The sequence below is a fragment of the Saccoglossus kowalevskii genome, chromosome 9 (assembly GCF_978046115.1).
Source record: "Saccoglossus kowalevskii chromosome 9, keSacKowa6.1, whole genome shotgun sequence".
Classification (NCBI taxonomy): Eukaryota; Metazoa; Hemichordata; class Enteropneusta; family Harrimaniidae; genus Saccoglossus; species Saccoglossus kowalevskii.
In genome coordinates, this window is record NC_140649.1 from 16,978,018 (window position 1) to 17,266,375 (window position 288,358).

General features: G+C 35.3%; 13 protein-coding genes, 2 long non-coding RNA genes and 1 other non-coding gene across 22 annotated transcripts; 11 read left to right on the plus strand and 5 right to left on the minus strand.

Moving 5' to 3' along the window:
- The first annotated feature begins 2,488 nt into the window (after positions 1-2,488).
- On the plus strand, positions 2,489-2,963 carry LOC144349941 (uncharacterized). The gene is made up of 2 exons (XR_013420095.2): positions 2,489-2,617; positions 2,923-2,963. It is a non-coding gene; the product is annotated as an uncharacterized LOC144349941 (long non-coding RNA).
- A 4,699-nt stretch (positions 2,964-7,662) lies between these two features.
- Positions 7,663-41,407, minus strand: LOC100373660 (telomerase protein component 1-like). 3 transcript variants are annotated; one of them, XM_085503220.1, is made up of 26 exons: positions 41,242-41,407; positions 37,599-37,834; positions 36,806-36,874; positions 35,946-36,052; positions 34,075-34,098; positions 33,724-33,857; positions 32,570-32,703; positions 28,242-28,340; positions 27,529-27,621; positions 26,241-26,297; positions 25,592-25,728; positions 24,281-24,392; positions 22,686-22,793; positions 21,857-22,030; positions 20,899-21,086; positions 19,418-19,587; positions 18,618-18,786; positions 16,759-16,879; positions 16,215-16,343; positions 15,110-15,228; positions 14,806-14,938; positions 14,451-14,567; positions 13,947-14,090; positions 13,041-13,124; positions 9,481-9,639; positions 7,663-8,958 (listed from the first exon to the last, which is right to left on the minus strand). In XM_085503220.1, exons 2-26 carry the CDS (start codon positions 37,791-37,793, stop codon positions 8,848-8,850), a joined length of 3,087 nt encoding a protein of 1,028 aa, XP_085359346.1. In that variant the 5' UTR covers positions 37,794-37,834; positions 41,242-41,407; the 3' UTR covers positions 7,663-8,847. The 3 variants fall into 3 exon arrangements, with proteins under 3 accessions (XP_085359346.1, XP_085359347.1, XP_085359348.1); XM_085503221.1 differs by having other exon boundaries at positions 7,663-9,097; XM_085503222.1 differs by lacking the exon at positions 34,075-34,098.
- Positions 41,408-43,398: 1,991 nt separating this feature from the next.
- LOC146738914 (histone H2B, gonadal-like) lies at positions 43,399-43,773 on the plus strand. Its single transcript, XM_085503958.1, has one exon. The coding sequence runs from the start codon at positions 43,399-43,401 to the stop codon at positions 43,771-43,773; it is 375 nt and encodes a 124-aa protein (XP_085360084.1).
- A 1,102-nt stretch (positions 43,774-44,875) lies between these two features.
- Positions 44,876-45,187, plus strand: LOC146738915 (histone H4). The gene has a single exon (XM_085503959.1). The coding sequence runs from the start codon at positions 44,876-44,878 to the stop codon at positions 45,185-45,187; it is 312 nt and encodes a 103-aa protein (XP_085360085.1).
- An 819-nt stretch (positions 45,188-46,006) lies between these two features.
- On the minus strand, positions 46,007-46,384 carry LOC146738916 (histone H2A-like). Its single transcript, XM_085503960.1, has one exon. The coding sequence runs from the start codon at positions 46,382-46,384 to the stop codon at positions 46,007-46,009; it is 378 nt and encodes a 125-aa protein (XP_085360086.1).
- A 329-nt stretch (positions 46,385-46,713) lies between these two features.
- On the plus strand, positions 46,714-47,088 carry LOC146738917 (histone H2B, gonadal-like). Its single transcript, XM_085503961.1, has one exon. It carries the CDS (start codon positions 46,714-46,716, stop codon positions 47,086-47,088), a length of 375 nt encoding a protein of 124 aa, XP_085360087.1.
- A 1,102-nt stretch (positions 47,089-48,190) lies between these two features.
- LOC146738918 (histone H4) lies at positions 48,191-48,502 on the plus strand. The gene has a single exon (XM_085503962.1). The coding sequence runs from the start codon at positions 48,191-48,193 to the stop codon at positions 48,500-48,502; it is 312 nt and encodes a 103-aa protein (XP_085360088.1).
- Positions 48,503-68,287: 19,785 nt separating this feature from the next.
- Positions 68,288-97,452, plus strand: LOC100373510 (ATP-binding cassette sub-family C member 9-like). Of its 2 annotated transcripts, XM_085503757.1 has the most exons (31): positions 68,288-68,356; positions 70,310-70,857; positions 70,977-71,198; positions 71,479-71,667; positions 80,170-80,322; positions 82,260-82,412; positions 83,560-83,694; positions 84,377-84,539; positions 84,647-84,687; positions 85,019-85,273; positions 85,648-85,785; positions 86,051-86,129; positions 86,668-86,770; positions 88,046-88,144; positions 88,325-88,490; positions 88,606-88,743; positions 89,042-89,234; positions 89,419-89,615; positions 89,887-90,126; positions 90,219-90,376; positions 90,481-90,573; positions 90,989-91,091; positions 92,434-92,547; positions 92,804-92,915; positions 92,999-93,129; positions 93,367-93,445; positions 95,502-95,610; positions 95,895-95,998; positions 96,216-96,349; positions 96,783-96,845; positions 97,177-97,452. In XM_085503757.1, exons 2-31 carry the CDS (start codon positions 70,321-70,323, stop codon positions 97,312-97,314), a joined length of 4,539 nt encoding a protein of 1,512 aa, XP_085359883.1. In that variant the 5' UTR covers positions 68,288-68,356; positions 70,310-70,320; the 3' UTR covers positions 97,315-97,452. The 2 variants fall into 2 exon arrangements, with proteins under 2 accessions (XP_085359883.1, XP_085359884.1); XM_085503758.1 differs by lacking the exon at positions 92,434-92,547.
- Positions 97,453-102,220: 4,768 nt separating this feature from the next.
- On the minus strand, positions 102,221-111,762 carry LOC102803887 (mesoderm induction early response protein 1-like). Its single transcript, XM_006815064.3, has 10 exons — positions 111,691-111,762; positions 111,332-111,356; positions 109,257-109,390; positions 108,482-108,755; positions 108,134-108,210; positions 107,842-107,911; positions 107,222-107,373; positions 106,529-106,705; positions 105,657-105,784; positions 102,221-104,649 (listed from the first exon to the last, which is right to left on the minus strand). The coding sequence occupies exons 1-10, from the start codon at positions 111,697-111,699 to the stop codon at positions 104,112-104,114; spliced, it is 1,584 nt and encodes a 527-aa protein (XP_006815127.2). The 5' UTR covers positions 111,700-111,762; the 3' UTR covers positions 102,221-104,111.
- Positions 111,763-112,052: 290 nt separating this feature from the next.
- LOC100373356 (dynein axonemal intermediate chain 4-like) lies at positions 112,053-135,759 on the plus strand. Its single transcript, XM_085503223.1, has 23 exons — positions 112,053-112,155; positions 113,339-113,530; positions 113,873-113,995; positions 114,409-114,479; positions 114,782-114,885; positions 120,491-120,672; positions 120,797-120,904; positions 121,409-121,481; positions 121,789-121,902; positions 122,365-122,486; positions 123,109-123,211; positions 123,489-123,637; positions 124,829-124,915; positions 125,706-125,783; positions 126,419-126,492; positions 127,116-127,270; positions 128,040-128,172; positions 128,890-128,977; positions 129,340-129,468; positions 130,555-130,652; positions 131,566-131,641; positions 134,300-134,377; positions 135,101-135,759. Exons 2-23 carry the CDS (start codon positions 113,351-113,353, stop codon positions 135,161-135,163), a joined length of 2,388 nt encoding a protein of 795 aa, XP_085359349.1. The 5' UTR covers positions 112,053-112,155; positions 113,339-113,350; the 3' UTR covers positions 135,164-135,759.
- A 3,380-nt stretch (positions 135,760-139,139) lies between these two features.
- LOC100373208 (microtubule-associated serine/threonine-protein kinase 2-like) lies at positions 139,140-194,303 on the minus strand. 4 transcript variants are annotated; one of them, XM_085503225.1, is made up of 22 exons: positions 193,814-194,303; positions 168,480-168,761; positions 166,148-166,177; positions 165,028-165,056; positions 164,464-164,525; positions 162,982-163,133; positions 162,203-162,366; positions 158,708-158,816; positions 157,806-157,979; positions 156,345-156,443; positions 155,567-155,696; positions 154,150-154,294; positions 150,619-150,793; positions 150,372-150,463; positions 148,506-148,586; positions 147,791-147,861; positions 146,370-146,597; positions 145,766-145,990; positions 144,652-144,904; positions 142,717-143,231; positions 142,351-142,553; positions 139,140-141,753 (listed from the first exon to the last, which is right to left on the minus strand). In XM_085503225.1, the coding sequence occupies exons 1-22, from the start codon at positions 194,108-194,110 to the stop codon at positions 140,530-140,532; spliced, it is 4,740 nt and encodes a 1,579-aa protein (XP_085359351.1). In that variant the 5' UTR covers positions 194,111-194,303; the 3' UTR covers positions 139,140-140,529. The 4 variants fall into 4 exon arrangements, with proteins under 4 accessions (XP_085359351.1, XP_085359350.1, XP_085359353.1 ...); XM_085503224.1 differs by having other exon boundaries at positions 158,708-158,819; XM_085503227.1 differs by lacking the exon at positions 193,814-194,303 and adding an exon at positions 181,809-182,014 and having other exon boundaries at positions 158,708-158,819.
- On the plus strand, positions 159,410-163,170 carry LOC146738919 (uncharacterized). Its single transcript, XR_014930375.1, has 2 exons — positions 159,410-159,572; positions 162,984-163,170. It is a non-coding gene; the product is annotated as an uncharacterized LOC146738919 (long non-coding RNA).
- Positions 194,304-198,891: 4,588 nt separating the features above from the next.
- On the plus strand, positions 198,892-198,963 carry TRNAA-CGC (transfer RNA alanine (anticodon CGC)). Its single transcript has one exon. It is a non-coding gene; the product is annotated as a tRNA-Ala (tRNA).
- A 10,864-nt stretch (positions 198,964-209,827) lies between these two features.
- LOC100373058 (glutathione S-transferase P 1-like) lies at positions 209,828-222,117 on the plus strand. Its single transcript, XM_085503228.1, has 5 exons — positions 209,828-209,967; positions 212,895-213,115; positions 216,132-216,266; positions 221,337-221,473; positions 221,641-222,117. The coding sequence occupies exons 1-5, from the start codon at positions 209,882-209,884 to the stop codon at positions 222,043-222,045; spliced, it is 984 nt and encodes a 327-aa protein (XP_085359354.1). The 5' UTR covers positions 209,828-209,881; the 3' UTR covers positions 222,046-222,117.
- A 3,028-nt stretch (positions 222,118-225,145) lies between these two features.
- LOC100372912 (zinc finger SWIM domain-containing protein 5-like) lies at positions 225,146-267,791 on the minus strand. Its single transcript, XM_085503229.1, has 13 exons — positions 267,367-267,791; positions 243,784-244,146; positions 241,876-242,024; positions 241,155-241,305; positions 240,349-240,516; positions 237,720-237,887; positions 237,020-237,205; positions 235,219-235,377; positions 232,655-232,930; positions 232,263-232,398; positions 231,603-231,733; positions 229,147-229,936; positions 225,146-227,802 (listed from the first exon to the last, which is right to left on the minus strand). The coding sequence occupies exons 1-13, from the start codon at positions 267,731-267,733 to the stop codon at positions 227,481-227,483; spliced, it is 3,366 nt and encodes a 1,121-aa protein (XP_085359355.1). The 5' UTR covers positions 267,734-267,791; the 3' UTR covers positions 225,146-227,480.
- A 6,058-nt stretch (positions 267,792-273,849) lies between these two features.
- On the plus strand, positions 273,850-286,512 carry LOC100370112 (phospholipid phosphatase 1-like). The gene is made up of 6 exons (XM_085503759.1): positions 273,850-273,910; positions 280,133-280,287; positions 281,205-281,533; positions 282,382-282,439; positions 282,907-283,083; positions 285,586-286,512. The coding sequence occupies exons 1-6, from the start codon at positions 273,850-273,852 to the stop codon at positions 285,724-285,726; spliced, it is 921 nt and encodes a 306-aa protein (XP_085359885.1). The 3' UTR covers positions 285,727-286,512.
- The last annotated feature ends 1,846 nt before the right edge of the window (positions 286,513-288,358 follow it).

The following is a 288,358-nucleotide window of genomic DNA, read 5'->3' on the forward strand; positions in this document are numbered from 1 at the left end:
TGAGTATGTAGATTCAATAAGTGCCCATATGACTGACTCGTTGTTCGTTGACTCAACTTTAAGTAATCGCTTATGATATCTCCCTTTCCCGTTGCACCAGAACTATTGCACTATTTTGTATACAATTACCCGTTTACCTTTCATTTTAGTAAACACGCCAAAGACAAAATTAAAAATGTATTCAAATACGGGATCTCTCGAAACATGCATTTTAGATAAATTTGAGTAAAACCCCATTATACAATGCCAATGTCAGGAGGCTTACGGTATCGTCATTTGTGATAAGGGATAAGCAACTTTACAAGACCAACTTAAATTATCCAAATCCCTGACTTAGTTTAGCTTAGTTATATTACTATAATGATATATGTTCTACTGACTCTGTCCTTCCGCGAGCAATAATATATGACATAAACTTAAATTGGATCCAAAAGGAGTTAGTTTTGTAGTTGAAAGAGTTGTGTAATATTCACCAACAGTAGTCTATAACATGCATCAATATACATAATTTTTAAGTGCTTTAGAAAGTAAATTATAGTAAATGTTGCTGTTTACCATTCTGTTTGTCTGGATGTCAGGATTATTAAAAAATTAAAACCATTTTAGTTTACGTACAAAACATAATGATAATTCTTTTTCGTGGATATACTTGTCAACAAGTTTCATAAATCTTATAAATATAGAAATATTATAGTCATATAGCGATATACAAACTACAATGCTATAATATGATTGCAAAAGCAGGAAGTTTTTAGTTTGCTTTAAAAGCTGATGAATATTTGGATCTTGAAAGCTCCCTATTAAAACTTAAAACAGGCCTAATAATTCACACATCGAGAAAATATTGAACAATAAGGGAATGATCATGTCAAAAAAGTTTGACATTTCAAAAATGGCGTAGGCAATAACCCTGGTAAATCGGACTTTGCTACTGTGAAACTATATTCAGAAAGTGGTAATCAACACCAACATGAATGCAACAACAATCATCTTTGTATGCATCATAACTGTTATATTTTGTTCAGTCCTCTAGAATTATTCCTTTGCCATCAGCCTTTTCACTAGAACCACCGGACGGGTATTCTGATGACGTCACAATAACAGGGCGTATAGTTGATATAAAGGGCTATGCAGTGAAATTTGATTCCAGTGAGTTGTTAATTAGTGACGTTATACAAGTAGTGCCAGAAGGATATCAACCTAAAATGTCTCTTCTTTTGTCATACGAATACCATGACCCATTGAATAAAACAAAAGCAATCCTGAAATGTAGTCTGAATGGGATTAGTGACTGACAGTCACTCAGGACAAACAAGGTAAAATTGAGCCGAGTACACTACATACCTGTTAAAAGGAGATGCACACTCATAAAGTGTCCCCAAAATTGTCGTTTGAGAATATCTATATTTTGAATGACATAATTAGTCTACAGTGTCTCTGTAGTCAATAATGTTCATCATCTTGTTAATTATTTTTGTAAAATTACAAATAATTTTTTGTGCTATAATTACGTTTTTTCTACTTAGAATAATGAACGTGATACACTAGATCGGCTGTTGAGTAGGTTGCACTGTCTGAAAGGGAAACACACATGACAGTAGGAAAATATGAATTTAAAAATACATAATTTGTCACATCATAATAGTTTCCATTTCTTCACTGTATGTTTTTGTTTGTGTTTCTTATCCTTTTCTTCATTCAGATTGGTGAGAAATATAAAGCAGAAATAAAAAGCCTTCAATATTTCGCTGCTGTATCAAGACATACTATTGATTATTACAATCTAACTGGATCTGAAACTGTCTGCAAGTCTTCTGCAGATGCTAATGTGTGTGTCCATGTACCCGAAGGATGTACAAAATATGTAACTTCTTTACAGGTGTGTCATTCCAAGTGTAACCTTTGTGGTTAAATGAATGAAAGGAAGTACATTTAATTCCAACGTAATATATTGACTAAACCTCCAAATCTTTCGATACAGGTAGTGCCCATCGATAACAGTTTGCTTCAGAGAGTGCAAAGTGAGGACAATGTAAATATAGCAGTTGCAGGAATTGTAAGTCTTCGTGATGAAAGTGATGAACCTTTAAACGGGCCTATTTTTCTAGAAATGCCCTTGGCAGGAAATGTGAGTGACGCACGGAAAAACAAACCAATGATTTTGACTAGCAGAAAAGATGACATATGGGAAGACATCACTACTTCGACCACTCCAAAGTACAATGGTGGAAATATTATATTTCCAATAAATGGATTTAAAGGGTAGGATGTTTGAGCTTTTATGTTAATTTCAAACTTATAATTAATTATAATCAAAGTAGTTCGAATATTAAATTTGTTTTGTACATATTATATATTGATCTTTACTGTGGGAGCAATAAAGTCATATTTAACTTGCCACGTATTTTTCTTCTGTAGTAGCTACACCAATGTCATTTGTACATCTGGATCTCAAGATGCACAGTCAGCAATGGCCTCCCTCAGCATGAAATCAAGGGATAGGCTGATGATGGTAAATTTTGTTGTCTTGCAACATGCAAAAGAACAACGTAATGTATGTATTGATTGTGTGGAGTCAAATGGTCTTAAAAGACGAATACAAGAGCACAGAGGATGGGTAACTGTATATGCAATTACATTTCTATTACTGCGCAAAATACAGACATTAAATACTATTATACATGGAACATACAATTGCAACTATTTCAATCTGAAGATAAGTATTCCGGTTTCATTTATTTATTTCAAGTTGAAATTCATTTATTTCAAGTTGAAATTCACTGCTTGTGGACACATTCGCGACACTTGTATCCTTTGGTGTGAACTTAGCTGCCCAAATTGATTGCAATCGAGCAGCTAGCTTTTGGCGATTTGAGATTGCACAATGCAAACATGAAGATCAATGACTTTTTCTGCCAACAGGGTCAGTTCATACCACCTTGGGGACATATTGGATACAGTAATGATGTAGAAATTAAAAATGGCGAAGAGATATTCTACACTCTAGATAGCAAACACATGAATATTGTTCCCGGTGACACGAAACGTGGTCTGATGCTGTTCCGAAATGAAGGAAGGAATCACAAAGAAATACGCTTGGACGTGAATTCAAAAGCCTATAAAAATGCGGAAGCAATTGGTGTAATAAAGTTCCATAGTTGCGTTTGCATGAAAAAATACAATTCAGTTGAGAAAATCCCAGGACGGCTACTACGTGAACTAATGTTTGTCATACGAAAGGTATGTTGCTGTTGACACCAATCAAAATTAACATATTGCGCAGATGGTGGTTGTGGTGTGCGTATATATATGTGGGGGTAGGGGTGTCTATCATGTATGTACTAATGCGTCGTCACTTCGTAATAATATGATCACATGGAACATCCACATTATGACTCTGGCGTTCTAAAATTACTTTAAAACTGCCTTTTACAAGCTGAAACGCCCAATGTCACGAAAGATTATAAGATAGCGTTTACTAAATATATAAATTTATAAATATTCAAAATATTGTTTTTCAAACAATTTAAATACAAGTTTTGAGGTGCACACTCTTTGTGCCCGTCAATTAACATGCACAACACTTGTGCATCTATTTTGCGTTTTGTGCATTCTTTTATTGTGTCTAATAAATACGAGTATTGATGAAACCAATTGGATTTAACCATTCTTTCCTGTTATAACTGTTAATTTTGAAAGACAACATTCAACAAAGTTAACAATGCGCAAAATCGAAATGCATATTATTTACAAAAACTTACTTATATATGACATTACACCAACGGATATGGCACAATGAACAATACTCCAACCCCCCCCCCAAAAAAAAAAAACATTTTTCTCATGATCGCAAGTGACATTTTTCGAACGATACAGAACAATAAACCTGTGCCATTTATTTGAGTGATTTTTCAATTCAATTTTAATGAAGGGCCCGACACGTACACGTCCACGTCCACAGGCACAAGGACCAGTGACGAGACCGATTGCTATACCTCGTTTCGAAGATACTATAAACCAAGGCAAGTAAACAAAAAAATGCAAGGACATAACTTTAGTTCTTTTTTTCTTGATAACTATCTAATTCCATCAAAGAATTATCTTGTTCAGGTTTTGATTAGTTGTCTGTGAATATTAATTAGTTGAATTTGCAAGATTTTGTTTCTGATTTGATTGCGTGGTGACCGCCTTTTTATTTTTACTCTTTACATTGTGAGCTTTCGCTAACCTGAAAAATAGTTTTATGCCATTAATGGTTAAAACAAATTTATATTATTATCATTCAACGATGATCATTGCCTGTACGAGTAAGCTAAATGTTTATTTCTTACAGCTAGAAAAGATATCTATGTTACACTTGCTGAAGAGATCCCAGTTGCAAAATGGAAACCATGTGCGGTGATGCTTGGGTTGCCACATTCTGATATTGATCACATTGACTCCAACCCTAAAAACGATGCGTGGTCAAAAAAATATGATATGCTGGTCAAGTGGCACACTCGTCAAGGACGTGACGCTCCGATTGACAGATTGTTAGACGTGCTCGCAAAACAGGGACTCACACTTCAGGCCGAGTCGGTGAAAGAGATGTTGAATGAAAAGTAATTGGATTTTTCAATATCAAACAACAAATACCGGGGTGGACATCAACTGTGTCAACTGGCTGTCTAAAATTCGAAACATAAATTAAGAATAATCTGAAAGGTGCAACTACATGGTAGTTCATGACATTGATTCTTTTTTGTTGATTTTTAAGCTTAATAATGTGTTAATTTACCTACTAATTTGGAACATGTTAACGATGTGTGCTGTGCTTGTGTTGAATGTATAAATGAGTAAATTTATTTTCCTACTGGGTTTCATTGGCTATTGGTTCTAGAAAGAGATCTACAATTTCAGCTTTTATCACTGGAATTATAAATATGAAACTTAAATATCGCTCAATAGCTTTACTCAAGCCATACAAATCGTTAATTATGACAGACAATATAAGTAATTCATCATTTATGTCAAAAAGGAACTATAGCCTAAGTAAGTGTTAACATTTTTAGCAATTTTAAAACGTGTTACACTTTTATGCATTTTGGCTGTAATTCTTTCATATATCTATTCCCGGAAAATCATTAATATAGTACAACATGGTTAAATTGTAGGTAGTAGATAATTTTAATGATCAACAGCTAAGGCGTTGTAAATAATGAAGTGTTTTTTACATTTGAAATTCATTGAACATATATTTAATCGCATTGTATATTTTTTCTTTTCCAAATTTTACAGAATGTCAATGTGGTTCAATGTACATTTTCATAAATATTTATCAATTTAGATTCAGACAAGCGGGTGTGATTCACTATTGCAATGCTCTTGTTTACTGTGTTTTTTCGAAATATTTTCAAATATAAAATAGACTACCTACATATGCAGTGACGTAATAGTAAGAACAATATATCACCAAATCCACCACAATTATTGAAAGGTTCAAATAAATTATGGATATGCTATTTGTCAAGAGGTATGTTATACCCAACATAGATTTTAGTCTTGTAAGCCATGTAGTCTTGAGGAACTATATTCTGGAATGGTGAGTCATTGTATTAATCAAAACTATACCTTGAAACCAGGAATCCCTAGGTGAGCAGAATATGTACAAAACATATATCGCATTCATTGCTGAACCTATCGCAACCTGATTGATACACGTATATACATTGGTGAAGGCACTGATTGGATGTTATCTATGCTGCAGCAAGTGACCTCATTAACAGACACGTGTATATTAATGTGACCACTGATTGGATGGTACCTACGAACATGCGCAAGTGGCACGCAATTTGAACTACAACTCTGCGTGGAGACCTTGGTGGATTTTGCACTCTGTGTGCGTACTGTTGGCATAACAATATCATGTTCGTACATTTGGTTCACGCGACGATGCAGTATCGTTTAAATTTAAGTAGACATTATAAACATATATTACAGGAATTATAAATAGATTGTTTACTAATTGTATTCAGTAGTGGCAATTTCGCAATGCTTTAACCAAGAGACACATTTCTGGTAATCACGTGATCGTGCCAACGGCTGCAGCGATTGGCTGATCGCATGTTTACTTCGCCACGCCTTAGATTTTAATTTGTAAGATTTTGTAAAAGAAGAAGCAACCGAGGCGTGACCTCAGCTGGTGGTTTGGATGAATAAAGCTGGAATAAGTGTAATGATGTGTGTATTCCTTATCGGGTACGAACCCGGTATTTCTTCTCAAGTAAGCGTTATCTGCACGCTCGCTAGAGTCCTTAGACTGGCCCAGTCGTGGCAATTTTATTGTTTTATACGATAATTCCTTTAGAACGAGTTTGTAGAACCTCTCGCATTGACTCGAAATTACCACAACTGATCTGTTCTTCCGCGCCCTCTATAGTTGTCATCACGTTTTTGCGGTGATAAATATACTAATTAGTAGAATTAATTGTAAGGGCCAATAAGTAAGGCAGCTTTTGGTTCAATCTGTTCTACGTATGCGTGTCCTGTCGCGTAGAATCTTTTGCGCAAGCGCACGCCTATTTCTCTTTCAGAAAGTGATCAATTCTTGGGTCATACAATGCCACTACATATCATGAATAATGCTACAGAATCGCCCAGTCATGGTAATTTTGCTGAAGACACCCAGGGGTGCGAGACAAGTTTGCAGACTAAGTTTCAAAATTATAGAACCATTGTTTAGTTTAGGTGACATAATGCATGATTCATAATTGTCGAATTTTTAACAGATTTTTATTTGTGATGTCGATTTAAATTTTTTGAACGCCCATATTCTACATTTTGAACTGATATTTAATAACTTTGTGAGATACTTTATGATGGTAAATTTAAACAACTCGTCTATTCTGCATTCACTTGGCACGTTTTTCTCACCATGTTTTTGTGGGGATAAATATGCTAATGAGGAACATTGATTGTAAGTGGCACTTGTTCAGAGAAAAAGCTAGCAACATTTTTATTTGATTCCGCCATTTTAATTTTACCAAGAAATGTGTAGTTTCTTTCGTGAGTTCCGATTGGGTGATGCAAATGATCCAAAGTGAATCTTATAATCATTTGAGAGCGTGCGACACGCAGTAAATCTTGAAATCTTCCAAGTGTTAATGTTGAGGTTTTGGCCGAATAAATGGTCATTGGCTGGCGAAGATGACTAAGTAGTGTCATAGAAGAAGTCATTTAAACATTTTTATAGTTTTGGTAGCTAATTTGCATAAGTTTTGACGCATTGACTTATCATAAAAAAAATTATCTACACCTATCTACACGGATTAGCAGTTTTTTAGAAGTCCCTCACATCCATCTATTCAGACGCCGATCAAAGCATTATCGGTATAGTTCTGCTAAACTACGGTTGAGCTTAAAAGGTAATCTTTTCAACTTTTTTTGGACAGCCCTAATTTTTTATGACAGTTTACTAGACAGATAAAATTTGAATTCGAGGACCCCAGGTGACCGATTTTATAAGCACCTGAGGGCCAGATGGTTAACCCATTGAGTTTATCCAATGGTCAACATTCAAAACTGGTATGACTTCACTATGTAAATTCCATTCTCTGATGATATTACTGTGATTAAAGTGAGAAATGAACTATGCTGTAGGCATAACTACATACACATTCGACATATTGACACAGAAACACTGTATTACTAGTAATATTAGTAAATAAGCAGTCAAAATATGGATAATAATAAACATTCTATGAAATCAAACATGTGGTAATTAGTAAATACATAATATAAAATTTCATCTTAGAAAAAAAATAAAATGTAAATATACTGCTAGGTGGAGGCATCGAGATATCCTGGAACTGTTTATCATGAATAATCGGAGACAGGTTTGGAGAACTTGAAAGAACTTATTAGTTACAGAGGAGCATATGATATATAACAACTAAAAAGGCACAGAGTTAAGGGCATGCATGAAATTGGCCATGAATATAAATTCACTGGTATACAATATTTTCCATATGAATTTCTATTTTTCCATTACATTGATGAAAACAAAGACCTTTTTTATACAATATTGGCTAGAAACAGTTGTAATTATTTGGTAAATTGTAATTTAAAAAGGATGTTTGTAGTAAAGTAAGTAGCATATTATTTTCATCTGAATATGCTGGTCTATGGACAGGGTTTACTGCAGGTTTCAGCTTTTCAGTCCATTTTATGGATTTGTTATACCACTTATCAGAAAACACTTATCAGAAGTTAACTTCGAAAGTGTGTAACAAAATCAGTATAGAAGATGTCATGAAATTATTTGTGAAGATATTTGATTGAAATAATGAAATTTTCCACAAGAAAAAAAGAAAATTTTCAATAATAAACTGTAAAATCTGCATTATCTAAAGCAATACAAAACTACAGCATACGTGTATAAAACAACACAAAATGTAAATAATGATGTTCAATATAAAAAAAAACATGATAAAAAAAGAAAAACTATGTTTTTTATAAATGTGTCTGACCTGAAAAATGAGTTCAATTTAGTAGGTGAATATAGACTACAGATGGTACTGAAAGTAGTTTAGGTCAGTTTTTGTTTTAGTAATGACAAAGTTTTACTGTAATTAGATACAACCACAATTGCACAAATGAATATAACACCTTACCCTGTATTGGTTACATCAATTACAATAAATACAGTCAAACCATGTAATCTCTTAGCTAGTCAAGTTACCAATCAATGAATATGTAAATAAATTACATGTGTGAGATCTGGATAACGTCACAGAATTGACAGAAGTACTTTGTGATTCACTCATACGTCAGGTTATGATATAATTCAACTAAATATGATGTTAACAACTAGAAGTCTTCCAGAGGGTTTTCTCCTCTCTGTGCTGCAATGTTTTTATATGTGGTTTCCTCCATCAATCTGATAGCTCTCTTTGTCTGTGGATGATCTCTTCCATACACCTGATGGAAAAACCACAATGAGAACACACATTTAATACTCAATGGGATGTTCTCCTCTGTGTTGAGCAATACGTTTGTAAGTTGGTTCTTCAAGTAATCTGATTGCTTTTCTGGTCTGTGGGTGATCCCGGCCATATACCTGGATGGGGATAAACAATAAAAAGAAACACTCAAAAAGAAAAAAGCAAGAATACTAAGAAGTGTGCAAGAGATGTTTTTGCAAAAGAATCTTATTTGCGCTTACAATAATTCTGAGTATCATAGAGAAACCAAATTGAATATGATATTTGAAAGGCAGGAAAGTGGAAAACATGGCAAGTATAAAGTTGAATAGATGGATAGTGCAGGTAGTGGTGATGAGAAATAATGACTTATCACTGATACCATAGTGATAATGCTCGAAACAAAATTCCACTGAAATGCAATAATAATATAAAATAGTTCGTACAATATTCAGCTAAAGGAGCACCTAAGTAAAACAATAATGGTAACATTTAATGTGATTGATATTATATACTGTACCTCAATTTTGTTCTTGAATGCCCTTCTGAAGTAATCATAAGCACCTTCATAGTCTCCCATCTCTTCTACCAATATACCAGTATTCATTAATAAGCGCCCAGACAATACACTATTCTCACCATACACTTGTAAACAAAGTTCTTCAGCTTCTTGATACAGCTGAAAAACACAACAAACTACAGGTGTAGGTATTACAAGATCAAAAATGATTGCTAAAATTTAAGAAATCAAGATATCCTCACAAAATATTAAAATCTATTAGAGGTCAAATTACATATATATTAAATATAAAAGCAATCGAAGTAGAGGTTTTTTATGAAGAAGTCAAAGCCTTAAAATTGCAAAAAATGATTTGCTGAAATTACAGAATTGAAGATATTGTCAAGTCTAATAGTGATCCACCTATGAGACACATATACCAAAGTATCAAAGCGAATTAGAGTTTTCAAACAAAAAAAATTTTTAAAATTAGAGAATTCAAAATATTTTTCAAATATAATAGACATCCACCATAGGTACGGACATATACAAGTATGAAAGCAATGGAGTTAACAGTTAAGAAGTTGTTTGTAAAAAAAAAAGTTGATGCAGGTCGCTAGACAATCACCTCTGCCTGTTATCTTTGATGACAGCGAAGCTAAAAATATACAATTATACTGGGTTTTACTATAATCATGGATGTACATCCATGCTATAATATAATATGTAATACAGCATAATATTATATACAGCAAATTATTATTACCGGTAGTAGAAGTTCATTGAAGATTTTTTTAAAGTCAATTAACAGAGGAAAAATTTGAGCCAGGAGCATTCTGTAAGGGGTGATCTCATATTCAAACACCTGGGTCAAACCTGGGTTAACCTGGGTAAACCCAGCCTGCCCTGTTCAGACCTACTAGACCTACAATATGCAAATTAGTAGTAGATTTGAACCTAACCTCTGGATTAACTGCCCATTAACGCCCCCACTGAAAACAAACAACAGAGAACAAAGAAGACAGACCTAGGGAAACCTAGGTTTTTCTTACAATACTGTTTCAGCCTAGTTTCAGTAGGAAAAAAAATAAGATGTATACTATGGAGCTCCATGTTCATACTGAGTGTTATATTTTGAAGTTTTAAGAATTACAGCAGCGATTTTTTTTCTTTGCAAGTCTTGTACATGTAAATGCTAATAAAAACAAACTTGCATTTGTTTCACAAATCTATTTACATCATGTCATTTATAAGTGTGATGAAAATTATATTCATTTATTTCTGTGATTGGTAATAATAATCAGTTTCCTACAACTTACATTTTGATACAAGTCAATACAATTTTTGTTGTTATTCAATTTATCTGTAATTAATTACAGACATGATGGTTTGTTATATTTAGTCATTAAATGTGAATCAAGTGATACCATAAACCCTCTCTATTGTGATATATATGGTAAATTAATGTTTGAAACAGAACAGGGAAAAAATGCACTAGAATTTTAATGAGCAGCTTCTTAGGATAAATTACTTACGTTATATATATATATTTGGCATAGTCAGTAAAATATGTTTATCCACGGAGCGAACTGGTACATTTTGTCCGCAACAAGTACGGTCAGTTTTGTGTCCATGTCAGTTCATAAATTCATAGAGCACATTTTTTGGTTAAGTTTGTAAAGTCTGTGAGACTGCGAGTTATCAAAATATGATGAAAGTATTAAATCGGTAATGGCAACATTGTTTTCTACGAAGGCATCTGAAAACCACAGTCCCTCTATCACTGTGTCAAAACTAAAGTAGGGGCTAATGCTACGACTCCGGCGCTACGACCACCGCAACATTGTCAGCTGACGGCATTGCGGGGAAATTACAGGTATTTACCGCTGCCGATATCTTACTTTTCTGTGACAAAATGCACACATTTCGAACCCCCCGGTTAATTAAAAATAAACGATTATTTTAGAAAATGCATCAAAGCACAGTGCCTTGAGGGACTGTGGGCAAAGTAGGCAGCGAGGTGTTGTTTTAAACACCGCAAAAAATCATGCACTCAACGCAGCCATCTTGGTCACCTCAATCGGAATTTCCCCTTGTCACCCAGCATGCATCGATTGCTATATCGCAACGTGCACTGTGTCGCCTTGGGCGACGGTCTTTTGGTACAAGGCACTCTATGCATAAGGTATTTTCAGAGGTCAGGGTTCGTTTTTTATAAGCAGTCTCGTCTGCAGATGAATAGCCGTAAATAATCAGTGCGAGTCCATTTAATTTAATTTTCTGTTTTGATACTTCGTGTCACTGGAAATTGAATAAGAAAAACTGCAAATAACCGATGTGCAGCAAATCGAAATAAATTTTCATGGTGTACGCTGCATTTGTTTTTCTGGATTTTGCGATGCCGCACTCCTGAAAGAACTGTTAGAAAATTGAACGCGCAACAGTAGTAAAGGCTTGAACACAGTAGTGTAAGTCTCAAGTGCAACTTTGCATCAACAAATGTTCGTCTTTTGATACTTAGCTGTCAGAGACACACATCAATTGTCCAGCCCAATGAAAAGTCTGATTCACGTCCTCTGCTCAATTTGCGACTCGAGCATAACAGTTTATCAAAACAAAACAATTTATTCAGCACGCTGTTCACCGATATATAAAAGAGTGTTTTTTTTAGGCAAGGCACACGGTAAAATGACTACTGTACACCAATAAATCGACACATTTTAGAAACAACTATCTAGTCTTCAAAAAGCAATGTAAACTCTGTCAATCCTAAAAATAAACAACAGCTTGAATGAGGTGCAAATGAGATCGGTTCGAACCGCAGTTTTTATGCAAATTCGTGCGGTCGTCCTGAACCACACTGTCTATTGTTTAAACTTCCAAACTGCAAAACTGGGTTTTGTTCGGGCGGTTTAGGGCGGTTAGGGTTTTCGTAGGTTTGACCCGCATGTTTGAATATGAGATCACCCCTAAAACCATGCGACAGTCCCACTACCCTGTGCGAAAGTGTTTCCTTGTAATGACAACAGGTTATACTTGTATGCAAATTTGGAATATACAGAATCCTCATTGTGAAATCCACAATGACTGATATTGGACAGTATTAACTCAGACAGATAAACTAAGTAATAATAATCATATATAAACAATAAGTAATTTTGAACATCAGTGTAGCGTTTACAGTGCAATGTACATTAAGTCCAAGAAAAAATAGTGATGTTTCTGGTATGGTCTGGTTGCGTGTGTCAGTTACAAATATGCATGTATGCAACACTTTTTATCAGTATTTTGTCAGAATTTCAGGAAATTCAAAAAAAAATTACAATTAACTGCAATTTCTATCAAAATTTTAAATTATATTAAAAATAAATAAATAAATAAAATTAAATTCGATTTTGGAAAACAAATTGACTAAAAATATATATATTTTTAAGCCTAAAGTCATCATGCCCGCGCTGCTACAAGAATTACAACACTAGACTATATTGTCTTGCACTTTATTCATAGTTATTCATAGAGTTTGGTATACAAGTACATTGAGTATGGGGATTTATATTCTCAGTGTTTAGCAGCTGATTTACCTTTAATGCTGCATGTTGATCATGTTCACCAACTAGTAAGCCTTCATTCATCAGACATTCAGCCCTGTAACCATCTTCCCCAAGCTGTCAACAACAAAACACATTGTCATTATTTAGTGCTTGATTAGTAGAATACTTTAGATATAAATGAAGAGTGGACCTCAAACATTAATTCATTCATTCCCAGTTTCTTGCCGTTGCACTTCTGTAACACTGAATTGGATGCCTGGCAAGCTAATTGCAGCGAGATACTGGGGAAACTTGCTCATAGTATTCAGAGGTGTGAAGATAAGTAGTATTATCACAAGTAACACATACATGTCAATGGTATCAACGAACATCTGGTGACCCATTGTGTTGTTTACACAAATATTATATATAATTTAATTAACAACTTGATGTACAACATGAATTTCCAACCACGACTGTAATGTGATCTGTCTGTGGTAACAAACCATATATGTTTAGAAGTTTCAATCCAAAGTGGTTGTATATGATATTATTTAGAAATAAAACAATGTTGTTGATATCCATTTAGTGGTATAACTGTGAATGAAGTCACATGAGCCCAAGCTCATCATGTGAGGTTCACACAATTTGATTGGAATCTGCCATTGCTTTGCCAGTGAAAAGCTGTTCAACAAAGTATGTGATCACCATTATGAAAATATAGAAAATTTAATCGAAACCCCCAAAAAAGTGCCACAGAAAATAACCATTTGTGAAGTTGATACAAAGTTTGAAATCAATTCACCCATGCTCATTCCACTAGTCCCTGTTTCAGGTTGTGCTTGACAGGGGCTAAACAAATCAGAGCTGAGAGGAACAGTAACACCACCAATGACCGCAAGTGAATTAGACATAGAAGCCTTAATCCAAACATAACACATTGAAATGTACATGTACCTCGAGAAATATTTCTTTTGCTTCTCTGACATTTCGAAATCCTTCCTCCATTGCCTCTGTTGCTGAAAAGTTGGAGTCTCCACCTATCATGTACCAAGTTTTGATATTGAAGGCTAATTTTGTCATGGAATACGCTCTTTTGAACTGAAAGTAACAACAGGACACACACATGTATATTATTTTTTAGTTGACACAAGTCTATCTCTTGAACAAAATTACGCAATGTATTCATGTAAAACTGATTTCATTTTTTAAATTTAGGCTGATTTTTAATCTGGATTTTCAACAGATAAAAACAATAACTCCCTTTATATTGTTATTCAATTTACATACCATATTATATATATTAGTTGTGCATGGGCTGAGGTGTTTCAATGGAAATAATTAATATTTGTAATGATCCAGTATATAACAAATGTGATTTTTGATTTATATTATATTTCTATAGTATTATACATGGGTTTCTAACAGTGCAAATACGGTATATAGATGTAAGATACTTACTTTGTGCCTCTCTCCTTCAAAAGATCCTCTGAGCTTGATTGCCTTCTGTCTGAAGTCAATACAGGGTCTCAGTACTGGAAGCATAGACCGACTAACATAGTCAATCAGAACAATTTTCTATACAATAAAAGTGAATATGTCAACATAAGTTGACATGAAAATTAGAACTGGATCAAAGTTCATTAATCCATGAATAAACAATGTTGAGTGTGAATCAACACTATTGAGTCACCAAAACCTGAATGGTATGTGTACATTAATATCATTCCTTTCTAATTTCTAAGATTTCAAGATCCAACTGCAGAACATCACAAATTAACAGTGTACGTGAATGTAGTATTATAAAAACACTCACCGCATTGTAAATATTTGCTGCTAAGTCATATAAAACAACTAATCTTTCTGGACGTCCCCCTAACTCATCTTCTTCTAATTTCATGGCTTTCTGTAATAAGTCATGACTGCTTTCAAGTTGGCCTTCTTGCATTCTAGAAACAAAATAATAACAAAATTATAAATGTGTAAATATACAACTTTTAACTTTTTTCTGAGGGTTTTCCGCTAGTTTCCACTGAGCTTTCTATCTTACCTTTTTCAAATAAATAAACAATAAAAATTATTAAAAATTATTAGTACCGGGTACAACAAAATATACTCACAGAATCATGGATATCTGTTCATATCTTATTGCTAAATCATCTTTACTTGTCTGAACCATGTTTTTCAAGTTCTCCAAGGAGTCTAAGTAACATCGTTCCATCACTTTGGCACCACCACCCTATAAAATGATAAAATCTAAATCTAAATAACCTATGTTATGACATCCAACAGAAAGCAAAGTAATCAGTTAGATGAAGTACAGTACACCTTCTTCGGTCATAAGCCCAGAAGCCTCAACATGTAAAATCAGGGAAGTTAAGGTTGGGACTGAAGACCACCTTAGAAAAGATGAATTACAACAACATAACCCCCTCTCAAAAATAATCCAAATGACAATTTTTGTTCACTCCGTGCCAGACTGGGGAAAATAAAATTGCCTAATGAGTTGTATTATTATTGTTTTCTACAACACTTTCACAATGAAGAAACAATCATAAACTAATTTTGAGAATAAGTTACGAGCATGATACATTTAATAAACCTCAATGCTGACTTCATTTCAATTAACAGGTATATATAAAATAATGGTGGGAAAACATAATTTAACATAATAACAATCAATTATTTTTCACTAGCAATGTCAACTAAAATAGAAGCATACTGTATTTTATGTACATGTACATGTTGCAGCATAATGTTGTATAATGATACATAGCATGAAAGTCACTTGTGAATGATGACAATAATGTGAGACAAAGACCATCTGCAAAAACATCATCTTCTGCCATTATATAATAAGTGGAAAAAAATAACACCCTGTTGACTCAGAATGAACAGAATATGTAGCTAAATACAGGTTATGGAATATCTTTAAAACATGTTTGCAAGACTGACTATCTAGGTGATGATCGACTCCCTCTACAGTTGACTGGCATACATTTTGTACATCACTTGACTATGTTTAGTTTCTGTACTCATATATGGTATAAATTTCCTTTTAGAAATGCCTAGACATTGGAATCTTTTGGAGCTTAACACATACTGAATGTAACATCTTTCATGATGTGGATGCAGTATGGCAATGTGAAGCACTTTGAGTTAAACATGAAAGCTCACTATTGTGTAAGGATGACTGAAAAAGTTTGTAAATTTAGTTGTACACACCTTTCGCCAAAAGTAAAGCAGCCTGGAGCTATACTCTTCATCATAAAGATGATCAAAGACTGCCCATTCTGTTAGAAAACTTTGCAACCTGACCTTGTCTTTAATTCTAACAAGATGTACTGGGTACTCCTGTGGGAAAGATAAACTATACATTATATAACTGCAATCACTCCTTGGTCATATTATTTTAAAAAGTGGTCTTCACAAGCTTCACAAGTGTACACAGTTATATTCATCCAGATTGCATGGTTGATATGATAAATGATTTTGCTTACTAAGATATAATCCTTGATAACACTTTTTTCTTAGCCTGGTGATTCACATTTGAAGAAGTTTCATCTTATACATGTATAGAGATACATCTGATTACATTTTCAGATGAAGTGCAAAATGATATGCATACCATATAAGCCAAAAATGGTACAACTGTTCTATACTGAATCTGAAGTCCCAAAAACACAACAACTTTTGCGAAATTGTGTTATCAAAAATGCCATTGAATCAATAAATTGCCAACACATAGAGTTCTGTTATAGTGACCCACCTCAACCTTTCTTTCCAGGTTGTCAACTTTCTCAAAGTATTCTGCTAATTTCTTGTGCCACCAATAATAGATATCTCTACTATCATCATCATCCTCATTACCATCATCATTTAAAAAATACCTACAAATGAAAAATTATTATAATTATGCATAAAAAAACAGCTCAGTACATTGCTAGCCGTACTTATAAACATATATCAAATTATATATCAAGTAGATATATCTCTACTATCATCATCATCCTCATTACCATCATCATTTAAAAAATACCTACAAATGAAAAATTATTATAATTATGCATAAAAAAAAGCTCAGTACATTGCTAGCCGTACTTAGAAACATATATCAAATTATATATCAAGTAGATATATCTCTACTATCATCATCATCCTCATTACCATCATCATTTAAAAAATACCTACAAATGAAAAATTATTATAATTATGCATAAAAAAACAGCTCAGTACATTGCTAGCCATACTTAGAAACATATATCAAATTATATATCAAGTAGATATATCTCTACTATAATCATCATCCTCATTACCATCATCATTAAAAAAATACCTACAAATGAAAAATTATTATAATTATGCATAAAAAAACAGCTCAGTACATTGCTAGCCATACTTAGAAACATATATCAAATTATATATCAAGTAGATATATCTCTACTATCATCATCATCCTCATTACCATCATCATTTAAAAAATACCTACAAATGAAAAATTATTATAATTATGCATAAAAAACAGCTCAGTACATTGCTAGCTGTACTTAGAAACATATATCAAATTATATATCAAGTAGATATATCTCTACTATCATCATCATCCTCATTACCATCATCATTTAAAAAATACCTACAAATGAAAAATTATTATAATTATGCATAAAAAACAGCTCAGTACATTGCTAGCTGTACTTAGAAACATGTACAAAATTAAGAAAGAGATAAGACTATTTTTTTTAGGTTAATTTTTATTCCTTAATTGACAAGCTGCTACATCTTTGTTTGTTTTTGGTGGGAATGATTATGAAAACAGCAATGTCCACCACATTCACTGATCTATCAAAAATTTAATTTATAAACAGATTAAAATCAGTTGACTCAATGTTACATCTCTGATTTTTTGAAACAGAGAACATACTTTTAGTTCCTAAAAATGATTTTTCATTTTTCGTTGTGTGCATTATTGGATAGTATTTTTGCCATACTGTGCATTATAAAATGCTACAAAATAAAATGCTTTAGTACGATAAGTGCTCAGAGATACTGCATTTTATCATATGATTACGGTGCACACAGTTGCAACATTTAGCGTGAAATATCACATTTTATGCTTCTTCAAACGTTAGGTGAAGAAAAGCAAATTGTGAACAGCACCACTTTTATGATAGCAATATAGGGATTTCAGAATAACAATTAATGTACATGATGTACAAGTAACACATGTAACTATTAATATTGCCAATTGAAATTTATTTTGAAAATAATAATACTAAGAAGTATAATATTTCAGCCGATTATCAAAATACACCGACATGCTCAGATGCCTAGTTGACATATGATTTGTAAATTCTGCAAAATTTGCAATGTTTTTTGCGTTGTTGATGCTCAAAGATGGTTATGTGATAAAAAAAGTTATCACCTGATATCACATTTATATTATCCACTCTTAATCTTAGATTCATAGATTATAGTAGCATCACACAAATCAGCAGTGACATCAGGCGATAACCTCATAATACATGTATACAAAGTCAATGATAGACATGTGGTTCCATCAATAAAAGACTGGATATCTCCACTGGTATTATCATAAGGATATACATTCTAATATAATAAAATACTCACATATGTCTTACTGCCTTACTAAGAGAACGATGATAGAAGTCCAAGCGACCCTCCCCACTATCACCAAACGGTCTCAGAAGTGGTTTCAGTGCTCTATACACAGCTGCCCATTTGAATGGAGCAAGAGGAAAGGTTTTCTCTTCCTTGTCTTTAGCATCTCTAGATACACCTGTAAAAAGAGTAAATGTAACACTACTAGCCATTTACAGTGTCATGTCAAACATATGAATGCAAAAATAATGACATGCTGCACAAAATATTGTAGTGCCATTACATATGAACCTTTATTATCTGAACATTAATACATAAATTTTATCTGTCATTGCTGAAACCGTCAAGCTGATTGGTAGGGTTTGAAATTTGATATTCTGAATTTCAAGGCTGAAATAAAGACATTCATGCAGTTGAGTTAAAGGACAAGGCAGAATTTATAAGTTGAAACAACCTGTCAACAAATAAGCTTTCTGATTGGTCTGACTGTTACGTGTTAGGGTTGGGTAGCCAATGGAGAACATCCTTGTATCTAGCTTTGAAGGGAATTGTAGGCAATTGCCGCTATGGCCTCTATAAATTTCAAGCACTGCTTAATACACCACAACATTTTTTTTATTCCAGTTTGTAGCTATTTTCACCTTAATGTTCTTCTAAAGAAACAATTAATCACACCATCAATTAGTACATGTTTGATTCAACAGATTTGTATTAACCAATGACTGCAGACAAACAAGCTGAACAAGCTGCTGTCATAATAAAATATATCACCACATCCAGCAAAAGGTTCCAGTGACTGCATGACCTACCCTTCTCCTCTGATGGCTCAGGCGGCATTAAATTATCTTCATCCCCAAGGATATCCAACAACTCTGTTTCAAGAAGACCAGTGGCTGATGCTTCTAAAAGGCATAATGTGGCGACCAATAAATATCCTCCATTTTCTTCTTCAAAGCGTTTAAGAACCTGAGCTAGTAAACTTGAAAACACAGCAAAATTCAGAATTAAGAAAAGTTATATCTACATGTTTTGAGATATAAGCTACATAGTAAAACAAAGAAAGCTTGGGAACACACCTGTGTGTGAGGGTATTGGTATTTTAGTAAAATCTAAAAAGTCAGTTGTGTTATTGTAAATTAGATATTTAATAAGCCATGCATGGCACAGTCCCTGTTAGTTATCAAATCTAAGTTATATAGTTTTGTTTATAGTAATATAGTACAAGTACTTATCTATATTGAAAACTATTGCTCTGGAACACCATTAATTAAAACAAAATGGCCACCAGTATAACATGATGTAAAATGAATATATAAAATTTGAACATAATCAGTCAAAGCGTATCAGAGAAATGGCTCTAGAAGCACATTCATTTAAACAAAATGACATGCACCAGGAACCCATAATCTCTAATGTATGAACCAAGTTTGAACAAAATCCATTCACAAACGCCAAGATCCAGTTCTGGAATGCTAGAAATGCTTGATTTTTGATGATGTTTTTGCACGAAAATGGTTGCCATTTGTCCATTTTGAATCAGAAAGTCAAACCAATATATCTATGTCATGATGTATAATGAATAAAATCAGTCAAAGCATGGCAGAGATATAGCACTAGAAGTACATTTATTAAAACAAAATGCCCTTCAGTCGGCCATTTTTAATCAGACCCGTGAAAAATAATGTGCATCAAGGTCCAATAATGTCCAATGTATGTACCAAGTTTGAACAAAATCAATTCATAAATGCTTGATTTTTTAGCACAAAAATGGCCACCATTTGACCATCTTGAATCAGATCGTGAAACAAATTGATGTGCATATATATGTATTGTATGATGTATGTGTGAAGTTTAAATGTGATTGGTCCAAGCATGTCTAAGGTACAGGTCCAGACGCACATACACATGAACGCACAAAGGTCAATCCAAGTCCCTGTTGTCAAACTGCGTCTGGACGGGAACTAATAAAGGGTGGGCTTATACCCAGTAAAGAGCTTAAGATCACTGAAATACAGTATGGTTTGCAGGCATGATTGCTGATATGCAGAGTGAAATAAAGTGTTTACATGTTTCAATCTGAGAAATTCTGTACATGGTTCTTAGAAATTTTGTAAATACTTGTTTATCGCACATGCATTTTCAAAAGACCGAATAATAGAAACTATTAAGACAACTGAATACCATAAAATCAATATTTACTGATCTGGAAATGTAATTCTATATTGACTAATTGACTGTTTTGAAAAGTCAATCAAAAACTGTGTAACATCAGCAATGTTTATATACTTACTCAAGTAATCCATCAGCCAGACTGTCAATCTTTTCATTCATTCGATGGAATACACCATACACTCTCAGTTCTTCACATGCTATGGCTAACCACAGAGGATTTTGAGAAGACTCCTTAGCTAACAGATTATTCATCTGTTCCTTATCCAGTCTCTTGTTATAACTGCCTAGGATCTCTGTGACTATTTCCTACAATGAGAATGATCATCAGTGAGTTACAGTAACATGTACATTAAAATATACATGTCATATAGGAAATATTGTTACATGACTCGACCCAGTGGCAGAACACATAAATCCAGGGCTTAAAATTTAAAAAATATTAACTGGTTGGACAACCAATTTGGAAAATGGCAGTCCACATAACAAAAAGATGTCCATTGGAAAATGTGCCAAAATCGTAGTCAGCAAGCTTTTATAACTATGCATAATCATGAACAATATATAGCGATAAGTTCAATTATTACTGGCATTCTGGATATTTTTGTTGTTTTACACAAAATTCGTATTTGGGTTGTGATACAATATGAAAAAAAATTCAATATTCTAAGAGTTCAACAATTTTTCAACATGTTTTTTATGTAAAATAATAGGGTTTTTTTTCAAATTGATAGCATGCAAATTGAAATAATTTTGTTTCTGTAGTCAAATTAAAGGAAACATATTTGGTCAATTAAATAAAAAGGAATTCATTTGGGGGGGTTAAAAATAGATAACATAAATTTGCCATGATGAGCAAGCATTGGCAGGTTTAGCAATAATTTTATGTACACTGCAATGTCATTCTGATGAAGATTTGCAGACAGAATGCTGTAACACTAAAAGTAAGCCCTTAGCCCAAGACACCATCAAAAAAAAATATGCATTCTTGTTTCTCCCCAAAAATATAATACAATTTCTTTGTTAGATTAATAATTATAATAATTAATAATTATAATTATGTATTTGTGAGGTCCTACCACTCTTGATTGCATATCTAGCGGTGTAACATAAACTTCTTCTGGAGGATTAGTCCTTTCGTGTAGTCTTTTATGAGGGGGTGTTTCATCAATCATGGACATAATAATCCTTATCTGTGGAGCCAGTCGCCTTGGTAACCAACTCAGAATAGAAGACATCTTGTCATCATCAAACTGTAAAAGGAGAAGAAACATTATAGCCCTGTCATACACGTATATGTGGAAAGACAACCATCAGTGCATATTGAAATAATACTGGTAGTGTTAGTGATGGAAGAATTACTGTGGCAGCAATTTTACGTTGCACAGTAATATTGTCAGATAATTGGCTGACAATAAAGCTATGTTGCAAGCAATGTAGATCATAATCAGATTTAGACAACATTAAAGTTGCATTCTTAGATCGTAAAATCTTTAAACAAACTATAATGGGTTCGTGTAAGCGATATATGCACTTACGCCGATGCGCGGATGGCGAGAAATTGGCCCGTAACGAACGTCGATTCAAGTGATTTTTGTTAATGGGTGGACCACTCAATAACAGTAGCCCGAGCTAGTGTCCTCAGTGTAAACCATTGACAAATTCATAAAGATTAAAGTTGAACTGAGCAATCAACTGAAATCCATAGTTACAGTGTTTTGATGGTCACCCAATGCATTAATGTAGTTGAGTAATGTTTGGCTGTTTGCAAACACCTTTTGAGCTGAATATCTTGCATAATTGTTGCATTTAGCATATGCCACACACTACAAACCTACAATATATCTGGGAACTGACCATGTTAACATTCAAGACAGTCAGAACAGTGCTGAACTAGGACAAACTAACCTGATTCAAGGCATCTATGATCAAAATGGTTGGTTTTGTATTAGGGTTTGACAGCACACCACATACCATCTGACAGGTGGACTCCATATCTGATGGCATTGTAGCCTCCTGAAAAATGAAAATAACACAGAAATAACATCATTATACTTGAAACAAGGGCATAAAGGTGTTTGTTACAAAGTGTGCTTTAACAGTACAATACAGGATTAACACTCTAGTCTTATATACATGTATATATATATAATACCACAATATGTTCTCCTAGGTTGACACAGCATCTGGCATTACATGTATGTTTGAAATCATCGCATGAGATTCAATAAACACTAATTTGTTGTTTTGTTGGTATTTCCATACTTAATACTGTGCTATATACCTTTGACTATTGTCAATTTTGAAGAAGCAAGGGTATTTCGATCAGTGCCATATTCTTCTATGAAAGATTGTAATTTTAACATTGAACTTTGAATTTGTATGCAAATTTTGTTCATGCTGTATGAAGATTCTGATCATCAGTGACATTTGCAGATTTTTTTTTGGAGTGATTAAATTATAATTCTGAAAATAGACAGTAAAATAACTCAAGATAGATCATGCTTATCATGTTCAACAGCTACCAATCTATATACTTGGTTGTGAATATCCGTCGGCGAACATCATTCATAATAAAAACATAGTATAACTATTACAATCTTGCCCTCTGAGAAACGAGATTAAATAACAAATAGATAAATGGATACAAACTGAATGCATGGCTGAATTGAGTATAAAAGTCCTGAAACAATGCAAAAATGTATCTAAAAATTTTGCAGGAAAAATTACTGGCTAAAATTTAGGTAGGAACAATTCTGACCAAAAATGGAACAATATAGTCAGCATAATTACATACAAAATTATTTAGTATTCATGTTTCTCAAGTAATACTATATGTACTTTATTAATCTCAATGTCCTTATAAAAATAATATAACATGAATTGTTTAAAGTTTTGAAATTATAGTGTAGTAATATATATAAGAAAAACAAAATACTAGCCAGATTTGAAAAGGGCAGAAAAACTACACCTGTCACTATTTTTATTAACACTCATAATGACAACCAAAACAACATCAATTTACTCCACAAACAAACTGGTGAGCTGGTCAGGGTAGACGATGGGCAATTCTTGGTTTACTTGTACAGACATGCATGTTGTTGCATATTCCACAGTTTGTGCATGTTTCAGAACATTACCAACTCAATCACAGTAGCAGCACACACAAGTGGTGATATAGAATTTACATCACACTTTAGTAGACTTACCAGTAGATGATACTGCATTTTGGAATTTATTTTTGTTGTTTTCTCCAAACAGGTGAATCAGTAAAAATAAAATACCCTTTTTCTTATATTTTACATTCAACTGATCAAAACAGCAAAAATGCCTTCTCAGCGAAAATTAATCCCAGCTAAAATAATGTAATTTACAGTACTAGGAGTAATACAAGCAAAGTAATAAAATTGTACACTGTGAAGCACTAATATCCAAGATATCTAAAATCATAGTTATAAAATAATGTACTTGAATAACACACACACAGACTGACAGATACTTACATTGACAACACCTAGTTCTTTCAGTAACCTTTTTAGAGCTCTTTCTGGATCAGTAGAGCCTGGTACGGCACCAACAAAATGATAAAATACACACCAACCACTGTCACCACCACTAGAGAAACAATTATTGCAAACTGATTTTAGAAGACACAACTCAAAGTTACAAACTCAACTTATACATTCTACTACATATACCATCAATCATAAAACTCACTGATAAATTCCATATACCAAGGACTCTTAAAATTGTTGTTTAACCTCTCTTCCACAGAAGAACATACATTTATTTACTGTAATAGCACATCTCCAATAAAGAAATATGTAAGCCATGCATTGCTTCTATTGGTATTATTAGGAGTGACACAACCTCACATCATCATATCCCTTGGCCGTTATGTAATTTCAATTTTATACTATCTTTCTTTCTGTATTTCCAATCTATTTATTTTTATTACTATCCAAAAATACCGCAGGAATGTATTAAAAATTACCGGTACTGTTAGTGGCAGCATACTGTAAAATACTTTATTTTCACTTGGAATTTATTTTCGCTAATTTCGCTGAAGGAATGATTCAGTGAAAATAAAGTCCAGCGAATATACCTTTTTTCCTATATTTTACATTCAACTTATCAAAAATCAGTGAAAAATAATTCCATACAAAACACACAAAATGTCTTTTCAGCCAAAATTAATTCCAGCTAAAATAAAGTATTTCTACAGTAAGTCATTTGATTTGGGGGGGGGTTAATTTTGTATTGTGTGTATCAAAATATTAAGCGTTGAAATCTGCATATGCACTATGTTCAAATTGGAAATATTGTTGCCAATCAAACTATACATTGTACAGACTCACTATTTTTGTTTTAAATAAATGCAATACAAAGTATACTGCAGAACACTCCTGTCATTATAGGTTCAATGTGTTTTTTTTATTTAGTTCGCATGGTGTTATCTGGCTATATGGTTGAGTCAAGCGTCAGTTTTAATAATCTACAAGCCCTAACCACTTTCAAGTCAGGAAAAATCGCAAATATTATCCTAATTTTAACAGTTTATATGTACAATATTATTATTTTTTAACATGGCATTCACTAATAAACCTTGACGCATATAGCCACTGAGAGATCCTTTGCCCCTCAGATTGTGTTCTGTTTCCTCCCATCATTACCTAGTCTACTACACCATCCCAGCACCCATTTGGCATCTAAGGTATATTAGTTATGCACTTATAATAAATCCATTATATTACAAATTTTACGCATACTAAACAAAAAACACCAAACCATTCAAAGTTAATTTCATTTCATACCCTGGAATCTGTTTTTTGAGTGCTCTTGCCTCTGCTTCATCAGCTACCTTGGCTGTTATAGATGATTTCCCCATCCCGGGTCCTCCCAGGATTATTAACGGCTTATCAATTCCAACACCAGTTATGTAGTCCTCGATCTGAAGAAAAAAAAAGTCATGATTTGCCAAATTTAAGGCAAGTATTTACAATTAACTAAAACAAGTAATTTAAAAGTGGTATATAGAGTTACATGTATCTTATTATGCAGAGGTACAGTACTGTACTAGTCCATTAACTTGTAAAATTGCAAAAAGGAAATAATGGCTTAGTGATTACTGAATTGTAGTCATTCTGGTTGCCTTTGAATGTTTACTGAACGTTCACTGAATATAAAATTACCGTACACAAAGATTTATTTTTGAATTTTTGTATTTAATACACTGATGATGTAGTACAAGTATAATTTTGTTTTAGCTTGCATGGTATTCATACGTAGATTATAGATACCCACGAGGAGTCTCCAACAGGGAAATCTATTTATACAGGTTTATTCTATTTATCTACGTTCCTAACATATCAAACAGATAACTTGATACCCGTCTATTAAGTAATACATTATGATAAAGACTACATTAGATGAGATCAGAAGTACCACTGAATGGACTCTTACCTGTTGAAGTATTTCATTTCTTCCTAATACAATTGCAGTACGACTCTTCATGAATGACTGCGAAGATACAAATAAGTCAATGCTATCTCTGTATGACCATTAACAAATAGTATTTGCAACAAAATAAATGCAAGTAAGCCCATGTTTGTGTCTTGCCTTTGTACTGAGTTTGAACATAACTGAGCGAGGCATGACGAATGAGAAATATTAGATGCACACAAAAACATTTTGATTGAAACCCATATTAAAATTCTCCGTTTTTATCTGATCACAAATGAATGACCATTAAATTAATACAAAATGTTATTAAAAAGAACTATAGATAGAAAATGTAATATCAAGAAAGGTTAGAAAGAACTTGTGTGCTGAGACAGTATTGGAGAAAATAATTAGTCTTCCAAACATGTAACTTGGCAATTAATATTTGTCTGCTATTTGAGATGCACAACATGAAAAGAATGTGATCCACATTATAGAAAGTTTATAATAATACTTACAGAAAATACATTTAAATTTACATCTGCAGTTTGCAGTCTAATTTATTCCAAAGCATCTCTACCAAAAGTTCAATTTCAATCAGATTTTTTGAGATATCAGGAATTGGCTAATAATAATTAGATAATCAAGATGTTTTTCTCTATTAAACTAATCACGTCTGGGGATTACCCCAGAGCATCAATCAACCAAATTTCAATGAAATGTAGTGATTATGCACATTGTGAAAATTTTGCAATTAGTATGCTCGAATTTCAATCATAAACTGAAATAAATGCAATAACTGGTTTCACCCCAAACTAATTAAGTATGAGTATTGCTTTAGGGCACATATGTACCATGTTTCATTATAATGTGATGATAAATTCTCAAAACTAACTAGATCGTTGTATTGTCTTAGAGTAATTAATTAATTAATTAACTAATTACTCTGAGACAATACAACAATCTAGTTTATTTATTTATTCATTTATTTATTCATTAACCAAGATAAGTACATGTATTTGAGATATTGATGGAAAACCTTGAAACTAAGTATTATGCAAATCAGGTAATGTATTAATATGCACAGATTTTAATGTAAACTGATAATAATGGGTAATGTCACAGACCATCTATGTACAAAGTTTCATTGAACTGGGATTAGGAATTAAAACTAGATCATAAAAATATGACTTATATGGACCACTTTTGTTATTTACATAAATGTACTTTGTATATGCCACTAATAGAGCAAATATGATATTCAACCATCAACTATAAATATGGTGTGTAACTGAATTTCATTTCATACCTCGTGTGCTTCTCTGGCTAGTTGATATGGATCCAATGTAATATTCTCCAGTGGGTACTGTTCTTCTATACGTTGCTTAAAAAAGTCATACACCTACCAGAAAAGACAAACCAAATTAATGCAGTTAATTGATGGATATTAGAAAATCCAAGAAGCAGAGATAATTTGTTATTTCAACATGTGTGCAAAAATAAAATCACATTCAATACAAATAAATAAATTTGAAAGAGGACCAGTCCATGTGTCTACATTATGAACCTCAAAGCAATCTGGCAGTCGGTTTTGAAGAAATAAAAAAAAACTCCAAAAATATTTACTAAAAATAGACACTTGCATATGGTGTCATGAAATTAGTAAGTCAGGTTCTAGTTCATGTCAAGAACATTCATGCCAAATTTCAATGCAATCTGACAAGCAGTTGTTGAAAAAAAATCATTTTTGACCAAAAATGACAAAAATATGATGTCATGAAATGAACAAATCTGACAGAAGACCACCCCAGGTAGCTGTGCTAGCAAAGTGGTCTAGCTTACGGTTTGGGAGAAGAAGTTGACGAACGATAGACAGTGTACAACGCACAGACGACGACAGGTCCAGTCACAACATGAGCTCCGCTGTCATCGCTGTGAAGCTAAAAAGTTGACACATGAACATGAGTACATGTATATGTTTAGGACTAAAAAATTGAAAAGTTAAAATAAATAAAGTGTTACCTTCTGTTTAAAACCATTACCAAGTCCTTTTAAATGTACTCTGTCATCATCTGGGTTTATTCCATCAAACTCACAGTGATAGTGATGCACTTGATTTTTCTACAAAATCAAAAGCAAAGATTAATTTAAATTATACAGAATACAAGTCATTGAAAATGACACAGTCCCAGTTAAGTTCTCTTTGTGCTCGTCATATTAAAGCGGGGAGCGTGTCCTTAAAACTTGAGTTCCAAGTGGCGTATACAACAGATTGTTTATTTACATCAAAACACGTGTTTCGTGTCATAGTAATATGGCCAAAATAAAAACTGCCGTTATTCAGCCATCTTTGATCTGATTATGAAACACACTGATATGTATGATGTATGTGCCAAATACGAATGAAAATGGTACATAAATTGTGGAAATATAGTAGTAAGGCCAAAAAGTCAGATGGCTGTCAATCAGCCATCCTTGACAAGATTTTGAAACAAATTGTCATGGACATGCATCCTAACCTGTATAAAGTACATGTATGTGCAGTGTAGGAAATTTGTCCAGATTACATACCAGACATCAGGGCTGGTAACTTTCAAAAGTTACAAGCCCTGCTAAAATGTTACCAGTCCCGCACATTTTTTCAATTATTTTCGCACACACACACACACAAATAAACACAAGTTGTATACAATATACTATGCACGGTTTATTTTAACAACAAAGTAGCTGTAGAGAAATGCATATTCAGAACATGATATATCAGACGTCTGTGTCACTGTTGCTCTCGGCTAGATCAGAAAAATCTGAACCATAGTCAGAATCTAATCCAGCTACCAAATGAGCATCACCATCACCATCTGTTTCAGCTTCTGCAACTTCCTCCTCATCAAGTGCTTCAGCAGCTCTCTGCTGCTCTACTGCTTCATCTACTGCCTGTATAGCACTCAACTTCTTTCTCCTCTGTCCTTCCATAAAACTTGGTTTTTTAAAAAAATTAGTATTTATTGATTTTCAGCCCCCAAGTGACTGTGGGTGGAGCATTCTTTGCGTCGAATATCGATTTGGCTTGTTTATGACAATTGACATTTCATGGCATGTGAGGGCATCATGTCTTAAATTGGTACAGCCGGTTACAAACGATCCCTTTCCGTACTTACGGAGTTTGTCTGGTATTTTGCGGTTTGATAACGGCCCGTAAATAGCCCGGCAGATACGGCAATACACCGCATGATTACCGGTGTCATCGGTGACCAGCCATTCTTTGAACTCCGTCTTCCAGCTTGGAACGATTTTGCGAGTACGTTTTGACTGGTCATACTCCTTATTTGCCGCAATTCTATCGATGCTCGACTTCTGTTTCTTTGTTGGAGGGTATCCCCAAAAAACGATACATGTTGTACGCGAAATGAAAACTTTGTAAACAAACTACTCAACGATAGAACTGGTCAGGGGTCACCGGAAGTGTCACTGCACCATGGGAGATAGGACCTGACCCGAGGTCACGTACCTATTATTATGTTAATAAGTCAATGGATTCCGTGTTGTGGGTTGAGAATGCGTGTCGGCAAGTCGCGATGTGCGACGGCAATGCAATATATATGATCACGTTTCTGTTTAAAATGTTTAGAGCACATATAAAGAATGGTAGCTTGTTTTTATTTTAATTTCGGCGGAAGAATGTGGTAACATATTACCCGACCACCGGACAGGGAAGTTTGAAATTCAACCAGTCCAATACGAAAATTACCCGTCTCGGGCGTGCGGACGGGCAGGAATTTCCTACACTGGTATGTGCCAAATTTGAATGAAAACTGACAGAGCATGTCCAAGATACCGCATAAAAAAACAAAAACAAGATGCCTGCCAGTCGACCATCTTTGATCCAATTGCAAAATAAATCGTCATGGACATGTATCCTAACATGTATAATCTATGTACCAAGTTTGAATGACAACTGACAAAGCATGTCCAAAATACAACATTTTCAAAAAACAAGATGGCTGCCAGTCGGCCATTTTGAATCGAATCGCTAAACCACTGCATGTGCATATGTCCCACATAAGGTACTAGGCACATGCAAAGAATGAATGGAATCGGTCCACAGGATTCTGAAATATGACGTTGGATAGACTGACGCACGGACGCACGGACAGACGGACACACGGACGGACAGACTCAGGAACTCACGGATGGTCGGGGACATGTATCCTAACATGTATGATCTATGTACTAAATTTGAATGAAAACTGACAAAGCATGTCCAAAATACGACATTTTCAAAAAACAAGATGGCTGCCAGTCGGCCATCTTTGATCCGATTGTTAAATAAATCATCATGGACATGTATCCTAACATGTATAATCTATGTACCAAGTTTGAATGAAAACTGACAAAGCATGTCCAAAATACAACATTTTCAAAAAAAAAGATGGCTGCCAGTCGGCCATTTTGAATCGAATCGCTAAACCACTGCATGTGCATATGTCCCACATAAAGTACGAGGCACATGCAAAGAATGAACGGAATCGGTCCAAAAGATTCTGAGATATGACTCCGGACGGACGCACGAACGCACGGACACACGGAGACCGAATTATAAGTCCCCGTTTTCGGACTTCGTCCGAACGGGGACTAATAATAATAACTTCATTGCATCTCAGTGTAGTTTTGAAAACATACCATTTTTACTTCCCTGGCACCACATGATTTTGAAATAATTAATTTTTGACTAGGTACATACTATGACTAAGTTGTTGCCTGTTTTTATATTGCAACATTGTTGTGACTATACAAAGGAAGTTGTAAATCATTGTATGAATCTTATCTGTAGCCACTTCAATAGTCTGGTGGAAGTTGATGGGGGTTATTGGAATATTGATAAGGACATTCCAATAGAAGTTGCATGTTATCTGTTTGAATCTCATTTGCCCTTGCTGTAAAAAACAATATGTATTTACGCATTGGGCGTACTGTATATGAACCAAACATCAAAACATAGTTGAACTCTGGTGACCTTGCCCTTTGTTATATAATATAATTCCCTTTATCATAGTTTGTTTCAATATAAATATGCATTGTCATAATTTGGGGTTGAACCAACAGTGGGGAATCAGTCTACCGAATGTTCTTAAAAGATGTAAATATCTTACAAAAACATTGGTGCCTTATTTGTTTAATTATTTTAAGGGACATAATTTCCAGCTTTATTCAAAGTAATTCAGATATTTTAGTATAAAAACAAATGCCTCATTGCAAAAAAAAAGTGCTGCATTTAGACGTGAATAGATTCATAAAACATGCAAGATAACAGAAAATCTTAGCTGGCTTTTGTCCAAGTATTTTGTACAGGTGTCTGTCAAAAATTGATGATTCACTGAGACAAATATGAACTGCCTCATTGTATTATATGAAAAGTAAAAAAAAAAAACACCCTTTATGAATAGCTATCATGCAAATCAACTTAAATAGTTAGTTAGTGTCCAGTGGAGGGAGAAGTCAACAGTACTGTCGCCTCCTGAGAATCTACATCTTCAAACACTGCAGTCTTTGAAGTGCGTTTTTAAACCAGTATTATAAAAACTCTATCATTCTGTTCTAATAGCTGAAACATATTCCAGTGAGTTTTCATTTGTCGAATGAACTGTTTGTCAAATACAGAATACATATATTTTAGAACAATTTTCTTTTTAACATGTGGATGAAATGTTTTGCTTTTTATGTATTTTTTATGTATTGTTTTTGATTTGATAACTTTGAACTGAACAGATTTTCTATTAGCTTCAGATCTTGATCAAAGTTTGGCACCCAGTTCATAGGAGTGCTGATATTGATTTTCTGACATCTTGTTTTCTGTAAAGATTTTATTGGTAGGTTTGCAAATGTGTATCAGACTGTGCAATCTCTCCATGAGTTGGTTTTGAAACCCAGTATGAGATTCTGAGATACATTACCAAGTATATTATTACAAGATAAATCATTTGTTTCATTGAACACATACAACAATGCATATTTCCACTGAGATCAGTGACCTTTGATGTGTATCACCAGTGATCAGTCAAGTAGAAACAGTCAAAATATGTTATCAGATTTTCTCAATTTTTGCATGATATTTTCATACAGGACATCTGTTGTTCAAACTCATGGAAGACTTTATACTGATGAATAAGGTGACCAAGTTTGATGAAGTTTGGAACAGAATTAGTAAAGTTATTATGCACACAATAACAATTATAAACGACGACAACGACAACAACAACAACGACAACGCCGAACAAAATGTTTCCCTTAATATACCTTTCCCTTCCATCTTTGATGGTACGGGCAAGGTAATAAAAATGATCACAACTCACATGAAATTTATTAAGTAATACATCTTTTAACATCTTAAGTTTAACTGGTGCTATGGGATTGGCATCAACAAATATCGGCCGCTGTTCATCTGGCACAGTGTCCAAGAATGATGCATCTCGTATCAAGAATAATGCTACGTAAAATAAACAAAACACCACGTCAGTCTTATAAGGTGATATAGGAACACACCCTTATAAGTTATTGGGACAGAATGATTCAAAAATACAATATTTTATTAAGCAAACTGTACAACAATGTTAAGGGCAAGTGATGTTCACATCAATATTAGAAAACACAGCATTTTGGCAGTACAACAAGGCTGCTTACATGATAGCAATACCCTAAGAATCTGGGCTAACAATATTGATTGAATAAAAAATTACTGTGGTGTTAAGTACAGATTCTACATGTATTAAAAAACAAAGCTTTTTTTTTTATACTGTATATGCTCTATTTGGAACTCATCTTCATTATAGGACGTATTAAAGCCCCCCTATCCAATAGTCTGATGGGATTTAAATACACTATTTAAATGAAAAGTCAAGTCTAAGAAAATGCAATTTACAGCTTTCTCATATCACTTTTCATTTTCTAGATATTATAATATAAAAATGAATACATTTTCTTATTATGTTGTTTGGCTTGACTTCTCCTCACATAGTGACTATTCTACATACAATTCTTCTTTCCATATAATATAACAGCTCAAGCAACATATCAGTTTAAAAATGTGCATTCAATACTTATTCTGTGCATTATATGGTGAATTAGATGTATATACTGCAAGAAATAAGTCAAAAAGAAAATTCAAGGTACTTATTTTCCACAGTAGAAATACATCAACAATAACATATTTTTAATATGTGTTAATTTTCACAACAACTGACATGTACAGTAAATGCATTCATTTTTCACAAGGTTTTAATTTCGTTATTTTCGTTAAAATCAGCTAAATTAAATCTATGTGAACATGCAAAATTGCAATAAAACTGATTGTTTCCTTGATAAATTTGTGAAATTAAAACACAGTGATACGCTCAAAACATCAAAATAGTGAAATTAAATGTCGGTGAAAATAAATGGTTTTACAGTACATGCAAATGGGGTAAGATTGTACTGATTACTGGAGGTATTAATAAATATACAAACTTACAATTTGGATTGTCAACTCTATATGCTCCATGTATTATCTCCATTTCAGTGACAGATAAACCCATAACCCAACGATATTCATCTATAACACTCTGGGGTACCTCAGATCTATTGGGAACCCAACCACATCTTTCACTGCAGTATAAATAGAAACATCCATCAGACCATATATTTATCATAAGACACAGGCAACTACCAGGTACTTGTATTTTTTTGCTTCAATTGGAAAAACTTTAAACACAAACAACTATTAAACTTGCCTCACATTTTTAAAACGGCCTAAAAACTGAACTCATATTTATGTTATCTTTAAAATTATAAAGGGTATGCATTGAAAGAAAGAAATACAAACCTAAGCTGTGCGAGAGTTGGAACACTGGGAAAGCACACAGGATTTACCAAGAAAAGAAAAGAAAAAGATGTGAAAAGGCTGAATACTGTATTTGCTCTTAGAAGTACATCTTCAACGTGCATTGCATAAGGTATCATTAAAAATCTCATTTTGAGCATAGACACACCTCTGTTATTTACAGCAATACAGTCGTTGCACTGCGTCATATGTTCGATATTGGACCAATAATGACATACACAATGCATGTAAAATACAACGTATGTTTACAATACATGAAATTTAAACATGCACTGCATGACTATGCCACTTTAATTGCATGTGCTACTAATAGAGCAAATACAGTAAGTTTGAAATTGATTCATGAAATTAAAGTTGGTGCATGGTTGTCACATTGTGGTATGTCCCATGCGACATGTACAACGTGCAACAAACATTGTTTTTTTACAAAATATTTGAACGTTCGCATGATGAACACTGTCCTGTAACACACTGACAGCCAAAAAACAAAATAACATTTAGAAGCCTGGGGGCTTGAATCTGTGAATATGCAAGTTCAATTTTATGAATATAATTATCATACTATATTGTATAATATAATATATTATTTTAAACCAAAAGTTACAACTATAAGTAATGTTAATTCTGCACAGAGATAATGTTAAATAAACATAGAATACACTATAAACTGCTTAATTGACGATGCTAAGAATTTTTGCATTTCATGATTTTATAGCATTCATGAAGACAAAATTGGGTGAAAGTCACTGACGCTCAGTGTCGTAGGACTCCAGAGATATTTTCACTGACCAAATTTGCGAAATTTGTCAATCACGAAGTTAAAGTGGTTTATAGTATGATAAACAATACAAAAGAGGCATTAGCTGTAGAGTCAATTCCCATGATTACATTTACTATATAATATACTGTAAGGTTAAAACATTATGCAGGCTCGCAATACTTATTATCAGAGTGAACATTAGACTGCATCGATAATATACTGTAAAATACTTTATTTTCGTTTGGAATTAATTTTTGCTATTTTCGCTGAAGGAATAATCCAGTGAAAATTAAATCCAGCGAATATACCTTTTTTTTTATATATTTTATATTCAACTCATCAAAAATCAGTGAAAATAAATGTCAGCAAAAATTAATTCCAGCTAAAATAAAGTATTTTACAGTATTTATCTCACGGTATATTTTTAAAATTTTTAGTTTACACCATAAGTTTGAGTAACTACAAAGAAGCTAGTAAGTGAATCTGAATTACTGAGTAGAAGAACTAATACTAGAGAGTGGTAGTATACATCAATGTTCATGACGTTAAATTAAGAAAGAATATTGTGGGATTATATATATTTATCACATAAATGCTATGGGTTTTTTTCAAGAATAAAGACATAAGAGTCATCAGTGTTATAATGCATGTGTACAATAATGTTGATGTGCTGTTTAATCTGTTTGTGAGTTCTACTGGAGATTATTCTCCTTTTGCAAATTAAATATTGATGTTGCATGTGAATAGTGTTGTATTCTCTCAACTAACTCATAATTTATGTGGTTCAATAATCAGAATATTAATGATATGATTATGAATTTTGAGAGCACCTACAAATTAACAATAATTTGGTTGGTGGCATACGTAAACAGTGCAGATAGAAAACTTGCATATCCACATTTACAGTATACTGATTCTTACATTACGCATGTAAAATTTTGAAGTTCATCACTTGATCTCCCAATAGATAGTCATATTTGTTCGTTTTGTTTGCATTATTCATGGCAATACCTGATAATATTGTTTGTTTAGAACTTTTTAATGAATTGTTAGTAATGAATGAAGGCAACTGATACAAACATATGTCACCAACCTGGTTAAATTAAGAAAAAAGGGCATGACATTATCTGCATAGCATCGGTCAATTTCACCTAGGCACGTCCGCAATGTTTCCTCTGTGGTAGTATCTTTTGGTACACCCTGGATATATAACCAAACATATGAAAAAAATTAATAAATCATACTGACATATCTGTAAATAAGTTTAGTTTGTTTGCATTTACTCAGATGAAAGCAAGTTCGTTGATGAAAACTGACTGTGTTTGCTGCTTCAGTTAATTATTTAATACATGTACCTTTAATGATAAGTTAAATTCACTAAACTAAATATATTGTACATGTAAACATGACGTAGAATAACTATGTTTCTCTGTGAACACCAAGTGAAATTGCTCAAAATATCAAAATAGTGAAATTAAACGAGTGAAAATAAATGGTTTTACAGTTCTTTTCTGTTAAAAATATTCCCATAGACACCAAAAAAATAAAAAAACATTTAGACATAAAAAATACACTAAAAAGAATGTAATTTCCTAAGTACCTTATATAGAATTTGCCTAACAACAATTTTGAAACATGAAAAAATGGGGAAAAGTTTTATCAGGAATGGTGGGATTGAATGTTATTAATTTCTAGTCCAAAATTTCTGGACTTGCTTTGAACTAATTTAAATTTGTGAATGTAATATTTTTAAATTTTGAAGGGCATCAAGACATTTAGGTAGGGCATCAAGGCAAATGCGTCCATTGCGTCCGTGACTTCCAGTCCTGGTAATGTCGTCAACATATACAATAATTACATTTATCATTTTTATTTTGATAATTAATAATATAATTCCACATCAATAATATAATTCCAATGAATTCTTCACAGTAGAAATGAAACACCACTGACCCATCTTAAATCACAGTCAACTAAATAGAGTCTTCTTTTTTCACACCAAACTCGTAAATCTGGAAATACCTGTTAAATGGAAAAGATCAGCACACATGTACATGAATCTTAAAAGCAAAAACATATATGAACAAACATGAACAATTTGTAATTGTGACTTTTCTAACAAAGGACTGGCAAATTCCTTACAGAAAAAACTTATTGAAAGAATAGCAACAGATCTAGATTGCTTTTGCTTGTCAATAATTTAAATGAGTGCTCCTTACAATGTGTTAATCATTGCTCATATTTTCATAAAACTTATAAATTTATAAGATTTCAAAAGGGCAAAATGTAGTTTTTAAAGTTGCAATATGGAAGCGAACAGTCATGTAATTGTGCATATTATTGTTTGTTACTGTATGTTAATGAATACATAATGGATCAGTTTTTTCATGAACTAAAAACTGTTCTTACGAGCACACTATGTACTCATTCTAAAACAATTAATTTACTGTATGCTATTGTGTGTGCCGTAAAAGCACCATTTGTAGTCAATTTAGTCCTCACCATGCAGAATCAAACAACAACATTAAAAATATACATCTTTAAAAAGAACTTGCCATGCCATGCCATGGAAAATACAGCATGAACATGTACAATGTAAAGTATACATTGTACATAAAAAGTAAAATATAACAATTTAGCATTCCCATGATGCTTCACTTGAATTTGTGACATCAGTTCCACTTTAAGAGACTGAAACTTTTATTGTTTCTCAGTTTTATCAAATATGGAGGAGAAAATCCCTTACCTCTTTAACAAGTATCTCTCTTTCAGCTTGAAAGTCGCGGAATGTTGATGATACAAATATACGAATTGTTTTCCAGCCAGATCTTTTTATCACCAGTTTTTTTCGGGGTCTTTTCTTCACTGTTTTTTTAACTTCACTCCATGTTTGTCCGACATCATATTGGTAGCTAGAAGCATTAGATGCCCCACAACCCATGATGATGATTCTCCAGTGTCCAGTTCGGATTAACTTTTTCTCTACAGCAGTAGCATATGTGTTATCAATAAATAACATTATACATCAGGAACACTTTTTTTTTTTTATTTATTTTATTTCACCAGAATGACCATTATAACAGAACTCATAAACAAAACACAATAATAGTATTTCCGGCGTGGACCATGGAAATAGTCCTTATGGACTAGTCCAGTCCATGGCCCAGCTTGTCAAGTAGACATTTACAATTTACTGGTAAAGGAAAGGAAAATTACTATTTACATAACGAAAATTAAAAGGTAATCTATATGATTTAGATATAAATATGACTAAAAAATTATGTGTAATAATAATATAATCGAACTGCTGGTACAACGAACTTTTATGCAGAAGAAAAGAAGAAAAAAAATTTAGGGAAATGGGAGGTAATCGAGGAATTTAACAAAGCAAATAATGTTTCATTTCATATTTAAATTTGTTTCTGTCGGTGATGTTTTTGAGGGAGTCTGCAAGTGAATTCCAGTGTTTTACTGCAGCAAATTTAAAATTATGTTGTGAAACTGTAAGTTGAGCAACAGGAATTGACAAGTTACCGCTAGACACTGAACTTGTGGGATAGCAATGTGGGTAATCATTAACATACTTATTGAGGCTATGTGCATATCTGTTGTGTTTAAGGTCGAAGAAAAATAGGCAGGTTTGTAATTTACAAAGTTTGATGGTTCTCAACTTAGTGTGCTAAAGGCACATAAGTCAATAAGCCGCAACTTTTGTTGATAACAAATGTTGATTTGTGTATCATGCAATGTTGCAAGTTGAGAACCATCAACAACCTGCAACATGTTGCAAGGAATAGAGCATTTCAATCAACAAATTGCAACATGTTGACAGCAGTCTGCCAACATGCAATGATACAAAAATTGTCCTGTGAATCATGGCCTTAAGACAAGTGCAGACTTGTTGTCAATGACATTTTGGGACTTGTATGCGGCATATACAACACAGCTAAAAATTCGGACTGTTTTGTCCTATATTTTGTGAAATACAAAATGGTGCAAGATCGCATAGACTGATCACACTTTATGCACACATAAACCTATTTGCATTCTCACCACCAGAGGACATTTATTGTTGGTTATACTAAGTGGTGTAAATAAGACCAAGGCTAACAGCAATTTCTGTTTGATTTAAGGTTTTTGTAACATCAATAAATTATTTTAAGATGGCAGCAACAAAAATAGTCAAATTTTTTTGAGTAAAAACTGAAAATTTACTCAAACTTTGTCTGTTGGCTCCAAAATTAGGGTTCATTTCCAGAAATATTGAAGAATATAAGAAAAAAAGTGAAGCAAAATTTGGACAAGAATTTATTCATGTAGTTCAACATTTTCTAGTTTGGTCATGTAGTTTTTTTTAAATAGTTTGATGTCGTATTTGTAATTTCTGTAGGTCCCATCTGAATACTTTGTAGCACTATTGTTATATTATTTATTTCTGTATTCCAGGGCATGGAAGTGCTTGTCTAGATTTTTATTTATCTCTCTTATTTCTGCACCATTAGTTTTTTCGGAATATGTGCTTGGTTGGTGTTTGTACCATTGTATCATTTATTGGTCATCCAATAGTTCATTAGTACAGCCTGTACAGAAGTAACTTGACAATATTTTATACCTGTAAAAGTGTTATAATATTTAATTAGTTACTTTTTATTTTCCACAAGGAACCAATAATAGTTGAGAAGTGATTTAGATGCTCATTCAGTTGGACATCAGCAATTTGCTGACATTTTTTCAAAATTTCCAAAATTTATTCAATTTTTTCTATTAAATTTACTGTTTTACAAAACAAAAATATGGTGAATAATTGGAAATTCATTTTGAACAAAATGTTCTAACCTGATTTTAAGACAACTGAATCTCTGCACATTCAACTTTTTATTTGAGCTTAATGCCATACCTAGATAGTAAAATTAGTTAAAATTAACAGATAAAGTTTTCAATACAGTTTCCCAAATCTGATGAACTAAAGCAGATGTGCAGGCATTTTCTCATTAGAACACATTCCATAGCCCATGTGTTAGCATGGGGCAAATTACTTATCTTTACAAATAGGTCCAGTCCACACACCAACTTTTTTTATTTTTACTAAATGTAGTTCCAGACACATTTTTTCATTACTTTTCTAATCGTGAGCAGGAAGTCCATTCTGGCCTAGAGCCATTGTCAAAATTTGGGGAATTGAAAACAATTTATATGACAGATGTTTCAATGAGGAATTGTTAAAAATTCTTGATTTGCATATCAAAAACATGTTCACCAAAAAACAACGTTGCTATGTTTCTATACAAACAACAAACTCAAAAGCGAGTCTTATCGACATTGTGTTTCTGAGCAAAAAAAAACGCTCAATCCAAAAATGACCAAATTTCGCCAAAACTTCTATAATTTTTTGATAATATCATTAATTCAGTTGAGTCATTAGATGCCAGGGGAACAAAAATTTGTTATATGAATCCATCCTGTGCCAAGAAATTGGTGATTATAGCAAAGGGCTGCATTTCAAAAACATATAAGCATACTGTACATGTATAGGACAGACTCTCATACCAAGAACTGGCCTTGAAAAAAGTAGTAGCAGGAGATAGAAACAGGAACTAAAAACAACAAAAAACTTATTATAAAACTATTTATATCGATTAAATTACAAATATATTTTTAAACATATATTTGTATTATATACATGTAGGTTGTGCTTTTATGATCATCAAATTTGCTTACTTTCCAAAGGTCACTCACATTGACACGTGTAATTACGAAATCACCTGTTCATGTACGTACAGGTACGTGTATGTTGGGTTTCTGAGCTGGAATATCATGCTATTCCAGGCAGAGTTGTTGGTTCAGATAGATAAAAGATGATGCAATGGTCTTGATAGAGAAAGAGACATCAAACCCCCCTCCCTCCGTCATCGCCCATTCAAATGCTATACACCCCTAAAGATCACAATAACGCAGCCCTGAAAGTGGTTGCTATTGACAACTTGGTGTATATATTTTTTTTGGACAAATCAATGTGTTTAATTAGCGTTTGACATTTCGATGGGAGAAATAGTGAATAACATATGTTTATGTTTGACGTTTCCAGTTGCCACGTTTCATTTATTTTCAAAGTGGGGAAAAACAATGGGTCCGCCATTTTGAATAATATTAGTCTACATGTCTACAGTATCGGTAACAGTTGTCAATGTTGTCTGCACATTTATCTCTAAAAAACAGCAAGCTGTGCGCTACATTGATCGGTAAATGTGACAGTCACAACAACCACGCGACGAAAGTAGCAAAACTATGCGATAACGACATGGAAGGATAAGCTGGCTAGCGGAGTGGGTCCAGCAACGAATGACATCATCAAGAGTACGATCAACAGCTGATCCAAATTCCAAACTTACCTCATAAAAAGTTTAATTATACTTCGGTATACATCAATATATACCTCATTTACTCATGTCCGTATACATGCGCTAAATATAGCCCATGTTTTGCATTCACGGGGCATTTATGAACACGACCTTCGTTCGAAGCCTACTTGCGCAAATAAACGGTTATCCAAAAACAGGAAACGAAAGTTTAAACATGTTTGTGGTAGAGGGCGTGTGAAATCACTTCCGGGAATTTCAGAAACTGGAAAGAGAATAATAATATTGGAAAATTCAAACGAAAACACATGCATAAGTGACTCTATATGATTTCGAAAAGATTTAAATTTAATGATATTCTCAAAATAATAAGATTTTCTGAGTAAAAAGCTCGGGGGAATGCCCCGGTGGAAAGTCCGTGCAAAAAATGTGGTCATGGTTCGGTTTATATTGGGGTATAATAAACTTAAAATGTTGGTCTAAAATGGGCATACTTTTCACCTGAATGATCTATGGTGGGGGGGGTCTGTGTTTAGAAGTCACACGCCAACCAAATCAGTAACCCAGTGCTCCATCCAAAAACTGTCTGACAGAAATTAACCCCCCCCCCCCCGAATATATATGTTATAATTACTGTCGATGCAGAAAAAAACAATCCCTTAAAATTTATAAATGTTTATAAATTTCATAATTCAAACTGAAAAGAGAGGTTTCTATTGGAATTTTAAAATGACGTAAATGTACATGGAGGTCTTTGATTGGCTGGTTGGATTCAACTGCCTTTGAATCTCTCCCCTCCCATGGGGCGGCTGGTGAAGGAATAACGCATGCGCGTTCAGAATTTCGCAGAGAAAGTCGTATACTATTTTAAACGATCTAGACTGATATAGGTCGGGGGTTGCATTACGCGATTGGCTGAAAATTTGCACAAATTTATAATTATATATAATGAAAGAACCGTTTCCTCAGTAAAACTGTACCAAAATACTTTTCGATACTTTACAAATATTAGAAAACTTGCTGTATAAGCGTTTTTTTAAGATACGTTATTATCAGAATCCAGCAAACTGTTGAAAGTAACCACAGGTTTTCCCTTAAACGTTATTACAGCAAGTTAGCACCTGAAAGTATGGGGATGGCTGAAAGATTTGTCAAAAAAAATGAAAACTGGACACTTAAAAAAAGAAAATTGCATACAAGGTGACACCTTCAAACAAAGTTCAGACAAGACACCGCGAAAAAAGTGCACTGGTAACGCTCTTCCAGCCACCCCAGGATTTCAACTTGAAATGTTTAAGCCCCACGAAATTCATGGAGAATAAAGAGGCACGTTGATGTTTCACTACTGCTAAATGTTTCAATAAATGTTACCAGTGACAAATTACCTTGTAACCATTCTAGTGTTTATGCATTCCTCAATCTCAATTTATGCAGAGAATATAAATCGTGAATCCGGCAATCTGATTGGTGGAGGGCGCATAGCCATGTTAGAATGAAATGGAACAACATCGAACATCGACAGTATAGTATGACTTACTCCTGCAAGAAACTAGCAGCACCAAACTAGTATAGTCTATACTGTCTATGCTTTAACAAATTGACACATTGACTGGCCATGAGAACATCCTTTATATTTGACCCAGATGGAAATAGTTGGCAATAGTTTCAGGGAAATAGGATGATTACTACCCTGAGTCGAGGGCTATCGAATTATTGATATGAATCTATGGTTATTTAAGACAATATTGACATAAATAATATCCGATCATCTATAGTTATGAATAAAAATAGGAATATATAGTTCTACGCTCATTTCCATTGTTTTTGCCTTTGCCTTACCACCTTTTCCACGACCAGACATGATTGTATGTTAACTATTCGGCTCGAACTAGGACGAGAATGATACTGCGGGTATCTCACTGGCTGTTTTTATACACCCGACCCGGATTCCGATTGCAAATATATACTTCCAATCAGAATTGAGGATAGAGATGAATAGCATTCAGTCAGCGCCTCAACAATGACAATGAACACTTTGAATGAAAAAAACCCTAAAAAACTGTGTTTTCTCTTGCGTTCGTTTGGTTTTGGCGCGCTTGGTTTAGAATCCTTCATTAGCATATCGTTCGCTATAAATAGTGAATCAACGCCAATGACTGTCACTTTGAACTTCATCCTCATACGTTCAACATGCCTCCCAAAACTAGTGGTAAAGCAGCAAAGAAAGGCGGTAAGGCTAAGGCCACCCGTCCTACTGGCGACAAGAGAAAGCGAAAGAGAGGTAGAAAAGAATCCTACGGTATTTACATCTACAAGGTATTGAAGCAAGTTCACCCAGACACTGGTGTGTCATCCAAGGCTATGTCGATCATGAACAGCTTCGTCAACGACATATTTGAACGTATCGCCACAGAGGCCTCCAGGTTGGCACACTACAACAAGCGTAGAACCATTACCAGCAGAGAGGTTCAGACCGCTGTCCGTCTTCTTTTGCCCGGTGAGCTTGCCAAACATGCAGTCAGTGAAGGAACAAAAGCAGTCACCAAGTATACCAGTTCGAAGTAGTATGCTTGTCATACACAAACCAAACGGCCCTTTTCAGGGCCACCACATCCTCCAAAAAGAGAACTACCGTGAAAAAAAAAACTCACAACATGCACCTAGAGCTGCCTACTAATGCAGTGTTATATGACATATATGAGCTTACACATGGAAATAAATATACCATTACACGAATGAATGAAGGAATACATAAATAAACAGATAAAATAAATAAATCAATATGTTTGAATTATTGTTGTAAGGTTGTATAAATAAGAATGTTGTAACGTTTATGAAAACATGCGTATTGGAAAATGTACCTATTCGTTAAAGTAACGCTAATAAACACAGCGATATCAATACGTGGAAAATCTTAACCACGGGTATTCGTCTATATACATAGCTTAATGTGTTCTCGTCCATGTCGCATCTTGTAATTGGAAGTTGCGAGCAAAGTTGGTGGACTCGGTCGTTGTCTTAACAATGTTCGTAACTCTTGCATTAAGACACGTAACACTTAAATTGTTCCACCACTGTGTCCATTCAATACAAACTCTAACTGTTTACGTAAGTGCAAATCACACATTGCTCGTTCGGTTTGACGAATTGCGTAATGTGTACGCTTTACATTACATCGTGTAGCAAGGAGACCGGGTTTGGAAAGTGTGATTCATTACATTTTCTGGTATGTTTAATGCAAAGTACACCAGTATCTGTGTCATGTATATTGATTAAAACGTCAAATGTGCCCTACATTCGTTTACCGTCGTCGCCCGACTCAGAACTGTAGTAATTATTTACAGTTTCGATCGTGTTGGGCTGAATAAAACAAACACGAGTTCGTGATACATAAGAAGAGAGTGGGACTAAAGTCGGATTCGACCGTCGTCTGAAAGGTCATTGACCCCACCACGCGCTCTCCTATTGGTTGTGACTAATGGCCAATCAGCGGCGATGTTGATTGAAACGTAAAATATAATGGGTGCGAATTATTTGTCATTGTGCGTATCTGACAGAAGATTTTTCAAGTGCGTTGTGAGTCCTTTCACGTTCGCAACCAGACTATAAAGTGCGAGAGATTTGATCAATTTAGGCAGTTGACTTCTATACACTGAACTCATCAAACATGTCTGGTCGTGGCAAAGGAGGCAAGGGTCTTGGAAAGGGAGGCGCCAAGCGTCATCGTAAAGTTCTTCGCGATAATATTCAAGGTATCACCAAGCCAGCTATCCGACGTCTTGCACGTCGTGGTGGTGTCAAACGTATCTCCGGTCTCATCTACGAAGAAACTCGGGGTGTATTGAAGGTGTTCTTAGAGAATGTCATCCGTGACGCCGTCACCTACACAGAGCACGCCAAAAGAAAGACCGTCACCGCCATGGATGTCGTCTACGCACTAAAACGCCAGGGTCGTACATTGTACGGTTTTGGTGGATAAACGTAGAATTTAAACCCAAACCAAACGGCCCTTTTCAGGGCCACCACATCCTCCAAAAAGAGAACTACCGTATTATAGTATGTATGTATGTATGTGTCTGTGAACGTATATACGTATATTTAATGTTCATTTGCCAGTCAGTATAAGTATATTTGCCCGTTTTCCATTTCAAACAAGGCACTATAGTGAAGTCGACTGAGGCTAGCTCTCTAATTTACTACTCCACCCAGTCGATAACATATTCCATGCAATGCTAATCAGAAGACCAGTACAGTGTGTCATGAATAAAGTGATTTACAATCGAAGCACACTCGCACAACTGGAACACCGAGACGAACTCATTTACAATCACCCGTTTTTCACATCAACTGATGCACTCGCAAAAATGCCTAATAATATATTAACACATAATACAGAGACGTCATTGCAAATAGCAACGTGTTTCCTTGCTTGGCGAATTGTGTATATACGTGGTGAGTGTGAGATGGATATATTGAAGCTTTAATGCATTTATCTCGATTGTTGTTTTGCATTTCCATGTGACTGCTACATTTGCGGGGAGAGCACGGTGTCACAAAAACGCCACCGAGAGCTGAGCTGCGTAGATACTATTGTTTTTTTTATTCAAATAACATCTCGCCGTGCTGCCGGCCTGCCTTCCCTTACAATAATATTTGCGATTCTGAGTGCTACGCTAATTCTACACTCGTTCACAACAACACACATCATTTATAATTATTACGGTAGTTCTCTTTTTGGAGGATGTGGTGGCCCTGAAAAGGGCCGTTTGGTTTGTGTATGCAGTGCATACTTAGTGGTTTACTTGGATTTAGGGTTGGACTTCTTTGGCAGGAGAACGGCCTGGATATTAGGCAATACACCACCCTGGGCGATGGTGACTCCCGACATGAGCTTGTTCAACTCCTCGTCGTTTCGGACAGCAAGCTGTAAGTGACGTGGAATGATCCTGGACTTCTTGTTGTCACGAGCGGCGTTACCGGCCAACTCCAGTATTTCCGCGGCCAAGTACTCGAGTACTGCAGCCAAATATACAGGAGCGCCGGCACCAACACGCTCGGCATAATTGCCTTTTCTTAAGAATCGGTGTACGCGACCTACTGGGAACTGGAGACCAGCACGGGATGAACGAGTCTTGGACTTGCCCTTTGCCTTACCACCTTTTCCACGACCAGACATGATTGTATGTTAACTATTCGGCTCGAACTAGGACGAGAATGATACTGCGGGTATCTCACTGGCTGTTTGTATACACCCGACCCGGATTCCGATTGCAAATATATACTTCCAATCAGAATTGAGGATAGAGATGAATAGCATTCAGTCAGCGCCTCAACAATGACAATGAACACTTTGAATGAAAAAAAACCCAAAAAACTGTGTTTTCTCTTGCGTTCGTTTGGTTTTGGCGCGCTTGGTTTAGAATCCTTCATTAGCATATCGTTCGCTATAAATAGTGAATCAACGCCAATGACTGTCACTTTGAACTTCATCCTCATACGTTCAACATGCCTCCCAAAACTAGTGGTAAAGCAGCAAAGAAAGGCGGTAAGGCTAAGGCCACCCGTCCTACTGGCGACAAGAGAAAGCGAAAGAGAGGTAGAAAAGAATCCTACGGTATTTACATCTACAAGGTATTGAAGCAAGTTCACCCAGACACTGGTGTGTCATCCAAGGCTATGTCGATCATGAACAGCTTCGTCAACGACATATTTGAACGTATCGCCACAGAGGCCTCCAGGTTGGCACACTACAACAAGCGTAGAACCATTACCAGCAGAGAGGTTCAGACCGCTGTCCGTCTTCTTTTGCCCGGTGAGCTTGCCAAACATGCAGTCAGTGAAGGAACAAAAGCAGTCACCAAGTATACCAGTTCGAAGTAGTATGCTTGTCATACACAAACCAAACGGCCCTTTTCAGGGCCACCACATCCTCCAAAAAGAGAACTACCGTGAAAAAAAAAACTCACAACATGCACCTAGAGCTGCCTACTAATGCAGTGTTATATGACATATATGAGCTTACACATGGAAATAAATATACCATTACACGAATGAATGAAGGAATACATAAATAAACAGATAAAATAAATAAATCAATATGTTTGAATTATTGTTGTAAGGTTGTATAAATAAGAATGTTGTAACGTTTATGAAAACATGCGTATTGGAAAATGTACCTATTCGTTAAAGTAACGCTAATAAACACAGCGATATCAATACGTGGAAAATCTTAACCACGGGTATTCGTCTATATACATAGCTTAATGTGTTCTCGTCCATGTCGCATCTTGTAATTGGAAGTTGCGAGCAAAGTTGGTGGACTCGGTCGTTGTCTTAACAATGTTCGTAACTTTTGCATTAAGACACGTAACACTTAAATTGTTCCACCACTGTGTCCATTCAATACAAACTCTAACTGTTTACGTAAGTGCAAATCACACATTGCTCGTTCGGTTTGACGAATTGCGTAATGTGTACGCTTTACATTACATCGTGTAGCAAGGAGACCGGGTTTGGAAAGTGTGATTCATTACATTTTCTGGTATGTTTAATGCAAAGTACACCAGTATCTGTGTCATGTATATTGATTAAAACGTCAAATGTGCCCTACATTCGTTTACCGTCGTCGCCCGACTCAGAACTGTAATAATTATTTACAGTTTCGATCGTGTTGGGCTGAATAAAACAAACACGAGTTCGTGATACATAAGAAGAGAGTGGGACTAAAGTCGGATTCGACCGTCGTCTGAAAGGTCATTGACCCCACCACGCGCTCTCCTATTGGTTGTGACTAATGGCCAATCAGCGGCGATGTTGATTGAAACGTAAAATATAATGGGTGCGAATTATTTGTCATTGTGCGTATCTGACAGAAGATTTTTCAAGTGCGTTGTGAGTCCTTTCACGTTCGCAAGCAGACTATAAAGTGCGAGAGATTTGATCAATTTAGGCAGTTGACTTCTATACACTGAACTCATCAAACATGTCTGGTCGTGGCAAAGGAGGCAAGGGTCTTGGAAAGGGAGGCGCCAAGCGTCATCGTAAAGTTCTTCGCGATAATATTCAAGGTATCACCAAGCCAGCTATCCGACGTCTTGCACGTCGTGGTGGTGTCAAACGTATCTCCGGTCTCATCTACGAAGAAACTCGGGGTGTATTGAAGGTGTTCTTAGAGAATGTCATCCGTGACGCCGTCACCTACACAGAGCACGCCAAAAGAAAGACCGTTACCGCCATGGATGTCGTCTACGCACTAAAACGCCAGGGTCGTACATTGTACGGTTTTGGTGGATAAACGTAGAATATAAACCCAAACCAAACGGCCCTTTTCAGGGCCACCACATCCTCCAAAAAGAGAACTACCGTATTATAGTATGTATGTATGTGTCTGTGAACGTATATACGTATATTTAATGTTCATTTGCCAGTCAGTATAAGTATATTTGCCCGTTTTCCATTTCGTTTTCCAAATCGCCTAGCTTCACGCCACTACACGTATTCCCCTCGGCCACCGGGCATCCCCCAAAAAGGATGCTTAATAACCGAGCTTATTACGTGCAGAGAACATGAAACCCGTCCACGCGATACGCGCCACACAGCATGGCCAGAATGCGGCAAAGGCCTTCAGATCTGGCTGTAGTAGGATGGTGAAAGTAATGGTACAGCATTGTAACAGTGAATAAGTACTGAGAAATAATTTTTGGGATGCCCGGTGGCCGAGGGGAAGACGTGTAGTAGCGTGAAGCTAGGCGATTTGGTGCTGTACGCGAGCGCCGGTTCGAGTCACGCACGCAGTACGTATTTACTATAATTAGACATAGTCTTTACCTTGCCGTTTATTCGGTGTTATTTGCTTACTTTACTTCCTATGTCGACAGCAACTATGAGTCTAACCGTGATTTCATTCATATAATGTGATATTGGAATTTTCTTGGTAATCTATGTGACAATAAACATAAATATTGAAACTGAACTTTGCAAAATCAAGGCCTTATTTGGTTGTGGGTTTTTTTTTTAAATATTTTTTGTGCCAGGCGACAGTTCCGGACATTGAGTGTCACTGTTGTCTCTCCTGACTTTTTTTTTTTGTATGTGCAAATTGCAAGTGCTAGTGACGACACATAGTGCATTTTGCCACAGAAGTCATATTCATGTTTAGAACTACATGACGGGGCTGTTTGGCCATCTCTCTGTCAAATGGCAATTTGTAATGCGCTATCCTGGCGTCAACCAGGCCCGGTCGAACACAAGCACCTGCGGACCTTAACCAAGGTTCCCCCAAAGTCGCATTCGTTAGTGAATGAATCTCGGCCAGTGGAATTGGCCTTCCCATTGAGTCTGTGGCACACTCACCCAGGGGAGGGGTCGACCTTTTTGAGGTTCAGCCTATGGTAGGATTTGAATTTGGGTCTACCGATCATGAGTCTGACGCAACAACCACTATGCTACCAGTGACCGGCTTGTTCTGGGCTTTGTTATAAGGTTATTACATATTTAAGCGACGCAAACATTTTTTTGGCTAATTGTGCATTACCTATACAAACGAATGTCGTTTATAAAGGAAATAATTCTGTATAATATCGAGTGACATATATTGCTTGGCAATGGATTACTTATATTATACCTTTATAATTTTGAGCTACTTTGGAGGGTTAACAGCATTGCAAAAACTCTCCAAATCAGTGAAACGAAATCAAAATTCGACGCGTTATGGATGGCACGAAACGAGCATTGCATTATTTGTCATATACAGCAAGGCGGCGATAATTTAGTCCGCTTGCAGTCATGTTCTAACAGTTTTAAATTTGTGTACTTAAACGTGACATAAACTGACACTAACAGTTCCCTGGCGAACATGCATTTTTAAAGTTATATTTACCCAGAAATTTCTGAATACTGTAATATCTACAATATCAAATGTTGCTTATATAGTCTTGATATTTGTTATTCAGTGATTGTTTTGTGTTATTAAGACGATGTTGCTTTCCCAGTAACACTCGCTAGGGAAAAGTTAGCCATTTAGTGTCCGAGTCGCATCACACATTAATTGAAAAGGAACGTCTTGCCATGGTTTTGGGAATAAAAAAGTTCCGGTTGTATCTCTACTATTATGTACATGTATTTGGATTGAGACCGGATTATGCGATACGTCTTCAAATAACTACATTGGATTTCTGATAATGCAAATTTTATGTCGAAGCAAGGAATTTAGCGCTTTGAAAGTTTACACAGTATCCCCTTCGCATCAGTGCGAATCAATCCCGCATATGTAAATTTAATGTTCTAAACAAACGGTTTATCACTAATTGTATGGTTTAACTTTCCGTTATTACGTTTTTCCTATATCGTATCTCTGCGGATATTCTCCTCAATTATAGCATTGATGCCCCACCGTAAGATTTCACAAAAATGGCTGTTAGTTATCCCGATCAAACATATTGCTTTAACCCATTGACGTCGATAGACACACCAATAAGCGAAATGAAATCTGAAACTCGATAGAAGTTCTCGTCCTCTTATACACCCCACATGTTCATGAATCCGAGGGATGGATACGAAACCATGGCGGTTGTCTCTGAAAATAGAAACAAACAACTTTACTGATAAAGATATGGTAAAATGCTTGGCTCTGATTCTATTCAAAAACTTTTCAAGAATTATAATTAAATCATAGTATAAATATTTGCTGTCGTAGCTCGGTCTATGTTTGATGTTCGAACGAGTGCATACATCCACGTTCTCAAAAGGTATTACGTGCGGTGAAAAGCCGCGGCGTAATATTTAAAAATGCAATATGGACGAAAATTTACATTTTTTCACTCTTTAATAAAGTGAATCAACCACACATAATCATTGTTTACTTATTCCATAAGTATCGTGCATTCAAAATGTCGATATGTACAATCATGACAACATGAAAGGGCTGTAAAGAGTTTGTGACATGGACTGTTTTGGTCCCTTTGTTGTCAAAACTAGAAAGAAAGAGTCCAATAAATATGGACTGTGACATATTGCTACGTAATGAAGTATTAAGTATCGTCATTATCATAATATATTAATGTATGTATCACATGACTGTATGTATCACATGACTGTAGAGTTCAAGTACAATAAAAGATGTTAGTTGTAAGCTAGGCACTGAATACTATAAAGCCTCCTGTTTTATGTTCATTGAAATATAAACATTACATGGACTATTATTCACTTGCATGAGTTCTAGAGCAGTTCATAATCAATAGATAGTTTCATTAATAACCTTCATTGTTTTATTGCCATTAGAGGTCCTGTAAGACTGCTCGTTCTGCCCAGGAAACCAAATTTGTTGGCGCAAAACATGAATTCTAAGAAGCATTAAATGAATTAGATATAGATAGAATCCAAGTGTTTTTTTAACAGCACATCAATACAAGTTTGTCATCAATCCCCCTCATGCTGGTTATTTTGGTGGCGCGTGGGAATGTCAAATCAAAACAATTTGTAGTGTTCTTTCATCAGTCCTTCTGTGGTGTTAAGGTCGACTTGATCTTTTCATACCTTTCTATATGAAGTCATGGATATTGTAAATAGTCGGCCTCTTACAACAGATAATCTCAGTAACTTTCAGTCCCGAGCCACTCACACCAAACCATCAACTCACGATGAAATTCTCTGCATCCCTGCCCCCACAGGTAAATTTGTAAGAGGACTTGTACATACGGAAACGCTGGAGAAGGGTTCAGTATTTGGCCGAGCAATTTTGGGGCAGGTGGCGGGAGAAATATCCAGCGACAGAAATGGAATACACCAAGGCGAAACGTCAGGGTGAGAGACATTGCCCTTCTCCGCAAATATAATCAAGTTCCACGCATGGGGTGGCCAATGGGTATAGTCATTGAGACGACAGAAGCTGAAGACAAATTAGTTAGAAAGGTCAAGGTTCAAGTTGGCACCAGGAAGTTGGACAAGAAAGGGAGAAGAAAGAACAAACTGTCAATATTAGAGTGTCCAATACAGGAGTTGAATCTTCTTCTAGAAACTGAACTACTAGTATTAGTCCTCAGTAGTTTAGTTTGCTATTTTTAGTAATGTGTAACACTTCATACATGTATTTTGAAATTACTCATGTGTTCCTGAGATGCTTGTACTCACATGTACTGTTGCAGTTGTGTATTACTTTTATTAGAGTAATTATTGTACATGAGTAATTTGGTGAGAGTGTAACTGATTTAGTGGAGTTATTTCACGTACGCGCAGTTTTGCCAGCAGCGCCCTCTATGGCCGTTATAGATATTCGTTTGTCGAGAGCTTTGCTGTTCTACACTGCTCATGTTTGGCGTTCTACTGGTTCTAGTTGTATTGTGGACTATATTTGCATGATAAGATGTTTGTGGATGTAGAGTGGAGTGTTACCGTTGTTGTTGCCGCCAGTGTATGATTTTCCCGCCATGCCGTACTGCAGTTGTTGTTATGGGAATGTATTTGTATTTCATTTAAATCAATTTAACACTTAACAATTTATTGTTTTAGAGGAATTAGAATAGATTTCCATAACTGTAATGTATTTTGCGTAGTGGTACACAAGCGAATACTCGTTAACTGGTACAACCATTTTTTACCGGCCATCTTGATCAACGCAACGCTTCTGAAGTAAGCCATTGACAAAACATGGAACGAGCCAAAAGATACTTTAAACTGGCAGTTGGGGGCGCTGTCCCCAAACGACCCAATGAAGAGATGTAAATGAACTGAATAAATAAATGAAAATCTCATGATAGAATGAGTAGGTAAATAGTAAATAATCATAACACAATAAACAACCTAATGCATACTAATTTTAATAATAAATAAATAAATCACTAATACATAATTATTAACCAGCAAATAAAGTCTGAACGGGGTAGAGGGACTGTGCTAGAAATGGAAAAACAAACAAAAGATAACACAAAAAATGTGTGGCAAGAATAAAAAACTGTAAAATTACAATAAAAATAAAAACTTCTATTTACTATGTTGCTCAGTATCGCTCGGCCTGTAACTTAAAATGGAGGGATATTACAACGCGTTTTTCACAAAGGACAGTATTACGCGGTGTAAAAATTGCGTTGTAACTACAGCCAGCTGGCGCAAGCGTGATAATAAAATAAATGCGATATTTACTATATGGGGGCCGCCATCTTGAATGCGACATAAAACTAAATAAGACAAGTTGTAAAACGCGTTTTTCAGATTCCTACAAATCAGGACAAAAATGCCAATCTTTCACAGAAATACGATTCGTTGGGATAATATTAACCCAACCGATAACAAAATCTGTTATCATATGAGTGGTGGGCGAATGTACCGGCGACTGACTAACTATGCCGACCCTACTTTAGGTCATTTTTTATTATCCAAGAAACGTTCCGAGCGCCTGTGGCTTGCGCCAGCTGACTGTGGTTGTAACTTGTGATAATGGCGACCAGTATTTTTTTCTGAAGAGCTAAAATTGTAATTTAGATCGCAAAACGGTTGCTATGCAACAGTTTATGGCTATGGCATGTAGTTGAAAAATAAAATGGAAGAGCGATATTGAAGTAAATAAAGATTGGTCACAGTAACGAATGATTTATATGACGTCACGGTGGCGTGGAAATAACAACCAATCAATGTTAAAATGTTACCATGGAAATTATAACAACACAATATCTATGCATACAAGCGGGTTTTTTGACACACTATGCATACTCGCCCAAAAAATTAGGAGTTGAACAATAGAAATGTTGAAAGGCAGAAAAGCAGAAAGGCAATTACTTTGTTCTTAAGTTTTGACCTAGATTTTTTCACGACGGTGTACCTGTACCTGTAATATTGTCTTTCGCTCTATTAAAGGAGTAAGTTATTTTTTAAACGTTTGTTTCATGACACTTTCTCTGTATATTTTTCTGACAAAATCTACTCACGATTTTTTTTATGAAAAATGCCCAATAAAATAAATATCACCGGGCGTATCGCGCATCAAAATTAAAACGGTATATTTATAAAACAAATACTTGTTAGTTCGTGCGACTATTTAAAGCAGTTGGCTTACGAGTTCGCCTGGCGTCTGCTAAAAGATGAGAAGGAGATTATGTCAGATCTCAAGTAAAATGTGTGTTACTCGCTCACCAAGTATTGTCCTTAGCCATGGACCAATTTATGATTTTCTGATGTATTATAATTGTGTATTAGTATCTTTATCATTTTATTATTTATTTATTTGCATATGTACATATATTTATTACTATTTTTTATTTATCTACTTGTGTTGACTTCTTCTGGGACATCGCCTAATTAGCGAGATGAAAACAGCGCCTCCAACTGCCAGTTCAATGTACTAGTATCCTTTCAAAATGGCTGATCACTCACTCTTTTTGATTTTGTGCCTAATTTTGGTTTGTTTGTGACTCATTTGGTTAGTTTTTGGCCCGTTTGGCTCGTTTTTTAGTTGTTTGGCTAGTTTGGGGTTGTTTGGCTAGTTTTGGGGTCGTTCCATGTTTTGTCAATGGCCGTTTTGGCGCCACTACAGACCGGAGTGTTGGCATTGTACACAGTCGGCGGTATATTGGCTTCACTTGCATTCATTGGTATGGGACGATGAATACAGTCTAATGGTATTACCGGTGTGTGTGTGTCGCTATATGAATTAGTCTCGGTCGCGTTATAGGTAGTTGTAGAACGATACACGCTCGGCAGTGGATTTGTTTCAGTGCGGGTAGTTGTCGAATGATACTCCCTTGGTCGTAGATTATAGCATGATTATAGCTTCAAATGTGTTATATATCGAGTTGGGACGATTCACACCCACTGGTGTAAGCGTATGCTGTTGTCGCCGTAGCTCGTCCTGGGGAGGAAACGGTGCACAATTGTAGCCCGGGAACATGCCATACTGATATGGGTTCGGGTAAATGGGTGGAGGTAACCACTGAGTATAAGGAGTTGACATTGCAGGCGATGGAAATGTACTACCATAAACGTCGGTGAGATATCCATGATAAATTTCTGGCCGAATTGGGGTGTTAGCATTTCGTAGTTCTAGTTTTGATTGTCTTTGTCATACTGTGATTTGACGGGAGACCATTCTTCATGATCTTCTTTCATCAACTGACTTGTCGTCATACCCTGATTTCAGCTTTCCCATTTTCAGTAAACGGGGAAATTCGACGTCGTCGTCCATGGTGACAGGAGGTAGTCGTTCATTCAGCGCTACTTTCAATAATCTGACATCACGGAGCATTCTACTTCGACCCTCTGTCCCATTATAATGTCCGGGGAATACTTTTAATAAGCGCGGCTTAATGACACGAGTAAACTGCGTACTATTCTTTTCCACAAACTCTTTCAAATTTCTCAGCTGCATCTCTTGTTTTCTTGACTTCTTTCTCTTTCTGAAAAATAAATTCGAGTGAATTTATAAAAAATGTAACGCAAGAAAAGTTTTTGTTAGTAACTTTGCGTAAATATCGTACGTAAGTATTTATTTATACATGTACCTGTATCAAGTCACTATATTCTCTATGTTTGTCAAGACGCCCACAATACATGAATCCAGGGCAGGGTTCATAACAGCAGACAGCTTTCTTCCCGTTTCCAGATTCCGTGTGGCCTTTGTGGTGACATTGAGCGCACGTGGCCTCCACAGCATTCAAACCCAGGAGTGCCTATACAGGCAATGGAGGCAGCGTTGATTTTAAATCTGCCAACTTTCGGGGTAATCTGCACTGGCTCGGAAAGTTGTAAATGATTAGCTAGTTTGAATTTCTAATTTGCATAACATTACTGAGAATGAACGTGCATTCAACGCCACAAGTTTTTTGTTTTTTTTAGCCAATCAGAATTCATCTTCCGAGCAGCAGGAACTTTCGTTCAACGTCGGCCTTAAGTTGAGAAAATACGTCAAGTTTCTCGTTAAGTTGGCCTTCTCGTTCTAGCAATATTGGGCCTTTGCTTGTCGGAATCAGTTCTAAATCTTTTTCTTGAAAGCATAGTTTGCGTTTTCGACCAGTAGCTGTGAGTGGATGACGGTCGCCTACAGAAACACTTGGGCTTGCTTTTATTACTGCCGGCGAGTTGCCATCAACAACAAATAGCTTTGAACATAATGTTGTTCCATATGCTCGTGTGTTGCTAGTGATAAGCTGTTTAAATCAACATCAACCTTTTGGTTCTCATCATCAAGAACTAATAATCGAATAACACCCATTCTACTTATGTATTCAGTTTCATTATTGATATACTGGATGAAGTTGCAGACAGCTTTCAGTTATATAGATCGGCGTGATACGGATATTTCCATAGTAGGAATAATTCACTTTGATCAACAATTCTGCCATAATCAGTCGGTCAGCTGGTTCTGTAAAACAACTATAACCACGGTTACTTGAAGAACCGTGCTCTAACTAATGTTCTTTACAGTGCCGCCACTTTATGCTTCCTCGCACTGAAATAACATGTGACGCACATTGAAGCAGGGAACTAAGGTGAGAGCCTCGATCGTTTATTGGACGAGAAATTCCAAACTAATGTATCGCCGCTTATGGGCGAGGCTTCCTCCCGGTGCGCTTCATGCTGTCTGCATTATTTGTAATAACTTCTGTGAATGTGAAAACAAAGTGTGTAACCTATTGTAGTAAGTTATCAACATCTAGCACTACTTCGGCGTCAAATCAGTGCCTGGAATTGCTGTAACAAATAATTTCTATCCCAACTTTGCCAGTCTAGATTCACACATATATTTTATTTAGGCTTACCTAAGCGTTTTGTTACCGAGTAAACATGATTAAAAGCTTGGGCGCATTCACACAGCAAAATACAGGTAGAGAATATATTGAGTGTAAACATTGTAAAACAAATGCTGCAAGATTTTACCACATCATAGATTGGCCTGATAATTAAAAAATTTTTTGGAAAGTAATATTCAAATAAATGTCAGTGATTGCTTGTATAATGTTTGTGCACATTCTCTGAAATGACTACACGCCAATGCAGATTATCAGAAAAAAATGTTAGCATGTCTGCTTGCCAGTATTGGTATGTGTCAACATGACGGTGTGCATGATGCAAACCAGGAAACATTCAATCTCTTGTGTAGTAAAATGACAGTTGATATGGTACAATTTGAAGGTATATCAACATACCCGCTTTGTCATTCACATTACATGATGGCGAAAAGACAAAGTCTGTCTGTCTGTGTGTGCATCATGTTCCATTAGATGTGACAAAAGTGCTTCTCGTCATTTGCCTGACCTATCTTGTTGCAAAGATTCCATGACGAGTGTGGAACACCGTTCACCTTAAATGAAAACAGTGTAATTTGCCCAAGGTGCACATAATACCCACATAATACAAATATTGATTCTTATAAGAAAAGTAATATCTGAATTTTGACAGAATTGTCCCGAGAGTTGTTTCCTCAACATTTATTTTTGAAAAAAAAAAAACCCACAAAAATAACACTGCATCACTAATTAGTTGAAAACAGACATCTTTGTGTATCATACAAAGCAGAAATTGACACACTTGAAGACAAAATTAAAGTAAAACCCAGTAATGGACAAACGTAACCCACTTGTACAAAAACAAGCTACTGACATTGTGACTAACCTCAAATCCAAATCACAAGATATATCCTGAACGAAATGAATTAAATTGATTGGCAAAGGCACTACACAGCCTTCTATAATGCAAAGGCCATGAACAGTCGTGCATGATATCTTCGTCTATTTCTTGTCTGTGTTATGTTATTTATATCTTCAGGTGAATGCACTTATCCACTTCATGTATGCTTAACTGATGTTGTTGAGGGTTATAGTGGTCTGCCACATTAATGAGAATACTGAACAGGTTTGGTGTCATTTGTTCTTATTATTTGCATAGGTATATGCACGTTGTTATAGACAAGGGTTGCAGTGACTCCTTCATCCAAGAAATATGTCACCCCGCTCAATAACATCGATAAAGGATAACACACATGCTATTATTAGATCAGAAGGAAACAGAGAGGATATCATGGCACAGTGCAGCACAGTGCAGCCAAAACAGCAAACTGTTTTCAATTCTCATGACGATTTTGTGTCTGGTAGCTTAGATATTCATGCTACAATTGACAGCTTGCAACCATTTAACATTTATGGTGATGACAGATGCTTTTTTTCGTTCAATTGTTGTTAGAAATTATTTACAGCTTCGGGTATATGGGCTGCCAAAAGATATTGAATTACAAAAAAGGGGAATCAGATTAGCTGACAATTTAAGACTTGAACATCTAAGATATTGCGTGATAATGATTGTGTATTTTGATGAGATTGAATACGGTCAGTTGGAGGTTTTGTTAGATGGGTATATGGATATGGCTCACCCTGATGAACATGTTGGTATGCCAGAAATGTTATCCGTTGTCTATGTCTGGTCATTATGGCCTGTTTTTGAACCGCAAACTCCAAAAAAGCAAAGAAAGCGTGTTTGGTGTTAACAGCTCTGGGGATTTGTTTGACTCCTGGCGGTAGTTGTATTCAAATTTCTGCCCTATTGAGAAGCAAAATTGCCAGTTTAGAGAAATAGTTTGGTCAACACCATGTGTGGATATGTGACAATAATGTAACAAAAACAACCCAATCTCGAAAGTGCACGAGAGCTGAGAATTCACAGATTTCAGTCGAAAATAGGCATGCTGAATGTTACAACAGCCACCAATATACACTCGGCCTGCTACAGTTATTTTTTCCCTTTCCCAGTTTGAGCTGAGTGAAATAGAAGATAATAAATATGCACTTTTGCAATCAAAAGGGTTTGTTTATGTGCTACTTAAACATTCGTTGAATGTACACAACTCCAGTGCTTTACTGCCTGACTTTAAAACCACACTCTCGATGAAGGAACCAAGAGATTGTGAGAAATCTAATTTTATATATCTTGGTACATTAAGTGAAAATACAGACTCCCTTGAAACTGTTCATCAAGTTGTGAATAAGCTGTACACACAGTTTAAATTTGGGGTAAATATAAAATACTTAGTTGTCGTTGGTGATGGCAAGTCGTGCCAAAATTTAATAAAATTCAAAGATTTGTATGGTCTTGATCTTGAATGGATGATTCCATTCATTGATGATTGGTATACATTAAAAAATCATCAATCTGTTCTCATGAAATGCTATTTGGATGCTGGTTTAAAACAGCTAGCCGCAATAAACCACAAACACAATAACACAAACTTGGGTAATCCTGTATAAACATTTAGTTTTCTTCAGAGTAGAATCCATCAAACTTATGTCACTGGTGTCCCCTCAGCACAAATGATATTTTAAGTATAGCCAGTGAGTGTGCTGAAACAAAATTGTAGAAGAGACCTTAAAGCGCGGTAGTCGTCGCGCTGCGCATGTGTGAGATATATGGGTCTCATATAAACAAAGATGGCGACTTTGACTGTTGCGCAGATCAACGAGTACGAACTGACACGTTTCCAAGCTTTAATTAGGTAATTTTCATGTGATTGGAAGGTATCGAAGGAGTCACCGGCGGTAATCAGTGCAAGGCGCGCCCAGGTCAAACCTCATACTTGTGATTTCCATTTGAAGAGCGCATTGGAATGTGGGAAAATCAATGTTTATCAACACAAATGTCGAACATGCGCAGCGCGACGACTACCACGCTTTAAATTCTGAAAGTGATTCCATCAGTGCCATTTGTTCAGATTTAAAAAAACAGTTATCAGAATTGGAAGTGTACATACATATTGTCATAACATGTCTGCTAATGATGACACATTTAAGTTTTGGCATAGATTTATTAGAGAGGACTGCTTTGCATATACATTCATTGGTATTAGACTGAGGTTGGCAGCTTTTAAGGAAATGTGTTCAATGTTTCTTGCGTTTGACATGCCTCTTTATTTTAGACTGATACCACGTCACTTGGCAGATGTCCTGCTAATGCCCAAGTCGGTACTAGACCATCTTGAAAGTGGAGGGTTTGCTTGTAGTTTCAGTGGTAAAATGTATACACATGTAGGTATAGAGGGTTGGTAAATATCTTTACTGGGGAGGTGGCTGAGAAACTGGTTCATGAGGATTTACTCTCTTGATATTGCAAAGGATGACTTTCTGGCATATGTTAATTATTTGCATACTGTTCAACCAAGCACTGGGGTGCCAGTTCGCAAAGTAAAAAAGACACAGAAATAAAAAATAAGTGACAAAGACCATAGAATTGTCACAACATATTTAAAAAAACAAATTGTACACTCAAAGTGAACTAGACAACCACTTACCTCTCTGGAACAGTTTATCAATTTCCTAGAAAAGTAATGCAACAAACATCCTTGGTAATATATATAAATCCATTCTGAAGGATCCTTATCCTCGGCTGGAGAACCCAATTTATAGTTTTCAATGAAATGTTCCTGATAACAATGCACCTCTTGCATCTCATCAGACCTTTGGCCACTATGCAGATGTGTTTGTCCATCAATGGATTGTCCCCTCATTTCCATCGGTTTTGTTTTAAAGTTCTTCTGATTTTTGATGACCCACCGTGATTGGGCATAAGCCAAAAGGATATTGAAAGGCAGAGGAAGAATAAGAATAATGAATTTACTGATGATGATGAGATAGACATGATTTCAAGGGAGAAGAAACTTCCATCAAATTGGAGGAAGTTGCTGGGCCAATAAACGGAAATAGTAAATAATTAAATTTCATATCAGACGAATCCCTTAAATTGGTCCTACAAATCCTACAAATGTAAATACATGGACATGACAGACTTGAAGTTAGCTCTGAGTTTTGACCGAGACCTCCAACACACACCACTTAATCTGATTGGTAAAATCATGCAGACACTTTTTATATGTGATTTTGTTTCCCTTTTTTGCTGAGCTAGGGAAAGGGTCATTCTATAATACATTTTATCAGTATGCAGAGTTTATCACAGGGGGAGCATTGTTTGAGGGCCCTTTGGCTGACACATCACATGGAGATCTACACAAAGGCTTGTTATCATTTGTCAGACTTGTCGGAAGTATTTTTCAGCATTTGTAGCTGAAACACCATCACAGTTATATCGTACACTAGAAATCAGCACTTGTACTGTAATAGAAATCCATAAAAGGTGGCTAGGTTAAATTAGGGAACACGTATGGCTAAGAATCCTATATGAAGATGAGCTTATTCTATGATTTGATGCACTAGAATTAGAATAATGGCACATTAATTTTGTGGAAAAGTGAAGAGAACATTAAAAGGATTTACTAATACTGTTACCCTTCTAACTACGGGTTGTCGGTGCAAAAAGTTACCAACTTGCTCTAATAGGTGCTGCAAATGTTTAAAGAGTCATCGATCTTGTCATTGATCTCTGGTTGTCTCTGTGTTGGATGTAGTAACCCACATAATACATGTAGCTGTGAAGGTTCTAAAAAAGGTGGAGCATGTCCAAAAGCTACTGCGTCTAACCCCCATCCCAAATTACATCAGATGAACAAGAAACAAACGATGAACTAGCACAAATACTGTTGATGGGAAAATTATCAGAAATAGAGAAAACAAGATTTGAAGAGATTAATACACTTAAGGATGATCTCGACGAAATGTTAGATGAACATACATGGATAGAGGAACATGAAGGTGAAGACAGCGGTACTGAGGATGGTGAATATTCAGATGTAGTTTTAAAGTTGTCGTGCAGGTAATATTTAGAGATTTGTCAGTTTAAAACCAAGCAACTACATATATCTCTCAATCAATTGAACCCTCAATCAGCAATAGCATTTTAAGAATATAACTAAAACATGTACATGCATACATGTACTTTGTCCTTCCTGTATAATGTTATAAATGGTCATTGAGCCATGAGAGAAAGTGTATGGCCATAATTAAAAACATGTTTTAAATAGCCATTCGCTCGTGTTGAATGGTTTGTCCCTTAATGAGAATGAGTTAATAGTAGTGTTTTTGAAATTGTACCAAAAATGTGTTCTTTATATGGGTAGAAGTAAAGTTGCAGTCAATTTTAAACCTATGAAAAGTAGAAAAAATACAGGTATGTGGCTTACAAAAAAACTAAATAACAGAAGTGCAAAATAATCAGCTTGAATACGTTTTTCTATGGAGGAGATTTTACTATATCCCTCCAAGTTTCAAATGGGGCATCCACTGCCATTACATGTATGACAACAGTACACAAATTCTCAATTTTAATAGTAAATCCATATTTCAGATTTATATTGCCATTAGCTGACATTTTCTGAATGTTTAAGCTGGATTATTATTATTCCAACTGCCCTTCCACCATTTAAAATAGCCCTATGGAATTTGTTATATTTCTGGAATTCTACATTTTCCCACTTTTTTTATTTAGTCAGTAGACCCTCACATAAATATCTTATTTATTGGTTTCACATATACTGGAATGGCACAGTGGAGCTCAGCCCATGGCCACTCACTCCCTTACATTTGTTTTCACATTCCAACTGCCTGTCCGCCATTTAGAACAGCCCCATTGAATAGTGAGGTCACAGCAGGGTTATGGTAAAATGGAGTTTTACTCCGTCTTGATGTTGGACCTCTATCTTTTTATTTTGCGCCCTGCCGTTACTGTATTTTTTGAGTGAGTGTAAGTATCTAGATTTTTCGGGTTAATATCCGCCTTTCTCTGACCGAAACGTATTTTTTTGTACTTCTGCTGATTTTTGAGAAATTTGACCAGATGTAAGTTTTGAATTTCAGACTTTTGCATAATTTCATGTTTCATGCCTTATAGTAATTTCTTTGTTGCTTATTTTGATAATAAAAGACTTGGGTATTACAAACCATGACCATGAAAAACATGAATTAGACATTTTATTTGTCATTGTTGCTTGCCTAGTTACATGGATATAGGGAGGACACGAGTTATCCGTAATGGCGGCCTCTAATTTGCATATGTATGAAAATCATGTAAATCTAATACCATTAGAAAAGTTCTCCAACCCTGAACACATGGGTAGAGACATTTTCATTTTTCCTATACGCTTGTCTAGTAAATATACGGAGATATTTGCGTGAAATTTGTTTAAATATTGTAGTTCTCAAAAAAGAAGTGGAAAATAACATGAATTAAGTAACAATTATTCACTAAAAACACAGAAAAAAAATACCATCACGAAAGGAACAAATCTAACAATAGTCCTCTCAGGTATCTGCATACCAGGTATCAAAGCGATTGAGCTGGTAGTTTTCAAAAAATATTCACTAAACATTGCGAATCGAAAACATCAACACGAAATTAACAAATTTGACATGAATCAAGCCAATGCATGTTCACTATCAATGTCAGCACTACAGATTCTGATGAACAAATCACTACCGATAATCAAAAAGCACATACTGAACAAAAATCAAGTCATCGGTTCAACAGTTTTCACATTTATCCATCCAGGCAGACGCCGGACCGAGCACAATCCCTATAACACCGACGGTTCATTAACCTTATAAAACAGAAACTATCAACAAACAAGTAACCTGTAGAATGCTGTGTGGGTAATATTTTTATATTGATTTTTGTTGCATTTGCAGCAAATAGTTACCAAACAATGAGAAATCTATAGGATTGGATATACCTCTCAGCTGGCTTCACATGCATAGTTCAAGACTGCCTAACCGGTGCTTATACCAGGATTTAGTTGCAGCACTGTGGTCTGTGGTTACAGCTTCATTTTCCGAGTAATCACAAGAAATTGACATGACAATAGAAATTCATGAAAGACTGGCACTCCCATACAATTAATAGCAAGTGAAATTCCTGGAATTGAAACATAGATTTTGAAGTCACTGGTGTAGGCATTGAATAACTTCAAGTTGGCATAAAGACGAGGTAGTTTATTTAATCAGTGCTGAACTAGAGGTTGAAATTATAATTAAGTTCGTTGTCATATAATTTGTTTATTTAAATTTCTCCTGAATTCAAATAGAATACACTGGTGAAAGGATGTTTTTGAGGTGTGGTTACATTGTGTATGGAGTGGTAGGGTTGGGTGTCATATATTTTTTTCATTTTCAACTCTCATGAAATCACACAGAATTTCACTTAATTTATTTTCGATGAAAAGTTTTCAAGCATACGGTGTGAATCAAATTTTCACTGTGCTGTGTCAAGTCTCAATAGAGTATGAGGGAAATGGCATTTTCACTGGAATTTATTTTAGCGGAAAAATGTTCACAGTGAAAGGAAGTTTTCCACATTATTACATATATACTGCAGTTTATTTTGATTCGTCCCTGAAATCAAAATCTGTACTTCCACACCCCATATGCAAATGAGGTCTGAGAGCGAATAAAGTAGTCCGTTCAAGAGTAGCGTTTTTCGAAACATAGCAGAAATAAACATTATTTAGAAGTACGATACTTTACGTTTGGGTACATGAATATATTTGCCGAGTGAAATGAAATTTGAACAACAATAATGGTACTTCTAAGCAGTAACTTATTTTGACTAAAACTAATTTGCATATCACCCATGCAATGATGTTTTTGGTATTTGCACGGTCGATATGCAAATGAATATGGTATTGGCGATTCGCTCCACTTGGATTGCCCTTAAAATCACTTTAATTTTGTGTATATGTGTGTGTGTGTGATTTCTAGTGTTTTCACGTATTAATTCTTCTGTGATTTGTTTGGCTTGGCCAATTTCGCTCAAACTTAGCAGGTAGGTCACACCTTCACCCTAGTTATCAGGAAATGTATCTCCTACAAATTTTGGATGCAACACCTCAGACATAGCTCATTTTGCTCAGCTTGAGTGTGGGCACAAAGTTACTATTGGTAAAATCTGAAAACAAATTCTGACAACCGTTTCCATGGAAACAGCCAACAACTGAATGTTTTAATACCTTCACGTCAAATGTATCACACCCTACATTTCTATGATTAAAAAGCATGGACGTAGCTCATTCTAATCCGCTTGAATGTGGGCAACAATTTACTGAGATTTTTTTTGGCTTGGCTAATTTTGTTTATAATTGACAGGCAGGTCGTACCGTCACTAATTGGCAAAACAATCCTGGTCCACAGCTACCATGGCAACAGCCAAAAACTGTTTTTTGAATACTTTCGACCCCAAATTTATTACCTCCCACTAGTCTTGTATTCATGCCTTTTATTTTGGCTACGTTGCACACCGGTAAGAGATCACCGACGCCGACATTGTTACACTGTATCAACGTAATCCCGACGCAACTTTGAACTTTGAATGAACTGTAAATGCTGCCTGCAATCTAGAAAATACTATCGGTTGGAAATAATAAGGGATTGTTCAGTTACTCTGGCCTGGGGGGTCGGCAGATTCCATTTTGTCAGCTGTAAATCTCAGTTGACCCACCCCTATCAACAACAAAAAAGTGGGCGACCCCCTAACATTATATTTTAAAACATGCTGACCCCCCCCCCCGAAAAACAAAGAAACATTAACAGTTTTGGCTCTGACATGATTACAAAATGTATGATGTGCATTGAAAATATCGTGGTTTGCCGTAATTTTTAGTGTTTGCATTTAATAGACCAGTCACCTTAGGAGGGGAGGGGAAGCATAAAGCCAAAAAACGACTACAGAAAAAGCTGCAGGAAGTAGGGAAATCTATGCTGCTAAAGATAGTAAATAAAAACAAAGCTGTGGAGTACTCACTTGATAAACGCCCTTATAAGATAGGAAAAGAGGATTTGAATCTAGGCGGTTTGAAAACTAATTTGGATTTAATATATCTTTCATATCTTATAGACCAGGAAAGCTTTACACCTGAAGCACAGTCTGTGCTTATGAAAACAAAGGACACTTTGATTTTTGTATAAATTTGTGTTGGATTTTGGTATTTTACAGAGCAAAATATGCATATTTAAAAGTTAAAAAAACAAAAAAACTATTTATTTATATACATGAATCCATTTAACTTTTTTGATTTGCTGAACAAAAACTGTCACTGCTCTTTGTACTAATTGCTGTGTTTTTCCGTCTCCAGCTACAATTGGATAAATCCAGTAAATATCTTATACAATGGTGACTTCAGACTTTAAATAAAATAATCTGATATCACATGGACTTGGGATGTGTTCAAAACTTAACTGTATAATTGCATGGGGCTCTGCCGCATTGCATAATCTGTTAGTTATTTGTCAACTTCAACCCCAAAATATTTAGCCTATAACATTTTTTGCATCAACAAATTTATAGGCAATATGGGTAATAGTTATTATTAAGAACACATTTGTACGATTAACTTTTTAATTTATTGTTCTGAAATAAAATTTAAAAATATATATATATATAAGCGCGTGTGTGAATTGTGGAAAACAGGGTGACCCCCCCCCCCCATTCGCAAAATCAAAAACAGGGTAACCCCCCTACTGATCCACCCCCAGGCCGAAGTAACTGACCAATCCCTAACAACAGCATATGTCCTAGCAATAAAATAAAATGACTTCTAAGGACTGAATGTTTTTTTGCGAACTTTGTATACGGTGCCCAGTTTTAGTTATAAACCGACGTTAGCTTCACGTTCATGTCCTACCATGGCAACAGCCGAAAACATATTGCTAGTTTTTTTTAGTGGAGTGGATCGCCAACCGGCTTGTTTTCATTGGCAAAATCGTTCAGTAACATGTTTGGCATATTAGGTGTACATCACATGGACTACTACGATTGAGAGAACTTTATGTATGTTGAATGAGTTTTATAAACCCCGAAGGGCTCTTGGAAGATCCACCCGCAGTAAAATTAGCGATTGCCATGGAGGCGCAACCATCAACATCAAAATCCCAGGAGGTTTCTGCTGGCGACGTTACCCAGTTCCAAATAAAGATCACCAACGCCAAATAAGCAACATTTTAACCGGTAATCAAGATTAATTCAATCCACGGCTAACAAGCAACATCACAAGTGAAGATGTAGCGTGAAGCTCAGCGACTACTGCTGACAACGTAAGTCATGCTTGCGTGCCTTCACCATTGTATTCAAACGAATCACGTGGTGTGCCGTTCTCTTTCAAACCCGGGATTCGATCAATAGGGGAGTTTCAGTAAAAAAACACATTGCAAATCATGCAAATTCAACATTTTCAAACCAGTATACTAAAACAGAAATGCTCAGCGATGCAAAAGAAGGATAGATGTTACTTTTCATTATACACATCTCTGTTGATACAATCCCTCACATATTCTATTCCCAGTTATACCTGCGTAAATGGATTAGCCTCTTTTGAGGTTGACATTCAGACTAAAATCACGTGACAGGCTGTTAAAATTGGCTGTTGCATACACTTTCGCCGGTCTGGAAAATGTGTTTAGTTAGCTCTCATTCAAGTAACAATGCAGATTTCCCAGTGGGAGTGAAACTATTCGACTCTCCCATTAAAAAATAGGGGTGTTTTGAGCAAAAAAATGAATAACCCTGGAGTGCACACAACACACTGAATTTCGGAACAAATCTTGCATTATTTACAGCAGCAGAATACCACAGAAATATCAGACGAAACATGGAAACACTATATATATGTATTTCGGCCTGAACCCTCTCTATTGCAATTCCAGGAATTACCCCCCATATGTGCAACCATTTTCCACCTTGGTACCACCCAAGCCTGAAAACAAAATCTTAATACCACGCTGAAGCGTTTAGTAATAAGAACAGAGGGACAATCTACACAAATATATCAATCATGCATGCGTAAAATTACTTTAATTACTCATAACATATAATTACACATCGTTAAATAATATTGCGCAACCGTGCTTACGCTCGGGGTTGGTGTATTTAAATGAGTACATTCTGTTTCGTGACACCCCATCCATTTATTCCCAGCTCATTGTTTTGGTTTTCAATTTGTTTTGTGGCACAATGTTTTTCTTGTCATTGTTAATATATCACCATCCTTGCACACGTGCTCACACATTCATTCCTACTATTTTTGTTACGCTTCCTTCTTGTTTTGTGGCGAAAATGCATTTGATTCGTTGGGATATTATTGTACTGACTATAAATAACTTCTGCCTCACTCTAATCCTAAATCATCGGGGTCGCAAGGATTTGTGCGTAGTCAGATTGTTGTCATCAAATATCGGTACAGGCTGTAACACAACACATCATATATCCATTTATTGCTCATTTTGGCGCGTAAGTACAAGCATCATCAGTAAGTACATGCATTTGAACTATTTTTACTATTCCCTACATTCATCATCTATTTTGAGTAGTTATTTTGTATGATTAAAATGCATTATCATAGAAATAGAGTCAAAAATTACATTTTATCTCTATTTGTCCTAATATTTGAGTGAAACATATGCCAATGAAATATATTCGTTAATATACGTTTTAAAAAAACGACACCTTTTTCAAAATATAATAATAGTCTATGAGGCAGGGTAGGTCGGTACTGAATGTGGACAACCACAACCACACCAGTATTGGTAGAAACACTACTTAATTGCATATATCAGTCATTGGCAACAACACTACTAAAAACAGATATCAATATCTGGAATATGGGGTGCGATCACTGCCAAAAACATTTCTCTTAGCATGTTACCATTATCACATTATTTTTTAATTTTGTTAGCATTTTTACATTATTTCATCATTATGGGTCACATTATTATCCTTATTTTATAATTATGTTTTCATTTTTTCTTTATTTCATCAATATGTTCACATTTTATAATATTTTATCATTATGTTCACATTCTTTTTTAATTGTGTTAGCACTTTTGCATTATTTCATCATTGTGTTCACATAATTATGTCTTCATTTTTTTAGTTCATCATTATGTTCACATTTTATATTATTTTATCATTATGTTCACATTATTTTTTAATTTTGTTAGCATTTTTACATTATTTCATAATTATGGGTCACATTGTTATCGTTATTTTACAATTATGTTTTCATTTTTTCTTTATTTCAACATTGTGTACACATTTTTATATTATTTTATCATTATGTTCACATTGTTTTTTCATTTTGTCAGCATTTTTACATTATGTCATCATTATGTCATCATTATGTTCACATTATTTTTTAATTTTGTATCATTATGTTTTCGTTTTATTAGCATTTTTACATTATTTCATGATTTTGTTCATATTTATATATTATTTTGTCATTATGTTTTCATTATGTTAGCATTGTTTGATATGTTTATCTGTCCAATTATGATAATTAATACACGGTGAACAAACTCCTTAGATTAGTGTAGGCGCGTGTACATGCGAGTAATTGTTCTTGGTTTGAAACTACGCGTCTGTAGCATTGTTTTTATATCCCAGTGCACTAATACAGCATAAAATAAGCTTAAAGATATCATAAATATATCAATATCTGGAGTATGGGGTGCGATCACTGCCAAAAACATTTCTCTTAGCATGTTACCATTATGTTCACATTCTTTTTTAATTGTGTTAGCACTTTTACATTATTTCATCATTAGGTTCACATTTTTATATTATTTTATCATTATGTTCACATTATTTTTTAATTTTGTTAGCATTTTTACATTATTTCATAATTATGGGTCACATTTTTATCGTTATTTTTTAATTATGTCTTCATTTTTTTTAATTTCATCATTATGTTCACATTTTATATTATTTTATCATTATGTTCACATTCTTTTTTAATTTTGTTAGCACTTTTACATTATTTCATCATTGTGTTCAAATTGTTATATTATTTTATCATTATGTTCACATTATTTTTTAATTTTGTTAGCATTTTTACATTATTTCATAATTATGGGTCACATTGTTATCGTTATTTTATAATTATGCTTTCATTTTTTTTATTTCATCATTATGTTCACATTTTATATTATGTTATCATTATGTTCACATTATTTTTTAATTTTGTTAGCATTTTTACATTATTTCTTTATTATGGGTCACATTTTTATCGTTATTTTATAATTATGTTTTCATTTTTTCTTTATTTCATCATTATGTTAGCATTTTCATGTTATTTTATCCTTATTGTATCATTATGTTTTCGTTTTGTTAACGTTTTATTGAGATGTGTCATACTACTCATTCTTTTTAGAACTACAATCAATAATTGTGCAATGCGAATTTTAAATAATTATTTTTATTTCAGGATTCCTGAAGATGAATACCACCCTGTATTGTGACAGTCTGTGTATAATTCAGCGAATGCAGATTTCATGTCATGTACTTTTCATTGTGACTGCATTTATTATTGGATATAACACAAGTCGGCGTCTGACGTCACAGCTCTATAATCCTAATCTGCTTTTAACCTATCCTGGACATGACTTCAAGTGGGCAATGTCACTGTTACTTTCCTTAATATTGATGTGTAGTTTAGCTGAAGGCATCATGACTGACCAAACACGAAATTATGTGACCGATTCATATTTATACATAAACCCATTATCATCATTGTTCAGCCTGATAATAAGTTTGGTATACTACCAGAAAATTGAAAGATGGAATCGACCTCACCTAGTATGGTTGCTGTTATTTTACTGGATCATATGTATTATCGGGAAGAGTGTCGAACTTAGTACATTGACTCAAACAATTGGATTTCGAACCAGTATTTTACGATTCGATCTATATATAATCGCAATTGCTTTCTACACATGTTGTTTGGCTGCTGATATTTACATACTGAAAACCAAGGTGCGTGTGTAAACTATCTTATGATATGCATATACACCACTGGAATGTCAACACTAATTTCAGTTCTTAGTTAATCGCAACTATAATATTAAAATTATCTAAATTAATGTATATTACAGATTTTTCGTCCATACCGAGAGGCAAGACTTCCCAGTGATTTATTTAAATCCAAGTTATATTTTAGACCTTCGTATTCAAATTTGTTATCACGTCTTACTATCCACTGGTGGCCTTTATCGCATAAAGACCAATTAGATGTAGACGCCCTTGGTAGTTTACCAGAAGAATTCGAATGCAAATATGTTAAAATTGGGTTCGAAAAAGCACTGAAAATGGAGCAGGTAAACATAGGTGACCTAGGTGTTATTTTACTCAATTTTAACTGTGACTCAAGTGTGTTGTGCTACTAAAATTGAACATTTGTAATGACCGATGCATAGCTGCGTGTACTGTCAGGGTACATGCTTTCCGGTATCCTCGTAATATTCATATTTTAAACTGTTATGAGATTAGTGCTTGAACGACCATTTGTGTCCAGCGACATGTTTTATTTTTATTACCCGATACTAATATGAATAATCTATGTTAGTTATTATATATAACTGGTCTATTATAATACAGAAACGAGATTCTGGGCATCAGAGAACCGTCTCGGTTTGGAGAACCTCCTGGCGGGCGTATATGTGGGAAATACTGGCTGGGTTGTTTGAGTATTTTCTGACAGTTCCAACAAAGTTCTTACCCCCTCTTCTCATAGCTAGAATTATCAAATATGCTAATCAATATTATTACAAATCTTGGAAGCAGTCTGTAAGTACATATGTATTTTTCTATCTATAAGTATGTCGAACAAACAACATGCACACCCGATAAGCACAATCATAGTCATAAAAGGTAAGGGGCGGACCATTTGATATCCTGGGGGGCCAGAAAGATTTTGTGAAAAAAAATTCTATGACAATGCTTGAAAAAGAAAATCCTACACTATATGCATGTTAAAATTATGCTGAAAAAAAATCCAGATAGGGGGGAAAAAGTAGGCTTCATTTCAATCTTCCAGGCCCCCAGGATATCAAATGGTCTGCCCCTAATTCCATGTTCAGGAACACAAAACAATGAACAAGTACATAACAATCCCACCAATCAGAACACATGGCGGTACATATGAAATTTATTCTTTACGCAAGCTACCACAATCCTCAATAGATGGAATATTATGTTAACCTCGATGGATAGTAGACTACTATAACTACATTAATTTACACGAGTTGTATTGTAGTGGGAAGCAGTTGTATGTTAATTAGGAACTTGGTCGGATATCGGATGGAAGCAATTCTTACAATTCTATGACCTTGGAATATGCCATAGAATGACATAGAAAGTATAATTGAATTGTAAATTGATTTCAGAATAATTTGTGAAGTGCAAACATGTGCATGATTTTTTTTTCAGACTAATCCTGCATATGTAACGTCAGGAAATACTCAAACCTCGATTTTCATGAAACTGTATTCATATTGTAAAGCTAGAATATTTTCATCTAGAATATTTATTGAAGTTTTAGACAAGTAAAACATTTTCTAGAATTTTTTAGAAAAGAATGTCTATCAAAAATCCGAGATATTTGAGTTTAATGTAAACATGGTGTTGTAGCATCCGGTGCTGTGAATTTCAGAAATGACAAAATCCATTTTGCATTAGTCTTTTTAGTAATGTACGTTACCACACGTTTATAACAAAAAAAATCATCGTTTCTAATATATGTTTGAAATATGTTTGGGAAAAGTTTCTATATGAATTAATTGTACTCAAAACGTGTCGAACACGAACAAAACATATACCGGCCAAACAGCATCGCATCGCAAATAAATTTAACATGCTAGAAAATGTGGTTTGAGATGTTTTGGTCATGTTCCAAATGTTAAAGGACTGGACAAAATGTACAAAGGGGTAGGCCGGTGTTTTTTGAAAGTCGCGTACATAAAAACATGTGACCCTTCACAAACATTTGCATAAAATTTTCTGACCTCCCCTTTGAATGGTGCATGAACAACTGTGACCCTCCCTCCTTCTAAGTGTAAGGATAGTACATGTATTAAAACTATATATGCATACCAATTGATATTCTACTACACTACACTACACTACACTACACTACACTACACTACACTACACTACACAGCTTAGAACTTTTCTACTTCAATCAGTTAGCCCAGCTCTCATTGAGAAGAGAAAAATATATATGTACCACATTAGGGTGATACATACACAATTTTACTTCATGAGTGTCGTGTGCATTCTTTAAAATACGAATTACACATGTTCAATACCACCATTCTATATTCTTAATACATACTCTAGATATACACGTTTTTTGTAACAACACTGAGATTCAGCCAAATATTACTGACTTGCCCACCACACAGTATAAATATGTTAATGAGAAAAGGAATCCTATTCACCAAATCATCTTCAGTGTAATCAGTGTGAATGAAATAAGATATATGATTCAAAACGAACTTAAACAATAAACCTATAAAAATGCCCACGATACCAAGATATATAGGGACTGCCAGTTTTATTAGTCCCTGTTCGGACAAAGTTCGAAACGATGACGTATAAATTTGTTCATTCTTTGAATGTCCCTAGTACTTTACCTTGGACATATGCACATGCAGTGGTTTACTGATTTAATCCAATATGTCTGACTGGCAGCCATTTTGTTTTTTGAAAATATGGTATCTTATGCATGCTTTGTCAGTTTTTGTTCAAATTTGATACATAGATTATACATGTTAGGACACATGTCTACAATGATTCGTTTTGATCGGATCAAAGATGGCCGACTGGCAGCCATCTTGTTTTTTCCAAATGTATTGTTGACATGTTTTTTTCTCTTCAAATTATACATGTTATTTTACATGTCTATGACAATTAGTTTCACAATCGGATCAAAGATGGTTGACTGCCTGTAATCTTGCTTTTTGACCATACTACTATATCTCTGCCCAGACAAAGGAAATTCAGTTTCGATCGGAAAAATGCATGAATTTTTGACCATATATTTCGATTTTGGAAGAGTAATTTAATACATCTAATTTCTGTTGATACTAGACCAACCATTTATTCACTCTAAATTACTAACTATACTTTGTCATTCATAGGTAGGATTGTGGCTGCATGCCAGCACAGCAACCATACCCCTGCGTAGAAAATTCTACAATCATACTATAAAACGTACACTAAAAAGATAAAAATTATAAAAAAGCCAAATATACTGAGAAGGAAGGGGTTGGTAGGGAAGAAAGGTCTACCTTGTAGCCAAACATTGCAGAGGAATGAGAAAGGAGAACCATAGGTAATAGTCTGGAAGCTAAGGCCAAGAATTTGGAGTTTAGCTGCACCCCACGTCAAACATTGCGGAAACAGACTTTTCTTATGCAAAATTTTCTGACTTTTTAAAAAATGCTTGTTTCCAGGACGGAAAATGCCCTGAAAGGGGTGAAAATTGACATGTTGCTATGGCAACCTGAAATATCAAGATACGGATGTAAAGTTGGTACCAAAATGTAGATGGTGGAATGGCCCAATTATTTATGACATCATATATGCTAAGTAGCTAATTTGCATATTCATAAATTACCAACAAAGCTGTTTTTCAAAGAAAATTGTATATATTGCGTGATTGTTTTTTTTCAGGAAGATATAGTCTTCACAACACTGTTTTTGCCCAATATTATTCTGAAGGTTATCAATTTATTTTCTATAATTATAACGTGTTATAAATAAGACAACTATGAACATGGCAATCAGGTTTGAAAACAATAACATCTTTATTTATACAATTTATTTGCATACAGAACTAAGCACAATTGTGCGAAATGAACAAGCTTTAAGGCAGTTTATTTACCATATCATGTGTCTTGGTTTTACAGTAATGGAGACCAGTAATGACAACTCTACAGAAAGTGTGCATCTGCACTGCTGCAAATTGTACACATACTTACTTTACATTTATGTTCTGTTACTTTACAAAACTAGTTTTAGGAAATTATATAAAACCTTCTTAGATTAATACATGTCCAATGTTTTCTAGGTTCAATGGTGTTCTTAAAATGTTTTAAATAATCATTAGTCATAATCACTGTCAGCATCTGATTCAGGCTCAGGCTCAATATATCTGCCAGTATCAGTTTGCGCAGTCTGTCGCTGAACATCCACGTGCATCTGTGCAAGGAAATCCTGTATTCTTGCAGGTTTTGCAGCTAACCATCTGGAGCAATGCTTTTGGTGCTGGATCCTGAGTCATCCACAAGATCTTTATTGTGTTTCCTTCTACCACCCAGCCATGTCCATTGGGGCTCGGAGCTTGAAATTAGGCATTCAGTGAATTCTTCCAGGTCAGGGCACTTTGATTTGGTGGTATTTTATGAGTTTCTGCCCCCTTTGACAACTTTCTGTACCTCACCTTATTCACACTGGTGCATTTGGCTCATTATAAATGCAACACAGGCCCTTTTCACATTTGGTCAGTAGGTCTGCTGTAAGGTCAAGCCTGTCACCCAGATTTGTCATGGCAGACATAAAATCTGCATCTTTGTTCATTAACTTGAAGAATATCTTCTTACTGTGCCACAGAAACTGCTTGTTGAGAATGCGTGCATACCAGGAAGTGCCTTGCAGACGTCTTCTCCACGTTTCCTGCATATAGCTTGAATGTCAATGTATTTCCATCGTTTCTGAGTAGCCTGTATGTTGATAATCAGTGGAATGTCAATTTCTTTTTGAAAATACACAGCAAGGTCAATCACATCAGTGTCAGATGTTCTCAGGACAACTGCTCTTAAGGTAGAGATGCAGTTTACCTGACAGGTATTTTAATTAGTTAATTAGGAAACCAAGATGACCTCCTTTGTCCACAAAACTATATATTTTCGGAAAGCTTATTGTATGAATTTTAAAATTTTGTTAGTATTTTTTTTTCTCATGGACACTGTAGTTTGAAATATGCACAAAAAGGTGCTTTTTTGGTCAAAAGTGATTAAAAAAAAATAGCTTCTAAACCATGCTTCTGTTTCCTGTCAAAATTGGTTTACGGGTACATCTGTTAACTATGAAGAAAGTGCCGTCTTGAAAACTGTCTGCCATATGTCAATTTTGCAGGGCAGCAGCTCAAATTTCGCTACTTCAAGTTTATGCATAAATTAACACCCAGACTAGTTGTCTGTATGATTGCTGTAACACTGTTCAACCAAAAACAATGCCCCGACGGCGTTTTGAAGATAATCACATGGTCAATCATTTGTGAAAATTTCAAAACAAAAGGTCAAAGCGTCTAGGGGCTATTTTTTTTAAAGTTCTGGGATGTGCACTAAAAGGAAGCTGAGATAATTGGTAATTTGCATAACAATTCACTCAGTAAGAATTTTGCTAATGCTCATAATTAAAATGGCTGTAACAGTTCCAAATTTAAATGTATTATCGTTTTGTAAAAAGTTAAATATAGTGCATAATATGGAGATCCCGTCATTTCTTTTTTTCACCATATTTTTTTTTTGTTTTTTTTTTATTTTATTTTTTATTTTTTTTTTAAATGTGTTTGTGCCAGGCGACAGTTTCGGACATTGAATGTCGCTGTAAGTGCAAATTGCAAGTGCTAGTGCTGACACATAGTGCATTCTTTTTTATTATTTATGTACAGCCTTGCTAAATCTTGCTAAGCATTCAAAAGAGAGAATGTTTGCAACTGCTCTCTATATTTTAAAATCGTCTTTTGAGTATGTTCCACTATTCACAATTCTACAAAATATTAACAGTCTATAGCCAAGACTGTTTGGATAATAAAAAGCAAAAAAACTAAATTTCACTCCCAAGTGCCCACGAACCTGCATTTCTACCTTAAATCTCCAGTTTCTACAATTTGCTTGCAGTGCAACAATAGTTTTGTGTCAGTCTCTTCAGCAAAGTATGTCAGAAAAGGAACAGCATCTTTGAGTATTGAGTCTTCATGTACCTTCAATCTGTGGCATTTTTTACCATGACAAACAAACAAAGATGTTTTTTTAATAATATCAGAATAACCTGCATCACCATTCTTCGATCATTCATCGACCAGGAATTCAGGAAGATTCTGTTTGTTCTCACTGTTTGACATAAAATTGACCCAGTCTTTGGGTGCCTTCTGAGATCCACTGGGGATTATATCTTATCCCTGTCACGTTGCTCCTTCTCTCACGTTCTGTATTCTTAGTGGAGACTGGAAAGTAGTTATCAATCACAAGATCAATTCTTGCAGGTTGTGGAGCTATGGCTTTACATGCAGAAGAGAGCACAAATTGGGCCACTTCAGTGAAGGTTGATGGCTTCCTGTTGTTTGGTGTAGGTTTGAGCTTCTGGATAGTGGCAAAAGTGACAATCACCAGGGCCATGTTGTCTAGTATGGGATACCTTTCTCGAGATCCTCCAGGAGTTTAGACTTTTGTGATCTGTACGCCATGAGGTGTATCTATTGCCCATGGAATTTGGCCTAAAAAAAGTTTCAAATAGGTTAAACTCTCGTGACCTTGCAAGAAACACCAAATTGCAGAAAAATGAATGGTCTGCCTTGATGATTAAATCTCGTCCCGCAACTTTAAGTTAACGGTCAGCTGTTTGTGTTGAGAATGTTTGAAGCTTCTGTTTCGATAGCATGTCAAAAACTGATGCTTCAGCAGACTTGATCAGTCGACAATTCACAAACTCTTCACAAAGTTGACCACCAATCTGTTGAGTAGTTAATAAAAACTTCTTTGTTTTATCTTCTGCTGCTACCCCTGTTGAAATTGAAGTTAACTTCTCTGATTCAGAAAATGGATTCAACATGCTGGCAAGGACCTTGACTACCTGTCTCACTTCTTTCTCATCGTTTTTTATCCGAGAGGGTCCTGTCTCTTTGTGGGGCCACTTGCATTCATCTGATATGCCAACATATCTTTCGATGTTTTCAGTTATCTGTGAGTGGTCAGCTGTTATTTCAATCCATCTCCCAACTGCATCTTCATTTCTGCTTTTTCCAACAATTCCTCCTGGTATTTTGCTCCTCTTGTTTATTGTTTCCTCAAAAGAGTGATCCTCTGGAATCTTTGCAAATGGATTTTTCTTAGTTAGTTGAATGCCAAACTGACCACGTGTTAGCTGGTGCAAAGTTAGTATGCCCATACCTCGCATAATGGTCTACAATCCCTTTCAGCTTAGACTGTAATCATATGAATGGCACTTGGATCCCTGGTAACAAACATGATTTTATTTTAAAATAGAGGTTTTATTTACCAGGTATGCAAATGTCATAATCGTGATCACACTCTAAGCTGTAAGTGACAATAGAATGTCTCTGAACCATTTTGGGTAAGGAACAACTATTTATGAAATGTTTAGTATCACTGAGACCAAGGGTAGAGTAAAGGTTATTATGTGGTAAATCATGAAGCCAAGATCCCGTGAAAATCTCATCTCATCTCGTATTTTGACATGTGACAGAACCGAATGATCTTGGCGATTATAAATCCTGTTGGACATTAAATATCAAAATCTATGGTTTAAATATTGCACTAAAATATATACCTTGCAGTGGCGGATCTTGAGGGAGGGTTCTTGCCCCCCCCCCCCCCGTTGAAAATTTTATTCAATTTGTTTTTGTATAACATAAAAAAATCATTAACTTAGTCTGGCGATTTTAAAGTTTGGACCCTCCTTAAAGAAATCCTGTATCCGCCTCTGCCTTGTTTGGTTAAAGAGACTACTTCTGCCAAAGCGAAAAATTGTATCAATTGCATGGTTGTTAAAACGTGCATACCCGGGTTCTTTCGCGTACTCATTGAAATACGTTCCAAATATCGAGACGAGATTTCCGTGGGATCTTGGCTTCATGACTACACACAAGCCTATGGATCTCGACAACCCCTAGTTATCTATTTCAGATAAGATATATGCTTGTACATGGTTAACTTAATAGCAATGTTATTTAAGTAATATGCAAATTAGCTAATATGCAAATTAGCTAATTATCATATATGATGTCATAAATATTTGGGCAAATAGTGTTGTGAAGACTATATCTTCCTGAAAAAAAAAACAATCACGCAATACATACAATTTTCTTTGAAAAATCAGCTTTGTTGGTAATTTATGAATAAGCAAATTAGCCAATTAGCATATATGATGTCATAAATAATTGGGCCAATCCACCATCTACATTTTGGTACCAACTTCACTTCTATATCTTCATATGTATTGAAAATATAGATCTTTTAATGATTTCATAATATTTTCAGGTTGCCATAGCAACATGTCAATTTTCACCACTTTTAGGGCATTTTCCGCCCTGGAAAATGTCAGATAATTTTGCGTAAGAAAAGTCTGTTTCCACAATGTTTGACGTGGGGTGCAGCTAAAACCGTTTTTAGAAGGCTTTTGAGAAGTAGCTTCCAGACTATAACTGGTTGTACTTTTACAGCAGAAAGGTGCTAGCCACACCACTGCTAGATTAAATTTTCATAATCATGGATTACATTTGAATAATCAGGGTATTAAGTAATGTAGTGTAAAAAATGTATTTGCATATTAATTACAATCTGCTGAAATATGTGTAAACAAACAGTGGCTATTGGCATTGTAAACATATATTACATCATAATATTACACTACAATAAATATGTGTGTTTTAATCCAGAATGACATAAATATTATTTTCCCCAGTGGTGAATTGCTAGTCGCCAAATAACTTTCTGTTCACGTAACTTGTTTGTTTTTTTCTTCCAGATCTGGTGTATAGTACCGACTGGAAACTTTCATTGCAACTGTCTGGTGATTCATTATTAGAATCATCAGACAATGGGTCCTAATCGTAGCTCTGAATATAAAGTTTTTAACATGTCATTCAATGTAAATACAGCTGCTGAATGAGTAATAAGAATAGGTGTATTGAGGCAACACAGTCATAAAATCTCGGCTACATTTACTGTGGTGTCATGAGCCTTGCAATGCACACAAAAATGCGACCCTCCCCCTTATGCCTGCACAGATTACTGTAACCCTCCCCTCAACACTTGCATGAAAATCAGTGACCCCCCCAAAAAAACAAAAAAACAAACACCTACCTACCCCCTCCTGTACTTTCTGTCCAGTCCCTAATGCGATTTGTCCAATTTTGGTAAGGAATTAAGATAAACTATGGTTTTCTAAATGGTATCCAATATTATTTCCACTGTATTGTAGTTGTAGATTAGTAATTGTCCATCAGTTACTGTAAAATGTATTGTGTTCTCTAATCAACAGAATTCAAAATACATCACACTAAATGAGTTTTTCAACAATGGATTTATCCTTATTGCTGTTATCTGTACCGTGTTTCTTGTGTGCCCATTGTTGATTTCCTTGAGCTATCATACACTTTCTCGTGTATGTGTTAAGGTTAAAGTGGCACTCCAGGTATGTATAAATCACAGCTCAAAAGCTTGTAGTATCAGTGCAGCCAACATGGTGCATACATTCGCGTTGGTAATTAAAGAGATGAGTTTCTTATGTTGTTTAATCCATTTAATAATAAGTCAGAGTTAATTTGTTATCACATAGGTTATACTATCTGCCAAGAAGCATGACGCCATATTGCTAGTACAATATAATTTCAAATAATATATTAGATTTCTTAGTTTACATGCATTTCTGAGCACAGTCAGCTAATTATGTTATGGCCAAAATTTGTAAAGTTTTTCTAGGAGTGATTTTATATCACAAGGCTAATTGTAGAGCGAATTATGCAGAGTAAGGCCATGTGAGAAATACCAACAATATACTTCATATTTGTCATAGCATAAACATCATCTAAATAACAGTAACAACCCACATTTGTTCATATAATGTGTTTACTGAAACATAAAAACCAAACATAGACTGTGCCTAACCAGGCTAAAATAATATCAAGACGATTACTGATTGAAACAACAAATCATGAATTAAACATACCAAAACACATAATAATCGCTATGCAGAACACGAAAAAGTATACATAAAGTAGACTAAAAACCACAAACAGTTAGTAGAACAAAGTTTATTACCATTAAGCTAGAAATAAACACCAGAGAAAAACTATCCTATCAAATAGAATGATTGTTGAAGACTAGAGCACATGGGAGAGGTGAGACCATCTTGAAACAGTCGGATTGATGATATTGTGAAGGTGAATGGCTCTGAGATCAAATTCATAATGGGCTTGGATAAAAGGGATTTCATGTAGACAGAATAGGGTTAGGTTAGGGTTTGACAGATTGACCACAATTATTGTTAATTAGGACAAATAGTAACGTTGTTTGATGTATAGATCAGTTCAGGGTAATGCCAAGTGTTTAAGAGCAAAAACAAACTGTCAACAAATCCTGACAATATATTATTTGAACAATAGTATGAATGTTATGTGTAGGCAAGGGAAAACGAACAAATTCATTGACTGTGATGGTGATATTGCATATGGGGCGGGCTTATGTGCACAAGGCAGTTTTCATTGCAGACCATGGCAGAGTGAGGATCATAGAGACGCCATTGTACTCATTAAGTATGCCATCAGTGCAAGTCAGGAAGACTAAATTTTAGACTAAATTTTCGAAATAATATTTACAGCTCCAGAGTTGATGGTATGCACACATTTATAGACAATGTGACAAATGCATTCATTCATCGAGTTTGCAGTGGAACAATTTATTTTAAACTCCTAGCCTGATTACTCACTGTAGTAGGGAAGTCGTTGTGTGAAACATCTGGAATAGCAAATTTATAAAAACGTGTCAGCACTGTATTGAACTTGCTTATCATAGACTACATTGTAAACATCAGCTGCACACGCACGTTAACCCAGCTCATCTTCAACTACTTTCTTCAAATAAAATGTTATCAGATGACAGGCAACCTGCATTACAAACAGATTGCGACTTCAATTAAAGAAATCTATCAGTGCCCTTAGAAGGACTGGTTTCTGAGTTTACCCAAAAAAACTCAAAACAAAATTAAAGACATGCACGATACTCACAGAAAATAACGTAAATAATTACCCATTCTTCAACGTTATTAAAGATATTTACAGTCAAACGATAAATAGATGTATTGGCAAATGAATACATGGAGCTGCATTGTGCTGTGCATAATTTATATTACATAAGGCATATATTTTGACCAATATAAGCATTATTAAATTTGATACGTGATGTTTTACATTGTTTCAATTACCTTTATTGAAAACAAAAATCCCTACAACACAACACAGTATTGTATGTTTGCATGTCATATAAATGTCTGTAAAATGTTATATGTTATGTTTTATTTCATGCAGACAAACATAACACTTATCCACAATGATTGTTTCATTCCTCAATCAGATACTTATTTATGACAAAGCACTGAAGCTATCATTATCATCTATGTCATCTGGAGATACAACTGGACAAATTGTGAATCTTATATCTGTTGACGTTGCTGCAGTGCAACAAGTAATACAACACATGGCCTTTATTATTGCCACACCCATTAATGTGAGTATTATCGAATTACGGGGAAATTCTTCTCCGCTGGGTTCTCCACACGTGCCAGGGGGGAATATCGTCTGTCTCTATGTCACGTCTGCTTGAGGTGCGGGATCGGGAAAGTCACTTGAGCTTTACAGTCAAATAGACACACACAACCAAATACGTATCAACTCTCGTCTTTAGTCGGTCAGTCGAGTACTCTATAAGACACAGCGCCCTGGGGAAAAGTTTCCAAGACTATCGCAATGCTGATCCAAGACTTTGGTGGTGTTCTTACCAAGACTAACTAAAACGCCTTTATTCACTTTCAAAACCTTAACCAATTACAAAGCAGTTTAAAGACTCTAAGGCGTGGCCTTCACACATTCAACTTGCAGATAGCCAATCAAACTAAGTACTGGACACGTCCTATCTTTTGATTAATCGTTCACTATATCACTAACTGCGAATACCCAACTGTCAGAAATAGCGGTCCGGATAACGTCGGTTATATCGTAATTAGTTCCAAATCAAGTTCCGTCCAGGACCTTGCATGAGCCTAAACGATGACAGACATAACACAGCCATTCACGAGTAACCAGCTAAATAAGTCGGTCAACAGATACGCGAAAACTAATTCATGACAGTCCTACCAATTGTACGAATAACCCATGTGTAGTCGGAGTACTCCAGTTACCACAAATAATAAATAACAGAGCGCGCAAGACGTTTTATATAACTTTTTTCGTAACGGAGTGTGCTTATCATGTGCTTACTGTGATTTAAATTTATGCTACCATCATGTATGACTAAAATATGTTCAAATATGTAAAGTATCAACAGGAGCAATGACCACAAATGAGCAATGACAACAGATTTCGAACAAGTGGTAAATCATTGTTTGAAATACTATTGGCGAGATAAGTTAATGTATACTTTGTAATTATATATTTTATAATATATAGATTTATTTTTTTAAATTTTAACTTGTATTCAAGCGGAACACCCAGGGCAGAATTCACCCGTCATTAATACATCATTAATTGATTGATTGATATATCTATCATTCGATCATTTCCTCTTGTAGTGAGGACACGTAATTGCATCCAAGTTACCATCGTTGTGGTATTAATAAACACGTACAATAATTATAATCACACTATTTATATTACAGTTAATTCTTAGCTTTGCTTTTCTTGTCTGGAAATTGGGAATTGTTGCAGTTATGAGCCTTGCTGTATTCCTTATTGTTATACCATTGCAAATCCGATTGATTCGAACACAACAAATTGCTCAGAAAACGTATTTGGTAAGTATTTATGGTGCATGGTGTTTTATATCGTTGTGAATGTATTAGATTTGTTGAGTCTAGCTCAGTGTGTAAAACAATCATTTTTACACATGTACATTCAAGTCGAATTCAGCACAACAGGATTAATTATATTTTGTAGGTCATTATAATATATTGATATATTCCGTATGAAACCAACATTAACCAGCCAAACCATATTAAGCTGGTTGATATGTTACTGTATGATGCCACGAATCATTACACGAAACAGTTTGGAAGAGTGTAAATCGCGATGGCCCAACTTTTAAAATGTGATAAATAAATTGTTGTTGAAAATGGCTAGTCAGTTTTTACTCAAATAGATAGTCAAATGACCACAAAACTCGGTCGATACTCTCGCTGGACTGTCTTCCTGTATACCTTTTAGTATCCATGTAATGACCTCATAGTATACACACTTGGTGTGGCAAACAGTAATTATAATAACCTTAACAAATTGGCTTGCAGCAAACAGACAAATACTTCAAAACTAATAATAATCTTAGCAAAACAGTAAGCTTGGCAATAAGAACGCTTTTTGCAAACTTAACACTTTGTTACTCGGCATGGAGTTTGCAAATTAGCCTGAAACTATACATTTATTGTTGAATTTCATAAATCATTTGTGTCAGACACGAATAACCTGTAAATAACTTTTCAGTTACATGCTGATGCTCGAATAAAGAAAGCTACTGAAATTCTGCAGAGTGTGAAAATACTAAAGATGTATGGATGGGAAGAACTGTTTGCTTCTACTATTAAGAATATACGTGGTGATGAAATGAAACAAATATCTGTCGTTGGTTTACATACTTTATTCTCAGGTGATTTATATAATAATTAGTATACATTTAACATACATTTAAAATATCCTAAAGTATATTATTAGGTAATGAGTGTCCTCCGTATGACATGATTTTCTTAATTACAGGCGGTATCGCCAAAATCCTGCCAGTTATCATTCCGTTGGTGGTAAGTCATGATTTATCTTCTGAAAAATGGAATTTATTCTCAAAATCAAACTATGTGTAATTGACTTCATACGTTAATTTTTGATGTATCTCGTTTCAATCATGAGAACCACATTACTCGGCTATGCATATAATCGCGTCAACTGTTTCCATGATCACTGTAATATTGGTAAAACGCAATGACAGGAATATTATTTAATGGGTGAAAACAATTCAAGTACTTATATTTCACTCTCAACGTTTTCTCGGCGGCCATTTTTATTTAAGGAATAGTGTGATAAATAACGGTCGTTTTATGATACCACTGTTTAATTTAAAGTTTCTATTTTCAGATATTCGTTTTGCATTTGGCAATTAGTTCAACACCACTCACACCTGATCTAGTATTTACCGTTCTACCACTGGCAAATATGTTGATTGAAATACTATATATGGTTCCCTTTAATATTGCATGTGTTACGGAAGGATTGTCAAGTGTAAAACGAATAGAATGTTTTTTATCTGATGATGATGATGATGATTCTCGACCGGAGTGTTATAAAAAAGAGGACATAGAGAACGATGACAATATCGATGAAGTCTGTGAGGTATTAGTAATATTTTATATTTTATTTGTTCGTATAAGAACAATGCTTACATGCAATATGATATGATAATCAAATAATATTGGTGCGAAACTTACATCCACAACTACCCTCCGAACAACCGCAGTAGTTTATGGGGAAAAAAGATATAAAATATTTCAACAACAAAAATTAAAAAGTCTTAATATGAGTTGGACAATGTAACAATTAAGAATTAAATCAACATAATTTTCAATATTAATCCAACCAATAAATGTGTTGGTGATATAAATTTGCAAATCAATATATTGCTAATTGTGTACCACAATATCACTTGTTGACACTGCATTGTGATGATATGACGCATAACGTCTCAACTTACAATATGTATTTTTTAGTATCTATACTTGAAAAACGAACCGAGTGATGTCATGCCATTGGTGTCGAGTAATAAACTTCTGAGATATGATGCAACCAGTGATAATCGAACATCGTTGATGGTGAAAACAATTACAGAACCTGGAACAGCTGTCAAGGTACGTCTGTAACTAATTCCATCCAGATAAATCAGCACCTATCTGTTCAACATGTTGTGCTAATACTGTCATGAACGTTCTTTCGGGTGGCAGTGAATTTACGTGGTTGTTGAATTTTATATATCCCCATCAAGTACAGACGTATTACTCAGATTTCAGGTCCATGTGACTTCCAATTGAAGCTGTCACATTGGACATTAAGTCATGAGTTGGCATACTTATTATGAAAAAGTAGTAGATTGAAATGTACTCATTTTATTCCCAGATAGAGAATGGAAACTTTGGCTGGGGACACAGCGAAAATATACTAGCATTGAAAAATATAAGTATTGACATTCCTACAGGTATGTGTAGTTCAGTACACAAACTACATTTACGTTTAATTATTCAATCGTGTGAAAATTAATGTGTCTTGAAATAGTATACAAATGTCGTAATTTGTGGTAGTAGTTGCCATTTGGGTGATGTTGTGAAGTTATTATAATCATTTTCTGCACTATTGTGTATTTACTTGGAATAATATCATTCATGTATTTTTATGATTTATACATGTTATTCTATCATCCCTTTTCACATACATTAAACATAATGTTTCGGAGTTAGAAATGTAGGAAACTGTTGCATTTCCCCGGAGTTTGTACAGTTGACGCATTATTCTTGGTGAGGATAGTTTCTATACATGTCACGTTAGTTTGTTTGTTGACTAGCAATGTAGACACTGTTAATATTATGTCAAAGATTTATAGTTTTTTTAGACCGTCACACAATATGTCATGTCAACTGTAAACACTGTTAAACCAGTTTTCCAAGGCATATCAAATGTGTTACATTGCTTTTGACGTGTCGTATAGTCATAATTTTTCTTTTGAAATGTTTTAATAGGAAAACTTACCATGGTCATAGGTAAAATTGCTTCGGGTAAATCATCTCTTATAATGGCTCTTTTGGGAGAAATAACCGGATATTCAGGTTCGGTGGAATACAGGTGCGTACATAAAATGTTATTCCCATTATTGTACGAAAGTTCTGTAAGTTCCGATCTGATACGGTCTCAAAAAACCCGCGTTTGAGGTGTTTCATCTTACTTAAAATTCGCCACCACAATCTTCACATATATATTTTCAGAAGCTCATTTAAATTTCATTCCGCTAGACTTCTGTCAATAAACCTGCAAACAATTTCTTCAGAGATAAGCCATTGTAATTCCTCTCCAAATGAAATACGCCATACGTCCTAGAAATGTCATGTCTTGCGGGAATGCACTACACGTGGATTCGGGTAGTGGTAGTACTTGAATATATTGTTATTGTTTCTATACAATTTATATATGAAAATATGTGAGGTTAGTGCTTACATGTAAAGCCAGCATCATGATCAACTAAACACTTTTAATGGACTACTTTTAACATGATAATCCCTAATAACTGGCATCAAAATCCTGTTAGGTCCAGAACCCGAGTGCGTAATGAGTTCGAGCCTCGAGCTTTATATCACATAGAAGCTCTGGGGACGTTAGAAGATATAAAACGCCCGGGATGTAACTGGATCATCAATGTTGAAATGAAGACACACGACTTAAAAAACATGGCGACAAATTTCAGGTGGATTTTGAGGCGATAATTTCACTAGAGAAAATTAATATAGGCCAATTATCAAGCAAAGTTGAAGCCAAGTAGGCATTCTGAAAGTACAACACACCACATTTATCTTTACTTGTGCATGTATTATTACGTTTGTATGACAAAAAAAGATCAAATTTAATCTTGAATAGTGTATCCTGCTAACCAATAAGGCAATGACACTCTGGCAATAATAAAGAATTCTAACAAGAATTGTTGTTTTTCAGACCGAATCCTAAATTCGTTCATTAATTATCTGACAATGAAGAATATTAATGTTTAAAAAAATGTATGTTTTCATGACAACAAGATCCAGATATCTTCCAAGAACTTATCTAGTGTTATCTTTGTTTCCAAGAATTTTTCATTAAGTTCTTATTTCCTAATCTTGCCTCCCGGGCAACTCCTGATAAAATTATAATAAATTATCGCTCATCATTGTTTTAGGTATCCAGCTCACATACAAACCAACCAACTCAAACTAACTGTATTCTGTGTCATTATCAAAACAAAAACACATAAGCACTTGGTGATATAATGTATCTGCAATTCGCAAATTATTCAATCGTGTGAAAATTAGAATCGTAGATTCGCTACAGTTGCAAAATATATAATTAAACCTGTGCAAATTGTATTCACAGAGACAACGCTAAAATATCCTATGCGAGCCAAACGGCCTGGCTTCTGAATGCTACACTACGTGATAATATTATATTTTGGAAGGACTTTGATCAAGTCAGGTAAATATTATCATAATAACGGATTATTAATTTTATAAAGTTTACATCGTGCAACAACAATAATAATAAAGATAATTATTATATGATATGCTATCCCCATCCTTCATATAAACATTCTCAGTGACACGGAAGTGGTAAATTAGTCGTATGCGACATTATCCTTCATATGATTAATTTTAGATACAATGCAGTATTAGAAGCATGTGCATTGAAACAGGATATACAGATTCTTCCTGGTGGCGATATGACAGAGATTGGTGCCAGAGGGATTAATTTGAGCGGGGGACAAAAGCAACGTATAAGTTTAGCAAGAGCACTGTACGCTAAAACGGATGTCGTTATTTTGGTTAGTAAATAACCTTGTTCAGTATTATTTTGAACAGTTGTAATATTTATATCGATGTAGGCACTATATTTGATTTGTGACAGGTGTTAATTTATACCATGCACTTTATTTTTAGGACGACCCTTTATCAGCGTTAGATGTACATGTTGGTGATTATGTAATGAAAGAAGCAATTCTGAATTTCCTTCTGGGTGATCGCCGTACAGTAATATTAGCTACTCACCATTATAAATATATTGAATATGCAAATAAGGTAACTAGATGGGGTAACTAGTATGTCCTACAAAGAATAACTTGATTTCAACTATCATGGGACCCAGGTGACCTAAATTTCACGTATAGCGTAACAATAAAGTCGGCAGACGATTGACAAGTATTGCATCTATATATATATATTGCATTAATATATATAAAGAAGAAAATTTTTTCAGCAAAAGTACAGTTATCTAGCAACTGAATTAACAATGGATAATAAAACATGATAGTGCAATATCACATGTAATTAACGTAAATGTTATAATTTTGTCCTCATATCTCGTTCATTTAAATAGGTTGTGGTGATGGAAAATGGTCAAATATCTCATCAAGGTAGTGTGTCCCACATACAAAAGAATTTCCCTGAGCTTTTCGAACATTTGAAAAACATGTTCGATGATAATAATAGTGATGAAGGCACCAGTCGCAATATTACATCTCCTATGGGTTATTCAGACAACTCAACAACAGATGAAACGAGCAACAATGGTATGTTGCATCAATTACTTCCTAAAATATTGGTGGGACGTGTGTTACAATAATTACTAGAAAGTATGTTATAGAATATACATATAGCTGACATCGTAACTGATGTTTTCATGCGATTTAATCATCACAACGTAGAACAAACTTGGTGCAATCGTTATGACACATGTTATTTCTTTGCATTTAGCTTCATTGGTTGTTGAGGAAGAGCAACAGCAGGGACCTATATCGTGGAGTACTTTATACGAATATGCCAACTTTTTAACAATACCGATGGTGCTCCTCACACTTCTGTTATTAATTATATGTACTGGTGCATATGTCGTTAATTATTTGTGGCTTTCCAAGTGGGCTCAAGCTGAACAAAACAACATACTGTCACAGGTAATTCTGACCGCAGTCAGGGTCGACACCTGCACGATCAATATAATTCGTAGTAGTAGTATTAATATTTTTATTACAAATACAAAACATTCAGATAATATTATAATACCTAAACTCGCATTTCTGATGACAGCTTAGAGAAAAATATGTTAGTAAGATGTGGAATTAGACAAATGCAAATTTCGAACTGTTGGTGTTAATTTGACAGCTCATTGATACCTCTGTTCACCAGTCTATTTGTTTTACGTGTAAAATTATCTTTTTTATGCAGGTTGACACAGAAAATACATCAAGCTTCTACCTGTCTATTTACGCCTTGTTGTGTTTTTTTGTTGTGGTTTCCTCCTTGTTGTCATCTTATTGTCAAATAAAATCATTCATATCTGCTGCAGGAAGATTACATATAAGAATGTTATACCAGATAATCCATGCCCCAATGAGATTCTTTGATACTACGCCCACTGGTCGTATTCTAAATCGCTTTGCCAATGATACAATGGTCGCAGACTTGGTGAGAATTTTTACTTCCATAGCACTGCAAATTTATTCTCGTATTTACAACATAAATTGTCTTTATTACATACAATTGTGTTTCTTTTGCAGAGAATCTGGAGTTCTATTGATGGTATTGTGTTTGCCATTATTCAAATCCTGACATCAGTTATTGTGAATACAATTGTCAATCCGTTGTTTTCCATTACCCTGATTCCATTTGTCGTAGTTTCGTATTTGATCAAGAAGTATTACCTGGGAATAGCTAGGTATGTTGATAGTAAGGTACCAGAATGCATATAAATTTATTATTATAATACAATCACTTCGTAGTACTTTTTTTTATCAAAATAGAAAGTATGTTGTGTTACAGAGACTTACAAAGATTGGATTGTATATCCAAATCACCAGTATTGGAGCATTTCACAGAAACACTCGGAGGATTGCCTACAATAAGAGCATACAGGTATTTTGCTGTGTCATTAAATAAACAAAATTAAAGATCAGTAATGGTATATATTATTGGGTATATTATTGACAATGGTATACATGTATCAATGGTAGAATTATTGGTATATTATTGGCAATGGTATACCAATGTATTGACCTCTCCGTGCCTGGTTTTCAAAACATATCTGAACATATTATATTGTACAGTATTGTTTACACCAATATTTTAAACATAAATAGCTTTTAATTGTTATAGAATTACTTTGTGTACTATTTTGTATGTTAATATATTTAAACCTATTTAGACAATTAAAGGCAAATGACCTAGAACAGTCAGTCAGTTAGAATTGTTGTTTTTATGAAATAAGTTTATGTATATGTGTATGCATAATGAGAAAATTACAATATAAATATCACATTGTATTTTCAAGGTTGGAAAGAAGATTCCAACTGCGACTCCATGAATCAATTGAAAGAAACAGCTTGTGTCAGATATTTGTTATGACATCAACTGCCTGGATTGCAAATGCAATGGTAAATATTTACATATATGGTATTTGGGTGTACTAGATGAATAGATGATATTCTCGACTTTAAAAGATATTCTAACGAACTCGATTCTATTTTTGGTGTGAACTTTTGGTCACGGGCAGTAAATGTAACCATAGGTTCGTTAACACACAATCTAAAAAATCAAAGGTAGATGTCAAAGTCATCTGATTATCAGCCAGAGGTGTTTTTGATACCATGCGAATATTTATTTGGTGAGAAATTGTGCATTGCTTGATGAATTATAGTTATCAAGGACACTCTAGACACGACTAAAAGTGATCGCACGATGTTGCAATATTGAACTCTCTTTCAATGATTTAGCCAAATGGATAACCTTGGGTTATTTCAAGAATAATTTGAATTGTAAATTGTAATGGATAAAGGTTTGTCACGAATATACGTATAAAGTCGATAGAAATTGTTTGATAGTTGGACATTCTAAGATTCTACATCGACGTGGATGATGAACGGATTAGCTTCATAAATTAGAAAGGTAGAATGAGTCTGATGCTTAAGGACATTATTTATTCTTTAATGTCCATGTTAATGTTCATACTATAGCGTTTTGTTTTATTCAAACTTTATGGCGATATTGGTGAGCTTAATATTAATTATTTGGCATAAAAAACGTGTATCGAAAGGTCCTTTACATATCCCTACTAACACTAAATGAGACTTAAATTTAATACACTATCATCGCTTGAACATTTATCTGCTCTTGAACTAATGGAAACGAATATGTTATGATTCGATTTCTTGGTGATTTGTTGCTTGGGTGTTACATACATGCATACATGTGTTACTTTGTTTAGATACAAATTCGGCTAATTAATTACAACGTTAATATCCGGTATCAAAATACGTACTGGTTTGTGAGCAGTAAACCTCATTAGTCATTAGTGTTTTTGAATTATGTGTAAGAGAGGTTTAGGATCGTAGGACGGGGTAGGTTTTAAATAATTCGTCAACTTCATTATCATATAGTATATTATTGTATGAGTGTGTGTGTATGATTGTCTGTGTGTTTGGAATTTAATATGATATTAAACAATTTAAGGTATCTACACAAACAATTTTAATATTTAAATGTGTTGACAACAATATATTTATCAAGGCAAATCAGATTTCTTTTAGTTCTTAGTGCTTTTTACCGATTTTTTGTGGTTTGTTGATCATTGCTATGAAAGCTGCAGAGATGCTATTTTGAATATCGACTTGTTTTTGTGTAGATTCTACTCAAGTTTAAGAACTGGATACAACTTATTTTATTGACTATCAGTTATTGCACATTTACTTAGTAAATATTTTTGTACTTCATTCACAGTTACAGATATGTAACCTCTTTGTTCTGACTTGTGGAATGTGTTCTCTGTTAGCGTGTGTTTATTATAACTTGGAACCAAGTTTTGTTGGATTGGCTATTACCACTAGCATTACAGTGAGTTACTTCATAACCATTCGTGTTAAAAAAAACGGTGTTTTTATTACCAAGTTAAGACAAATGCAGCAGCAAATTACGTAAACTGCATCAATGTCAGTTTATGTCAAAGATACAATGACTTGATAACAGGGAGTCCAATCGCATGCATAAATTATTTATTTCTAATTTATAGTGATTTTGTTCGTTGATATGTAATTTTGCTGGATTTATTTCGAATTTTAGATACTAGACGTTTGGTTCATTTCATTTGTAGGTGTATGATGGAATAGGTAGCACAATATATGATCTTCTAGACTATCAGACGTGTATGAACAGTGTAGAACGTATTATAGAATATACGCATGTTCCAAGTGAATCTTATAAAGGTAATACATGTATTTTTCACACGAATACGAATAAATGTATTTTGTCAAAGTAACTTATTTCAGCCATCGTTCTTCTTATACAGGTAGCTGTATTCCACATGACAATTGGCCTGATACAGGATCTATTGAACTTAAACACGTTTCAGCAAGATATGCCGAGACGTCCAATCCAGTTCTACACAATATCACACTACAATTTAAACCAGGAGAAAAGGTAGGAGTGGTAGTATTTAGATTTTGCCCGTGATGTTACTAACATAGATTGATTCGCTCGAATAAATAAAAAAAAACTTACTCAACAAAAATAATGTCTTCTTGACCGTTATACTTGATGTAATAAATCGTCTGCTTACGCGGCGTCTGTTCACACTAAATGTTTTTTAACATATTATAACAATTATTATAAGTAAATTTTACTATTTTTCTTTCGTTAATGTTTTTTTTCCGTTAGATTGGAATATGCGGTCGTACAGGGAGCGGCAAATCATCGTTATCACTAACATTGATTCGTATGATCGACGTTTTTCAAGGTAGCAATATTTACTAATTATGTATTTGTGGAAGATCCAAAGTAATGACGTCCTAACATTACAAAATAACGATCGCAAAATAAGTATCGCAAAGTGACGATATCGATCTCACCTAGTTAACATTAAATGACAATTCAAATAAACATGATGTAAGGCTATGATGTTTAAAGAATATATCATCAATTTAGGAGTATACGGTGACCTTATATACGAAAAACATGTCATGCGATATTGATTTCATATGCATACTGAATCAGCCTGATTTCAATAGCAGGTGGTTATGTTAGAATGTTTATTGCTATCTTTTTTGAGTAATTGAAACTAAACTGTACTAATTAGTTAAGACAAGTAACTTTATATTGAATTAATGAGACATTATCAACTGAGGCACGTTTGAAAAATTGAAAAACTAAGTAAGTATTAACGAATGCACTGTTTTGAACACAAACTCCACGCAAAAGATGGCATGTGTGTATTTGAAACGTTAATTCAATAAGATACAATAATAAGCTTTTGATTTTTGAGCGAAATAACGTAATAACAGCGAACTGGTACATTTAAAGTGAGTGGTCAACAGGATAAATATTTCTAACATTGTCAAAACCATTGAATCGATTTTTTAGATAATTTTAGGTAGTTTACTCATTGTTTCTATGTGTAGCCCTGCTTTGTAAGTCATTTACATTGTTGTCAATGGGGAGTTTTAATAGAAGTTTAACAGTAATATCCTAAATTATTTGCTCAAATCTCACTTATTACCATAGGTGGGTTAAAATAAAAGAATATAAAAATTTAAACTTACTATCGTATATCATGGATTCGGCAATTATAATGAATACCTGCTATTAAGTAATATGTATTAACCTATTTAACTATTTAACACCAAGATTTCGGTTAATATGTTTGAATTACTATTTTGAATTAACATTTATTCCAACACTTCAAATCAGGGTTGACATTTGATACAATTACCATGGTAATACCCATGCGTTAACTCTTGTCATGCCGCCTAAATCCGTCATATCAACCATAAACACAATGACTGTCGTGTTAGTTATGCCAAGCTAAGCATCTCGGCTACGAGGCGTGTGGTAATTATACATACATACTTAATGCATACGATACAAATGTGATAAAATATCGCCCCTATCTGACAAAGAACCTATGATGAATTTGTTTTTGCGTATCTGTTAATCGACTTAATTAGCTGATTACAAGCGAATCGCTGTGTTATGTCTGTCATCGTTTAGGCAGGCGAGGTCCTGGACGGAACTCGACTCAGTGATTTGGAACTAATTACGAGATAACCGTCGCTATTCTGACTACTATTTCTGACAGTTGGTATTCGTAGTTATTAATGTAGTGAACGATTAATCAAAAGATATGACGTATTCAGTACTTAGTGTGACTGGCTTTATGATTGAAGGTTACGCCCTAGAGTCTTTTTACTGTTTTGTAATTGGTTAGAGTTTTGAAAATGAATAAAGAGAGTTTTGAGTTGGTCTTGGCGAGTACACCACGATAGACGCAGTCTAAGAGTCCAGTCCTAGAGAGTCTTGGGCTAGTCCTGGGTCAGCCTTGCGATAGTCTTGGGGATTTTTCTCCAGGGCGCTGTGTCTTATAGAGTGCACGACTGACCGACTAAGACGAGAGTTGAAACGTATTTCGTTGTGTGTGTCTTATTTGACTGTAAAGCTTAAGTAACTTCCCGAACCCGTACCTCAAGGGGACGAGATATAGAGACGAGACGAGATTCCCCCCTGACAAGTGTGGAGAACCCCGTGGAGAAGAATTTCCCCCTGATAAACCACTGAAGGATTTGATTAACTCGCCATTTGACTCCTATTGAAAGAACGCATCTGTTATTTTGCTTTAAAACACATAGTAATTAGTTACCCTGCCCTCCCAATGTTTGTCCATGTCTTCCAAATATTTACGTCATTATTGTGTTGTCAAGTTTTAACTCATACTTTGTAACAAATAATCAAAGCATGTATATATTCCTCTGATAGCTAAGAATGAATATAACACTAATTAGGTAAACCTTATTTTGCAGGACAAATTATTATTGATGGTATTGATATTTCCCAAGTACCTTTGTTGATTCTACGAAAGAGAATGTCTATTATTCCACAGGATCCACATCTCTTTGCTGGAACTATTAGGTAATTATGGATGGGAAACTTGTATATGGTGGTTATTATATTACATCGGCACAATTTGAGTCATAGTCAGCAGCAAATGTTTCTTCTAGTATATTATGGACCATATATATATAATAATAAAATAATTATAATAATTTAAGGCATTGAATTTGTTCTCCGCGAATTTCAATAGTGACATGTCAGGGGATTTCACACTAGTATGGCGAACAATTTATTGTGTGTACAAACTCGATTTTTACAGCGTTGAGAGCTATATCAATATTGTTATTATTGAATATTGACAGATTCAACTTGGACCCAGAAGGCAGGTACACCAACGAAAAATTATGGAATGCTCTACACATAGCACAGTTAAAGGACACGGTAGAGATGATGAGAGGACGCCTTGGTAATTACCATTTTATACGTATTCATTTCACACTCATTTATGTAAAGTGCTGATAATGACGCGAGCCTCATTAACAGTGTAATGTATAATATTATTACCTGTATTTCGGAGATGTTGGGAGGTATCCATGTTCCTGTTAACACAGTTGAAAATATTTTCATTGAAATAAATATGGAGAAGCATACATACATAAATACATGTCTGATATCCATTGCAGATGAACAGATTCCCGAGGGAGGTGATACTTTCAGTGCTGGTCAGAAACAGCTATTTTGTTTAGCTCGAGCATTTTTACGTAAAAGTCGAATTCTTATCATGGATGAAGCCACGTCATCCATTGACTTCCATACGGTGAGTATACGTAAATACATTCACATTGGGGTTGGGGTCGGTGGAGACAATTATGCCAAACATTTGAAGGTAGTACAAACACGTGTATTTGAGTGTCAGTGTGGTAAAAGAACATATATAATTATTGATATATTGTAACGATGAATAGACTGACAATCAAGTATGTAAAAAAATAATAACGGCAGGAGTAAGAACATAGTTACTGTATCGACAGACTGTATTTTTACGAATATATAATAGAAAAATAATTGTGACCAGACATTTTTTGTGTTTGCCGAATGAAAAATAACCCTGAATAGCCCACAAAATAGAATATATACTATGTCTATTGGTGTAACAAATACATAATATGAGGACATGGCGGAGTGGGTGAAATAAGCATGTCTTATTTCAGGCTCCGAGGTATTCTGTAACTTTTTCCCTCTCCTAATAGGATGCAATATTACAGAACGTTATAAGTACGTCATTTGCAGACAAGACTGTACTCACAATTGCAGTAAGTGTTGGATTTATTTTTGTGTGTATTTTTATTGATAGTAGTGTAGTATGTTTGTATTGATAAGTAGTATATGCATGTATATCCATTATTGCTTATCACTGTTTGTAGTGTTTATGTTTTATTTGACTCGAATTACTGTCAATCAAATGAGCAACCGTATTTTGCACGGATATTACAAACAATTACAGGTGAGCGATTCTAAGGTGGTGAGAGATTTACAAGGTTTTACTCGGTGGTAGCATGGCCTATTTAATATGACCTAGACATGAGTATTCGTGTTCATTGAATGCTTAAAACAATTATAATGTATATATGTGATTTCTCACAGCATCGCATCTCAACCATTCTTGAATCTGACACTATACTGGTACTGAGTGATGGTGAAGTAATTGAATATGACACACCAACGAATCTGCTAAAGAACAATAAGAATATGTTTGCATCACTTGTCAATGCTTCGCAATAATCAACTGGACAATTAGTGTTATGTTTCATAATATTCATCTGTGCACAGCGTTTGTTTTGTTATGTTTGTTCATTTATCAAGAAATTAATAAAAGGTTAGAAGTCAATACAATCCCTATATTCTGCAACGACAATCAAATGTAGTAGAGGGTACTGACAGTATCCGGTAGTATTCTATTCAGTGTGTGTTTATTTTGTATCCAGTTTGATCCTTGACTGGCAATGTTTTCAAATACTGCATTTACATATCAGTATTACATACTGTAACCAAATTATTCCTGAGGATTGTGGGTACGATATAAAAATAGGTAAGTCCAGTTCCTCCAGTTACTGTCACGTGTCAAAAACTGGGGGTTAAAGCGCGGCAGTCGTCGTGCCGCGTCCTGTTCGATATGGGACTCATAGCGACGTATACAATGCGTGTAAAATACATTGTTTATTTACTTACATGAAATTCGAACACGCGCTGCGCGACGACCACCCGCGCTTTAATAATCACCAGGGAACTCTGTAATGATAGCTACACAAATTGTGGTCACTCGGGTGTTATGGCAGACGAGTAACCGTATAAAGTCCTACAGGAACTTCTGCTTCAATAATTATAGTAGTACCAATAAGGCATTCTCCAAATATCAGTAGTCTAGACAAAATATACTGACAAAATCGATGGAAGCGGAACATCACAAGCCCCCACAAGGAAGTCAGACCAGGTGCACGTGAAGGGTAAGCATCTGCTGCTGGCATGCCACACCCGCCGTGATGTTCCAAAGTCATGTCAGGGGAAAATGTCAAATCAAGTTTAATGGACAAACAACCACGCCAAGTCACAAGAACAACACGGCCACATACATCAATCAACAAACAAATATGCAATCATGACAGAAATCCCCTAGGAAGCGACCAAATCATGATGGTGACCAAAAAAACTTCTTAAATGCACGTTTAAGTCGAGGAATCAGAAACCCTTGGCTTCTCAACTTGGCAGTCAATAGCCGAGATCTGGTCAGGCAATCTGACTACCTAGAACATGCTCTCGAGTGTAAGCTGGTGATGTAGAAATGTTGCTATCGATATATGGTATATGGTATATAGTATATAAAATATACTCCATACACAAATTATAAACTTCAAGAATCAAATGATTTTAATGAAGAAAAAACTTCAAAATATAATATAAATATAATATAATATAATACAAGACAAATTATAAGGTTTTTCATCACAGTAACTCAAGTTACACATTCGAAATCGAGAAAACACAAAATTGATAGGATATAGAACGAACAGTCAGTGAGTATATGCTGTGGTATTCATGCAATCAGACAAATATAAAATGCAGTGCTTCTAAAAACACCAATGCAGTCAAAATTATGAATGCTTGCTATCGAGGCGTAGGTTGTAAATTTAACATGGGCTTGTTATTCTAGGAACAAATACGTCGTAACAACTGAATGGAATAGACTTTTTAGTGGGGTGGAAATAACATGATCGGAAGTCCAGGTAGCTGTGGGAATATGTCTGCTTTGCCTTGGTCTACAATGCTCTTCTATTAACAAATACCACCGCTTTCCCTGTAATATGATGCTAGCACCCTCACAAATTGTACATCAAACAAACAAACGTTCACAAATCCCGAACATGTAACATGTCTATAGTGTTTGCCCTGGTATATAACACCACATACAATTATTCAATCAGACGTGTAGCACAACTACTGTAAAGTGTGTTATTGTAATTTATTTCATTATCAGCTAATTTAAACTGAAACCCAGTTAAACAATCAAAGCCAGGATAAGAGCCAATCTAGTTTTCTGCTTGGACTAAAAAATACACAAATGTATAGCTAGCTTCTTCTTTAAACCAACGCTTCAGTATTTCGTGTTCTGCATACCAATCAATACAGAAAGAAACGGTTCCACGTAACTCGAACGAGGTTTAAAATCATCCAAACGCCATAATAGTGATTCGAGCCAGGCATTGAAGTTATCTAGTAAAGAAAGATCAGATGTTGTATTGAAACTGTTCGATCTGTAAGCAAATAAAAAAAAACCCATTGAAAGAGACTGCATAATTGCACATATGTCCAGGTCCGTACCATATACAGCCCCCAAATCCTTGAGAAAAATCGCCTATGAGGGGAATGAAATAAATGTGGTAATGTCTTGACGACAGTCGTCAAGAAGAGAAATATATTATGGGTATTTGTGATGAGATTAAGGAAACATTCTGTAAACAATGAGACAATACAACTTGTATAATCATGTGTGAAGTAACTTCACTCAATAAGAAACAAAAAGTGGAGACCGCCACAACTAATCCACTATATTCATATTTGTCTGTTTGAAGGTTAGTGTGATAGTGTGCTAGTTTTTGTACTATTTGTGTTCTTGTTTTACAGTTATTCATGGAATTACACTTATCGTAACGACTTATAGTATTAACAACTTTGGGAATTCAAAAAAAGGAAAAAATAATGATATTGTAAAATTACAAGAAACATACATCATCCCGGCAGACGATAATTTTTTCGGGCATTCCAGTTCTCAGAAAGTTTAGGTTTAAGCACAACACCAATGTCAGCAAGGAAGTAATATTCTGACTTGAAGATAAATAATATTATACATCATTAGAATGGTAGGCTTGTATACTGCATACAGGTATGTACAAGGAGCGTTCAATAAGGAATGCCCCTGACCATTTCCCATAGCAGGAGATTAATGAAACTTGGCACAGTTATTAGTCTTTCTCTACATAGGAACCACCCAGAGTTATGCATTTCTCCCATCGTTTGATGCAGCTCTGGACACCATTTTTGTATAACACCCCAGGTTGGTCCTCCAACCACGTCGTAACTTCAGAAATCAAGGCTGCATCATCTGGAAAACGCTTTCCTTTCAAAAACAACTTCTTGGCTTGGAAGGGATGAAAGTAAAAGAGGGTTCAAGGTCAGGAGAGTAAGGGGGATGTGGGAGGATTTCATAGCCACATGCCTGTGCTTCTGATCTGGTGACATGCGAGTTGCAGACCGGGGCGTTGTCCTGTAGGAGGAGGATACATTTGCTGATCTTGTCCCGTCTCTTGATTTTGATAGCTTCTCTTAATTTCATCAAAAGTGAAGCGTGATAGGCTCCTGTAATAGTGGTACCCTTTGCTAGGAAATCTGTCATCACTACTCCGTCCTGGTCCGAGAAGACTATGAGCATGACCTTCCACAGAGGGTTACACCCTTGCCTTCTTTGGAGGTGGTGAGTCCAAGTGCTTCCACTGCATTGACTGGGCTTTGATCTCTGGATCATAGTAATGACCCCAAGTTTCATCCTGTGTAATCAGTCTTTTGAAAAACTTTGACTCGTCGTCTTGGCACATCTCCAAATTCATCCACTCGACACGTTCTTGCTTCTGGAAAGGTGTGAGCAATCTTGGAATCCATACTACAAAAAAAATACTTTAGCAGAAAAGGGGATTTTCAGACAAAAACTATGGGGGATAAGAAATGGGATATCATTTTAGACAATTTAGTGATTCACCATTCATCATTGAGGCACAAACAATTATTAGTGAAAGGTACTAGTGAGGTGTTTGACGTTATGATGTATATGGAAGAAAATAAACACCCGGGTAATGATAGAATAACTGGACAGTTTTACAAACATAGTGAAAGATAATTTCGGAGACAGAGCACAACAATATTAATTGAGAAACTAGTACCATTTCTGCTGTATAGAACTTGGAAACCAGTATGACTAATGAATGTACCAGCTCAACTTGAGTAACTGTAAGTTGATTTATCACCTCTGCCACATTTATCACATCTCATGTGAATTAAGACTACCGGGTAAACAATTTTCTATGCAGGTCAAAGAATGGGTAATAGTGTTGATACTATTAATATGACACAATCAATCTGAAATAAATCAAAACATTAAATAACACCTGTTATGAAGTGACTTAATCAGGTCAGTGACAAAGACTTCTATGTATACCTTACATAAATTGTTTAAAAACATGATATGGATGAATGAATCTACCACAACATTTTCATCCAACGTCATTGCAAAGCTTGATAAAAATTTCAAATATATATTTAGCAGAAGTATGCATACTATTTTGTATATTTGGTCACATGATCATAATTGCCCTCTCCCTTTTTTGTTTGAAAAAAAACACATTTGAAAATCTTCATCAATATCTTCTTTGTTAAATGTATTCGATTTTATGCAAACCTCTGACGCAAGCAATTTCCGCCGTGATATTTTCTTGCACAATTTGACCTGCAACAATGCCCTTTGACTTGATAGATCAAAATTGTTAATAACCAATGTACTGATGCAATCAATGCAATCTTGTTTTTGTTTTTTTATGCGGTATCTTCAACATGCTCTGTCAGTTTTCATTCAAATTTGGCACATGCATGTACTTTATACATTACTTTAGGATGCATGTCCATGACAATTTGTTTTAAAATCTGGTCAAGGATGGCCGATTGACAGCCATCTGACTTTTTGGCCTTACTACTACATTTCCACAATTTATGTACCATTTTCATTCGTATTTGGCACATACATCATACATATCAGTGTGTTTCATAATCAGATCAAAGATGGCCGAATAACGGCTGTTTTTATTTTCTGGCCATATTACTACTACACGGAACATGTGTTTTGATATAAATAAACAATCTGTTGTATACGCCACTTGGAACTCAAGTTTCAGGACACGCTCGCGACAACCCCTCCGCTTTAATATGACGAGCACAAAGAGAACTTAATTTAACGGGGACTGTGTCATTTTCAATGACTTGTTTTTCAACATTTCAACCAAACTAAGGCCTTTCAATCTTCTCTGACACCTGAATTAGTGATTCTTCAGTATATCACAAAATGTGAATTAAAAGCATTAAATATTCATTTATCATATACTCTGATAATATTACAAAGTTTATTTTAACTGCAAACATGATGACAAGAACAAATATTTTTCGCCTTCATATAGCTTCTACATTAAGGGCAAAGTAAAACGCAAATAATGGTTACATTCAGTACCTGCTCTTGCATACATTTCAGTATATCTCATTCATATCTAGAAAATTCAATTTACATGATGTACTTGTATAACCACATGTATTAGTATATTACAATTCTGATCCATGACGGACTGGCAATGCATATTGGTTAAACTGTTTAAGTGCCATATTTTTTCACACCAAAATGTTGGTGCATCATTTTTTTACATTTGTATGTATGTATTTCTTTCTTCTTTTTTTTTTATAATTCCTTTATTAATTTTGCTTGAAATAGACATAATTTCCCCATTGGCTACAGGTCTTAATCCATTTTTTTTTTTAAACAATCTTGGAAAAACTGATTCGATTTGTGGAAGATCACAGAGTTGATTTTGGCGTTCAAAGGTTCAATGCACATTAAAAATGAGTATGCTTGCTTGATTTGGGGGGAAACAATGATAATAGTTGAGTTTCTAGTTCCCTGGCTGCTACATAACTAAGCATGTGCTGCATCAAAGTGGTTGAAATTCACATCTGTCATTCATTGAGACTGTTCGTCCACAATTGAATAGGCCAACTTGGCTGTCGTCGCCCAGAGATATACGTCAGTGTACAGATGCCAAGATGTCACAAAATTGAAATTTTGTCCAGTTTCATGTATGTATGCATGCATGAATAATAAATATATTTTACAGACATATTGTGAACTAACAAAGAAAAACTGTATGCCTGCAACGCAAAATCAAGCTGGTATGCTATGTCTGAAAACTACATACTGTGAAATAATTTATTTTCACTGGAATTAATTTTCGCAGAAAAGACTTTTTGGGTATTTTGTATGGAATTTGTTTTCACCCATTTTTGGTAAGTTGAATGTAGAATATAGGAAAAAAGGTATATTCGCTGGAATTTATTTTCACTGAATCACTCCTTCAGCGAAAATAGCGAAAATTAATTCCAAGCGAAAATAAAGTGTTTTACAGTACTCCCCATGATCGGAGCGGTATCCACATCAACCACATTTGCTTGTGATATGCACACATATAAGTCACGCAATCAGAGAACAAGAATCTTGGCTATTGCACCAAACCATATTTTTCCAAAGTAATTTCTGAAAGGCCTACAAACAACTATTTAGCAATCAATTTACAAAACAAGTGTCCTGAGATAAATATGCTACAAATATCCTTCTTCAAATCTACACGCCCAAGTTGCCAATCAGTCAATATAGTTTGTGGTCCCAGTTATTTTTTCTATAAAAACTAATCCTTGGTGAGTTCCACTATTAGGTTATTAAAATGAAAGTACAAAAAATATTACAATGCTCCAAATCTCATACTGAAACGCACAAGACTTAGTACAATAACTGAGCTCTTTGAGAATTAGTTACACGCTCCTGGAAAAACAAATAGCAGAAATGCAACTAATATTAGCTGTAGAATATCAAACGGAGCATCTGGTAAAAGTTGATCGCAAAAAAATAAACAAAGGCAGAGATTTCACAAATGGAATTAGTCATACTGCCAGTTTTAGTTAAAATTAAAATAAGATTAAAACGTTGAGAAATAATAACAAAAAATTACCCAAACACATACAGTGAAAAGGGGAGATACAATTCACTATAAGACAAAATGAAATAATGACAAGGTAAACATTTTGTAAAGTTCTCTCTACAAAAATTTCTCTCACTCTCGCACTCATTCTCTCTCTTTTTTCTTGGTCTCTCACTCACTTGCTCATTCTCTTTCTTTCTATATATATATATATACATATGTAAATCTCAAGATCAAATGGCATCATTGAATAACTGGTTCATTTGGAGATGTTTGTTTCAAAGGTTTTGTTGCAAGTTCCTCGGGCATTGGATGAAGACTTGTAGTAGCAGTTCCTAGGCTTTGTATATTTTCTCTTTCTTGCACACTGCATTTATCGTCTTTACTTAAATCCTCTATATGGTTATTATGTTGAAATGGCAATGTATTCAGTCTACCCGATGAACGTGATATTATTGACACCCCAGAGTGAGATTTCCAATATTTAGGTTGCTCCGCTAGGCCTTCATAAACACAATGTTCTTGTTCGCCTGTGTTCTGTTCTGTACTTCTCACAGCTAAGACATTATCCACGTTTGAATTTTTAATTTCTTCGCGGCCATTTGTCGCTAAGTTTTTCAAAGTTTGCGGCTGCATAATATTACTGGTTTGGTGGTGACCATGCATATGATTTGAATGGTGTGGTTTGGATAAAAATGGTCGACTCAGAAGATGAGAATGTGGAAAACATTGTACAGTTGTATTAACATCAGAGTCATCCAGAAATCTATCCATATAGTCTCTGTTAAGAAAGAAAAATAGTTGGATTAAATATAATAAAATACATATCGTAATATATAATATTAGTATATATAAACTTACTTAATGACTATTATATAATAGTAAAATCTGTATTAGTAGCCACAGCTTCTATGAAAATGCAACAGAGGGAATGCTGCTTCTACTAGAGCATCTACACATGAGAAATGGTGAATTTTTGGGTCTTAATTATTCAAAAAGAATGAGTGCAACTTCTATTAGGGATGCAGCTTTTAATACAGATTTTACAGTACTAAGCACCACTTGACAAAAATAAATCTAAGTAACGTGAAATATTAGAGACAACGTTTTTTGTAACAGATAGTGGACATAGGGAATAAACAAAATGGCTATCAGTTGGGCACATGGAACAGTCACAGCCCTTGCAACAGTGAACACAGTGAGTCATTTTAAAATCAGAACATGAAACAATTGCATGTAAATTTGTGACATGATGTATGATGTATGTATAAAAAATTGATTGCAGTCAAGGCATGAACAGAGATATGAATACAAAATAGGCTTTTTTTTTTAAAAAATGGCCTCCAATCAACCATTTTGGATCTGTTTATATAATAAAATGATATGCATCAAAATCTCATGGTCAATGAAAGTACCAAATCTGAATTAAATCTGACCAGACACAATTGAATCACAAAATGCTTGATTTTGATAAAACTAAGAGGCAGTCCTACAGCCACCTTTAATTGATGGTGCACATTTGTGACATATATGTGTAAACTTTTGAATGCGGTTAATCCAAGTATGTCGGAGATATAGTTCTGGAACATCATTCATTAAAACTAACACACAAATGAAACACAAGAACTAGAAAAAAACAGAAGATACATTTCACTTGCTAAATGTTTACTCATATTTTGACCCTGTAGTAAACTTACTAAACTGGAGAATAACTGCAGGATGCTCATTTGTTCCAGGATAATGACAAGTGCAGCTTGTATAGAGGATTTAAAAAAGGACAATACTTACGTTATTCCAGGATGCAATCTGTATTTAGGCTTACTAAGCCGTGCTTGGTTAGCAAACTGATCGTGCCTTTCTGTTTTCTTCCACAGATAATAGAATTGAACCAACTCTCCCACTGACCTTGTCCTCACCTGTAGTTAAACGTAATGTGTCAAATTTCTGGTGCAAATCTGATAGAAGTGCAGGAAATCAAATATCTTAGCGGTGTAATAATGAATATAATGATAATTTATTTTGTAATATAGGCCTCTGGTTCTAATTATACAGACAACAACCTAGGAACATCACTGAACATTGAGAAATCAATAATGTTATTAACGGAAAATACTAGGCAAATGAAAGTTAGCTTGTTTTTAAAGCAAAATAATACAAATTTAGCAGTATTACATAACACTTTGACCAAATGATTTGATTTATTAGGGTATCAGTTTTGTACAATATGCATTTTTCACAAAGATATTAGAATGACGGACAAATTAGACAACAGTGATGGAGAAAATACTAGCAATGGAATAATAGCACTCCATTTGCTTTCACACATACTCAAGCAAATCTTTTTTTGCGTTTTTGGCGGAGAAATCAAAATCTTTCATTTGTTTTCAAGTGACTTTTTCTGGGAAACGATTTTCTGTGTAAAATGATTTTCTGTGTAAAACTGTTTTACTGCTCAAATTTATACTAGCATTTATAAATAATCAACAATACACTAGTTCAGAAGCATACAATTATGTCTGTCCAACGTGTGAAAAAGCAAAGCAAGTTTATAAATGACTATTTTACGAATCGACCCTTTCTCTCACAAGTGCACTCAGTAACCAAGCAACCATGGTACACGCCATGGTCTCATAAACCATATTTACATTTCATACATTTACCTTGTGCTGCTGAATCATATGGAAATCTTTCCCATACGTCCTGAGACCGTTCTCAAAACTTCGACATTCTTCTTCTGACCACAAACTCATTTCATCAGTCGGAGGGGTCACCTGCATCTTATGACGTCTCAGTGCTTCTTCTTCATTATGCCCACATTGTAGGAGAAGATAAAGTGCCTGAGAGATAACAACATCACTAGCCGCATAAATGACATTGAATCAGACTATTCAAGCTTTTCCAAATGAGATAAGGCACGTAAATGAAGGAGGAACAGTGAAGTCTATCAGAAGCAAATATTGTTCTTAAAATTGAAAGCAATTCTTCATGCTCTTTTGAGACAATCATGTGAAATATTTGATGATTGGAATTTGCTAATGACAGCTGGGGTCTACGATCGAAATGAGTTATATTTTAAATGATCAAGCACACAATAAATGCAAATGTGCTTCTAATAAATCAAATACAGTATTGTATACAATACAGCTATATAGTGACCAGCTATAAACGCTAAATAAGCAGATCAGTAACAAACACCCACATCCACCCACCACCCCCCCTTCTGCCCAGTGGCTGGAGTAGTTGTACTAGAGGACAGGTTAGTTTGACATTACTGATGAGAAAGAGAGGCTGACTTTCTTCATTACATCATTTGGGCCTGATGGTGATAATAATAAAAGTATAGGTATAGCTACCTGTTCATCATCTCTGACATGATCTCCAGTAGGTATTTGTTTCACCCCCTGGGATCCTGCAGGAATTTCTTGAATTTGCTGAAGATATTCTTTCACGTTTTCATCCTGAGACTTTGAAGGATCCCATAACAATCTATCTTCATTTTCATAGGCTACAAAGTAAATGTATATTTACACACTACTTGTTACTAGTATATGTCACAGCAATAAAGAAGTACATGATTTGAAAATTATCTGTTCAAAATATTTGTTTATGCACAATTTCTATATTAGAGACCGCCAAATGTATTTTTGAATTGTCCATACAATATCATTCTCCTCACTTCAGCTGACGCATGTATTACAAACGTTTCTGCACCCAACTTCTTAATGTCTGAACTTTTAAACATAATATAAAAACTTCTTTAATGTCTAAAACTGATTCAACACAAGGTTAGATTACAATCTAAAAGCTGTTGCGCATTTAAAAAAAATTCAATATGCTATTGAATTGCTTTTAGCCAATTTACAACAGAATCAGTTATACATGTTATAAATCAGTTATAAATATTATAAACGCATAAATATAAATATTTCAAAATCTTTCACAATACTTGGTAAGAAACACTACAATATATTACCTGGTGCATCATCATATTTACAAAGTCCAACTGGTACATCTGCTTGATAGTCCACACCAACACTAATTTCCTGAAACAAAACACGAGATACAAGAGTCCCAAAATTGAACAAAATTAGGTAATGATAGGATACTTGTTTTTAAGTAACTCAAATATGTTTAAACCATGCCAGTAAAATGATTCAGGATGCATGTCCATGCACACAGGACATCAAAACATACCATGTTTGAACAGGGAATGAAAAAAAAATATCACCTAAAACTAATTAGCATAATATTTAGATTATCTGTACCTTCTTCCAATCATCATAAGGAACATAGTCGGAATCTTCTGATTCAGATCCAGAAAAGTTTCCAGCAACCGTATTTGCTGAAATTAAAGAAAATAAAAAGATCCTGTTTATTAATTGACCATTTCAGAGTTCCACTGTGTTGCCAGACTGATGTGATACGACTTTCAGTTTGTAAGATGTGGTGTAAGCAAGGTGGTCACTATGTGCAGGTGGTAACTAACACAGGTTTGATTAATATTGTATAACTTTTCCCTATCATCAACTGATATTCCAAAATTAGTTTGAAAGCTGTTTGATAGTTCTATTCATTCAAGACAATAACAAATACACTGTACATATTTTACTTACATCGAAGCGGGCGAGAGAAAATCTGTGAAGGTGCTTGACCAACAAGATCATAAAGGTCAGTAGTGAGTTGTTCATGGTTACTGGCTTCTCCATTATCTTCATGTATTTCATCTGGAAGAAGATCTCTCGCAATTTGCTCTTTGTCCAATGTTAAATTATCCGTGTTGATTGGTATGCTTTCATCCTCACTACTCATCGACTGCTCTACAACATCATTATCATCGTCTGAATAACGATACATAGCTAGTAAATGCTCAAGAGGCATTTCACCTTCCTATGTACAAGAAAACTTTATTAGTATTATGTACAATATAGTCCAATATACATAGTATACACCAATGTTCACAAGTCACTAGCGGTTATAAATAGGACCAGTTTTGAGGAATGCTGTGGAGAAATCATTGGTGAAAGAAAGACTGACAAAACAAATAATAGAGACCTCATTTGGGGGACTAAAAACAAATAAAAAAGTATACTGTATAATAATATTACACATACATATCATGTATACCAGACGGCTGTAAATTTACTCCAACATTGTGAAAAAACGGGTGGCCGTACTAACTGTTGCTATTGCATGGCAGAGGAAAAATAAAACTGTTATCCATTGGTTGGAAAATTCCACCAATCAATGAGTGTGGTCACCCACTGACTATGGAGGTGATTTAAAAGTGGAGATTCTAGACGCAACTGGAGAAAGCAAAAATATTATCACCATACATCGGAGTCAAAGAAATGACAAAAAAAATGTTTTCTAGATTCATGATATACTGACCTTTTCTAATGCATCTAATTCATTGTCACAACTATCACCGCTATCAATAAACTGTTCCTCTTCTTCCATAGTTCTTTCATCATCAAAATCATTAATTAACATCTCTGCAGTTGGATCAAAGTCTCTATCTGTATCTATATATATTGTAAAGAAGAATTTGGTGACAATGATGCAACCATTAATGGAAAAAATAAATGTACTGGTGCATAAATTGAAACTACATTGCAGTGAGTGTAACAAAGCAATAATTGTTTTGACCAAGTTCATTCATACATAAATAAATACATGTATATAAGTAGGTGTACTTTTAATATTTTTATTGCATTCGGATTATTATAATACCTCAACAACAAGATATGGTTTAACATTTCAATTGATTTGGACTCACAAAAGCACACAGTGAAACAGACAAAAACATGTCCTTGCAATACGTAATAAACATTTTACAATACTACCAAGCATCTCCTCCAGAACTTAAAAAAAAAAAAACAATAAAGAGGAAATTTTCTCATCACTCAGACAAAAATGGTGAAAACTCCATGTACCGTATATAAATTACTATCACACTCGATTTGGATAAAAAAAATATTTAACGAATTTTAGAGAATTTCAGAAATGCCCACTGGGTAAACAAATAAGTCACAATAAGGATAATTTAAGTATAAGTTTACTAATGTAGTTAAATTTATTCATCCATGCATAGTTACATAAACATCAGACTGGAAAAATATTACTACTCTTATAACTTAGTAGTGGATTTATTTACTCCAGTTGTAAGAATGGATATGTCTGTGAATTAGAAAAATGTTCCCCGAATGTCATGAAATGAACTAATCTAATAGAGGTCTACCCAAGATACATCTATACCAACTATCAGGAGAAGCAGTTTTCAAGAAGAAGTTGCACATAGCTCTTTCTCACCTACAATATTCACGTAAATTAGAGAATTCACAAGATATTGTCACAAAATGTTCAAATCCAATAGAGGTCTAAGGCAAATACCGGTATATACAATTTTACTAAGTATCAAACTAATCGAAGTACTACAAGTTTTCAAGTAGAAGTCAAAAATAACATTTTTGATTAAAAATGATCATTAAAAATTTACCAACAGCTCCGCCTATCATCTTCAATGACAGCAGACCTGACAAACAATGGTAAAAATGGTGAAGAAAATAAACTTTGTGTCATGATTTATTCAAAGAAAATTTTCATTTTGCCAACTGCTTAAATATAATTTTAAAAGATTTATGACCACGATTTAGAATTTGAATGTTGACAAAAACCAATAATGAATTTAGAAGAGAGAAAATGCAATGTTAAAGTTAATGAGAATGAATTTGCATTACATTATGAAATGTTCATCTTTAAAAAATGAAAGAAACCTCAGTGATGACAGTGATGAGTAATGATGACATGCTTGAATAATCCATCTTCATTGAAATTATAAATTATTGAGTTCCATTAGAAAATTACATGTGTATCTAAAGAATACTTTATTTGTGGGTTTTGTTTTTGTGTAATTACCATACATCTCGGATGGTTTCAGTAGTGTAATAAAATACTAGTAGTTGATCGTCCTGGATAAGACAATGCTACCGTTTGTGGCGCACTTCACTGTTACGCAAAAATTGCCAAAAAAAGAAAATGCGGGAGTCACAGATCTCCAACTTCCGCGCGAGATAACTATCTAAAAGTAAGTATTGAAAAATACATTCAAGCTTGACTTCTAATAAAGCGATGCAAGTTAACAAGTTTATCTACACAAACAATGCTGTCACTACCTCAAGATCAGCGTACCCTCTAATTCGATAGGACGCTTGACGCACAGCGACTCTTCGTGACACAACTTGTTATGCTTATTTATTTTTCCTAGCGCTTTCACTGACAGCAGAAAATCATACATTGATAGAGTGATCTAAAAAAAATCTTACAAATGTGGGCAATGGGAAAAATAACCAATCAGAAGACGGCTTCAATTTGTTTCTCAAACTCCTCAGGCCGCCACTAAAGTTGTCAATGGATATTACCGCCTTGTGAATTACGGAACACTCGCAGGAAGAAGGATTACCTACCTGGACTGGACTCGCTCGTAGCGGGCTGAAAAGTAAAAAATATAAAATTACAAACTCTGATTATCGAATGAACAAGGGAGGCTAATATTAAAAAAATATATTTTTGAGTATTACAAGTAAATTTGTAGAAAATAATTTCCAGGTTCGAATCACAAAAAATAAGCGAATGTCAACGATCGCATAACACCAACGATTGCAGAGATGACAGCGACCGACATGTTTGGAAAACGCTAACTGGAAGCGCATTTGACAAAATGTGCAAAATCACACTCGCCTAATTAGACAAAATAAACACTGTGAAGGCGCGGGACTCAAAAATAAAATTAAGAATTTGAGAGAATAAACACAATATTTCTCACCTCCGCCATTTTGTTAGAGTATTATGGGATATGGCAATCAACCCGGATGTAGTATAAAAAGCCAAGTGTGCTCACGCAAACTCGTTGAAACGTACATTCTTATTGGTTGGATTTCGATAGATTGTAGTGTGATTTTAAAACCATTTTTTTTTTATCCACATTTTTATGATTATAATTGACTTCACGGGGTTGCTGGTGATATGTATAAACAGCAGAGTCGGACTTACGTACTACTATCATTCTCGTGTAGAATTATCACTGCACAAAAAGATAATGTAATCTTTCGAGGGTACCCAATCAGAAGACAGTTTCCTGGGGACACATTTTCATGCAAATTTACGTAGCAACGTGCTGGCGGCGGCCTAACTTCTTGTTTTGAATCAGAATGCCCATTTATTGAAATCGTGTGGCCTGATTGTTGGACGAGCTTATTCCTAAATATATGTTTAACTGACTATATATACGGTATGTTACATTCCTCCTCTGTACGGTCAATGTATGTCTGTCGTAGCATTCGTGCGTGAGCCAATACCTAGTAAGCGTCCCAGACAACACAGCGCTATACATAAATATTAGTATATCTCCAGTGCATGGAATGAATATTAGAAAGCATGTGTTGAACATTGTACTTGAACATTTAATCCACAGAGCAAACCTAAAGTATGGGTGTAATAAATGGCGTATGAGTGTGACTTATGGTGAAGTATGGAATAGTTTGATAAATCATGATGTATTTGAAATATGTGTGTAGATAGACTACATACTGACAGAAGATGTTTATGTCACTGTGTATTGCCATGTACACGCGTGCGTGTGGGGGTGTAGGTGTGGGGGTAGGGGTTTAGTTGGTAGAAAGTGGTAAAAAAAATATCGGTAATACCTCAATAATAATTAAAATCAGATGATGCCTCTTACTATTCTGCGTAGTGCACATGCAGATCATTCAGTCATAGATTGAACCACACTCCCTCGAACTACCTCCATCACTGCATGAGCTAATGCGATGTGTGCAGTGCTTTCAGAAAATATTTCCATATCCATAAGTAGTTTATAACAAATGTTTTATTCAAATCAACTACATGTAATTTGAGCGGTGTTCCACGATGTGCCGCAAAGCCAATCAGCTAGCAGTACTATACACTGTCTGTGCTCTAACTTCTTGGTGCCCACCACAGAATTTGGTGGTCCCTCTCAGTGACGTGTATTCATTTGTAGTGACATCACAGTGATTGGTCAATGTGAGTTTTCAAATTTATAAAATTGTTATGTTTATAAACTGTTAATATTTAGTTAAAATTCATAACATAATGACGATTTGGCAAAAAGAATGTACCCCTCCTCAAAATTTAGTTCATTTTTGACAGGGCTTATGTGTGATTTGCAAATTTGCAAAATTTTATAGCAGTAACAATTTGGCTGGGGTCCTACAACGTGGAATGTCAGTGACTTACATGAAATTCTGTCTTTACCAATGCCATAAAATTCCTGAAATTAAACAGTTTACTGCATATTAGGTTGCCTGTATGAGATATCACAAGTTGATAGTACATGTATGTGTGGATGTTTGCATGTCAATTTATTGTCACTTGATTTGTTTGTACATTTTACTACATATAAATAATATATGGACTTCTGTGTATTTTCATAGAACTCTGTCAGAATGAACAAGTCTAGTAAAACCAGTACTTTGATAACTGGTAGCCAAAGCAGAGGTCGTGACAAACAAACAACGTTTGCTGCTTCAAGAACTACAGTTGCGACTTCATCAAGTAGACGAAGTGGAGGGGCTTTAGATAAAGACCAACAAAAATTACTGACATCAAAACACCATGGAGTTGTTGTGAGTTTTCAATTTCTTGTAATTTTGAGGAAATATGTCATTTTGAATATGCAGGTTTTATTTACTGGATTCTCACGGGAAGACTGCTTTGTATATTGTAATGATAAGGAAACTATGTTTGTACTTGACATAAAGTTTGTTGCTCGCATTTGTGTGAAGCTAAAAAAAACTAAATATATATGTGACAATCTGGAAACCTGATGACTCAAATCAATTCAAATTTGGTACAGGAGTTTTTTGTGATATTTACAAGATCATTAATGGTTTTGATGCATATCACAGCTGGGCGTCAACACACAATTTTATTCTAAAAAACCCACATATTAAAGATGTTTATTGTAGGTGTTAGACGAAATGGGACATGATGTAACACCCCAAAGTTTACTGGTAATTGATCCCAATGCAGTAAGACCAAATCAAAGTAAAATATTTGGACATGGAGGTACAGATTCTACCACTGGTACAGTAAGTATTTTCAGACATTGTATTAATAGAGCTACCTTTCCTAGTTACTAAGAATAAATACATCATAAATATTCAATTTTTTTTACCTTAAAATGTACAAATGTGTGTAGCAGTGGCAATATCATTTATGTTCAGAGTTGATACACAGACACTTCATCATGAGATACATAACTTTCTGATGTTGTTTTATAATGCAACAATTCATTAGATAATAGTTCTGATTTTGTTTCGTGATGTCATTGAAATGGCTGCCTGGCAACCATTTTCATCATAAAGACCATTTTATCCACGGACTTGAACATGTCTTCAACTGCAATCTTTATCTCAGTGTTTTAGTGACAAATTATGACTAAATTATGGACTGTCTTTAACAATGTCTACTTATGTACCTGTATGTTTCACTTGTTATCTAGCCAACAGATCTGATGTCGCAGGCATCCATCTACCAAACTGGTAATGCAAGTTTTGCTGGACCTTTTACAAGGTAAGATTCATCTACCATTATCTGGTAACAGTGAAATAATCCTACATTCTATACTGTATTTGCTCTATTGGAAATGCTTCTCTAATAAAAGCATTCATAAATGAAACATCCAAAAATTGCATGTATTGTGCGCTGGATCATTAACATATTTATGACCATAGACATGCATGCACGTCTCTTACTTGTCTCCAAGTTTGTTCACAATATTTTAATTGACTCACCCAAAAGCAGTCCATTGTGTTTAATGTTTTGTTGCACTGCTTTTTGACTTAATGGATATGATATTGTTAATTTAACTGCAGGTCAGTATTTGGCAGCACATCTCAGTCTGGTCGCTCTACACCTGAATCAATGTCAGATGAAATAGCTGAGCCTGGAGACACAGACATACCAACAGGTTTTGAAGGTACTGTCTAACTGGAAATTATTCATTCACTTTATCTCAATTTCATAGGACCAACTATTAAAGTTCATAGACAGTTTCTATTCTAGATTATTAGAGATGAAATATGACCAATATTTGAATGCAGATTAACCTTTTTCGGTTTGGAAATATTCTAATCTAACATGCATGTCTTCAGCCTATTTCAATATGAGACTCTGACAAGAATGATCTTGAACATGTAAATACATGGGATGATTAGTAATGGTCTGTTGGATTAATGAGCTTGCTGAACAATTTAATAGCAATCAAATCAGTGACCTTTCTGACCAATGGGCCATTGAATCAGTCTGCTGTCTGACCAATGGTCCATCAGATCAGTCTGCTGTCTGACCAATGGTCCATCAGATCAGTCTGCTGTCTTACCAATGGTCCATCAGATCAGTCTGCTGTCTTACCAATGGTCCATCAGATCAGTCTGCTGTCTTACCAATGGTCCATCAGATCAGTCTGCTGTCTTACCAATGGTCCATCAGATCAGTCTGCTGTCTTACCAATGGTCCATCAGATCAGTCTGCTGTCTTACCAATGGTCCATCAGATCAGTCTGCTGTCTTACCAATGGTCCATCAGATCAGTCTGCTGTCTTACCAATGGTCCATCAGATCAGTCTGCTGTCTTACCAATGGTCCATCAGATCAGTCTGCTGTCTTACCAATGGTCCATCAGATCAGTATGCTGTCTTACCAATGGGCCATCAGATCAGTCTGCTGTCTGACCAATGGTCCATCAGATCAGTCTGCTGTCTGACCAATGGTCCATCAGATCAGTCTGCTGTCTGACCAATGGTCCATCAGATCAGTCTGCTGTCTGACCAATGGTCCATCAGATCAGTCTGCTGTCTTACCAATGGTCCACCAGACCAGTCTGCTGTCTGACCAATGGTCCATCAGATCAGTCTGCTGTCTTACCAATGGTCCATCAGATCAGTCTGCTGTCTGACCAATGGTCCATCAGATCAGTCTGCTGTCTTACCAATGGTCCATCAGATCAGTCTGCTGTCTTACCAATGGTCCATCAGATCAGTCTGCTGTCTTACCAATGGTCCATCAGATCAGTCTGCTGTCTTACCAATGGTCCATCAGATCAGTCTGCTGTCTTACCAATGGTCCATCAGATCAGTCTGCTGTCTTACCAATGGTCCATCAGATCAGTCTGCTGTCTTACCAATGGTCCATCAGATCAGTCTGCTGTCTTACCAATGGTCCATCAGATCAGTATGCTGTCTTACCAATGGGCCATCAGATCAGTCTGCTGTCTTACCAATGATCCATCAGATCAGTCTGCTGTCTTACCAATGGTCCATCAGATCAGTATGCTGTCTTACCAATGGTCCATCAGATCAGTCTGCTGTCTCACCAATGGTCCATCAGATCAGTCTGCTGTCTTACCAATGGTCCATCAGATCAGTATGCTGTCTTACCAATGGTCCATCAGATCAGTATGCTGTCTTACCAATGGTCCATCAGATCAGTATGCTGTCTTACCAATGGTCCATCAGATCAGTATGCTGTCTTACCAATGGTCCATCAGATCAGTCTGCTGTCTTACCAATGGTCCATCAGATCAGTATGCTGTCTTACCAATGGTCCATCAGATCAGTCTGCTGTCTTACCAATGGTCCATCAGATCAGTATGCTGTCTTACCAATGGTCCATCAGATCAGTCTGCTGTCTTACCAATGGTCCATCAGATCAGTATGCTGTCTTACCAATTGTCCATCAGATCAGTATGCTGTCTTACCAATGGTCCATCAGATCAGTATGCTGTCTTACCAATGGTCCATCAGATCAGTCTGCTGTCTGACCAATGGTCCATCAGATCAGTCTGCTGTCTTACCAATGGTCCATTAGATCAGTCTGCTGTCTTACCAATGGTCCATCAGATCAGTCTGCTGTCTTACCAATGGTCCATCAGATCAGTCTGCTGTCTTACCAATGGTCCATCAGATCAGTCTGCTGTCTTACCAATGGTCCATCAGATCAGTCTGCTGTCTGACCAATGGTCCATTAGATCAGTCTGCTGTCTTACCAATGGTCCATCAGATCAGTCTGCTGTCTTACCAATGGTCCATCAGATCAGTATGCTGTCTTACCAATGGTCCATCAGATCAGTCTGCTGTCTTACCAATGGTCCATCAGATCAGTCTGCTGTCTTACCAATGGTCCATCAGATCAGTCTGCTGTCTGACCAATGGTCCATCAGATCAGTCTGCTGTCTTACCAATGGTCCATCAGATCAGTCTGCTGTCTTACCAATGGTCCATCAGATCAGTATGCTGTCTTACCAATGGTCCATCAGATCAGTATGCTGTCTTACCAATGGTCCATCAGATCAGTATGCTGTCTTACCAATGGGCCATCAGATCAGTCTGCTGTCTTACCAATGGTCCATCAGATCAGTCTGCTGTCTTACCAATGGTCCATCAGATCAGTATGCTGTCTTACCAATGGTCCATCAGATCAGTCTGCTGTCTCACCAATGGTCCATCAGATCAGTCTGCTGTCTTACCAATGGTCCATCAGATCAGTCTGCTGTCTTACCAATGGTCCATCAGATCAGTCTGCTGTCTTACCAATGGTCCATCAGATCAGTCTGCTGTCTCACCAATGGTCCATCAGATCAGTCTGCTGTCTTACCAATGGTCCATCAGATCAGTATGCTGTCTTACCAATGGTCCATCAGATCAGTATGCTGTCTTACCAATGGTCCATCAGATCAGTATGCTGTCTTACCAATGGTCCATCAGATCAGTATGCTGTCTTACCAATGGTCCATCAGATCAGTCTGCTGTCTTACCAATGGTCCATCAGATTAGTATGCTGTCTTACCAATGGTCCATCAGATCAGTCTGCTGTCTTACCAATGGTCCATCAGATCAGTATGCTGTCTTACCAATGGTCCATCAGATCAGTCTGCTGTCTTACCAATGGTCCATCAGATCAGTATGCTGTCTTACCAATGGTCCATCAGATCAGTATGCTGTCTTACCAATGGTCCATCAGATCAGTATGCTGTCTTACCAATGGTCCATCAGATCAGTCTGCTGTCTGACCAATGGTCCATCAGATTAGTCTGCTGTCTTACCAATGGTCCATTAGATCAGTCTGCTGTCTTACCAATGGTCCATCAGATCAGTCTGCTGTCTTAGCAATGGTCCATCAGATCAATCTGCTGTCTTACCAATGGTCCATCAGATCAGTCTGCTGTCTGACCAATGGTCCATCAGATCAGTCTGCTGTCTTACCAATGGTCCATCAGATCAGTCTGCTGTCTTACCAATGGTCCATCAGATCAGTCTGCTGTCTTACCAATGGTCCATCAGATCAGTCTGCTGTCTTACCAATGGTCCATCAGATCAGTCTGCTGTCTTACCAATGGTCCATCAGATCAGTCTGCTGTCTTACCAATGGTCCATCAGATCAGTCTGCTGTCTTACCAATGGTCCATTAGATCAGTCTGCTGTCTTACCAATGGTCCATCAGATCAGTCTGCTGTCTGACCAATGGTCCATCAGATCAGTCTGCTGTCTGACCAATGGTCCATCAGATCAGTCTGCTGTCTTACCAATGGTCCATCAGATCAGTCTGCTGTCTTACCAATGGTCCATCAGATCAGTCTGCTGTCTTACCAATGGTCCATCAGATCAGTATGCTGTCTGACCAATGGTCCATCAGATCAGTCTGCTGTCTTACCAATGGTCCATCAGATCAGTCTGCTGTCTTACCAATGGTCCATCAGATCAGTATGCTGTCTTACCAATGGTCCATCAGATCAGTCTGCTGTCTTACCAATGGTCCATCAGATCAGTCTGCTGTCTTACCAATGGTCCATCAGATCAGTCTGCTGTCTGACCAATGATCCATCAGATCAGTCTGCTGTCTTACCAATGGTCCATCAGATCAGTCTGCTGTCTTACCAATGGTCCATCAGATCAGTATGCTGTCTTACCAATGGTCCATCAGATCAGTATGCTGTCTTACCAATGGTCCATCAGATCAGTATGCTGTCTTAGCAATGGGCCATCAGATCAGTCTGCTGTCTTACCAATGGTCCATCAGATCAGTCTGCTGTCTTACCAATGGTCCATCAGATCAGTATGCTGTCTTACCAATGGTCCATCAGATCAGTCTGCTGTCTCACCAATGGTCCATCAGATCAGTCTGCTGTCTTACCAATGGTCCATCAGATCAGTCTGCTGTCTTACCAATGGTCCATCAGATCAGTATGCTGTCTTACCAATGGTCCATCAGATCAGTCTGCTGTCTCACCAATGGTCCATCAGATCAGTCTGCTGTCTTACCAATGGTCCATCAGATCAGTATGCTGTCTTACCAATGGTCCATCAGATCAGTATGCTGTCTTACCAATGGTCCATCAGATCAGTATGCTGTCTTACCAATGGTCCATCAGATCAGTATGCTGTCTTACCAATGGTCCATCAGATCAGTCTGCTGTCTTACCAATGGTCCATCAGATTAGTATGCTGTCTTACCAATGGTCCATCAGATCAGTCTGCTGTCTTACCAATGGTCCATCAGATCAGTATGCTGTCTTACCAATGGTCCATCAGATCAGTCTGCTGTCTTACCAATGGTCCATCAGATCAGTATGCTGTCTTACCAATGGTCCATCAGATCAGTATGCTGTCTTACCAATGGTCCATCAGATCAGTCTGCTGTCTGACCAATGGTCCATCAGATCAGTCTGCTGTCTTACCAATGGTCCATCAGATCAATCTGCTGTCTTACCAATGGTCCATCAGATCAGTCTGCTGTCTGACCAATGGTCCATCAGATCAGTCTGCTGTCTTACCAATGGTCCATCAGATCAGTCTGCTGTCTTACCAATGGTCCATCAGATCAGTCTGCTGTCTTACCAATGGTCCATCAGATCAGTCTGCTGTCTTACCAATGGTCCATCAGATCAGTCTGCTGTCTTACCAATGGTCCATCAGATCAGTCTGCTGTCTTACCAATGGTCCATCAGATCAGTCTGCTGTCTTACCAATGGTCCATCAGATCAGTCTGCTGTCTTACCAATGGTCCATCAGATCAGTCTGCTGTCTTACCAATGGTCCATCAGATCAGTCTGCTGTCTTACCAATGGTCCATCAGATCAGTCTGCTGTCTCACCAATGGTCCATCAGATCAGTCTGCTGTCTTACCAATGGTCCATCAGATCAGTCTGCTGTCTTACCAATGGTCCATCAGATCAGTCTGCTGTCTTACCAATGGTCCATCAGATCAGTCTGCTGTCTCACCAATGGTCCATCAGATCAGTCTGCTGTCTTACCAATGGTCCATCAGATCAGTATGCTGTCTTACCAATGGTCCATCAGATCAGTCTGCTGTCTTACCAATGGTCCATCAGATCAGTCTGCTGTCTTACCAATGGTCCATCAGATCAGTCTGCTGTCTCACCAATAAGCCATTAAATCAGTGAGCTGTCTCACCAATGGGCCATTAAATCAGTGAGCTGTCTCACCAATGGACCATCATATCAGTAAGCTTGAAAATATTAGTCCTTGATCAATCAGATTATAATTAGATTATCTCTATTTGAATCAGATATTCAACACAGAAGAGAAGTTGTAAAAGAAGAATTAACAGAAGATGATTTAGAGAAATTAGTTGATATTACATTAAGTGAAAGTGACACCATATGGTTGCTTGACATGCCTGCTACTTGTGTGTCTACAGAAAGTGATGAAGCAGCATATGTCAAAGAAAAAATTGCAAAATATAATGAGGTAATCGTTTTTTAATTAAAATTTATAACATATGTAATCTTTATTGGAAGTAATAATTTTTTGACAATTTTACATGTGAACCATAAACAATTCTTTCACTGTTATTGGTTTTATTTACTTACAGTTAGTTAAAAGTAGAGTTGGAAACGATCGATATGCAGAGCGTGGAATGCAAACATTTAATGAAGCTCCAAAGCAAAAAGAAGTGCAGACAACTAGAATAACACATGCTGTAAGTACCATCCTCAATGAAATCTGGTCTATGATGCTGGGTCGGGCAACTTCATGCGACATTGTTACCATAGTTTTCAATAAAATGTTCCCGTTGACATGTTTGTCATTTCTGTTGCCTGGTATTTTTTTTTGCAATTTTATTCTGAACCTTTTCTGTGTATTTAATGAATGATAAAGCTACTATATAAGGTTATATTAGGGTATATAGCTTTCAGATGTTTGGTGCTGGGTAGGGCAACTTCATGCAGCATTGTTAGTTTTCAAATAAAGTGTTCCCATTGACAAGTTTGTGATTTCTGTTGTCTGGTATTTTTTTTGCAATTTTATGCTGAGCCTTTTCTGTGTAATTCATGAATGATAAAGCTACTTAACTATATAAGGTTAGATTTGGTTATATAGCTTTCAGATGGTTGAAGGTTCTATCGATATCAATGACAATATTTTCCTGTGATCATATCTCTGGTTGCCTTATTGACTTCCTCTTTATGATGAAATTCGTTAGGATGCAGGATGCATGGCAACTAATTGGGATATGTATGATACATATGCAGAGATGAATCCAGCTGTTCCAACAGGTATCTCATCTCTCAATACGTTTTTACAGTATCATTATTAACACATCACCTGCTGAAAGCCTTTACAGATAGCCAAAATAAATGTGAAAAAAACGGTGTCAACAGGCAATGCCTTAAGCCACATATCAGTGTATTCTCCAATCAATTCGCAAAAAAAATCATATTATAAAAAAAGATATAAATCGAAAAACGATATTAACCACAATCCAGAACTGGGTAGTTTCTATCTTTTTTATTTTCTCAGAGGAACATTGCTAGCGTATAATAATAGATGACAATGTATATAACTATTTTTTTCATATTTCAGAAGAAGAAGAAGATGACGATATTCCTCTCAGTAGACCAACAAGTGGTAAAACACACACGAGTAGTTCTAGTAATGAGGGGAAAAAAACAATAGATTCTCACACTGGTAGGCCAGGTATGTTTACAATAATTGTGTGTAATTATGATTCTCGAACTGATTGGCTAGGTAATGAATGTAATTGGTTGATTTTCACCACCTTAGATCTTTGTGTTACAATACTTTGCTGGCATTGGAAGACAAAATAGTTACTGTGAATCATTGTCTTAAAGATTCCAATGAAATAATCACTGCTACAAACTTTTGCATTTTTCAATTACTCATGAAAATAAAGCCAATATGTTACTGCTGAATACTGTATTTGCTTTTTTAGTTCTTATATGCCAAAATATGCATTTATTTCTAAATTATTGAAATTCTAACCATAAACACACCCCTGTCATTTACCCTATGTATGTGATACTAATAGAGCAAATACGGTAGTTATCAAATATTTTATTGCCACTAATAGAGATATGTTATTGATTTGTAATATTGGTGTTATATTTATCATTCATAATTAATTTTTTATTTGAGCAGAAAGTAGATCAAGTTTGATGACAGCGTCTATTGCATCTGAAAGTACCGTAGCTGGGCTAATGAGTAAAGATACAACATCTGTGTCTGATATGGCTACTGTTATAGATGAAGCAATACTTAAGGTAATTAAACTTCAAATTATTATTATACAAATACATTATTAAGTCCAATATTATGTATCTTTCACTGTGTTGCCATAAGTTTCGCCATGGCCGAGGTATCTGCATGATACCATATTAGGAAATGTGAATTCCAAATATGGACTGATTAGCCAGTATTTCCATGATGGCTGATTTTCCAATGATTGACTGTTACTATCAGCATCAACAAACATCACAGACTTTCAAAAACACTTTGAGTGCCATAATTTTTCCTGCCCAAAATTTGTAAGTATTTTCCATAACCTTTTTGACCATTATGAATGTAATTTTCTAATAGCTGCATGTCTTGATCGCAATTTTGAAAAAAAATATAACATTATATTCTGTGAATGGAGATGAAAGTTGATTTTGGCACTTAAAAGATTAAAAAAGAGAAATTTTTAATTTTAGTCAATAAAAAACAAAGAAATCGTTGTAAGAATAAATAACCTTCTACTTGCATTTTTTGGCAAAATTGTGGAAAAAAAAACAGAAACTTACCAGGCATATATAATTCTGTACTGGTTATTCTTCTAGGCAGGCTTACAGAACTAACAATAATTTGTATCACCTAAAATTATATATTTTTTTTTTTCTATTTAAGTCTGATGAGTTGAAACAGGATTTGTTTATAATGGAAAGAGTTGTGACTCATAACATTTACCAACCTAAGCAAGCAGCATTTAGGGATCTACCAATTTTAATAGGTAAGTTTCATACATATGTGTTGAGCGTAATATTAACATTGCCAGAAGCCTTTACCTCAAAGGATTACCATTCTTCAGTAATCTGCAAAAGACTTTTCCTGGATTGAATTTATATTGCAAAGATTGGAGTCTTGTCACCGCTTTCAAATATGTTGTGTACACTTTGGTCGTACATTGTACAACATGATTGTTAATGCTGGCATATGAGGTTTACAAGTAGCATCTATACTAAGATTAATTGATGTACTTTTTTACCCAAACTTTTTTTTTTCTGCAGATATTGACAAAGAAGTTGGTGAGGATGAAGGCACAGGACCTGTCAGTATAGCTCAGCTTGGTCCTAATATTGATAGACTTTGGGCATATTCATGTAGTATTACTAAAAGTCGCAATGTTAGCTGTATGTCTTGGAATAAAATTAACCAAGTAAGTATATATGTGTACAGTAGATATGATCTGATAATTCAGTACCATGATATTGTGAGATTGGTTTATCTTACAATATCATCTCTGTACACACAAATTTAACTCACTGTTTCACAGCCATCAACACCCAGCAAAAAGAATAATGATTTTGAGGTTATGAGATATGCATAACAAATAGGTATCATATCAACATTAATTTTAAAAAACGATTTACCGGGGGTAACATCAACAAATAGTAATATGATTTCATATTGTAACTGTTGTAATTATTTTGTGCCTTCAATTTGTTATGCATAATGTCTTCAAAGATGATTTGTTTGTGTATTATGTATTCTGTGTTATGTTGTAATCTTCTGTTGAAAGAAATACTCATTCCCTATGGCCATTTTGAATATTAATGAATTTTTGCATATTCATAAGCTCATGAATATTTATACCGTTCAGCACTCTCTGTCTGCTGGGGAGAACCCTGGGTATGAATCAGAAATGAGAATATAGAGGTACAATTTCCAGAAAGTGATAGATGTATTATTTCTAGAAGCACTGAAATATCTTGACTTAATAAGCTGAAAGCTCTTTAGTATGAAATCAGGCCTTTAGACCACCATGTGACACACTGAGAATTTTGTTGTCTGTAGATGACTATAATTTATATAAACATGTGTCAAACATTACTAAAAAGTATCTTTACAGACATAACTCATGTTGTCGGACGAGCAACTTTATTTTAATATTTGACTGTTTTTACTGTTTAAAGGTGTATTGCTGAACAAAAATGGGCTAGAAACCTGTTGATTCCAGTGTCCTGGGTCATCATTATTTAGAGTCTTTTCTTTCGGTACCAGGTCAAGACTTAATAGTATAGCTCCAGGCACTGTAATAGTTTTCTTGCATCACATTTAACTCACATAGGACCCACTCTTCATTTGGAACCTATGAATGTCTTGTCTGAAAACTTTTGTTTAAATTTGGTCCAAAGATTTGATATAACACATGGAGACATGGATTTTTGAATTTCAAGAAATTTGGTCTGGGCCAATTTCATTCAAAGTTCTGGTGACACATCACACTGAGACGCACATTATTATGGTTCACAGTTGGATTCAAAATGGCCGACTGAATGCTAGTCTTAGTTAGTAATCAATATTCAATCTTATAGTATATCTTATTTTGCACTTTCATTTTTTACAGGATTTGCTTGCTGTTGGATATGGACAATTTGGTTTTACAGAACAGAAGGGTGGTCTTGCATGTTGTTGGTCTTTGAAAAATCCTGAGGTAAGGTTATAATTTGAAAAAACTTGTGCCAGTTGAAATTAAATGTGTAGTATTGGTCAATAATGATAAAGTAAGAAAAACTGTTGCGCACAAAGAGACAAACAAAGAGAATTATTTTAACTAAAAATCAAACTTGACTAGTTATGTTAAATAACTTATTTGTAAAACCTAAGTTTGACTGCTGCAAATCTGTGTGGGGTGATCATCCCACCTACTGCATAACCAGTTTACAAAAATAATCAAATTTAAGTAACGAGAGTATGAGTACGAGAGAACCACAAAACTTGTTTTTTTACCCTGTTTTTGTTCCCTGTTCTCTTAATCTATGTAACCATAATATTTGGACATAATCAACGGAAGATAATGGAATACTATTTGAGGGGCAAATTAAAGTCTTTTGGCTCTCCCACTCTCAACGTGATCTTGACAGCCATTTGCATTGATGATTTACTGTGGCACCCTGCTAACAGTGGCAAAAGTATGCTTTCATAGACAATCATTTAATGTTGTCTTTTTAATCATATTAAAAGTAACCCAAAACAGTATGCCTTATCATTGTAAGTTGCATTTTAGTCGGCGGGTACTTACCTGGATTTTGGATGGCAGTGCTCTGCAGCCAATTAAAAACAACCCAAAAAGATTGACGTTGAGGGTTTTTTACCCAAAAAATTGACACAAATTTTCAGCTTGACAGAATCAACTTGTCAGTGAAAATGGTAGTCAAACTAGCAGCAATGTATACTTTTATAATAAATGTCTCATTATATATATTCTATTGTTCTATTATTAGTATCCTGAGCGGGTATATCATACTGAAGCTGGTGTAACTGCCATGGATTTCTCTGCCACAAATCCTAATCTTTTAGCTGTAAGTTAGATCATATGATTTTGCTGTAATTTATTGTCTGATATAAGTTAATGACAATGTCAAATGAAGAATTGATTTAACATGGTATTGATAACTTTTATGTTAGCATTTCACATCATTTTCATATCTGATTTTTGTCAAATATTCTTCTAATAATGTCTGCTGCTTGTATTCATTTATATGTTTAGCATATATGAGTATAAACTATTGTTATATATCTCTCACCGTAACGCCATAAGTTACAGCGTGCCGTAATGTTGCGGTATTGCACTGGGTATTTTCATCCTACCATATTAGGAAACGTGAATTCCAAATATGGAACGATTACGCACATAAGCGTCCTCTAATAATAAGAAACAAACATGCCTGCCCCCAGGGCAGGGTTTCTCTGAACCCACACAAAGAAGTTTGCTAAATCTATTCTAAACTTTTCGGATTTCGGCATTCCCATGATGTATCCATGGGAGGAAAATATATATAATAATACGGTTATTATGAGAATACTGCAAAGTATGCACAAAGACAGTACACGGTTGCATCGACCTCCGCTGTGTATTGGTCAATACTCCCACAGTACTGTCTTTGTGCATACTTTGCAGTATCCTCATAATAACCTCATATTATTTGCTTCACAGGTTGGTTTATATGATGGTACTGTAGCTATATATAACGTACGTAATACGAATAATGATCCAATATTAGACAGTTTGTAAGTATCGAATTGATTTTTGTTTTTATCAATTGCGTTTTTTCACAAACCTCGCGCAAACCATCGATATACACAAACTTTAACACCAAAAAACGTGCTTGAAATTTGTGATTTTCGGAAAGGAAAAAAATACTTAATGCAAAAAATAGAAATACGGATTTAAACTTCATGACCTTTGCTTCAAAACAGTGTAAAGTTTTTGATCGCATGAATGACTGTAGAGATGACAATTACAATTTTATTCACGTTAGTTAAATTATCAGCCCCGCTGATTTTCAGAATCACGTGACGCTAAAACAAACACAATGTTCACAAAATATTAATAATAGGAAAATACAAGTCAAGAGCTTTCTAAACATATATAGATTGTATGGTTTCTTGTAAAATTTATTCCGATTATAGGTGTTTACATTTTTCATGCAAAAAAACTATCCTGCTACCTTAAATTAATTATTTTTTTGTTATCAATGCTTTATTTAATAAAAATCAATAAAACATTGATTGATGTTACCCTCTCTGTCAGTGTGTACAATAATGAACCAAGTTGTATAAATTACATTGTTAGTGTCTATAATATTTACAGCTGTGTAGCAGCATTACTACCACCATCTTTTACATTCCAGTGAAAGTAATGGTAAGCACTCAGCACCAGTGTGGCAGTTGAAATGGATAGAAAAAGAGCGTGGATCAGGAGATGACAAAGGTGAAGTCTTAGTGTCGATATCAACTGATGGTAGAGTAACACAATGGTTAATCAGGAAAGGTTTTGAATGTTCAGGTAAGTTCTATTTTCCTGTGCCATCGTGTGACATGTGCATGGAAGCATCTTGAAATTAATGAGCAAACAGGTGTTTATGTAAAGAACACCAAAAAAATGACTATTATCGGTTTGTAAGATTTGTTTGATTAACTTGAAATAACCCTTGTTAAACATGTTAAGAATGGACAAATAAGCAAGCGGGCAGAGCAGTGTGCATACTCACAGATGCAGTTTCAATTGTAAAATATATACAGGGACTATGACATCCACTGTGTCCTCTAAGCCAGTATGATGTGTCACTGAGACTCTGTGACATAACTAGTTATGTTCATTTCCTGATGAGTTATTGACTCAACATTATACATGTATCATGCATTCAAAAAGTGACCTTGAAAAATATCTATTTTTAAAGAAATTCACATTTTATAAATAAATTTGTTGTAAAAACAATACCAATTAACAGTCGCTGATTGCCACATACTGTAGAATACTTTATTTTCGCTTGGAATTTATTTTCGCTGAAGGGATGATTCCCTGAAAATAAAATCCAGTGAATATACTTTTTTTCCTATATTTCACATTAAACTCATTGAAAATCAGTGAAAATAAATTCCAAGCAAAACGCCCAAAAAGCCTTTTCAGCGAAAATTAATTCCAGCGAAAATAAAGTAGTCCACAGTATAATGCCTCCCACTACCACACCATCAGCCACACTATATATACTGTGTGTATTGTCATACATTTGTATTATGCAAGGTTTGAACATTCTTTTCACTGACAATTCTAGATCTCATGAAGTTGAAAAGAATATCTGTGAAGCAAGGTAAAAAGGGACAAGAAGCACCCAAGAAAACAGAAGCTTTCATCTCAAGACAGGCCCCAGGAACATGTTTTGATTTTAATGCTAAGGACTCTAATATGTGAGTAATTTATATTCACAGGATTTTATAGTATGAGAGTATGGGTTTTATATGCCATGAAGTTTAAACCTGAAGTTTCACTGTATGCAAATGAGTTAGTAATTTGGAATCTAGATACCGTAATTGCTCTCTTGTGTTTATGGAATTTACAGGTGTATTTCTATAATTCACTTTACAACAAAAGCAATTTTTTGTTTATATGTTTTTCTATTAGAGATGCACTGCAAATATGAGATGATTGATTAATTCTGTTCTCGCATTAAACCTTTCTAAAGTGCTTATTGTGCTCGGTAATGACATTGGTCAGAAATAATTGTGATTGATGCATGCATGGCACTGAGGGATGGGATGGGATAAGGTCTTCATGAGTTTACCTTTGCAACACAAGCTCCTCTGTACATGTAATGGTACATGTAATTTGCAGGAAGTAAAAAGGCTGATGGAACCAAGAATGATTTGGTGTCTGCCTTTTATGCTGGATCCCCCCCTCTGAAAGTTACCAAAGAATTGCTCTTTCATAAAATAAAATAGAAGTGAATGCAAGCAATGTGTGTGTAAGAAGGGTGGAAAACTGGCTCACATTCACATGCCTGTTGCCTTGATAATTAATACCCTACATTAAATAATAAACAAGTATGTGATAACATAAACTGTCAGAGTAGACTCAGTGTCTGTGTATGTATTTGCATTTACTTATAAAGACACTGTTCTTGATAGATATTTGGCTGGTACAGAAGAAGGACATATTCATAAGTGCTCCTGTTCCTACAATGAACAGTACCTGGATACTTACATTGGACATACGGTCAGTATATTTACGATAAATATCATATCCATAAATATTCCCAGTACTGCAGTACTAGTCCAGACTGATTACATTTTCAAACGCATGAATACTGAATAGTCAAGTAGACATGGGGTTATATTAATATGAGATGTCATACTTTAATATGTATGTATTCGAGCAGCCATTTTTGGAAGTTGAACCTTTTGCTGAATATTTCAAAGAAAACCTTGGGAAAGTATTAGAATTTGAAAAAGAATGCAGTCATAGTCAGTCTATTGATTGTAATTTCCCCATACAATTTGACATTTACACCTATAGAGCGTTTATATAATGTACATCTAATGAAATTGATTGATTTATTTAAATATCCGTATTACCAGGGTCCTGTGTACAAAGTACAATGGTCACCGTTTTTAACTGATGTCTTCCTAAGTTGTAGTGCAGATTGGAGTATAAGGTTATGGAGGCAAGATAGAATACAACCTATTGTTAATTTCTACTCTTCAACGGTAAGTATCGTTAGTTGCCACTGAATGAGTAACCATAGATCAAGTCTCTGTTGTTTATTGCTGTATTTTCTTCACTTTGATACTAAAATATTATTTTTACTTTTATTTGAGATATCAAAGTCACGAAACTCAAATTCATGTCAACAAAAATAATGATAATGTAAACTTATACTTATACAGCATTTTAAAGGCATGCTCGAAAGTGAAATCAGGCCTGAGTCATAAAGGTTCAAAGAGCAATAACACTGATTGCTAACACTAGAACCGTAACATGTTAGATTCAAACAGGGTGCTATAAGGTACAGGCATCTCACCAGAAAGTAGACTATATGACTAACTTTTCCAGTAGTTAAGGAATAACTTTCACTTCTGTTCAATTCTAAACCTTTCAACTAGTTTAAGATGTAATGTGTGGTGGTCCAGGAAGCTTCGAGGAGCTACCTTGTCTCCCGTAGAGCTGCACCAATTTCCCGTTAGTTTTAATGTCAGTGAATCCAAGTTAACAAATATGTCTTGCAGCTATAATTATTTTTATGCAATTTAACTTGTATGGTTAGAATGGTAGCTACCGGTACTGTCTCATGATCTTTCCCTATATCTATAACTATAGTCGGGAAAAAATTATTTGGGAAATAATTATTTTTATTCAAATCAGTTCAAGATATTATAATGCAAGTCACAAAGCAATGTGACACAGCAAATATTTAAGGCACGTAATTCTGTGAAATCAATGCAAATTCATTCATGGAGACAGTATTATTATAATGACTTAAAGAAAGTCACATATTGTGGAATACTTTATTTTCGCTGGAATTAATTTTCGCTGAAAAGGCTTTTTAGGCGTTTTTGTATGGAATTTATTTTCACTGATTTTTGATGAGTTTAATGCGAAATATAGGAAAAAAAGTATTTTCACTGGATTTCATTTTCACGGAAAAATCATCCCTTCAGCGAAAATAACCAAAATAAATTCCAAGCGAAAATAAAGTATTCTACAGTAATTGAAAGACTGTAAGGTCAAGTGAGTGTAAAATGAATCAGTAATTCCCATTACTTTATTTGAGATTGTATTACTATATGTTTCAGAAAGCTGTTATGGATATAAGTTGGTCACCCAAGTCTGCTACTGTCTTTGGATGCGTCAATGAAGGTGCCGTGGAGATATGGGATCTCAATGTCAGCACGTAAGTTATATTGTAGCATCAAAAATTAGCCATTGGTAACATCTTGTACAGACGTGTTGAAATGTGTTTTGGACACCTTTTTGATTTCCAAAACATATGTGAGAAATAGAATGGTGTAACTGAACTAAAAACAATTATTCCTTTATGAACTCCTGAAATGCTTTTTGCTGGCATTTTGGGTTTTTATCTTTTACTAAATTATGACCAGAACAGGAAAGTATGTATAAATATAGTAATATAGTTATGACATGAAGTATACACATGGACAATATGGTGACTGTATCGGCCGCTGCAATCTGGTAATAACTACTTATTCTGTTCTGTAAATAATGAATAAAAGTACTACTTGTGTACAATTTTACTGACCTATCACTCAATTTACCATCACAAATTTACCCAATTCTAAATCAATCAACAATTAAAAAAATACCCCCCAAAAAAGCATACAAATTTGCTTAAAAACCCACCATATACATGTACATGCATGTGTATTTCTTATATTCAGTTCTGTTGATATCGGCCCAAAGAGGGCGGTGTTCACACCTGTGTGTTAGATTCAGAGTCATCCTGCAGTTGGTAAGACAATTTAATAATCCCACATGCTCGAAAAATCCTATTTTTGTTTTAGTGATCATTTCAAAACTTTGTGGATAATGATGACTTTTTTGACCTGTTAAATTTTTAGTCAAACTCAGTGTTTATTCATAGGCTTGTCTGAACCAAGGCTCATCGGTCTTGACAGTACAAGGTTTGAATCAACAGTAACATATCTATGTACCATCTATTGTCATTATATTGCTTGTAAATGCATTTGGGTTTTCTTCACAGAAATATTACAGGTTTTGTAATTATTCTGCCACATGTTCTTGTTTGTCCAAATTAATGATAGAAGCTGACATTATGTTTATTACAGTTTAGATCCTATTATAGTGAGTGTACCAGCACCGGGTGTCAAATACAGCACATTGATATTTGCATTCAACTCCGATGTAAGTACAGCAATCGTCTCATGTGTGTGCTTCTTGTTTTCTTCATGTGTTTTGTTTTTGCAACAGTCTAGATCCGATCGTACGTGCTGATGCCCCACCAGGTGTTAAATTGACCTATATTACATTCACACTAGTGTCCGAAGTAAGTAAATATAAAGTCAGAAACCGATTTCACTATAGCTGGGTAGTTATCCCACCTGGGTTCAGTTGACCATCTGAACTAACAGTTGACCACCAACCAAATAGTTAAAACCACACAAAACTTAAACTTGAAATATGTTATTATGGTCTCATACTAATATTAAATAAACTAGAGCTATTTTACACAGAAGCCAATGAGTTGAGTTTAAAAAATTAAAAATAGTTTTTTTTCAAATAAAGCAGTAAACAGCATCATTACAGAGTTGATAGTCCCAATAATGAAACCAATTCAACTGTACTGGTACTGGAAATCTTGGAAAAATGACCCAGCCGAGTACTCCCTCTAAATGTGCCAGTTTGCCATTTGAAAACACAATTCTGTAATACTTTGTTTTCTTAAAACAGAGGAATCACATGTGTTGGTGGCAATATGCCTTGATTCTAATGGTAGAGTGAAAATCAGCAGTAAACCATGCAAAGTATACTAGTTTCATTTCTTGCTCAATTATATGAGAAACTTTAAAAGACTTTATGAGAAGCTTTGACTCATTACTAGTTTTGGCTACATACAGAATGTATCTGTTTTATTGCCAACAGTGTAGAACATGCAAAAGCATGATTGAGAGTCACACTTGAACACAATTCAATCTTGGGAAATGCTTGTTTGTAAATTTGTGGAATGTATCTTCTCAAATGTTATCTACACAACCATGAAGAACACACTTGCCATTCGCCTAATTAAAATAAGTAATTTAAATTTAAGGGTTAAACTAAGCTGTGAAAGACATAGCTATACAATTACTGGTTGAACATCATAATCTCTTAGTTTGATCACTAAAAGTGAAGGGCAGTAACAAGGATTTTGATTTGCATGCACTGTGGGCCTCAGGTTAACGATGGTCTCGCAAAACTGTAATTTGCTTTAGGGAACACAAATTGATACAAAGTATTTTTTTTTTATGTGGTGGTCAGCTGTCCAGTGGTCATAATATCTACACCACCTTCACCTTCCATTCCACATTCCACTCAATCACAAACACATGGTATGTACACGCACGCACTGCCGTACCTGATATAGTTCTGAGTAAGCAGACGTGTTCAACAATAACACATCATCAGAACTGGTTTTACTGTAAACTGATTTAATTTCACAAGATACCTTGTAGCAGTGGACATTTGAAGTCATTTAAGGTTGGTGGTTGTCGCACCACATCCCATAGTATACCACGACCTGTATAGTTTATTTTTGGTTTGCATGCAATTTAAGCATTTACTGTGTGGCAACCACCAACCACCACCCTACACAATGACTCTGTCTCTAATTCCCTGTAAGTACTAAATTGTGAAAATAGAATTGTTTACAGTATGTTTTTTTACTACACACTATCATCACAAATTCCAGCAGCAGCAATTACTATACCCTGTTTTTACATCGGCTTGCTTTCTAACATTTTGAGTGTGTCCTCACCCTGCATGAGGTGGATTTATTCTAACTTGGGATGGTGATAGTACATGCTTAATTGTAGAAATATATATTGTGTCCCCTAGTGACGTACATACACCATTCCACTCCGTTGTGTTCTCTAGTGTCAACAACATACATGTACATACACCATTCCACTCCGTTGTGCCCTCTAGTGTTGACAACATACATACATCATTCCACTGAGCTGCGCCCTCTAGTGATGACTATACCTTACATTCACATCACTGAAGATGTGCTTTGTCACTAGAGGGCGCTACTTGTTTGAAAGATCTATTAAAAGACAATTTGTTTGCAATGACAATTGCTTCTGTTGATGCCCTGTATAGTGTCTGAGCTATATCTGTTTGAGAAATTATTAATAAATGACAATTTCAATTTAGTCACGACAAAACACCTGCGTACCAAATATTGTAGTTTTGACCACAAATACTAAAAAAAATATAAAAAACAGAAAATACTTTCATAAAATGAAAAAAATCTAATGAAGGTCACTTAATAACATACATGTACAGAAAACTGAATGCCATATTTGCTATTTTTAGTACCACTTACATAAGTAACACAGGTCAAAATCAGTTATATTTTAATAATCTAGTATATATGTTCTATAAATAAAGCAAATACAGTACCGTTTTTGCTCTGTTAGTAGCATAAATGTATGCGCTTATGTAAATTACAGAGCTGTTTCGAAGGCCAAAATAAGTATTATGATACAACAACAAATGCAATTTAAGGTTCATAGGTGCTTCTATTGGCGATGCGCTTTTAATAAAACAAATGTAGTAATAGTTAAACATTGAAAATACTGTTTTTTGTTTGGCAAAATAAAATAAAAATTGCAGTATTTGTCTCAAACCTAACAAATGTGAAAGAATACCTCTTGATGCGTTAGCTCGGGAAATTAAAAAAAAAAAAAAAGTTGACTGATCAGCTCTGTCAATTAAAGACAATCAGATAGGCCTGATGTTTTACTATGTCTACAAAAACTAATATGTATTTGTGTTAATAATTTAATCATTTCATTTAAATAGTGCATCTTGGTAGGTGATAGTGAAGGCCAAGTATCTGTGTTTCAGTTACGCTGCATGCCGTCCATTGGTCAGGATCAGGTTAGTACTATTTTATCGATTAGTTAAGTTGCATTCCTACTTGCAAATCTGTGAGGTACTATCCCCTGACACCGTCAAATTTAGAGATTGTGGATGGGTAATTTATTAATTAATTAACTGCAGAATATAATAAGCGGTTCTGCTAAAATAAGTTTGATTTGTAGACCAAAGATTCTCACTGATTTAGGAGACGTTGTTTTTCCTTGAAGATCAGTTACATTGTAGGTGTGTTTGTCTATGGGATAAGAACCTCCACTACTCTCAAAATGAGATGGTCAGTAAGTTAGAGTAGGATGTCTACTTTTAATATTTCTTCTAACTAAAACTGGATCATTTTAACACATTTTATGACTTTAGCTTGTTTTATATGATTTACACATTTGCAAAGTGTGAATGCAACTTTAAAACACTTCATTTTCCATTGATGTTCAGAAACATCATTTTTGTTTTGTTCTTGTGGGAGTAAACTCTTTAAAATATCATTATGTAATCTAATACTTACAGATTTGTCTGTTTGTGTCATAAGCAGTGCAGAAATGTTGTTATTGAAATAGTGTTTCTATAAAATTAGTTATAAAACTTGCATGCTTTTCCTTGCTTGACATTGAGGCTTCTAGATACAACACTTTTTATGGACATTGCGTTAATCAAAATTAGTCAATCTGGCATCACATTCTACATACTCCGATTAATTTGTCTTTTGTTTGTTTTTAATTATTACAGGTGGAAGTATTGCAGAAAATCGTAGAACAGAATACAGAGAACCTTTCAAATAAAAATAAATAGATTTTTATCTGTTTGGATTGGGGTTGGTCCTACCCTTTAAAAGCCTACAATGAAGTACACTGTTTACATTACGTGCAATTTGTAGCACTAGTTAGGGCTGTTATTTCAGATCATGCATGACTTTGTAGTCGTCGTCCTCGTTGTTAACGTTTTCAATCCCAGGACATTGAGGATTATTAATTTGTTGACAGGGACTATGTCATTTACAATGACGTGTAATTTATGGTTTTATTTGTTTTATATTTTTGTATGCTGTATAAATTGTTCTGCATATTCAATTATTCGCATTCATTACTTGACGCTCAGTTTGTTTTGGCAAGGTTGCTGTCGTTTATAAAGTATTTGTACAGGTAGCACAAATCAAATTTTGGTATATCTGTATATTTGTTATATAGTCACTATTTGTATTTAAAACACTTCTGAAGGGAGAATACATTAAAAACACTTGAAGAGGGGGCACATTATAGAACTGCAGAATTGATTGGTAAATAACTACATTGCAGATTTTATTATGTACATGTAAATTTATTGAAAGCGTAAAAAAAAAACATTCCACATTTTTTTTTTAATCCAAAATAAATATTTATCAAATGTAATATATGTGTATGTTGTTGTGTTTTCAGTCTATGACTGGACACAGTCCAGGGTTTTTCGGAGTCCATTTGTTCATCACATTTTTTTCAGAGGTTCATGGACCAATTTGTTTGACCAAATAGCAGCCTACATTTACCCCAAAATAGCCCATCAACCTACATTTTATGTGTGTAGAGCATTATCTCAGAGTTGTATAAACAGATTCAGTTTAACTTTGGAGTAGTAGTGGGCTACATCTATTAATTGTCAGGTTTTGTTCCTCGTTCTGCTCATATCTCGAGAATACAGTCACTAAGTTTATTCAAACTTGGTACACAGGTAATTCTATTGTCTTGCAAAGATGCAACTTGATTTTTGCTGCAATCCTATCCAAGATGGCTGACTCTGCAATTTATCATTTTTATACACAGGCATCTGTGAGAATCGTTTTTTTTTAGAACAATCATCAAAATAAAAAAAAACATATCCACATGTTTATATCATTATGTCTTAGTATGTACTTTGAACAAAATCGGTTAAAGAATGTTCAAGAAATGATTAAGTATGCATGAAAATAAAACCAAGATTGTGGTCATTTTGAGTCAAATTACAAAACACAAGACGATGTCTCCCATTATGACTTGTTTTTGTTCTAACTGTGATTAAAATCGATCCAGGTATGTCCGAAAAACACATGGAACACAAAAGAAAGAAAAAATTTATCTCTGTCGCGATCTAATCGAAGATGGTCGACTGGCAGACAGAAATCCAAATTACAGGAACTCTACAAATGCACCTTGATACTGTAAACAGACTTGCTCTCGTTATGCTACATCACACTGTCCCTAAAAGTGACAGCTTGAAGAAATTGTGGCACTTCTCTTCTACATAAGGGTGGAGGGATACTGTGCTAAGAGTTCTATACATCAAATGTGGAACCTCTAGCACTCTGGTCTCAAACTATCAAACATGTATAGCAAATTAATGTTTGCAGCATGTTTGAAAATCACAAAGCATTCTAAATGCCCTCTAGTGGTCAGTTTGGGAGATGCAGCTAAGAGGACATGTACATCTATAATACCATATCAAATGGGAACTTGGGAAGGTTACCCATAAATGTCATTGATGTTAGTAGGCGAGGCCATGGCAAATGATTTACTATGTTTCAATAGAAGCATTCAGAAATGATTTGTTTGTTTATGGCGTCACATCTATTACTACCACTATTTGTTTAAGTTAAATATTTGACAAATTGGGTCTTACAACTCAGCCAGTTGACCACCCTGCAACTAAATATAATGGTACCAGTATTTGTAGCTGATATATTACCAACAAACAACACTGCTATGTGGGAAGGTATACCTTTGCTCAGCACCACTCCCAACAACAAATTAATGCACCCCGGTGGGACGTTGCCAAGGAACCCAGTGAAAGTAAATGTGATACAGGCAGAGGTATCGTTCCTATGAGCCAAGAATGTATGATGGCCCTTGTATGATGGCCTTGGACCTTGAGGAAGCAAACCGACACATGCCACCACACCCTGCAAGCCAACCTCTGTTGAGATTTGCGGTAGAAGAAATGGCGTACTAGAACTTCTGTTCAGCATCTGCTCTGCATAATTGGTGGATCTCCAGACCCATGAAAAAGCAGAAGGCAATCCTATGAACGTTTCTGCCCCACATCGGAAACATACAAGTATTAGTGAAGTGCAACAATGTCTTGACAAGCAGGGGAGCACAAGGTAACGACTCTTCGACAGTCTGATAGTGTAAATTCTGGTGTACAATGTACAACATCACCTTAGAGTGCAAGCACGACCCACAACACCATAGCTGATTTGGGCATAGATTGGTAGATCAATCATCAGATTGCAACTAATCTGTTGAGAATCTTTGGCCAATACCATATATTGATCTCTTTGCCTCGCTGCTGAACTGACCGGTGTTTGTGTCGCATACCCCTTTCCAGCACTGGCATAGGAAGCAATGTCCATCAGCTGAGACAACATCGATGCATACGAATTCTCCCCGCTGCTGATATTATTGACATGTTAAAAGACACATGGCTCTATCTAACTACATAAAAATTACACCGCCATTCAGACAAGGATGGACACCCCTTCTTCACTACTAATAGATGAGTAGAGGAGAATACCTGACGACTCAGGATTACTGCCAGTTCCCCTGTCTAACATGTCTTCATCGCTGGAGCTCTTCCACATGTATACACACACTCACATCAGCATGAGGTTTTGAAGAAGGACCAGCAAGTACCAGTCCCTCAGAGTTGGTACTACCCGGTCATACCAGAGCCACTGACGGTACTATCATGTTTGTTTACAACACCAAACACAGTTTGGGTAGGGACATCATTGACAAAGATGCCATTAAAACACTGTTCAAAGGGCTGTGGTACCACCAAGGTTGGCTACACCATGTTGGTCTTTGTCATTAGTGTTTGAAACTCTTCAGCAAGCTCCCTACAAGCCCCAATATGCCGTGTCACTTGCAGATTGGTCAAGGAAGACCTTATCCTGGTTATGAGCTCTATCTTTTGTAGTCACCACATGGACAAATCACCTCTTTAACGCCACGAACCAAAGACACAAGAACTGACCTCCCCTATTTGCATCACATGGTTGAATTTGGCTTCGAGTACACAGGGGGAAGCAGATCCTGTGCACATGCTCTGGCATCCAGGGGTACCACACTTCAGAGATAGATCAGCTTTGCATACTTGAAAAGCGGATGCCCCACATGGGATATTACAGTCAAGATGTGTGATCTGAGAGGTTGAGCTAAGTGTTTGTGATGGTGCAGCATGGACCGTGCCTGGCATTTTTTATTGCCATCAGGTACATTAAGATGAGTATACACAACATGCATGTTACATGTATTAAGGGTGGCCGCAGCACATACTTTTGACACAGGAATTTGAAGTCTGAAGAACAAACTTGATGCCAGGAGTGATCTAAAATTGGAAAAGTGCGCCAAAAATCAAAAAGAAAAATTATGTAGGATCATACACCCATCGTACACCAAAATAGGACCCCACCCAGCACAAAAATTTCATTCATGTGGAAGAGTTTTGTATTAGAAAACTCTTAATTATTCCAATGAAGTGAATTTAGTTGAAATCCAGTGTTTTTTTCAAATTAGATTGAAATAAAAAAATTAATATGCAAATTAGCTACTAAATATGCATGAATATGGCAAACACGAATATCTACACACTTCTCCCATATGCCAAAAAATCTAAATCTGCTCAGAGATTTTGTTTATACAAACACACCAAACTGACTCCCATGTGTATTTTGCAGATAAGGGGTACAAATGTAAGTTTGGTGACCTTTGTCTCCATTTTCTTCCCAAGTATTCCACATACACAGAAATGCAGCACATTCTAGCAAAAATTAACAATTTTATTCGCAAAAAAATATCTTAAGAACATTGTAATGAACAACACTAATAGCAAGCATATAATCTATTGTAGTATTTATGGCCAAGGTTGTGACGGCAATAGTTTAGGTTGTTTCATTCATAAAATAAAAATACCTTTAGCATAACACTATTTACAATATAAAATAACATCTAGGCTTTATACAATTTTTTTTCCACTCAACAAGACTACACATGATCAGCAATTAAAATATCAACAACAATTGTAAATGTTCTCAAGTTGGAAATTAAAGAAAAAATGTCACGTGAATACTGGCAATATATTATGTGACAAGTTGACATTGACAACAAGATTTTGACTATATATTTAAGTTATAAGATTGGCACAATAATAAAAGAGGATCACAGCTGATAATCTCGGCTTGACCCAAAGTTTGTTTATTCACTTGTACAATTACCAACACAACAGATTGAAATATTTTATTGACATGATTAAATATATATATATGAAGCTATTGCAGAGAATCTCTTCGACAAGTGTTCCATCAACTGCTAAAATATCATCTGTAGAAATAATGCTGTGTAATTCTGTGTGCAGTGCTGACCATATAACAATGCCAGAACAAATAACAAAATTCTCTCAAATAATGCAGAAAAAAAAAAGATTTGTTTTCGGTCACCGATTTTTTTTTTATTTTTATTTTTACAATATTTTGGTAGAAACCAGAAAGAAAAGGATGACAAGAAACAAATAATTTACTTGGGGAGGGGGGGGGGGGGGGGGGGGGGCTAGAATCTATGCATTTTCAAGACCTCCACAACAAAGACAACCAAGTTACAGTGGTAAGTTCAGCTTCTTAGCCATGCAAATGTATACGAACATCATGTATACTTTGAGACAGCTTACAAGAATGGTAAAATAGTTTAAATTCAGCATTTTAAACGTGGCACATACTTGACGATGCTTACGTTGACGGCATTTCTAATCAACCAATCAAATCTATGGTCAATAGCTGACCATGATCCTACTCATTACCCAGCATGTATTATTTTGTAGCGGACTCCGAAAGAACTCTTGGAGGTGCATAGATCCCAGGTCGTGACACACTGTAAAGTGTGCTAAGACAAGCTGCCAGTGAAGAAATATAGAAAACTCAGAATAATATCTACTCTATACATATGTACAAATATATACAATACTCACAAGACTTACAAACAACCCTGACAGATTTGTCAATTTCATGAATATTTCAATATCCAATAGTATTGATACGAGGTTTGGAATTAGAAGCATCAAGGTGGGCTATGTATGAACGGAATCAGTCTGATGTGATAGAAACTGAGTTCTAGTATGAACAGATAGCATACTGCTCCAAAACTGTGGCTGATTTATTAGAGCGATTCAAACAGATCACACCTGGCTTGCCATGAACCTTTATAGTGATCACCTTCATCGTTGCGTTCCTTACTGGCTTTATCATCACAGACACGCTCGGCTGCACCCTCCGTAATACTCTTACTCTTAGTCTCGTTCTTTTCTTCTTTGTCTGCGCTTTTGGCGTTCCGCTCGCAGTATATCTGGCCGCTACAATGAGTGACGCTACTTTTATATTTCATGCTGCTACTCCTCACGTGTGTATCTTTTGTTATACTGTATCTTCGGTGTTCAGATTTTTCTATTGAGTGTCTCCTCGGTGGCGATCTGGAGTCGGCTGAACCGGGATGCAATCTATCTGGTGACAAAGCTCTTCTCAAAAGCGGAGAAGGCGGTGCATCAGCGCTTCTTGGTCTCCCAAATTGTTTTTTCGTTTTCAGATCAATTGGACTGGCTAGCATATGGACTGGATAGATCTGGGTAGTGTTAGAGCTGCCTGGTGAGTGACTCATGTTCACAGCGACTGCCAATGGACTAGGACTTCTTGTCGGCGATGTTGCACTTGGTGACGGGCTTGGAGTACGTGCCAGTGGAGATAAAGGTATATGCCCAACTGACTTTCTCCTGTGGTGGAATGTTCTGGACAGTTTGTGTGTTAGACCATGCAATGAACTAGGTCTCGATGAGAAGTGTGAAGTTGCTGAGGAGCTACTGGCCGGGGTAGTAGGCACACTGGAACTTGGTGAACTGCTCTGTGACGATGTAATTGGTGATGTATTCTGTGAATCCGGTGGTGATCGATATAACGGTGGTGACATCATTCTCGTTGGTGATTTTGGTTGCATCCATGTCTCGTTATTCGCTGTGGCTCTATTTATTGACCCTATACTCCTGCTGGGACTCAACGAAGTTGACTGCAAATGATGGTCGACACTCGTGCGTTTAATGCTTAGACGTCTTAACAAAGAACTTTTCCTCCTTTTATCACTGTCTCTTTTCCTACCCTTCTTCCTCCTTCTCGCCATTTTGCTGGATGCTGGCGATCGTTTCCGGCCACCACTTTGGATTGATGTTTTTTCCAATGGCAACGCATGTAGAGTGACACTGTGGGCATTTCCACCAAGAATTAATTTCACCACTTGTATGTGTAGCAACCCTTGTATGGATTCATTGTTCACATGTGTTACTAGGAAACCAGGACGTAAACCAGCATCATAAGCCGGACCATTCAAATCCACAGCCTGAAATAAAACATAGCACAACTATTATAAGCTTGCCAATTTCAATGAAAACCTGTTACAAATTGAAAGATGTAACTGGTGTTGTAAATTACAAGATGATGTTGATTTCAGTTTGTTGACAACAGCATAAACCAAAAAGTTTACAACTAGTTCAGGTATTGCTGTTCATATACTGTGGTGTAGACATGTTTTTATTTGAAAATTAATGATTAAAGACATTGTATTATCTTTTACATGCATTGAGTCACAAAGTTATTGACCTGCCAAATGTTAACTACAAGCCATATTGTAACTAGTTTTCAAAATTCCTTCAAATTCTACTTCTTTATGTCCCACTGTTATTAATGTGTTCGTAGCAATGTTTTTGCTTTGAAATTCGTCCATCAAAAAAACGCAATTAATATTTTCATGAATTTTGTGATGCAATTTGTTATGGAATATTCTCAAACATGAAATTTTGAAATCACATTTGAATTGAAAAAAAGACCACAGTTACCTGTCGCTGTGTTCTCTAGTGTCATTGATCAAACATAACAGACTGAAGGTTTGCTCTTGCATGGACTATAACAGCTTCTTTCTTTTTTTTCGAGAACTTACCATGACTAAATGATGTACAGTAAAATAATCACTGTCCCCCATGTACACTCTTATAGCTCGTAGCGTGAAACCAAATCCTCGTGGTCCTTTTTTAATTTGGATGGGAGGGGTAGATGGTTGAGGAGACCCTTCTCTGCTAGGTGATGTATCTCGAGAACTGCAAGATGCCACACCAGGAGAATGAAGAGCAACAGGAAAATCATCTGCAAATTGAAAACATGAAAATGATCAAACTGTTTGATTCATAGAATCACATATCGGTATATGCATAACAATGAACCCAATGCTATTATTCGATTTATAGAATCACATTTATGCATAACCACTATGAAAGCAATGTGAGTGAAAGACCAAAAGTGTACTTACCTACAGGTATGAGTAAAGATAAAGCTGTAGTCGACGCTGACTTTATAACTGGTCGACATTTCATTTTCGATATTGTATCTGGACTCAATGATATGGGTACTGGAATATTCTTAGACAGTCTTTTTGCTGCCAAGTCTGAGTGAGTAAGTGAAAGATCTGTGGTTGTAATTTTAGGATTGCTCTCCTCGCAGTGTTCTTCTTCTAATGATACCGAGAATTTAGGAACTCGTTTTGTGTCTTTCATCATCGGTTTACGTGAAGTATGTTTGCTACTCTCATGTAACAGTGAAGGTGATGTCTCACTGCTTTTACGTAAAGGAGGCGATCCGTCGCTGCTTATTTGAAGAGGATGGTGTATCAACAGAGGTGAATTGTCACTATTGGCAAACAAAGATTGTCGTAGCAATGGTGGAGAATAGTCCATAGAACTGCGTTTACGTGTAAATTGGTCACCACTGTGCGTTTGGCAAGATTCAGGTGTTGATATTTCTCTTGGTGAAAACTTGAACTGGGAACTGGAAAAAAAAAGGACGCATGTTGTGGCAAGTATCTGCTGAACTCATGGAGACAATATATCAGAACAGTTTTGGGAAATCCATTCATTTATTACAATATTATTCATCATATGAATAACTGGTACTGGTATATTTTTTCAGTGTGACGTAATACAGGACAAATAAAAGATCTCAATATCGCATAGACTCTCATTCATTAAATGCACTACATTGTTGATACCAAAATGTTGACTGGATTTTCCAGGTTTATGTACGATGAAACAAGTATGAAATATGGTATAAAGCATGATCCATATTTAGCAAGTGTATAGTTTTATTTTCAGAATTATCAGTCAATTGCTCAAAAGAATTTGTTAAGATTTTAAAATATCTGAAAAATATCGCGAATGACCAGATTCGCCAAAAAAGCATGCGTAGGCCATCCACATACACAACATTTGCATAAGAGTAACGATGACATGTTTTTTTTTTAATTTAAGTGTGATATCAGCAATAGTTTTGCATTCAACTGTTCCAATTGGTCACTCTGTAGAAGCATAAATAACCCGATGATATTTTCTCTCAAGCTGACATCACTCGTGCCTTCTGACGTCAACCTTAGATAAAATATTGTGAGATTATATATAATTACACTATCAATTTAATACCCATAGTAATGTGGGTGAAGATTTAGTGGAAATTTATCGAACTAACTAATGATGATTTTTTAACAATGTTTAGCAAAAATACGCAAACTCGTGGTCAAAATAATAGCTCAGTTGTCTTTCTCAAAAAAAAAAAAAAAGTCCAAAATAGCATTTTTTTTCACCAAATATGTCAGTATTAGTATTTATAGTATTAGTATTTAGTATTTATTTATTAACACACAACATCCCCCGGAGGGGATGAAAAGGGTTACAAATCAGATATTAGTAAAAGAAAAATAACCACATAAAAAGTAAGGGAACAAAAAGGCATAAAAAAAAAAAAAAAAGATAATAATTTGAATACAAGGAATGTATTACTGGTTTAGTTTATGTAGGTGCTGCTGTCTTGTATTAAAACAGTTTTTTAAATATTGCGCTAAAGGAATTGACATTTTCTCGTTACTTAGTAATGATATGAATTTATTTTCATTACTAAATTTGTCAAAATTTGGTATACGTTTATTAGCTACAATGTAAAGTTTTAATCTTATTTCATTGTAATGAGGACAATTTGTGACAAAATGTTGTTCATCTTCAACATGGTCATTGTCGCACATATTGCAGACTCTGTCTTTAAAATCCAATCCTGTATGCCGGCCTGTTTCAATTTTCAGACAGTGGTTGCCAAGTCTAAATCCTTTTCATATAAATGAAAATCCTTTTCATATAAATAATTTAATGTATCAATAGACACATGCACACACACATGCAGACAGAAAGATATAAGTGCATACCTTTCAGGAGAACTTGATAATTCTTCTTTTGGTGTGCTCTGTTTATTTCTATCAAGTACGGCAGCTTCTTGATCTAAATCTCGCTGTAGTTTTTCTTGTCTTTGTTTTCTGTCGGCTTCTTCGATGTCTTTTGTTATACTACTGTACGATCTATTATATCTCGGTGAACACGTCGAGAAGTTGTGAAATTCAGGAATATCAGAATCATCGTCATCTTCCGTCTCCATTTCGTGGTTATAACGGTCTGTACGACCTGAAGAATAATAATAGTTATTATACATCTGTCACCGTAACGTAATAAGTTACAGCGTGCCATCATTTTGCAGTATTTTACAGGGTATTTTTATCCTACCATATTAGAAAATGCAAATTCCAAATATGGAATGATCACGCGCATAAGCGTCCTCTAATAATAAAAACAAACATGGCTGCCACCAGAGTTTGACCGGACTCCACACCAAGAAGTTTGCTGGTTCTGTTCTAAACATTTTGAATTTCGGCATTCTCATGGTGTATCCTTGGAAGGAAAAGATGTATAATAATAAGATTCTTACGAGAATACCTCAAAGTATGCACTCAGACAGTATGCCGCGCATTGACCTCCACTGTGCATCAACCGTTACTCCAGCTATACTGTCTTTGTGCATACATTGAGGTATCCTCGTAATAACCTCATATTATTAACAATAACTAGCATAGAATTTAGGGGATACTAAACTTCAATGCAGGCACTGTTAGCAATATATTGCAATAAATCTCTATAAATAAATACATGAAGTTTCAAATCTCAGTCTGAATTCAACAAGCAACTGCCTTAAATTTGCGAAATGACGCAGCATATAGTTCAGTAACTTATAAATTATTATTTGAACAACTGCAATATCTATGGTGTCCTATTATTTTAGTTATTTATGATATTTTGCGGTATTCGATTCAAACCATATGATATCTTTTGACCCCCATGTTATTTGTTGACCACGGGTCAACAAATGACAATGACACACAGATTGCAGCTAACATCTCTATTCCACAGCTTTGTCAGTAAGGTAGGTGTGTGATCATTGTTGATATTGACAACAAAACTGTAACTGTTGACAAAACGTTTGTTACTTACTGTCAAAATAACTTGTGTCATCGTCACCTTCAAGCTGCGGAACAAACTCTGCTTTTTGCCGAAGCATAGAATTCCAGTCCAAATCAGAGAAGAAATCATGTTGTTTTATTTCATAAGCTCCACCAGTACCCAATCTTTCAAGGGGATTTCTCACAAGTAAATTCATGATTAAATCTTGAGAGTCTTCAGGGGGTGCTTCTTCACCGTCCGGCCATTCGAGTGTATCTAGACAAGAACACATGGCAAAATCATATATGAAAACAGGACAATAACAAGTCACAAAGGCACTACGGTAAAAATACCAACGTGTAGCTGAGATCAAAGCAACCCAAGTACTGTCTGAGTGATTACTGCGTATTCTCCAGATAAGAAAATATTATTATAAATCGTTTTTCTGCTCGTAATAATAATTTTATCAGAGATTATAGCCTGAAATGTAAACACAAAAAATTATGCTAACGAGCAGTGTAAATGATCAAATTGAAATTTGCTCCACTTTGTTGATAGTGAGGTCAACAGACTGTCAAAAAGTTGAGACAATCTTACAATACTCACAAAAACCAAGTGGTTTACAAATACATCATTTTTCAGCTATTAACCTTACCATTGACAGCCTGTGAAAACAATTCTTCTGGCGTATCGCCAAAAAATGGCACACATCCAACTAGAAATTCATAGAGTATAATGCCCATGGACCACCAATCAACTGGTTTACCATAACCCTGGTGTAGAATCACTTCTGGAGCGATGTATTCCGGTGTTCCACATATGTGTTTATCCTGGAATTGTTTGGCGTCTTTTTCAATAGCATGTTCATACATATTTGTGGTTACTGCAACAAATGTTTTGTAATAATTCATTCGTAACTTAAAATCTTGGAATTTACTTATTGACTCTAATTAAAGCGGGAGGGTCGTCACCTGTACACGCACAGGAATTGAGTCCCAACGATGATAACTACACACGCTAAGAATGCAAAGGCTCATAAGTAGACGCTTGTTTGTAAACAATGACACGATATGGCCACCTGACGCATGCGTAGGTGACGACACTCACTTTAAATAAATTTAATAAAGTGCAATAGCCTAGAGTCTATATGGCGATCCACTCACTAACGGTCATCACACACTTAATTGTTTAGGTTCTGTGCACTTGCATGTGTGCAGGGACAATTTCATTCAGAGAACTGCTCATTCAGACCCTAAGATAACATAATTATGTTGCACTCTGCTGATTAAATTGGCAATGCTGTCACATGACCTATACAACACTTAACTAATGCCCAGCTATGGTGTTCAGTAGTAGAAGTTGTATCTCATTAACCATTCAAATATATGCAAATGTTACACACCCTCTAAAATGCCATAAGCATCTCAGAAAACATTGGACAGGTCAGATACTGCATGTGGGAAATTCCTGACAATTGCACTTGCAAGCTTATTATGTTGATGCCATGTTCAATCAACCAATCAAATATTCAGTCAATATCTGACCTCAAGGTATTGTACCTAGGCATTTGAAGAATGGCATATAGCAAGTGGAATGCAACACATAATCTAGACTATATGTACTTGAACAATGAGATATTATTAGCATCGAATCTAGGCATTAGTGAGTGGAAATAAAGCCTAGATTCAAGGCTACATATATAATTAGCAATGTGATATAACTAGAATCACATTTAGGCTTAAATGGAATGCCATATAGCGAGTGGAATGCAGTATAAATTCTAGGTATTGGTTATGTATATATATATATTCAAACAATGAGATATTACTAGCATCATATCTAGGCTTAAATGGAATGCCATATAGCGAATGGAATGCAGTATAAATTCTAGGTATTGGTTATGTATGTATATATATTTAAACAATGAGATATTACTAGCATCAAATATAGGCTTGAATGGAATGCCATATAGCGAGTGAGATGCAGCATATATGTAGATTCTAGGCTAATACCGGTAGTATTAAAATCAAAAGCTTCAACTATGTGCTTCATGCAGACTTGAAATCAACAACTTACAACTCATTAGTCCAATCTTTGAAAGTCCAAAGTCTGTTAGTTTGATATGCCCAAGGGATGTAATCAGCAAGCTGTGGAATTCAATAAATAATATTGATAAATTTTTCTGATCAGACCAGTAGACGATAAAATTAGCAATACAAATAATTTTTTGCATATGTACAGTCTTGTATTTGTGTCACTGTTTATCTTGGTTTCACGTTGTTATGATACCAGAGTTCTACCACAAGTAAAACACACTCGAAAAAAAAAAAAAAAACATTCACAAAAAAAGGCATATACTCTGTATAATTTGCATGAATTAAAAAATCTCACATAACATTTAGTGCAAAATCATCATTTATTATACAGAACTTTCACAAAACACTAATTAACTTGTCTATATAAAAGTAAAAGCCACTCTGATTATACAAAATTTGCATGAGTATAATATAATCAATAGCATAGGGGGCCTGGTTTCTATTTTGTCACTTATTCATTGGCAAAAACTGTGTGAATGATGAATATGCAAATTCAGTTGGGTTTTCAGTTGGTGATGAAAGTTCAAACTCAAATAGCTCTGAAAGTTCAAAATTTGGGATTTGGTTCCGAAGAAACTTTCAATGTATATATCAGTGATATATCTATCTATAAAAGAGCCTTTGGTACTACAGATACTGTGTCTCGTTTTCAACAAGGATGTTTGCGAGAAAAACAAATTTAAAGAGAAGCTTACTTGTCTGGTTTCAAGTCTCTATGAACAATACCATAACTATGGATGTACTCCACTGCTAACACTGCTTCAGCAAAATACATTCTAAATACAAGCACATTTATATAAAAACAGTGGTTCTTCATTTCTCAACTTTTCAGAATGATGACAAATTTGAAATATTAGTTAGGGGGATGTCATGTGATGGAAGAATTATCCATAAGCAAATTATTTTTACCATTTTTTTTTTTTTTTGAGAAACAGCACCTCTGTTGCTGTGTTTGGTTGTCAGAACATTATAATTTTGTCAAAATACGAAAACTTCATTATTAGTCCCCGTTCGGACGCAGTCCGAAAACGGGGACTTATGTTTTGCCCTGTGTGCGTCCATCCGTCCGTGCGACCGTCCGTCCGTCCGTGATCACCTGTATCTCGAACATGCATGGACCGATTAAGTTCAAACTTCACTCATACATCACACATTACATGGGACATATGCACATGCATTTTTTTCATGATCCGATTAACGATAGCCGAATAGCGGCCATTTTAAGGCCGAAAATGCATCAAAATCGCACATTTTCACCATTCCGGACCTGGATCTCAGTTATGCATGGACGGATTTTGTTCAAATTTGGTACATACATTAAACATAATAGGACCTTGATGCACGTCATTTTTTTTTTTTGGATCCGGTTCGAAATGGCCGACTGGCGGCCATTTTGTTTTAAAGAATTCAGTTCTGGATCCGTATCTGAGACATGCTTGGATTGATCGAGTTCAAACTTCACACACACAAGGTACATCATGTCACAAATATGTATGTGCATTTGTTTCATGATCTCATTAACGATAGCCAAATGGGGGCCGCTTTAAGGCCGAAAATGCATTGAAATCGCACATTCTCACCATTCCGGACCCGTATCTCAGTTATGCATGGATGGATTTTGTTCAAATTTGGTACATACATTAAACATAATAGGACCTTGATGCAAGTCTTTTTTTTTTTTTTTTCGGATCAAGTTCGAAATGGCCGACTGGCGGCCATTTTGTTAAAGAATTCAGTTCTGGATCCGTATCCAAGACATGTCTGGATTGATCAAGTTCAAACTTCACACACACATGGTACATCATGTCACAAATAGATATGTGCATTTGTTTCATGATCTGCTTAACAATAGCGGAATGATGGCCATTTTAAGGCCGAAAATGCATCAAAATCACGTATTTTCACAATTCCAGAACCGGATCTCAGTCATGCATGGATGGATTTTGTTCAGATTTAGCACAATGTGTTGTACATATGCAGGTGCATTTCGGTCATGATCTGCTTTGAATGTATATGTCACACAAATATGAACGGAACGGGGACGTGTCATTGACAATGACTTGTATTTATTAATTTATAAAATATTTCATGATAAATTACAATGAATTTCATAAAGCCATGGTTTTTTTGACTGAAATATTTACAAATGTTTCATAAAGCTCAAAAGAAGGTTGAAAGCAATTTGACCAATCACAACTCGCTTAGGGATGCATGGCCGTAAATCAGACAATGACTGAAGGACACGTGCAAAGACTCATGGGTAATGAACATTCCCAAATGTCTTCTGCAGCCAATGAAAGCTTGGTCTTCAGATTTTAATAAAGCCAAAGCATCTTCCAGGGTAAATCTTTTATAAATAAAAACATTCATGTCTTAATGAAATTCACTGTAAAATAGCTTCAAAATAGAATAAAGTGAGATCTGCTTCCTATCAACAATTCTTCGAAAATACAAGATTATCAAAATCCAGTAAGACACTGTAAAAATCACCTGTGATGCTCATTAATGATAAATATAACTCATTTTGAAAATAGAAATGCGAAATGGCATTAACAGCTTACCTTGCCATATCAAGAGGTAGTGGCCCCATATTTTTCAGCAATGTTGCGCAATCACCTCCTTCCACATACTCCATAACCATACATAAATGTTTCTAAAAAAGCAGAGTAGCCATATAATCATCACAGAAATAACATGGAACCATGTAATATGGAAGTGCATACTAGGATAGCTACATTGTATGTATTTGAGAAGGCCATACAAATACAATAGGGCTTGAAATCATTTTTATTCATGTGAAATACATACCTTTGTTTCAAAACTGCAGTACATGGCAACAACAAATGGATTCTCAGCAAACGTCAGAATGTCCCTCTCGTTAAATGCCTGCTGAATCTGATTACGTAAAACAAGGTTTTGTTTACATATCTTCTTCATAGCAAATCTTTGGTGAGTTTCTTTGTGTTTCACAAGAAAAACAGCACTGGAATGAAGTTCAAAAAATTAATGGCGTTAGTACTTTTAAATAGCAAGACTGATTTGTAATGGGGATAGCATGAATGGAAGACCCCATTTCTAAGTTATTACCGTATTCCTTTTATTAGTTAGACCACTGAATTTTTGAAAAAAAAAAAAAAATAATATTTTACTGTAATCAGAAATAAAATCAAAAAATATATATTTTTTGGAGGAATCTCCAAAAGAAGTTTACAGTACCATTTTTTACTGTAAAATTTATTCTTGCTGAAGGGGTGATTCAGTGAAAATAAAATCCAGTGAATATACCTTTCCTCATATTTTACAACTACTCTATATATTCACATTGAATAAATTCAGTGGATTTAATTTTTTTAGCAAAAACAGCAAAATTAAAATCAAGTGAAAAATTAATGCATTAAGGTAGAGATGCAGTTTATTTGGCTTGCTTTTTAATTGAGTAATTAGACAATGAAGATGGTATTATATATCCAACATGTTATATATTTTCTGAAGGCTTATTATACAAACTTTGTAAAACTTGTCTTTATTTTAAATATCCAGAATGCGTTTTTGATTTTGGGTCAAAAATATGCTTTTTTGGACAAAAGTGGTTTAAAAAAAATTAGCTTAAAAACTTCAAGTCCGTTTGTGGGTAAAATTACATCACTGGATACCTTGGTATACTACTAATTCAAATGCGTCCACTCATCTCTCTAACGGCTTTCAAAGTCGCACAGCATGACCTCAAAGTTCACTCTTTTCTATTTTTGCATAATTTATATATCCATGTTAATTGCGGACTTGTTATTTTTGTTCCACTCGCCGTAATAAACTGTCCGGACGCATTTTGAAGGGGGAACACCTTGTCAATAATGTGTGAAATTTTCGAGGCAATTGGCCAAAGCGTCTATCAGCTATTTTAAATTAAAACCCGAGAATTCACCAAAAATAGAAGACGAGAAAAAGGCTAATTTGCATATTTGCGCGTTAAACCGGGAATTACTGCTTTGTCATACTTTGTCATACTTTCTAGACTATTGAAATTGAAAGTTAATGTATAGACATAGACATTTTATGTAAAATCGTTGGACCAGAACAACTGCTCTTGAATATATAAATCAGAAACACGTCATTCATACCAGTGTTTTGGTGGGGTCGGTAAAAACACGTGTCAATGCCCAGTAAACATTACGTCATCTCATGAATTATTAAACAGGGGGCGGTCCTAGGAAGGTGACCTTTTATCACGATCAAAACATCATGGCTTCTCTTCGATGTATTTTCAATAAAAAATCTACGAGTATTTCAGAGCCTGTGGTTTACCATGAAGAGTACAAAGTGGGATATTAAATTATTTATCCTCGATGATTTTTATGTAGTATTGAGAACCAACTCCAGGAAGCGAACGCACAATAATGAATAATCGCGTAATCCTAGAATCGAAACGCGAGGCACAGAAGTTTTGTTCAGCGTTTCCAATCCCATTTTTCCCACTGCAACATATTTGTTAAAAGAAATATTTGAATTCTGTTCGTTTTTTAAGAAGGCAATTTTTTTATTTTTTCCATTTTGGTAACGCCTTATTCAGGGATTTTCTAAGACAGTCGCATACAATCAGCGCACGGATGTACGTACAAAACATGCTTTTGTACTACCGGCGAACGTCGCCTGCAAGAAGAGAGCTCCAGCTCCTAACGTAAAAGTTTTAAAATTTCGACCAGTTTTAAATAATTTGTGTTGGAAATTTGACATGTTTCAAGAGTGCAAAATTAAGGTGCATTTTCGAGCGGTCGAATTTTTCTGAATAGAAATCAGCAAATGAAAAAAATAGGAGTGCTAAACAGTGTGTTCGTTAGTTTAAAAAAAAATGGAATGTCCGTCAAATTGACGTAAACTTCCCCATTTTTCACGGAAAAAGCAAAAGTCGTGGCCGAGTTGCAGGCTAAAAAACTCAAAAATCAAAACAAAATCATCAATCAGTAAGTATTATGACAAGGAAAACAAAACATCAGACGCGGAGAAGCGGTCAGCGCGTCAAAAGAGTTGTTCATGTATCAAGTTACCTCTCTCTGTGATTTATTTTTCATTGAAATTATTTGCTTGTTTTCAATTAATTTTAGCGTACCTCTGCAATTTAATTTAGCATTGTCAGTTGTTTGCTTCATTGAATTAAACGGAGTTCGTCCGGTTGCAAACAAAGCTGTCTCGCACCACCTAGCAAAACTTGCGAATGATCGGAAAGTTTGTATCTTCCCGACCCAGTGCAATATATCCGGTTAGAATCAAAGCTCACGTGTCCCTTATTTTAGGGACCAGATTCTGCCGTTAATTCGGGATGGGATTTAGAAAAAAATAAAATAGGACTTTTAAGGTGTATTTTGGCGTCATTTTCGGACATTTCAATCATTCCTGATGCCTAAAATAGAGTCTAAGTTTTACCGTAGTCATGATTGACGCCTATTCAAGAGTATGATGTTTATTGTGACTAGCGTGAATGGGTAAGCTTCGTTTCGACAATGAGCTGTTATCACTGTAAACAATGTTAAATTATTCTTCACATGCTCAGTTTATTTTTTGAGAACAATTATTTAAAAATAAAATCTCTCAGTCAATCAGAAACTCGGATTCACGCCTTCAGGGAAAATCACGTTTGGACGCTCACATCGATTTTGTTTTTCGTTCGGCGGGCTGATGCCTTCAGTGTAGCTTTTGCCTCTTCCGACATAGAAATCATCTGAATCTTCTTTCTACCTCTCTTTCTTTTCACACCATGCATAATGTAATGATAAAAATTAGGAAAAAACGCTGAGGAAATATAATGTTTGGTTTGCTAGCGAGCGATAACTGATTTGAGAATAATTGCACATGCGCGTGAATTGAATGAACTATGACCCGTACAATCTCGATTTGCATATTGTCAATCAAAGGTCCTGTTATTTGATTACTCATGCAAATTAGGCAATTGGACATAAACATTGCCACGTGTGAGTGTTTTTTATTTTTAATCAGAAAATAACCAGCAATTTTAACGGTGTTCTAATAAGAATTCATTGGTCAAATTTTCACAGAATGTTCTTTAGATAAAAATCTATATAAAAAACGAAAAAAAATATTTTTGATTGAAATTCACAAATAAACTGCATCTCTACCTTAAGTGATATAGATTCGGGACACGTGACACAAAAAATGTTGATAAAGAAGACTACGAATGACAACAGACTATGTACAATTCGAAGCCCTGACAAAAAATAAAGATTTTCCATTTTGGGAGATGAAAACATCCTGTGGAGAGAGAGTTATAATCTACGTACAAGTGATTGAGACGACCAAGCATAGCAGTGTACGCTGTACGACACTTACCCATAAGCACCATTACTTATAAGTTTAATTGTATGAAAGTCATCTTCTGTGGGTTCTTTTTTCAATACACTAGTTCTTCTTCTCGGTTGCGGTGGTTTAATCTCATCATCATCGGATTTAGCAAATTCTGAGGGGTTCATGACTTCTGATGAAAATATAATAAAGAAAAGAAATCATTTAACATCTAATGTTTGGTTAAGTCTTAAAACAAGTGTGCCGAAAAATCATTAATGAATTAACGACAAAACCTTGAAATATATTGGTTAAAATATAGTGAAATATAATTATATATTTTTGTCACTATAAATTGTTGCAATTTAATGATTTAAAGTCGCAATTGCAAACCTGTCACTCTCAGAAAAAGTTAAAAAATGTGAAAAAATGAAGTTTTAATATATTGATGTTTATATCCTTTCTTGACCTTTCCACTTATTTCTTATTCAGAGTACTGAAGGTACTTATCCCTATGACAAATATACCTACAACTGATCTTCAGAAACAAATAAAGCCTTCTAACTCAGTAAGTATATTTTTTTGAGAAATGTACAATAAAAGTTAACATAAAAGATTTTCCTTGACTTTTTTTTAAAAATGTCTATTTTTTGTGTTTTCACACAAATATAATATTTGTTTGTTTTTACATTCAGGTTTCATTCAAAAGCCACTGACAAGATAGTGTTCATATCTATAATCTCTAAAAAAAGTGATGAGTGCTTGCTGAGTAGTATTCATTTTGATGTCAGAATTAAAACAAAGACATACACTAATTTGCATATTAATAGGTGAATACATGTAGTGGAATTGCTGCAGTGTTTTTTTAATTGGTCATGACATTTTCTGTGACTAATGTTGTGAAGTCCAGTTAATTGTAATATTAGGTAAGCATATAAAGATGTCCTAAGATTATTTCATTCTTGACTGTGTTATTTATTGATTATTTAAAATACATGCAATTTTGACGACTGTTTTATCCTTTTCACCATCAGTTCCCCCTTTTCATCACAAATTCACAAAATAGTCCTGTTTATAGTCTGCACTTTCCTTCAAAAGATTGGGACAAATAGCCAAATTTTTTGTGTAAAAACTGAAATTGACTCAAATTTTGTCTGTTGGCTTCAAAATTAGGGCTAATTTCCAAAAATATTGAATAATATAAGAAAAGTGCTGAAAATTTTGGGCAAGAAAGGTGGTGAAAGAGTTATAAGTATGTTGTAATTTATGATGGAGCTCTGAAATTCTAAGAGAATAATTAAATATGGCTATTTTGATTAAATTTCTCCTACATTCTTTATTTAATGACAACAAAAACACTTTCATACATTTACCCACAATACAATGCAACCATCAAAGGTAGAGTTCAAAAAGAAATGCTGATGGAAACCAGTATAAAGAGGATGATGTAATAATGGACAGATACCTAATGGGTCTCTAGTTAATCCAAGTTTCTGTACAATGTATCTTGGGATATCTTCTTTAAGTCCCTCATTGACTTTAGCAGCACCTTCCGCAGCTTCCAAAAGATGATAAAACTCCTCTGGGTCAAATTCCTGTGTGAAAATACAAAGGAATTATTGTAGTCAGTTCACAGTGATCCACAAGTACAGCATCTGTACATAAAGGACAATAATTAGCATATTGACCTTCAGTAGTGGAAATTAGACATGAATGGCCACTGGGATGTTACTGAGAGTGTGAGAACCATGTGACATATCTTTACTAATTAAATAGTGTTTGATCCTCTTTCATCATTATGTCTACTTTTACAAATTCTATGGTTACATACATCAAGGGAATAGTAGATGTGACCAACCGGCAAAAATGGAACATTACATTGTAGATGAGGGAAAAAACAAGTTGCGCTGTTTTCTCCCTCTCAACAACATCTCAGCGGCTATTGATGTCAGACTATTTTTGGCTAGATGGAAAATTAATCCACACAAATGAAATTCTTTTGTAAAAAAAAGAAAAATGATAAGAAAAAAATTGTTAAAAAAAACATTTGATAGAGAAAAGCAAAAACATGTTCACAGTCCTGAAAAAAAGAAGAAAAAAACTAAGTGATGGAAAAATAAAATTTGAACATTTGTTTTCACCATCTTTCTTTCAAATGCATCTAATGGTCATTCAGTTACTTGTGCAATGTAGTTGCTGACTACATGACTAGAATACTGGGAAGCACATAAACAACTCCTTACCAAACATTCCAAAAGACGAGCAGGTCGTGATATTATTATAAGAAGTTCTTTTGTGATATCACTAATAGCATCTGCTGTTGAACTTGATCTGTTGTATGCCTGCAAATGAAACATGATAAAATGGTTTGGACTTTTTTCCTGTTTCTTGTACTACTTGAATACATATCTGTGATTATTAAATAAGAATATGTATAATAAAATAAATGAAATGGTGATTTAGATTTGGATTTCTTGAGTTGAGCAAGGTAATTGCTTTTTTCAAAATGATAAACAATACACATACACATGGACACTAAACAAGCAGCCTCTCGGCTGAGATAGCTCCGCTGTTAGCAATGCACTTTTCAATTAAAGAACAGAATTAAAAAATGAATAATATGTATAGTATCAAAACAATCAGACTTGCGGTTTTCAACAAGATGTGGAAAATATAACTTTTTACCAAAAATTACAAAAATATTCATCAAAATTAGAGAATTAAAGATATCATCATGAAATGAACAAATCTGAGTTAGAACCATATGTAGCACCTATATATGTAATATCAAAGCAATTGGACTTGAGGTTTTTAACAAGAAGTCAAAAATATCACTTTTTACCAAAAATGACAAAAATATTCACCAAAATTAAAGAATTAAAGATATCATCATGAAATGAACAAATCTGAGATAGGTTCACATATGTAGTACCTATATATGTAATATCAAAGCAATTGGACTTGCGGTTTTCAACAAGAAGTCGGAAATATCACTTTTTACCAAAAATATTCACCAAAATTAGAGAATTAAAGATATCATTACAAAATGAACAAATCTGAGAGAGGTCCACATGTAGTACCTATATATGTAATATCAAAGCAATTGGACTTGCGATTTTTAACAAGAAGTTGAAAATATCACCTTTTACCAAAAATTACAAAAATATTCACCAAAATTAGAGAATTGAAGATATCATAATGAAATGAACAAATCTGAGAGAGGTCCACATGTAGTACCTATATATGTAATATCAAAGCAATTGGACTTGCGGTTTTTAACAAGAAGTCGAAAATATCACTTTTTACCAAAAATGACAAAAATATTCACCAAAATTAGATAACAAATCTGAGAGAGGTCTACCCAAGGTACATATACACCAAGTATCAAAGCATTCAGGCTTATAGTTTTCAAGAAGAAGTCGAAAAAGTAAAACATTGACACGGACGACGACGGACAATCATATTATAAGCTCCGCTCAACAAAGTCGACAGCGAAGCTAAAAACTGCCTTCAAATAACCACTAACCAGCTTCTTTGCAGACTCGCTCATTTCTAGAAATCAACGTTTGTCTTGTAATTTTCTTATTGTCTCACAATTCATGCAACTTCGAATAAATCTCCATTGTATATCACCATACCAGTTGTATACTTAATCTTATGTATTCTTGAATCATAATGGGATGGGATGGGATGGTAATACTTACATCTAAAACGAGTCTGTTACAGTTTTCAGAAAGTTCAATGAAATAACCGGTGGTGACCAGACCATCCTGTGACTTGTCCAAGCAGTCTTTGGCCAATTCTACAACTTGATGCACCAAGAATGAGAATATGCTGTCATGGGTTTCCTGTTCACCGCTTAGCTCATTGATAAAATCCTACAATGTGAAAAGTAAGCACAAATTAAACACTTGGAAACTCTAGCTAATACAAAATAACCAATTGTTAATATATTTACCAGGTTTCAAGATAATTGGATAAAGTGTTGTTATAACAAAAACATTTTTTTTTTTTTACATTTCAGCCATATTTTGTAAAGACAACAAATCAAATTTGATCATGACATAAAACTGACAATTGACCAAACTTGAAGAAGATTGAATAACAATAAGTTATTTTAACCACAAGTAAACAATTTAAAACAAAGATGATGACAACAACAAACAATTTTGCCTCATATACATTATGAGTGATCAAAATGGGAAAAATGTTTGTCTATAGGGTAAAAATTATTTTTTTTCGAAGGGGGTCTTATTTGATTTCCATTGGATACCAGAATCTAAAGTATAAACAATTAAATTGGCGAGATAGGGGGTTAGGGTTTTGAAAAGCCTGAAGAAACTTTCATTTAAATTTCATTTACATTTGGAAAAGTGAAAATCTCATGGATTATTATTTAAAGCATCACTGAGAGTTTGAAAAAAAAAATAGATGATATGGAATCAATAGAGGGTCAAGTTCAAATGTACAAAATATTTTATTTAACTATTATTATTGTAAGTTTTACTGTCGTGCAATGAATAAAGGTCAACTGTCAGTCACATGATAAGATGACACAAGAAATTTACATATTAAGTAACAGGTGCACTCCTAATTAATTCAATACCTGTAGTTTGTCTTCCATCTGTTCTTTAGCTTTTGGAAATCTATCCCTGTAAACACTGTTCATCATTACAACTTCATTTTCCAGACTTCCAGCTCCTAACACAGGACTACTGCTAAGAAACACAAAATACAATACAATTACAACCTAATAGAAGAAATGAAAAAACTTGAAAACAAAAACACAGGTGGGCCCTGTAACAGGAGTCCAATTACATGCTATGTTAGCCAATCAATAAAACAGTATTTACTGGCAGGTGGGACCCTCATCCAGGCATCACCAATACATGATATAAGCCAATCAAAACCATGCATTTTTACAGGCAGGTGGGGGCCCTGTAACAGGAGTGTCCATCTACATGTTAGAATAGCCAATCAAAAACATTTATTTTTAATGAAGATTGGGCCCTGTAACAGGGATGTCATAGTACATGCTTGAATAGCCAATCAAAAACATGTATTTTGAATGGGAGGTTGGGCCCTGTTACAAAAATGTTCATACAAGTTTAGAGATATATTCATTCATGTCTTTATTTGTAAGCCTTTAGATGCCTTCATTTGGCAGGACTCCAGAAGACATACCTACACGTTATGCAAATTTTTTTTATATTATGCTAATTTACTCATGATGCAGCAGTTTCTGTGCTCATGAATATTCATTAATTTATGGGTCAATACTTTCTAAAAGGGGCGATATATTATTTTTGGGGGAAGAGTTAGAAAGGGGGATTAGCAATCCTTAGGGGGGTCAATACAAAAGAAGGGACCCATTTAGAGAGCAGCATTGCTCGTCCTGTCTGTTGTTGCACATGACCTACAGGTGTCAACTGTGTTCATACTTCGACGACTTCGACTGGCTTCCATGTGAGGTAGTATTCTTGTGTTCTGTTTTTCTACTTTAAGTCCTACTTATAGGAGCACTGTTTTCACTAGCATTCAAAAATCGTGCTATCCGTACTGGCTTTATTGCAAATTAGTGTTTGCGAGAAAAGACTGGCAGGCATGGGAATTGAACCCAGGTCGTCTTGATCACTGTGTAGACAACTGAACCACAAGACCACAATTGATTGACTGGATGTGTTTGCATTTGATAAGACTATATAGTGTGTGTATATATATAAAAATACAACATATTTCTATTATTATTTCTAGTTACAATTGTCCACAAAATTGCCAATTTTGTGTTTTTACTTGTGTAAACTACATGCATTCCATAACCCGTTAGTGTACATCTTGCCAATTGGATGTTTTCCATTTGCGTTGCCCATACCTGACCCGACCCTAACCCTAACCCTAATGCCAAGACACGTTCCTGTTAATAATTCCGTTGCCCATACCTGACCCGACCCTAAACCTAATGCCAAGACACGTTCCTGTTAATAATTGCTCAATAATGATACTCTGTTGTGCACTGTCTGCGGGTAAGTTTCATTGATGTCAACTGATTAAAAAAGTCGCGTTAAGTGATTTCCACTATTAACAAGTGGTTAAATTGTGGACAAATATTTGAGATTTATTTTGGTGTAGACAACTCTTGTTTAATTATTTTACACCATTACAAGTTGTTAAATTGAGAGAATAAATGTGCGGACAAATATTTAATACTTAGTTTGGTGTAAACAACTCGCGTTTGATTAATTCCCACAATTACAGGTTGTTAAATTGAGAGAATAAATGTGCGGACACTTATTTTGGTGTAGACAGCTCTCGTTTAATTATTTTACACCATTACAAGTTGTTAAATTGAGAGAATAAATGTATGGACAAATATTTTAGACTTATTTTGGTGTAAACAACTCTCATTTAATTAATTCCCACAATTACAAGTTGTTAAATTGAGAGAATAAGTGTGCGGACAAATATTTAAGACTTATTTTTGTGTAGACAAGCTCTCGTTTGATTAATTCCCACAATTACAAGTTGTTAAATTGAGAGAATAAATGTGCGGACAAATATTCGAGACTTATTTTGGTGTAGACAACTCTCATTTAATAATTTTACACCATTACAAGTTGTTAAATTGAGAGAATAAATGTATGGACAAGTATTTGAAACTTATTTTGGTGTAGACAACTCTCATTTGATTAATTCCAACAATTACAAGTTCTTAAATTGACAGAATGAATGTATGGACAAATATTGACCATTATATTTGTGAGTAAATACCTGTTATTTAATTAATTTCCATCTCTACAAGGTTGTTAAATTGAGAGAATAAATGTGTCGACAAATATTTGATACTTATTTAGGTGTAAGAACTGTGTTTGACCAACTTCCACCATTGCAAGTTGTTAAAATAATGAAATTAATATACTGTTATCATTGGATATTTTATTTAATTGTGAAACTTTCTAACAAAATGTTAACTGCTGGCTTTGAACCCTCAATCAACAATTCCGCAGACACAGTATAAATTCCACAACACCACAGAAGATATTCATCTGTTGCCTGAATTGTTTTCGTAATATAGGGAACGCCATCGACACTTTAACAAAACTTACCTTGACTTGGGTCTTGTTTATCTCTTGTCACAATCTGGAAACTGTTTAACAAATTGCGCGTCGTCCAGTTTAAGACGTAAGTTATTTTATTATTTATTCATTCAGTTTTGTATGGTGGAGTTTTGTGAGGTTTATTATTTTTTCGCGACGTTCTTTGTTTACTTGTTTACGGTTTGAGAGATTTCAGTTTATTTGATTTACGTTTTTACGGTAGCTCTGAGCGGGACTCGAACCCACTGTCTTTTCAAGCTAATTTTGTTTTATTTTGATGGCACGCTTGTGTACCACGCCACGACATTGGTCGTTAAGTGGTGTTCATTTTTCTAACTACTCCAGTGTTCCGATGAGTTGAACGGAAAAGCCAAAACGATCGATTGCTGGTTTCTGATTGCTTCGGTTCTGGTGAGTGTGTATCTTGTGTGATTCGAACCCATGTCGTTTGTATTGGGCGTTTTTTTATTTCCCATGTTGGCTACGCCGTAATATGCAACCAGTTCCCCGTTTTATTGTGATTTTGTGATTGTTCAATGATGTCTTCCTCACCCGTCACACCATGACCCAGTTTCAACCAGACGGCCATTTTGCAACACAGTGCGTGACCCTCGGCGTGACCTGACTGACTATATGATCGTTCTGTTCAACTGTTAAACTAGGATTTATTACCGTTATTATCATTATATTGTCACATGATTTGTTTTACCTTATGTGTAATGTCTTAAGTATCTTTATTGTAATTTGTATATACCAATTCGTATATACCGAGGAAACGACCCCGATTGAAGGTCATGTATTTTGTGACGTCACCAATCCGTGTGTAGGTACGGCTTCTAGATCCGTGCCCTTCATTTTCCCCATCAAAGATTTAGTGCAGCATTTTCCACATAATTACATTCTTGTATTTGCTTTCATTTTATTTGTTAATTTGGTTATCTGCCACTGATTACATTAGGTTTGCTGTGTATGAAATGAGACAAGGTATTTTCATGAGTATTATTGACCTTAAACTTCTAGATCTAGGCCGCAGTGACGGTGATCGTCTTCCATCATCATCAATTCCAGGATTGCTTTCACTGCTGCTAAAATGTTTACTCAGCAATTGGAGTTCATCATCTGTTGGTTGGTATGGCAACTGGTGAAGCTTTTCTTGACTTGAACAAGATGACTGTAATAAAAAATATGCCACAATTTACTCTCATCTTAATACTGTCATCTAATTGGCTAGTACATCTTCACAAAAACAAGTGCAAAGTAATTTTGGGTCACAACATTCTCAAGAGGGGATTTGATATTAATTTACATTTTTCTCTTTCATTTTACAATGAATTTTGTCTGATAAAATCACACCTGGTAGTCTATGAAGGCATCACCATTCCATTATTAACCTTTTTTTTACCACATTCTGAACTGTTCCAGGTGGTCATCCCATGGACTTGGTTATTGACCCAAACACAAACCATGCATTCCAATAGTGAGCTGCATGGGTAGCTAAGTACCGGTAGCTGGCATTATTGCTGATTTGATTCCATTCATTATTGAGATGACAGTTTATGTGCAAAATTTTGCATATTTTTAAGTGTTTTTCTAAAACATTTTTTACCTTTTTTTCAAACAAACACAATTCCTGTCAATTAAATAGTAAACAAAACTGAAATAAAAATGTGTTATGAACTAATTTTTTTTTTTGTCGTTTCTTTTATTTTAACAATATTTATTGATTTTTCTGAACTGATGTACACACTGACTAGAAACTATCATTTTATTTTTGGTCTTAACTTACAGAAACAGTAGAATTGGGTGTGGTGGTTCCATAGCCAGAAGATGGTAATGATGCCAATGACCATCTACGACCATCAACTTTCCTTACAGATGAAAAAGCAAAGTGAGCGACTCCACTTGGTGATGCATTACGTGGACTGTCTAATGGACTTCCTATAATTGATATAAAATATGCAAATAATGAGTGATATTAACAGTATGGTACATTATTTCCTCAATGATGCTATCATCACACTTGGATACCAAATGATCTTTCTTTCAGTTTCAAATCAAAGAGTATTAATAACAGTGAAAATCAAATACAGCCATCAGAAATTCTAAGAGTCAATAATGATTCATGAAAAGTGATTTTAATAATATTTCATATACCGTACTCGACCGAGTTAGCGCCCATGCCCCCGTCAAGCACCCACCCCCCCCCAATTTTGCGCAAATTTTATATTCAGGGTCACATTCGGCAAAGCGCCCACCCCTTCAAAATGCCACTATTTTAAAACTTGGTCTTTGATCATTGCTTAACGAATACTGGTAATCGTTTTTATATCATGACACAGCATGGATATCGACTGCCGTGAATATGTTGTGAATGCGTAGACCACAGTAACCGTGCGTAAACAATAACCTGTTAATAAAAGTAAAATGCAGTAAAGATTTCATGCCGTATTCAGTTCACCGATAAAAATTGCTAGTTACCATTTTTTTTAAAAAACCATGTCGTTTATTCGCCGTAATCAATTCCAACAGATCATACTTCGACATCGATAGTTCACTTCCACATTGCGTTACCCGAAAATCTTCGGGAATTTCTGAAGAATTGCGTCAGTACAACACAGCATTTTGATTGGATAATAACAGACTTGACCCATTGGGTCAAAGGGCGTTAATGCAGGTCAAATGCAAATACATCATGGCGGAAAGTGCTTTTTATCGAGTGTTTGCGTACGATCCGACACGTTCGTCAGTGGCGATAATGATGAAGATTTTGACTTTGACTCTGTTCCAACAGACTCAAATATTTTAAATCTCCTAAATTCGGGTGGTATGTAATTAATATTGTAATAAAATGTACATATTTGACCATTTCTGTTCCTTCATTGGTAATAGTCAATGACGACGCACCTAATTTCGTAATATTATTTTCCCTCAAAGACGTAATATACCCCTCAATCTGTCACAATTAAAATTGGTGAATTAAAATTGTCAGTTGCACTATTTTCCGAGGGGGGTGCTCGGGTAAGCACCCAACCCTAAAAAATCCTGGTTTTATGAGTCGAGGACCCTGGGAACTAACACAGTCAAGTACGGTAATACGAATGACATTGTAATCTCTATACTGTACCTACTCTATTAGAAGCATGCACACACCAAAAATTGATGCAAGTACATGTGCTATTAAAGGAGCAAATACTGTAGCTACTATTGGCATTTTGTCCCGTACACCAGATAAATGGTGAAGTACACTAATGGTGAATCAATCACTTACCGTGGGAGTTTGGCGAATGTGATCTTGGTAAGGTTGGAGAAGCACCTTTTCTTCCTCTACAACTGAAAAGATTTGTTCAAACAAATAAGTTTATAGAAAGCAAAAAAATCATATATGTACATGTAATATGATTATGAATCATGCAAGTTTTTGACAACCATAAATCTTCAAGCCAAAATGATGGCACAAAATTAGTTTCCCCATTTTTATCCTATCTCTATCATTTCATACATAATTTTTCATTACCTACTGCTTGTGGTGATTATTCTTTTTTTTTCGAATATACAAAAATTTTTCAAGGTGACAAAAGATCACTTTGTTGGTCAAAGAATTTATACAATTCATATTCTCTGCAATCAACAAACAACTTCCTATCGATTCGCTCACCCGAACTTTCATCAAGGAGAGCTAACAAAACCTGCATTGCTTGTTTTATTTTACACATGCTAAATTATTTTCTTATTAAACATGTAGAATTCACTCCGATATTACGCCTCAATACTCTTATTTGTCACTCTCCAGCCATTTTCAAAATGAAAAAAACGATAAGTAAAAATGTCTTACCTGCCACGGCGTGATATACTTAGTTCTTTCTGTGGAGAACAAATCAAAACAGTGATTGTGAATATCAGAGACAAATTAAAACAAACCACATCAAAAATACAAGTCATCATTTTTTGACTAATACTATGGCAACTAAAACTATAATTTGAAGTTTTACACACACAAGACGACTTCACATTGGAAAACAATGTTGACAGACACAAAGTGATGACTGTAAACATGTTTTTATGTGCTTTTACAATAAAAAACAAACAGTTGAGAAATTTTTTTTTTTTTTTTTTTTTGATACTTAGTAATAGTATGTCATTTGAATAAACTAATGTTTAAATGATAAATACCACGTTTACACACTGTAGTGATGTCATACTTTTGGGACAAATTACGTTAGCTCAACAACCTTTCGGGAAATCCTAATGTACTACTGTGTTGCAATTAAAGTTGATTGTCTACTGCAATAATTTCTTTCATGCAAATCCTTTGAATTTTACTTCAAATCATTAGTAAATACAACTGTTAGGCCCAGAAAAAAAATAATGTGTCTAACCACAAGAATCAATCAAGTCACATGTTTTTTGTTAAGGTTTTGTCAGAGAATTGTTTGGGAAAACAAATTACAAACAATTCTAATGGCACTTTTAAAATGAAAGTAAAAATACACATTTAGTGAATGCTACATTTAATTAAAGAAACAAATGACCAGAAATATTTTAATTTTTTTTCTGAGCCCTCTTACTACGGTATACATAACATTAGACATTTAACAACATTTTAACAAAACCCAATACAAGTTGCATCAACATATTGAAAACTATTAAAAATTTCATGAGATAAAAATGTTCGCAGTGAAAATTTCTCTGGAGTCTGATGTCATGGGGAGTCATCAACTTTTACGAAATTTTTTCATTACATATGCCATTAAAATAATGAAATTGCAAAAATTACTAGCCGTGAAAATTAATTAATTAAGCATTTCACAGTGTGTGCATGTATATATAACTATAGACCCATATTGTAGCTTAGAACTAACTTTGCTAATGAAGAACTAAATCTGATACACTGCTAGATGCTTTATATTATCGGGACTTAAAATGGAACACAATTGATTCATTAAAAATAATACCTGCATGATACCAAACGTCTTTGTCAAGGGCTGGAGATGGTCGTGGTGGTTGTGGTAGGCAGGATAATGGTGGGTGAAAAATAATTATGCAAGTGTTAGCAATGCAGAGTTAGCAATGTAATAATTATACAATGGCGTGCATGCTACAACTAATTAGTAAAAACACAAATATGTAGACAGTATAGAGGTTGAAGCAGTATGACAACAGTTATATCAACAGACAACCAAAATAGACATTAGAGGATGTTTTAGAAATAGACAGTGTAGAGGGGGAGTTGTAGCAGTAGACAGTGTAGAGGAGGTAGTTGTAGCAGTAGACAGTGTAGAGGAGGTAGTTGTAGCAGTAGACAGTGTAGAGGAGGTAGTTGTAGCAGTAGACAGTGTAGAGGAGGTAGTTGTAGCAGTAGACAGTGTAGAAGAGGTAATTGTAGCAATAGACAGTGTAGAGCAAGTTGTTGCAATAGACAGTGTAGAGCAAGTTGTTGCAATAAACAGTGTAGAGCAAGTTGTTGCAATAGAAAGTGTAGAGCAAGTTGTTGCAATAGAAAGTGTAGAGCAAGTTGTTGCAATAGACAGTGTAGAGCAAGCTGTTGCAATAAACAGTGTAGAGCAAGTTGTTGCAATAGACAGTGTAGAGCAAGTTGTTGCAATAGACAGTGTAGATCAAGTTGTTGCAATAGACAGTGTAGAACAAGTTGTTGCAATAGACAGTGTAGAACAAGTTGTAATAGAAAGTGTAGAGCAAGTTGTTGCAATAGACAGTGTAGAGCAAGTTGTTGCAATAGACAGTGTAGAGCAAGTTGTTGCAATAGACAGTGTAGAACAAGTTGTTGCAATAGACAGTGTAGAGCAAGTTGTTGCAATAGACAGTGTAGAGCAAGCTGTTGCAATAGACAGTGTAGAGCAAGTTGTTGCAATAGACAGTGTAGAGCAAGTTGTTGCAATAGACAGTGTAGAGCAAGTTGTTGCAATAGACAGTGTAGAGCAAGCTGTTGCAATAGACAGTGTAGAGCAAGTTGTTGCAATAGACAGTGTAGAGCAAGTTGTTGCATTAGACAATGTAGAGCAAGTTGTTGCAATAGACAGTGTAGAGCAAGTTGTTGCATTAGACAATGTAGAGCAAGTTGTTGCAATAGACAGTGTAGAGCAAGTTGTTGCATTAGACAATGTAGAGCAAGTTGTTGCAATAGACAGTGTAGAGCAAGTTGTTGCAATAGACAGTGTAGAGCAAGTTGTTGCAATAGACAGTGTAGAACAAGTTGTTGCAATAGACAATGTAGAGCAAGTTGTTGCAATAGACAATGTAGAACAAGTTGTTGCAATAGACAGTGTAGAGCAAGTTGTTGCATTAGACAGTGTAGAACAAGTTGTTGCAATAGACAGTGTAGAGCAAGTTGTTGCAATAGACAGTGTAGAGCAAGTTGTTGCAATAGACAGTGTAGAGCAAGTTGTTGCATTAGACAATGTAGAGCAAGTTGTTGCAATAGACAATGTAGAGCAAGTTGTTGCAATAGACAGTGTAGAGCAAGTTGTTGCATTAGACAGTGTAGAGCAAGTTGTTGCAATAGACAGTGTAGAGCAAGTTGTTGCAATAGACAGTGTAGAGCAAGTTGTTGCATTAGACAGTGTAGAACAAGTTGTTGCAATAGACAATGTAGAACAAGTTGTTGCAATAGACAGTGTAGAACAAGTTGTTGCAATAGACAGTGTAGAGCAAGTTGTTGCAATAGACAGTGTAGAGCAAGTTGTTGCAATAGACAGTGTAGAGCAAGTTGTTGCATTAGACAATGTAGAGCAAGTTGTTGCAATAGACAGTGTAGAACAAGTTGTTGCAATAGACAGTGTAGAGCAAGTTGTTGCAATAGACAGTGTAGAGCAAGTTGTTGCAATAGACAGTGTAGAGCAAGTTGTTGCAATAGACAGTGTAGAGCAAGCTGTTGCAATAGACAGTGTAGAGCAAGTTGTTGCAATAGAAAGTGTAGAGCAAGTTGTTGCAATAGACAGTGTAGAGCAAGTTGTTGCAATAGACAGTGTAGAGCAAGCTGTTGCAATAGACAGTGTAGAGCAAGTTGTTGCAATAGAAAGTGTAGAGCAAGTTGTTGCAATAGACAGTGTAGAGCAAGTTGTTGCAATAGACAGTGTAGAGCAAGTTGTTGCAATAGACAGTGTAGAACAAGTTGTTGCAATAGACAGTGTAGAACAAGTTGTTGCAATAGACAGTGTAGAGCAAGTGGTTGCAATAGACAGTGTAGAACAAGTTGAAAATATAAACACATCAACCATGGTAATGAATATTGTATCTTTACTTTGATGAGATAGTTTATGTACTTACCATGCTGGCTGACAACGAAGGTGCTGATTGGCCAAGCATTTGACGCATACGCAACAAATTTGATGTTTCACCACTGCCATGACTGGTACTGACTGAGAGATGATGTGCAGAATAAGCTGCACCTAGACTACCACGTCTTGCCAATCTGGTGTCCTCTGATAGTTGTCGATTTAACTTGAAATTGCGAGGAAGTGAAAATACAAAGTCGCTGCCAGGTGGTTTGATTGGATTAATTGCTGACAGTGGTGCTTGCTGTTGTTGCTGGTGGTCATCATAATCACTCTGGAATCAAAAATAATATTTGTGTAAATTTTCCATCATATAAATTATAACTTTGCAGACTCAGATGATATTATATTTCAATATATTCTCGTAATCAATCTATTGCTCATAGCAATGCAGCCTCAATGTCATTATGACGCATCAATCACATTTTTTTTTTTTTTTCATGATTCAACTACTTATGCTCATGCTCGTTTGCGTCATTGACTCGATAAAAATAACTCACTTTAATTATGAAATTTGATACAAAAAAATCAACTAGGGACTACAACATATTTGTTTGTGTCTTCAGAAGTACCCGTAATCATGTAATCTGATTGTGTGTTTTTTTCTTGAAGACCTCTCTGCCCAATCAACAAGCTGCCATACCCAACTCGATTTCTAGAGGATTTTATTTTAACTAAAGATACATACAAAATTCTTCCTGTTAGAAGGAACACTGGTGCACAGATGATCAATGTAAACAATTTTGTTTGTGTGGCTGTCATCTTGAAGAGTCCTAGAGGACACTCATTTCAGCGGATATTCGATAGTCACTCTGACTGAAAGCATAAAGCTGCACCATGGCGTGACGAATCCCATGTGGTATACGCAACACACGTCTAATTTGAAATGTGCGATGCACAATGATTGCTGTGTTTTAATGTATTCCCGTGTTGCAAATAATAATGATCAACGAGTATCACAAAATCCATTTTTACACTCTCCATAATGCAATAATCATAAACGCCAGAAATATGAAATCAAGTCATGTATATCCAGTACTACAGTTTTCATATTTTGGGTTTCTATATTTTACGGATGAAGAAGTATGATCACTCTTCCTCTTTGAAATATATTATTATTTGTTGTTATGATGTTATCAGGAGAATACCGCAACAAATCAGATGAAGGCGGAATGGAAAGCATATCCACTGACGTATAGCACAAGTTGATGCAACCCTGTACCGCCTGAGTACATACTTTATTGTAATAACCTTATGACGTAGTTTACCCAATATAAGAAGAAATTTATAATAATATAATTTTTATCTTTAACAGAACAACATGATTATATGGTTCAGTGAAAAATTATCAAATGATGAGAAAAATAAAAAAATGTTCAGCCGAACTAACCGTGTCTATGACCATTACATCTTTTATATAGCATACATATACATATACAAATTCTGAATTCAAAAACTGCTAGCAGAAATGGGGGGGGGGGTCTAAGTGGATTGAGAAACAAGCCAAAATGCTTTAAATTGGCTAAATAATATGTAAATTCAGTCATTAATATGCATGTATTCCAAGTAAAAACTAATCAGGTAAACACATTATCCCAGAGCATCTATGTAGTTGCATTGAAACCTGTTACGTACATGTAGTTCCCAAGAAATTGGTGAGAAGGCTTAAAATTTGTTACTTAATAATTATTCAAATTAGGTCATTAGGTTAGAACAGCAGACCATATTCTCAGCCAACTGACATTTTAAAGCCAGATTTTTACTCATATCTTCAGAATTGAACTTGATCAAGATTTTTTACTGGTTATTAATCTAGCATTACAATATAATGAGACACTAAATGAGAAAGACTAGAAATGCCATACTGACAACACAATGGGTATTTTACCCCCCCCCCCCCCTATACCTTATGACCTTAAATTCATCACAAGCATGGTATACACTCTGTGAGCAGCCTGGAAAATCAGTTTTAAACAAAAACAAGCCATGCATGGCACAGTCACCGTTAGTTATCAAATTTAAGATATATAGTTTTGTTTATAGTAATATAGCTGGAATATAACCATGTCAGTAACATGATTTGTTAACATTAAAATTATTGACATTTGTATCTGATCGTCAAACAAGTACTTGTCCATATTGAGAGATATTGCTCTGGAACAGCATTCAAAATCAGCCATTTTGAATACATGTATATATATATATATATATATATATATATACAGACCCGCCAGAAAGTATTTACGCACCTGTCATTTGATCGTTTTCGTAACTAAAAATAACAATTCCGGGTAACATGATGTGTTGACTTTAAAATATACTAAATTTAAGAACTAGTGCATTTTAGTCAAAATAAAATGGTTGATTTGTGTTTAGTTTTTTTGTATGTAGACGTTTTTTCAGTGAGCGAAAATCGCCATGGTTAACTCTATGGGAGCGCGCTCATTTGCATATCATTTGCATCTCATTAAAACTTCGCGCCATAAAACATATGCGATAGTCGTGTCCTTTCTCATGCAAATTTGAACCACTTGGGAAGCTGAAATTATTTCAACACGCGCTTCTGGGCGGGAATACCTGTCAGTTGTAGTTCATAAATATTCCTATCGAGGTCATAGTGTCAGATACGTAATTTTTATTTACAAACATTGAGCCATGCCGAAAGTTAGGGAATTGTCAGAATTTACTAAAGGGAACATTGAAGCACTGTATACAGAAGGAGTGTCTAATAGGGAAATTGCAAGAAGACTGGGAATTTCTGAAGGCTCCATACGTTTCAACCTGCGAAAACTTCGTCTGCGGGGTAGTATGGGCAATCGTCGTCGATCAGGTCGACCAAGGCGTACAACGCAACGCGAAGACCGGCTACTCATCAGGTCTAGTTTAGCGAATCGGTTTCACACCGCCCGTGATTTGCGTGCCAATTTTAATCAACTCACTGGGAAAAGATTGAGTTTGAGCACTATAAAATCAAGACTATATAAGGATGGTAATCTTCGCGGCTGTGTTGCAAAAAAGAAACCTAAACTACAACCTCGACACATCGCAGCGCGGTTGCAATTTGCCAGACAACACATCGACTGGACTCCGGCGCAGTGGGCTCAAGTTATCTGGTCGGACGAATCAAAGTTTACGGTGTTTCGTAGCCGTGGAAGATTATTTGTACGTCGGAGTCCAGGTGAAGAGTACGAGCTGAAATGCATTAAACCTACAATAAAATTTGGTGGTGGTAGCGTCATGGTGTGGGGATGTTTTTCGGCTACCGGCTTAGGGTCGCTGGTCCGTGTACCGACGACCATGAACCAATGGAAATATTTGGATATCCTGCAAAACGAAATGATACCGTCGGCACTAAGACTCGTTGGACCCAATTTTCATTTCCAACAGGATAATGCCCCCGTTCACACAGCATTGGCAGTGAGGGATTTTCTAAATAATCCACAAGAGTACGGATATTTTTTCGACAACTTTACCACTTTGAATTGGCCTGCACAGTCTCCAGATTTGAATCCCATTGAGAACCTCTGGGAGTTGATCGATTTAGAGGTGCATTCCCGACCAGTTGCTAACATCGAGGATTTATACGCGAGTATAATGGAAGCTTGGGGACAGTTCCAAGTGAACATGTGTCGGAAACTCGTCGATACCATGCCAAAACGGCTCAGAGAAGTCATCCAGCGAAGAGGTGGACACACGCATTATTGACAATCGCCGCGTTCTATGTCTTCATGAATATTCATGAGCTTGCGTTTACACGGTATTCTCCATAGAGAATTCGAACGTTTTTTCACTGTTTCGTTCAGACTGCCGTTTTTATTCAATCCTGCATGACAATGACAATTTTGTTGTTTTTATTGTGTGTAAAAACGCATATTTTATTAGATATATAAATATATTTATTCAAACCGTTATTGAGTTTATTTTATTGTATGATATCGTAGGTAGTAGCTGCCTGTAGTGTGGTGCGTAAATACTTTCTGGCGGGTCTGTATATATATATATATATATATATATATATATATATATATATATATTAGGTTATATATATATAACATGATGTATAACAAATATATAAAATTTGAACATAATCAGTCAAAGCATTTAAGAGATACAGTACAGTTCTCGCGGAAGCTTTGGCTTTTGTGGCATCATTGTCGCCTACGCATGGCTTCATTGTCGCCTCAGCATCGCATCATTGTGGCATCAGCTTTGCGTCATTGAAAATTGAAGCTGTGTTCGCCTCGCTATTTTGTGGCATCATCGTGGCCTCAGCTTCGCAGTCTCATGGCATCAACATGGCATCAGCTTCAAAGTATTGTGACATGAGTATGACCTCATCATTTGCACGCAGAAGGGCAGTAGACAAAAACATGTACAGAAGTTCGATATGTATTCGATTTGAAATTCAAGGCGAATAAAATAATATGATCAAAAGTAAAATGACATTTTAAAAAGATATCTTGTTTAATTATTTTAGTGTTGCGAGTATTGGGCACCAAAAACTTAGTACATTACAATCGGCAAGGTGACGAGTTTCATATTGACTGGAAGGAAAATCGTGATAAATTCAAATCACACGATGCAATTTGCTGTATACGAAGTGAAACTGTTCTTGTTATAAAATTTACCTTTTTTCGCTCATTTTATTTGCTGCTAGAAGAGCAGATTCAGATTCCTCATTTCGGTGGTATTTTTCTGTGTTTCGTTTAGTTTTAGCCGAGTCCGACCCCATGCCCGGACTACTAAAACATGCAACACACACGTACGCCGCCTGGTGCGTCGGCATCGTCGCCAGTCATCTTGATACAAAGTTCCAAAACAAGTGCGTACATTTCCAACATACGATTGGATGGTTGTGGTGGCGTCGGTCTGGTAAAATTTGACAACCAATTCTCAAAATTAAGTCACGATCAGTGATCTGAGCTTGATCTATACGTACTTTAAAAGTATTCTCACAAACATATTTTCGAATGAAAACGAGCCACATGCTCTGTAAAAAATCGAATAGCACTTGACATGCAGAAATATTTTGTTTGGGCTTCAGAAAAAAAACGTGTCCATTTAGTGTGGCCGTAAATATTTGGTCACCAGCCGATGAACAATTTGAAAATCATGATTCACACGGAAATCCTTCGATACTGAAAATCATCGACCCCAGTCTGGTTTACCTTATTTCCAAACTCAGCCCTGTTTTTTTTTTTTTTTTTTTTTTCTTTTTTTTGAACTGAGGTAAAATCCCATCCGTTTGTCAAAATATACCGATGTTTTTCAGTGAATAATTGCGAAACTTGTCACAGCACAAAAAAAACTTTGTGAATCGACGATGGAGATTGGATGGTACGACGACCCTTCAATTTGCGTTAAATATGTTTTGTTACAACATCATTGATTGGCTGAGAGTCACCTGATCGGAGCACGACCTGGGTCACGGAACCATATAAGTCCGTATTATCAACAAAACTTTGCGAGAAAACCACACCCACATTTTCAACCATTTTAGCGCGGAAGTTGCCAACAAATGTCGAAAACTCGTGAATTTTATAAATTCGAATAAAATAAAGCTAGCGATTCGTAAGACTGGTTAATAATATATCCCCCGATGCTCTTCGATTTTTTTATTTCAAGTTGAGAAATCGATACTTGTAGTTGAAGTTCCATCGATTTCAAGGCGACTATTTAACCGCGATAACTCTACGATCTGTTGTAGTTTTGCGAGGTAAAACAAAAAAAAAAAAAATAGTACTTGTTTAATTATTTGGTTGTACAGCCCGCAAATTACGGGACATGATCCCCATGAATTGCAATAAATAAATGCTGATTGTGTTGAATGACGGACGTCGGGACCGTTTGGAGAAACAAATTACGGTCGGTAGACATTTCAAACAAATGAAATTATTAACGAAAGACAAGATTTTTCTAGGTATTTACGATCATACGGTCATACCAAATATATACAAAATTGACAAATACACAAAGAGGTGTAATAGTAGGTCATTTTTATTTTAGCCTTAGAAATATTTTCTTTCACTCAGTCCACATCCATGCGTGGGAATTCTATTTAGCTTCATGGTCCTTCGGCTTGTCTTCTGCTTGGGGGGAAACAACAATAATTATACAAATCGTAAACTCAACACAATCAGGAAAAGAAACCCAGACAACCATGTTGTACTTCAGTTGAATACATTTTGTAGCAGTGCGTCACGTCGGAATATTGTCTAAAATAAAATATTCAATCCCAGCCAAATCTAGGTCAAAGGGTCAGATTGCGTGCATATAATTATAGATAGTTAAAACAAAAAGTATTTGAACTTTTGACGGTTGTTCAACATCTATACACGGTTACTAAACTTCTTTGTTTGAATGAAGCGATGCTGATGCCACATTGTCGCCATAATGAGGCCACATTGTCGCCATAATGAGGCCACAATGAAGCGAAGCGATAATCGCCTAACTTTTTAATGGCGCGACATTGAAGCGATGCTGAAGCCATAACAATGCCATAATGATGCGATGCTGAAGCGAAGGTGAAGCTGAAGTGAAGCCAAAGCTTCCGCGAGAACTGTTCAGTACTGTATGGCTCTAGAAGCCCAATCATTAAAACAAAAAGCCCGCCAGTCAGCCATTTTGAATCCAATCTGAAAAATAAAATGACGTGCATCAGGAACCCGTAATGTATAATGTATGTACCAAGTTTAAATGAAATCCATCCATAAATGCCAGAAATGCTTGACATGATGTATAATGAATATTTAAAATTTGAACATAATTAGTCAAAACAAGTCAGAGATATGGGTCTAGAAGCCCATTCACTAAAACAAAATGGCCACCAGACAGCCATTTTGAATCCGATCTGAAAAATAAATGATGTGCATCAGGAACCTGTAATGTCTAAGGGACGACGTCAAAAGATCAATGTAGGATAAAAAACTTAATTCCTTTAGTTTTCTCCAAATCCCCCCCCCCCCCACACTGAAACTTAATTGATAAATATTGGTCATGGCGTCAGACTACATTCACCATTAAATACAAATTGATAATTGGACAGTAGTATAGCATAGCAGTTGGTTGTCGGGTGGGTGTAAAAAGATTTTACAAATGCACCTCATTTGATGCAGATTTACACTCGAACCAAACCATTTTTCTGTTGTTTTTTTCCTTTTCGGTTATTTCTGTCCATGATTGGATAGAAAAAAAAACAAGCAGCCTATCGGCTGAGATAGCTCCGCTGTTAGAAATGCACATTTCAATTAAAGAACTGAAGACATCATCAGAAAATGAACAATATGTATAGTATCAAAGCAATCGGACTTGCAGTTTTTAACAAGAAGTCGAAAATATCACTTTCTACCAAAAATGACTAAAATATTCACCAAAATTAGAGAATTGAAGATATCATCACGAAATGAACAAATCTGAGAAAGGTCTACATGTAGTATCTATATATGTAATATCAAAGCAATTGAACTTTTGGTTTTTAACAAGAAGTCCAAAATATCACTTTTTACCAAAAATGACAAAAATATTCACGAAAATTAGAGAATTGAAGACATCATCACAAAATGAACAAATCTGAGAGAGGTCCACATGTAGTACCTATATATGTAATATCAAAGCAATCGGACTTGTGGTTTTTAACAAGAAGTCGAAAATATCACTTTTTACCAAAAATTACAAAAATATTCACCAAAATTAGAGAATTGAAGATATCATCACAAAATGAACAAATCTGAGAGAGGTCTACATGTAGCACCTATATATGTAATATCAAAGCAATTGCTCTTGCGGTTTTTAACAAGAAGTCGAAAATATCACTTTTTACCAAAAATGACAAAAATATTCACCAAAATTAGAGAATTAAAGATATCATTACAAAATGAACAAATCTGAGAGAGGTCCACATATAGTAACTATATATGTAATATCAAAGCAATTGCACTTGCGGTTTTTAACAAGAAGTCGAAAATATCACTTTTTACCAAAATTGACAAAAATATTCACCAAAATTAGAGAATTGAAGATATCAACATGAAATGAACAAACCTAAGAGAGGTCTACCCAAGGTACATATACACCAAGTATCAAAGCATTCAGGCTTGTAGTTTTCAAGAAGAAGTCGAAAAAGTAAAACATTGACACGGACGACGACGACGGACAATCACTCATATGATAAGCTCCGCTCGACAAAGTCGACAGCGGAGCTAAAAACTACAAATACTCCAAGATTTTTTTGACTTCATTAAAAAATAAAATCGTTTTTGTAGGATGGAAACTTTTTGAGGTCAAAACCCCCCACCCCCAAACTAAAGGAAATAAGTATTTTATCCGACATCGATCTTTTGACGTCGTCCCTAATAAGTGTACCAAGTTTGAACGAAATCCATACATAAATGCTTGATATTAGATGATTTTTTAGCACAAAAGAGGCCACCATTTGGCCATTTTGAATAGGATCGTCAAACCAATATATCTGTCTATCTATGACATGATGTATAATAAATATTTAAAATTTGAACATAATCAGTGAAAGCAAGTCAGAGATATGGCACGAGAACCACATTCATTAAAACAAAATGACCGCCAGCCATTTTGAATCTTATCTGAAAAACAAAATTATTTGCATCAAGGTCCCATAATGTCTAATGTATATACCAAGTTTGAACAAAATCCATCTGTAAACAGCCGAGAAATGCTTGATTTTTATGAATTTTTAGCACAAAAATGGCCGCCATTCGGCCATCTTGAATCAGATCGTGAAACAAATTGTCGTGCATATGTATAATATCATGTATGATGTATGTGTGAAGTTTGATTGTGATTGGTCCAGGCATTTCTAAGATATAGGTCCGGACGCACGCACGGGCGCACAGACACACGGAGGTCCAAACATAAGTCCCCGTTTTCGGACTGCGGGGACTAACTAAAGAGATTTTTTGAGAAGCAGAAGTTTTTAGTATAACCATACACATGATCGAGAGCAAGTATATTCAACCCTCTGTGTATCAACATCAACTTTTGTCACAATTCACAATAAATTAGATTTTTAAGGTGAAAACCTTTAGAATTCCCTAATTTCAAAGGATAATCCAGACAAAGATCAATAATTTTAAGTCAATTACTCAGAAATTTAATAAATTTTCCATGGAAAGGTCAAACTACAATGTTTTTTGTTTTGTTTTTGGCATCTTTTGGAAAATTCAACCATTGAGTCCTCCCACAATAGTGCTATAAGTGCATCAGGAAAAGTATAATACCCCCAGGGGGTACACAAATCCGAGACGGTCAGAAAATTTAGAATCTCTATGAATATTAAGTAAATATTAACCAACAATTGCCTGTATTGTACACTGCATCTTGCTGTGATGTATTTATGACACAGAATACAGTAAATGATATAATTTGACACTAACCTTGCTGTGATGTATTTATGACACAAAATACAGTAAATGATATAATTTGACACTAACCTTGCTGTGATGTATTTATGACACAGAATACAGTAAATGATATAATTTGACACTAACCTTGCTGTGATGTATTTATGACATAGAATACAGTAAATGATATAATTTGAAACTAACCTTGCTGAATTATGTATTTATGCCATAGAATACAGTAAATGATATAATTTGACACTAACCTTGCTGTGATGTATTTATGCCATAGAATACAGTAAATGATATAATTTGACACTAACCTTGCTGTGATGTATTTATGACACAGAATACAGTAAATGATATAATTTGACACTAACCTTGCTGTTATGTATTTATGCCATAGAATACAGTAAATGATACAATTTGACACTAACCTTGCTGTGATGTATTTATGACATAGAATACAGTAAATGATATACTTTGACACTAACCTTGCTGTTATGTATTTATGACATAGAATACAGTAAACGATATAATTTGACACTAACCTTGCTGTGATGTATTTATGACATAGAATACAGTAAATGATATAATTTGACACTAACCTTGCTGTGATGTATTTATGACACAGAATACAGTAAATGATATAATTTGACACTAACCTTGCTGTGATGTATTTATGACACAGAATACAGTAAATGATATAATTTGACACTAACCTTGCTGTGATGTATTTATGACATAGAATACAGTAAATGATATAATTTGACACTAACCTTGCTGTGATGTATTTATGACACAGAATACAGTAAATGATATAATTTGACACTAACCTTGCTGTGATGTATTTATGACATAGAATACAGTAAATGATATAATTTGACACTAACCTTGCTGTGATGTATTTATGACACAGAATACAGTAAATGATATAATTTGACACTAACCTTGCTGTGATGTATTTATGACACAGAATACAGTAAATGATATAATTTGACACTAACCTTGCTGTTATGTATTTATGACATAGAATACAGTAAATGATATACTTTGACACTAACCTTGCTGTTATGTATTTATGACATAGAATACAGTAAACGATATAATTTGACACTAACCTTGCTGTGATGTATTTATGACATAGAATACAGTAAATGATATAATTTGACACTAACCTTGCTGTGATGTATTTATGACACAGAATACAGTAAATGATATAATTTGACACTAACCTTGCTGTGATGTATTTATGACACAGAATACAGTAAATGATATAATTTGACACTAACCTTGCTGTGATGTATTTATGACATAGAATACAGTAAATGATATAATTTGACACTAACCTTGCTGTGATGTATTTATGACATAGAATACAGTAAATGATATAATTTGACACTAACCTTGCTGTGATGTATTTATGACACAGAATACAGTAAATGATATAATTTGACACTAACCTTGCTGTGATGTATTTATGACACAGAATACAGTAAATGATATAATTTGACACTAACCTTGCTGTTATGTATTTATGCCATAGAATACAGTAAATGATATAATTTGACACTAACCTTGCTGTGATGTATTTATGACATAGAATACAGCAAATGATATACTTTGACACTAACCTTGCTGTTATGTATTTATGACATAGAATACAGTAAACGATATAATTTGACACTAACCTTGCTGTGATGTATTTATGCCATAGAATACAGTAAATGATATAATTTGAAACTAACCTTGCTGTGATGTATTTATGCCATAGAATACAGTAAATGATATAATTTGACACTAACCTTGCTGTGATGTATTTATGCCATAGAATACAGTAAATGATATAATTTGACACTAACCTTGCTGTGATGTATTTATGACACAGAATACAGTAAATGATATAATTTGACACTAACCTTGCTGTTATGTATTTATGCCATAGAATACAGTAAATGATATAATTTGACACTAACCTTGCTGTGATGTATTTATGACATAGAATACAGTAAATGATATACTTTGACACTAACCTTGCTGTGATGTATTTATGCCATAGAATACAGTAAATGATATAATTTGACACTAACCTTGCTGTGATGTATTTATGCCATAGAATACAGTAAATGATATAATTTGACACTAACCTTGCTGAATTATGTATTTATGCCATAGAATACAGTAAATGATATAATTTGACACTAACCTTGCTGTGATGTATTTATGACATATAATACAGTAAATGATATAATTTGACACTAACCTTGCTGTGATGTATTTATGACATATAATACAGTAAATGATATAATTTGACACTAACCTTGCTGAATTATGTATTTATGCCATAGAATACAGTAAATGATATAATTTGACACTAACCTTGCTGTGATGTATTTATGACATAGAATACAGTAAACGATATAATTTGACACTAACCTTGCTGTGATGTATTTATGCCATAGAATACAGTAAATGATATAATTTGACACTAACCTTGCTGAATTATGTATTTATGCCATAGAATACAGTAAATGATATAATTTGACACTAACCTTGCTGTGATGTATTTATGCCATAGAATACAGTAAATGATATAATTTGACACTAACCTTGCTGTGATGTATTTATGACATAGAATACAGTAAATGATATAATTTGACACTAACCTTGCTGTGATGTATTTATGACATAGAATACAGTAAATGATATAATTTGACACTAACCTTGCTGAATTATGTATTTATGCCATAGAATACAGTAAATGATATAATTTGACACTAACCTTGCTGTGATGTATTTATGCCATAGAATACAGTAAATGATATAATTTGACACTAACCTTGCTGTGATGTATTTATGCCATAGAATACAGTAAATGATATAATTTGACACTAACCTTGCTGTGATGTATTTATGCCATAGAATACAGTAAATGATATAATTTGACACTAACCTTGCTGAATTATGTATTTATGCCATAGAATACAGTAAATGATATAATTTGACACTAACCTTGCTGTGATGTATTTATGACATAGAATACAGTAAATGATATAATTTGACACTAACCTTGCTGTTATGTATTTATGACATAGAATACAGTAAATGATATAATTTGACACTAACCTTGCTGAATTATGTATTTATGCCATAGAATACAGTAAATGATATAATTTGACACTAACCTTGCTGTGATGTATTTATGCCATAGAATACAGTAAATGATATAATTTGACACTAACCTTGCTGTTATGTATTTATGACATAGAATACAGTAAATGATATAATTTGACACTAACCTTGCTGTTATGTATTTATGCCATAGAATACAGTAAATGATATAATTTGACACTAACCTTGCTGTGATGTATTTATGCCATAGAATACAGTAAATGATATAATTTGACACTAACCTTGCTGTGATGTATTTATGACATAGAATACAGTAAATGATATAATTTGAAACTAACCTTGCTGTGATGTATTTATGACATAGAATACAGTAAATGATATATTTTGACACTGACCTTGCTGTTATGTATTTACGACATAGAATACAGTAAATTATCACACATGATAAAGAGGTAATTTAAATAAATGTTAATATATAAATTGATGATTGCAAATTTGCATATATAGTAATTTATTCAACATACATATATTAGCAGTTCTGACTGCAATTAAATTTAAATTACATCTAATAAACACATAAAATTGTATTCTTTTAACAGCAGTAACTATAGCCTTTTAAAAACATTGGTCTAGACACTTCAGTAAAATCTTATTAAATATACTATGCTACCCATTTCAGTAATAGTGAATTATTGCACTAAATTACTGGGATTTAATGTAATTGTTCAGTTAGTAGGATATTTAAACAAAAGAAGTGAATTGAAACTGTACAATGGTGTTTATTACGGTTTCAATCTGAAGAAAGAACTGACACTTACCACGATATTAATTTCACATGGAATCTGAGCATGAGGTCGACGACGTGCAAGTAATGGAGGTCGAATCATACTGGCATGCAGTCGATTTCAGTATTCAATGGTTTAGACAGACACAGACATGGTGATGAACACTTTCGTCTGGTGTGAGCTCGAACGATGATTCATGTCTGAGATTCCATTAAATCAAATTTTTAACGTCATCTCGATCTCCCATCTCGACGACATACATAGGAAGTGTGTTTACAGTAGATGGGAAACAGTTGAGCCTTCCGAATATGGCTTCAACCGATTCAAGATTGCATTACTCATTATAATAATCACAAAATACATCTCAAAGTAGGTAACCATGGCAACCCTTAGCAATCAATATGTCTGCTTATGACAGTGCTTTTAAAGTCATGTATTTAGGCCAATAAGGTGACTATAGGGACATCTTCGTGAATTATTCAATCTTGTTTATTTATTTTTAACAAGATTCGTATTATTCAATACAATGGAGGATTTTTTTATTGAAGTATTCAAAGCAAGTGAATAATTAATACATGAATATTTTATATTTCTTAGAATCCACACCTATATCTGATTATTTTATTATAAATGCAGAGCCATAATACAAATAGAAGTGATGAAATCTGACATTGTTTTGATAACAATAATTGCATATTTGCATGTGATTTACATAAATAATGAGGCACAGATGATTAGATGTAGATTGGTGACACAAATACTTGTGTTTCTGATAACCCCACCCACCCATATTAATGATGAATCTTGTATTTGTTTTTAATAGATTACTCTTAAAACTCCCACAAATTGATCACCTAATTACTAAGCAGATTTGCCTAATTTATTGGCTTCTAAAATTTCAATCAATCACAAAATTGTGTTGTTTTTAGTTCTCTAACATTACATCCACCTCAGATTTTTCTTTTTGGAACACAGGTTGAACTCTATTTTACGCTTAAATTAATTTAATCAATTTTTAATTTACATTCTGTTATTTTTGTTTTTCTCCCTTTGTTTCTTGACAATTTGGTCAAATATATCGGCCAAAATCCTCATTTAGCTTTTTTTTTTTTTTTGACATGCACTTTCAAGAAATTTCTAAATAACCTGGTAGCACCTTCAAACTTAGCCTTTTCACCACCAGTTCCCTCTTTTCACCACAAATTCAGAAAACAGTCCCATTTATAGTCTGCACTTTCCTTCAAAAGTATGAGACAAAAATACCCAAATGTTTTATGTAAAAACTGACATTGACTCAAACTTTGTCTGTTGGCTCCAAAATTAGGGTTCTTTTCAAGAAATATTGAAGAATATAATAAGAAAAGAGTGCAGAAAAATTTAGGCAAGAAAGTCCGGTGGTGAAAAGGTTCAAATTCCACATACATCATTAGAACATTATTCTGATCAAGCATCAGGGGAATAGATAACCAGAAATGTACTTTCTATACTTCAACATGTATTTAAAATGTATTGCAAGAAAAAGCTTTTCATCATTTTTTCATTTTTATTTCATTTCATGTAGAAAACTTATTTAGAACAGACAACAGCCTGTAGACTAGCACGCATTGTCACATCACCAACATTATTCTATTCTGAATGAGAGTGAAAACATGAATTATTACCAACATGTTTCACCACAATACACATGTACATTTTTTTTTTCAAAGATTGATGTTACAAAGCGTAGATTATATCTAAGGGTGACTTAAATACAAAAAGGTTTACAAAACAAGAAGGGACATTGAATGAAAAGAAAATACAAAAGAAAAATAAAGGAAAAGGATGCAATTCATTCAATAATATATATGTATTATTGGTAATTATATTAAATTTAACCTTTTATCATTATGTTTGTCAAGTTTTATTTTGCCAGTTTGCGATGTACTCTTCCATGCGTTGTGTTTGCTGAATTAATAATTGAAATAATGGAAAGGAGGGTTTGCTATATTTCATCTTACACTGATGTAGTTATTGTTTTTCTAGGATAATAAGATGGTTAGGGAGCCCAGTACCAGTATTACTTGTTGGAGAGATAGAGGTTCTGTTGAAATTATCACTTTTCGAAAAACGGTTATAAAAAGCTCTCCAAAAGGCCCCAGAATGTGTATAGTAATAAAACAAATGATCTATAGTTTCAATTTTGCAGCAACACAGGGAACACAATGGATCAGTAACTTTGGGCGACTTCATTCTGTATAAATCATCCGTTGTATAAAGAATTCGATGTAGTAATTTAAACTGAAAAATTCTAGCTTTGGTATCTATTGTGCTCAAAAAAGGAAGAACGTAATACTTGGCAAGATCAGACCATGCCAGATTGAATTCACTCACACAAAAAGCCTGAAGCTAGTTGTAGCTGTTGATGAGCACGAACGTAATGAACGGAGGAAGATCATTCCATAAAATTGTTGCAATAATGGAAAATGCCCGCCAGCCATATGTTTTCTTAGTAATAATTGTATCTTGACACTGTAGCAGACTGCTCACCGATGACCCGAGAGTACGTGGTGGTTCATATGATGTCACAATGGATTTAAGATAGTTCGGACATTTGCATTGGATAATCTCAAAAGTGATAAGACATAGTTTGTACTTCATACAATACTCGACACGAAACGAGTGAAGAGTTTTGAGTAGTGGTGCGATGTGGTCAGATTTCCTACAGCGATTGATGGGACGAGCTGCGGCATTCTGCACTGATTGAATTCTGTCTAGTTGATGTTGTGGTATGTCATATAGGAGAGAATTGTTGTAGTCGAGTTGAAATATTACAAATGCGATTTTCCGTATGTTCACAAGATAAAATAGTCCGGATTTTTCCCATTCCATACAATGCGAAAAACGCAGCCTTACATATAGAGTTGACACTATTGGACATTTTCCCATCGCAGTCAAAGAAAACTTCTAAGTTTTTTACTGAAGCTACCTGGAGCAATGTTATATTTGCCAACTCTTAAGAATCTTAGCTCCTGGGCGTCTTTCTTATAACAGGACGTGAATTTCATAACTTAAGTTAATTTAACACTGAAGAGTATTAGTGGAACAATTACAAATAAGCTAATGATATGCTAGTTATTATGCAAATTAATTAATTGACATGCACTAACACCTATACAATGTTCATTGAAATCTGATGAGTGGTTCTTAGGATATCAGTGATTATCATATACCCGGTACCGCATATTGCCCAGCCTCGTAAGCGAAGTGCGCCCTCACATCAGGGCAATAATTTCATGTATCATGCGCACCCAGCTTTCATCATTCAAAACAAAATGCGTTATAAATACGTCATGTGTTTGAGGTCATGCCATGGTAAATCTGTAATTACACCAATAAGGTATATGATAAAACCTTTATGGATATGGCATTTGCTGTCCTCAGTCATACTGCTTCTGTCGCATGACCTCGGGCCGTAAAAGATATATCAAGTTCATAAAGATTAATCTCACAGTGACCTCACAGTTGAAAGAACTCTGCTGCCCTTGGGAGTTTAAATCCCACAAATAGCACAGCATGATATTAAGGTGACAAAGACAACAGTTAATTCTTTTGAATAATCAATGACCTTAAAATGTACGCTACATGTAGCATCAATATATGCTAGGAAGAAATGCAACAACCAACGAGAAAGTTATTTTGAAAGCTCCATTACATTACACAGCCCTCGCTAGTTTCAAATCTAATATGGCGTACAAGTTTATTTTTCTCTGACCAATTCAACAAATTTCAGGAGCAATTTACAAATAACTACAAACAATATAGACCAATTCAAATCCAAAATTATTCACAAAATCAAAACTCCTACTCTCAATTTGTTTTTGTTGTACAGGTTAGCTCCTTGTTTCAGATTTATACCCAGAGTATTTTATACTTCTGAGCACACATCAAACATTTCGAACCCCCTAGGTAAGCTGTATTTTGTCATGTACAAAAATCACATAACATTGAATATACAAATGTAGATAATTAAATTTTTGATTAAAAACTCAATTTTGACATGATTTCAGAAAATTTTGCAGCTATAAATAAATATATATATTCTTTACGTTAACTACATTCATTATCATGATATATGCATTTGTTTAATCAAAAATCTATTTTTGATAATAATGTATTAAAAATTGATGCTGAATTATTAATGCGAAACCATCCAGCCTAGTATACCACAAGATATTGCAAACAACGTGATGACCAAGTATGGAGTACTGTAGAATACTTTATTTTCGCTTGGAATTTATTTTCGCTATTTTCGCTGAAGGGATGATTCCGTGAAAATAAAATCCAGCGAATATACTTTTTTTTCCTATATTTCACATTAAACTCATCAAAAATCAGTGAAAAAAAATTCCAAGCAAAACGCCCAAAAAGCCTTTTCAGCGAAAATCAATTCCAGCGAAAATAAAGTATTCCACAGTATTTATGTGCAATATCTTAACCTATGTTGATGGTTGATCGCTATTACATCATGTATACCCATGTGATGTGCTGCTTTATTAAATACTATATAAAACAAATATTTGTCTGCAAACACTTACATGAATAATGTGTCCTTGATCAAAATAAAATAATCCAGCATATACTGTACATACAATAAAAGCAATTTGGGGTTTATGTGTACCAGTACTTCTAATTAAAGATGCGTTTCTAATACAGCAAACATTGGTATTATTGAAAATAATGAAAGGATGTCTAGACCAGAATGGATTGATGAATATTCACCACTTTTAATAAATTCTGATAATTACGTAGTAGACAACAAAGGTGCCTGTCAGTGTGACTAATCACAATGGTGTACTTGACCATGTTATGCTACAGTACAATAGAATGTATACGTGTACGTGACACGTAGAAACCAAATAAAATTTTATTTTAACCACAGTGTTTGCTAAAGACACTAAATAATACAGGGACATACTGTGTAGGCATAAAAGAAAATGGAAAAACATTATATAAATATTGAATGCTTGCCATTTTGCTTCGATATGAAATTATGAAAATCGTTTTATCATGTATTTTAGAACCATCTTGCTGTTTTTACTGCAGAACTCATGAACAAATTAGAATTTTACAAGGCCACATTAAAAATTAAAATAGTTTACCATTTGTATTCTAAATTATATTTCAGGCAATAAATGAAATGCCAGAATTTGGTTTTAAAATAGAGGTCTCAAACAGTTGATATTTTATGGTAAAAAAATACAAATTTTCAGTATATTGACGTGATAAATAAAATACTTTTTTGTGATAAATATGCAGTGGTTTTAACTTTGTCGGTAATAAAAAATATTTAATAACATGTTATTCTGAGTTTGAAAAGTACGTAAACTAACTCAAATGCATTTTTCACATGTGAATAACTTGTGAGTTGTATAAACATTGTTTGATTATAATAACGTACAAACAATTGTTTGTTTGCTATAAAACACAAGAGAATTCTAACTTAGTTTCATCACAAGTGAATGTTTCCAATTGCATGCAAACACTTCATGCAAAAAGATATTTGCTTTGTTTTTCCAGCATGAGTTGACCTGCAACAGTGACCTAATAGGTCAAGACCGTTATTAACCAATTAAATGCAGTGTGGTACATTCAAACATGCATTTCTGAATATCGACAATAGCATTCACAACACAAAAATTTTCAATATATGTACATGTATTTGAAAGATAAGCATATGTGGTTGCTAGTAATATACGGTAGTGGTTGTTGCATCGGACTCAAGACCGTAGACCAGAGTTTAAATCACTATTACCGGTAAATCATCAAATGCAAGTAGTTGCCTACCTTAGTTAATGCCCACATGTGTTTATGTTTGACAGAGCCTGCTTGCACCGGGGTAGTGCATTAAAATAACATTATGGCACATATTCCCAAACATGGAATATGGACTCTACGTATATATCAGTCCTCACACTTGCAATGTGCACATAAAAAATGCGCACGTCAGCAACGACAGCAGAACTGTCGCCTGACACAAACAAATGTTTCGAAAAAACACTGAGCCTTGAAAAAGTATTCAATATTTTTCACAATTATAACAGCTCATTGTCAAACCGGAAATTCCGAATTTACTAAAGCATTCTTTTCTTGAATAGACATCTGTGACGACAACAAAAAAAACATAAATTTTAGAAGCAGTGTGAATCAAGACAATTAATATGACATGTTATGATAAATTTGTATTATATCCTATCTATAGGTACAAAATTCAGCTTTGACAAAGGTGATTATAAAACTAGCTTTAATATCTGATTGACAAAATAATTTCTTATGTTAAACACTGTGAAGCATTCCATTTACATATTTTTCTGGAGAGACTGATGACATATTTTTTTCAACAATTACCAAATTAGTAAAAAAAAACGTATTTCAACACAAAATATTTTCAAAAATTAAAAAATGAAACAGACAACACATGACTGAGATCTGGCTGCAGACATAACAAAATACATGATTTTCGTGTTTTTTTTTAGTTAAATGGTCAGCAGATGGCCATTTTGGATTGGTTGAAAAAATTATCGTATGAGCATAATGGGTGATCCTTGCACCTTGTCCAAACAGGGACTAAAACACTGAAATGTATATCAAGTTCAAATGAAAACCATTCACGCATGACTGAGATCCAGTGCTGGAATGGTAGAAATGCATTTTTAGCGCTATGATGACAGTTATTCAGCCATCTTAAATCACGATTACAGACACGTGAGCTATGTGTGAAGTTTGAAGGTGAATGTCTTGTATGTTATATGGGCTCTGAAACAGCATTGTTTAAAACAAAATGGTGGCCAGTCAGCCATTTTGAATTTAATCAGTAAAACAAAATGATGTGCATGAGAAGGTCCCACAACGTATAAACGATTTCAGAATTGACAAAATGCTAGATTTCATGTATTTGTAAACATTAAAATGGCTGGCCATTCAGCAATCAAGAGCGGGCTTGTAATGTTTGATGCATTGTTTAATGTTATTGTCAAAGCACGACAAGAAATAAAGGCATGGATAGATGCATGGATGGCACAGAGGTGAGTCTAGGTCACAGTCTTTGGTCTTCCTCCGAAAAGACTTTTGAACCACATTTATGTTATGCAAAATTATTGTAGTGTGTATTCTCATATGTAAATAGTTTTGGTTGCCACTTAAACATCAATACTGATGATATCCAATTGTTGCTATGGAAACTGCAATCTAATGTTGATATCCATTTGGTAGAATATTGATAAAGTCACATGTTTTGAACTAATGGATGTCATGAAGTAGTGATCTTTTCTGCATAGTTGCTATAGACATAACTTTCATCAGTAATGTTGTCTATATCACTTTGGTAGAGAACTGTACCATAACGATAATGTTTAAGAATATCAATTAATGATGTCACCTAACCATGCCAAACATCATTGTCTACTGCACTGCAAATTGGTACTACCCAGGGGGGATTGACACGAGAGGGCGCCATCCGATCTGAATGGAACGTTTCGACGTCAGTCGTCCGTAGCCATCGTCAAAGCAACAACGTCCCGTTTACGAACAGATGAAATAATTTTCAGCAATTTCTTTACAGAATAATCCTCAACAAAACTTAGAAACATTTCATAGACAACTACAGGCTCCAAAATTATTGTCTATTGCAAAACAATTCAACCGACAACCAGTTTGACGCCACAATTTCTTGCTGGAGCCCGAGTTCTACGCATGATTTTATTGCGTTCAAAACTGTTCCATTTCAAACTGCGCATGCACACACACTGTGGTTTCTCGAAATGCATACTAATTAGGTAACTTGTCACTGATAAAAGTCACCGAAAACATTTTGAGCAATTTTGAGCAATAGTACTAGAGTAAAATTTAAACGTGCCTCTGCATTCTCCATGAATTTCGTAACTTGCTATGATCATGGTAAAGAGAAAACCTATGCTTACTTTCAACAGTTAGCTGGAGTCTGATCAAAAACGTGTCTCAAAAAATACCTTTACATCATTTTTCCCGATTATTTTTTCAGCTCGTAACGATAGAATCAGTCAATTTAGAACTAACATGTATGCTATCGGAAAGCATTTTGGCACAATATTACTGAAAAAACGAGTTTTTCATTGCTCATGAATATTAATTTATGCAAATGAGATGATTATTTCAACCAATCGTGTCATGCAACTCCCCCCCTGGTACTACCGGTATGCATAGAAAAGATGGACATGTACCTAACAAAGCAATCTGGTTGGTGGTTTTTGAGAAGTCTAAAATGTTTTTCTAAGAATGGGAAAAAAATATCACAGCACAATCGGGATTAGTATTTTTTTTTTAACAAGAAATTAAAAACTTAAAACTTGACAACCGACAACTGAAATATGTATACTTGTTCACTGACACTGAGCTAACAAAAAAAGAAGACATCATTTCACCGCTGAACACACACAATTTCAGTTGTTTCACACGATCACAAACTTATAAAATTTATCCCAGAATTATAATTTCTACAGTTCTTTTTGTAGAAGCTGATTTATTTGCCTTTTAACATACTATTTTCATGACCCAATCTGTCAGTATGTATCATAAAAGCATTAAATTTCATTGGTATCTTACGTTAACATTTAATTAATTTTTCATAAATTTAACAAAATTGAATACGCCATTACTATTTAAGTCATGCCCTCTAGTGACGGTGCTAATCAGTGACGTCATGCTCTTGAGTGATTACGATCTTTAGTGACGTCGAAATGACAAATATGGTGCGAGTTGACATCTCTGTTTGGTTGTCTAGTTGTGAATATAATAACATCATTCAAAAATGTAGTCTTCATTGACAGATGACTACAGATCAAAACTACATTGACATTTTGAGCGGCCTTCGTCAATTCACATCAATTTACGTCACAGAAGCACTTCATTGCTAGAGCATACCATTTATAGAAAAGGAGTTTAATAAATTTAACAGATTTCACTTATCTGCAGGAAAAAAATAAAAAAAAAACTCATCGAAAAAATAACCTGTTTCATATTTGGCAAGCCCTAAGGCATGTCTAATTTTTTTTTTTTTTGTATTTACGTAGCAAATCTTGACAAAGACGTAGTTTGCAACTTCAGAATGGTGTCTTAAATCCCCCATCTAATTTGAATCATCGATGGTGGGAAGACACAAATTATCGATTCAATTTGATTCGGAATATTGTTTGTTTTAAACTGTTGACTGAAGCTCTGTGATAGTGGCAAGACCTTATCTGGATACTAGAACAAGACAATAATTGGACAAAAATTATTGGGCAGTCTAAAGTAATAGACCTCTCTCATAGGCATTATTGTTGCAATTGTGAAAAGGTTTCAAGGCGGCGCAACAAGGATAGTCGAGGATAGTAGCGATTACATAATCTGACACTTGTTCATAACTTGGAGATTAACATTATGGTCGACACTTCTCACCCCTTCCCAGGCGCAACTTCTTTAGGCCTAAAATTTCGATAAGCCCAACCCCTGCCAATGTGACACCACCTAATAATGTACTTACAGTACTCATCAAGTGTGAATACTGTATTCACATTAGAAACCTGAATGATGCAGATTAATGTGAAACCTTCATTGTTAACACAGGAATTAAAACAGCTGCATTGAAGTACATAGTGACCCATTCCCTCAATTGTCTATCTATCAGTTAACCCAAAAGGGATGAAGAGCATGTACTAAAACATGTCTCCTGTTATTTTATATTACTGTGATTTGTTATGAATGAATGTAAACACTTGTGTTATATGTGATGTTTACGGAAGTACGTGCATGTGCTAGATATTTGATTTCAGGATATATTACTCACAACAATGCTTTTCACGGTGCTGCACGAGAGCAGACCTGAATTAAAATCAAATACTGTATTGCCTCTATTAGTGATACATGAGCTCATGCAAATTAAATAGATTTTTGTATGTTCAAAATAAGTAATATAATGGTTTAGTATACAGCCAATGAATTTTTTTTGTTTACATGTGCTTATATTGGAGATGCACTTCTAATAGAGAAACTAGCAGCCTGTCGGCTGAGATAGCTCCCCTGTTACCCCCAGTAGCAATGCACATTACAATTAAAGAACTGAAGATATCATTAGAAAATGAACAATATGTATAGTATCAAAGCAATCGGACTTGCTGTTTTCAACAAGAATTCAAAAAATATGATATTCCACCAAAAATGACAAAAATAATAATTGAAATTAGATAGTTGAAGATATCATCAGGATATGAACAAATCTGAGAGCGGTCCACATGTAGTACCTATATAATGTAATATCAAAGCAATCGGACTTGCCGTTTTCAACAAGAATTCAAAAAATATGATATTCCACCAAAAATGACAAAAATAATAATTGAAATTAGATAGTTGAAGATATCATCAGGATATGAACAAATCTGAGAGAGGTTCACTTGTAGTACCTATATATGTAATATCAAAGCAATCAGACTTGCGGTTTTTAACAAGAAGTCGAAAATATCATTTTTTACCAAAAATGACAAAAATATTCACCAAAATTAGAGAATTGAAGATATCATCACAAAATTGAACAAATCTGAGAGAGGTTCACATGTAGTATCTATTTATGTAATATCAAAGTAATCAGACTTGCGGTTTTTAACAAGAAGTCAAAAATATCACTTTTTACCAAAAATGACAAAAATATTCAATAAAATTAGATAATTGAAGATATCATCATGAAATGAACAAATCTGAGAGAGGTCTACCCAAGGTACATATACACCAAGTATCAAAGCATTCAGGCTTGTAGTTTTCAAGAAGACGTAGAAAAAGTAAAACATTGACAGGTGAAAGGTGTGGACCGAATGTCTGCCACAAAAACGAATGATTTGAAATAGAAAGCCTTTTTTATAGTTTAAAGCAAGAGTGTCGTCACCTGCGCATGCGTCAGATGGCCATAGCGTGTCATTGTTTACAAAGAACTGTCAACCGATGAGCCTTTGCGTTTTTAGCGTGTGTTGTTATCGGCGTTTGAGACTCAATTCCCGCTCATGTTGAAAAGTTGATAAATACGTAATGCATTGAGATACCCTTACTTACACTGACCACTATCTTTAAATGCTTATACATGTAGCATGTTATTAAACACATAGAAATTGCCAAAATACTTGCGCATTTGTCAAATCCAACATGACATCACAATGACACAACAACCTTTGTTTGTTCTGTTTGTTTTTATGTTCGATTTCACGCATAATCTGTATGTTGTTTCGTTATTTCTGTTTTCTTGAGTATAATACATACTGAAATTTGTCATGTCTAGCATTGTATCTATTGAAGGTTCAACTACTCCATTCAATTCTTGTGTACTGGAAAAAAAAGTTCTAAGTATGTGTATAGTATGCACTTTATCTTGTGAGTTCTCATTTTTTTCAACAGAAGGATGAATGGCGGTGTTTTATTGGGCAGCCTGCGACCGAATGTACACCTATTGTCCACTCTTACAATGTGGTAGATCTAGAACTCATAGACCCTTGGGTATGCCAAGAGGGAACAGACTTGCGTCTGATTAGAAGGGGCATCTTTAAACCTAATCTCACACAAAAAATTCACTTTAAAAAAATGTTTAAAAAAATACAATGGGGAAAAAAAAATAACATAAACAAAGATTTCCTGGTGCAATTCCTTGGGATCGACAGGTTTCCCTTAGCAGCTAAATGTTTACACCAATCACTGCAAAGAATCTGGTCCCCATGTGGCCTAGAAGTTACTAGTATCTTGTAAAAAGCTATATTCTTGAATAATTAGAGATGAACATCACTTTCCGATAAAACGGTGTAGACGATAAAGTTCCATGCAGAAACACTGCGTCTGAATTGGCATTTGATCCCAACATTGGATGGGCAGCCGTTCCTCGTACCCGTTGAATAGAAAATTAGTGACCCGGAACGACACAACAGTAAAGGCATCCAACGAAAGCGAGACTGTCTTTACAGATTTTACTAATACTTATTTAGCTAACATAATAAATAGAGCTATCGGCCTACCTCATCGTCATGGTCTTCGTCTTCGTCCTGTTCTCTTGCCATGGTCACAGCCCTCATCAATCGTTCACGGTCATCCGGTTTATCCACAGCGTACTCGTGTAAAAGGTCGTCTTCTGTAGTAGCTTTGAATAGGCCAAGGGTGACATCAACGGGAAAATAGTGTAGTAAATCGACCAATTTATTTTTATCGAAAAAATCGGCCAAAGAATTACGATCGATGTCTTGGGGAGGTGATTCAGAACTGTCTTCGGGGTCTTCCACGCCCTTACCCTGCTGCTTCTGCTGGTTATGTGCCATTTTTAGTTTTGTCGCCGATACCACCAATAACGGGTCAATCAGTCATGATTATCACTAGATAATAACCATTTTCAATCGTAATCAAGTGTCCTACGAAAAAAGATGCATGTGTTTTAACAGTTACTGCGGATGTCCCAGTAAAGCTGTACATATCAAATGTAGCACAGTGACGGCCATGTTTGATGTTGTGATTCAGCGCAATGGATACTGGGAAATTCATTCCGTGCTCAATAAGGAACATACCATTAAATATGGGGGTGGATTCTGTAATTAAAGTGGTTTATTTATTTATTTATTATTTACTTATTTACTTATTTATTTATTTAATTATTTATTTATTTATTACCGACAACTTTTAGTTTTTAAACAAGTTTAATAATAGAAAAATCGATAATTCAAATAATAAAAAGTAAGATATACGTAATACAAATAGGATAAAATTACAAAATAATAAAGAATACAATATAGTAAAAATTAAATTAAATATATGAAATAAAAATACACCTCATACAACACAGCAGATTTTAATCGGGTTGTTGTAATAATATATTGTATTTTAGGCCAGACTTTTATTATCTCTTGTTTCGCGAACCCGCCCAATGAACAGGAGCCGAAAACGAAAAAAAAAATTATTTCAGCGTAATTTCTTGAGAATCACACAAATCTAATGGAGAAAACGAATTAATTTTATTTTTTTCCGCCCTCCTAAAAAAAATTGCCTTATAAAACTCGAGAAACAAGGAATAAATACAGTCTGGCCTAATACTAAATAGGTAAGTATGTCCACAAATAGTCTGAAAGTATCATGATAAAAACAAAACAAAATAATTCACACCCTGGATAGTTTTCTTTCAGTCCGTATTTCCGACATCTGCGGTAATTGGGTGAATGTATGTATTGACAGAGTTCTTTTGGTAGATAATCTTCCGTCTCCAAGGTAGTTCCATGCACGGTGACAATATTAGTTTCGGTATTAAAGGCGGATATCTTGAAAATGCCAGGTCGATAGATAAGATAATGCCTTCTCAAATGAAATTACCGGAAACCGTTTTAGATCTAATAAGTATACACGCCACACTCTGTATTACTTGTCTGAGATGGAACTGACCTTCAATGATAAACACGGCCCCCTAACTCATTATTGTCTATTATTTAGTAATCTTTTGCACGGTTAATTTCTCATTACCCAATCACAATTTCGACATTTTATGGCGTATATATTGGTCAGGGAGCGGTACATCCATAATCTCGGCGCAACAAAGGCATTCCCTTAAAGCGCGGTGGTCGTCGCGCAGCACGTGTTCGACTGAATTTCATGTAAATAAACAATGTATTTTACACGCAATGTATACGTTGCTATGAGTCCCATATCGAACAGGACGCGGCACGACGACTGCCACACTTTAATCTTTATAAATATTGATAAATTTAATAATTGATAATTCTAAGAATTCAGTTGCTCTCGTACTTTTGGATCTTTCAGCCGCTTTTGATACTGTGAATCACAGGATTCTCATCGATAGGTTGAGATCAAATTTTGGTTTAAATGGTCTCATCATCAAATGGTTTGAGTCGTATTTGAGTAACCGCATTCAAAAAGTGAAAATTGGAAATGTATTTTCTGATATGATGTCTATATTAGAAACCGGTGTTCCACAGGGCTCCGTCTTAGGGCCATTATTGTTCTCAATGTACATGCGTCCATTGGGCGAGTTATTGCGACGTCACGGCGTAAAATATCATTTTTACGCCGATGACACACAGATTTATTTATCGGTTTCTGAAGATGATCAAATTCGCGCCCGGGTGATACTTCAGACATGTATTCAAGACGTTAGCGATTGGATGTCTTGTAATTTCCTACTTTTGAATGTGTCGAAAACTGAATTTGTGTGCATGTCGTCTCGGAGATTCTCACAAGACTCGTGTCCTTTGTCTAGTATCGCAATTGGTGAAGAATTGGTTAGTGCTTCGTCAAGTGCTAGAAACTTAGGTGTCTTGTTTGATTCGCAGCTATCTATGGAAACACACATTTCTACTATTTGTAGATCTGGATATTCCCATCTAAGAAATATTAATCGTATTCGTAAATCATTATCCCAATCTGATACTGAAAAGTTGGTACATGCATTCATATCTTCTCGCTTAGACAGCTGTAATTCATTATTGTCTGGTCTCCCTGTAACTAAGATAAAACCTCTTATTCGTGTACAAAATGCAGCAGCCCGCCTTGTCACTCGTGCTCGAAAATATGACCACATTACAGACATTTTTATTAAACTTCATTGGTTACCAGTTGTACAAAGAATCAATTTCAAATTACTTTTACTAGTGTATAAATCTTTGTATGGTTTTGCCCCAAATTATCTATGTGAATTAATCGAATTTTATGTACCTAGTCGTAGTTTAAGATCTGAATCAAAGTTTCTTATTAAAACTCGTCAGGTGTGTAGTAAAAAGTCCAAGGTGTTATACAAAGACCGTGCTTTTGAAAATTTAGGTCCTAAACTTTTTAATGAATTACCTCTGTCTGTTCGTTCTAGTCCTTCAGTAGACATTTTTAAATCCAGACTGAAAACGCACTTATTTAAATGTGCTTTTAATATTTGACTGATTGTTTATTGTATCAGCGCCTTTGATCTTCATATGTTGGAATTGTTGCGCTTAATTAAATAAAGTTATTATTATTATTATTATTATTAATTGAAGCTGGAATGAGAGATAAATTTTGGCTTTTTAAAAACTTTGGAACGTTTTGAAATAAGATAGTTTGCTCGCTGAATGGCTGGTTGAATTCAACTTCCATTGAAATTTATAAATATTTACAAAAATGAAGGAATACCTTCGTTGCGCCAAGAGTAGAAGGAATGTGAATATTTAAGTGTCAGTTTATGTCTTTACTGGTTGCGACCATAGTTCTCAAAATTTCAGATAAACAGATGTCTGGGCTAGAATTTACTTGACATCCTATCCCTTTTTTAAATGTATGTTGTCTTCCTTTGCGCCTAGTGCCAATCCACATGAAGTTTTCTGTGTCGCTACGTTTCCGCCTAGAGCTGATGATTCGTTTCTCGTGCAATTGGAAACACGGGAGACGTCTGGCGAGTACGGTCCCTTTTGAGACACATCGATCTTACATATACCCCATATATATCAAATGAAGTCTGAAATCATATACTTAAACACTATGCATACTAGACTAGATATTACATACCCGCTATTCGATTTCATACTAAATATTGGTACACAATATTGTATACAATAATCAGTATAGGTTCTAGGCTGGTCTGTGTGCCTGAAAGTAGTCAAAATCATAGTACAGACTCCAGTGTATATAGGAGAGATTCATCATCAGACAAACTGTATTTATAACTGTATTTTGAACAAAAAGTATAACCCAGATTTATTTCATTGGCACGTTCCTATTGGGTGATTTGTACGTTGTCACGTACACCACGGTTACTCTTTTTCAGTAATCGTACGTACACGTACGTACTAAGCCCGCCGGGAACGTTTGAGTCGGTTCATTGTTCCGTGGGCACTCAGAAACCACACAAATACGGTCTGAGAGATTGTTTTGTTTTAAATCACGACTGATAAAACTCACCACGTATCTAATGAAAAGTGATGTGTATGTTTTCCTAAACTTTGACGTTTCCAAAATACAGATTTACTGATTTGTTGTTATACAAGTGCAGTTTATTTGTACAGAATTGCATTTTTGGGGATTCTACGCAATTTTCACACTTCATTTTAACATGATGGAAGGTAGTAGGGGTTCGTCCTTCACTACCTTCCATGATTTTAAATTATACATCTCGGGTGACTGTCTGGTGAATTTCAAATCACTGACTACCGTGTGTTTCATAATCGTATCATCTTGATTAGTTCAAAAATCAGGTTTCGTTCCTCAGAATTTTCGTAACAAGAGTATTAAAGGGAGGCGGTCGTCGCACAGCGCGTGTTCCAATTCAAGTTCACGTAAACAAACAATGTCGTATAACGTTGCTATGGGGCTCGTATCGAAAGTGACACAGCGCGAGGACCAGCGCCTTTAATATTAATGAATTTTTTACATGAGTTTGAGACGGACGTTGTTTTCATAATTTTCTCGAGTTTGCTTTTCCCATAGGCTATAGAGTCTATGGTTTTCAAAATACATTTGACTTTCGACTAAAACGCCGTGCATCGGGCGATAATAATAATACCCGGTAGTATATGCATTCAGAACATTATTTCGGCAATTTGTAGTAATAACATAAAGTGGACATTTCCTGTTTGCGTACATTCTCAAAGGCGGACGGAAACGGAAACTGCCTTCCTTGACCGGGTTGGGGATCCGTGGCATTGACGCTGCAGGTCGTTAACACCGTCTGTACTGAGACGGCGTCACAACGGAACCGTGGTCATGCCAGTCCGCGCATGGTTACAGTCCTTCTAAAACCCGTGAACTCACAGCCGTACTGAATATCATTCCTGATACCAATTACGGCATAGTGGACAATAAGTAGAAGAGGTCACTGACATCTCGCGGGATCGCGGGATGTCAATGGCAGGTCAACGCAGTCACTGTGTCAGCGCAGTTCATGGTTGGGCATAAAATTCTAAAATGTGAAAGCCTCGCATTGTATGAGTCACCAGAAGACATACTCCATTGATGGGCCATAACAGGATTAGTATCCGATGATTTAGACTATCGAGCAACTATACAAACGAGGAAATATCCAAACTCTTCAATTATTATTTTCAATTAGCTTGAAATAAACAGAAAATCTCCTAATGGGGATGTAGCTCAGTGGTAGAGCGCTCGCTTCGCATGTGAGAGGCCTCGGGTTCGAACCCCGACATCTCCACAAATTCATTTTGACCTTCTTATTTTTTAAATTTCTTATTTCCTCAAGTTTTAGTTATTTTCTTTATATAGTTTAGTATCTTCGTTATTTCCTGGCAATTAAAAAACTGTAAATGAAGTAATTATTTTATTTTATTGTATGTGTTTTCGCTGATATGTAAAATCTGTTAAAATAAATCCACGTAAACATGAAAAATAACAACAAAATTATTTTTTTCATTGGCTAATTTGTGAATACCGGAATAGTGAAATTAAATGCCTTAACAGTAAGTTATTGTCATCGCGTAAGCTATAGCTACGCACATTCCATTTACTAATATGATATTTGAGGGTGAAATATTTTTTATACACCTTTCCCTCATTTAATTTAATTTCGTATTTATCGTATATATCTTTAACCCAGGACAAATTAAAGCGGGAGGGTCGTCACCTGCGCACGCGCTGGAATTGACTCCCAAGCAACGATAACAACACACGCTAAAACGCAAAGGTTCATGAGTAGACGCTTGTTTGTAAACAGTGGCACGCTATGACCATCTGACGCATGCGCAGGCGACGACTCCCCCGCTTTAAATTGTTATTACAACCACTGAGAGTCACGGTCACATCATGGAAGGTACTTCGGTTAGTACCTTCCATGGTCACATCAACACAATCACTATCCCAACAATTTTAAAAAACATTCAAATGAAAATATGCTGGCAAGTTATCGCTGTTCAAGAAAATTTGGTATCACCATTCAAGTTGTAGTGCCTATAGTTTAACTATCAAATGGGAGATTGTTCTTATTTTGTCCAATAAAAAGTGTCTTGTTTTAAATTTCATCCTGTGAAATTGTTTTTTTTGTGTGTGTGTTTCTCGGACTCAATAAAAAATGTTACTTTTTTGGGTTTTTTGCGTGATATATTTATCTTCAATCTGTTGGGAGTAACAAATATCACAATTGTTTACATGAACATTTTTTTATAATGACAGCCAGGTTCTTAAATCAGAAAAAATTATGATAAAAATCAACATTTTATAGTTAATTTGTTTGTGGTTATATCAGGGGTAAATTCTTCTCCACGGGGTTCTCCACACTTGCCAGGGGGGGGGGGGGGGGAATTCGTCTCGTCTCTATATCTCGTCCCCTTGAGGTACGGGATCGGGAATGTCACTTATACTTTACAGTCAAATAAGACACACACAACGAAATACGTTTCAGCTCTCGTCTTAGTCGATCTTTTGGAGCACTCTATAAGACACAGTGCCCTGGGGAAAAGTCCCCAAGACTCTCACAAGGCTGAACCAAGACTCGCCCAAGACTGGACTGCCTCAAGGCTCGCCCCTGGACTGGACTCTCGACTGCCCAGGACTGCACTCTCTCTTCTGCGTCTATCGTGCTGTGCTCCCCAAGACCAACTCAAACTCTCTTTATTCATTTTCACAACTCTAACCAATTACAAAACAGTAAAAAGACTCTAGGGCGTAACCTTCAATCATAAAGCCAATCACACTAAGTACTGAATACGTCATATCTTTTGATTAATCGTTCACTACATTAATAACTACGGATATAAACTGTCAGAATGAGTAGTCTAAAAAGCGGCGGTTATCTGGTAATTAGTTCCAAATCACTGAGCCAAGTTCCGTCCAAAACTTCAAATAGACCTAAACGATGACGGACATAACACAGCAATTCGCTCGTAATCAACTAATTAAGTCGGTTAACAGATACGCAAAAACAAATTCATGACAGTTATTTCAATGTCCGCACAGGCATGTTTCATGACTATATCCGATATTACTTAATACGACAATGTTGATCATTATCAGGGATTATCTGTTTCATGGAGTCCATCAATTTACCTAGAACGACACATTAAACACTATACACTTATGCAAAACAGTGCAATTGACGAATGTTAACGGCAGGATGCGGGGTAGACTATTCGGAGTCTATACCTAGTCTCTATTACCTGTCAGATTGTCAAATTTAAAGCAGGGGAGTCGTTACCTGCGCATGCGTCAGATTGCCATAACGTGTTATTGTTTACAAACAAACATCTACCCATGAGACTTTGCGTTTTTCGACTCTGTTGTTTCGTCGATTGGGACTCAGTTCCCGCGCATACGCAGATGACGACCCTCCCGCTTTAATATTCGACCACGTAACTTGTTGCAAAATTGATAATAGATTAGAATTTTATCATCATTTTCCATTAGGCCAAAAAAAACAAAAAAACAACTTATGTTGCCCTCAAGTCGAAAAATTTAAAAATTGAGTCGGTCGGTCAGATTTTTTTTATTATAAGTTGATTAGTCCACGTACTTTAGTTTGACGCAGGAAAATTAAACATATTTTGAATTGTTATTTGAATTAATCCTATAGTCCAAAACAGAACAGTTCCAATCTGCAGAAATTGAAAACGAAATAAATATGATTTATTGCACGACGACCCCGCCATTAATAATGAAAACGACATCGTCATCGAAATTTCTGATTTTCCACATTCTGAGGACGAGATTATTGAGAGTATCAAGTGTTTCAAAATTAACAAATCAGGAATCGATAGTATACCTGCAGAATTATGTCATATCATCTCTATTCTTTTTTTTTCTTTTTTTTTCAAATAAAATTCTATTTTCTAATAATAATTACAATGTTCACATAACAGTAAAAACGTCACAGACACGACATACAAAACATTACAAAAAAGTTTAGTACAGGGGATGATCATTTCAAAAACGATGCCAACGCACCCCATTTTAAAACGTACTTTGTTTCGTTCAAGACATTTTCTTCAATATTTAAAACATATTTATCTATTAAAATAAGATGGTTTAATAGTATACATTTTGGGGGAAATCCAAAGAGAATACGTTCACAACTTAGAACTATATCATCACTTCCTGTTGACGAAATTGTGGTTGTACATTCCCAGAAGAGATGTTCAATTGTTTCTTTTTGTTTACAATATTTCCAACAATTGTCCAATCGGATTTTATTTTGGAAAAGATAATTGTTGGTTGCCAAAATTCGATGCAATATTTTGAACTGAAAAATGCGCAGTTTTTCTTCCATTGTGGTAACGTACGCCAATTTCCAGATACATCTCCTATCAATTGTATCACTCACATATACAGTTGCTTTATATTTAGACATGGATGTTGGCGTTTCAAAACGTTTTTCAACTAATAACTTATAAAAATCTCTTGTTTTACCACCAACAACTGTATCATTTATTGTTTTAGTTAAATTCGCATCGATATTTCCAGCAACTAATTTGGACTTCCAATAAACTGGAATTGCGTGCAGAATACCATTAATGTTACTTCTCTATAAATTGTTCATATGACTCGCCCAAGACTGGACTGCCTCAAGGCTCGCCCCTGGACTGGACTCTCTCTCAGACTGGACTCGACTGCCCAAGGCTGCGTCTGTCGTGGAGTATTCGCCAAGACCAACTCAAACTCTCTTTATTCATTTTCAAAACTCTAACCAATTACAAAGCAGTAAAAAGACTCTAAGGCGTAAACTTCAATCATAAAGCCAATCAAACTAAGTACTGAATACGTCATATCTTTTGATTAATCGTTCACTACATTAATAACTACGGATACCAACTGTCAGAATGAGTTGTCTAAAAAGCGGCGGCTATCTGGTAATTAGTTCCAAATCACTGAGCCAAGTTCCGTCCAAAATTTCAAATAGGCCTACACGATGACAGACATAACACAGCAATTCGCTAATAATCAGTTAATTAAGTCGGTTAACAGATACGCGAAAACAAATTCATGACAGGAAGTTAAGCTCTAAATTTTCTTAACATTATGACCTATATAAATTCCCAAGTAACGGATTGGTTTTTGGGTGGGGGCTATTACATCCATCTTTTGCCAATTATGTTTAAGTTTACCTAACACAAGTTGTTCTGTTTTACCCATATTGATTTCTAGACCAGAAAAATCATGAAACTGTTTTAGAAAGGATAGAGCAGTACGAACAGAATTTTGGTTACTCATGCAAAGGGTTGTATCATCTGCAAAGCCAGATATTTTTTTTTCATGCTCATATGGCAACATAATACCATGTATTTGGTCACTTGATCGAATGACAATAGCCAACAACTCTATGGCAATTACAAAGAGAGCTGTGGACAACGGACAACCCTGTCGGTCGCCCCGATATAACTTGAACCAACCTGATGAATGCCCATTATTAAGTACACAGCTTTCAATGTTGTTATAAAATACAGAAACCCATTTCTTAAAAGAATCGCCCAAATTGAACAAGTCGAGAGCTTTATGTAAGAAATCCCATTCTAGGGTATCAAAAGCTTTTGTAAAGTCAACAAACAAAAGTGCTCCCGGTTGGCCACTATTTTCGCAGTAATCAATAATATCTGTAATAAGTCTGATATTGTCAAACATTTTTCTACCTGGTATAAAAGCAGACTGGTTTTCATGGATAATGGTGGGTAAAATATTTTCAAGCGGCTTTAGCCATGCATCTACTTGCAATTTTGTAATCTGCATTGAGCAGCGATACTGGTCTCCAATTATGCAAATCAGTCAATGCTTCATCAGGTTTTGGCAATATAGTTATAACAGCTTGTTTTTGTGTGGTAGACATGACACCATGATTGAAACTGTAATTTAGTGAAGCCATCAATGCATCCCCAATTTTTTCCCCAAAAAAATAAATAAAATTCAGGGGGTAGCCCGTCACTGCCAGGTGATTTATTTTTTGGAGATTTTTTTAAGCAGAAAATACTCCCTCTTTAGTCAGAATACCTTCACATTTGTTTATTTTTTGTGGGTCAACATGTGGTATATTATTATTAAGAACCCATATTTATCATTTGAATTCAAATTTGGAGAGGTCGATGCATATAACGCAGTATAATAATTTATAATTTGCTTAAGAATGTCCGGCCCGTTCACCAGTAATTTCGTTATGAACGACCATCAATTTGGTTACAGTTTTCTTTTTAATTCAAAACGAGTTTGGTGGTCAAGGGTCAAGGTATACAGTATCACGCAGAATATCGTCAATGGTTTTATTAATACTTTCCGTATAAGTATTGTCCTCTAACAGGCTACAGTTGAATTTCCAAAAACCAGGGCCTCTACGGGAACCACCTCCAACAGAAATCGAAATCACAATTGCATCATGGTCTGATTTTGTACAAGGACGAATATCACAAAGTGTTACCTGATTATTCAGATGTTTAGAAATCAAAAAGTAATCCAAACGCGTTGCAGCATTTCCCCTTCTCCATGTAAACCTATATGTACCAGGATTGAGTTCTCTATAAATATCAATAAGATTATAACAATTGATCATGACAATTTTAAAGCAAGAGTCTTGGAAAACAGGTATCAAGAATGTATTTTCAACTCATTCCTTTTTCTTTTTCTTTTTTCCATTTCATTTGTTTCTCTATGACGAACTCGTCGTGGACAGATTAGTCAGCAGGTGACTTCGTCTTAATTAACAGCCAATGCCACTATTTAAAGCTACACCGATATTTGATTTGGAAAAATAAATAATTTGGATGTCTTCAGAAAGAATGGACCTCTGCGTAACTATGAAAAACAGTATTTCGCGGGTATTGTAGTTAAACTGTCTCTTAGTTTAAGTATCGCGTCTCTTTGTTGTCATGCAGAAAGGGTTGTTGTGAACAAAACAGTTTGTTAAACCACACACTGGTCATTCTAAAACTATATCTGGTTTTATAAGTTCGTCAAAAGGTGTTAGTTTTCCTTGAGTATAAACAGTGTATAGTAGTTAAAACTGCTTAACTATGTACAGCTCGTCAATTACAAATGTCGCTATTAGCATGATTGTTCAATAAATGACATCAAAGTACATTGTAATCATTTGTAGCATATGACCACTTGCTATAGCATGAATGGGGAGTTAGGAGTTCTGTGCACTTGAACCGTGGGGGGGGGGGGTACCTTCATAGTGCCGCACGACTGGAGTGTCATTTCACGTTTTTTTTGTTTAGAAGTGGGTAGTCATTTATCAATGTTTTGATTTGGAAGTGTGTAGCATTTATTTACTTTTTCATTTGTCCTTATATTCAAAGCCAGTTACCGGGAAAGGCTGAATAAAATGCGTCGTCCGAATGCGCTCACTGGTAGCGAAAGTTGTGAGCTGGGTGGGTTTTTTTTCGCGTCCGATGTCTCGTATCTTCATGGATAATTTCATCCCTTATTAATGCGTATGTGGTACGAGTTATCCATGATATCCATTGATACATAAATATTATTAATTTTTATGTTTCTAAGCATGAATTATTTTTTAAAAGTGAAAAAATGTGTTTTAAACTCAATCTACGGCAACTTTATTTTTGTGTATTTTAAAACGAGGCTCCTCATTAGCTTCTTATTTGCATACAGAAATTCCCCTTGTGACGTCAGAAGGAGAAGTCGCATGGCAGCTTGCATTGCCGATACGTGTAAATAAGGCAAATTTCTTCTGCAGTTTTCTAGTCATTGACTAAATTTTCACTTATGTACTTGTTCGTCGAGGAGGAATGGACCATAATGAACACATAGTATCAATTTTTCTTGCATGGGGTTGAGTTAGATGCGAAATATGTCCGTTCTGGTGTAGCTGGTCACCGTGATCGCCAGCGGCGCACGTTTGTACACAGTCGCTGGACAAAACAGAATTTGACGTCGGAATTATCTCGTTATTTAGCAGGTTACTAGGCACGTCACTACACTGTTTTATTTCATTGATCGTCTGAGTAAAACTTTCAAAATTAAAATAAAAGAGAACATATTTTGACATTTTAAACATTAGACTATAGTGATCACTATAAAATAATTAAAAAAAAAACGACAAATCACAGTTACTAAATAAATGACAGCCGCGTGGAAATGAATTGAAATTTTGTTGAAATAGGTGAACGCGTCGGGTCACGACGAAGGCAAGTGCGTTAAAAGCGGCGTTTAATTGGATAACAAAAATAATCGAGATCGACACACATACAGATAAATTCAGAGTGGATTCGAGTTAGCGTGATCCATAATTATAAAATCATATTAAAACTTTATTTGGTGGAAACACATTGACCAAGCCCGGATTCTAATTTTATAAATCATTACGCAGATCAAGCTGCAAGCATGGAGGTAAAAAAAGAACAGAGGTGTGAATTTGACATTCAACACCAATCACCAAACAATTCAGAAACTTTTAGCCTTTGAAAATGAAAACAATTAGCAGTGTGTAAGGGCTGTGTAATTTCCTGTTTGTCCGACGCTTCGTTTTCGTGTCACTGTCAAAATTATTGCTACCTTTTACTTAACAGGGACGAAATGGTCTCTATAAAACGATAATCACGATCGCAAAAAAAGTCAACTCATTTGAAACACTTACCGGACGTCTCTCTCTCTTCTGAAATCCGCCTCGGTGATCATAGTCCGGAATCTATTTCTTTCAAAAGTGTTGCGCCAGGTTTATGTTGTCGGCGTTTCTCTTTAAACCTAGTAGTTTTTTCATGGGCGAGGACAGTTTTTCCAAAAAAAAGCATCTGAGGTTAAGTGGCTTTCGTCCACTGATGTCGCACCTTCGGATCGATTAGGAACGTGTGAATACTTACACTATGACTATACGTTTCACTGCAACTGCCCACAACACAACATCTAAAAACTCTCTCTCTCAAAAAAAAAAACGAAAAAAAAAACGCTGACTGAAAAATGTATATCGTTTAAAAGTATACTGAATGACCAGTGTTATTACGGCTCAGGGGTATGACTTCCTCTCACATTTTGGCATTTGGTGGCGCACTTTCGGCGAGAGTCGGAAATCCGGAAACAGTCGACCGTTTCAGGATAGGTGGGCGTGACTACAACACGAGAAATATCCGAAATTTACTTGGATACGAGTAATCATTTTCAGCAAAAAAATCAATAACTGCCCATTTCAGTGGGGCACAGATCTAAAATGGGAAACGTGAGGGTGGGCATTGCACAGGCACTTTAAAGGGTGGCAGTCGTCGCGACACACTTTGATAAACTTTGATTTTCCCACAATCCAATGCGCTCTTTTAATGGAAATCACAAGTATGAGGTTTGACCTGGGCGCAACTTGCACTAATTACCGCCGGCGACTCCTTCGGTACCTTCCAATCACATTAAAAAATGCCTAATTAGAGCTTGGTAACGTCTCATTTTGTATTCGTTGATTTGCGCAACAGTCAAAGTCGCCATCTTTGTTTATATGAGACCCATATATCTCGCACATGCGTGGCGCGACGACTACCGCCCTTTAATACTAAATATTTGAAAGATTTCATTCAGTTGAATAACATCTATCTATACGAGTACTCCTTCATTCCTACTAAATCAACTAAACATTGAATACACGAAAAGAACTACTGAACAGTTGAACAGTTGAATTCATCAATTGATGTATAGTAATAATGAATTTATTGCATCCTTAGAAATAATTTCCATTGGTTGAACAGCAATAAAATGTTAGTAATAAAGTACAATACATATAAAATTAAAGTAAAAGTAAAATGTCAGTTATTGATATTTCTGATTTCAAATATTTTGTATAAGTATTCACCAACTTGTCTTATTAGTACGTCTTCTCTTGAACTCATAATATATTTAAATATCTGGTTATCACTTTTCAATTCTTCTGGAATACTGATACTTTTGTCTTTCCGTTTGGTACCTAAGACATTCCATGAAGAAATGTTCTTCATTTTCAATTTTGATCTGGGAACATTGCTTACAGATTCTGTCTTCTAAAGGTATTTTGGGTTGGGTATGTCTACCCTTCTCAATTTCTAATACATGACTGCTTATTCTGAAACGAGTCAATAAGATTTTATGTTTCAGATTACATAAAAGCAAATATGGTTCAAAAGTGTATGAGTCTTTAAACTTTATATACGTTCTCAGTTTTCTATTATCATTTGTTACACTCAACTTCCAGAACTCTAGATACCTTTGTTGGATGTTGTTTCGTATGTTTTTTATTTTACTGTGTGGTAATTTTTGAGGTATGACAGACGAGGACAAGTTTGTAATATTTTCGGAGACCATGTTTTTTACTGATGTAAACCAATTTAAATTTTGTTGTTTTTGTTCTTCAAAGGCTTGTTTTGTAATATTACTGTCTGGTAAGGCACTAATACGATACCAGTATTTAATAAGATTTTCCTGAATATCTATAAGTAATGGGAATTTACCAAGTTCAGCTCTGCATGCTGCATTTGAGGAGAATTTACTCACACCTAGTATTTGTTTGCAGAATTTCAAATGTAACTGTTCAATTGGTGTTTTGTCCCATCTATTATTGTCTAGTATGTCATGTCCCCAAGTTGTTGATCCATATAACAAAATTGGTTTAATACATATCTGAAAAAGGTGCATAAATGTTCTACAGTCAGTCTCTCTTGGCATTGCTTTCAACAGTGCATACATTGCTCTAGTAGCTTTGTTTGTTAAACATTGTCTTGTTTCTTGGAACTTTCCATTTGATTGTAAAGTTATACCTAAATAAATATAAGAATTGACACAACTTATATTTTGTTCTTGGAATTGAAATAACTCTATCTCTCTTTCTCATTGTTCCCTTTTTGAAAATCATAACTTTGGTTTTATTAAGATTTACCTGGAGTTTCCATTTGTGGCAGTATTCAGATAGTTTATTTAATGCATTTTGCAAACCTAATTGTGTTGTTGAAATCAATACTAGGTCATCTGCATAAAATAGAGAGTTAATTTTATAATTATTTAATGTTACCTGGTTTACTGAATCTTTTAATGTGTCATTCAAGTCATTAACATAAAGATTAAAAAGCATTGGACTTATAGTACATCCCTGTCTCACACCCTTATTTGTATTAAATATTGGAGATATTTTTTTGCCAAAGCGAATACATGTTTTAGTATTGTTATACATGTTTTTAATCAAATGATAAAGTTTCCCATCAATTCCGTTCTTTAATAATATAGTATGAAACTTGTTTTGTGTTTTTGTTGGTTTACTGGTGTATACAATGAGGTATTCAGTTGAAAACATGTTTCGCCGTGTTCTGTACAACCCCAATGGTTTCCGACCATCACAATACATCTTCCAATCACAGGAATGACAGATAAAACAGAAGCCAGCTTAGTCGACATGGTAAATATATTTCCAATGAAAGAGCAAAACTTATGACGCAATACGTCTGTACACAGTCCCTCTATCACGTATTTGACTAGATTCAAAACATCATACAACTCCCTCATCGACCGACTGTCACAGGGCAAATCCTATTCGACGGAATCCGGAATTCTGGCCCTGTCACAATGTTCAGGTAAACCATCATGGAGCTAAAAAAAATGGGTAAACCAAGAAGTCCTTCCAGAAATGTATTCAACATACTTTCCACGGATTCGGAATAAAAAATTCTACACAAAGTCGTGAATGTTGTTGAAGTGCCCACCCACAGCCGCACAGTCCCTCTATGATAGAGGGACTGTGGCCCACCTGCCCGCTCAATTTTGTTCACTTCACTTCATACACACGCTTGTTACCGCTTGTGTGCATGAGTCGTGAAATTGGTCCAAATCTCGCCTCCGGGAGGTTATTCCTTAAATAACTCTCAATTTCAGCACAAAAAAACTATAGTATGATTCTGATGTAGCTGTCGCTGAAAAAAATATCAAAAACTTATAACCTATAAAAAAAATCAGGATCAGGATTGTTTTCAACATAAAAAAATCTGAGAAAACGTCTCAAAATTATCTAAAATACCCTAATAATCCTAATCAGAGGAAGATTTATGGAAAAGATAACTGATAAAGTTCGCTCAGTGAGAACCACATCCAGGAAATCAAAAATAACGAAATTCTGTACCCTGCTTGACGAGTACGCCCTCTATAGCTACACATTCACGCAATCTTCACCCTCTTGTTAAAAAATGTCTGACTTGGTGCAATTCGCAGTGGTGTTGGCAGCGGCGTTAGTAGCTGTTTATTACACAGGACATGGACCGTACCTTCTCAGGTTAATTGCATTAATTTCATGACATTTTGTTTCTATATGTGGGTTGATGTGGTGTGACCACGCATGCAGCGATAAGTACATGTGTACGTTTACCCATGTTCGCTATAACGCGATATCGTACGTATTCGGTATGTGGATATGTTACAGTGGAGGTCATTGGCGTTTCCCTCAACACTGTGCGTCCCATTGGCATTCTGGAGTAGTTTGACCATGTACATGGCTTCTCCAATTTGTCTTCTGTTTATCATTTCAAAATTAAGTGGTGGTTGTGTTTTGTAATCAGCAGGCATTTAGCAGCCTTGACAGACGCAAATTCCAGAAAAATTCCAATCAGCGAAATTACCCATATGTTGGTATTTTGGCCCCCTGCTTGTCACGTGACCCGGTCCGCCCTTTATTGAGTTCAATAGTTCAATACAAAAATCGTGACGTTAAAAAACATATAAACTTCAATAAATGTGTAATTTAAAATTGATTGATTTCAATAGTTGAAATCAACATTTTCTAAATCGCATAGATGGTTTAGTTACCATGAAAACCTCAGAGTCCATCAATTATTAAAATTTGTCAATGAATAGTCTGAAGGACATCTACTTGGTTCAGTCGGGGGTTAAACATTTGAAATCATGGTGGGTGGCTGGAAAAATGTGACCAGCACATTTTTTTTTTTTTTTTGCAATGTCTAGTTAATTATTAATTAAGTATTTTTTGAATGTGGTAAAATTTACATGTAATTCTTTTTTCTTTTGGTGTCTAGCTTGCAATTTGATGACCAAATGCTCAATCCCTCAGTGAGATTGTAATAATAATAATCTTTATTGCATAATTGTATCCTTATTTGGATATTGAAAAGATGTAGTAGTATGTATTTTTCAACTTGAATAGGATTTACCTTTGCCCTGCATGTACTTGATACTAGTAGGCCTGAATAGTATGCAGTAGGTCAGAATTGTAAGCTTGTCCACCTTGTATTGAGTGTTCACACAGGAAGGGTTCATTTTTACCACGTACGACTCCTAACCTTAACTCTAACTAACACTACCCTCCTGCGTTCCTCCAGTATATGTATATGCCCCTCCGAAGGACACCTAGAGTTATCTATACAATTGAATTGGGGGGGGGGTTGGAGTTAAGGTTAGGGGGCAGGGTACAAAAGGAACTCTTTCTAAAACATGCCAACTTTTTTGTTCAAGCCCAAGAGGCTTTATGTTATTGCTATCGCCCTCACAGGATTCCAGCGACACAATCAAAATCAGCCATGGACCTTACTAATGGCATACAACTGAATAAATGAATATAAATTCAGCGTTGACGATGTTTTCATTCAGATTCCGAACCCACACGAAAAGTGTTCATATTGCATTATCTTTCAGTAAATAATATTTGCATCAGAATTTGTAAAATAAGCACTTGTCCCAAGCGATGCTTTTGACGTTGATATTGTGGCATGTTGCAAAACATAATACGATTTGAACAAAACATTAATGATCATAGTAAACTTGGAATTAGATATGGGATTGACTACGTCATCACATTTATGTTTGGTTTGAAAAAGAAAAAGAAAAAAACAGCTCAGAAATGTATGTCGCCAGAGGTACATTACTTAGGGTTTGCAGCTCGCATAGTACTGTATGGTGACATCATGTCAAGATCCCATTCAAGTCTCTTCTCGTAGATAGCGAGACTGAGGCTACGACCTTCTGACATGATATATATCAATGTTCAAGGTTTGTAATGAAAAAATAAAACTTTTCTTGCCACTATCATTGTGAAAAATGTAATACATCGAAAATGTACAGAAAATATAGTTCTCGTAATCCGTCATATCGTGGGCAGCTATTTTGATCCACCTGGACATCCCAGTATCCTAGTTACCTCGGGCATGCGCATTTGCATTTTTCTGAGTTGGAACGCTTATGCGAGAGCGAGATTGTAACGGTATCATGTCACCGTAGTTGCAAACCCCAAGTAATGTACCTCTGATGTCGCTAATATTCATTTCAGGCGCAGTGCCTTAAAATCGCCATCATGCAAATTGTACAGTATCGTGAGCTAGATGTAAATGTAAACAGTGAGTGGATGGGTGAATAAACCAAACTTGGCTGGTGAAGATGTGAAATCACCAGCCTGAAGTGTAAATTTTGATACCTGTCTTGCATTAAATTTGCAATGATGATCATTCACATGTATTAGGTAACGTTACTAATTAATAATAGGGTCGATGTTCAGAACAAAAATCAGTAAAGCAGTGTTTTGTCTGCGATTTTGTCAACAGGAATTGATAAAATGTTGCAAAATGCGATTTTGAGTTGGGCAAAAAATTGTGTCGGTGCCATTCTCAGCAATGGCAACAAGCTCATTAGTATTCCACCAATCACAAGTACATGTATTTTTTGGATGTGTGTGGTAATACTGCATAGGAGTCTTGTGTGGGTGGTAGTGATAACACTGGGATAAATAATCTGGGGTAAGGAGGTGTGACTTTTATTCAAACAAAAACAATAATTTCCCATCAATGTGATAATGCTAGAATGACAACACTTTTAAGGTTCATTTTTAACCCTTTGAATTTCAATGTCATTTTTTGTTCCATTATCCCATGCTTGTCTGTCTGTCCATAATACCATTTGCTTGATGAATATTACTTGATTTGTACATTTATACTATGCCAAATATGCACACCCTCTAAAACTGTTGTTACTCATACAAATAAATCCCACAATGCAATATGGCAGCAACATCCTTGTAAAAGTGCCCCCAACTGAACATCCATCTTCCCCTGAAATGTCCCTGCTAATATTTTGGTTTATTGTGGTACATAATTATTCAGTGAATTACAGCGCAAATACTTAAATAATCCATGTCATTTTTTTCTGAATATTTTATTTATTTTTTTATTTATTTATTGTTATTATTGTTTTCTGTAGGAAAACCTCTGAGCTGGCATATGGTAAACCGGGTTGTTCCCCAGTACCTGCAATTGGTAATGTCACTATACATTATTTCGATATTAGAGGACGTGCTGAGGTAATACGGCTCATGCTTGAGGAGGCACAAATACCTTACAATGAAACAAAATTTACTGAAAAATCATGGCCAGCAGCAAAAATAAAAGGAATAGAAGATGGTTTGTATACATTTGGTCAAGGTAAGGACTGCTATAGTAATATATTAGTATGAAATGTTCTTAGAAAAAAAGTTGCAGTTGACAAATTACTGAAATAATCAGTCATGTTATGATTTTACACTTAGTTGCATTATTTTTGTATTTTCTTTCCCCCATGTGTGGAACTTAGTGGTATTTTTGTAGATTATCAAATTATCAAATTGAGTGACTCAAAATCCAACTGAGTGACTTGCAATCAAATTAAGTGACTTCTAATCAAATTAAGTGACTCACAATCAAATTAAGTGACTCACAATCAAATTAAGTGACTCACAATCATATTGAGTAACTCAAAATCCAACTGAGTGACTCGCAATCAAATTATAAGTGACTTACAATCAAATTCAGTGACTCACAATCAAATTAAGTGACTCACAATCAAATTAAGTCACTTTTTACAATCAAATTGAGTGACTCAATCAAATTAGGTGACTTCCAATCAAACTGAGTGACTCGCAATCAAATTGAGTGACTTCCAATCAAATTGAGTGATTTCCAATCAAACTGAGTGACTCGCAATCAAATTGAGTGACTTCCAATCAAATTGAGTCACTTACAATCAAATTGAGTGACTTACAATCAAACTGGGTGACTTACAATCAAATTAAGTGATTCGTAATCAAATTAAGTGACTTACAATCAAATTAAGTGACTTCCAATCAAACTGGGTGACTTCCAATCAAATTAAGTGATTCATAATCAAATTAAGTGATTCATAATCAAATTGAGTGACTTACAATCAAATTGAGTGACTTCCAATCAAATTGAGTGACTTCCAATCAAATTGAGTGACTTACAATCAAACTGAGTGACTTCCAATCAAACTGAGTGACTTCCAATCAAACTGAGTGACTTACAATCAAACTGAGTGACTTCCAATCAAACTGAGTGACTTCCAATCAAATTGAGTGACTCACAATCAAATTGAGTGACTCACAATCAAATTGAGTGATTCATAATCAAATTGAGTGACTTCCAATCAAATTAAGTGACTTCCAATCAAATTGAGTGACTTACAATCAAACTGAGTGACTTCCAATCAAATTGAGTGACTTACAATCAAATTGAGTGACTTACAATCAAATTGAGTGACTCACAATCAAATTGAGTGACTCACAATCAAATTGAGTGATTCATAATCAAATTGAGTGACTTCCAATCAAATTGAGTGATTTCCAATCAAACTGAGTGACTCGCAATCAAATTGAGTGGCTTACAATCAAATTGAGTGACATACAATCAAACTGGGTGACTTACAATCAAATTAAGTGATTCGTAATCAAATTAAGTGACTTACAATCAAATTAAGTGATTCGTAATCAAATTAAGTGACTTACAATCAAATTAAGTGACTTCCAATCAAACTTGGTGACTTCCAATCAAATTAAGTGATTCATAATCAAATTAAGTGACTCGCAATTAAATTGAGTGACTTCCAATCAAATTGAGTGACTTACAATCAAATTGAGTGACTCACAATCAAATTGAGTGACTCACAATCAAATTGAGTGATTCATAATCAAATTGAGTGGCTTCCAATCAAATTGAGTGACTTCAATCAAATTAAGTGATTCATAATCAAATTGAGTGATTCATAATCAAATTGAGTGACTTCCAATCAAATTAAGTGATTCATAATCAAATTGAGTGACTCACAATCAAATAAAGTGACTCACAATCAAATTGAGTGATTCATAATCAAATTGAGTGACTTCCAATCAAATTGAGTGACTTACAATCAAACTGAGTGACTTCCAATCAAATTGTGTGACTTCCAATCAAATTGAGTGACTTACAATCAAATTGAGTGACTCACAATCAAATTGAGTGACTCACAATCAAATTGAGTGATTCATAATCAAATTGAGTGACTTCCAATCAAATTGAGTGACTTACAATCAAACTGAGTGACTCACAATCAAATTGAGTGACTTCCAATCAAATTAAGTGATTCATAATCAAACTGAGTGACTTCCAATCAAATTGAGTGAATTCCAATCAAACTGAGTGACTTCCAATCAAATTGAGTGACTTCCAATCAAATTGAGTGACTTCCAATCAAATTGAGTGATTCATAATCAAATTGAGTGACTTCCAATCAAATTGAGTGACTTACAATCAAACTGAGTGACTCACAATCAAATTGAGTGACTTCCAATCAAATTAAGTGATTCATAATCAAACTGAGTGACTTCCAATCAAATTGAGTGAATTCCAATCAAACTGAGTGACTTCCAATCAAATTGAGTGACTTCCAATCAAATTGAGTGACTTCCAATCAAATTGAGTGACTCATAGTCAAATTGAGTGACTTCCAATCAAATTAAGTGATTCATAATCAAATTGAGTGACTTCCAATCAAATTGAGTGACTTCCAATCAAATTGAGTGATTCATAATCAAATTGAGTGACTTCCAATCAAATTGAGTGACTTACAATCAAATTGAGTGACTTCCAATCAAATTGAGTGACTTCCAATCAAACTGAGTGACTTACAATCAAATTGAGTGACTTCCAATCAAATTGAGTGACTCACAATCAAACTGAGTGACTCACAATCAAACTGAGTGACTCACAATCAAACTGAGGGACTCACAATCAAACTGAGTGACTCACAATCAAATTGAGTGACTTCCAATCAAATTAAGTGATTCATAATCAAACTGAGTGACTTCCAATCAAATTGAGTGACTTCCAATCAAATTGAGTGACTTCCAATCAAATTAAGTGACTTCCAATCAAATTGAGCGATTCATAATCAAACTGAGTGACTTCCAATCAAATTGAGTGACTTCCAATCAAATTGAGTGACTTCCAATCAAATTGAGTGATTCATAATCAAATTGAGTGACTCACAACAACAAAATGGCTAGGCTGATTGATTTGATATTTCTTTCTCAATATGAATCTTGAACAGTTGAGCTATATCAGGTGACTGCATGTTTTTTTTCATGGATATTTCGTATATTTAATGCTTAATGTAATTTTATTAATACAGTACCTGCCATAACTACTACAAAAGGGTTCCAGCTGGTCCAAAGTCATGCAATAGCACATTATATTGGACGATCCACTGGAATGGAATGTGACTGTGAGGATCTGCACTTCTGTGATGTTGTGTCTCAAGGTGTTGGTAAGTTTTGCCAGAACATACCGTAAAAACTCGATTAATTCACAGTCTCTATTAATTCGCGCACCCATTTTATTTTTGAACGCTAATTTTTAAATGTATCCTTTTAATTCGCGGCGTTCAAAAACATGCTTAACATTGTATCCTATTAATTCGCGGGCCAGAATAAAGTGGATAACTCAGAATATATTGCATGAAGACATTAAAAATATACATTTTGTTTGAGTTTTTATGTTACCAGTACTTGGTGTAGCCACAATCGCAGATGATCTCCGTCATCACATCCTTTCATTTAGCAAGCAGTTTAGGTTCGGTAAAGATTTGACCTGAAAAAAATCATTACCCCACGACACTACAGATGTTGGGCAAGAGTATTACTTAGTCGATAAAAATCCATCGGTCAGCACATCGATTACGAATTTCCGTGATGGAAAGCTTACCACAGGGCTCATGTATGTTCTATAAATTTAACCTTGCACACATAATCTTGTACTGACGTATTTTTTGTCCAAGAAAGACGTTCCTCTTCATTTAACCCCCAGTTAACTCTTCGCGTCCATGGTAGATCTTGAAAGATCTTTTGAACAAATGACAAGTAACTATATTGATTTGCGTCAAGCTGGGTGGCCCGAATTTAAATATCAGTGCATGAACTCTGGAGGTCATTGCCCAATGCCGCACCTAATTCAAACGCGTGGTTAAAAAAAACTAATTATCATGAAAGCAATATATTACGAAGTTGAAATATTCAGAGCCGGTACAATATTGTAAACAAAATTTGCGTAATTAGAAAAGCAGTGCACTAAGTAAACGACGTTGATATATTCAAAGCCAGTACAGAGTTGCATACAAGTTGCGTAATTTACAGTACCTTCGGATATAATAACAATTTTACTAGATTGACGTGCGGGGCATGAAAGAAAAACATTGCTAAGGTAACGCGCCAGATCAGCGCGTGACTTGAGGTCAAACTTCGTTCAACACACACTTGATGTCAGCATCGCCGCGCAGCAAGTTTCGCAAAGAAGTACTTGAAGTTCAATTGCATCCCAAAATGATGTCACTGATCACTGTCGCAGCGTGTGTTGTGTCATGTCCATGATGCACCCCGTTTTGACTTTGGCTTGCTTTTCCTTCTTAGTGCATGTTCTTGTTCACGTAAAATGTGACCTCTCACCAATGTATTGAAACACTTTGAATTTATACTTTGCATGATTATATTTGGTCAACGCGAAACATTATTTTTTCTAAACATTTTCTGGGATCATTTTTATCAACGCAGGGTTATTTTTCCAGACAATATGGGCTTCGTAATATCTGCCATAACATCGCCTGGGCGATGCCTATAAAAACAAGCAGCCTATCGGCTGAGATAGCTCCGCTGTTAGAAATGCACATTTCAATTAAAAAACTGAAGACATCATCAGAAAATGAACAATATGTATAGTATCAAAGCAATCGGACTTACAGTTTTTAACAAGAAGTCGAAAATATCACTTTCTACCAAAAATGACCAAAATATTCACCAAAATTAGAGAATTGAAGATATCATCACGAAATGAACAAATCTGGGAAAGGTCTACATGTAGTATCTACATATGTAATATCAAAGCAATTGAACTTTTGGTTTTTAACAAGAAGTCGAAAATATCACTTTTTACCAAATATGACAAAAATATTCACCAAAATTATTGAATCCAAGATATCATCACGAAATGAACAAATCTGAGAAAGGTCTACATGTAGTATCTAAATATGTAATATCAAAGCAATTGAACTATTGGTTTTTAACAAGAAGTCGAAAATATCACTTTTTACCAAAAATTACAAAAATATTCACGAAAATTAGAGAATTGAAGACATCATCACAAAATGAACAAATCTGAGAGAGGTTAACATGTAGTACCTATATATGTAATATAGCATCGCCGCACAGCAAGTTTCGCAAAAAAGTACTTGAAGTTAAATTGCGTCCCAAAATGTCGCTGATCACTCAGTTGTCGCAGCGTGTGTTGTGTCATGTCCGTGATGCACCCCGTTTCGACTTTGGCTTGCTTTTCCTTCATAGTGCATGTTCTTGTTCACGTAAAATGCGACCTCTCACCAATGTATTGAAACACTTTGAATTTATACTTCGCATGATTATATTTAGTCAACGCGAAACATTATTTTTTCTAAATATTTTTTGAGATCATTTTTATCAACGCAGGGTTATTTTTCCAGACAAGATGGGCTTCGTAATATCTGCCATAACATCGCCTGGGCGATGCCTAGAAAAATAAAACAAGCAGCCTATCGGCTGAGATAGCTCCGCTGTTAGCAATGCACATTTCAATTAAATAACTGAAGACATCATTAGAAAATGAACAATATGAATAGTATCAAAGCAATCGGACTTACAGTTTTTAACAAGAAGTCGAAAATATCACTTTTTTCCAAAAATTACACAAATATTCACTAAAATGAATAGAGAATTGAAGATATCATCACAAAACAAACAAATCTGAGAGAGGTCCACATGTAGTACCTATATATGTAATATCAAAGCAATCAGACTTGCGGTTTTTAACAAGAAGTCGAAAATATCACTTTTTACCAAAAATTACAAAAATATTCACCAAAATTAGAGAATTGAAGATATCATCACAAAATGAACAAATCTGAGAGAGGTCCACATGTAGTACCTATATATGTAGTATCAAAGCAATTGGACTTGCGGTTTTTAACAAGAAGTCGAAAATATCACTTTTTACCAAAAATGATAAAAATATTCACCAAAATTAGAGAATTAAAGATATCATTACAAAATGAACAATTCTGAGAGAGGTCCACATGTAGTACCTATATATGTAATATCAAAGCAATTGCACTTGCGGTTTTTAACAAGAAGTCGAAAATATCACTTTTTACCAAAAATAACAAAAATATTCACCAAAATTAGAGAATTAAAGATATCATTACAAAATGAACAAATCTGAGAGAGGTCCACATGTAGTACCTATATATGTAATATCAAAGCAATTGCACTTGCAGTTTTTAACAAGAAGTCGAAAATATCACTTTTTACCAAAAATGACAAAAATATTCACCAAAATTAGAGAATTGAAGATATCAACATGAAATGAACAAACCTAAGAGAGGTCTACCCAAGGTACATATACACCAAGTATCAAAGCAGTCAGGCTTGTAGTTTTCAAGAAGAAGTCGAAAAAGTAAAACATTGACACGGACGACGACGGACAATCACTCATATGATAAGCTCCGCTCGACAAAGTCGACAGCAGAGCTAATAAAAAAAAGGCAGTGCAGCCAGATGGCTACTTTGTAGCCATGTGTTCATTGTTTGTTTGTGTACAGAGTGACCTTTGCCATTTCACTGTTTCATTTCAAGTGTAACATGGTGCGTGGTCCTTGACGCAGAGCGTGTTCTCTGCCCGACTATACGCCATGAATGTTGCTAGCCATGAGTCTCAGATGCACTAAAAAAACTGTAATCGTGTTCATTGGAAAACAAAACAAATCACTAATAAATTTATGAAAACAGCTCCTTTTTGAATCGATCTCAAAGTACTCTTTTAATTCGCGCACCAAATACCAATAATTTCCGTTTTTACGCTATTAATTCGTGCACTTATAATAAATAATTATTTTTACTACCGCGAATTAATCAAGTTTTTACAGTACTAAGGTCTGTCAGCATGTATGTAAGGTCTGTCAGCATGTTTATAAGTTCTGTCAGCTTGTCTGAAAGTTCTGTCAGAATTTTGTAAGTTCTGTCAGAATGTTTGTAAGTTCTGTCAGAATGTTTGTAAGTTCTGTCAGAATGTTTGTAAGTTCTGTCAGAATGTCTGTAAGTTCTGTCAGAATGTTTGTAAGTTCTGTCAGCATGTCTGTAAGTTCTGTCAGCATGTCTGTAAGTTCTGTCAGCATGTCTGTAAGTTCTGTCAGCATGTCTGTAAGTTCTGTCAGCATGTCTGTAAGTTCTGTCAGCATGTCTGTAAGTTCTGTCAGCATGTCTGTAAGTTCTGTCAGCATGTCTGTAAGTTCTGTCAGCATGTCTGTAAGTTCTGTCAGCATGTCTGTAAGTTCTGTCAGCATGTCTGTTAGTTCTGTCATCATGTCTGTAAGTTCTGGCAGCATGTCTGTAAGTTCTGTCAGCATGTCTGTTAGTTCTGTCAGCATGTCTGTTAGTTCTGTCAGCATGTCTGTAAGTTCTGTCAGCATGTCTGTAAGTTCTGTCAGCATGACTGTAAGTTCTGTCAGCATGTCTGTTAGTTCTGTCAGCATGTCTGTAAGTTCTGTCAGCATGTCTGTAAGTTCTGTCAGCATGTCTGTAAGTTCTGTCAGCATGTCTGTTAGTTCTGTCAGCATGTCTGTGAGTTCTGTCAGCATGTCTGTGAGTTCTGTCAGCATGTCTGTAAGTTCTGTCAGCATGTCTGTAAGTTCTGTCAGCATGTCTGAAAGTTCTGTCAGCATGTCTGAAAGTTCTGTCAGCATGTCTGAAAGTTCTGTCAGCATGTCTGAAAGTTCTGTCAGCATGTCTGAAAGTTCTGTCAGCATGTCTGTTAGTTCTGTCAGCATGTCTGTTAGTTCTGTCAGCATGTCTGTTAGTTCTGTCAGCATGTCTGTTAGTTCTGTCAGCATGTCTGTTAGTTCTGTCAGCATGTCTGTAAGTTTTGTCAGCATGTCTGAAAGTTCTGTCAGCATGTCTGAAAGTTCTGTCAGCATGTCTGAAAGTTCTGTCAGCATGTCTGTTAGTTTTGTCAGCAGTGTGTAAGTCCAAAAACTATGTGCCATATAATTCTATCTCATCTAATACCAAGGGTTTATAAGATAAGGGTTTGCTTCTGGTGTAATATGCAATTGAGATCAAAATTGTGTGTGTTTTGAATGTGGCAATCATCTCGTTCATTTCTGTGAATGCAATAAGACGTTTCTAAGTGTCCAATGTGTTGTGTTGTGTCATATCCACATCTCATCATGTTATCATAAATATCAAATTGACGTGGCTTTATCTTATAAAACTTTGCTAACACTGAATAATAAATTGTAGTTACGTCGTTTATTTTACAGAGGACTTTCGTCAGAAGATGGGAAAAGTTGTATATGATGTTGATTTCTCAGCTGAAAAACGAAATGATTATTTTGATAACATAGCATCTACATGGTTAGATCATTTTGAGAAGATAGCACCATGTATCCAAGCTCAGGTATGTGATATTATATAATTATATCCTATTTTCTAGTGGTTTTCATCCAAAATACTGCTTTGATATTAATGGTTACTGTTTGTTTGTGTGTCTAAACTGACACAAAACCACCATTCAATCTTTTATCAAAATTAAATACTATAATAGAGACCTATGTTTGATTTCAGGACAAAACGTTCTTTGCAAGTGACAGACTGACATGGATTGATTTTCTAGTCTTTGATTTGTTGGACAACAACGTGGAGTTTTCGAAGGTCAAAATGGCTGGTGTTCGCCCAGTGGATGTTTTAGAAAAATATCCCCGGTTGTCTTCATTTTATAATCAATTTATACAAAGACCGAATTTGGTTGCATACTTACAAAATCGATCTCCTTTCAAGCTACCTTATATGCCCAAAGTTAACATTCCAGTTGTAAAAAAGTCTGAAAAACCCAAGGTGACTAAACAAGTCCCAAAACAAATGCCGAAGAAAGTACCAGATACACAGCAAAAACCAAAAGCAAAAATTGAAACTGGTAAAGTAAAAACACCAGTGAAGCAAGGGAAACCTGCCCCTACAGCCAAACCATGATGATTCAATTTTATTAACAGAATTTAATTTCCAAGAATAAATCATTAGATTGGCTAGAACTCAACACAATAATATGATGTTTGCTTTAAACATGTTTTCCTGATATTCAAGTGAAAAAAAAATCTTATTTTGCCCTTGGTCATTTTCATTATATATCCATTACAACTCTTGTCACAATCTTAGTATAGCATGTTTAGAAATTTCTATTATATACCTCTGGCATTATTGTAGCCCTGGTCACACACTTATAGTATATCTCATTTACATCCTTCTGATATGACCCTGGTCACAGCTTTCTAATATGGCCCTAGTCATAGCTTTCTATATGACCCTGGTCACAGCTTTCTATATAACCCTGGTCACAGTTTCCTAACATGACCTTAGTCACTCCTAATATGGCTTTGCTTTTTTAAACCCTTGTAATATAGCCCTGCTTCCATTCATCCTAAAACCAGGTCATACTGTCACAATATACTTGTAGCTCAGATTAGATTAGACTTTGGAATGATAGGAATATCCTAAAATTAAGTCAGGGAAGGAAGATTATCCAGACATTGGATTGAGAGTGATATCCAAAACTTTTACCTGGAAAGAATAGTATCCAGACATTGGATTGACAATGATATCGCAATATTAGATCTGGAAAGAACAGTATCCAGAATTTGGATTGGGAGTGGGTATCCCACAATAAAATCAGGAAGGAACATTATTCAGACATTGAATTGTGAGGGTTATCCCAAAATTAGATAAGGAAGGTAGAGTAATTAGACATTGGATTGACTGGGTTATTTCAAAATTAGACCCGCAATCGAGATTATCCAGACATGAAATTAAGAGGAATGTCCCAAAATTAGATTGGAATGAGAGATTATCCCAACTTTTGATTGAGTGGGATAACAACAATTTATATCAGGAAGGGAGAGGCTCCAGACATTGGATTGAGAGGAATACCATAAAATAAGATCTGTAAGGGAGATTATCCAGACATTGGATTGAGAGGGATATCCCAAAATTAAATTGAAAAGGGAGATTATCCAGATATTGGATTGAGAGAGCAATCCCAAAATTAGATCGGGAGGGGAGATTATCCAGACATTATATTGAGAGGGATATTCTAAAATTAGACCTGGAAAAAATAGTATCCAGACATTGAATTTAGAGGAATTTCCCAAGATTTGACCTGGAAAAAACAGTATTAAGACATTGGACTGAGAGGGATAGCCAAGAATTAAATCAAGAGGAGAGATTATCCAGACATTGAATTGAGAGGGATGTCCTAAAATTAGACCTGGAAAGAACAGTATCCAGATATTAGATTGAGAGGGCTATCCAGACATTGGTGTGGGAGAATACAATTATGTAAAATGATATTTCAATAACAATTTGTATGTTTAGCAGGAGAGCTGATTTGTACCTTACTGGATTGTTTTTAGAATGCTGTGTTTTGACAGTAGATATACATGGACAGAGGATTAGTTGATTATTAAGGTTACTAACAACTCTGGGTTACTTTGGAATAAGTGGAAGAAAAGGAATTTAATAATGGGGTGCATTTTTAATATTTCTCAAATGCTCAACTTTGGCAATAAAATGCTGGCTTCAATTATACATTGAATTATATTTTGTAAAAATACTCTTGGTGCAACAAGGGCATTCCCTTCATAGTTGTAATTAAAAATTTCACAATTCAAACTGAAACAAGGTTTCTTTCAATTGACTGATTGAATAATATTGCAATGTTTTCAAATGACATCGTAACCAACAATAATTGTTGATTGGCTGATTGAATTCAATTGCCTTTGAAAAATATAAATGTTTATAAAGATGAAGGGAATACCCTTGTTACGTCAAAAGTATCATATTCTCTCTGAATCAAAACATGTTCTGTTTGATTCAAAATACAATTCTTTTCTGTATGATTCAAATTATGTTGTTTTTTATTTTAAATTATCAGTCTCATCCCACATTCTGCCGTGTGAAGATTTGTGCTATGCAAGTGTAAGTCCTTTACATCATTTTATGCTGTGTAGTAGGAATTAGATAAATTCACCAAGCACTGACTCCTTTCAACCGTGTTTGCTTGTCATTTGCTGTAATAAAAATTGTAATGATAGTAATTTGGAAGTGCGTTAATTATAGTTGTGTATGAAGAGTAGCATGATTAGATCGATCGATGAGTATTGTAACTATTTTGGAAACGTTAGATAGTAAATAAGAATTTTTCAAACCATGCTAAAACTTAAACTATTGAATGAACGCCTGATTTCTCCCATAAACTGTAAAACTCCCCTTTTGGTTATCAACAGTTTCACTAATATATAAAATGAGGTATATTCTTACAATGAAATTGTTGACTAAATTTAGATTCTGTTCATTCATGCATTACGTCCAAGTTGCTAAAATGGCATGTAGCCATTTTACTCTTGTCCTGTAAAATTGTAAATGGTGTTTTTATGGCATGACCAGCAATACACCTGACCAGTCTACTCCAAAACATTTTTGAAAGCATTTGCATAATAGCCATTATTAACATAAAAATTAAGTTTCTTGAAAGTTTGAGCATGGTAAATCTGCCATGCTCAAAGATACTAACCAATACCATTAGATTTTATAGAAATTGTTCATCAGAAGTCACAAGCAATCTTCCCTGTCCAGGTCTGAAAAATGCTGACTGAATCACAAATATCTAGTCACTCAGCATAACAGTGGTGTAAAAACAAGTTGTGTTGCCCTAGTGATTTGTTATTTTTTGAGGAGGTGAAGCTAAATTTTTACTGAGCAATCAAGTTTGAATTTAACAAGTAATTCACCAAAATGTGCGAAGTGCTCAGCAATTATTAAATCCCACTATGACCTTTGTCTTGTTTTTACATTTGAATTCACGTAGGATCTCACAGTAAACAGAAAATTGCTAACTGAGTTATTCACCAGAATATGATACATGCTCAGCAGTTTGAATTTCACCAGAACAAGAGAAATGAAAATCAGCTCAGAATTAAGCTTCAAACATTGGCCATAAACTAAACAGAGAACATATATACGGACAGAGACTAAACTCGAACTTGTTCAGACTTCAAACAAATAAAAAACACAGCAATGATTACACTTGCAAATCATTTATTTTCAATATTAGAGTACACATTTTTTTTCAAACATTACCTTTTCTGCAAATAAATATGAAATTCTTGTCCAGAAGAGGCAAGTAACTCTCCTGAAACAGTATATCTAATTAACATGCACAGTAACAAAAAAAAGAACTGGACATAAAATCATATAACAAGTACATCGGTAGTTCAAATGGTACCTTGTTTCAGCAATGTATTCAACAACTTGAATCTTGAATATCTATCTCTTGGATGATATGAAAAGCTTCATGATATACATCTAACTATTACTGTGTGCATTTATACGTGGCAATTAGTTTACTATATGTCTAGCACAACCGGTAAAAAGGGATAACAATCTATAGAATGTTGAATGGACACCAGCTGCATCTCAGCACAGCCTTCTCACCGAGGTAATGTTTCAAGTCAAATATATATACATTGTTGCAGATACATTGGATGCTGGTTGTGCTAAGACCATATTATCATTTAACAGCTAAAGACACATACTGAAGCAAAATAAAGATGACAATTTCATCTTGGACATTCAAAAACCAAACACTTCACCAGTACCATATACATATGAAAAAAAGTTGAAAAAACAAAACATGATTTTCGTTATAAATTCCCCAGAATAAAAACTGGAAATGCATTTTTGAACAAAAAAATTAAATAAAAATTATATACTTGTAAAATTTCTAATTAAAATAAATTTTTTATAGTAGCTCTAAAGACACAAAGTTGACAGAATTATGAAATACACTTATGCAGTACGAAATTCTGAATATAAATATCATGATTATATTATTTGACTTGGCAACAATCAAATGGTTCTTGAGCATTTTAAATTGGAGTTAGTGGAAAATGAACCAGAGGAATTTTGTCAGCAGCAAATGTTGCTGAAAGGAACATGACCAGAAACACCAATTTTGATCTCAATAAAATTGCATATTGATTTCACGCTCAGAAAAATGTGTACAAATATTCCAATTACAGGAAAATGAATTCATAGCAGTCGCATATATGAAACGACAAAGAGAATGTTATTACTTTAGGTTTAAGTAGCAGCCCTTTTGCCACCTAATACAAGGATGGATAACTCGGTTATGGTTTATCGGTTAGAAAAATAACGACAAGTAACTTTTTAAAAGCACAGCAGCCTATTTGTCAGCTGTAGCAAGATATGCAACAACAATCAAACGTCAATCTGAAAAAACTAATGTATTACATATTAGTAATAAACCAAAATTCCCAAAAAAACTTTGCTAAAGAAATTTGCATGCAACTGCCACTGATTGTATCTGAGCATGTTTTAAATATTTACTGCAGCATTTCAGCTAAATCTAAAAGCTCAAGGTTTCGAGAGCAACATATAAAGCCATATTACAAAGTAACCAACACAAACAACATACAATATTTCATTAATATAATGGAAGATTTTACGGATGTTTAAGTTTTTTATCGGTCACCAAAACTATGATTATTAAACAGTGCAACTACATCATAATTGCTACTAACTGGTCATTTTAGGCACCAGTACTGTCAAGAAGATGTCAGCAAGAAATGCCAGACGAAGGTATTGAGGAATGTTGTTATTGGCAATGTATAGCTTCTTAAATCAATTTCATTTAAACAAGATAGAAAAGTACAAGCAAAACAACCATGATTACACAAGACACAAGTTACATTAAACTGTATTCTATGTAGATTATATCTAGTCACATTCAATAGAATTTATTTCAAAATCTGGAAGTTGCAAACACTGCAATCATATAAAAAGAAAACCTTATTTTTATCACAAATAACATATATAGTCAAGAATCAATAGTACTTGTTATTGATTATGAAATGACAGGTGGGGATAAGTCATCTCTCAATGAGGTAGACACTCTTGATAAAAGCGGCAATCCAATGCCATATGATATAAAAAGTACCACATAATCAGAAGCCGTGATTTCATATAAATAAATAGATGTATATACATAAAAAAAATTAGGCATAATAATCAAAAATAAGGGTGAAAATTACAAACTAGTGCAAATACTTGGTGAGTCGTAGCATATTTGCATATGATATACAAACAATAAAAAATTCTGTTTATGTACATAAATAAATAAAACGTATTGCAAACAAAAAAATGTAGAAAAGGTCGTATAATGTCATGAAGTATGCATGCTAGGATGGTTTTAAATAATATTTTCAGCATAATGCATAAATATGCTCTACTTCATTACTTATATGAAAAATATTAATTTTATTGATGGAAAATATTTATTTGCCATAATTCTCTAGGAAGCCAATTGCATTGCAATTGGTTGCGAACCTCCAATGTCATCCGAAACGTTCCCGTACTAGATGCATTAGTTTCTTCTTGCCTTTGTAGATAGTCTTCAGATTGTCGATTAATTTGGCAAACTGTATATGTCCATCATGAGCAAGAAGAAATGTCTCTCTCGCTTTACTCAAAAAGTCAATAAAATCACCATAATGTCTTGGACTTATATGTGTCAATCTTGAATGAGCAGTGTTGATATAAGCACTAATAGCGGCATCTAATAACTGACGTAAAGGTGCCTTGTCATATGACAATATTTTGTTACCACGACGACGTCCATCAGGGAGACCACCAATACCAGGTGCAGAGAGAGTACATCTGAATCAAAAAGAAAATAAACATGAGTACAAATACAGAATCAGTATGCTAAAACTAATCTTGCAGTTGTTCATACTTTAAGTGAATTTTGTGTCATTAGGTGAAAGATTTTAGAATATGAATATCACAGGTTTTCATCTTTGTTATGCTAATTTTATGCCTCATACCCCAACTTGTGTAATATTTCAGTATATGAATATTACAAGAATTCATACATTTTTGTTATGCTAATTTTACGCCTCATACCCCAACTTGTGTAATATTTCAGTATATGAATATTACAAGAATTCATACATTTTTGTCATGCTAATTTTACGCCTCATACCCCAACTTGTGTAATATTTCAGTATATGAATATTACAAGAATTCATACGTCTTTGTTATGCTAATTTTAGGCCTCATACATCAACCGGTGTAAAGTTTCAGTATATGAATATTACAAGAATTCATACGTCTTTGTTATGCTAATTTTAGGCCTCATACATCAACCGGTGTAAAGTTTCAGTATATGAATATTACAGGAATTCATGCGTCTTTGTTATGCTAATTTTACGTCTCATACCTCAACTGGTGTAAAGTTTCAGTATATGAATATTACAAGAATTCATACATCTTAGTTATGCTAATTTTATGCCTCATACCCCAACTTGTGTAATATTTCAGTATATGAATATTACAGGAATTCATACATCCTGTCATGCTAATTTTATGCCTCATACCTCAACCGGTGTAAAGTTTCAGTATATGAATATTACAGGAATTCATACATCTTAGTTATGCTAATTTTATGCCCCATACCTCATCAGGTGTAATATTTCAGTATATGAATATTACAGGAATTCATACGTCGTTGTCATGCTAATTTTATGCCTCATATACCTCAACCGGTGTAATATTTCAGTACAGGAATATCACAGACATGCATACTTTGCTGTTATGCTAATTTGTGCCTCCCAAATTCATCAAGTAACCTACCATTACTTTATCATGCTAAGCTAATACTGACAGGTATCCAGACAGCTATAGCGCCCAGAAACATACATGTAACCGAGAGTGATGTTGGAATAATTTACAGCATTTTAAAGTTGCAGACCTTGATGTGGTAACTGTTGATAACAGTCTTCAAAAGGAACCTTAACACATGGTTCCAGAGCATATATGTAAACACTTGCAATTTTTATAGCCTTGTATTAGCTCATTTGAAGAAGCACACAAAACCTAAAAATTACATTAACTGTATACATGATACTGAAACCACACCTCATTTACATAAATGTATGCATTACTGACAGCATATATTGTAAGTTTTTTTCAGAATAATTTTTCATCTTAGGTTCATCTTACCTTCTGAGTATATCAGCCAGGACTGAAGCACACTGTACACTTTTCACAACAAGTGGCATCATTGTACTTAATTCCGATTTCCCTAATGAGTGGCTTAAAGCACAAGCCCAGTGCACATCATTAATAGTGGGATGGGTATCTTGGTTGTAAGCTAATGAAAGATTTCTCATAGCAAGTAAAGCTAGTTTATAAGCTCGAATCGGATAGCCACGATGTTCCATATACCTAGCAACCGTAAATAGTTGAGTTGAATTCATAATTCCATTGGCAGCATCAAAGACGATATGATAGGCAGTTTCAAATGCGATTGGGTCTTTCTCACACAATGTAAGGGCACATAAAGCACAGTTAGGAGGATCCTTGGCAGCACACTGTAAGGCTAAGTTCCGTGCACAACTAGCTAATTCTTCTTGTTGTTGGTAGTCCAGTCGCAACTGAAGAGCAGTGCTTGGGGAAACAACTGTCATGGCAACCATTGATGTAGCTTCGGTGGGTGTAAAAAATTGGTACCATGATTGCATAATGCTGACTAGTGCACTGACACCGATCTCTGTGGCACACGTCACCATCCAACGTACCATCTCACGGCGACGCCAATTCAAAGTGGATAATGTCATTCTCATGACATGAAGCCCCAACTCAAACGCTGCATTGAGTAATGAATGGTGTGTTGCTCCATCAACTGGTGTAGATGCCTTGAACACATCTTGCGCTAATTTGAATAGGTGGGAAGAACTGTGAATGTTCTGCTGAGCTGAATGTAGTACTTTACGTAATCTTCTAGGATCACCTGCAATCATAATGGAGAGAGAAAAGATACATTATTGAAAATCACAGGGAATTGATTTTGTAAGCATTGTTCATGCAAGTACATGAAAAAAAATCACTAAATGAGCGTGGTCATTTTTTGTCCACAACACATGCACAAAACAAACAATACACCGTACAATCTCTTGAATAGGCCTTATTTTGGTTCTAAAATAGGCGTTACGAAATGTTGAAAAATTACAGTCAATCAAAAAAAAATTCAACATGATACAAAAAATACTCGGTATTTTTAATGTAATATGCATTTATTTTTTTAATTTTCTTGGTAACGAAAAGTATATTCTAACAGAAGTTTCAAATAAAAACACGAATGCACTGCTTAGTAGCAAATGATCACATAACGGTAGCTCGATCCGGCCATGCTGCGGGTCACAAGTGAATAACTTACTTGTTTTCGAAGTGTTGATATTCGTGATTATTATTTAGTAGTGATTACAATAACGCACGAAAAATAAATTCGTTGAATTGTTATAAAATGCAAGTAAAATTCAACTTAGTTTCCCCGTAAGCGAATGATTTCAGTCACATGTAAACAGCCGATACGATATCCGCCATGTTTTTGAATGCTCACGGGACGTATTATTGATCGGATAGGTCAAGTTGCTAATTAACCAATCAAAATGCTGGATGGTGCCCACGTGTCTAAATTACATAGCTCATTTAAATATGTTAATGACAGTTCAGCGACCTCATGGTGAACACGGAAGAGATTTACCGATAATGTAGTGCGATCTTTTGCCTTTGATTTCCATGGGAAAACGGCATGATTTTTTTTTTAAATCAAGAAATTATTTGTTTTCAAAAGATAAATTATTCTTCAATGCTCAGTTTAACACTTTTACGGTGATAAAAGCTCATTGTCTAAAACTTACGAAACACAGACATATTCAGAAAGAGTATTGACAGAGGTCGCCGCCAGAACAAAAGCAGTTTCATTGCCTGTCTGACATCTTATCACCGCTGAACAATAAATAGGTGTGAATATTTTTAGCCATGTTGTCGAAACAAATGAATAAGATTAGGAACAATGTCGTTTTGGAACAGCTGGTTGAAACAATGAAGTCAGTCACGGTCTTGTTGAATTGGGGGTGCGGTTAGTAATAGGTACTTTTCAAGTTTTCAATTTTTGTTAAGAACTCTTTAACCCCGAAGCCGGAATTGGGGGTGCGGTTACTATTACGTATGCGGTTTATATTAGGACTTTAATGGTAGTACCTATACATTTTGAATACAGTATAGATAGCACAGTGTATCATAAAACAATGAGCATGTTCATTAAAAATTATTCTCAAGAGCGGAGCTACGTTCTATGCTAAGATGCATACCACTACCATGGATTTCTATGGACTCTCCACAAGCTGCTGTGGAACACAGGACAAAAGAGCCGGTGAAAACAGCTACAGTCAAGAAAACAGAACAAATTCATCATTGAAGTAATCCTGCGATGCCAAATTTATAAATGTTGCACATGTACGGGTAATCTTGATACTGTTCAAGGGGATCTTGAAAACTAGCCCAAAGTACTGTTTTCTGAGAGTTTTCGACCTTTTTATCATGATGGTTACCAGGCAGGGAAAATGCCTGGATGACCCCCCCCCCCCCCCCTCAGAATACAGCAGGATACTTACTTTTAGCCGCCGTCAGCATACACACTGCTAACTCACATTGTTCAGTTTCTACATGTACCAATACAAACCATCTAGGATACCGTCCAGTGACATTTTGACCATTCTCTCCAGCACTATCCAGTACTGGTAATCTGCAATTATAAATGCCATCGTCAGTTATACTTGCAGTGGCTTGTAACACAATCCTACTATCCGCTAAATCTAACTTGGGTAAAACAAATATCTGAAACCTATAAACCTTGTTCATCCTAGTGGGGGTTTGGAGGTTTTTTTCATTGAGGCGGGTACAAATCTTCTTGGGGATTGGGTAGGGTGGGCAGGCAACAAGGTTAAGCCTGCCTCACTGGGGGTACAAAACTTCCTCATTTGGTGGGGTGGGTAAAATCATTTTCTCCCACATTAAGCCTGTCTCAATGTAGGTCACTGAGATTATGTCTTTTCTACTGTGGATACAAATCAACCGCATTTGGGTTAGATGGGTAAAATTCTTAGGTTAAGCCAGTCTTACTGCATGTAAAAATCTCTCTCATTTGGAAAGGAACAGCCAATATGGTGAAACCTCATGTTTCAGGGATTGTGAATATCTCTGTGCAACTGTTCCATACAATTGCATGCCTAATAATTCAACATAGTGAAGTGGAGTGGAGAAGCACAACTTACCTCATAGCTCTAAGACCGATGCAATAGGCTAAATCAGCATCAAACGGCAACAATGCATTGAAAAGATAGCGAGAAAATGTATGCATAGGAACACTATCTGTGGCCACACAAACCCCTAAACCACTCTTTCGACCACCTGTAAAACAAAACAAAAGTTTTCTATGATTGGAATGATCATCCATTACATTAGGCTACATGCTAATTCAAAACATAATTTAAAAAAAAAAACTTTTGACTACTTATCTTAAGCAATTTTTAATTGTAACATTTTGCCAATTTTGTACATGGTAATGTTTTTATGTATAACTATGACAACAACAATGACTACAAGTTAAGCAAGGTAAAATGGTACAACTTAAAAAACTAAAATATTGATAAAATAACGTGCAAACCTTGCAAAAGTAGATTGGCCTGTTTGCGTAGGACAGAAACAAGATTTGCATCCAAGTCAATATGTTGTAGTTTAGTAATCAAATCTTCCTCAGCTCTGCACGCTTTCTCCTGGGCATATAGCCCGAGAGGCATTATACGTTGCTGTCCCAAGCCAATAAGAGCAGCTTCAAAAGCCAACATCAGAAATGTTTCATTCGGATCATGACTTGCTGGAACTTTGATGTGCACATAGTTTGGTCTTGTTGTAGTTACTGATGTACTGGCTATGTCACCTACTGTACAAATATAATACATAGCATCTTCTTAGTGTGACAGGTCAAATGCATTAACATTCTAATTAGCCTTGTAATTTACTTTGCGCATGCGCAGTGGTGCTCAACTTGACATCCAGTCAGTTGGTCACTGAGATTTGCGGCAAGAGCATCGCTTTGAAACCACTGAGGGACGACAACCCGTGCAGTATTTCCCATCTACTATCCATGTTTATGAATTCACTTTCGGTAAGATGATAGCTAATATTTGAAACGTATTTTGTAGAAAATTTAGTGTAAACATTGTATATTTCATTAACTTGTAAAACACAAGTAGGTGCATGTACACCACACGTACCCATTGTTTGCACGGAACAACGTTGAAAGCCCATTTCACCTGTTCATCGTGGTAATTAGTTATTCGGGATACATAAACTTATTATGAATTGTTCATTTTTCTTATTGTATTTGCGTAATATTTATGTAATATTTGTGTATATATTTGTGGAATTGTAGTTTTTCTAAATGAGAACTGGTCCGAGTTTGTGGCACTGTTTAAATGTGCGAATGGTTATGATTCAAGTTCAGCAGTTATCACGACTCGTTTATTTGTTCTAAATTATTGCAGGTGTGTTGTAAAAAGAAACTATGTAATTATATAGGGTGTCACTGAATCGTACTGGTTGGGGTGAGTTTTTATACGCTTTACTCTAGTGCAATATTATTTCTGTGACTCGCATTAGATGTTATTTATATTCATGAAAAAATAGAAGTCTCTATGCGTCGACTTGAGTCTATTGAGAGGCATGATTCAGTTTATTGTGTAGTTCGTACATTCAGTACTTACATAGTAGCTAAACTATTCTATTTTGATATCATGGTTTCTACTTGGAATTATGATCTCCATACCTCCAATGACATTGTATTAATCTTGACTATTTATTGTATTTATGTAGGTTTCAGTCGTGTTAACTTTCATAGTTGCTCATATTGGAAATTAATAGAACGCATGGTGACTTCACATCTGCCTGGTGTCATATTTTCTGAATTACATTTGCAAGCAAGCAACACAATTTGTATTAATCTCTTCAGCTACCATAGTAACAAGCTGCATTTTTTTAACGATTACACTGTAATGGACTATATCGGATAAGATGAATGCACAGATACAATCTTCCGATGCACAGGTGATATACATATGTAAACATCACCTAGACAGCTGGAAGATTACTTTTAGTCAAAACAAGCAGCCTCTCGGCTGAGATAGCTCCGCTGTTAGCAAGACACATTTCAATTAAAGAACTGAAGATATCATTAGAAAATGAACAATATGTATAGTATGTATAGCAATCGGACTTTCTGTTTTCAACAAGAATTCAAAAATATCACTTTTTACCAAAAATGACATAAATATTCATCAAAATTAGATAATTGAAGATATCATCACAAAATGGACAAATCTGAGAAAGGTCCACATGTAGTACCTAAATATGTAATATCAAAGCAATTGGACTTGCGGTTTTTAACAGGAAGTCGAAAATATCACTTTTACCAAAAATGACAAAAATATTCACCAAAATTAGAGATTTGAAGATATCATCATGAAATGAACAAATCTAAGAGAGGTCCACCCTAGGTACATACACACCAAGTATCAGAGCATTCAGGCTTGTAGTTTTCAAGAAGAAGTCGAAAAAGTAAAACATTGACACGGACGACGACGACGGACAATCACTCATATGATAAGCTCCGCTCGACAAAGTCGACAGCGGAGCTAACAAAAATTGATTGAAGTGAATGATTTGTATATGAAAATATGTTTTTGTTTTCCCACATGTAAAAATTTAATCAGTTACATACAAGTGAAATTTGAAAGATTTGAGCATAGTAAGAGTGTAGTACACAAGCAAATTGTGACAGGTGGTTTACTACTACCAAAATACACAATAAATCAATACACACTGCATGTGATTGAACTATTTAGACTAACTATTTAATTTGGTTTGTCTGGTGTATTCACACAACTTGGCTATTAAAAATATAAGAAACACGTCCCAATTAATCAGTTATATCAAGTATTTTTTTTAATGATCTGTGATAATCACATGATCCCTCATTAAACTGCAATATAAAAAGTCCCCCAAAATACTATTTAAAATATATTTAAACAAAATTTGGCAGGAAAAAATAACAGCTAATTGTACCTATCATAATTTACATTTCTTTCAATCTACGATCAAAATACTTTAAAAAAAAAAACACTGTTTCATGTTCCATGTAGTACATTGCTATGTTTTTTGTATGTGACTTACCAGTAGTAGTAGTAGTGCCAGCTTGGCTTTCATCTCTAGTAACTGATATATCAGTTAATGTATCAAAAAGACAACCAATAGGATCCAATGGATGACCAATCCATCCTTCTTTACTGCTACCTAGCTGTAGTAACCTTTGACCTATACTCCTACATACACCTGTTAATAAGATAGACATTTTAGTACGTCTGTTCCCATTGGCTGATCGATTGAGACATTTTAGTACGTCTGTTCCCATTGGCTGATCGATTGAGACATTTTAGTACGTCTGTTCCCATTGGAGGATCGATAGATGGTTGTATCATTTTTACACACTGTAGAACACTATGCCTAATAAAGAAGATCATTAAAGCAACTACAAAATTCAAAGTGTGGAATCAGTCTGAACATCATACAAGCAGCCTATCGGCTGAGATAGCTCCGCTGTTAGCAATGCACATTTCAATTAAAGAACTGAAGATATCATTAGAAAATGAACAATATGTATAGTATCAAAGCAATCGGACTTACAGTTTTTAACAAGAAGTCGAAAATATCACTTTTTACCAAAAATGCCAAAAATATTCACCAAAATTATAGAATCGAAGATATCATCACGAAACGAACAAATCTGAGAGAGGTTCACATGTAGTACCTATATATGTAATATCAAAGCAATCGGACTTGTGGTTTTTAACAAGAAGTCGAAAATATCACTTTTTAACAAAAATTACAAAAATATTCACCAAAATTAGAGAATTGAAGATATCATCACAAAATGAACAAATCTGAGAGAGGTCCACATGTAGTACCTATATATGTAGTATCAAAGCAATTGGACTTGCAGTTTTTAACAAGAAGTCGAAAATATCACTTTTTACCAAAAATGATAAAAATATTCACCAAAATTAGAGAATTAAAGATATCATTACAAAATGAACAATTCTGAGAGAGGTCCACATGTAGTACCTATATATGTAATATCAAAGCAATTGCACTTGCGGTTTTTAACAAGAAGTCGAAAATATCACTTTTTACCAAAAATGACAAAAATATTCACCAAAATTAGAGAATTAAAGATATCATTACAAAATGAACAAATCTGAGAGAGGTCCACATGTAGTACCTATAGATGTAATATCAAAGCAATTGCACTTGCGGTTTTTAACAAGAAGTCGAAAATATCACTTTTTACCAAAAATGACAAAAATATTCACCAAAATTAGAGAATTGAAGATATCAACATGAAATGAACAAACCTAAGAGAGGTCTACCCAAGGTACATATACACCAAGTATCAAAGCATTCAGGCTTGTAGTTTTCAAGAAGAAGTCAAAAAAGTAAAACATTGACACGGACGACGGACAATCACTCATATGATAAGCTCCGCTCGACAAAGTCGACAGCGGAGCTAAAAAGTTGATCACATAATGTAGTTATGAACTATTTTACAGAGTCGTCGAGCATTTTTGAGTACTGGTATGCTGTGTTTCATCTTGAACATCAAATAACAAATAATTTCTTCTTCACTCGTTCATATGTGCATCAATCATAGAACATTTTATATCTCAGAAAATGTCACAAGACTGTACATTGGAACCGTTTTAGGTTTGATGTATTTCAAAAGGTCACTATCATGAGAACTGAATATGTACACATTTCTATTGTACTTATTATTACTATTTTGTTTGGTTTATACCTACACCGCATTCACTATGCATTATGCACAGTTCAAAATTAACAATACTCACTACAGTAACTATACAAACTATTTCATTCACACACACATAATTCAGTGATTGTTGATAATGACGTTACTTACTATCATCCATGTCATCATCATCGTCATTATCATCATCATTTCCAACACGACTACGTCTATCTGACTGGGACTTTAACTGCTGTAATCTCATATTGTGTACGATAGCAACAGCCAATCTTAATGCTTCTTTTGGGTAACCATGTGATCTCAATGCATCAACTCTTGCACATGCAGTTGGTAAGTGCTCTGAAAAAGAAGTAAAAACCATTTCAAAACTCTAATGCTATTTATTTACATGCTAACAATAAGCGGTCCTTGCTTAAATTATATGATGCTCAAAAAAGCATAGAATAAAGAAGTTGATTCTCATCAATTACATCAATGTACCCAGTCTTTTAGCTCCTTGTATTTATGCTATTTCAGTGAGTGGACTAACAGAGGACCAACTTTACTTGATAATGAAACCCACTACATACTAATATTCAAGTCAGAAAATTGTTCTAAGTTCCAAACTCCAAAGTGACATAATCATTATATATAGTCCCACAATATTTTTCCTGGATTGATGTCACAGATATGAGTGATAATCAATCTGAGTCGTAGGCTTAAGCTGATGCCATCCTATCTTATCTACTGACATCAATGAGAGAAAAAATTATATATTTATGTATATTTCCAGTCTAAAAAAGTAAAACAGCAGATTGTTGAATCTAGAATAAATGGTGTTCAACAACGTACAGATAGAAGATATATGACTTACCAGTCCATAAAGGTTGGCCATGCTGATCAAACATTGCTCCATTGTTACTATGGCCATGATAATAATCGTCTGAGAGGATATTTTGTAGATGTGGATTACACCATTCAAGATTACAAGCATCTATTGCACGACTGAAAATAGTTCGGGCTCTATTCGAAGTAGAGGCACCTGGAAACAGAATAAAATACTTAATTATGGAATTACACTTATTAGCAGCTTTATATCTGATCACAAAACAAGCAAACTCTGTGGGGGGTTTGCAAAATATATGAGCTTTTTGGGACAAAATAATTTCACAATGATTCAATCCTTGCTCTGGATTTACCCTGTGTCAAGCATAAATTAATTAAAAACAATAAATAAACATCCAATCACATGAGCAGAATGTGTCAGTATACTGCAAATGCAGCAATGTCAAAATCCAAAATGTAAAAAAACTACACTGTATTTGGTCTTCAAAAGTGAACTTAAACCCAAAATTACATCTAATGAATAGAGAATTGTTGAAATATTACCCATTTTGACCACAGAAACACCTGTTATATTCTACTACAAAATCTGGATATGCTTAGGTATTTATCTATGCCTATTGGTAGTCATATTGATGATTTCAGAGATTAAAGAGACTCACAACCAGATTTTATCACAAGTAATCTGAAGGATTTATTTATCAATTCAAAAAAATATGTCTATTTTGGCCTACAAGAGAAAGCACGTGCATAAAGTACAGGGTATATTTGCTGGTTTTTGCTTTGTTCACTGTCACCTAAATTTGGTAAATTGAAATTCAACCACAGAATATTGTTTCCTTTGAACAAGTAAATTTAGAATCTAGTGAATATAACATCAAATATGCTAATGTTAAAAACAGTGAATATTTATCCCGGTAAGAGTCCATGCCTGGGCAAACGCCCCCCCCCCTTTGACATAATAAAGAAGTTGAGGTCATATAAAACACATGCCCAGGGGGGGTCTTTCTCTACACAAAAAATAAAAAAATACTATTTTCTATTCGTTGATTGTGGTTGTATTAACAGTTGATTTTTTTGAAGTCTGTTGTGATGCTTATAAAAGTTCTTTAAATATAATTTTTAATTGCGTAAAACAAGAGGTGAACGCGAAATAGTCGTAACAGCTTTCTGTCTTCAGGGTAGCACGGCTGGCCGTTTGGTTTGTGCTTCCTTAGAAACGATTCAAGCAAATCGTATAAGGAGAGCCGCTAAGCAAGTGTCTCACTCGTTCGGCTTTAGCGTCGTCGACAAGGAAACCAATGTTGCAATATTGTAGCAACCCGTACCTGGGAGAGTGGTTGAAATCACGTTGTTTTGGCTTTATGAAATATTTGGTAGCGGTTGCGAATCCGTAACTGGGGCCAGCAATTTTGCAATGTCACGCCGAAGACTGCCAACTTTTTTACCATCTTTCATCACCGCTATTGCATTTCTGTTATGAAAACTATTCTTCTTTCCTTGGATAAAAAAAAAACTTCCTATTTCAAGTCCACCGCTATATCCATATAGTGAGACATTCCAACCGCCGGAACTTGCTGAATCATAACTTTCACCGTGATTGATAAGCGTCGAGTCTGATAAAAAGCAATGTCACGATTTGACCTTTATGATGAAATACTAGTAGTGATGTCATTCTTATCCAATCAGTAAAGCAGATGCATAAAGGTCAAAGATGATTGCCAGACTGTAAACAAAAGCATCGTGTGCCATCGCAGCAGAGCGACCCCATTTTTCTTGTCTCTTTATTGTGATTAGACATGAATGAAAAGTGCCAAGCTGACAGACTGCGAAATCCGTAGATTAAAAGTGCTAAGTCCAAATTGTGGGGGACGATATCGACGAACTTCAGGAAGAAGTTGTAGGGATTTTGTTTCAACAGCTACAGTGACGCCGACTTGGACTTTGAGGGTTTTGAGTTTGACGAAGACGGCAATGAACGTACAAATAAAGATCTGAGACGTTTTTTCAAACAGCTATGAATTTTTATAATTTTTACAGTGTAAATTTGTAAATTATTATTGATCTTGTATGACAGTTGATTCGTAATTTGTCGAGACCGGAAATCATTTTACCCAGTTTAACCCCTGACATTTTAATTCATTTTGAGTTCACGCATATTGGGAGTGTTTGTCGGCGGGAAAATCCTAATTCAAATGATTCCTCACTGTTGATTTTTATTACTTCTGGTTTATTTGTCACATTATAAGCAATACATTAATTTTATTTTACTTCTAATGTTGAATATTGTTCATTTATTTCTGTTGCATGTTTTCATTTGCCGTTCTATCTGCGTGTTGTCAATTTTCACAAATTTTTGTTTTTTTGCCGGGGATCTCCTGGCAAACGCCCACCCCTAATTTTTGGCAATTTTCCATATTCAGGACCCTGGGCTTATACCCGGATAAATACGGTAATAGTGTTCATGTTTAGCAGAAAAATTTAAATATTTACTGTTTTCATGATATCAATTATTGTGATCTGATACACATGATGCATTTGGTAACAGTCACCATGACTAAATGTGTTGGAGATCAAAGGTAAAATGCTACAATATTTCATGGTTTTACCAGAATTCAATAATTAAATCCATTCACATGTATATACAATCTATAACACACCTGGATTATTAAAATTATGAATAGCAGGAGTAGATAGCGTATTTCTAGTGTCCGCATCCTCTAGTGGGCAGACATCAATATCACTCCATTTTTTCAGTTTTTCTTTCCATAGTTGTTTTTCTACTTTCCCACTGTGGGGGTTCAATACCACACACATCCACAAAGCACCTAAGAGAATTAATACATATATTATGACTCCAACAAGTAAAGATGGCTTTCCACGAAAACCATGTTTGCTTTACGAAAAGAACGCACACACTAAAAATTGCATTTATTGTATAGATCATACTTTGACCACAGACATAGCTCTGTCATTCACATAGACGATTGCGCTACTAATGAAGCAAATATGGTAATAATACAAATGAAGTAAAATCTGAAATCTATTCCTGTAATGTCCACAGACATACAAGTTATCAGTAGAGTGAATAAATTATGAAACATGGGACATTTCAATCAATAATAACGAACCGAGTGAGAGCTTTCAGATACTGAATCAAGCAATCAATTTTAGATTCCCTGAAACACAGAAGGAGCACACTAATAGGCTTTATGCATGACCTCTAGAGGTCACACATCCTGCCACTTACTGGTAGTATTTATTGTCCTATAGTGTACTGCAATGTTTGATATGCTTGCACTGTTTTTGAACTGCAATGATAACTGCATTACTTTTTTGAAATATACTTTGAAATTGTAATCTGACGTGACATTCCAGTCACCAAGTATAATTAACATATTTAAAAACAATTTTACATGATACATTATGATTAAGTACTATTAGTCACAGACTAAGATGTACTTACCAAGTTGATCCCATAGCTGTCTGCATTTATCTGTCATTGTTGTTCCTTGTTGTTTCCATAGTAAGAGACGAGGATCAGCCAGAAATTGTTCCGTAATCAATGTCAACATTCTAGCACCATTGGAATCATGAACTTTCAACATTTCACGGACCTAGAAAAATTATCATTCAGATTTAGCGTTCTAATATGAATAAACATACAGGAGTGAGTTTAGTCTCACTATAACAAGTCAATATAGGATATGATATGATATGGTCCACATACGTTTCAACTGTAATATTATACAGGAATTTCTGAATACATGCAATAAATAATGGGCGTTCACAGATATGGCTCTGACAAATCATCTAGGTATGTACAAATAAATACATCAGGATGGGGTATCTCTAGATTACAGAGTAGGGACCAATTATTGTTGTTTTAGATAAAAAAAGATGCGTTACCCCTGGTAATTATCATAACTATGAATACAATAGAGGTAAATTGACAAGATATATTGTTATGCACGTTATACATTATGCTATGCTTGTTTCCAGGGGAGCACATTGAATGAATGCCTAAGGGCGAACCAATTAGTATTACTAGAATGTTTTAATTTCTGGCGTTTTTAAAGATATAACAAAACAGAATTTTTGAGAAAAGAAAATGGTTATTGTCAGCCATGTTTTAATTAGCATCAAATTATCATAGTATCCTATTTATACAGAGCCATTTTACATACCTTAGCAAACATGGAGTTAAGTTGTTTCCCTGAGTCATAATAACCCCCTTGTGATAAGTAAGCTTTAACTTGTTCTTGGACTTGTTCCTCATCTAAATGCCAACAGTTATCATCATCGACACTGGCACCTGCTGTAGGGTCTGGAGCACCTATCATAAACCAATACTCCATATTAAAACTTTATTGACACATACTTACTGTAAATTTAATTATTTGAATTTTTTACAAAAAGTTAAATTGGCTACCATTTTGCTTTATTAGATTGGCATCTTTAATGGCAGCGCATTTAAATATTCCTTATTTTGACCAAAGAAAAATCTCTAATTTACATAGGTGCATGTGCTACTAATAGAGCAAATACAGTAATTAAAATCCCTGTAAATATGTAAAATTAATGAATATGCTTAAAATATGAAAACAGTGAAATTTAACAGTATATCCACGAAGCTGAATATGAGCATAGCACACCTAAGATGACTTTGCCATCACCTAAGATGACCTCACCATTGATTTTATTTGTGGATGTAAGTATGTTTATACAAATATATGTAATCAGTTAACTTAAATCATGATTTATGACACAACATATAAAATTGGTAGTCAGAAAAAATCAGGAAAAATTTTGAAACATTTCACCGAGGTCACAGTATGAAGTTACATGGTTTTCACAATATAATGTCCATAAAAACACTTTTATTGCCATCAAATTATGAAAATTTGCATTAAAATACAATTGTTTTCAGAAGCAGATGATAGTTTCACTGCTACCAAGTCAAAAATGAATAATTAATTTATGTGATTCAACTGTTGTGTGATTCAAATATGATTCAAACCAAGGACTGAACATTGAAGTCAAGTCTTTGGCCATACTGTATTTTGCATTGATTATCTGACTGATACGCGATTGTATAATTTACGCTCAATTTAGACATTATATTCCAACCATTAGTCCTGCTGCTTAGTGAAAGTCTGGGGATTGTGCACAACATAGTTAAAACAGTTGTTTATTGGTCAATTGATATGGAAAGTACCATTCTTTAACATTCATCACAGAAGAGACGTAGCTCATTAGAAATGTTCACACTGAAGGAACTTGAGTTTTACCATTCAGAGCTTAATTTGGATTTAGTTTTAATGATTCTACCAACAAAAATAATCATGAAGCATTTCTGCTTGTTATTTAGACTTTGCACATTGTAAATGTTGTATGCAAGCACAAAGTACTTCCAGGGCGGATCTACGTCACAGAATGTTCTATGTTGCTAAGACGCGCACCACTGTACCATGTATTTCTATGGGCTTAGCAAAGGACGCTGTGAATTGCTAGTCGAAGAGCCGGTGAAAACAGCACAAATTCAACTTTGAGGCAATCGTGAACAGCCAAATTTATATACTGTAAAATGTCTAATTTTCACTGGGTTTAAATTTCACTGATTTACCATTTCAGGCATATTCAGTGGGTTTTAAATTCACGGTTTCGTCATTTAGATAATGTGTTCTATACTAAATTTTACATATTCACTGGGTTTTAATTTAGCGCATTTTCCAGTCAGCGAAATAAGCTAAATTAAAACCCAGTGAATAATTACCCCTTTTACAGTATGTTGCAGGGATAATCTTGTTACACTGTTCAGGAGAGTCTCAACAAATAGCCTAAAGTACAGTTTATTGAGAGTTTTCGGCCACAGTTTTCACCAGTTGCGGTGATGGTGAAAATTCCTGGATGTTCACTACAGAGAATAGATGTCTGCACATTGTGGTGTGTTGAGTCTGGTTCTTATAGTATACCTGTACAATTCCAATTGAAGTAGCCATACCAATGAATACCTGGTCTATAGAAATCCACACGAGCATTTGGCCAATATTACTAATAACACAAACATGATCTGGGATGGTATATAATTTTACCTGGTAATTGGTTAATTTCGGATTTTGACTGAAGAATTTCATCGGCAAGCTTCTGAGCGGTGGGCAAAACGTCAGTATGATGTGCAGAAATGAGGTATTGAGCAAACTTTTGAAGTTGTTCTCTGTCCATTTGTAAGAGAGTCTCTGATATGGGTACACGAAGCTGCACACTGTCCGCTTTACGAATTCTGTACAATGACAATGCAACAACATGTTGACACCAGAAAATATCCTTGTTGTCACATCCACATGTCACCGAGGTAATCTTACATCGGTCAAAACTAATTGACACTTTAAAAATTCTATCTGGTTCAGAATAAAGTTGATTGCCTGGTTCCACAATTGTACCACTCAAATGAAAACCTGAAAATAAAAACAAAATAACGATTATATATTAATTTTAATTTTATATTTTAAAATATAACAGTTGCAAATCTTGTTAATCAATAAGTCTGTTCGGACTTCCGAGTGAGGAATCTAATGACTAACCAGAGATTCTAGAAAGAGCTCCCATGTGAAGTGAATTAAACATTTCATCAACATTTTATTCAACCTGTATAGTGCATGATTGAACAACAAAAAATTACTATTTAAGTCTTGCTCTTGATGTACTGCTGGAAAACACACTGGTTCCAAAATATAAGTAGACATTCCCCTATGCATTTATGCATTAGTTACACATTGCACATGGGTAAAAAAAATACTACATGTATGCACAGAACTATCATCAGACATTCAACAACATACATGTACCAACTTTTAATCCAAGTACATGTACAGTGTAGGTAAATGGTTAAGATACAACAGGAGTGAAAACAGTTCATTTAGAATACCAATAATTCGCTACATAATATGCGTAGAATAATTATACACAGATTTGAATCATGACATTGAGATTCTACTAGTAATAAGCCTGTATCTTCTGCATCTTTGATTTGGAAAATTTGTATTCACATTGGGTAGTTGTTGAAAAGACAAAGATATCATATTATATACATGTATACACAGACAAAGTTGAGGGACTGATGTATACCATATTTGCCAATGGTCAAATTAAGTTAGATTTTAATAATCAGTATGCAAATAACAATACAGCTCTTTCAGGTACAGCATCCGCATTGCAACCTTAACTGAGATAAAGTCTGATAGGAGTAACTCGTAAAATAAACAAAACATGTACACACCAATGTGTACTTAATGACGCTTGTCTAAGAAGGGATTACGTACAACGTGGAAGGTACGCAGGGCTATGGTGAAAGACATCTATCAACCGGACGCATTCCCTAACACACAGCATTGTACGCAGGGCTAATATACTAGTACTACATAAACTCACACATAACCACCAAACAGACACAAACACAAGCAATGTATTACGGTAGTTCTCTTTTTTGAATATTTAGTGGCCCTGAAAAGGGCCGTTTGGTTTATGTCATAGACAAAAAAGTTAGACTTGGAGATATCCAGTCAGGTTATAATAACCGACAATGTCAGTTGGCGTAATTTCGCCGACAGCATCATACACGGCGACCGCAATATTATCATGCAAGAGACGGCGATAATGTTCCCTTTTGAGTATTTCTTTCATCTTACCGAAACAGTTTTCACAGGGATTGAAGTCTGGGGAATAAGTGGGTAAAAAAATATATTCGATGCTCATCGTTTCAAACCAGTTAGAAAGTATAACCTCAGCTTCATTATGGTGAATTGGGGCGTTGTCGAGGACAACAAAATCCTCAGGTTGTAAGATCTGTTGTCCGTCATCGGTATAATTTTCCACTGCTTCAACAAACAAATTGATGAAACGGTTGGTATTCGATGGATCCTCGACAATGCTACAGTACTTGACGACGTCAGCTCCAACTAGTAGGTTGATCGTGAAGTTGACACCACCTGCCGCATAGCGACTGACTTCAACGCACGGTTCTCCTTTTCTCAAATGTCCATACTTAGGCTGACCGCAACTCACTTTCACGCCAGACTCATCCATGAATTTAATTCTGTATGGATACTTCGTATGGATGTAATCCAAGTATGCCTGGGTGTATCGTAAGTTTCGGTCCGTAAATCTCTCCTCGCGTGATTGCCATTTTTTTCCTTGACCAGCTACTGTCACTGAAATCGTTTTTCACAGTACTACAAACCATTGCCAATGAGATGCTAGTCACCAGTGTGAATTGCAGCAGCTCGTCCCGGAGTTCATTGAGTGAAACAGACGGTCGTTCTCGCTTAAGGCCTTCAAGTAGCACGATTTCTTGTCTTCCAAGAATTTTGTCCTTTCCACCTGAACGACGCTTAGCTTGGAAGGACCCAGTTTGCCAATATCTTGTCCAAAGTCGCTTCACTGTACGTTTGTCTACTTTGAATTTCCTACCAACATGCGCCAATGTTCCACGAGGGAGTTCACCGGACTCAACATGTCCTCTGTTTTTCACTTCTTCGATGATCAAACTTCTCAAATCAGTACTCAAAAACTGCCCTGGTTCATACATTCGATTTTTGGCGTTTTGCTTAAGTGCCATAATTTCTGAGGATCGCTTTGATTTGCAGTCAGAGCTAGAATAAGAAAGTAAATCACGTGTACACACAAAGGGGTCCCGGGACGCGTTTCCGACTTTGGAAAGTGGGCCATTCCATTACTTTGAAGGAGTAGTTAAATTTGAATTAATAGTGCATTCTCAATACATGAACTATTTGTTCATTTTTTTAAACGTAATGTTTATGTTGTTGACCTCTAACGTTCATGACTTCGGTTGATGGCATTTAAATTAAAACAAGCAGCCTCTCGGCTGAGATAGCTCTGCTGTTAGCAATGCACATTTCAATTAAAGAACAGAAGATATCATTAGAAAATGAACAATATGCATAGTATCAATGCAATGGGACTTGCTGTTTTCAACAAGAATTCAAAAATATAATTTTTAACCATAAATGATTGTGGTTTTTAAGAAGAAAATATCACTTTTTACCAAAAATGACAAAAATATTCATCAAAATTAGAGAATTGAAGATATCATCATGAAATGAACTAATTTGAGAGTGGTCCATATGTAGTATCTAGATATGTAATATCAAAGCAATTGGACTTGTCGTTTTTAACAAGAAGTCGAAAATATCACTTTTTACCAAAAATGACAAAAATATTTACCAAAATTAGAGAATTAAAGATATCATTACAAAATGAACAAATCTGAGAGAGGTCCACATGTAGTACCTATATATGTAATATCAAAGCAATTGGACTTGCGGCTTTTAACAAGAAGTTGAAAATATCACTTTTTACCAAAAATGACAAAAATATTCACCAAAATTAGAAAATTAAAGATATCATCATGAAATGAACAAATTTGAAAGTGGTCCACATGTAGTACCTATATATGTAATATCAAAGCAATTGGACTTGCAGTTTTTAACAAGAAGTAGAAAATATCACTTTTTACCAAAAATGACATAAATATTCACCAAAATTAGAAAATTAAAGATATCATCATGAAATGAACAAATTTGAAAGTGGTCCACATGTAGTACCTATATATGTAATATCAAAGCCATTGGACTTGCGGTTTTTAACAAGAAGTCGAAAATATCACTTTTTACCAAAAATAACAAAAATATTCACCAAAATTAGAGAATTGAAGATATGATCATGAAATGAACAAATCTGAGAGAGGTCTACCCAAGGTACATATTCACCAAGTATCAAAGCATTCAGGCTTGTAGTTTTCAAGAAGAAGTCGAAAAAGTAAAACATTGACACGGACCACGGACACAGGACGACGACGGACAATCACTCATATGATAAGCTCCGCTATACAAAGTCGACAGCGGAGCTAAAAAATCAGAGACAAGTGAATCTCCTTTTTAAGGGTTCATTCGCCCCGTTGTATTGTATTAACGCATAGACCCTCTGTCTATGGTTAACGTCAAACTGCTTTAATACTAGTACCACAGATGTAATGGATGGTGTTATTTATTGTCGTTATGTTATGTTTTTTTTTTATTAAACTTGGTTATGTGAACACACTCATACTATTTTACACGTATATTGCACGGTGTTTCTCTTTTTGAAGGATGTGTTGGCCCTAAAAAGGGCCGTTTGGTTTGAACGTGATGTTCTATGTTATACAACACGTAGGCGGCATTGTGGGAGAGCTTGTGTAACGCTTTGTAAATCATCAAAAACTTGGTTTTGATACGTGGCACTGGAATGAACAATGTAACAGCAATCAATAATAATCCCGCCACCCCTTGCCCACATCCATGGCCATGGTTGTTCGCTTGGACGAGGCAACCCAGTAACTTCACTGTATACAGTAACATCGGGGTAGAGCTGTACTATCCTAGAAAATGCTGTACTGGATGGGTTTGGTACGTGACCTGCCAACACGTCGTCATCATAAACTCCAACTGCGTTCACATCTTGTGGATTGAAATCTTCGATCCAACACTGGTAGTTTTTGCCGATATACACTCTACTGCGATATGCATGGTGACCCTTGATGACTGAGTTTTCTAGAACAAAAAGGGCCATTTCTACAAATCTATGAAGCGCGTATATAAAGCAGTGGCGGTTCTATGTGGATCAGGTGTGCTGCTTCCTGCCCATGAGATAACAACCCAACTTTATCAAAATGCATGGGATATTCCATGATCCATTTACAATGGGGGTCCACAATTTCGATTTCATAAGCAAAATAGTCACATCTCGTTTACAAACAGAACAAAACAAAACAAAAACATTATTTTTAAGTTGTTTCATCTTATAATAATTTTTTTTTTCAAAACACTAATTTCCAGTGTTCAAATCATAAGTGGAAAATAAGCGTTCCTACTCTGTACACCCCTATTCAAAATTATACACATTTATTACGTAACGATTTTTCTGTAGATTAATTAACCACACTAATACTATCTATTCATTTCAATTTCGACAACATGGCAAGCAACACACCCAGTACTCCACAACGGCAAACCACATTTGAGTTTATCAAATCGATCGATAAGGGCTTACTTAGATATCTCGATGATTTTTTTCGCCATGACTTCACGAATGTCAACTGTTTGAAATACCTGAAGCCGAAAGACCTGGACCTGTTTTCCACCAAAGTCAGCGCAGTTCATCGACGTATGATCGTCAACACTGTAGCAAAAGCTACAGACACCGACCTCACGCTTGGGTATTGAGAGTCCACATGACAACTAGACAATAGAGAAAGTTTCAACTAGGCGAACCGAAAGTGACGCTCTCCAGCCCCGCACATTGTTCGCAGACTTAGAAGACGGCAGTCATACGCGAGAAGACACTGATGATTTTTTTTGACACGTTCACGTACAGTTCACCAATCGAAAACTCGCTCCGTGAACGTGAAAAAGAAGTTGACGAGATGGAAACTGAACTCCAAGATTTGGAGTCCCAGCACAGAAGTCATACAAACAAATACTGCCAACAAATAGAAAAAATCCCTGGCAGAATCCAATGTGGAAATTGCCACGAGGAAGAAAAAAAGGACGTCGCCAAACTAAATGGTAAAATATCAAAGTTATTAACAGAAATCAAAGGGAAGAAAACGGCGTTAGACGTAAAAAAAAAACGGGCATACGAGTCATCACAATCAACGTTTGGAGAAAAAATACATGCCGCCTTGATTCGTAGTAACCAGAAAAAATATCTTTTTCAAACAGCAAGTGGAAGTTTGGCCACACGAATCGCCGTACTGAATATCGACAAGGCAATTCTAAATAAACACTTCAAAGGGAAAGTGCCGACAAACGAGGAATCTGCGTTATTCCAAACAATTATTGACAATTTCAACAAAGAAAACAATCGGAAGAAAACGAAACCGGCACATGGCAATCCAGTGAAAAAGACGCTAGAAACGAACTCGGTATTTCCATGTGAAATTTCCCGCAAAAAACCCAAAAGAATCTAGCCGACCGAACACCGAGAATCAAAATATGCCCGAATGTACTACAAGCATCATACCTCCACCGATCGCACCCGTACCTCCACCGATCACACCTGTACCTTCATCGATCGCACCCGTACCTTCACCGATAGGACCCGTACCTTCACCGATAGGACCCGTACCTTCACCGATAGGACCCGTACCTCCACCAATCGCACCCGTACCTTCACCGATAGGACCAGTACCTCCACCAATCGCACCCGTACCTTCACCGAAAGAACCCGTTCCTCCACCAATAGCACCCGGACCCGCCACCGATAGCACCAGTGAACGATGGTTTGATGGCGCAGTCGTACGCGATTACACCGACTTTAAATAACGTGTACAACCTGTATTACCCCATGTTCTATCAGTACCCATACGCATATCCATGGGGAAGCATAATGCCACCGTCAACTACCGAACAGTCATTGCCAAACCTGTCCGTAAACACTGAATACATGTTTCCATATATAAAAACAACCAATGAAACACAAACTCGACATCATTAGTTTTTTGTATGTTTTTTTTTTACATTGATTTGCTCAACTGTGTGCATGCTTTTTCACTAATTAATCTAACCTTTTTTTATATACTTGATAGTAACATTTCTTTTGTTTTTTGTTTTTGTACAATCACGATTTTAAAAAATAACCCTCTTTTGAAATAAATGGCTATTGCAAACATTCATTAGTTGTGTTTACGTTACACGAAGTACGGGCTAAGATTTAAGCTGATTTAGGCTTATCTAGCATATTTGCATTTCGGCTCGACCCAATTGGGTCCACGCACAGGGAGGGCCAGTCGTTAGCACGGGCTAAGGGGCACCATCAGTCGGTGACCTTTGGCAAGCCGCTATTTATGAACGAAAAATGGATGACAAGCGCGAGGTTCTATTTCTGCTTCTGACATGTTTCGTTCTAATTTTGAAGCGACGTGCACAGGAACGCTAGAGAAGACGAAGCCAACTTATTTGGATGCACAGAAACAGTATACAACGGCGTAACACAAAACAGAGTTTTATTAATGCATGTCATTGACAGCGAACCAAATTTATTTTGTCTACGATTGGAGCTGTTGTACGCTCTACTACAGCGATCAGTATGGAAGCATGTACACTAAGCTCGGTTGCCATTTTGGGAATGAGAAAGTTGGATATATTTGATCATGTGCATAATGTTCACACCCAAAGGTCGCTGCAGAGGGCGCTTAGCCCTGGGCTAAGCGTTCGCGCACACTTCGTTAGCCCGTGCTAAGGGTCTAGACCGCATCTTAAATTCGGATCAGATTTAACCCATACTTAGCATTCCTTAGCCTGTGCTAAGCGTTCATGCACGTTTGCTTAGCACGGGCTAAGAAATTTGACCTCTTAGCCCGTGCAAAGGAGCTGTGCGTAAACGCAACTATTGTGTGTTTTAATCTAGGTTAATCGACAGTATGTTTACGCAAGTTAAGTCTCCTCAGACAAAACAAATCTCACTTGGTGCCATAGTGGTAATACCTCCTTTGTTGTAGAAGTAATCTACATGGTTAGATACATTGTATCAACATCAAAGTGTGAACTGTCTTGGTTGCAATGCGGATGCTATTCCTGAAAGAGCTGTAAATGCAACTGTTGGCTTAAATGAACGTCTATAGGAGATGGACTTTTAACAGAACAAAGTACATATGGTGGTACTTCTTCGAAATTGAATAGTATGAGGCTAACTGGTCTATGGTCTCAACTTGACCATGTATTTGTTGTGATGTAGATATATAACTGAATTTAGAATGAAATGAGTTTTCCCTCCACTTGTAGGATCCTGTTCCAATCCATGAAGTTTGATGTCAGTATTCTTACCGGTACCTCACATTATCACACCAAGCACAGATAACTGCTTGCTGGTTCTGATGGACATGTACATGTAGTCTCCTAGTTTTATTTGCTGAGATTTTTTTAGCTTCAGGTAAACCCTTACTTTTTTTGCAGATGGGACTAAGTACACGTACCTACCTACATTGCAAGTATCTCTATTGTACAAATCAATAGATAAATGTACAGAACTGAAAAAATTACCATAAATAAACCAAAATTACAATAATAACGATTGTGACTGTGCTAAATTAAAAATTACTTGGCAAGAAACACGTTTTGCATGAGTGATCTGTTTTTTTTCATACCATACTGAAAGTATATTTCATTTCAACCAAGCTGCAGTTCACATTTTTAAACGACTAAAATGGCTTCCATGTCATTAATACAAGATCTTCCTTTGAACTTACACTGTCACATACTTGCAGCTTTATCGGGAAATATTTCCCTGAAGGGGTAATTCAACAAATATCAGGAAGTGAACCTATGAATCTGATTACCGTAAAAACTCGATTAATTCTCAGTCTCTATTAATTCGCGCACCCATTTTATTTTCGAACGCTAATTTTTATATGTAGCCTTTTAATTCGCGGCGTTCAAAAACATGTTTAAAATTGTATCCTATTAATTCGCGGGCCAGAATAAAGTGGATGACTCAGAATATATTGCATGAAGACATTAAAAATATACATTTTGTTTGAGTTTTGATGTTATCAGTACTTGGTGTAGCCGCAATCGCAGATGATCTCCGTCCAACCGTCATCACAGCCTTTCAGTTGGCAAGCCGTTTAGGTTTGGTAAAGATTTGACCTGAAAAAAATCATTCCCCCACGACACTACAGATGTTAGGCAAGATTATTACTTAGTCGATAAAAATCCATTGGTTAGCACATCGATTACGAATTTCCGTGATGAAAAGCTTAGTACAGGTCTTTTTCGTCGCTGGTCCACAGGGTTGCATCGACCGTGTGTCCGCCATTATTCTATTATGTCATTTAAGTGAACCGCCCTACGGTGCGGTGCGTAAGTTGACGTTTTTGATTGGTCGGGTGATTGACCTCGTGTCACATTTTCATTATACTGGATTCGGTAAAAAGAGTTAAAGAGTTAAGCAGTCATGTACGTTCTATAAATCTAACCTTGCACACATAATGTTGTACTGACGTATTTTTTTGTCAAAGAAAGACGTTCCTTTTCATTTAACCCCCAGTTAACTCTTCGCATCCATGGTATTTGTGAGAGTTGAAAGATTTTTTGAACAAATGACAAGTAACTATATTGATTTGCGTCAAGCTGGGTGGCCCGAATTTAAATATCAGTGCATGAACTCTGGAGGTCATTGCCCAATGCCGCACGTAATTCAAACGTGTGGTTAAAAAAAACTAATTATCATGAAAGCAATACATTACAAAGTTGAAATATTCAAAGCCGGTACAATATTGTAAACAAATTTGCGTAATGAGAAAAACAGTGCACTAAGTAAACGATGTTGATATATTCAAAGCCAGTACAGAGTTGCATACAAGTTGCGTAATTACAGTACCTTCGGATATAATAACAATTTTACTAGATTGACGCACGGGCACGAAAGAAAAAGGTTGCTAAGGAAACGTGCCAGTTCAGTGCATGACTTGCGGTCAAACTTCGGTCAACACACACTTGATGTCAGCATCGCCGCACAGCAAGTTTCGCAAAAAAGTACTTGAAGTTAAATTGCGTCCCAAAATGTCGCTGATCACTCAGTTGTCGCAGCGTGTGTTGTGTCATGTCCGTGATGCACCCCGTTTCGACTTTGGCTTGCTTTTCCTTCATAGTGCATGTTCTTGTTCACGTAAAATGCGACCTCTCACCAATGTATTGAAACACTTTGAATTTATACTTTGCATGATTATATTTAGTCAACGCGAAACATTATTTTTTCTAAATATTTTTTGAGATCATTTTTATCAACGCAGGGTTATTTTTCCAGACAAGATGGGCTTCGTAATATCTGCCATAACATCGCCTGGGCGATGCCTAGAAAAATAAAACAAGCAGCCTATCGGCTGAGATAGCTCCGCTGTTAGCAATGCACATTTCAATTAAAGAACTGAAGACATCATTAGAAAATGAACAATATGAATAGTATCAAAGCAATTGGACTTACAGTTTTTAACAAGAAGTCGAAAATATCACTTTTTTCCAAAAATTACAAAAATATTCACTAAAATAAATAGAGAATTGAAGATATCATCACAAAACAAACAAATCTGAGAGAGGTCCACATGTAGTAACTATATATGTAATATCAAAGCAATCGGACTTACAGTTTTCAACAAGAAGTCGAAAATATCACTTTTTACCAAAAATGACAAAAATATTTACCAAAATTAGAGAATTGAAAATATCATCACAAAATGAACAAATCTGAGAGAGGTCCACATGTAGTACCTATATATGTAATATCAAAGCAATCGGACTTGCGGTTTTTAACAAGAAGTCGAAAATATCACTTTTTACCAAAAATGACAAAAATATTCACCAAAATTAGAGAATTGAAGATATCATCACGAAATGAACAAATCTGAGAGAGGTCCACATGTAGTACCTATATATGTAGTATCAAATCAATTGGACTTGCGGTTTTTAACAAGAAGTCGAAAATATCACTTTTTACCAAAAATGACAAAAATATTCACCAAAATTAGAGAATTAAAGATATCAACATGAAATGAACAAACCTAAGAGAGGTCTACCCAAGGTACATATACACCAAGTATCAAAGCATTCAGGCTTGTAGTTTTCAAGAAGAAGTCGAAAAAGTAAAACATTGACACGGACGACGACGACGGACGACGACGACGGACAATCACTCATATGATAAGCTCCGCTCGACAAAGTCAACAGCGGAGCTAAAAAGGCAGTGCTACTTTGTAGCCACGTGTTCATTGTTTGTTTGTGTACAGACTGACCTTTGCCGTTTCACTGTTTCATTTCAAGTGTAACAAGGTGTGTGGTCCTTGACGCAGTGCGTATTCTCTGCCCGACTACACGCCATGAATGTCGCTAGCCACGAGTCTCAGAGTCACTAAAAAAACGTTCTGTAACCGTGTTCATTGGAAAACAAAACAAATCACTAATAAATTTATGAAAACAGCTCCTTTTTGAATCGATCTAAAAGTACTCTTTTAATTCGAGCACTAAAAACCAATAATTTTCGTTTTTACGCTATTAATTCATGCACTTAAAAAAATAATTATTTTTACTACCGCGAATTAATCGAGTTTTTACGGTAAAGGTGCAGTGATACACAATTCAAAGAACGTAATATGCTGATGTATGTTGCATATGAATATTGCAAAAAGCATTGTCTATCCTTGGCCATGTGTATTTGGCATGAACTATTGAAAAATATGTTATTTCAGCTGGAATTAATTTTTGCTGAAAAAAAACTTTTTTTTTTTTAAATATTTTCACTGATTTTTGACGAGTTAAATGTAAGATATAGCAAAACAGGTATATCTGCTTGATTTTATTTCACTGAATCAGCCCTTCAGCAAATATTTTACAGTATGTTGTTTACATTGTAGAACCAGAAATTTTTGCTCAAAGAGATTTTAGAGTAGAGTGCAAAGTAACAATTTTGCACAGTCTATGTCATTTGACATTACAGTATCAGAAATTGATATTTTGTAAATGACCCAAACATTTTTATGTATATGGTTAGATACTAATATAATGTACGTATATTTACAAGAGCTTTTGAATAAAATACATGCAATGTGGAATGCTTCCTGCATCAAGATCATACATGTAGCATCAATCATGATGGCAAGTTTGTATACAATACACCATTCTGACACTGTGTGGCACATTAGCATTTTACGAATGACACTTCAAATCCTGCGCAGCTTGTTCACTATTATATATATGATTTTAGCACCTTATTTAACAGAAGAAAACCTTTGATACCATCAAAAAAAATGCCAGAGGCGACACAAATCACACATACTGACAAGAAATATAGCACCAGGCAAACAAAATATTTGTGTATTTTTATTCATGCACTAATCGTTTTTCCTGCAAATAACGCAAATAATTTGCAGTTCTAAAGTACTAACTAACATAACTACAGCGAGCATGTTACTAGCGTCTTGGGCCCTTGTCCTCAACATAGCATCTATTTTTAAAAACAAGGGAATAGACGATCCTCAGGCATACAAACAGCTCAGTCAACATGAAATCTCATATTTGATTGAATCATTTATATGGTCTATGATTGAACACATCAGAGACAGGGTGATATTTTATTGATAACCATGGCTTCACTATACAGACTACACCAATACGAACACACCTGGTGGCTTTGGAAAATGATGATTCCATGATAAAAGCAACATCCATTATTCAAGATTAACCATTACAATATTTTATTCAATCAGTGTAGACTACTAAAATATACCAAATAAATATGCAGTTATAAATTACCTGAAACCATCCACAGGGCCATTACTATAAAATAATTACAACTGGGACAGCAAAAAAAATTTAAGAACAATTTTCCACAACACAATACAAAGCAGGCTTCAATCCATAATCCTTTCATTAGTTGGACTAACCCATTGGTTAGACAATCAGACTTTTGCTAAAACGATAATTTCTCTTTTTTCTTTAGCATTTCAATCACCTGGCAGCAGTTAGCCTTATTCAGATCCTGTCTATTTACCTTGATCTGTCTTATTGACGAGAACTGAAACTAGTAACACCTTTGAATCTTTCCATGTTTTTTTTTGTTAATACACTTCCAGTTTTAAATTACCTGGAGTGAGGTTTTTCCTGCTGACAAAACCCATTTTAATAACTCAACTACACATAAAATAAATTTTTCTTCTAACAATTCAGCCAGCAATACCTATTTGTGCCTGGTCCAATTATTGGAAGGATTATGGTTGTTGGGAGTTATGCATGTGACCCATGGCAGGAGGTATAATATTGAATTACAGTGCGCTTTTATCAGCATTTCTGATTGATTATTATAATTCAAGGACATATACATTATTTGGAGGCAATCACACAGCTCTCTTATGTATTCATTGACCCACCCATTATTTGACGACAAAAAAATCACTTATTCTCGAAACAAAGCAGCAATAAGCTGATTCACCGAGAGTCAAAAATCTACACAATTCTTTGATAGAGCTGAATCTAAAAAATATTTTGTGATTGAAGACAGCACAATTTTTATGAGCTATATACTCTTATACACTGCAATAAACTGCATCTTTGTAGCTAAAAAGCTACATGATTTGGTGATATCGCTAAATATATCGTTAATAAGGCACAATTTACATCTGATACATCTTCGTATACACTCAATGAAGACAGATTACAATTAATAATCACAGTATGAAAGCTAACAATGGCCAGATGATGGAGGCAAAAGGATCAGCATCAATTTTTATAACATCCCTTTGTTTAGCAGGTAATAGTCTTTTGCCTGCACTCATCTTAATGCGCCAATCACTGTAACTTACAATGTTCATTGTGCGTCCTATGCAATGTATACAACATTGAAATACAAGGTTTTGCACAAAATTTGAATGCAGTACATGACAAGTATGACACTCTCCAATTGGCTGATTGGTACCAGTGTCATCTAGGTGAGGAACGTGAAGCACTTGCATGTGCAAATGAAAAATGTTTTGCACAGTTCAAAATACAGGGTGGAGGCATCCATGGACAAAACTTCATTACCACACATAGAACTAGGTTTTTTTCTGTCAATTGAAGTGATATAAAAGTGCAGTGTAAAGTATGTACCGTAAAATTCGTAATTGTAGCCACAACTCTATTAGAAGCCGCACCCAGACTTTAGGTACTTTGTATCAAGCCCAAATTTGCAACATTTGATCCTCGAAAAACCCATTAATAGAAGCCGCACCGGATTTTTGAAATGCGAACAACTTTTGTATGTTGTGTTTCCCGTCTTGCCACGTGCTGACCGTCCATGGTTGTTCCATATCCTGTTTACAAACAATACATTTTTGAGTGGCACACTTAGTGTATTGTATGATGTGTTAAGTTTTTTCCTTGTTTTGGGATTGAAGACTAAAACACAAGAGTGAATGGGTGACAGACATCGATATACTTACACTATTGTACGACGTGTGATGTTTTGTACGAGTGAACGAGACACAAGATTGAGTGATAATCAGTTCAAAAAATTCCTGTCCATGATTGGGTGAAACGTTTTTCAATACAGTAAAGTTAGCTAATATAAACCCCCCAATACACAGCTAAATCATTCTCGAGTTTAGTTTCCTTACTGCTCTACATTATTCGCTTCACGCAACTTTTTTCGCAACGCTACTTTATTATTTATTTATTTCCACAACGATGTCTAATCGCCGTTCTTCTTACGATGCTGCTTTCAAATTGAAAGTTGTATCTATGGCACTTGAGTCCAAAAACAACCGAAAAACGGCTGATCATTTTGGGATCAACGAGAAACAAGTTCGCCAGTGGATTCGGGCAAAAGATCAACTGTACTCCAGTAAGCGTCGTGCCAAACGATTACCAGGTGTCGGCTGTAAGGTGAAAAACATCAGTCTGGATGAAAACTTTATGCAGTGGTTTGATGGGCATAGAAAAAATGGCAATGCTATCTCTGGTCGTCAGCTTCAAATGCAGGCAAGACGTATCACTACCGACGGCACATTCAAAGCTTCAGATGGATGGCTTCATTCATTTAAAAAACGTCACGCGCTGTCAACTCGCGTGCTTACCTCCATTGGACAAAAGCTTCCACCGAACTTTGAAGACAAAATCGAACAATTCCATCGATACATTATTCAGTTGAGACAGCGACATGGCTATCCTCTTAGCGATGTCTATAATATGGATGAGACGTTGCTGCGATTTGATATGCCATCCATATAAAAACAAGTTCCGAAAAAAGAGGCTTCACCGTCGTTCTCACAGTCACAGCGGAAGGCAAAAAGACCCGCCCACTAATTATATTCAAGGGAAAACGCCGACTCGACGATCTCACAAACAGACAAAAGTCGAAGTTCAGGAGAAAGGCTACATCAATGAACCTCGTGAGTGTTTATAATTTACTTTTCGAAATTTATTACTTTGAGTTTGATGCAACTTTCCATAGAATAAAAAGTCCAGGGCGAGCCTGATTGCTAAAAAAAATTGTCACGTCATTGAGGTCAAGATGGCTACTCTATGTAAACAAACTACTTATCCGTTCGTTCTAGAAACAAGTCAGATGTTATGTTTTATTTATTTTGCCGTATTTAAATTTTATGCCTGGTCAGGTTTATTTACTTTTTGCTCTTTATTTCAGTTTGTTTGTCATGGATAAAAGAGACCTTCCCAAGACGCGACGATGACTCTCGCCGTCTACTTGTGTGGGATTCATGCAGCGTTCACCTCACTTCAAAAGTAAAAAATGAGCTGTATTCCCGTAACGTCGACATTGCTGTTATCCCAGGTGGTTTGACGTCCCTTCTTCAGCTGTTGGATGTTGGAGTAAATAAACCACTAAAAGATCATATGCATGCCCAATGGGACGAATGGATGAAGACCGGTGACGCTATATTTACACCGGCCGGAAAACGCAAAGCCCCAACTAAGCAGACTGTACTGGAATGAGTCGTCGCATCGTGGGATAAAGTTCCGTCTCAAACTGTCACAAACTCTTTCAAAAAGACTGGTATATCTAACGCTCTTGATGGCACTGAAGATAACCTGGTTTATGAAGATCTTGAGACAGACGATGAAGAGCTTGGTGAAGAGATTGCCGATATATTTTTCAGTGACGATGATGACGAAGATTTTCTTAGTTTTTAAAATGTAAACCCATTGCCGTGACATCGTGTGGAAATGTCTATACACAAAACCAACGGCCCTTTTCAGGGCTACCACATCCTACCAAAAGAGTATACCGTTTACAAATACTGTGAATATGATATATGTTTGTGTTCATACGAATGTGTTATTTTTCTGTTTTTTCCCCGCAGTGCCCCATTGTTCACGCGCCATAAGTATTGTGTGCATCTCATTAACCCCTGACATGTCTAATTTGCATATCCCAGCGCCGTGTTATTTTCGATTCGGCCAAATGTTTGCAATAGAAGCCGCACCCCAACTTTTAGTAATTTAACTGGAAAGGCGGAGTTTCACTTTTTAATTTAAGCCGCGGCTACAATTACGAATTTTACGGTAACACAGAAAATTCATTCAAACCTATCCTCGAATTAACCGCACACATTCAATATTCTCACTATTTTAATCCTTTGAACAATGTGCATTTCTAAATTAATTTTTTAAACATATTTCTCCCATTGGCTATAGGTCTTTATCAAAACTTTTTAAAAATAAATATGGAAAAAAGTACAGTACTGTACAGTGGAACGTTTAATTTTCGATGCTAGAAACTGTCAGCGTTTAATGGTATTCACTTCTACAAAGAATGAAGAACATATCTTCAATTTGGCCTGAACCTATAATAAAATCGCATGCACCAAATTACCATGATGTTCTATTAATGTACCAAGTTCAAATCAAATCCATCCACGTACACGCAAAATACAGATTAATAATGTATACTAATAATAAGAAATACTAGATTTTCTTTAAGAAATATTATGTGTATAAATGAAATTGGTAAAAGCATAGAAGAGACAAGACCCTGGAATAACATTTTCAAATTAAAAATGGCTACTAGTCAGCCATTTAGAATCAGATACATGAAGCAAATGAAACAGATCATGATTATTGATGTTTTATATATGTACCAAATTTACAAAGAAAACAGATCAATAGTAACAGTTAATGCTGCTTTAATATCAAAGTCTATTCACTTTATCAGCAAAAACAACAACATTTAAACCCTACGAATAATTAATGTATTTACAGAATCCAGAAACAATGAATACCAAAGTCTCTAAATAAATATTAAATCACCTGTATAAAAGTACCTAAACCATGAAACTATGAGCAAAATTAGGACAAGTACATGACTGTACTCCTGGCTCCATATCTTTGTCAATATTACACCCCACCCCACCCCCCCCACCCCCCACACACACACACATATCTGGTCTAAGAAGTGTGAATATTTTGTATTCTCACTATCCACCTGAAGGTGTGCACAGTAATAGAATCCAGTACCTGTCAATCATTGCCCTTTACAGTGAACATATAACAGAACATGTGAGGGGAGGAGGATATGATGCTGGACACCGTAATTCTGTTCGGATTTAGATCATGCATCTTTTGAATAATAAGTCTCTTATTATTCGAAAGATGAAAAAGACCTCTTTAGAAAACAAGCCAGTTGCACTTACGTGTATGTGCAGGGCTTGATAAATAACATATAGCCCAAGGCACACAGACTACCAATTCTTGTCCAAGTGTTACCATCTTCTAAATTAGTAGCCCTACTTATAACAGGATAAATAGAATACTTACATCTATTGCACTCAAATTGTGTGCATGGTTCTGCGTGATTACCAAACCTTATGGACTACCCAATATGACCATGAGTGTACCAGCTTTTAAAATTGCTACCCCAGCGGGCTTTTCAAAAATGTTCTTTGACTTTGAGCCCTGATGCATTAGCTAGGAGTTTCCAGATCTTTGATTTAATACAAAAAAAACTCCTCTCCAGTTATAAAATAATGTGATTTCCTTGAGGTAACATTATGTATTCTACAAGTTGAATTGTGAAAAACCACATAGCTAAGCAGTGATGTTCTTCCCAGATAAACGCACATGTGTGGTGACTAATTTGCATAACAATATCTGAATTGAATATGTATTTTGTGAACCTTGATAGTTCCTTGAAAGTTCAACCATTTCAGTGGCCAAGCATAGTAAAACTGGAATGCTTAAAAGGCCTTGAGAGAACACTGATATGGGGAGTAAACCATCAAAACTAGAAATACATGTGCTGTATTTGGTCTATTAGAAGCATATCTCAAATAGAAGTGCATATATACCAAAAACTGCATTTATAGTCACTGACACCTTTTCAAGAATGCATTATGTATCATTAGCATAAATGGGTTAACTTTTTTGACAATGAGCTGTGAAAAAGTGTTTAACTATTAATATAATCACTAATTATCTTTTTTTTAAATTCAAGCTGGTTTTTCCCATGAAATTAATGCCAAAGAGTTGTAATTTAAAATTGATGAAACAGTTCCGGGAAGCATTAGACATTCTAAATATTCAGAAATTTCTGGATACCTCTGACTGTACCACAAATCACTCTGATTGGTTAATTATTAGAGTGATTTGTGGTACAGTTAATAATGGACTGACCTGACCTATCAGGTCTCAGCTCAACTTGTGCATGAAAAAAAGATGCCTACCACTTCACATTGAGTGTTTGTGTGCAACCAAAAACCTTTGCTTAAGAAGAAACTAAGTTGAAATTTACTGAAATTTCATAACAAACCAACAAATTTATTTTTAAAACGTTAATATAATAATGAAGTGGTAATAATCAATGTATGTAACACCTTGAAAACCAGAAAGTTATTTGCAAGTGAAATATCCTGACTGCAGATCATTTACTATACTAAGCGATGCATTTATGTTTGTTTCACAGAGTTCTCTTTTTCCCCACGAAAATATCAATAATCCAGGGTTCAAAAATTCAAAGGCCATAAAGGCAATTGCCTCAATGCCAAATCTGAATGCCTTGAAAATGGGTGCTCTTAGAATATCATAGGTCAAGCTCTGTTAATTGTTTGTTTTATTTTGGTTTTTACTGAAAAATGACAACTGTTAGAGATGCCTATTTTAGAACCAAATGGTCGCTTTTCACTGAAACATGAAGCGCAAATTAGAATGATGTATTAGTATTGTATGTACATCAATATAATGAAACAAAGAATTACTTCAGGAGCAGAAACAAAGTTTTGCAATAACAGACTAGGCTAATATATGTCAGAATCATCAGATATTAAAGAAAACGAGTATAGCAACAAGCAAAGATCACAGAGATAAAGTTGTAATACGACTGAGGCATCATCATAACACCCCTATAGTGGAGAGGGGGGTATTTTTCCTCAATTTAAAAAACAAACTACTTTTCAAATCCTAAATGAGGTTGCATTGAAAGTATAACACAAAAGTGCTACAAGAAATAACAGAGACATCAGTGACATGATTGTCTCTATTGTCAGGGTTATGTCCAAGTTGGATGTGCCTTTTGTTTTCTATTCCAACCTAATCCTGCGTCTTGATGTTTTTTTGTGTCCTTTCATGCTTGTGTACAGGTGTAAACATGTTACACTGACTTGAAGTCACTAAAAAAATGACCAAGTATGAATCATTTGAAGAATCACTGGCATAAATATTACACAAGTTAATTGTTTAGGCGTACCCACATATAAAAATATAAGAATTAAATGCAATCACTCTGTGATACAAAACACATTCATGAAATTATATCAAAAGAGCATCTCGAACAGAAGCACATACAAACCAACAATTGCATTATTTCACACTTAAATACTAGACAATTAAAATCAGACTTATTTTGACCACTACCATTTATGTAAATACATATGCTACCAAATAAACCAAATACGTAACCATTTTTATTCTTTTTTTTTCTACAAGTACTAGTATTCTTGTAGGCAAATGAGAAGTTGATCAAGAGCCTCATGATGAAACATGTCAAATGATACTTGTGTAGACTGACTTTGAAAAACTTTTTTTTTCAAATTTTCAAAGTAAAATTAATTATTTTGGCTAAGAAAGCAAGTTTTATTAAACAGGAGTAGTGGATGTCACAGTGTGTTCTAAGTATTTTCACATGATGTATACATTCGTATGTATCGCAAGTTCCATTGCCCTTTATGGTTGCGCAATAGTTTCCCAAACATTGTGGGTTTGAAGTAGATGTGCAGCACGTTCCACCATCCATGTGTTAGAATAGAGCAAATTACCTAAAATGTTGTATCTTTACAAATAGGTCTGTACTATTTTTTGTTTTTCAAAATGTAATTCCAGACACAATGTTTCATTACTCCAAAGTTAAAAAAATCGCAAAGTCCCAAATATTAAACTATGAAATACACATATGATAATATTACGTTTATTTTAAAAATTAGCCCGATACTCCTAATTTTTTTGCATACGTGTACGACCTTATATAGCAATAAGTAAAATATAAAATAATTCCAAAGACTTTTGTGAAACTGTATTGAGCCACCACTCTCTTTCTTCATGGGTTGAATGCATTTTTAAATCAGTTCTACAGCCTCAAACTGTGAAATCACTAAACTGTGCAGCCATGAATAACCAATAATAGTTGCCACCATTAGGACAGATCATCAGATGCCCTTGAATTTTACAATGTGGATTTATTTTATGCTGTTGTGCACAAAAACCCTGATTAAAAAAAAATATGGTCACCAAAACTATTTTCTGTACAAAAAAACAAACGTCAATGAATTGTGATTTGCTTACCATTATTTCCATGGTAAGAAGGATGTGTCATATCACACAATTTTGCTAGGTATTGGTGTATTTATTGTTGTCACAAATTAGCAAAATTTGGATGAATAATTATTTTTATGAAATAATTTTTAAGACTTTTTCTCTAAAATTCAACACCAATAATGATGCAACATTCATCAAACAAAACAATTTTATAAATATTTGGCCTATAATTTAATAGGATGAATGCTGTTTTTATTTTAAACAAATTTTTAATGTATGATATTTTAATTTTTTCAAAAATTGCATTACAATTTGCATTTTATCCCATATACAAAACTAAAAAAAAAAAAAAATTAAATATACATTATTTTATTATGCCTGAAAAATAATGTTATCTTTCATAATGTTATTTTCTCCCTTTTTCCAAGTGGTTAAGCAAGTTAGTAGTTAGCTTAAAAAAAACATTAGTGCATTGGCCAATGTTTAATACCACTTATTTTGTCCATAGCCACACCCCTGTCATTTAATGCACTACTAATCGGCCTTGCCCATGAACCCTAGAGGTCACACATCCTGGCACTTGGTGGTAATAATAACTTTAACAATTGGTGACCTAATGGCAGCAATTTCAAATACATTACATAGATATTTTAACTTTTTGAGAAAATAACTGAGAAATTTTAATTGAAAGTGAATTTGTACCAAGGACTCATGACCTTCTGAGAGCCATACACAAGGCCTACAAGCAAATACAGATATTTATCTGGCTAATGTTAGCTAACCTCAACAACACCACAATAACAAAATACAAATGTACAACTGCAAATATTAGTGGATATATTTGCTATAAATTCAATATTTTTTAATTTCGAATTTATTTAAATTTTCCATTTGTGTTCATATTATCATATCCCTTTCACAGTACAGCTGTTGCACTATTGTTCATTATTGTTGGGTTCTAATATTTTCTTTTTTTTTAGTTACGCAAAACTGAGATTAAACTTAACAAAACTAACATATATTCATTATGTTATTAATGATACAACATTTTTTATCACTAGTAGAACAGTATGTAAATGGGGGCATGTACTTACTAATCAATGAGAAACAACCAAGATATATGGCACCAGCCTTGTGTAGGTTAGGTAAAGGGCTTATTTATTAGGTGGGATTTAATTTCGCTTTATAGTTCAAGCTGATAGCTAAATGTGCTAAATTAAAACCCAGTGAATGTGCAAATTCAACCATGCAATTGCATTGTTTCCTTAACAGACCAGTGAATTTAAACTCAGTGAAAATGCCTGCAACATAAAATCCACTAAAATTAAATTTAATTGTTTACCTTTAATCTACACTACAGTATGTCTGTGAAATGAGAAATTGCTTGCGGGAATAGAACACAAATTTGGGGTAATACTTGATATCACTTTATTCTATGAACTTGGCACTCACTTCTATATTTGGAGTCAAGTTCAACAGTGCCAACCCTTTTCAAAGCACCATTTTACCAACTACTAGTAATAATGAAACCAATTGGACATTTTTTGAGGGGGTGCTTGACTAAGTGCCTAGCCCTTTAAAACCTGTATTTTCAGAGTTGAGGTCACCAGGTGCTAATGAAAATATTACATTATAAAGATATGTTGGCAAAACAAGCTCAATAAATGGTACCAGACTAAAATTCCAAAAAAATAATGTAACAAAATTATGCAAGTTGGTTTTGTCAGGGGTTGTCTTTCCCTAATGACATCACACCAACCTCCCATTATTATACAAATCATTTAGTTGGATCATTGACTTTTATGTCTTTCGAAAAAAATTATTCCAGAAGTGAAGAAAAAATAAAAACTCATTAACTAAAACTTATTCTACTAAAAAGAAACATTGATACAATCTGAAGGTTTTGATAAATTCATTTGTGAAAAATATCACAGGGAATAACAGACATAGTATTTATATATATATAATGTAATATTATATATAGCATTATTAATGAACACATTTTGAATACTAAACTACAGCCTTTGTAGAACCCTGACTAGCTGACACTTGTCAATGAAATGTGTTACTAGTCTTTTCAGTATAATTAGAAAGAATACCACATGCATGGCAGAATAAATATTTTTTATAGCACACGTAGAGTGGACTGGCTGGTACACACATAAAAGTATATCTATTGTTAAGATCAAACACTGCCTTGCACCATATTCTAGTAAACATAGCAACAACATTTTTGTTGAAATTGGAATTCAAATCAACAAACCATTCCAACTGAATATCTGCCATTAATTCTTGGCCAGTGTTCTGTTTTTTATTGCATTAAAAATGAGAGAGCTGCCACTGAATAAAGGCAGTCCACAAAGCTTTGCATATCTAAACAATTTGCTCAAAGCAAATGCAATGACAGCTAATGTTATCAATATTATGCTGAACATAAAATTCACCATCTGTTTAGAGATTGTTTTGTTTTCCAAACTAGCATTATGCTTAACAATGTTTAATTTCCATCAGTAATGATTCTGTTGATGGTCGTATTGATCTCGCTATGGGTTGCCAGTTGGTATACAACTCGACATGCGTCCATTTATCTAGCTCAGCTCGGTCAGTCCACTCCCAGAGAATATTCGAGCTGATTGTACGTCTTTTTAAACCGACTTCCATCGCCAAAATGGGCATTGTGTGTCATTTAATAAAGGGAAATGTGGAATTTTCTTTCGGGGCCTTTCATGCACGAGTAAATAAGTATTTCCATTGTGAACGTAAATAGATGTTGAATAAGAAAGCACAGGCCTCTATAGAGGCGACGATGTGTCAGCCTTCCGCTATCGCACCTCGCTAGCTAGTCTCACTTACACCGTTCCGTTAAGACAAGAAACATACCCCTTCAACTTAATGAATTTCAAAAACATAAAGGACATACAATATTAATGCTGTTGTAATTAACTAAGTAGAACACAAATACGTGAGTGTCAAGACAGCACTGGCTACTATACATATGCCGATGTTAAAATAAACACCGACTAAAGCTGGAACCCGCGGCCTCTCTTTCGGTAAATACGAATACAATGCTAAATACTTTGGACGTTTTCACGAGAAAAATCGGTGTGCAAACTGCACTAAAGTAAATTTATGAAATAAAATGTGAAGTAAGCTGCATAGTTTACCTATTGAGATAGTTCTTATGGGCTAGTAACGGAAAAACAAGACGAGAAGAGAGGTGTGAATGAATGAACATGCGTGTTAGCTCTATACAACAAACAATCCAGTTGGTACTTCCCACCCAGGCTGCCTGCCGATCACATTAATTCGAAAATTCAAAAGAAATGTGATACGTACCAACTTGAAGAACGCTATCTACAGCTTTGCTTTCAAGAAGTTTAATTCCTCGCTGGAATGGCAGTTTACTGTAATCGCTGTCGTTAATAGAAGCATTATTCAATGACGAGTACATACAGATGTCCTTCTCATTCCTGGGAAATGACCAGAACACAATCCTCCGTTGAACCGGCTCGGGGATCCGCGAAAAACGCTCTTCTACCCGCTGAAAGGGGATGTTTAACGCCACAATTTTGGCACTAATGTCAAGTAACGACTCGGGATTACATGTTCCAATAAGTTTCCTGTTGGTCTTAGGCAGATTTTGCGTATTTTTTTGGTCTTTCTGCCCAGCTCGGCAACAACAAAGTCTCTTCGCAGCCGCCATTGAACAAAATTAACTACTGCGGAAATCACACTACGCATGCGCATAGAACTTTAATTAACCAGTGCGCATGCCCACTGTAGCTAATCTTGTAATTTGCATTAGTAAGTAGACTTTTCAATAAAGTACAAACACTTCCGGTACCGACGTCACACTTTTCGCTGAGGGGGATCTCCACAGAAACTTCCGCGGGTTCATGAATCACTGGGAGTGTGCGATGTTAATATCGAAAAAAATAAACGCATAATTTACTTTAATCGACTCGTATTTCTGACATAGTTATTTTGTATACATTTTAATGTGTTATTTTTATAAAAAATTGCGCTCATTATGGTAATAAATTTTCCCGATTTTTTTGATTTATTGTTTTTTTTATATAAATGTTTTTGCCTTACTCGGCCTTGCCTTTCAGTAAATACCGCCATTGAATGCTTCTTGTTTATATTTATAATAATATCGAAAAACCACATGTGCCGTTTTGGTATCTGTGTTTTCGGTCACATGGTTGCCCCACCTACCGAGGCCACCCACCCACCTTATCTGCATCACAGATGAAACAAAAGATCAAATGTTGTTCTAATCATATGTAGATGAGGCCAATCATTGAGCAATTTTGTTCTGCAGAACGCGCTGGTGCCGATGGGTGTTTCCAAGATGTTTTTTATAGATTAGTTTTCCCAATATTTATTGAAAGATAATACAAACACAGATGTTTATTTGTAAACTCTGTTCCATCCAGATGGCACACGGCACCCGGCTGTACCGTGATGCATTCATTGTGATTCTGGACGGCCGAAGTTTTACGATTCTTGCCGACAAAATCACGTCGGAATTTCCTGAAATGTTGCTCTTGTAATTCATTTGACGGCTTTTAGAAAGTCTGAAAAAGAAAAAAAAAGTACAAGAACAAGTTTTCAAGAACCTCAATTGTACGTATTTTGACCAATTTTAAATTTAAAATGATCGTCAAAGTAGTGCTCGACGCGATGGGGGGAGTCATTGTTTCCATAGAAACAAGTCCGGGTACCCCTACTTTGTATATGCTCAGCTCTTTGTTTCGCAACAGTGTTAGGGGTCTGTGGTTTCACCTTGTATACCAGTCTCTTTGCTCATTTGACGGGATTACATTCATGGTTGCGCATAATTGTTCATTCCCGTCACACTTTCATAGCTTACTCGTCCATGTTCACATTAAAGGACAACGGTCGTCAGTGCACCGCGTCGTGTTCGCATGTAACGCATGTTAACTACTTTGTTGTAAACACGAAATTCGAACTCGTTCTTCACCACAGGGGCTCGACCATGAGTTGTCAAGTCTCTGTGCTCTACATGACGACCATTTATCGTCATGTCATGACGTAACTGGTACGTGATTTCGAATGACGTTACATTCTTCGAAAATTCTCGATGTCCGATCGCATATCAATCTGATGAAAAGACGATGTAGGTATAGGCTCAAATTATCTATATGGCCGATCGAGATACCATGTATACACAAAATGCAATAACGGCAAGTAAAAACAAAAGTAATCATAAATAAACAAAAGTGACAATAAATAAATTAAAAAAATGAATTTAAAAGGAAACCTACAATATACACACATTGGATTTTAAACAGACTAACAGACTGATCACACACCTACCGAAAGTGAAATTACGCATTCTAAAAAAAAACAAAAAAACAAACAAAAAACAGTCACGGTCTTTTCAAGGCCAACAAAGTGAGAACCTGTGGTAACTGGTTTGGTAAATCAATTGGGTACACAACTTTCACTATGGGGGCATGCAACAACCATATGATCACCTGAGCGTGACGCAATTCAGAAATATATTTGGAAACCAAATTTCAAAAACAAATGTGTTATTTGTGAAACTCATACTAGTATCCAAAAATAAATGTTTCATTTATAATAACTTAGCTTTAAAATGGAAGTTGTCACCATCGCATTCATACATGGGCAACTACAACAACACAATAATTGAAGTGGTAAAATAATGACCTACTCGGCATAAGACAAATCGAAGATGCGTTTACACTTCAGGGGTCTAGTACATTTCAGTCAATGGATAGGAAACTGCGGTATTTCCTCTGATCTATGTAAGTTGTAATCATTTTAATCCCGTTTACCTAACGGTTCACGCATTAGCGATAATCTCAACGAAGTCTCGCAAGTTACGTGGAGATGTTATGCAAAACACTGTGAGATTATGTAAATTACCAAATGTCTGTTTGTCATACGTTTACAGTTCAGGGGTCTGGTACATTTCAGTCTAAAAGTGTAACAAATATACCACGAACAAAACATGAGTTATTACTGATTACTTTCATTATATCAGCATTTACCAAAAGTAAACAATTACAAACTGTTTTGAACTGTTTTTGTTTACCCTCTAAATATTCAGGCAAGGCTATACTAAATTTAGCAAAATAATAGGGGTCCAATCACATGTGTAGGATATTGCCTGGCTCAGAATCTGAGTACATTTTTTACGAGGGCGAAATCTTATTTTCTAAATTACATTTATATGATATTGCCCGGCCTAGTATCTGAGTTTATGCTTTACAAGGGCAAAGTTACACGAGCTAAATTACATTTATAGGATATTGCCCGGCCTAGTATGTGAGTATATGCAAGACGAGGGCAACGTTACATGGGCTAATCTCACGTAGGATATTGGCCGAATGAGTATCTGAGTATATGCGATACTAGGGCGAAATCGTATTTGTTAAATCACATTTATAGGATATTGCCCGGCCTAGTATGTGAGTATATGCAAGACGAGGGCAACGTTACATGGGCTAATCTCACGTAGGATATTGGCCGAATGAGTATCTGAGTATATGCGATACTAGGGCGAAATCGTATTTGTTAAATCACATTTATAGGATATTGCCCGGCCTAGTATGTGAGTATATGCAAGACGAGGGCGAAATCGTATTTGCTAAATCACATTTATAGGATATTGCCCGGCCTAGTATGTGAGTATATGCAAGACGATGGCAACGTTACATGGATTAAATCTCACGTAGGATATTGACCGAATGAGTATCTAAGTATATGCGATACTAGGGCGAACTCGTATTTGTTAAATCACATTTATATGATATTGCCCGGCCTAGTATCTGAGTTTATGCTTTACGAGGGCAAAGTTACACGAACCAAATTACATTTATAGGATATTGCCCGGCCTAGTATGTGAGTATATGCAAGACGAGGGCAACGTTACATGGGCTAATCTCACGTAGGATATTGGCCGAATGAGTATTTGAGTATATGCGATACTAGGGCGAACTCGTATTTGTTAAATCACATTTATAGGATATTGCCCGGCCTAGTATGTGAGTATATGCAAGACGAGGGCGAAATCGTATTTGCTAAATCACATTTATAGGATATTGCCCGGCCTAGTATGTGAGTATATGCAAGACGAGGGCGAAATCGTATTTGCTAAATCACATTTATAGGATATTGCCCGGCCTAGTATGTGAGTATATGCAAGACGAGGGCGAAATCGTATTTGCTAAATCACATTTATAGGATATTGCCCGGCCTAGTATCTGAATTTATGCTTTACGAGAGCAAAGTTACACGAGCTAAATTACATTTATAGGATATTGCCCGGCCTAGTATGTGAGTATATGCAAGACGATGGCAACGTTACATGGGCTAATCTCACGTAGGATATTGACTGACAAGTTGTCTGAGCAACACGAAAGCAAAGTTGCATGGTCTAAATCACATGCGTAGGATATTGCCAGCCCTAGTATCATAGTAGTAGTATGCTTCGGAAACAATGTTATCATTACTGAGTTTGCAAAATGGCTGAGTTCATGCGAATAGCCAAGTTTACAGTAGTAGACCGTGGAACGGTGCCAACAAACATGGATTAAAGATGTAGCGACTTAACTTTAAATATATATGATGGATTATACCTTTATTGTTACTAAGTAACTGGCCTGTATTTTTATATTATTGATTGAAGTTATTTGTTTGGATGAAGTTAGGAATAAATAACAAAGATTTCCCAGACACAAGATATTTGCAAAATGAATTTATCAATTTGGCTATACAAATATGTACTATAGTCCGTCAGATTTGTGGAATTTGATTAAAAAATATCAGCCTTGTGTTTTTTGATAAAAAATAGGAGACTGTAAATAAACGTTAACGTTGGCCACTTATGTGTTTATACAAGTGGTCCCTTCCCAGTGGAGAGGTTAGTCAAATTGGCTATCTCACCTATTCCTTGTAGAATATTTGTAATATTTTCATGTAAATGTTACATTAATTAGAACCAAAAAAATACAATATATTTGAAAAATGAAAGAAAAATGATAATTGCCTGCAGAGTGACCTAAACATTACCAAAAACGATCAATCTGGTATCAGTAGTTAAACCGAAGAGTTTCACCGTGAATCATTTGAATGTTACTAATTACAATTTTTAAAGCTTTTTTCTATGTTTTTTTCTTGTCTGTACTTGTATTTGTTGTTTCTTGTAAACAGGAATCTAAAGCGTGTCAATACATTTAAATCACCATTATTAGCAGTATACGTTTATTTCAAGTAGTTATATTCAGTTCCAGGTTAAAACAAAGACAGTATAATAGAAATGAATATAATTGCACAGTATGGCATACAAGGGACACGTGACAATCATCAAAGGCACATACTCGCCTAATGACCATTAGTGGTCTTACTATGGCTGCGTCGCATTCTATTACGTAAGCGTCTATAGTGTCATTGTATAGATAGAAAAACTGTGATAAACGTCAAATTGATTTTCGCAATGCTGTAAAACATGTATTTTTTTTTAGCTAGCTAATTTAGCTAGTCTGTTATTTCGCTAATTGAAGATGATGTAGCTAATTTAACAGAAAGTATATTCGCACAATTAGCTAAATTAAGATTCTGTTAATTTAGCCAAATTCGCAAAAAATACATGCAGCTATTTCGACGTTTGTTTCAATAAGATTTTAGTTTAGAATATAGATCATCAAATTAGATCGAACCCTAACCCGCAGAATTTGACCTATATCAATTACCTCTAATTTTATATACCATATTTACAGCGTAGTACATTTTTTTTTATAATGGCATCTGATAAAAAGTTTGATGTCCAGGTATAAGCACGGCTACTCTTTTTTAGTAGCCATGGTATAAGATAGATAGAATACTGTTGTATTATCGTAACACGCATATATACGATACATGCAAATGATTGGTTAATGAATCACTTTATGGAATATTTTAGTGGTGTATATATTGGTGGTATCTACATGTATAAAATAAGGTCTACTTTGAGACGTACAATATAGACCCATATTTACACCAAAAACTCGACCATTTCATCGGCTTTTTCATTCCCTGACAGATATTTACTTAAATAGCCATGCAGTTTAGTCGCCACAAATGCCTATGTACAATTCGGGAAACATCCTGGCCTTTAAAGCGCGGTGGTCGTCGCGCAGCGCGTCTTCGAATTTCATGTAAATAAACAATGTATTTTACACGCGTTGTATACGTCGCTATGAGTCCCATATCGAACAGGACGCGGCGCGACGACTGCCGCCCTCTAAGACACCATCATAGCTTTTCTTTAGACAGTCTAAATAGCTAATATGCCAATTTGTTTGAGCTAGATTTATGTCCTAGAATGAGGTTGTTGTAAAATTATTTCTCTTCTGAGAAAATTTTAATTAGAACCTGTTCTATGTACAGATTTGTTTCAAATCTACCATCATCTCTACAGAGTTTATAACGGTCACCCCTACATCTGCTAGGGATAATTTGTTGAGCTGGCCTCAACTAAAAGGCAGTGCTAATTTTTTTCTTTCTGTTGTCTGGTTTTCAAAACTCTATTTATATCTCAAAAGAGAGCATTGCTCAAATGGGCATTGGGTCCACGGATTGTATTCAGGTTGTTTCAAAGCTTTGCAGAATAGGATACACCATTCATTGGCTGTGTGCGTGGATGTTTTTTTTTTTTTTCACAGTTCGTGCTTTGAAAAGTCTGATTTTAAAGACATATGCACCCCCCCCCCATGGAATGAAAAGGATACGAACATGAATTGAAAGTTTGAAACACACGTTGCATTATGGGTACCACAACACAAGATGGCGTCCGGGGCTGCGAAATGTTGTTACATCTTGCTGGACTTGTTTTTACTTTGCATAGGTGAGAATATTGTATAATGAGTATAATATATTCGTTATACCATTGTTGTTATTAGAACATAATGTAATTGCCATGCATCAGACGCTGTAGTTTCGCCACTTGCCCTAAAACGTCATTTAGCGTCACGGTTTTCGCGTGTTTTGTGTGTCTTTATCCTGGTTTCGCCGGCGTAAACAAAACAGGTGTGAACACGTCAATCATTGGCGTTTGAACTTTTGAAGGTGGGAGTTAGCGCATGAACATGAGAACATGAAACCCGTCCACGCGATCCGCGCCACACAGCGTTGATTGGCTTGTGCCGAAATCGCGTTCTCATACACCTGTTTTTGTCCCTTGTTGAGTTGTCAACATGAAACTATAATTCCTGGTAATCTTCTCTCTATATACCAGTGAGTGCACTTGGTTCCGCATCCAACCATATCTTTCTCAATTCAATTGAATGTCATACGGGTTCCTTTGGCATGTGCCGACATGGTCCTGGCTCTCGTCGACTGCCGAGATTCATAGAGGGTCTGCAAGGGGTATTTTCGTAAGCTGTAATCAATTGTTTTTATTTGCGTAATAATGTAATTTAAATAAATAAAAAACGTAAATTTGTAGACAAGTTGTGGCAAGTTGTAAAATGTAATCAGCTATTTTATTCGTTGGTAATTTGTACAAAGATCTTATTTTTTGTAAGCGTATAAAGCATTTCCCCATTAAATGCAGTAATTCGTGCGTAATTTCAAATTTTGATTCTTAAACACAAATTATCAAGTATATTTATAAAAATCTAATTAGGAATTTGCTTTATTTGTAAAGTGTAAAAACCTATTTTTTACTGTAAATGGAACTTTGCATATTATTTCCTGTAAAAACGTAAAATGCATTTTTTATTTTCTGTAACCTGTACCAGCTATCCCCCCTTGCCCCCCCCCCCCTCATAATGTGAACGCCACTAACGACATGCTTATCCTTATTGAATTTCACTTATATTTATTAAATTTTACCCATGGATGTGATTTACAGTTGATTTATTTTTTTTACTCTTAGTGTAACAAAGGCATTCCTTTCTTCTTCATAAATATTTATCCAACCAGCCAATCAACGAGCACAGTGTACAACAGTCTTATCAGCAATCTTTTTCATACCTAGAGGGTAATACAAAAAGCACCCTGATTGCCGCTAATCTCTGTGTTTGAATAGGAATCCACTTTTACTGTCATCGCCATATTGTTTCCGAACACCAAAACAGCAACATTGCCAGTTGCTGGCTGGTTTGATATGCACATGTGATCAAACCATTTTTATGAGGGTATTCCGTTTGGATAAATACACACATTTGCTTGTGTTGATGCCATGTACTAGACGCACACAGTAATAGCAATTTATACAATTAGATGAATATTTTAACAATACATGTACTTCAATATACGGCCGTTACTGGATAGTGCTGCAATGGCACTGATTCGCAGATGGGCAAAGTTTCATTTGACTGTATATTTCTGCCAAGTAAAATATCATAATATACATTCATGTAAACTTGTTGGATATGCTGCATATTTCAAGTTTAACAGCGTATACTCGTCAATATAACAACTGAAACTGCCTGAAAATTTGACAAATATTACGAGTACCTACTTTGGAAGAAAACACAAAAAGTACTGTACCTGTTTGTTTTTTTGTCTTTACACTACTGTAAGTTACGCCAGTGAAAAGGAACACAGAAAATATATATGAACACAATAACTAACAACGTATTACCGGTAACACAAGTTATATGGTACTTATAAAATGTACTACAAAGACTTGATACGTATCACCAGTCTGCATGAACTGTGTACTTATTATATTATGCGCGTGTGATCACAGATTCATGAGATTGTTGTCTTTCGATAACCGAAGGCAACTTATACTGATGTAAATGTTTCTATTAGTAGGGAAAACTCATGCAACATTTCTAGTTGTGGGAATTGTGAAGTTAAGTATAATAGTCTATGCAAATTACAATCAAGCACTTCACTTGAAGAATGTTAACTGCAAACATTTGTTTATGACTCAGCGTGTTGTCTGTGTGTCACAGAGCTAATAGGGTCTATATGCTCTACTATTATCACGGTATATAGAGCAATTTGTACCTATCCCCTCTACCATAATATAGAGTCAGTGAGGTGATCGGTCTATGCCCTCTACCATAATATAGAGTCAGTGAGGTGATCGGTCTATACCCTCTACCATAATATAGAGTCAGTGAGGTGATCGGTCTATGCCCTCTACCATAATATAGAGTCAGTGAGGTGATCGGTCTATACCCTCTGCCATCATATAGAGTCAGTGAGGTGATCGGTCTATACCCTCTGCCATCATATAGAGTCAGTGAGGTGATCGGTCTATACCCTCTACCATAATATAGAGTCAGTGAGGTGATCAGTCTATACCCTCTGCCATCATATAGAGTCAGTGAGGTGATCGGTCTATACCCTCTACCATAATATAGAGTCAGTGAGGTGATCGGTCTATACCCTCTACCATAATATAGAGTCAGTGAGGTGATCAGTCTATACCCTCTGCCATAATATAGAGTCAGTGAGGTGATCGGTCTATACCCTCTACCATAATATAGAGTCAGTGAGGTGATCGGTCTATACCCTCTACCATAATATAGAGTCAGTGAGGTAATCGGTCTATACCCTCTACCATAATATAGAGTCAGTGAGGTAATCGGTCTATACCCTCTACCATAATATAGAGTCAGTGAGGTGATCGGTCTATACCCTCTACCATAATATAGAGTCAGTGAGGTGATCGGTCTATAACCTCTGCCATCATATAGAGTCAGTGAGGTGATCGGTCTATACCCTCTACCATAATATAGAGTCAGTGAGGTGATCGGTCTATACCCTCTACCATAATATAGAGTCAGTGAGGTGATCGGTCTATACCCTCTACCATAATATAGAGTCAGTGAGGTGATCAGTCTATACCCTCTACCATAATATAGAGTCAGTGAGGTGATCAGTCTATATCCTCTACCATAATATAGAGTCAGTGAGGTGATCGGTCTATACCCTCTACCATAATATAGAGTCAGTGAGGTGATCGGTCTATACCCTCTGCCATCATATAGAGTCAGTGAGGTGATCGGTCTATACCCTCTACCATAATATAGAGTCAGTGAGGTGATCGGTCTATACCCTCTACCATAATATAGAGTCAGTGAGGTGATCAGTCTATACCCTCTACCATAATATAGAGTCAGTGAGGTGATCAGTCTATATCCTCTACCATAATATAGAGTCAGTGAGGTGATCGGTCTATACCCTCTACCATAATATAGAGTCAGTGAGGTGATCGGTCTATACCCTCTACCATAATATAGAGTCAGTGAGGTGATCGGTCTATACCCTCTGCCATCATATAGAGTCAGTGAGGTGATCGGTCTATACCCTCTACCATAATATAGAGTCAGTGAGGTGATCGGTCTATACCCTCTGCCATCATATAGAGTCAGTGAGGTGATCGGTCTATACCCTCTACCATAATATAGAGTCAGTGAGGTGATCGGTCTATACCCTCTACCATAATATAGAGTCAGTGAGGTGATCGGTCTATACCCTCTACCATAATATAGAGTCAGTGAGGTGATCGGTCTATACCCTCTACCATAATATAGAGTCAGTGAGGTGATCGGTCTATACCCTCTACCATAATATAGAGTCAGTGAGGTGATCGGTCTATACCCTCTACCATAATATAGAGTCAGTGAGGTGATCGGTCTATACCCTCTACCATAATATAGAGTCAGTGAGGTGATCAGTCTATACCCTCTACCATAATATAGAGTCAGTGAGGTGATCGGTCTATACCCTCTACCATAATATAGAGTCAGTGAGGTGATCGGTCTATACCCTCTACCATAATATAGAGTCAGTGAGGTGATCGGTCTATACCCTCTACCATAATATAGAGTCAGTGAGGTGATCAGTCTATACCCTCTACCATCATATAGAGTCAGTGAGGTGATCAGTCTATACCCTCTACCATAATATAGAGTCAGTGAGGTGATCAGTCTATACCCTCTACCATAATATAGAGTCAGTGAGGTGATCGGTCTATACCCTCTACCATCATATAGAGTCAGTGAGGTGATCAGTCTATACCCTCTACCATCATATAGAGTCAGTGAGGTGATCGGTCTATACCCTCTACCATAATATAGAGTCAGTGAGGTGATCGGTCTATACCCTCTACCATAATATAGAGTCAGTGAGGTGATCAGTCTATACCCTCTACCATCATATAGAGTCAGTGAGGTGATCAGTCTATACCCTCTACCATAATATAGAGTCAGTGAGGTGATCAGTCTATACCCTCTACCATAATATAGAGTCAGTGAGGTGATCAGTCTATACCCTCTACCATAATATAGAGTCAGTGAGGTGATCGGTCTATACCCTCTACCATCATATAGTCAGTGAGGTGATCAGTCTATACCCTCTACCATCATATAGAGTCAGTGAGGTGATCAGTCTATACCCTCTACCATAATATAGAGTCAGTGAGGTGATCAGTCTATACCCTCTACCATAATATAGAGTCAGTGAGGTGATCAGTCTATACCCTCTACCATCATATAGAGTCAGTGAGGTGATCGGTCTATACCCTCTACCATAATATAGAGTCAGTGAGGTGATCGGTCTATACCCTCTACCATAATATAGAGTCAGTGAGGTGATCAGTCTATACCCTCTACCATAATATAGAGTCAGTGAGGTGATCAGTCTATACCCTCTACCATAATATAGAGTCAGTGAGGTGATCGGTCTATACCCTCTACCATAATATAGAGTCAGTGAGGTGATCGGTCTATACCCTCTACCATAATATAGAGTCAGTGAGGTGATCGGTCTATACCCTCTACCATAATATAGAGTCAGTGAGGTGATCGGTCTATACCCTCTACCATAATATAGAGTCAGTGAGGTGATCAGTCTATACCCTCTACCATAATATAGAGTCAGTGGGGTGATCAGTCTATACCCTCTACCATAATATAGAGTCAGTGAGGTGATCGGTCTATATCCTCTACCATAATATAGAGTCAGTGAGGTGATCGGTCTATACCCTCTACCATAATATAGAGTCAGTGAGGTGATCGGTCTATACCCTCTACCATAATATAGAGTCAGTGAGGTGATCGGTCTATACCCTCTGCCATAATATAGAGTCAGTGAGGTGATCGGTCTATACCCTCTACCATAATATAGAGTCAGTGAGGTGATCGGTCTATACCCTCTACCATAATATAGAGTCAGTGAGGTGATCGGTCTATACCCTCTACCATAATATAGAGTCAGTGAGGTGATCGGTCTATACCCTCTACCATAATATAGAGTCAGTGAGGTGATCGGTCTATACCCTCTACCATAATATAGAGTCAGTGAGGTGATCGGTCTATACCCTCTACCATAATATAGAGTCAGTGAGGTGATCAGTCTATACCCTCTACCATAATATAGAGTCAGTGAGGTGATCGGTCTATACCCTCTACCATAATATAGAGTCAGTGAGGTGATCGGTCTATACCCTCTACCATAATATAGAGTCAGTGAGGTGATCGGTCTATACCCTCTACCATAATATAGAGTCAGTGAGGTGATCGGTCTATACCCTCTACCATAATATAGAGTCAGTGAGGTGATCAGTCTATACCCTCTACCATAATATAGAGTCAGTGAGGTGATCAGTCTATACCCTCTACCATAATATAGAGTCAGTGAGGTGATCAGTCTATACCCTCTACCATAATATAGAGTCAGTGAGGTGATCGGTCTATACCCTCTACCATAATATAGAGTCAGTGAGGTGATCGGTCTATACCCTCTACCATAATATAGAGTCAGTGAGGTGATCGGTCTATACCCTCTACCATAATATAGAGTCAGTGAGGTGATCGGTCTATACCCTCTACCATAATATAGAGTCAGTGAGGTGATCGGTCTATACCCTCTACCATAATATAGAGTCAGTGAGGTGATCAGTCTATACCCTCTACCATAATATAGAGTCAGTGAGGTGATCGGTCTATACCCTCTACCATAATATAGAGTCAGTGAGGTGATCGGTCTATACCCTCTGCCATCATATACAGCTAATCAATTCTAAATTTAGTGATAATGCACATTTTCTTTAAAACATTTTTTTTTTCATAAATTTGCATGACATTTTTTTTCTATATTGTAGTTGCTTCTCCAATTCCAATTGTAAGACTTGGATTTTTACCGGTATATCAACGTGGTTTTTTTTGTAACGATGAAAGTTTGCAGTACCCATACAAGGACAGTACTGTGTCTTCTTTGATGTTATATTCAATATCACTTGGTTTACCTATCTTAATTGTAAGTTCATTAGTAATGTTATTGATCCTGCTTGCAATTTTCCCTTGTATTAGTATAAAACTCTTTACTGTAAAGGGGTTAATTATTCACTGGGTTTTAATTTTGTTTATTTCGCTGACTGAAACATGCGCTAAATTAAAACCCAGTGAATATGTGAAATTGAGCATAGAACACATTAACTAAATGATAAAACCTTGAATTTAAAACCAACTGAATATCCATGAAATGGTAAATCAACGAAATTTAAACTCTGCTCAATTTGTTCTCCCAAATTGATTCATGCATATTTCATACACATGTTTTTAAATGATCATTACTATTGTGATTTGTTATGACAATTGAATTTTGTTTTCCAAAACTCCTATTTGAAAAAAAATTTGTGAACTGTACATGCATATGCAGTTGTATTTAATTAATGTATGCGATGACATAAAACATTGATATTTTGTGTGGGACCAAATTATAATAGCTTTTTTTCAATACTCACTCATTATAAATATAGTTACAAAGTGGAAATCAGTTTACCGGTAAACTATAAGCTACAGAAAGTCTTTGATTTAACAAAATAATAAAAAAAAACATGCGGTGAAACATTTTTTAAAGTGAACAGGTAGCTGAAATGAAATGACTAACTGTGCAACAAGGAAAGCATGATTTTTTGCACCATGGAATAAAATCTTAAAATCAAATTTGGTCTAATAGAAGCAGATCTCCAAAAGAGCGCATACAAACTGCAAATTGCATTTTATTATTCGCTTTCGGATGCAGTCTGAAATTAATGGTTTATGAATTTACCTTCAAGTCTGTATCTCTGTTAAAAATCATCAAAATCATGCATTTCTGCTATTCTGGAAGCAGATCAGTCTGTTCTCAAGAAACATAATTTACAATTCTTTATCTTTTACTTTTACTTTCAGATTCTCATATCTGAAGCTATTGTATACTGCCGTAGGAAAAGATACCAACTAGAGTATTTATCACAGAATAGCTTCAACAGGTGTTGCTGTGATGTCCGAATCAATCCCTATTTCTTCCAAACTTCTAAGGCTATTACTATGTTTTTATTTGGGGCTGTAATCACTATAAATATTACAGATATGGCTAAGAACATGATAGGTAGATTGAGACCACATTTTATGGATGTTTGTCAACCGGATTTCAGTGTCATCAATTGTTCTGGTGGTTATATTACTGAGTTTACATGTCTTTTTGATAATGACGATGATTATCCATTGCAAGATGCAAGGTGAGGACTTAACCGTTTCATCACCAGTTTCCTCTTTTCCTCATAAACTCACAAAAAAGTCCCGTTTATAGTCTGCACTTTCCTTCAAAAGATTTGAACAAAAATAGCCAATTTTTTTGAGTAAAAACTGAAAATTCACTCAAATTTTGTCTCTTGGCTCAAAAAATTAAGATTCATTACTAGAAATGTTAAAGAATATAAGAAAAAAAGTACAGAAAAATTTAGCCGAGAAAGTCTGGTGGTGAAAAAGTTATGACACTTTCTTCTCAATTTGACTTCAATACTAGGAATTTTCAGGATTTTATTCATGGCATATGGTGAAGATAAAATTTCACGATTTTTACTGACTCACAATAATTTGTCTTCCACAAGACTAAAGTGGCTTACAGTACACAAATGAAAGCCACTTTTTCATACTTCAAATCAGGTGCCAACAATATGGTAACGAATAGCATGATTATTTTAATAAGCTGAGTATGTCAAAATGAACAACCAGCCCATTCAAACTGATTACAAAAATAATCTCATCTGGAAAATCACTAAATTCATTGGTCATTCAGAACTTCTGCTTTTGGGATAAATCGAGAATTCATCCAAATCCAGCAAATCAACCTCATCGCCTAAGTTTATCCATCAGTACAACATTGTAATTATCGTATTTGCTCTATTAGAAGTTCATATATCTCAAAAATTGCATTCACTACATGATAGATCATTAATATACAATTATTTTTAACATGTACGCACATTATCGCTTACATAAGCACACCCACTTCTAAGAGAGAACATACGGTAGATGGTTCATACATTATCAGCTTGTTACTACATTGTATTGTTATTTGTTTCAGACGTTCATTTCCATCTGGTCATTCCTCAGTATCTGCATATTGTATGGTTTATTTGCTGGTAAGACTATGTTATGTATCAATAAATGCATGAAATGAAACACATTTTGTGATCACTTATCAATATTAATTTCTGACATTCATACCAAGTAAAAGGACTATTATTTTGAGGTCCATCCATCCATGCATCTGCTACCATTTCTTGAACACAGATGCTTTATTTTATATATTTCACTAATTTGGTTTTATTTATCTGAATGACTGAATCTTTCTTGTAGATGATTGGCCAATTTCAATCAAACTTCATTTGAAGACGTATATTTTGGATTGCAGGACCTAATTTTTTTCATGATTGGTTCAATGCCGACTGGAGGCATGAAAATATTTGTTAAATATCCAACTTTGTTCGGTATGCCAATTTCAATCAAACAAGATGTAACAATAAATAAAATACGACATTACGTTTTATCTATGTCAAAGACAGGGACTATGTCATCTCATAGTGAGATAATTTTTGTTTCCATGTAGTTGTATCTAGAAAGTAGAATGAAGTGGAAGAGAGTTCGTTTATTGAAACCAACACTACAATTCATAGCTATTTTGTTAGCTCTTTTCTGCTGTATGAGTAGAATATCTGACTATAAACATCACTCGAGTGACGTCTTTGTTGGATTTATACTTGGAACCACAGTTGCAGTATTCATGGTAATGTTCTTTTTATTAATATACCATACTTACCATGAGCTTTTCTTATTAGTCCCCGTTCGGATGAAGTCCGAAAACGGGGACTTATAATTCGGTCTCCGTCCGTGCGTCTGTGCGTCCGTCCGGAGTCATATCTCAGAATCCCTCGGACCGATTCCGTTCATTCTTTGCTTTTTATCAATATACCATACTTACCATGAGCTTTTCTTATGATCTACAATATACTTTATACAATCTGCTTGCTTCCATAAAGCTTTGACCTGAGCTATATAGGTATTCCATAATGACAAAACTAATAACTGAGCTAATACGGGACGTTTTGCGAAGTGATTTGGCATTTACTATTTCTTTGAATTATGTTTATTTCAACAATAGCGTTCATCTGAAATGCAGATTTGGCGTATCGTATTCTTCTTCCATTCTCATATCGCTGAACTACGATGCCATTGCTGTCAACAATAAAAACATCACTGCACTGTGTTCACACTTTCACTCTCATAAATGCTGCTACTGATACGTGGCAATAGTAAAGATAATAAATGTGGGATGATGCATCATTTCGTTAAATTTCCTTTCTATTGTAAAACATGACTAGAAAGCGACACTTCGAAAGGTCGAGTTCATCACCTGCTCTGTGAATTCATTTCTGCATTTGAATAATCACTTGACACATTGGTGAGACAGGAAGTTCTACTTAGAACATCACACATGAAATGGAGGATGTATGTATAAATTGTCACACAATGGAAGCTTGTATGCGAACAATGCACAAGAAACTGCCATCCGTGCCTTGTTTATTCACTCAGATTGGGAATCAGTACAAATCACGACTTCACGATTTTAACAACAATACAGGGTTAGATGACGGCAGATTTGTTCCCGACTGTAGTCACAGTCTTGACTTAGCAATAAAAAGGGACTTCCGAGACAATGAATATAATATAACCAAAAATAAGCAAGATTGGCTGAGCTGTGGTCAGCGCCCATGTGATAATAATGCCGTCATGAGGCGTCAGATGTACAAGAAATATTGGACCATGCACCGCAATTGTCAGCTGATGATCACTGATGATGTTATTGTCACTGTCCAATCTGTGTTGTGCAACAAGTTCATTTGATGTACCCTAATCTACCAGGAGTGTGCCATAAATGACATTGATGACATTGGAACAAGTGTACACTACACATAATTACACACTAAACAGCCCTTTTTAGGGCCATCCACATCTTCCAAAAAGAGAAAAGCTGTATATACTGAGTGTAGCTTAGTAATGCATGTTTCTATCTGACGTATTGAGGATGTCTGGTAGAAGTGGATGATTGCTTTATAGCTTAATGTAATAGCCATTTTTATAGAAAGTTTGAAGCTTCTGTTTCTGTTTGTCAATAAAAGCATGGCGTGCAAAAATCTGATGACTGACCACAGCCACTTGTAAACAAAATAAAACTACTATATGCCGACTAGTGTACATTTCCAAATGTGCACAAGGCCGGATAGACAAGAAAAGTCAGAACTTGTATTATCTAAAATGAATATTTTTAGTCATTTGTTCACCTACTTTTAGCGTGACTCCGAAGGCCAGTTTTTGTAGTCGCTTTAAAGATTGTGATTTTAAATGAAAACAAAAATAGTCACAATTTAGCCTGTCATAGGCCGACACACAGTTACAGCATGAATTTGCCAATTTCATAAACAACTGGAAAAAAGCCACGAAAAAGCCAGTAAATGAATTCGTATTGAGTCACATGTAACATAATTGGTCGACAACCCTAGAGATTGTGTGGTCTAATTTCCGTTCCATTTACCATCATAGGCTGCGTTATTTACGGAATATGCTCTATATACACATACACGCCCTCGGAACATAACAGTAAACAATACTAAAGTTGTTTATTTCAGTGAAAACAACTAGGGGTATCGTTATCCTGTCTATCACTCAGCCGCATAGTCCTGCATTGTTGTCATCATTTCCAATAACTCATAAAATTATTTTCTAATTTTTGTCAAACCTTAGTAATATCATTCAGCAATATATGGTTAATTTTCAATGTTGGCATGTCACAGCAAACATCTTACATGAAGAAGCTGGAGAATAAGCAAGCAAAGTTTCCAACTTTGAGACAGGTAGTTTAGCTCAGTGAACCATGGGGGTTCATATTCATGTATCTTGTTGATAGGTGAACTTATTCACTTCCGGTCTTGCGTGTGTGTGTGTATATGTCGAGGGCACATGTGCATTGCCATGTTTTACTTAGTTTCTAAGGTCAAATAAAGTAAATGAAAAAAAACTTGCATGAACTGATTTTATTGATACTAGCTGAATTACACACAAAATAGATAAACAAAAAATAGTCATTGAATACATGCATGTTTGTCACAGTACAACCTTGTTTATTTTGAATGGGAAGCCGCAGGGATAATTATTTTCATTTTAAATGACCTCGGTACATAAGCACATCTTTCAATATATTGAATGAGTAACATAATATTCTTGATTGCAGGCTTTGGTTGTGGCCAACATGTTCAAGAAAGAAGAAGTTAATGAAAAAACAGACACTATTAACAGTGAAATCCTTTTTATGGAAATGAATCCTCGTAGTCGTGCTAATTTTAAACAGACTATCAGTAGCAGTTTTATTTAAGGTCACATAGTGTAGATGTGATGCCAATTGTTTGAGGCTTATATTCAAATTTTTGTTGTGTAAGAATGAGGGAGTATTTTATTATGCCTATGTTATCCATGCCATGTGGTCATGACTAGTTTATATGTTGTCTGCTTTTTTTTATATTTCTTGACTATGCATGCATATGGACAGTGATGTGGGAATTAGAGCTACATTTTGGATGCAGTTTTGAATGCAATCCCCAGGTATTGATGCTTGCATGTGGACAGTGATATGGTAATGGCCACACTTTGAATGCAATTCTCGGGTATTGGTGCCTGTATGTGGACAGTGATATGGTAATGACCACACTTTGAATGCAATTATCGGGTATTGATGCTTGCATGTGGACAGTGATGTGGTAATGGCCACACTTTGAATGCAATTCTCGGGTATTGATGCCTGCATGTGGACAGTGATATGGTAATGGCCACACTTTGAATGCAATTCTCGGGTATTGATGCTTGCATGTGGACAGTGATATGGTAATGGCCACACTTTGAATGCAATTCTCGGGTATTGATGCCTGCATGTGGACAGTGATATGGTAATGACCACACTTTGAATGCAATTCTCGGGTATTGATGCTTGCATGTGGACAGTGATATGGTAATGGCCACACTTTGAATGCAATTCTCGGGTATTGATGCTTGCATGTGGACAGTGATATGGTAATGGCCACACTTTGAATGCAATTCTCGGGTATTGATGCTTGCATGTGGACAGTGATATGGCAATGGCCACACTTTGAATGCAATTCTCGGGTATTGATGTCTGAATGTGGACAGTGATATGGTAATGACCACACTTTGAATGCAATTCTCGGGTATTGATGCTTGCATGTGGACAGTGATATGGTAATGGCCACACTTTGAATGCAATTCTCGGGTATTGATGTCTGCATGTGGACAGTGATATGGTAATGACCACACTTTGAATGCAATTCTCGGGTATTGATGCTTGCATGTGGACAGTGATATGGTAATGGCCACACTTTGAATGCAATTCTCGGGTATTGATGCTTGCATGTGGACAGTGATATGGCAATGGCCACACTTTGAATGCAATTCTCGGGTATTGATGCCTGCATGTGGACAGTGATATGGTAATGACCACACTTTGAATGCAATTCTCGGGTATTGATGCTTGCATGTGGACAGTGATATGGTAATGGCCACACTTTGAATGCAATTCTCGGGTATTGATGTCTGAATGTGGACAGTGATATGATAATGGCCACACTTTTGATGCAATTTCAAGGTATTGATGTCTGCATGTGGACAGTGATATGGTAATGACCACACTTTGAATGCAATTCTCGGGTATTGATGCTTGCATGTGGACAGTGATATGGTAATGGCCACACTTTGAATGCAATTCTCGGGTATTGATGCTTGCATGTGGACAGTGATATGGTAATGGCCACACTTTGAATGCAATTCTCGGGTATTGATGCTTGCATGTGGACAGTGATATGGTAATGACCACACTTTGAATGCAATTCTCGGGTATTGATGCTTGCATGCGGACAGTGATATGGTAATGGCCACACTTTGAATGGAATTCTCAGGTATTGATGCTTGCATGTGGACAGTGATATGGTAATGACCACACTTTTAATGCAATTCTCGGGTATTGATGTCTGCAAGTGGACAGTGATATGGTAATGGCCACACTTTTGATGCAGTTTCAAGGTATTGGTGCCTGTATGTGGACAGTGATGTGGTAATGGTCACACATTTAATGCAATCCCCAGTTATTGATGCCTGCATGTGGACAGTGATATGGCAATGGCCACACTTTGAATGCAATTCCTGGGTATTGATGTCTGCATGTGGACAGTGATATGGTAATGGCCACACTTTGAATGCAATTCCTGGGTATTGATGTCTGCATGTGGACAGTGTTGTGGCAATGGCCAGTCTTTGAATGCAATTCCCGGGTATTGATGTCTGCATGTGGACAGTGATATGGTAATGGCCATAATGCAATCCCCAGGTATTGATGCCTGCATGTGGACAGTGATGTGGAAATGGCCACACTTTCAATGCAATTCCTGGGTATTAATGCCTGCATGTGGACAGTGATATGGCAATGGCCACACTTTCAATGCAATCCCCAGGTATTGATGCCTACATGTGGACAGTGATGTGGTAATGGCCATACCTTTAATGCAATTCCTGGGTATTGATGTCTGCATGTGGAAAGTGATATGACAATGGCCATAATGCAATCCCCAAGTATTGATGTCTGCATGTGGACAGTGATATGGCAATGGCTATAATGCAATCCCCAGGTATTGATGCCTGCATGTGGACAGTGATGTGGTAATGGCCATACTTTGAATGCAATTTGTGGGTATTGATGTCTGCATGTGGAATGTGATATGGCAATGGCCATAATACAATCCTCAGGTATTGATGCCTGCATGTGGACAGTGATGTGGAAATGGCCACACTTTCAATGCAATTCCTGGGTATTAATGCCTGCATGTGGACAGTGATGTGGCAATGGCCACACTTTCAATGTAATCCCCAGGTATTGATGCCTACATGTGGACAGTGATGTGGTAATGGCCATGCATTTAATGCAATTCCCGGGTATTGATGTC

Coding starts and splice junctions, on each gene's coding strand:
- LOC100373660 (XM_085503220.1), bottom strand. CDS start 37,793: ATGGGTTGTGGGGCATCTAATGCTTCTAGCTACCAATATGATGTCGGA. Junction 36,875..37,598: donor GAGAGATACTTGTTAAAGAG/GTAAGGGATTTT, acceptor TCCATTTAACAG/GTATTTCCAGATTTACGAGT. Junction 16,344..16,758: donor ACCTGGAAAGAAAGGTTGAG/GTGGGTCACTAT, acceptor TCTTTCCCACAG/GAGTACCCAGTACATCTTGT.
- LOC146738914 (XM_085503958.1), top strand. CDS start 43,399: ATGCCTCCCAAAACTAGTGGTAAAGCAGCAAAGAAAGGCGGTAAGGCT.
- LOC146738915 (XM_085503959.1), top strand. CDS start 44,876: ATGTCTGGTCGTGGCAAAGGAGGCAAGGGTCTTGGAAAGGGAGGCGCC.
- LOC146738916 (XM_085503960.1), bottom strand. CDS start 46,384: ATGTCTGGTCGTGGAAAAGGTGGTAAGGCAAAGGGCAAGTCCAAGACT.
- LOC146738917 (XM_085503961.1), top strand. CDS start 46,714: ATGCCTCCCAAAACTAGTGGTAAAGCAGCAAAGAAAGGCGGTAAGGCT.
- LOC146738918 (XM_085503962.1), top strand. CDS start 48,191: ATGTCTGGTCGTGGCAAAGGAGGCAAGGGTCTTGGAAAGGGAGGCGCC.
- LOC100373510 (XM_085503757.1), top strand. CDS start 70,321: ATGAATACCACCCTGTATTGTGACAGTCTGTGTATAATTCAGCGAATG. Junction 95,999..96,215: donor GATGATGAGAGGACGCCTTG/GTAATTACCATT, acceptor TATCCATTGCAG/ATGAACAGATTCCCGAGGGA. Junction 96,350..96,782: donor CATCCATTGACTTCCATACG/GTGAGTATACGT, acceptor CTCTCCTAATAG/GATGCAATATTACAGAACGT.
- LOC102803887 (XM_006815064.3), bottom strand. Junction 108,211..108,481: donor TTTCTCTCGCCCGCTTCGAT/GTAAGTAAAATA, acceptor CTTTAATTTCAG/CAAATACGGTTGCTGGAAAC. Junction 107,374..107,841: donor TAAATATGATGATGCACCAG/GTAATATATTGT, acceptor TTTACTTTGTAG/CCTATGAAAATGAAGATAGA.
- LOC100373356 (XM_085503223.1), top strand. CDS start 113,351: ATGAACAAGTCTAGTAAAACCAGTACTTTGATAACTGGTAGCCAAAGC. Junction 122,487..123,108: donor TAGATGAAGCAATACTTAAG/GTAATTAAACTT, acceptor TTTCTATTTAAG/TCTGATGAGTTGAAACAGGA. Junction 134,378..135,100: donor CGTCCATTGGTCAGGATCAG/GTTAGTACTATT, acceptor TAATTATTACAG/GTGGAAGTATTGCAGAAAAT.
- LOC100373208 (XM_085503224.1), bottom strand. CDS start 194,110: ATGGCACATAACCAGCAGAAGCAGCAGGGTAAGGGCGTGGAAGACCCC. Junction 162,367..162,981: donor CACCCAATTCTACTGTTTCT/GTAAGTTAAGAC, acceptor TTTTTATTACAG/TCATCTTGTTCAAGTCAAGA. Junction 157,980..158,707: donor AGATGGAAGACAAACTACAG/GTATTGAATTAA, acceptor TTCACATTGTAG/GATTTTATCAATGAGCTAAG.
- LOC100373058 (XM_085503228.1), top strand. CDS start 209,882: ATGTCTGACTTGGTGCAATTCGCAGTGGTGTTGGCAGCGGCGTTAGTA. Junction 209,968..212,894: donor CATGGACCGTACCTTCTCAG/GTTAATTGCATT, acceptor TGTTTTCTGTAG/GAAAACCTCTGAGCTGGCAT. Junction 221,474..221,640: donor CACCATGTATCCAAGCTCAG/GTATGTGATATT, acceptor GTTTGATTTCAG/GACAAAACGTTCTTTGCAAG.
- LOC100372912 (XM_085503229.1), bottom strand. CDS start 267,733: ATGGCGGCTGCGAAGAGACTTTGTTGTTGCCGAGCTGGGCAGAAAGAC. Junction 237,888..240,348: donor TCATAATTTTAATAATCCAG/GTGTGTTATAGA, acceptor TTCTGTTTCCAG/GTGCCTCTACTTCGAATAGA. Junction 237,206..237,719: donor TGGCCAACCTTTATGGACTG/GTAAGTCATATA, acceptor CTTCTTTTTCAG/AGCACTTACCAACTGCATGT.
- LOC100370112 (XM_085503759.1), top strand. CDS start 273,850: ATGGCGTCCGGGGCTGCGAAATGTTGTTACATCTTGCTGGACTTGTTT. Junction 273,911..280,132: donor CTTGTTTTTACTTTGCATAG/GTGAGAATATTG, acceptor TCTATATTGTAG/TTGCTTCTCCAATTCCAATT. Junction 281,534..282,381: donor TATCCATTGCAAGATGCAAG/GTGAGGACTTAA, acceptor TATTTGTTTCAG/ACGTTCATTTCCATCTGGTC.